General features: G+C 42.3%; 1 protein-coding gene and 1 long non-coding RNA gene across 5 annotated transcripts; one reads left to right on the top strand and one right to left on the bottom strand.

Moving 5' to 3' along the window:
• Positions 1 to 103,840: 103,840 nt before the first annotated feature.
• On the bottom strand, positions 103,841 to 264,635 carry CHCHD3 (coiled-coil-helix-coiled-coil-helix domain containing 3). 4 transcript variants are annotated; one of them, XM_068953450.1, is made up of 9 exons: positions 264,285 to 264,491; positions 262,206 to 262,293; positions 232,359 to 232,443; positions 208,126 to 208,270; positions 161,728 to 161,742; positions 160,205 to 160,288; positions 132,460 to 132,530; positions 110,128 to 110,263; positions 103,841 to 104,570 (listed from the first exon to the last, which is right to left on the bottom strand). In XM_068953450.1, exons 1-9 carry the CDS (start codon positions 264,366 to 264,368, stop codon positions 104,544 to 104,546), a joined length of 735 nt encoding a protein of 244 aa, XP_068809551.1. In that variant the 5' UTR covers positions 264,369 to 264,491; the 3' UTR covers positions 103,841 to 104,543. The 4 variants fall into 4 exon arrangements, with proteins under 4 accessions (XP_068809551.1, XP_068809628.1, XP_068809764.1 ...); XM_068953527.1 differs by having other exon boundaries at positions 103,841 to 104,567; XM_068953663.1 differs by lacking the exon at positions 161,728 to 161,742 and having other exon boundaries at positions 103,841 to 104,567; positions 264,285 to 264,635.
• An 87-nt stretch (positions 264,636 to 264,722) lies between these two features.
• Positions 264,723 to 267,315, top strand: LOC138068117 (uncharacterized). The gene is made up of 3 exons (XR_011142749.1): positions 264,723 to 264,887; positions 265,108 to 265,202; positions 265,569 to 267,315. It is a non-coding gene; the product is annotated as an uncharacterized lncRNA (long non-coding RNA).
• The last annotated feature ends 3,819 nt before the right edge of the window (positions 267,316 to 271,134 follow it).

The raw sequence follows: 271,134 nt of genomic DNA, 5'->3' as shown, positions 1-271,134 counted from the left end.
CCGAGGGCTCATTAGAAAGAAAACAGGACAGCATTATGAGGGGCAGGGCCTAATCTGGAGATTAGAGCTTTAATTTAGGATTTGAGAGCCTGGGTTAGATTGCCCGCTCTGACACAGAGTCCCGTGTGAGCCCGGGCTCCCACTGCCTCCTCCATCCGCCCTCTCACCAGGAGAAGACGCTCAGGTGGGTGCTACAGAGAGAGGCGAAAGGGTAGCAGCCAGACTGGACCCTCCAGGATTTCCACACGATTACTCTGAATTATCAACCCTTGCATGTGGCAATAAATCTGGAAAGGTATTTCGGAAAGCTTATCTCCCTCCGATAGCAGGGAAAGGAAAGGCAGATGCCTTCTAAAGGCTCTGAAATGGGTAAATAACGGGTAAATAATGGGTAAATAATGAGATACGAAGAGCACCAGAGCCAGTCAAGCCTGGTTTGCTGCTGAACCTCGCAGCTCATTGGGGATGTTAATTGAGGCTGTTTCTGATTTGGGGTTATTTATAAAGGCTCTTTCCTATGTCACTGTGGCATTTTGCTCACTCGGAGAACCTCTATCCAACCACCTACTTCCACAAAACTTTTAGGAACTAAATCATCTAAGAGTCTGTCCAATGTGGTTGAAACTGCCTGGAGTTAGTGGTGGGCACAGATAAATAGCACGGTCGCAAAAGATTTATTTTGTTTGCACATCAGGCTGAAAAAAAAGTAACGAGCAAACCAAACCCAACATTTATCTTTTTGCTTTTGAAACTCCTATTTTTTAAGGCAACTGCATTGAAATGGAAAGGAGGGGCAGGGCAGACGGACGGGGGATGGTTAGCTCATGTTTTTTAGCATATGAGGTCGGCAGCACACGTAGAATTACCCACTTAGTAAACGTGGGAGATAGAGAGGAGGAGAAGCATAAACTCATTTAGGGAAGTTGTGGGAACTCCACTGAAGAATAGCTATTCTTATATGTCACATCCATCACCATGGTATCAGAAAGGAGCAGCAGAAGGAGAAATGACAGCAAACGGGGAGGGGAGTGGAGCAGGGTGACTGAAGGAAGAGAAACAGGAAGGGGAAGTGAAATTCATTTCCCTGATGAAGAAGTATCACTTGTTAAAGATTTGGTGCACTGTCACCCTGGCACCCTCCACTTATAGGCAGAGCGATGCTTCAGGCCCTTTATACAACACCCGTTAAAACGCTCCCATATTCAAAGGAGTGTGTCCTCTCTCTAACACTGAAATGGGGCTTATTCAATCAGTCCTTCCTGAAAGCTTCAAAAAAAAGGCATCCTATAGTTAAAGACAGGACAGCTGCCTTCTCTGCTTTGTTTACTGGTAGGACCTATACAAAACTGCCATTGATGTGTTTTGCACCAGCCAGCTTCATCTGTTGTGAACACGGACTGGGCTGGAAGGCGGCTTCCCAAAGCTGCGACCCATTTGCCACGCCGTCAATTGATGTCACAACATCTCCAGCGCGCAGCTGAATTTTTTGCCCTCCTTTCGCCTCTGAGAGCATAGAAATTGCCAAGCAGATCAGGATAACGGCCTGTGAAGACGGAGATGCGGTCTTTGACCATAGCAGCTGAGGATGCATGGGAGCCACTACTCACACCTAGCATCTACAGAACAACCTGGGAGAACAAGTTTTCCTCCCATCTCCAGGGCATACCCTCTCGGTCTTTACATTTGAGTCCTATGGGTGCTTCCGGCATCAACGTTTATTTCCTCTCTGAATCTCGCTGAGGTCTCCACCTCTCTCCCTGCTCTGGCAGCAAGTTCTGCAGGCTAACGAGACTCTATGGAAACTGGCTAGAAGAAACCTCCTAAGCTTGCTACCTTCTGAGTTTGTGGGAAGATCTTCCGCATTTGGGTACGATAAAAATGGGCACAACTGGTCTTCCTCAAAGCCCTGATTCATTTGGTTGCCTTCCACCTTCTCTCCCCAACTATCGCTTGTCCCTTTCTGGAGTATATTCATGCTGAATTCCTCCCACGCCTCTGATCGTCTGCAGCACCTGCCTCTTTTCCATTCCTATTTCCATTCCACGCGAAGCTCTCCGGATGCTGAGGCTACCTCGCATTGTGAAGTTGCTCAGAGCTTCAGTCGGGGCCTTTCAATAAAATGACCCGACATCATCTCTTTAAACCCAGGTCATTTTGTACAGCTCCTGGCACCGATGTCTCAGTTAAGGGCCTTTGAATTAGAGAGCTCAGCTCTGGCTCTTTGAAGCTGTTTGACTTCTCACCCAAGCGACTTGGCAGCGGCATACCTCCCCCCTCCCTCGCCGCCTCCTAACACTTTTTGTGCAAATCCCCGCTGAAGAAATAAAAGCAGCGCAAGGTGTAAGCCGGCCATGCATGCAGTAACCCTTTATTATCTGGGGAGCCCCACTTATATGTACAGAAAGATAATGTCAATGGAATGATGCATTTTGTCTGATCGGACGCTGTCTCTGAAAGATAAATGCCAAGGTAAAGCAGAAGCCTTTAATCAAAAATAAACCGCCTCAACATGTTGTGGGTGGGTTTTTTTGGTTTTAAGGGTTTTTTGTTGTTGTTGTTCCTAAAGAAATAAACCTTAGTCCTGTCATGGTATATTATTTTGCTAGCGTTATCTCTGCTATTTCTAAATAATTCCATTTAGCGCTGGTGACGGGTAGGAGGGCTGAGATACAAAATCAAATTAATTAGAATGACCCAACAAACTTGTGTTTGCACTGTGAGATTCAACATGGCAGCAAATCTGGCAGAGAACAAATTGCATTCAAATTAATTTAAGGGAAATAATTTGGGGCATATCAAGTTTGTTTAGGATCAATTTTAATAAACTAAAATAAAGTCAAGGCAGTGGGTGATACCTTCAGCCAGTCAAAAGCCAACTTTGATAGAGGTTTATGCAGCTGAATGACAGTTACTTTGGAAGCCATTATCTGAAAAGCTGCTTTTTTGATTGGCTTGGACAATTAAAAGAGCACCTCAATTACTGCCGCTGGAAATATTAGTAATGAATAAATTTTCCAGCAAGTTTGACCCTCCCTTCCTTCAGATGATTTCAAAATAATTAAATTCAGTGTCACATTTGGAGACATTGTATTAAATTCACCTGCTGCAGAGGATCAGCAAAGGAGGTGCTGCCGGATGGGCACGGCGAGCAGCATCGCACGCTCTCGTAGCATGGAGGTGATGACGTTGATCAAGATTTCAAGCTGAGATGTGTAAACAGGAAAGAAGTGCCTACGTGGGGTGCAGGAGAGGTGATGGGCATCGGCCACCCAAATTACTGCACCCATCAGCTACGGTGGTGACGTGTCAAGAGTTTGGGTTTCAATTTTTCATCCTAGGGAAACCCCTGCCGCCTCCACATACACAGGTTTCCGAGCACGTTTAATAGTTTATTCCTTCTTCCCTTCCAGGATGAAGCTACACACTTACAAATATGTTTTTATCTGTCTGCTGCTTCTCCCATGCTACACTGACGGTACCACGGCAGCTAAAGAAATATGGTCTCCTCCTGGACACCAGCCCTTATCTTCAAGGCTTGTCTTGCCAGTACGTTTTTATTAGCCTGATTTAAGCCCTAGCTTCATCCTTTCCCTCTTACCCTTTACCTTGCAGGAGATCAGCAGCTGATGGCAAATATTTGGAGGTACTTGTCCCTTACCACTTCTGTCCAATGAGGATGCAGTTGGAAATGGTACACGTCCAGCCAAAAGAGATTACAGAAATTTAGAGGGCTCTCAGTGATTTATGGCTCTTTAATCAAGGGCTGTTAGCATTTAATTAAAAGGGCACAGGAGCTGTCTTTATTTCTGAAATAGCTATCTATGATTGGGGGAATTAGACACCATGAAACGTGATATATCTGCATGTCCTGGGATGGCAGCCTTCTCTAGCGCAGAGACAGGACGGGCAGCAGGAGAAATAAAATATCACTTTTTCCTATGCCTTTAAGATCCTGAAGTAATTTCACGTGATAAATTAACCAACTTTGCTTTCAAGGAGCTTGAGAAACCATGACAGACTTGCCAAAGGGTCCTGCTAGAGATGCAACAGGCATCGTCCTACAGAGAAAATGCACCAAGCAGCAGGAAAAATAAGGGTGAAACGAAGAAGGCAGTGGCCAAGGCTGAGTGTCGCCACATCCACTCCTGTCCCACCTGCAGCCCCGCATTACGGATGCTCACTGGGGTTCAGAAGAGAGTGGATTTGGGTTTGGGCTATTTACCTACAAGATGATCATCTTGCTACCTAGCGCCCTGCTGTACACCTACCTCAGCTGACACTTAGGGGCTGTCGTACTTTGGATAAGCTGTCTCAGTATTCCCCGAGAAGATAAAAATACCTACTCTTCTCTGCTGAGCATGAAAGGAGGCCTAGGTGAATATCTTAAATGTGAACATCTCTGGCTAAATGAGATGAATCCTGCTCTGTGCTGGAGGTAGAAGTACGACACTGAGAGTTTCCTGTTGGGACACATGTTTATCGTTCCTGCTCAATGAACCTTTCACTATTTCTAACGAGCAGAAAAGCGTCTAAGGAGAAACAGAGAGTGCCAGTGCATCCTGTAGCTGAGCAGTTAGGGACCAACCGTGCAAGGCACAGGCACAAACATCACAACAGGGGTTCAAATCCCCCCGCCCCCAAGCAAGGAGTTGGTGTCCCACAGCCAGGGTGACTGCTCCAACCCCAAAGTCACAGACTGACAAAGGATCATCACCAAAACAGCCCAGGAAGGAACAGTATTTTTTTTTTCTGATAAATTATTATATACCAGACATAAGAATTGTCTCCTAGTTTAATCTTATTCATATGCTGTATGGTGGAAACAGATTCGGACATCAAGAGCTGAGCCATTGCTGGGCTTTGCACTGGCAGTTTGGTGACCTTGAGATGCAAATGTATCTCTGTTTCCATTCCTGGCCTTTTTGAGTCTGTCTGGTCTTAGTTTGGGAGCTCTTTGCATCAAGGGCTGCCTCTCATTATGCATGTGGGTGCTGCTTAGCATAACAGCGTTGTGATCTTGGTTGTGGCCTCTGCAGCTCCTCTCGTACAAATAATAATTTCCATTCCATCTATTCTTTTGTTTGCTACTGTTCTATATTAAACAGTTGGTGATTACTACATTTATGGGTGATTATTGCATTTATGCTGTGTTAAATCTAAATGTTTGTTTATCTTTATGTGGTCTCTATGTGTGTGTTTGCATGGCTTTTAACTTTATGTATTGCAGAGTTCCTTAATTATAAAATCAATAAATTTTTTAAACTTATGACTATTGCGCAGACAGATAGAAACCCACACAACGTTCATGTCTGTGTGCAATAACAATTCTTATCTTATGCCTGTGGCAATACACAAATCTCAGCTATACACCGAGAGATCAACAGACTTTTAAAACTGTTATTTTTTTAGCACTAGTAGCAAATAATTCTTTGTTAGCTTGGCTCATTTTCTGTTTCTCATCAAGGCCTCCCTCCTCTTGCAAGCTGTTCCACTCAGGTGGGCTCTCATCTGTCTGCAGGTTTGTTGGCTTCAGTGAAACTAATGGTCAGTGAAAGTGACAGGGTAATGGAGTCTAACTGTCGCACTGAGGCTTTTGGAAGTGAGCTCGGTTCTCAGCTCTGCCACAGGCATCCTGCCTGACATCGTTGGTCAAATGGTTTAAGTTACGCCTGCACCGCAGAGGTCTTTGAGCTGGTGCTGAACAGAGTAGCTCCATCATCGGCGATGTTTCTTCCACAGCCTCATGTCTTTTGGCAGTGTTGCACTGCCAGTGATACTGACAGATCTTGAGCAGCTCCAGGATGGCTACAATTTCCATGCAGTAGGACAAGGAGGTGGCTGGGAATAGTTAGCACAGATTTACCAAGAGGAAAATCACACCTGACCAGCCTTATTGCTTTCTGTGCTGGTACGACTGGTTCTGTGGACAAGGGGACAGCACTGCATGTCGTTTATCTTCATGAAGTACAGCCTTTGATGGGGCTTCCTACAGTGTCTCTGTAGCAAAACAAGGGAGATATAGATATCACAGAATGGCCAAGGTTGCAAGGGACCTCTGGAGATCAGCTAGTCCAACCCCACTCCTCAAGCAGGGTCACGTAGAGCACATTGCACAGCATCATGTCCAGGCGGGTTTTGAATATCTCCAGCGAAGGAGACTCCACAACCTCTCTGGGCAACTTGTTCCAGTGCTCTGTCACCCTCCCAGGAAAGAAGTTGTTCCTCAGGTTCAGATGGAACTGCCTGTGGTTCAGTTTGTGCCCGTTGCCTCTCGTCCTGTCGCTGGGCACCACAGAGAAGAGTCTGGCCCCATCCTCTTGACATCCTGCCTTCAGATGTTTGTACACATTGATGAGATCTCCTCTCAGTTGTCTTTTCTCCAGGCTGAACAGCCCCAGCTCTCTCAGCCCTTCTTCATTTGAGAAGATGCTCCAGTCCCCTATTCATATTGGTAGCCCTCCGCTGGACTCTCTCCAGGAGTGCCATGGCTCTCTTGCACTGAGGAGCCCAGACCTGCACACAGTACTCCAGGTGAGGCCTCCCCAGGGCTGAGGAGAGGGGCAGGATCACCTCCCTCGACCTGCTGGCAACACTCTGCCTAATACAACCCAAGAGACCATTGGCCTTCTTGGCCACAAGGGCACACTGCTGCCTCATGCTTAACTTGTTGTCCACCAGGACTCCCAGGTCCTTCTCTGCAGAGCCCAACCCCCAGCCTGTCCTGGTGCATGGGGTTATTCCTCTCTAGGTGAAAGACCCTGCACTTGCCTATGTTGAACTTCAGGAGGTTCCTCTCTGCCCACCTCTCCAGCCTGTCCAGGTCCCTCTGAATGGCAGCACAGCCTTCTACTGTGTCAGCCACTCCCCCTAGTTTCATATCATCAGCACCATATGGAATACACAGGTGGACTACAATGAGTCAAACCTGACTGAGCCTTTGGGCCCAATGATCCAAGACGAATAGGTGGCCAGTTATGTTAAGCATTTCTCAGGGGACAATCTTGGGGCCAATGCTGTGTAAAATGTTCGTCAGTGGCCTGGACGATGGGACAGCAAGCACCCTAGCAAGTTAGCAGATGACAACTAATTGGGAGAGCACTCAATACACTGGAAGACTGAGCTTCCATTCAGAGAGACTTCAAAAGGATGAAGGACTAGGCCTGCAGGAACCTCATGAAGTTCAGGGAAGACAAATGCAAAATCCTCCATCTAGGGTAGAATAACCCTCTCCACTAGGACAAGTTGGGGACTGATTGGCTAGGGGCGTTTCAGAAAGATCTATTTTCTGCTGGACAGCAAGTTGAACTTAAGTCATCAGTGTGAATGAAGGCTAAGCACATTCTGGACTCATTCCAGTACAAACCCTGGCGGTACTCCACTTGCTACCAGTCTCCAGGCAGAGTGCAAACCATTACCTATTACCTTCTGAGCCCAATCATCCAACAAATATTTTATCCATTTAGGTTTCCATCCCTCTAGACCGAAACATCTGGGTTGGTAACATTACCAAGTTAAGTGACTGCAGGAGGTAAAAGATATTGCTGCACTACCCCATCCAATGAAGAGCAGGTCCTGTATTAGGGCTTCTCAGGCAATATTTCAGACTGTAGCTAGAAAGAGATGTGCTTGTCTTAAGTATTTTGCAATGTAAACGAAGCAGGCAGAACAGTCCCACAGGAAGGGCACCAGAAAAATTCGTGTTCTAAATGGGCTGGCAAAGCTGGAGGCTGGAGCAGACAGGGGAGCAGTTTCTGCTTCCTTTTCTAACCCAGGAGGGTTATTTCCCGCCACAGCACTTTGTCCCAGCAAAGGAAGGGGACATTCCTCGTTGTTGAGATGGGGCAAGAGCCAGGAAACAATATTCCTTTTTTTGGCCACTGCCTGGGCTTGCTGAGTGAATCAGAAATGCCGTTGGCTGCCACAAGCGGAGCAGTGCTCATCAGTCATGTTCTGCAAGATGCTGAGGAAGTGAATAAAAAACGAGAGAGCTCTTTCATACCTGAGAGACTTGTTTTGCAGAAGAGGAGCACACCTTGGTTAGACGATGCTATTCTCCCTCGCCGTACAAGGGATTAGGCTGAGCTGAGCACCAAAATCGTCTCCCCGTTATTCTGAGGACAATCTACGAGGCCCAAACGAGCCACTTGCTAATTTAGGTCCAGCTCTTATTACTATGGGGCCACTTCATGCTGGCCGTGCCTCAATTTCCCCCAGAGGGGTGTGAGCACAGGGGACAATGGTTCTCCCACTCCCAAGAGTCCTAAAGTTCCTCCAGACAATTAAAACCAATGAACTGATGAGTGCATCAGTAGATGCCAGCTGCCTGGTGCTCCTTCCAGCCTGTCTGCTGATGAGGAGCCGAAAACGTCCCGTGGAGGCAAGAGCTGTGGCCACTCATGTAAACACAAGCTGATCAACAACTGGCATTAAAGAAGTGTAGTCAGCCGATGACCCCAATTTCTTTTATTCCAGGGTATATTTCTCGAGCAGCAGTTTGCATCGGCTCTCATGGTTTCTTTCTGTGCCCCTTACTTCTAATTAGGATCCGCACTCGCAATGAGCGGGAGTACCTGTAATTAAACCCAACCACGGCGCAGGGAGCGAGTGACAGCGAGGAGGTCACTTACGCTGCTGCGCGTGGCTCTTTCCGGCACTGCTGGAGGCTGGAGTTCAGCGGGAAACCACGGCGAAGGCTCCTGCTGCAGCCAAAAAGCTGGTAGGACTCGTGCGCGTGTGCATCCCCTCTGGGTACCCCTCTCCTTAAACATCTTTCGTTTCCAATGCTACTACCATGATCTGCCAGGGGGAAACTGAGGCACGAGGGCAACGCCTTGCCGGCCTACAAAGACAGCCTTCCCTCAAGAGGCGATATTTAGCCCAGAATAAATGTAGTCTGCATAAACACGTGTTAATTCCCCTCTGCTGAGAGGAAAATTACTCATTTCAAAGCGATGTTTGGGAATGCGCACACTAGGCAGCTGCCTGGACTGCTTGCTTATTTATTTGAATCCCACCTTTAAACATCCCTGTTACACCCACAGAAATCCACCCAGCGCCCGTCAAAGCTGCCTCTTCCATGCCAAATCAGTACCAGCATGGGGTTATAATTGCTACACTAGGGAAAGACGGAAACTGGAGGGAAAACTCCCCGATTTGATTGTCATTCTAAGGGAAATTTTGGAACATAATTGATATCTAAGAGCAGACTGTGGATGCAAGTCCTGCTTGGAGCCTGAGCCACCAAGTCAGGTGTCGCCAGGGCTCTGCACGGTCAGAAACGTAATGTTGTAAGTCACTGGGAAACCTCAGCGGACGATGATTTCATTAGAGCATTAAAACACACCAGTGGCTGAGGCATTCCAGGGACGACATAATTCAGGAGACAAACACAGATGCCGGGAGGGGTTTTTTTTCTTTTTTTCCCTGAAAGAAAAGCTAATTTTAATGGTTTCAATTATTTTTTCATCCGCTTGATGCCCTAGGATGATGTGGAGTTTTAAATATCGGCAGGAAATAGTTTCGAAGCGAGGGGGAGGTTAAATGTATGTTTATGTAATGCAATACATACAAATCCAGACCACAAGAAATGGCATGCAAAGCAGGGTAAGGAAATAATTCCACGGAGGGAAGGAAGGAGGCAACAAGTTCACTCGCACAGTTTATAAGGTCAGTGTGATCCCGCACTGGGAATTGTTTGCTTGTAAATAACTGCAGCCCGACTATTTTTCTGAATCAAATCACCCATCTTCCAGATGGCTAGTGATAGGAGGCTAAAAGCTTTCCTGCAAGTTAGCCTGGTTGCCCTAGTCCAGACGGGGAAATCTGGCATCCTGAACTCAGAATGGGAATGCAGGATCCTCAGATATTCGTGGGTCCTGGAAGAAGTCAGAAGCTACTGGTTTGCTGAGTGATATTGGGAAAGGCATTTCCAGCTCCAGCCTGCCTGCTTTTGCATTAACTGGAAGGAAATGTTTCCCATAACTCAACCATAACTCAATCCACATGATTGTAAGAAATCCATCCAGGAAGATATCTGAGGTTTTGATAATCGAAGTGCAGGGCAGGTTTTTTTTTTTTTTTTTTACTAAATCTGGAAAACATCTTCTGGGACAGGAATGTGATTTCCGAGTATGCTCTTGAATCGATTGTGTCTTGCAGCACTTTAGGATGACTTTCCCGCTAATCCTGCAGGCGTTTTGAAGCAGGGAGCTGTATTGCTCACGACCCCCAGGACTGCCTGAGCTCCTGCAGCACTGCATGAGCCATGGGAATAGCTGGGAGCATCCCAACAATTTAGCCGCTCTAGGCTTGAAACCATTCAGCATTTTCACGACGGAAAGGGGTTTAACCCACCATCCTTGGCTAAAAATACACCTATCATTCCCTTATTGTGGAACAGTGAAGCAGCAGGAGGAGAGAAAGTGATGGAGCGTCATCCGCGCACGCTGCCGGGCTGGCACCTCTGCTTGGTGGAGCAGCGAGCGCCCCTTATCTCCCTCTGGGGAGCTCCATCTCTCCAACCCGGCAAGACCGCCGTTCCCAGGGAGAAGCTGCTGACAGATTCACCAAATTAACAGATTCTTGAGATAAGATTTCTCCTTTTCTCAGAGACTTTGTGAGCAGAAATAGTTACAATGACTTATCTCTCCGAAAGGCCCTATTCCGGCCCCTTTGCAGCACCGCTTTCATTTGCGGGAGCAGAAAGTCCAGATCCCTCCCTGATGCACCACTGCCACCAGGCAACTTGCCTCCAAGTTTTAGCCTGGTATTCCTATTCCGTTTTCAGGCTGAAGATTTAGTATTTCTAAATCCTGCCTTCTGGCTCTGCCTCAGTTTTTCCCCCTTGAATCGAAGACTGTCTTTCACCTCCCCGTCTTAGACCTGCTGCTGCCCACGTGCACAGTCCCAGACTGATGTGCTCCATCCCAGAGGCAGCTGCAATTTAAAAGGCAGAGAAGCAATGCATTGTAGATACCATAGGACTAAATTGTCCCTTGCAATCCTCTGTGCCACTAGGTAAAGTCAGAGCTATACCAAAACTGAGACCTTCAGTGCTTTCAAACAACAGGCAGCTATTTGGGATGCTCAGCCCAGTTGTTAAAACTTATAGTTCCCTTTATAATCTTACCCAGGAAGGGAAAATGCTGATGGGAACATGTAGCAGAGGTTCTCTGTGGCTGTTCAGCGGGCCTTAAAGCTTAAAGCAGCCTTTGTCCTTATGAGAGCTTCATGGGAATAAATCAGCCACACTGACTCAGAGTAAACATGCTAGAGCCTACGGAACTGGAAGAGGCACAGAAAAGATAGATGTTGCACAGAAAGATAGATGTTTTATGGTTAAAATACAAAAAAAACACGTTTATCTCCAGAGCAAATTAATCTCTTTGTGCTTTTGGGCTACAAACTGTCGAAGAGCAGGAAGGGTAGTCATGTGTTTGCATGCCACCCAGTATGATAGGCTTGCAATTCTGCTTGGCATGCACAGGAGTTACTGTAATATAGTGAATAATAACAATGATTTGCCTTCTTCAGCCTTCTAGGGGTGGCAAAAACAGCACAGCGCTGGCAGAACTGGGATTTTACACGCTAAGAGCACAGGGGACCAATATAGCCCGCCTCGGGTTAAGGGTGCTGCGTAGACAGCTTGGGAGTACGTGGTAGATCTCATCTATAGACTGTTTAGTCTGCCTGTAAATAACCAGGGAACAAACAACAAAAAAAAAAACAGAGTCCCATGGACCTGGGAATGTTCTTTCTCTGTATTCCTAGCCTGTCTTTGACCAGAGAACCTGCATCATACTTCACTGAAGAGTTCCCATGGCAATCAGCTCTCTTCTCCCCTGGATGAATGTCTCAGCACCGCCTAGGAGCCCAGGATGGTTTATCCACATATGCAAGGTGCAGGCTCATCCTGATCTCCCCACCGCTGCACCTGACTCCAGTGCTAATTGCTTGGGAGTGTGGAGACCAGGAGCAAGGTCCTGGAGGTGCCCACACCGATGCAAACCCGCATAGATGCACTACTGCTTCAGCCCTCACTGCATGCCGGACACAAGCTTCCCACAGCTGAAAACTGCCATCCCCCAGACCCTTGCACCTCAAATGCTCAAAGATTATTAATTAAAGGATCCCCTCTGCTATCTCTAGCCTTAGAGAAGTCTGTGCTTCCCTCTATTGAATTTTCATTTCCGCTATTGGTGTGACTGCTTGCCTGCATGGAGCTGTTGGTGTAATAAAGCTAATTAGTCAATGATGCCTATTCAAGAATGCCAGTAAATGTGCTAATGACACTATGCAAATGCACTAGGTAAACTCCTAGTCCATGGACCACCTTGCTTAGGAGTCTCTGCTGGGAGGAGGCCTTGCTTCGGTGCAGGTTACTGCATACCGTCCCCCATCAGGTCCACTATGGTGATTTGTTACAGCCTTTTGACAGTCGTGACCTATTCGTTATTTCAGACAGGCTTCTAATAGGTTTATGTTCTGACTCTACCTTGGTGCCTTGAGGCTGGATCTCTTGAAGTTAACTATGCCAACCATGGCAGGGTTGTCCATGCCACAGGAGGAATTCTCCTCACCTTCAGGTACCCCCTAGATGGATCTGCACATCTGTTCTCAGGACTGACCCTGTGAAAAAATGACTTTTTTAAGTCTAGGTGGCTGAAATAAACACAACAAAAAGCAAAGAAATATTGTCTGGGACAGAGTTCACCAAAAATGATTCTGCCCAAACTCCCTGAGAATTAGAACCAACCAAAATCTGGTTGGAGTGGGTTAACAACAACAAACCCTTTCCTTTATTTCTTGGGTATCTTTAAGAAAAGGAAAGATTGGCAAAGGAAAGACATTCTCTCTCCTTGCATTCATACATGCCCAGCCGGGTAAGGCTGCTTATCTTGACTGTGGGAAATGACCCTACATGGGCATCCATCCTAATTTGCTTCAAAGCAGGGTTTTAAATGAGGTTGTCTTGCCTTTCAGGGCAGGTCTACTGAGAGAAAGAGGATAAGGCAGAGAGGGATGAAATGCCTCCAGCTGAGCAAGAGTAGGGTCTTGGCCAGTGTGAAGAGAGGCTCCAGAGACCACACATTGCTTTCAGTTCACTTTCATTCCCACGACAGGCTATGACCCCATCATGCCTCTCAGAGCTCTCTCTTAGAGGCAGTAGTTCAGAAACGATGGGGAGAAAAGAGGACCATTTTCCAAAGAAGTTATCCAAACAGCATTTAGCAAGCTCCTCCCTGCTCACAGAGCAAGCGTGACTCTGCTTAGCTTGAAAAAAAAGCCCAACACACCTGCCATCACCATGCTACCTCCCAGAGAAGAGTCCCCAAGCAGTAACCTCACATAAAGCTCCCTGCAAAAGCTCGGTGCTGCTCGCTGTGGCTGAGCAGAGCTGCAGCATAACTCTGCCCACGCAAACCTCAGTGTGCCAGCACCAGTGGGACATGTTCCCACGAGGTGACCAGTTATTGCGTAAGAGTCCACAAGCAAAGACCAACTCTCAGGATTTTGTAGCAGCTCCGATTCAAAAGGAAACACAGCGACTGCATCTCTCCACTTGCAACTGCCCCATAGTAGGCTGATAGAAAGCCCTACGTAAGTGTTTCTCAACTTTTTTAATCAAGAACCATGAAAACATATTGAAAAACACCCCCCAAGACTTGCCTGTGGCATGGTGCTACTAGAGAATTTGAAAATAAGGGTAAGCTTTGAAAATTCAAGTATTGGGTTTTTTTCTCCTGTTTGTATCTGTTTGCCCATCTGCTGGTGGGTGCTAGTTAATTAAAAAAAAAAAAGAAAGAAAGGGGTGCAGTGATTTCATGGAGCTCCTTTGGACGTCCATGACAGCACTTATGGACCATGTTGTCCTTGCCCACCTCTTCGGTCTGAGAGTCTGCAGCTTCCCTCTGCACTGCATTCCCCCATCACCGTTTTCTCCATCCCCTTCTGCCAAGCAGGAGTGGAAAAAGCCGGAGCAGGATGAAAAAAAGTCTCCAGGTGTAAAAGGGAAAGAATGATGCCTGGCTGGGATTCATCCATCCAACTTTATGTGTCATCAGTTCGGACACATAAATCTGCGCGAGTTGTCTAGACGTCTTTTATAGCCAATGGAGAGGAAGAGGAACTTCCAGGGTGCAATTCAGCTCAGCTGGGAGAGATGAATTGTGCTCAAGGAGGAACCATCTCTCTTTCCCGACTGTAAAGCAAAGTCTCTACAATAAAGCAGCTCAGACATAACCACCTACCTCTCAGCAGTCTTCAGTTAGCTGTGAAAAGTCCCACTCAAAATACCCACAAACAACTGCCAACTTCCCTAAACAGTTCCCAGGGCGTAAGGGAATAAAGGCAGTCGGGGGAGAACCTCGCGTCTGCAGCATGCTTTCCATCGACCTCAAACCAACCCAAGCCCCTGACCACAGGTGAATTATCTGGACTGAGAAAGGACCTGCTCCAAACTCTGGCTGCAATATACCACAGCAGAAGAAGGAACTAGGATTTGGGGCCATATGGCAGAAGAGTGCGTGGACCTGCTCTCACTTTGTGTTCGGGTTTTGCAGCAGCAGGGAAGTTAGATGGCATCAAAGAGGCTTGAAACCTCTCCCACGGCAGTGTGTGCTGCATGCCAGGAACGGTGTCTGACTGCCAGGGAGGCAGGGAAGGATTGTTGAATTACAAAACGAGCAGAATATTGCTGCAGATTTTCCTCGTGAGAAAACCAAGCTCTGGTTTCATTCCACCCTTCCCTCCTGCCCAAACATGGGAATATTTGTGAAAATATTTTCTCTACTCCATCGGAGACTCCACCTGCATGCACACACACATACGGCAGGCGTTTGCCGAGCTTGCTTTTCAGATTTGCCTGTTGACATTCCCCCTCCCTCCTTCCCCTCGTCCCCTGCTCTTGGCTTCCCCTGCTTACGCACACCGTGCAGGCACCAGCATGACTCGGGTCTGTTTAACATCCCCCATCACTGGGACTGCTCAAGGAAAAAAAAAAAAAAGCAAGATTGGAAAGGGAGAAAAAGAGGAAAAAAGAGAGAGAAAGAGAAGAATGCATGTCAGCCCGAACCCCGCTGCTGCGCCGGCGTGCACACGGGTTGCCTTTTGCTCGGCGCACATCAATGCCTCTTATCCTCCGAAGCGATTTCCCCTGGAGTGAACCTATCAAAGATTTCCATCCTCTCTGGAGAGAGCGGTTCCAGATAACACTGGATTCTCTTGTCAATTTTTGCCTACCAGGCTCTGGCAGCGTTTTATACCTGACACTCTGATCTTGACGCACACGCGCGGAAGCAGCGTGTGCATGCACGTGTGTGTATGCGTGTGTGTGTATGTGTGTATCTGGTACTGTTTCCTTCTGTTATGTGACCAAGGCAGCCGGCTTTCGGCTACAGGGAGGAAGGGAAAACCCAGTAACGCTTGGCATCTCTATAGCACCCTATTCATCCGTGACTCCGGCAGAGCATCGCCCTCCTTGTAATTATTGTACTTATGACAGCTACAGTAAAAATAATCATTATTTAGTGTGTGCCAAATCTTTCCCAATACAACTCCTGTCCTGGAAAAGCTACGGCTATATTTTTAAAAAGAGTCGCTGCAGGATTTCCAGATAAGTGCTCCCCACAAATAGTCCACCGCTACAATAGCCAGCAGTTCAGAAGTATTCATCCCTTCTCTTCCCTTTCGTGTGACAACAGTACTGGAAGTCCCAGACACCCCAACAGGTACCTAGTGTTTTTCTGATAATTCAGATAGGGTTTTCTGGCTTCTTGCAATTGAGGGGAGGAAGGGGGATCTGATTATATTAACAGCTCACTGGGATCACCAGCTCTTCCAGCCACTGGGCAGGATTTGAGGACAGCCTTGCTGTGATTCATTCTCCCGCTCTCCAGTGACTATGCCAATCGATGACTTCTCTTTTGTTTTATTTTTCCTCTGGGCTCTGCGCCCCAGGACCTAGCTCCAACACAGACCATGAACACCAGCTCCTCTCCTGCACCAAATATGAGGAGAGTGGCAAGAAACAACTCCAGTTGCCACCAATCCGTTCTCTTCGTCCTGCAGCAGTGCTGTCCTCAGCACATGCAAGGATGCTAGAAAACACTGCTCTGTGATTTGCAGTCTTACATGTAGCCCCCAATTATTTGCACTGTATATGATCTTCCAGTAAAAAAATATCACCCAGGTCATGCCCTGGAAGTAGCATGGCCCTCTGAGGCAGCTGTCCTAATGGTGTGGGAGGAGGATTCCTGCATGCAATTTATGGAAGGTGCTACAAATACTAAATCATAACATTTCCATATTAGTCCAATAAAGTCCTGTAGAAGAAAGGGAGACCCACAGCTACCCCTTTCCCCCTCCCAGATACTTCAGTGAAACACCCAGTTCAGGAACCCACCATCAACGACACATCAGGACCCAACTGGTTTGTGCCCTTGAGCATTCTCACTGATTTTGCCTCAAAGATGCCCTGTGGCCAGCTTCTGAGGAAGCAGAAGGAAGGCAATGCACTCTCACGCCTATGCAATCCCACCGTCCCAAACACTGCTGTAAAGCCCACGCACTCCCATGGGTGTGTGGGTCACCACCAGGCATGCCTTCAGAGACTGCCAGTGGGCAAACAGCAAGGGGACCACGCAGGCAGAAGGGCCGCAGTGCACACTGTCCATACCACTTCTTCCAGCCATTGGGGACATATAAACAGCTAGCAATTCCTGAAGATCTTCACATTAAAATCCAGAGCTCTGTTTGAAACTCAGCAGCACAGCATAGCCCCTTGATAGCAGATCTAGCTCCAGGAAGGAGAGTTTTAATTGCAAGCCCTGCTCAAGGCTCACCTGTGTTCTTCCAGCCCTGTAAATAAAGATTGGAGACCTTGACTTGTGGCTATTTCACGCCGTTCCCCCTCTGGGAGTTCCAACATATATCAATTCCGGGAAGATCCAATAATATTTTAAAGGCAGGATGTGAAATTGGATTATGTGGGCCTCAGCCTTTGAGCAGAGAAGAGGTAGCTCTCCTTAAAGGCCAACAGTAATCTCTCCTCTTTCGCTGCCTGGGACCTTCACTGAACCTTGAATGGCGAAGCACGTGATTATTCCATTTCACCTTGCAGCTGGCTTGCTGTAATTGATTATATTTGTCAACTCACTTTTTTTTTTAAATGCCGTGAATGGATTCATGCTGCATGTACGTGTAAACTAGAGTCACTGCCCTGCAACAATAGTTCCCTGTTATTCTCTGTTCTGTGCTCACAATGAGAGAGATGCATCCAAATAGGACAGAAAAATACTGCTTTAGAAACCTGAAGTAGGTGTTGCAGCATCTAATCCAACCATCCATCATCTCTCTCCTCTAATCTGCCTGGAGTCAATGGGGACAGAGAGAGAAGGAGGCAACAATAACAGTATCATGGTAACCGTGAGAGCGATGCTGGAGTGGACTGCCTGCGCCGAGCGCGCGGGGATGGGTGCACAACCTCATACGCCGCTTCTCCAGGCTATGTTTACTGGGTAAGCATTAATCAGATGCAAAAGGGCATGTATCACACAGGAGTAACTCTGCTATTCTTATTATTCATTTTCTGCAATGCTCTAGCTCTCTAGTCAGGTCACAGACTTAGTCCTTTCCTTCAAAGCCTGAAATAGTTGGAAGCCTGCATAGCTAAGAGACTCCCTCATATTCTGCAGCCCCGCTTTTGGCTCTACTCCGTGGCCCCACCTTGTAGTCAGACAACGACCCATGAGGTCCTGAGTGGCTTGGGCAAATGGGAGGTTGTCGTGCAAGCAGATATGCCACGAAGCCAAGGGGTCCAGCCCGAAGAACGGAGGTTGAGCACATCCTTCCCTCCTACCAGCTCCAGGAGAAATCCCCTCAGGGCACAACAGCAGCTCTCCTCTTGGCAGTGCCTGATGTGGTGATGCAAAGTGAGCATGGAGTTCTGCAACAACAACAACAAGAAACAGCTCAGAGCTTTTTTTTTAATGGACAAGTGAAAAAGCAAACGTTATCTCTGAAAGTTTCAGCTTTGCAAAACCTGCAATTTCTCCCTAAATATCTTTTCAAAGGAAATATTGGTGCCAACCAGCTCACCCCCTTCTGCTCTGAGATCTGCTCCTGGTATTAGCTGCAATCTCACTCTGCCACTTCCACCTCCTCTACCTGTCTCGTGTAGCGTCTGACAACTGCAGAAGGAAGGACACGGGGCTGCAGCATGTGACTCAGACCTGTTTTGAAAAACTTCCACCTGCTGTCAACTCCAGAAATGAACCTGGGGGTGTTTTGCTCTGATTGATAGAGTTTTAGGCTATGTGGAAATATGTGGAAAGGCTTCTCCCGAGGTGGTTGCTGGACTCCAATTGTCCTCCCTGATGCCCTGGAAGGGAATCTGCAGCAGGCATTAACAAGGTGCAGTGTAATTACGCAAGGAATAGGCTATTTAGAAATACTTTCAGTTAAAAAAAAGTTCAGAAGCACTTAGGGGCTGCATGCTTCACCTCTCTCCTCCAACCTCAGTAACAGGATGCGTCTGCCCTCTCACTAGGGGCTGCAAAAGTCAGAGGAGATGAGATGAGAGACAGCAGAGCAAATGCACATGCCCAGGAGCCACGCCGTGCTCCTTTGCAGGCCTTTGCAGCCTTCTCTCTTTGGCTTTGCAGGAGCTGGAGGGATGTGACAACATTACTCAGCAACTGGAGCTCGAGAGGTGCCAGCATTGCGTTGGGAGAGTGCAAAGTAGGGATGAGGGAGAAGCTGTCAATGTGGGGCAGATGCTAAAGCAAGCTCAGCCCATTTGGTAAATCTGTGCCTGACACAGCATAAAATTCTGGACTAAGAAATGAAGATAGCGTTTGGTTTAAGTTTAGCAGGGTGCAACATCATCCAGTAAGGCCATGCCATGGAGACCAAAGCATGCTGTGGATTTGTGTTTGCTAGTGGAGAACACGCAATAGCAAAAGAGAAAAAGCCTGGTACATTCCTGCCTCTGCTTTAGTGAGGCATGTGAGGAGGTGCTCAGTCTGCAGCTGGGTGCAGAGGTGGCTCCCGTACTGTTCTCTCTGCTCATATTGTTTCATGATGAGTCTCTCCAACCAGCACTTCTAAGTTTAACGGCTTGGCTCTCCAGTAGGTCGTCACACTCAAGTGGTTCATGGATGGGACCGAGCCCAAATCCATTCTCTGTGGTTTGATACCCAGCTCTGCCTCTGCTACTAAACCTAAATAACAAGTGGGTTTAGTGGCTGCAAAAGCTGCCAGGCTTTATTTAGCTGAAAAACAGGTACAGTTTGGGAAGCGGCCTTTGCAGTCTTCCCTCACACATGCATGCCCACAGGCTGCCAGCGAGGTTTAACCCATCGCTGTGGATTTGTGCAAGTCAGTCCTTCCCCCACTGCCAGCAAGAGGATCAACTGCTGCAGGGAGTCCTTGCACCTGAGGCATGCAGCTCAGAGATGTCCCCTGTGGGCATCTGAGTGTCTCATGGTGGGTCTGTCAAGTGGTCACCAGGCTCCTAGAGATGGGATTGCTTCCAAAAGCACCAGAAGTCCTGGCTGAACGGAGATGTTGCACAGTATTCACCATTAATACTTAAACCCCAGAAGAACCACGACAATATCCTATCTGACAGGGTTCACAGCAGATTCCTGGGAAGAGGATCTTTAAATTTAGGAGGCTTTCAGTTTGTTCGATTTTTTTTTTTTCTTTCAGGAATTTAGTCTTTTCTAACCCGTGTAAATGCTTAGCATTTGTGGTATGCTGTGCGAAGGCAGCCGACAGAACAACCACTTGCAGCCTGAAGGATGTCCTTGTGTTTGTTTTTAGCTTGCTTTCTGCAAAGTGCTGTCTGCCTAGGAGAGCTGATGCCTCCTCCCTCTCGTAGCAGAAGAGATGGTGAACTAGCTTTGCCTCTTCATTCCTCAATGGCACTCACGGTTTCATAGACGTCTGGCATCCACTCTCAGTCACCTCTTGCTTAAACCAGTTAAGTTTTACATTGTCAGGATCTTATTTCTGGCTCCAAGTCGCAAACTGAGAATAAGCACTAGCTGGAAGGAGCAGTCTGTGACCAGCCCAGATAATTCATCCAAACTGCTCTGAAAACGACTCCTAAGGAGCAGTCCAAGACCAGGAAGTACAAGATTCCTGAACTAACACTTGGCACACAGGCAAGGTCCTATTCCAAAGCATGATACAGAGCAGCCTAACTGAGATCACCAGTCCCTAGAGGACTGATCTTCTCCATTGTCTGGAACAAGGCTGGCAAAGAAGCAAGAGAAAAACTATCAAGCCACCTTTGCAATGCCCACCTTCCCGGTATGCTACTGTCCACCCCTGCCTCTGACTGTGACTTGTTTGTAAAAACACAAACAGCTTTTCCCACCTCATGGCATTATTTGGGAGCTCAATTAGTTAATGGCTGCAAAGTGCTGGAAAGATGGATAGCACTGTAGAAACACTGTTCTGGAGAAGTACTTCCACTATTAAAAAAACAAAGCCACATGACAAATCTGTAGGTAGAAGGGCCAGGATGTCAAAAGAGATGGACAGTGAATAACGGAGAAGGGGACAGGAATTATAATTAATCTCGCAGTTGGAATTTGTTTCATTTTTAACTCCCCTTCAGCCTGAAGGACCAACTAACCGGTGGGAGGAAGGACTTTTGTTAAAGACTTCTGACCCTCCCTGACGAAGGGCAAGAAACCCTCCGAGCACAACTGAGACCCTCCTTCCATTTTCACATCACTGCTCCTTCACGTTTTTACTATTTCTAACATAAAAAGCAAGCAGCAAAAAGAAAAACAAAAAAAAAAAGCTGATACAGACTCTCCCAGGCTATTTTTTTAATATCATAAAGAGGTGAGAAGGAACAGAAACCCTGTTAATGTTCTTTCGTGAGTCAAAACAAGTCAAGAAGGTGCTAACTACCCACCAACACTCTTTCACTCTTTCGCTTTTGCTGTGCTTTTTGGCCTGTGACCCATTCCCTTGCTGCAAGCATGACCGGTGTCACTAACAGAGCTGAGCGCACACAGTGCTTACAGCGTCTTTGAGCTTTTTCTAAAGGCAGCTGTGCGCTGTCATCTCTGCTGTTTGCACAGCTGAATGCCTGTAATACCTGAGTCAGGGCTGAGCACAGTGCAAATCCCCCCCAGCTATCAGGAAATCCAATTTTATGGACACGGCTAAATTTGTGTGATGTGTTGGTGGATTACTTCATGAAGATCATTGCCTTCTCAGTGCTGTAATTCAAGCTTTTTTCCTACAGGGGAGAGAGGCAGGTACACGGATATTTTCACATCATGGGGCCAGTCAACAAGTGCCACAGTGGGCTGCAGAGCCAGTATTAAGACTGCACTTGGCCAAAGGTCAATAGAGCTATTATAGTGCTGCATGGGATCGGTCAAGGAGTTTAAAGAAGCAGCCCAGATAGGGTAATTCTGATTTCACAGATGTTGATAGGTCAAAAGGCTGCTCACAACTGCGAGGACTGCATTCATTCTGGAATTTATTTGCTGGTTCGACGTAGATGGGCCTATATCAATAAATTGCACCTGCTTTGTGAGTCAAGATGGAATGGAAAAGCTTTCATTTGAGAGGCAACTGTCTACGTACTCGCTGGCCCTGCCCCATGTCCCTCTGCTCTTTACTCTTGCACAAAGCTGTTATCCCCTGTGCCATAGGAAGGCTGCAGGTTGCTGAGACTTCGTATCCCCTCTGCCTTTCCAATGTCCCCGACCACATCTGTTCCAAAGCCCTTTCTCCTTGGACAGGTAGCGCCAGTGTTGCCCCTAGAAAGGCCTCGCCAAGAAAGATACTACTGGTCTTGTGTTTCTGGAGTCCCCTCCATTAAAATGAAGACCAGAAAACTTCTCTGTTGTGCAGACTGTATAATAGTAGCGTCAGTCTCTCATAGAGGAAATCCCCATGGGTGTTATAGAAGTGCCTGGTGGGTGGCGCCTGGTGTGAGCTTAGGCCGTGCAGAGACGGTTAAAGGTCAGGAAAGAGTTGCATTGGTAGAGATGGGATGGGGTGTAAACCATGGACACCAAGGGGCTGTCTTTCAGGATTCAAGTGCACTTTCAGGCCCAGGCAGGGATCCCTGCAATGAAGAAAGGGTGGTGGAGGTCACAGCCTAGGCAAACACCTCTTTCTGCATCCGATGTGACTCAAGCCCATTGAATCCTATCACCCTTACAAGTGCTAATAGCCACACGTAGACCAAGAAGCAAAAGCAGACTGCGCCGCTAGCCAGTTTGCTCTACTTCATGGGTTTCTTTCCAGATCACAGAATAAACCTTCCTCCATCCACTTATTACCTTCCTAGGCTAGGCTACAGCTGCATTTCCCTCCACCCAGAACCAGCCTGAGTGAATAACAGAGGAAGGTAAAATGTGATTTCGTGCACATTTGGAAATTTTAGCCCTAGAGGGATCAGTCCTTATGGTCTGACCCTTGGTATCAGCAAGCAAATATTATACTGGGATCGCTGGCCACTGGTTAGCTCATCATGATCAGAGAAAATCAAATAGCCAGGGACAAAAACAGTCTTGGTAACTACTTTCTCCACTGAGTAACTGAAATTTGCTGGCAAGAAAACCAAAGATGCTGCTGGGAGCTCAGCTCAATGGAAGCCACCATCTGCTGCTGCCAGAGCCCACATGAGTCAGGACTTCACTGAAAGCAGGACGAGCAGCTTGGTGTCAGGGTGAAATGCAAACTCTTTTCCATGTGTGGATCTCAGAGCACTCAGGGGAGGGTGGAAGAATAGCATTCACTTTATTTCATGGATGGTGAGGAAGTCAAGAGCAGCAGAGGCACAAAGGACCTCAGGCTACATGGGATCAGTCGCAGATTTGGAGATAGGTCTAGGAAAAGGATGGCGCACGTGTGAGTGTGCACGCATACAAGGAAGGAATTGGTCCCACTGAAACCACAGGCAAATCCTCCACTGTCTTCTGCAAAGTCAGCGTTTCATCCAATAGTTCAGCCGTTTCTGTAACTTAAATGAACATCCTTCATATAATTACTCTGCAACGATGACAACTACCTCAGGCTGCTGGTTCTTGCAATTCACCTAATGCCCCCTGTTGCTGCCTTAATTAACAGTGTCCCACAGAGCCTACGGGGGAGCACTGGAGTTTTCTGAGGCGTGGCAAGACCCTGGGAAATGGCAGGGTGAAAGTCTAAAGGGGGGGGGTTGATCTCAGCCTTGTTCCGATGGAGGCTCAGCTTAGAATGAGAAAGAAAGGTGCATCAGATGTCATGAGGAAGGAACGGACACCCTGAAGGTCTTACAGAGTGAAATATGGATCTGCTCTTCCTGGTCCCAATTTATGTCTCTTCTCTCTCCACCCATGCTTCTTTTCTTTTGAAATTGAATTTCTCTAACCTTCTAGGTGCAGTCAGACACTGTTCAAGAATGACCTTCCACCCCCTCCATTAAAGTCTGTCTGCCTCTCCCTCTCTTTATATATCTGTGCATCATTGTGTTTGTACTATAGTTTCAGATGAATGGAAAAGCCTCGTTGAAAGTGCTTTCCCAGAGTATTTTTGCCCAAACTAGACCGTTAAACCTAATGTGTGATATTAACAAAGTATTTGATATTAAACTGAGTAGTATTTAGTGCATAAAATATATTTAGAATATGAGAGATTGCGATCGTTTTCTCTTTACAACGCTTAAAATATATTGGAAAGTGAAAGAGAAGTGCAATAGCAGAAGGATCAAGTTGTGATTCAAGGCTGAAGAGTTAAAGCTCCCCGGACCACTGTAATTCTGACCCCTTCTCCAAATCATTATGCTAGGACATAGGGCCTTTCATTACTTGAGAATATAACACTGGGCTTTGGGAGCTTTAACTCCACATTTTCTGGCTCTTGTGGGTTTAAATCACAACTTAATGTTCCATTAAAATAGTTCTTTTTTTTATTTTCCTTCCCAATGAATTAACTTGGAGAGGTTTTTGAGAAGGAAAAGGGAAATTAAAAATGTGGGGAAAAATGGAGCCATCAGCTCTATTCTTATATGAAAGCCTTTTAGAGGGTATTTTAAATGAAGGTAAACACACCATAAAACCGCTTTGTTGGTGCTGAACGATACAATGAGACCTTTATACTAATGAGAATTAAATCCAGCATGTTCGTAAAGGCAAGGAAATAAGCCCATCAAATAAGCTTTTTTAGTTTTGTTGCATGCAGAAGTATGTTTCAACATATGTAAAAACCACTGCTTAGTGTCTTTGATAAAGAAGATTTCCATCTCTCTGTCCCTCCCCTGACCCAACCTCTCCTCAAATCCTTCCTTGCTTGTACTCTTACCGACAATTTCTATTCTGTCCTCTCCTTTGGTCTGGTCCTACATCATGTATTTACTGGATTTCTCAAGTCCCGGAAGATAAAAGGGTTTTGTCTGAGCAGCCTCACAGGTTTTGACTTCAGGCTCTCTGACATAGGGAACATGTCTGTATGGATCTCTAGAATGCAGGACAAATGTGCAAATATTACTAATATTTATGGTTATATATGGAATTGTAGCGAGATACGCCAGCTGGGTTACAGCCTCGGTGTGCTGGACGTTTCTCACTCATACACTGTATACTTACCTTATCGGAGAGAGCCAAGAGTGCACCTTTCTGCCGTTGAATGGTGGGAGAGCAAGGGATACTTCATAGTTAGAGATATCTACCTGGGTTTCTGTGTACTTGCGTGGGTATCGTGATACCTTCCAACTTGTGCATAGGGAAACTGGTACCAATTTACAGCAGCACAGCTACTGAGCGCAGAGGTGGCAGATGGCATAGGGTCTAATGGAATAAATAAGCAGGTTAAAAAGGTGGGGAAAGGAAGTGACAAACGCTGCTGGTCCGCAGGACACAGGGACCCTTTTCATTCCTTTCATCAGGACTCAGGACAACGATGCTACACCCAGCAAGCCAGAGGAAGGCGAACTCTATTATTCCCATGTACGTTGCAATAATGCCTCTTCCTTGCAGTGCAGGAATATCCCGGGTGTGATGTACTCAGCAAGGAAAATATATAAGCAGACAACAGGAGGAGAGAACAGGGTGGCAAGAGTGTTACAGAGGTGGAAAGAAGTTTGCATGGATTAGCCAGAAGTAAATCTTGATACAAGCAATAATCCAGCAAAAAGCCGTAATCATAACCTGACATTTGAGAGTGACTGTTATTTTTATAAATATTAATTACATGTTGAGTACTGGCAGAAATCCCTTTCCTACTTGTGCTACCTAGGCCTGACTCAAAGTTTCCTGAAGAACCTAAATCAGGGACTTCTGTTTTTTTCAACAGCCTTAGGATCAGGCTGTTTCATCAGCGGGAAAAGCCTGTTGCATTTCAGAGATGGAATAAGAATGCCAGAAAAAAAAAAACAAATAAAAAAATAAAAAAGAAGCAGAGAGAGAGTTAATAGTGCAGTCTGCTGTGTGAAGTCTGAAAAAAACAAATACCTTCATGAAATAAATGGGGACAAATATTGAATCCGCGAATGGCATTTACAAAAATGGCACCCATTGGCCAATGTTCTCTTTCTCATTATTCCTCATTTGTAGAACAAAATCAGTCATTACCTCCAGGGATATTTTCAAATGTAAATAGATGAGTAGGCATGTTCTCATGATTTTTGCCATCCCTAGTATTTATGTTTCATATCATTTCATGGGCACACTTCAATCAGATTGCATCAAAACTCGTCGCCAGATCAGGGCTGTTTTGACTGAAATGAAGATGAAATGTTATTCAAGACGATTTACAGCTGTCCAGAACTAGATCTAGAAGGAAGCTGAACCATTTGTCTGGTATTTGCCGAGCCTCAAGGGTAGGAAGCTCCGGGCAAATTTACATTTTTTATTTCTATAGTCTTGCAACAACTTGCTAATGAGACCCATTTCTCTCCTCCTCTGTGTACGTAGGGCACCAAAGTTGCAGCCCTTCAACCACAGGGCTAGATACGAACCCAGTTGCATCAGCGTACATCCAGAGTAAATGATGGAGTCGTTCTTGGGATGACCAGAGTCTGGATCAGACCCACAGCTTCAGCTCTGCAGGGTCACTTCCCAGCCCTGTCCCATTCTGCCTATGCTGTTTGTCATCCATGTTGTTTGCGCCAGACTTGAATCATATCCAAAGGTAGCTTTCAAAAAACTTCAGCTCCGAACTCAAGTTTTAAAGGCTAGCTGTAGGGTTTCAGCATATTTTTCTTCAATCTCTAAGTTACAGCAGGCACCAGGACCTCTAGGTAGGGCACGAAATTTCAACAGGGCTTTCTGCTCAAAGGGAGTGTTACTTTGGGATCTGGTGGACGCACCACAGCTACAGCATGTTCAGAATTTTCCAAAATCAATCACTGTGTAGGGGCCTTCAGGCCAGGGGCACGATTCAGCTCCAACATGAGACGCTATGCAAGCTGGGTATTTCAGAATAACGGCAGGAACACAGGGTTTGTACACTTTTCTTGGCCCCTTCATCTTCAGAGGAGTTTTATCTTTATTTGCTTGAGCAGGTCTAAGAAATTTGGGGGGAAATTCCTTTATTTTGTCCATAGGACACAAGCTGGTAGCTGCACGAGGGGAAAAAAACATCATGAATTTCCTGTAGATCTGATGTCTCAGGGCAAAAGCATAAGCTGTTTTGCTTGCTGCTGAGTCTGGTGGTGCAAGGAAGAGGCGATTTGAGGGGTCATGCTGTTAAATAAGAAGAATCTTCTCAGTTTGCTGCAACTTTGCAGTCCCTGCACGATGCCATAGGGAAGCTTTGGGACTTTCACAGCTCCTCCACAAAATAGGTTGGAACTATCCTTGTTTTATGTCTGGGGAAACCAAATCCAAAGAGGGTGCCTTGGTGCATGGCTTGTCTTCACAATGACTAACTTTAATTAGATTTTTTTTTCTAATGTTGATTCACATCTCGCAGCACTTCGCTGTTCCTGACTCCCTGTCCTCAGCTGACGAGAACTGGGGTTGTGCATCTGTCTTTCACTGCTGTCGCATGAAGCGAGCCCTCTATGTTGCATACAGATGAGACTTGGCTCTCACTTGCGCGGCAACCAGAAGGAAATCCACAGGAATCACAGCTCCCCAGGTGTAGAAGTATGAAAAAAATACAGGCTCGCAGTTTGTAGAGAACTGGTGGAAGACACTAGTGTCACTCTGCCAACATTTGTGATTTTGCTGCCAGCCTCACAATGTCAAGTAGTATCTTACATCAGTACCGCAACTGAAAGGAATTCACGTTAAAAAGAGCAAACTCTGTGTGATTGTCACGGTGGAGCAAAGCTAGGACACATGAACCCGAGAGGATATGAAACCAGAGGGCCATAGAAGGACCCCAGATGTCACTGCCTTTCAAAATCCTAAACTGCTTTCTTTTAACATTTGGGATTGGCAATGATAAGATTAATGGCTGGATTGTACTTATATTCTCCAGATTCTTGTAAAAATGTCTAAGCACAGAAAATAATCTCTACAACTTCTTCAGAATCATTCCATTCGAACTTTTCCTTTACAAAGTCAGCGTTCAGTCCAACATTTGAGAAAAATATTAAGCTATTTTTTTTCAGAGATATCAGAAGAGGGCTATTTCTGCAGCAAGTGTCTCAGGTATCCTATAGACCTCCCTAGCTCTTACTTATGCTGCTTTTGAGCATCAGGATAGTTTGCTCTTATCTTTCCAATGAATTTCTGTTGCTGTGATGATTTCTCCCATGGGAAAGGTATCTGAGGCTCTTTCCACCGCCACAGAAATACAAAAGGCTCCAGTTCCTTTTGTCAAGAAACCGGTGTCGAGAATTTCCTGCTCTCTCAAGTGGGGGTAGTGACTGACCCAGAAAGAACATCTCAGCCAAGTATTAGTTTTCCCAAATGAAATATCACTTATCCTGTTCTTTGCAATGCCAGTAATACAAACAGTCTCCAACCACTATAATTGCTTTGTGGTATACTGAAAGAAGAAGGAGCAGCTTTGCTGATTTGTGGTTTAGGAGAATGTACACTGTATGTGTCTCCAACTGATATTAAAGATGACAGATTGAAATCTGAACAGCTGAAGATGTGCACTGCAGATGATAAATTAGCCTCCAGCTTTGAGAAGAGTTGGATCATGGCTCACAGTGCAAAGGAAAGACATAAAACGTAAGCCAAAAGACCAATGTGTAGTCTCCACAATTAGTGTTAGCGTCTATCCTACATCTGTGGAGTGCTTTCTATTTCCATACGGATGTAAGTGAATTAGAGTGGTAGGGGCTGATAGCCCCATTAGATAGCGGTCTTTCCTTTAATGGTTTGATAAAAGGAAGGTGACAAGAAGATAGATAGAGATAATACGCTAGGTTTCTTGCAGTAGAACCATTATCATTAACAGCATTAATTAGCCTATAATACACTGTACGGAAACATCAAATACAACCATTCTAAAGGGAAGAAACCTGACAATTGTCAGTAACCTGATAGCTTAGCATTAGCACGCCGTGATCACTCAGCGTCTTTAGCCTCTTAACCCGGCCTTTCAGAAAGGGAAGAATTCCCTGGACTGCCTTGTAGGCAGCTTCTCTAGCCGAGTCATTAGAAAGACACATGATCATGGAAGTGGGAGCCACAGGGTTGGTGGCAGACTCGAGAACCTCTTGCTTTCCACTCAGTCCTTCAGTGCTAGCCCAGTTTTACCCTTTGCAGGACTGTTTGCGCTTACGGACACGTTCTGATGAACTAAATTGCTTCTCAATCCCAAAGCCTTCCCCGTAGAGAGTGGTAATACCTTTGAAGAGCAACCCACAGATCTTTGGTACAGAGAAGTGCAAAGAATTGCCCGAGGTTGCCCATGGGAAGCAACATGTAGCAAGATGCAGGTGGAATTCAGTATAGCCCGAGAATGGAGGACTTCAGGCTATGGGTGACCTATTTGAGATAGCTGTTCTGGCCTCCGTACCTTCTCATCCTGCAGCACAGATGTGCTGAGATGATGAAAGGATAACAGTGCATGCAGCCAATACCCTTCTGAGCAGCTAGCCAAAAATATCCCGGGTTTTATAGATCGCCTCCTACTGTAAATAGAAATTACCTGTGGAATTTCTTTAAGGTAATCATCTTTCTTTGGAAGGAAGGTGTCAAGTCACAGAATCAGAGAAATATAGTTGAGCCCCTTGCACTGAAGCTGGACCAAGGACACCTAGATCATGCTCAACACAAGTTTGTCTAAGCCACTCTTGATAATCTCTAGTCAGGGAGATTTTACAGCCTCTCTTGTTGACCCATTTTAGGGTTTTGCTATGAAGACAGCTTTTAGTTTCCCCTACTATCCAAATCAAATCTTCTTTGCTGAATATTAAGCTGATTTCTTTTTATTTTTCTCCCAGTGGACTAGAAGAATTGCTTTCATCACTTTGGCAAGTATCTTTTGTCTTCCGGAAGACCATTATTCTATCTCCACTTGCCTTCTCTTTTCTTGGCTAAAGAAATACAATTCCTTCAACCTATTTTGCTGATTACAAAAGTAATCAAACTACCAGAGAGGTTTTCCCTGCTCTGATCATAAACTCTCTCTCAGCAAGGAGCCCTGAGACTTTCTCTCATCAAGCTTTTCTGCATGCTGTTATTTAAGCCTGTGTGATGCTTTTCCCCACTAGTACGACTGCACTGCACAGAAAGGAATATCTAGTTTTAATCTAACTGCTTTCAGTGTCTCAATAGTCTGAGGCAAAATGGATTGGCATGTGGGCTCTGCAAGGTGGGTTCTGGGCAGATCTTCAGGGGTTACACTGAAATCTAAGCCCTTTTCTATTGCCTGCTACTGGTGGTCATGATGGGACTATGAATCATGCACGGCTTTGAGGAGACCTTTGTAGGGAGCTCCCAGAAAAAGAGCAAAAGGCTTTTAAACTCAGAACTCCCCAGTTTTATCTGAATAAAAATCTCTGATTGATTTCCCAGCTAGGGAATGGAAAGAGGTAGACCTCTCCAGAGGATGTTTCATCCCAGATGCTGACCTTAGCCTGGGATGAAACTATCCCTTTCTGGAGGGAGCCCCAAGGTTTGCTCAGCCTTGACACCTCACCTTTATATGCGATGAGTTACGTGTCTGTGCTTCATTTTGCTTCTGCTCTCTCACAAATAGCTCCAGTTCAAACAAACTTAGCAAAATCCCTCTGCTGAGCCACCTCATATGTGCGGGCAGATTCATAAACATCTTTTTTTCGGGCATTGACAGAAGTGTAATTGTCTTTGCAGCCATCTTAGCAGAAAGGTAACCATCGCAATTGGTTCTAGTGTTAATTAAAGACAGTCAGGGATGGTTTTAAACCCCATTTTAAACAGGAGGAAGTGAGGCATCAGGTGCCCTGAGACATGGGTAGAGATTAAGCTCGTCTCATCTCATCTAGGTGGGTATCTGGTCCAAGCTGAGCTCCTCTCCTTCTGCAGTCAGTGTCAAGAGAAGGTGTCTGCAGCAGGATGCTCATTGCGTCCTTCATGTTTGGGTGCTCCTGCCCTTTTCAGAGACCTAAGTCAGAACAGATGAATTCCCCTCAATGATATCAATTTGCTCCAAATCAGAGAAAAAGCCTGCAGCAGGTAGGAGAGTAAATATGATTTTTGCCATCAGTAGCAGAAGGTCACAGATTTTGAACCGACCTAACACTGCAGGGTCTCAGGACAGGTTATGAGCTTGCCACGGTCTGAACCTCTGGTTCTAGCTGTGGCACCAGGGTCTGGTGGCCAACAGCCACCCGCCCTCTCCAGCCTGAGCTCAGTGCCAGGAGCACCTGCAGAGCCATGGACTGCCTCCTCCCTGCCTGGCAAACAACAAGCCTTGTGTGACCCGGGCTGGGTGCTGAGCAACTCTCCCGCTGGACCTGGGGATGGGCAGAAGGGAGATGGCGGTGGGGAGCGGAGGGATGGAAACAGCCCCAGGGGGACCCACGAATCAGGAGGAGGAAACCTCACCATGGACATCGCACTCCTCCTGGTGAAGACCTCAATGTGGTGATGACGCAAAGTGACAACCCCACCTTCTGCTGGAGGAAGACTGGTGCCTTCCACCATAGGGCCTGGATGGACACTGGCAGGGTGAGCGTCACACCACAGAAAAGGGAGATACTAGGAAATTTTCTCGTATAACAGTTTTTACTGTTTTATTATTAATTACTTTTTTCTATATTAATTTGTACTATGAGCGTTAGTATTATTGCAACTGGATTAGAAACACTATGTTTTGATTAGACTTTTAAGATACTGAGACTGACAAGGAGGTTTTTTGCTCCATACATATGGTGTGTCCCTTTAGTTCGTAAGAAGACTTTTGAGTGTAACAAGTGCAAACGGCTGGAGCTCACATCTCCCTCGTCCTGGGAGTGCTGATGTTCAACCATTTCCTTTGCTGTGGTGGACAGACCTCTAACTCCCGTGAGCCACAGCCAGTGTTAGAGCATGGCCATTTCTTCAGCTCCTGAGTGAGTGCTTTAACCAAACAAATCATTCCAACTCTCTTTTTGGCACTAGTCTTGGTCTGCTCTCGGGTAGACTCCATGTTCAGCTGCTCTGGCTGGTCACACACATCCCAGACACCTGAGCATTATGAGTGTATGACTACAAACAGGTGCTCACTGTCACCAGCCAGGAGTCTTGAGAAAAGTGCTCATGAATAGACACCAAGAAAGACAAGCAACAAGTAAGGGCTGTCAGTTCTGCGGTAACCGGGCTCATATCCTTCAGCTGGGTCTTTGCAGCTCCATTTTCTGTCTGTCTCTTTTGTTTTCACACTGTTTTTCCAAGCGTGTGGAAGTTGTGCATGAAGGGAGGATAGAAAGACAAGCTCAGTGTACTAGTGAGCTGTATCTCACTTTGGACCCAGCCTTTTGCTATGGTGGGGCATCAGAACTGGGGAACAGGGCATTCATACTATGGGGCATCATTCTGCTGCTGAGCTAGCAGCTGCTTTAGTGAAATGCACAAAAAAAAAAAAAAAAAAAAAAGGGCTGCCCATTCTGATTAGCCTGGGATTGGGGTTTGGGGGTTGTGGTGGGACAGGAAGAAAGCATTCTTACCCAAGGGATGGAAAATATGGAAAATGAAATAGAGCAGGTAGCAGAGAGACTGACAGCTGGAGCCTGCTGGATCTATTGTTATTGACCATAAGCTTGGTTAAGGTGGCAGATATCAGCTATAGTATCATCCCACTTAAAAGCAGAAAGGAAATATCAATACTGGAATGTTAAGGGCATAAAAAAGCAGACCAGATAGAGGATGTGAAATAATGGGACTGCAACGATTAAGACAGACAGATAGACAGACAGACAGTGATGTCGCTGCAATGACTCTCAGCTATTCAGGGAATGGAAGTCTACATGTCATTGTGAGAAACCATAAAACAAGATGAATTTGCTCTTGTGCTGCCTGCAGATCTCGCGAAATTGCAAAATCGAGTTCCAGGGTTCTCTGAAGGAAGATCTTAGAGGAAACATCGAAGACAGAAGGATTATTCTCCTTTTCTCCCAAATGGTACCTGGACATAGTCCTCACACCCTCACCCATCCCTTTGGAGCGAAAGGCTGGATTTACTCCTCTTTGTACGTATTATCAGGTGTGAAATGACTTGAGATCAGTTATTTTCCCCAAAAAAAGTGTTTGGTTCTTGCCACTTTGAAAGTTTTGCATATTTCCCATTTCTTGCGGTGAAAATCTGCCCCGAAATGGTGTGCATGCATCAGTGTGTGTATGCATGTACGAGCAGAGGTCAGATGGGCACACGGGATTGTTATAAATAAAAGGAAAGGGGCTGTCTTTTTGCATTGTGCTTGGAACCGTGCTTTATTTCCCTAGAGGACCACATGTCCCATTTTATTTATGATCTCTAATGGCTGTCTCCCAAATGATGGCTGCTCCACAGATGGGCCTAGTTCCCCGAAGGGGGCTATCCCATGAGTCCAGCTTTCGGGCAGTACCTCTTCCTCTGAAAGCCCCAAACATTTTTTGATACTTTCTGCCTGACAGATGTGTTGCTGACTGTGGACATCCTAGAAGAGCACCTTGCCTTGGGATGAGGCTCATTTCTTTACTCTCCTGAGGAGATACTGGGCATGCACATGTCCCAAAGATGCTTTTGAAACACAAGGCAAAGTTACGTTTCATGCAAAGCATTGCCTTGCAATGAAAGGACTCAAGAACACAGCTCCACAGGGCCTTCCCTACTCCGTATTGACAGCCCAGGACCATGGGTCTCCTCTGCTTCCCCCTTTGTCAGCTCCAGGTTTGTGCCTCTTGCTCAGGCAGCTGTTTCACAAAACCTCAGTTTCGGCAGCAAAGCCCACAGTTGTCAATCCCATCCCCACAATGTGGCCATGTCACAAACCACCTCACTGAAATTTCTTGATTAAAAAAGAGTCTTTTGGGGTTGGGTTCTTTTGTTTGCTCTTAAGGGTTATTTTCAACTCAGGACATTTCACAGTTTTTCAAAATCATCCCTATTCCAAACACAGAGCCTGTGATGGAGCAGTATCTGGCCTTCGCAGCTAAGGTGGAGGCAGCTGCTCTCCCTCGTTCCTCTCCTCCCAGGTCAGCCACTGCAGTCCCACAGGGACTATAAAAGTTAATAGTGACAGCAAGAAAAAGGGATCTGCCCTGATGGTCTAATATCCCCTTCCAAAACCTGCTGGCAAACCCTAGGATGCTGCTGATGAAGCCCTCAGGAGAGCTCCTCTGCCATCCCCATCCCATCGAGAAAGCACTCGCCATGCCCTCAGGCCCCTGAGAGAAGCCTGATTCGAGTCTGGCTTATAGGGCTGTTTTCAAAGGAATGGGAGAGGGAAATGGGGAGAAAATCTTGTTTTTACTGATAGTCAGAAGCAAGGCTGGAGGAGCCTGAGGATTTACAAGGGTATTCAGAGGCAGATGTGCACATGGGCTCTGCATCTGAGGCTTTACCTCAGTTGCCTCCTAAATCATGTCAAGAAGCATCCAGGTGACATAAGGCAGCTGCAGCCCTCTCCCTCATCCCTCCTTCCCCCCTCCTCACAGGCTGAGCTCTGATTTTTTTTCTGCCCAGCTTTCAAGGCCTCCAGTTTCTGAAGTCAATTCATTCTGCACGCTCCACCTCTTCTCCTTTTACCTTTTGCTGCACCGGGAGAGAAATATGAAAGCCAAGTTTCCGTTGCATAGCACGGCACAAGAGCAACCGTGCTCACAATTACAGCTCTCACGCTGGTGATGTGCGTAGGTGAGGCATCTCAGCTCAAGCTCTAGATAACGCCAGTCTCCGTTTGCAGGATGGACATATCCTATACTGTTGTGATTCTGGGTAGCTTGTGAAAGAGAGAAGATCTGTTTTAGCAGGCGAGTATTTCCTCAGCTGGTACAAACCAGCACACACTTCTTGCCTTTCTAAAGGCCAGAAAGGATGACAATAGCCCCAGGATGATTTCCCGCAAAGCTTCACAGAATCTGAATGAAATGAACATGATTCATAGTTCATTGCAAGTTCTCAGCAAAGCAAGCACACAGCCTGGCACTTAAATTTCCCCACCATCACAATTCTTTTTATGTACAGCCAGCCAAAGCCATATTTATTTTCCCAGCATCTCTCTATTACTATCATTCCCAACTTGTTTCAGAGGAGCAAACCTTGACGTACAGGGTGTTGGGCAAACAACTTGCCTAGTGCTTCGAAAAGAGTCGTACGATAGTCAGCAGAGTCGTACGATAAGACTCAGCATCAAGAATCGCGACCGCCTGCCTTTCATATAAACTCACCTGTCCTCTGGCTGCAGTAGCACTGCAATGGGAAACTGCAGGCGTGGGATCAAAGGGGTGGTGGTGCACGGGAGGAGGAAGAGCAGTGTAGGAAAGGACATGCTGTGGACAGCACAGCATCACCAGGCTTTTAGATGCAGGGTGGCCAAGTCCCGTGCGGTTCAAACGACATGGAGGAATCTACTTGGCGCCTGGAAACCTCTCACAAGCAACCTTTGGCATGCGCAGAGCAGCCCACTGGATATGCAATGCAGGGTCGACCTGCGCGGAGCGCAGTGCACCAGATGTGCTGCTCGGATGCTGGCGGCGTGCGCAGCAGCACAGCCAGCAAGACAGGCTCAGCTTCAGGTAGCGGCTGCAGTGTGCTGCCGAAGCTGGCAGGTGTTTTTCTTCTCACATCTGACTTCAAACTTCTTCTGCTCTCTCCCCCAGCTCAGCTGCTCTGGACTCCTCAAAAAAGAGGGGTGGCCTTGGAGTGAGCTACGTAAGGCATCTCAGCTCAAATCACTGAGCAGACTTGCAGGCACTGCCAGTTTTAGAGCACAGGCTTGAACTTTAACATCCCACATTGGTCCAAGGGCTGAAGAGACTTTCCTGTCCTTGTATATCCTGCCTAGGAGTCCTTTGAGTCAGTGATGCCTCTTCCACGCTTCAGCTCCTTAACCCTGTCTCTGCAGGCTGCCTGCCCCAATATGCAGGGCAGGGGGCAGCTCTGGTTGTCACCTTTCCTGGTGGAGCTGGCAGGACCCGAGGGAGAGCGGGGCAGGAGCTCAGCTGGCTGAGCCCTGGCTTAGTTACAGCATCAAGGGTGACCCTGTGGCCTTTCTGAAAAAGCGTGGTTAGCCCTCAGGCTGGAAAGGTTGGACACCTCTGGCTGATTTATGCTGAGACACTGACGCAGGCAAGCAAAGTCCCAGCCTGGGGAAGTTTGTGGAAGATGGATAATCCAGCACAGATGTTAACGGGCCATAAGGGAACACAGCAGAAAACGTGAGGAAACTCCTGGTACCTGCCACTTCCTTTCCAAATATAATTGACCCTTTTCTGGCTGACAGAAGGATCTGAACCTGGATCTTCCAACCCTGCAGACAAAAATTTCGGGGATGTGCATGAAAGAGCAAGGGCTCAGACTCACCTGAAACCTACCTAGCCCGGAACAGCAGGTAGGGAAGCACAATGAGGACAGTGAGAGCCCCCAGAGCAGAGCCCCCAACAGCTGTCATTTAGGTGAAGAGCTGTCTAGAGCTCAGCAATGGGAACACCTGTCAAGGAGAGCTTAAACATCTCCTCTCCCCATAGTCAAGGTGTCTTCTCTTTCTAAAATCCAGCAGGTTTTACTCTTTTCTTCTTTTTAATAAAACACTGGGGCCTGAGCAAGAGAGAATCACAGGGTTGTGATTCTCTACAGTTAGGTCAAACAACATGCACGCACAAAAGTATCTCCATATACATATTTGGAGATATTCAAAACCCGTCTGGATGTGATCCTGGGCAATATGCTCTAGGTGACTCTGCTTGAACAGGGAGGTTGGACTAGATGATCTCCAGAGGTCCCTTCCAACCTAAACGATTCTGTGATTCTGTGATATTAACTGGTTATCATTGTGCCCCTCTGATGAGCCTAAAAACAAGTGAAAGTTTCCACACACAGCATCCGCTCCCTCAAAAGCTGAGTAAGTTTACAGACACCATTGGCACAGCCCCTTATTTGCTGCTGCCCTTCAGTCCATACACACTAAAGGTGGGTTTCCAGCCTGACACATCCAAACTCATCACCCTAGAGAGAAGTAGGCACAAGCAGGTGCAACTCATCTCCTTTTCCTAAAATAGGTATCAAAAATATGTCAGACAACCTGCACGCTAAAAAAGCTTGTTCTACTCCATTGACGAGGAAGGGAGAGGAGTATGGTTAGCTCTGATTCAAATAGCTGTATCATTCCACCATTAGACCCTAAGAAAGTCAGAGTGATGGTCGAGTTATAAGTCTCAAGAAAAGGGAGTCCTAAGTCACTTAAACATCCCAGAAGATCCCCACTGTAGAAACAGTGTAGGAGTAGAGGTAGCAAGGTGATGTTACAAGGATTCATAAAGCAGACAGGTACCAAACAGTGCTGGAAGAGAATCCCACTGCCACCAGTTGCAGTGCGAAGTCTGAGACACCGAAGCGGATGGAAAGCACAGGGAAATATACTCTCTCACAAGGCAGGATAAATAATGCATCCCATCTTCTGGCTTTGTCCCTTTCATGAGAAAAAGAGTTCTCAAATTCTCAGAACTAGCAAGTGTGCTTCCTTTTCACAGAGCCAGTTCCAGGTGCTTTAAAGGGGATGGAGTTTCACAGCCTCACCCTCTGATTGTGAGAACGTCCGGAAATGTTTCCTGAAATTCCTACTGTGCACACAAGTGTCAAGACTCTAAATTCCCTGTTTAGCTGATTTGCAGTCTCCGTGGTCCGATCTACATTTGGTTCTTCCGTACGTACCTCCACGTACAATGCCTGATCTTTCTTGAGGCTTGTCTGCTGCCTCTAAACTGGGCGTTTTGCAATAGGTTAAGGACAAATGTCTGAGCCCTACACGAAGTGGGTTAGAATTAACTCCCTGGTTTTCAAAGGTGACATTGGAAGAAAGTGCAGAGAAGGACTGAGAGGTCCTCAAAGAAGTTTGCACGGAGCAGCCAATCAAGAGTGAGTCTCCTGCCCATTTGACTAGGCAGCTCTCCTGTCCCAGGTCGGGGTTCCTCCAGCATTTCTCAGGAGCTGATGGGCAGCCATCGGATGTTACCATTTCCCGGTGCGGTGTCACCATTCTTTATTACGCTAACCACAATGGTTGTGTGCTATCTCTCCTCCTACCCTTCGTGGGGTGCTGAGCTCTTTGGGCTAGGCCTGCCGGTTGCACATGTGCACAGCACCCATCCAGCAGCTGATGCCTCACGGAGTACCACAGTTTTGGTGCTATCCCCTATGTGTGCAGGATCCCAACCCCTACTGCTTCCCTGAAGAACCCACCGACAAACAGGTTCTGAACTCTCTCTCCCCATTTTCTGCTGGTGGTGTGATTTCTTTTTCCTGAGACACCCAATTCCTGTGTGATTTTGGTTTTTAGATGAACAGTGACAGCAAAGCAGATAAGAAAAAGATTCATTTGATTTTCTCTATTAACAAGATACATTTGTTCACTCCTGCTTCCCTCCTCCCCCTGCCTCTGAGCTCTTTCACTGATTCAAGGATCTGTTACCGGGTGCTCATTGGAAACAGCTCCTCTGTGTTTATTGTCTCTGCAGGAGACATTATTGCCTCTCACAGCTTAAATCCGTAAATCTTTATTTCTGTTTGTTCCTTTTTTTTTTTTAAACTCCAACTTTCCTTTTTGCCTCCATTTACTACTTGGAGAGTGCTAGGATATTCAAAATACTTTTGAGACAAACATTTCTTATTCTCGGTGTGCAAAGCTATAAGGCATGCACTCAGGACAAGGGGTCATATTCAGATCACCTACGCTAGCTGCCTTGCTTTGGTGCCGTGATGATCACAGAATCACAGAATCGTTTAGGTTGGATGGGACCTCTGGAGATCATCTGATCATCTGATGTAGCATCATCAGTCAAGGGATATCTGGTGATTCACCTCCCAGCTGTTCAGGCCATTGTAACCCTCTGGATTAAGAAGAGAAAAAGGTGCAATCCAGATTTAACCACCTACAGTCAGAAATACCAGTCTGTCTGAGTATGAGACCTAACTTTGTTTCCCAGTGACAATGGATATTGATTTCAGTAAAACTAGGTCTTCGAGATGAAAGGGAATGGCCAGGTGGCTTGGACACTGGGTTGGGACTCCAAAAACCTGACAATGACTGTGTGTGTGACCTTCACACCTGTGGGCATCTATGTACCTTTGTCATTTTTCCATGCATATAAAATGGCAATGAGAGTCCTTATCTCAGTCTGCAAGTTGAGAAGGACCAGGGTCACAGCAACCTTTCTCAGGAAAAGGTAGAGCTGCCAAGACCCCACTGTATAGAAGTAACCAACGTGAGGAAGGCAAGGCTAGTGCATGCTCGTGCGCAAGCATAAGGGACACAGTACCAGGAGATCCAGGCTCTGAGATCAGATCATTGGCTGGCTGGTAGATTTTTAAAGCACAGGTTAAGCTGTAGTTTGCTATAAGCTATCAAGCTGATAGCTTGTCAACTATCAACTTATCAGCTTGATCACTGACAATTCAAGAGCACTATACGTTTTTATTCCCTTTCTTTGCTGCCCTGTGCTTGCAGACAAAAAGCACTCTTCATCTACCTTTGCGTGTTTCCTGTGGTCAGTCCTTGAGGCACACTAGATTCATGGCCAAGGCCATTAGGCTGAGCAACAGCCCACTCTCCCCTTCTGGTGTTTGGCTGTTGCTATGCGAGAAGCTCACCTTGACATCAACCGAGATGATGTGAACATAGCATCAAAGCCGGTCTAAGGATCCTGGGGGAGGAGGGAGCTGAGGGCAACACTGCTTGCCAGCAGCAGAAAGAGAAAAAACATTTTTTTTTCTTCAGCTGCTGGCATTTGCCACCACCTCAGCGCCCTCTGCTTTGAGTTAGGAACTATCAGGCCCATCTAATGAGACTTCTACTTGCAGTGGTATACAAATTAACTGTCCTAGTTCATTGCAGGATGCCAAAGACGGTCGGGAAAGGGGGTCCATGGCCACAGAAAAGCCGAGGGGAGGGAAATGGAAAAGCTCAGCAGAGAGGCTGCTTCGAGAAAATGGGCTGTCATTGTCTCCACTGACTCTTTCCCTCTCCTGAGCCAATAGCACCATTTTCATTTCCAGGCAGTAAGCTGGAAACGTTTCCTTTCCTGTCTGTGGATGCCAAAGGTGCCTGAGCTGAGACAGAAGCTTTCAGTGATGCTCATCACAAAATGCATCATAATAAACACTCTCGGGGACGGAGCCGTGCTTTTCTGGGTGTTGCACATGCTTTCCTCCTTCCTCCATCATACCGCACAGCAGCCTGTCAGGAGTGGGACAGCCACAGCCCTTGCCTGTCAGACTGTGGGATTTCTCTCTCACTCTCCCTGTCTCTGTGCCTTTGGTGCAATGCAGTATTTTCTGCTCTAGCTGCTTCACTCAGTGCAACCCTGCAAGGACTGGAGAAAACGAGGCGGTTGCTTTGCAAAGGCTCCCCTGCACACAGCTACTGCTCCCATCTTCAGCGGTCCACGCTTAGCCCAGAGACCTGGCAGGAGCTGCCAGGTCGGGGGGGGACAGGGCCTAAAGATGACTGCTTGCACCCAATTTCTGCTGCCTGCTATCAGTAAAATTAAGGCTAAGAGTGGAGGAGCGGCAAAGTTCAATGGGGGCCCAGCTTCTGCAAAGTTTGTGTCCTGGTAGCAGCTTGCATCCCAGAGCACACATAGGGACTTGCGGGCCCTACTTGCCCCATCTGTTGCCTGATTGGGGCAGGGATTAGGGAAGATACTGGCCGTGTGCAGCTTGTCACATCTCGAGTGGAAAAAAAAACAGCTGGGAAAAGTCAGAGTTTTGCTGGCCAGCAGCAGAGAAAGGCCCATGTCCACCAGCTGTGCCCCTATTGCAGAGCGCTGGGCCTGGCTTTTTTCTGGACCCAAAGCTTGCCCATGGCTCTAAGGCACAATAATTATCTTTTGGTGGATTGTTCTTTCCAAAACACCTGAAAAGTAAAGAACTGTCCCCTGAACAGCTTTGTGTCAAGGGAATAGGCTGCTTCGTGCCAACCGGGCCTCTGCAGGTGAGCGGACAGACATGCACCGTGGACAAGGGGATTGGGATGTAGGAGCCACCCAAGGAGGTAAGCTGACCACGTAGATGTACCTCTCTGGCTTTCTAGGCAGGCGGAGTCTGCAACCCCAAAATGCTCAGGTAAGCTTGCAGAAAGCCCACAGGATACTGTTGCAGCCACTTTTGGCAGAAACCCAACCGTACCGTAAGTCTTCTGTGCGTGCGCAGAAATTAGGAAAACGCATAAACTGTGCTGCAGTATCCTGCTTGTATGCAGGAACTCGACTTCATCTCTCATATTTCGACTGTTCACCCCTTCCCAGCTGAAACAACAGGGCTTTGCCACTAAGCAGCAGTATCCTGCTTCTGTTCTCTTCTCTGTCCGTCCAAAGACGCAGAAAGCTGGTTTACTTCTCCTGCAACAATCAGATGTGTTCAGCATCATATTTAATGCATTATGCAAGGCCCAGAGCACCAAACTGTGGGCTACCACCAGCTACGTACGCTCAGTGGAAACGTCCTCATTCACCCTTGCTCTGCAGAGTTAAAGAAAAAAAGGAAGGAAGCAGATGGACAGCACAGAGCTCCTGTTTCCTCCTCTCTTTCTGTCCACTCTAATGAGAAACAGGCAGAGCTTCTCCTTCCCCAGCAGCCATGGAGCTTGTTTGAAGCAATTTGGAGTCAATTGAATGAAAAGGAAGAAATGAGTGGATATTGCAGTTTATGGATGGCTGAGTCAAACCCAAAGGCAGCGATTAGAGGCCCACAGTCCCTTTTATGCCCACAGTAAGAAAATGACTTAAATTTGTTCCATTTTAGCTCTAAACAGGAGACGAAGTTGTAGTGGGCTGCATTGTCAGTTATGGCACCGTTTAATATTCATCTGGAGGAAAAATAAAACAGAATAGATTTTTTCTATTATTTTAAATAAAGTGTCAGTGGATTCAAAACAAATGTATCTGGCTTTGATCCTCTCCTTCAGGCTGAGACACAAAGATACGTGTGTGGGGAAAACAGAATACACTAGCACAACTTCCCTGCCCTTTCCCCAGGCCCATTATTTGCCCTACAAAAGGTTTTCAGCACAGCTCTTTGTCCAGCCTGCCCCTAGTTAGGGCAGTCTATGCTGGTTACTCTATCTGTCTGAGCAAGGTATGCTCAGCTTCAAACTGTGGGTGAGATAAGCACCCCATAAAAGCGCTTATCTGAGCCTTAATCTCATCCCTCCCTCCGCTACTGATTTTCTGGCTTTCTTTCCAGGGGACGCAAGGTAAGGCGCCAGAGGAGGAAGAGGAGAAAGCCCAGCACAAGTCTGGGTGGCAGCTGCGGTGCTCCTCAAGCACTGGCATGCACCAGGCAGAAAGATGCACCCCCCCCAGCTTTGAAGAACATATAGTCTGAACAGAAAAGGGCAGAAAAAGGCAGAGATTCGCCTGAAGTCACCCCGGACGTCAGTGGCTGGGGTAGGCTTGAGACGCCCTCACTCCTTACTCAGTGGCCTCGCCGCTATGCTACAAAGAAAGAACTTAAGTCTTGGTATTCTTAAGCTAGCTTGTTTCATCAGTATTACTCTCAAGATTTTGGCTTGTTTATTTATTAATAGGGAAAAGATACAGTAAGGTTTAAAATGTACTTGTCAACCTACATCTCTTATAATGGTGTTTTCGAGTCCCCTGGGACAATGGCTACCACGGCATCAGAATCTGAATCCACTACATCAAGTCTCCTCCTTTGTAAACGGATGGAAACTTGACATTTTCAAGCCTTTCAGAGAAATTACAGAAGAAAAAAAAAAGACAGGGGAAAAAAAACCCACAAACATTTAAAGCATCAGCTGCTGAATCAGTATCGAGCTTTCAATGGATAGAAGGGAGAAAAAAAACTCTCTTGGACGATCCATCAGACTAGAAAGGCTTCTTGCTGCTGAGGTTAACTCCCATTTCTAGCCCTTCCTGCTCTATGTGCCGCGGTGTTTGAGCCATTGTTTCGTCGATTTGACTGTGATGGAGTTATTACAGATTTTGCAAAGGCAAAAATATAATATCAGTTTACAAGGGTGGGAACTTCCATACCAGCAGTATCTTGTGCATTTTGCCGACATAAATGCAAAGCAGCACATGCACAGTTTAAAGGGTACATTGGGCACTCAGCTGACCTGGAGCTTTGTCCGGCTCTTCTGTAAAATCCCAAGCAACCCACTTTTCCCCTGTAGCCTCTTCTAGTCTTTCAATACTGCGATGCCTTCTGGGGAGAGATGTCTCCCGCTGGGGTTCCCAGCCGTTCCCAGCTCAACTAGCCTTTGATTTCAGCTGGGGCCTGAAATCGCTGTTATGATGCAGAGAATAGCAACAACATCTGCATACAGCAAAGGCACAGAAGTACCGCATGAGATGATAGCAGACAGCAGCAAGACCAAGAGCAGAGCACAAACAGCGGGGAAAGGGTATGCTTTTTCCAATGCAAAGACCTAAAAAATGAAACAACAGTGCACCAAACCTCCAAATTTGGTACATGCTCAAGCTACTTGTGCTATGTCTGGATGGAAGGAGGGAGAAAGCTGGCGTCTAGACTATTGGAAGAAGCACAGATGGGAAAAAAGACATTAGGATCTGAGGTGGAATGGAGCAAGCCCCTGAACATATTCCAGTTACAGAGATTTTTTTAGACACTTCAGTGAAGTTACTTCAATTTCTGCTGTTCTAAAAACATGTAGAGCATGTCAGAAGCTGAAAAACTGAGTGGAGAGACAATCTTGTGCTTCAACACTGGTCAGCATCTCGGAAAGTATAGATGTCATTTGTGGCTCCACTGCAATTTTTTCTGAGCCTGACCACTTATTCCTGGCTAGATTTCCCAAAGAACCCAGCTCCCAAGCTAGCTGTGAAACAATTTTATTTGTTTATCTATCGCTCCCGTAAAATATGTTGAGGCTTTATTGAAAAACCAGACAGTTGGAAAATGAGTATTTCTCAGTTTTTAAGGAAAACTCACACTTCCTTTTTGTTGTGAATGATTTTTTATGGAAAAATATGTACTTTCAAACTCCCCCCCTCCCTTTTTTTGTCAAAAATAGCAACCGTAACGAAAATCAAGTAAATAAATTCAAGAACATCTTTTGGAAAAAAGCTCAAACTGGCTCCTGTCTAAGCTCCTAAGAGAGGAGATCCGATTTCCCAAAGTGCCCAGCCTGAAGGAGCCCTGTTGCACCAGGCAAACTACGACCACTGGAACTGGGTTTTTGTAGCGGCTAGATCAAAAGCTGCCAGATTCGTTCCACTTGGGCTTCTCCTTGACGTGGAAAATGCCATGCTCTGATTTTGAATGACCAGTGGCACTGGCGTAGGGGCTGCTTTTCAGGGGAGAAACTGAACAGCTTTACGAAACAACCCCAATCCTGTACCATGGGCCAGGGAAGCTGAAGCGTGTCACCGTGCTGCTGTGAACACCAGTCCTGCCAACTGCAGAGCCAGTTTCCCACCTCCTCCCTCCTCACGAACAGCTTGGAGCTCTGCCATGGCCCTGGAACAGGGCCCAGATATTTACGTTTCCTGGACCTTGGCTCATGGCAGCCAGTGTTTGGTTTTGAAAACAACTGCTGATTAAACAAAAATCCCTGGCCGAGCAAACAAGAAGAATCTTTTCTTCACCATTTTTTAGCCATCCATTTACATGCCTCGTCTGGAATAAAACTGTGTTTTGCTGGGTAAATCTCTCTGCAAATTCCAGCAGTGGATGCACTGTTTTAGCACCCACCTGCACTGATATTCCCAGGGACTCAGAGGTGGGTAATAGTCTGAAAGATGAGGGAAAAGGCCTTCTTCAAATGACATCAAACTGACATTTAGTAAAACTGATAGATAAAGTCCCAAATAATCTTCAGCGCTCCCTCTGAACCCATGCAGGGTTCAATTTTGGTCCCTAATACTCTGCTTGCATAGCAGCCTTCACAGGTGATAGCCACTGCAGTCTACATAGGCATCTTGCATAGCCCTTCAAAATGCTCTGAGCCTCCTCAAGTCAGAGAGGTGACGTGACAACTCTGAAGCATTTATGATAAGTTGCCATTTTGACCTTGAAGTAGCTGTGAGTTGGCCTCCAAGAGTCCACAGTCATTCTTTCCATCCCCAACTCAGTGTTTTGTTATCCCTAGCTGGAATCTGCTTTCGTATGAGTTTTCATTTGTAGTACGAAGGATCCTACTGCTTTCAGCCTTGATGCAGACTCTAGTGCATGGTGCTGTACATGCCCAAAACGTTTATAAAATAGATAATGCAGGAAATGGTTGGGAACAAAAGTAACCGGCAGTTTTGAAGACAGAGTTTGGCTGGAGGCTGGCAGCTGTTGGCCATGCACTCATCCACAGCATACTTGCTAAAAGGGACTTGATATCTGAGTTGTTACATGTCAAGATCCCATCCATATTTGTTTCATTCAAAAGCCATTCTCAAATGGGCACCAATCGCTGGCAAAAACCCATTTCCTGAACCAACTTCCAGTTGACGTGGTCTCCGTGCCTCTGGTGTAGCCCCTTTGTGCTTGCAGAGCATCAGACTGAAGGGAACTTGTTCCTTCAATCACACTCCTTGTGCTTGACTTTGGATTAAATGGCTGCTACCACATTTCCTAGGTGAACCATTGACAAGAGACTATATCACACTGTTTAGGAAGAGGCTCACTAGATTCTTCGAAGAAGCTTTGCAAATGAAGCCCTATTTTCAGTCGGTTCAGAACAGTACTGAGCTCATCTGAAAATCTGGGAGCTGTTAAAGGGGGAGCACTTCTGAAAATCTGAAATTCTTTGAAAATCTTGTGTTATATAACTTAGTGGGAGTGCTACAGGGACCATACGGCATACCCAACCCTTGTGCCATCATCTTCTGAGCCCTTCGCATTGTCTTGTTTCAGTAAGGACCCTGGGGCTAAAATAGTTATATACGGCATATTCCTTTTTTCAGCAGAACATTCAGTGCTCGGTGAAAATTTTCCATCACAAATTGTTTTTCGAAGGAAATACATTTTTTTCCAGTCTAGATTGTTTTTCCAACAGTATCTATAGCATTTTCATTATAAAAACCAAGAGCTCAGTGCCTCAGACTTGAGATGTTTGGATGAGATTCTCACTCACTTACCTTTAGCCTCATTCTCCCACAAGTGTGACACTCCCCGCCTGGAATATATCTTTAGTGTACCACAGCCTCTCTTCAGGAAGACTATGAAACTATAGTGATACAGGAAGACCCAGACCAACCAGAAAGTCCAGAAAACTGGAGCAAATCTCCCAATCTTCCCACATTGGAATCAATGTTTGTTACTTTCCAGCCTTTTCCCCCTCAAATTTATATTTTCACTGAACTCCTCTAAAAAGCCTCTATCAAGGTGGAGATAGAACCTTTCCTCAGACAGCTGTAACTGCAGTGGCATTCCTTTTTTATAGAAACCTTTTTCCTACTGTCTTTCATGCTTCCTTTAAAGTCAGTTTTTACGAAGGCAGCTACCTTGGGAGCCCTCCCTTGAACAATGGAACAGATACTGGGTGAGCTGAGAGATGCAATTCTTTGCAATTCTTTCTTTGTCAGTTCTCCCCTCTGCTGAAACAGTTGAAAAGTGATCCAAGTCTGCTTGGACAAGTGCCCTATCTGACCTGGACAGCAGTCCCTCTCACATAAGCCATCCAGTAGCTGTCAGACGGTAACATCCTTCACTCAGCTATTGGTCGCGTCTGGACTGATTTGCAAGCCTATGACCTGGAGGTGAAAGCTGTAGATAGTCCCACGCTAATCATGGTCCAGCCAAAGGAATTTGCAGAACATGCTTACCGGATAATATTAGTGGACAGTAAAGCACCTTCACGAGTATTTTGAGCCCTGAACACCAAGGATGAGCTAAGTTTATAGAGAATAGCTCTGAAAAACATATATTTTGCGGGAACTAAGGAAAATATAAGCTTTATATCTGACATATTTCTTGGTCATTCTTTACCCAAAGGGTGGGTAAATACCCATTCACTGGACTCATCTGAAACTGTATTTGCCTCAGCACTTACAGAAACAAGCTTGTACTGGCCATGAGAGGGATGAGATGATCTAATAGGTCTTTCCATCTCTCATTTCTAGCCCTTGGTCCCTTGGATCATCCATTTCCTTCAGCGTGATTGCTTCACTTCCCAGTCTGCTACTGCCTCACCTTTCTAATCAGCAGAAAAATGGTGCTGTCATTAGTTTTTGTTCTTATCACGTGACTGCGCTTTTCACTGTAGAACAGCAGCTTTCTACGGTTGCTGAGAAAGAAGAGCAAATTAGGAGCTTCATCTGCAGTCCACTGTACATGCAGCTCGTTGGCCCATCATTCTTTTAATGGGACCTGCATGTTGCATTTGGCAGGAAATCAAATAACACACTTCTGTGCCATACCCCTAAGTGGATACCAAATTCCACTCCGGTCCCACATAACACAACAGCATCAACCTGCGACAGCCGAGAGGGAAGTGAGAAGTCCCAGTTCAGCATTTCCCATCCACAGTTTCTCATATTATCCCTTATAATAGCATAAAATAAACTTGACTGCATTACATCAGTCCAAAGGTCCTCCAGCCAGCTACCCTACCTTCAACTCTGGGCAACTGCAGTTACCTAGGGAGAACGTAAGCAGAATTGGGCAATTATAGAATAATCCGTTCCCTAGTTTATCCATCTACAGACCCATTTTTCTTCCCATCAGGTTTTACACCTCTTCAGTGGAATGGCACACGTGGAAGGTATAGATCTTCAAGGCAGACATATGTTTGAATATCTTATTCTAAAGTCTGAGTCACATCATCCTAGAAAATTTGGAAGAGATATGAATTCTGATGCCATTAGCTTAATGAGATTAAGTGACCTTCTTGGAATAAACACAAATTATTCAGACTGAGTGAGAATTTTGAGGTAGATTTGTGATTTTAGGTAGCAAGTTGAATCATCTGTAGATGCTTCTCTAGGACAAAGGTAACCTGGGAGAGGTTCTAGGGGTGATCTGGAGAAATGCTGCTCTTAGACCTTTGGGTCCACATCTGATGACTCTAGGTTCATAGGAGAATTATACCTCTCCCTGTTCCCATCCCAATGGGAACAGGACTGCTTTGCTGCATTTGACTCAAGAACCAGAAAGTGCAGAAGCAGCATTAAAGTAAGATAACAAAGGGGAAAACAGTGAAAAAATTCCGATCCATTCCGTTCCTTGGATGGTGGGCTTAGGATAAATCTTGCCCTATTCAAAATCTATACACTCAGTCCCAGTGATTCAGTAGCAGAAGCAGCTTTGATCTCAATAGGGTCACCAAGAAACGGGAGACAAAACAGATAGGCTTGAACCTGTCATTTTCCTTGCCCAATACCCATAGGAAATTTCAGATTTTTCACTCTTCTTAAAATGGGATGAAACTAAAAGCCATGCCCACACACACATCTCAGTGGTGGAGAACTGTCGTCTGCAGTTTTGCCTCCAAAGTTTCTCCATCCAGATGATCGCCATGCGGGGTCTCGCTCTTCCCTGCACTACCTGCCCTGGTGCTTTTCCATGTAGATGTTTCAAAACTGGACACAAACACCCCTCCACACCTCAAGTCTGTGTTGCAGGACAAAGAAAAGCAGCTGCCTCGACATGCAAGTCCACGACGTCACCCCTAGTCAGATGACTATTGAACTGCCTGCCAGCATTTTTTATGGCGATTTAAAACGCTATCAAGGCGGCATCAAACCGCCTTTCACAGCCAAACCGAAATGGCAATGGAATGGAGCCCAGAGTGAAATGCTAAATTGGAGCCTATCAAATCAGCATCAGATCATCCAGGCTAAGCAGAAATGAATGGCGCCTAACGACAGAGTTCATCATTCTAAAGTAATGACAAAAGATACATAAGCATGGGGGACTCCGACAGCACAACCAGCCACCACCCATCACCTTCTCCCTCCATTCTGTCTGTCGCCTGCTGATTTTTTCCTGCTAGGGTGAAGCTCTTTTCTGGGGAGTGTTTTTCTCCCTTTAACTGGCAAAGGGTTTCAGGGCTCATTCAGGATAAATTATTCAGTCTAAACGGAGATGCAATAAATCTTAAATGGAAAACAATAGATGATTCTCCCTTTAGACACACAGAGACTACAAAACTAATCTCCTGCTAAGCAGTAGTTATGTTCCACCACAGCTGCTGATGACAAAATTTACAAGGGTAGCATTTGTTTCCTTATGTGCATCTATATTTAGATTGCCACAGGGCCTCCCCTTCCCACAGCAACACAAGGCAACCCATCACTGCTTGTGTGAACTGGTCACCATGGGAGAAAGACAGACAGAGAAATGGCTCTCCATCTCCCTGTTTGGAAAATGACTCCATGTTCGTTTCTAAGTAATGCAAACTTTTAGCTATTTTGCCTATTAAATTGAAACACTTAAAAGTGAAAGAAAGGATACCGCAGTTCACGAAAGTAGTATAGGATTAGCACTCCAATGTACTGTTTTGTCTAGATTTAAGCTTCTCACATTGCTACTTGCACCGTTCTTCTTGGAAACCGTGGCCTAGACAGGAAAGTAACACTTTAAAAGCATCCTATCCTCTTTGAACCGAGCGGACCTACCTGGAAGTACATGAAACTTCAGACCTACCTACAGTGCTCAGATCTCTGCCCTATCGGCTAAGCCGGTTCCTCCATTCTCCTCCACCAGAATTCAAAGCACAGACTAAGTTTATAGCATCTGGAGGATGGTGCCATCCTTAGGGATAAGAATCAGTTTGAAACACAGAAAATCCTCACCGCAGATACTGTGCCAGGAACCATCTGAAATAACACTATGGCTAGCACAAGCTTCGGCTACCAAGTGGAAATAGCTGTCGGTGCTGGGCAGGATCCTCAGCAAGCCACATTTCCACTGGCTGAGGACTTGGCCTTCTGTGTTTAAATCTTTCCTCACATTGCACACCCACTGCTTCCTGCCATCTGCCAGGCACGCCATGCCCCGGGCCAAGTCTGGTGCGGGCTGCTTCTCCCTGCACAATTCTTCCCAGTCCAGATATGCCCAAGTGCTTCCGCACACTCCAACTGCTCTTCTCAGCCCAGGAAAGAGCCAAGTTGGGAGCTCTGCTGTCATTTCCCCTACCCCCATATCAGCTGTAACAGGAGTGAGCAACTGCTTTGGCTCCTCTTAACTTGCAGGTCCATCTGGACAACCTCAGACCTCGTGCTAAGGGAAATGGAGGAACGCCAACAGCACCTCCATGATGTCACCCAGGAAACAATTTATAGCCTAGAAGCAGTAGGTTTATGTACATTCATGAAATACTCAGGCCTTCCTTGCTCTCCTTTATGGCTGCAGCATCCTCTGGGAATGGCACGGACTCCTAATGGATGTTGCATTAGCTAATCCAGTGATTCAATTAGTTCTAAATACTCTCCCGTGGCAGGGGCTAGTCTTCCTTCTCACTTACTGGAAATAGTTGCTTTTCCAGGGGGAGGGGGAAGAGCTTCCATTATAAGAGGCATCCCCCTCTCTTTTCCTTGTACTGTCTTTCCATAGGTAGTACTCAGCCTCCAAGAGCACAGATGGATGCACACAGACCTGAGATCCAGCACCCCCATCTCCAGCTGGCGAGACAAAGATCCATTCTGGCTCCGATGTCCTAAGAGCTGTATGAGGAAGGCAGGTCATCCCAGCTCAGCACAGGAATGCCCTGATGGCCAGCAGCTGGCCCGACAGGAGCTGGCCCATATCCAGCTAGCCTGGGATGAAGCCAGAGATGCTTAGCTCTGCTGAAACCCAACTCCGTAGACTTACCTGGCCAGGACCAGCATCCCTGTGATATCAGGGGTTGCCCCAGTACACTGGTACGTAGTCATCCTTCAACTAGCCAGCACTCACTCATGGTTACTAAAGAGGACGATAGAAGTGCAGATACCAAGCTGGATGGATTCCTAGCTGACTGATCAGTGTACATTCTGCTATCCGAATTCATATTGCTGCTTTAATTAAATAGCTTGTGTTTCTTCATTTCCTGCCCTAAGGTCTGCCTCTGTGGATGGCTACATTTCAGCTGCGCACTTCAGATAGATAGCTGTTTCATCACTTAGGTGTATGCATTGGTATCACCTGAATACGATACAGTAAATCTATGTTCTTTTAGCTGGTGCTTTGCTACACGGACAGGATTTCACAAGCCTAAGAACAGCATTAGTCTTCTTTCTCGAAAGCACAGATGAGATGAAAGACAAGCTGAGTGTACTCAGAGGAATAAGAAGCTCACGCCAGAGAAGAGCAGGTCTGATCCTGTAATGGCGGAGGGCAGTAGCCAGCTACGTCTGGTGGATATGCATGCACAAAATACTGCTCCCCTCAGGAAAGTAATCAGCCAGACTTTGGGCGGGTCTGGTGTTACTCTTTAGCCGGTATTGAATAATAATACACATATTTCTTAGAAGCAAATAAAAAAATGAGGAAAGATTTGCACAGAAATGGAGTGCCAGGCACACTTCTTTTGATCTGTCAGGGATGAGCAACCAAAGAAGACCCACTTTTGGCTTTACTTATACATTTAGGACTGTTACATTCATCTGTGATTGGGGAAATGCTAAAGCATGCACAAGAGACATTGCATGTGTACCTATAAAAGGGAAAGGTAAGATCTTATAGGCTTCTACCACCTTCATATGACCAAAAACCGCAAGAAACATATTCATACCTTAGTTCTTAGCTTCAAGGAGCAGAAGAGATTAAATATATCTATACAAATACATATGAAGTGTTTTTTAAAAAATAGCTCCTTAGCAGGGGAAAGAATCGACGTTTTCAACGTGCTGTTGCAGAGCATGGATTCAAATGATGTGAAACTGCATTGATTACAATTTCTCTCACTGCTTGTCCCAGGCTTAGGCTCACAGGGAGGAACTGCTATTTGCAAGTGGCTTAACTCCCTGCCGCTGCTGGTTCTGAGTTCCCAGCTCGGAGGGGCAGGAGAAGAGCTGTTTGCAAGCACTTCAACTCACTGCAGCCGTAAAAAGGGACAGCAGCAACTGTTTACTTTAATGACATTCCCAGGAGTAAAGCATGATCAGGCAATTCAAATCCTGGCTAATCTTCCCCTCCAAACAGCACAAGACAAAAAACCAGGCCTCTGCCCTTCAACATTGGTCCAGTGTTTCCACAAATCTCAACCTCAACAACTGGACTCAGGTTTCAAGAGAACAAAAGACTTCCTTTGTGTGAGTACAATATCCACGCTCGGTTCGGAGGGCGGTTGGGGCCAGAGACTGTTTCCAGCAGGCTCTCTGGTTGGAGCCATCCTGTTTTGCTGGAGAATAGAGTTTAGCCATGACAGTATGAGCCGTGTGAGCCACCTGGTCTCATGACCAAAGACCAGTGCCTGGTCTGGTTTACCGACATATATCCATTCCCTGGCCTAGCTAGACGACTTCTGCGAGGACTTGATGGGATTTCCACGGGCCCTGAGGCCAGCGCAGTCCTGCCAGTGTTATCCACACTGATTTCCTTAGGAGCTGGGTGCAGCTTAAGGAAGACAAGCAAGGCACCCTGCTGCATAAAGCCCTATTTTGTACCAAGGAAAGCAATTTAGAGAGCATGAGTCCATTACATTATTTTTAGAGGAAGCCATTAGCCTAAATCCTTTAGTCTGAGCTGGGCCACTGGTCTTTCATGGTGCACATGGTCAGGTGATATGGAATGCAGGAAGAGTGGAAGAGAAGGGACAGGAGGGGTATGCAGAAAGCACTGCATGGATGTCAAGACAGGATGGACAGAAGATAGCATAAATCCAAGGAGAAAGAGTCAAACAAATGTAGCTTGAAATTCAAATGTAACAGTAAATTAATTTTCTTTGCATTATATGAAAACTAGACGGGAAAAGGAAATTATGAATGGGGATGGATGGGGATACGGAGTCACCGTGGAAGATAAAACAAGCAAAGTATAGAATAAACTCTGTATGTAAGCTGCCTTCTGCAGTTTGTAGGTTTGATTTAGGGGTGCACCATGATGTTTTATTTCAGGAGAGGAGCGATTCTGACTTTCTGCTGTCCAAGGCCCTCAGACACTCATCTCTTACACTGTAAATATAGAGAGCTGGACAGGGTATCTGAGCAACCCCCTTATTGCACACGCTCTGGAGACAGAGCCTCCCTCCCTCCTTTGACTACAGGGAATCAGGATGCGGTGGTCCTTGCGTAATCTGAGCTGCTCATCGTTATGGGGATACTAGCTGCATACCACAGTCAGTGCCTACATCTTTCTTGGGAGTCACAAGGTGAATACGGCCTTCATTTGAGGAAATTCTGGGCAAACTCCGTCCACCCCACAGCCACAAACTCTCCATAAAAAAACTAAGGACTTTAGAAAGAGTCATGATTGTAGTGTGACAGGAAGGCCAAGGGTATTTGATGGCAATGATGGAGTTAATATAGCTCCCATCTACATGTTGAGCAGGCAGCTTGCCAGAGGCTTGAAGTCTGGTAAATAAGCAGGCGCATCTTGGCTCGCTGGGAACAGATTGTTAACTCAGTTCAGCTCCGGGTGAGACGCACCGCTGAGCGGCTGTCATTAGCAGGGAGGATTCAGCGGTCATGACTGCATGTCAGTGTCACATCAAGCACTGCACGGGACTGGAGACCTGGTAAGAGGAAATGGGTTTGGCTCTCAACCAAGTCTTGCAGTCCTTAGTCCATCAGCACTCCCATTCCCCATCTCTGTGTAACCTGCTGTTCAGTGGGTGTTTTACGTTCTTCTCCGGGCAACCAGCCTACGAGCATGCAAGCCTGTGACAGCTACAAACAGCTTTATGTCTCAAGGGCTGAAAGGTTCCTGAATCAGTCCTGAGTCCTTCCTTTCATGACAGTCACGGTTTAAGGACCACAGGGTTTGCTCATGTTGCCGGTAGAGGCCCTCTCCGCCCACTCTCCTTCCCTTAGATCCTGCAAAGTCCTAGCGACAAACAGGGTAAAGAGGCATCAAGCGCCACCACCTTGGCTGACGTAGCATGGCAGAGACAACGCACTGGATGCTACAGCTTGAGCTGCAGTAAGACTAGTTCAACTGAGGAGTTACGGGACACTGGCAGAGAACTGAAATCTGGCAGGGTTCTGGGTGGAGTAAGGTATGCACATCAACCACTCCCTCTCCAGGGAACTACCTCAACAAGAAGGCCGGGGATGTTAGCGGTCGTGGGACTGAGCACCTCTGTCCACCAAGGGGCATCTCCCCAAGGCAATGGGAGAGGGTCCATGAAAGAACTTGCTTCTCCTTTCTGGGACTGAACCATAGACTGGGCTTCAGCTAGTGCAGCCGCATCATCAAATCTCTTCTAAAACCTACCAAATCAGAAAACACTACTATCAGGAAACCTCTGCACAGCCAGGGCAGTTTCTGGAACATGATCCATTTAGGGAAATGACTATCAAATCCACAGCTCACCCTGTGTATTTCCCTAGAGCTGGAACTCAGACACAGAATTACGGACCCATTACCCGATCTAAAGCAAAAATCCATCAAAAGTCATCAGGATAGGGCATGCAGCACACACTGGAGCAGTTTCAGTTCAGTTCAGCAGAAGCCAGTGGGGACTCCATCTGCTCCAGCCAGCTTGTCACAATGCTGTGCGTGCAATTTATTTGTATGTCTTCAGTGCAGTAATGAGGATCTACATGGGAACTTGCTCTCCATCTCCTATTTGCTCTCGGCATGCAGTGAATTCAAAGCTAAGTTTACAACATCACAGGACATTAGAACAGAATTGGTCACAGTGTCACAAAATCAGCTGGAAAGTTTGCAGAGCCATAGCAAGGCAGGCAGGCTCATTTTTCTCAGTTGATAAAAAGCCTGAAGAGCTTTTTTATTAAATCCATTGAGGGAAACCCTAGGATCAGTAGCAGAAGGGTACGAGGGGTTGTTATGGTGAAAAATCCTCTCTTAAATCACACAGATATCTTGGAGAGAGGCTCAGCAGAGGCATGGTGAATTATGAGAAGTTACCAGCAAATTCTTGAAAGGAAATGACCACAGCACAATAACAAACCAGCTCTGAAAAATAGGTACGAAAACCTTGCTAGAGGATGGAATTCATACTATGTAAGTGGGTGACTCTATCACAGTCTATATAACAGTTATCAAACAGGTTCAAACAGCAGAGTTTGGGGGATAAACATGTTGGGAATTGTATCTCTGCCAACCTGTGAACAGCTACGGCGCATAGCAGAGAAAGAACCGTGCTGAAAGCTTTTCTGCGGGCAGGATCTATCTCATAGCACACTAGCTATGTTGTTGGTTCTTCGAAAATGTAATGAGATACTGCTGTTCGGGGACAAGTCCTTCTGCCCTTGCCCTACTTCTTGACTTTGGTGCATGCTGTCTCCATGGCTTTGGCACCTTCCACCCATCCCTAACCAGAGACCTGCTTCCTCCTTGAGTGACAACATTTACAATTTGGAGGAGAGCTGGCCTCATAAGAGCCCATATCATTAAGAGGCTTCTAAATCTAGGTGGCCTGCTTTCGTCACAATACTTTACATTTGCAACCTTACTTCTAAGTGAAACAGAGAATTCCATAGCAACATTGCAAGGGAAGGACAATTTATCAGCAGAGAAACTAAATGCAAGTAGGCGAAGTGACGTATAGGGAGGCAGACAGAGAGAGAGAGAGAGGATCTCCATGAAGGAATTCCGTGATGGGTCCTTAGGAGAGTTTATTAGACAGAAATAATCTCTCGCACCCAGACCAGCCCTGGCCCTCCCTCTCAGTTCAGGTGGAGAAAGGGACTGGAAAGCAAAATCTTTCTCCTTTTAAAGTACTTCCTTCTCCATGCTACAAAGTGTTGTTCCCTGCCTTGTAAGGTCAGTGCAAAGTGGGAACACACAGAACATCAACCTTTCCATAGGAAGCAGACTCCCACAGGAACAAGTGACACAATTTTCTGCCAGTGAACTTAAAAGGGAAGGAAGCCTTTGTTTCTTAGATCCTTTTAGGTGCTGATCAATGTTGAAGCTTCAAAACTCGGCGAATACATCTCGCCCTGAAGTCAAACCAAGCCTCGGGCCTGGCTTTTCTCCTTCTGATGATGGGCAGCCTTTCTTCCAGCCCTGTTTCACCACCCTTCCCAGAGGGACTGTCATCAGAGTGGCTCTTTCAGAGAAGGAAGGATCCAAGGTCTGCACATTCAGCGTTTAAGCCAGCAAACAGCTATGCGACATCTACTGAGCCAATTAGCAAGAAAGGGAGGCTGCCACGGGAGCAGTAACCGAAGAGGCTTCCCAGTAATGGACGAGCAGATAGGGCGACATGCTAGTGACTTGGGGAAACCCTTCCCAAACCCAGCTGCATATCCATCTCGTTCAGAATGCAGCTGGGCTCTTCATTGCATTTCCCTATTGCTTTTGATACCAGACGAGCGGGAAAATCGCTGATCACTAGCAACAATGTGTGGAGGATCCCAAGGGCAAAGTTTATATTGTATTCACAGAATCATCTCTCCAGTTAGGCAGCCTGTCTCCTTGCAGCAGGTCTGCACCACACAGCATCTTTAAAAATGCAATTTTTATTTCAGTAGTGCCAAAAATAAAGGCCTTCTTATGCTAGACACAACTTGGATTAAGTAGATCTTCTTTGCTCTGTAGAGCTTAAAATTTAAATAGTCAAGACAATATGTAAAGGAAACTAGAGACATAAGGAGGACAGCTGACTTTCCAAGATCTTCTTGGAAATTAGTTTCAGAGCTGAGAATACTATCACACCCTCCCGTCAGAGTCAGGACCCTTACAGCATGATGGGGTTGTCTGTTTGGGTATAAGATTAAATATTCCACGTGCCGGAGTGGCTATCAATCTTCTTAGACGCTGCTCTGCACCCTGATCATCAGGAACTGGTACCCTTGGTATTTAGCCTGAAGTGTTACTTCTTTCCTAGGCATAATCTGGTTTACCACACTAGTTTCTCTCCAGTTTGTCAAAATTGTGCAGGTAATAATGTGTCAGATTAACCAGTACCAGCACTGCAATCATTTGGAGGTATTTGCACAAGGGACACCAATTCTTATTTGGCTGGGCTGCTAAAATCATTGCAGAGAACAGTGTCTTTCACCCCAAAGAACATGCCACTCTCTCCCAGTTACTGACCTGCACTGCAGATATTTTGCAGATGTATGGCAAGACAACAGCAGCATGTCACACATTTAGCTCCAGGCTTAGCAAAGGCATGGCTCTGAGAGCTGCTTCTTATCAAACACAGTGGGATCAGCAGTGTCCCCCTTTGGGAGACAGACGGCCTCTCAGTCTGGATGTATAGGAGTTAATACAATGCATGCTGATTTTGTTTGTGTGATTATGGTTTGTACACACAAACCATAGTACGTAATACCATTCTAACGCTAAGAACAGTTTTGGCCAATGTTGTGTGTCATCGCCGGGTAAAAACGTATAGTTGAAATAACCTCCCATGGCTGCAGACTCTGTGACGAGAAGACCCTTCCTTTGACAGCAAGGGAAGAGGCTCCTGTGCCCCTTTGTCCAACTGCATAAACAGAAAATAATGCAGACATTACGGTAAGACATGACTGTATTTTTTTTCTCCTCTCTGTTTTGTATCTGGCCTTGTGCAAAAGTGGTTTTGAAGCTCGTACATTCTGCAGAGTTGGCAAAGAATCGAATTTCACAAGGATCTTCATTTGGGCTGGTACCTTGTAATATTTTTATTAATGATTCAGACATGGTAGATCATTGAATTTGCTGGAGATAATAAAATAAGGGCAGCAGTTAAGACTCAGAAGGATGTAATCATTTTGCAGGCTAATCTTAATAGAGGAGGTGAACAGGCACAGAAGTAGGATATGAAATTTAATGTGGCTAAGTGTGAAGTGATGCATTTGGGTAAGAATAATCTCCAAGCTAAGTGCATTTTAAATGGTGCTGAATTAGTAATACAGAGGAATATGATCTAGTCATACTGACAGAATCAACATTTACTGTCTTTCTCCATTGTATGGTGATGTAAGGTGACGTTCAAGGGTCAGGCCTCTGCCCGAGGTCAGCAGGAGACACTGTATTCAGGTGAGGGCAATTGTAGGCTCAGCTAATGGCTATTAAGATAGTTGAAGGCAGTCTCATTTGCTTCAGCTTTTCTTAATGCCAAGCATCTTTCTCAGCTGCTACGTAAAGCTGTCATGCGACCCGGGCTGCTCACACCCCGTTTTCTGATCTTTATTACTTTGCCAAACTTTAATTGGCCCAGCTGATGCTTCCCAAGCTGAGTGTCTGCTGCAGCCTGGTTAGTTATTTTTATTATTATTTGTCAGAGGAGGTGGGAGGAGGGGAGGAAACAAGGGTTCCAATAAGAAACAAGTGCAACTCTTTCTACGGCAAAATGCATTGAACAAAATGTTAAAAATATTCTTAAAACCCTTCTGGGGAGAGGTGCTGCTTCTTCCCTGCTTTGGAATAGAGGGGTTGACATTAGAAAAGGGACACAGAGTCATTCTGATGTCTAGGGAATGCTCTTTCCCTTTCCCTGGAGTTGTGCCCATGTTTGCTAAGTTGAGAATCACCAAAAGCTTCACCTTGCCGCTTACTTATGAAAGGCTTGTTAGTAGTTAGCAGCTAAATCTCCTGAATAGCTTGTTTGCGCTGACCAAGCTCCTTCCAGTGACAGACCCAGGAAACCAGCTGGGCTAACCAGGAACACTTGGATGTACCTCAGCCCATTGCAGGAAGAGCAACCCGCGACTCTCCTTGCAATGATCCCCTCTTATTTAGGGCTAGAACTTAGAGCAGGGAGAATTTTTTCCATAACTTCAATATTCTCTCATTTAGCAGTGAAGAGAAAATAGTGTTACTGAGGAAGGAGAGTAAAGAGCAATGAAGGAATGAGACAGTTAGAAGAAGAGCTTGATAAATGCAGAGATATTGCATGAAAGGATCTGGGCTGAGGTGAGCTGGATGGACATTTGCTACACCCCAGACCATGCCTAGGCACTGTTTGGGACAGTGCTAGTTGGCTTGACCTCTTGAGCCCTCACTAGTTCACTGGTGTAGATATGGCCTGACTCTCCTGTCTCCCACTTCCTCTGCTGTCAGCAGGCAGAAATGAGACTCCTCATACTCCTTGCATGCTGATCAAGGCAGAGTACGCTGTCATCCCAACAGGGTTAGCACACGCGAAGGAGCTCTGCAGGATGAATCAGAGAGCTGAATCCCAGTGACAACCCAGAGAGTGGGGAGGAGGAGAGATTCATGGAAATGTAACCATTTTCCTTAAAGAAAAAAAAAAAAAGGAACGTTGAAGTTGCAAAATCAAAGGTAGAAAATGTCAAAATTGCCAGTGTACCTACCTTAATTCAACCCCTTTGATATATGCTCATTATGTCATAATCTTAATTATATGGTTGCATAGTTTTTTCTCTCCAGAACTTGGCTCCCAAGACACAAAGTGCTTACTGACTCAGGCGCTAGGTTTCTCCCTGTCATTCAGTGGATAACCCCATCCCTTATTTTTCTGCACAGTATTTAAGCCTTTCTCTGAAGACAGTACTGTTAATTGCAGATCCTTTTCTCTGCTGACCCCCCACATCAGAAGTTTCACAGATACGAATGAATTTATTTTCAAAACACTCCTGAGAGATGACGCTGGACTGTAATCCTCACGGTAAATGGTAGAAACTGAGATACAGAAATATCAAAAACATACACATGTTTTGACTGTCCGATTTCAGCCTTCCATGACCCGTTTTTCAAAGAGGTTAACGTTTTATAGAGACGTATTTGTTATATCTCTAAGGTGCCGTTCATTTTAGTTGCAGTTTATAACTATTGAACATTTCTACACAGTTCACTGGTTGGTCTCAATGAATAGTCAACAAGGAAGAGTTTAGTCTAAATTACTTATCCAGCGTGCATGAGCCAGGGGCTTTTGCAGAGTAGTTCAAGTTCCCTGGGTTAATGCTGAAAGAGAACTGTCCACAAAACAAGACTCCTCTTTTGGAGAAGGAGAAAAGAATAATCAAGGTTTCAATTTAAAAAAAAAAAAAAAGTTATAAACCTGAAATCTTCTGCAGTGGATGAGAAAGAGGGCAAAAGGGAGCAGAGTGGTAGTTGGGGTGTATTTCTGGCATGGGATTAGGCCAAGTTTTAGTCCCTGCTCTGATTCAAGTAGAATCAGACAAGTTCTCCTGAAATTATTCCAGGTTTTAGCAAAAGAGAAATTAAATATTCATGGGCTAAGAGGCAGACGGATGGGACACCCCATACCTTTGAACTTCTGGGTTTCCCTGTCTTCAAATGAACATCCAAATCAGCAGCCTGTTAGCTATCCGTCACTGAAAATCCTGTCCTAATCTTTAAAAGCCTTCCTGCTTTTCTAGCAGGAAAACATTCTGTGACAAGCTCCAAACCAGGTCTATATTTTCCCGCCTAAACCTCAGCGCCAGCCTTTCTCCGCTTTAGTATCTCACCCATTTCATCTCTTCCACCTCGTGCCACTGCTGTGCAGTGGAGCCCAGCTGCAGACTGCACCCTTTGCATCCCTTTCCTTGCAGCAAAGCAGATGGGACCCATCTGAGAAAATGGGGTCATTATGAGAGTTTTGATTCCCCTTAACGAGTCTAAGAAATTGGAGATCTGGTGTACCTTAGAGTTTTGGCAGAAAATGCAACACAGTCAACAGAAAAATGTATATCACAGAGCAAGAGAGGTTGGAAGGGGTTTCAGGAGGTCTCTGGTCCAACCCGCCATCCAAAGCAAGGCCAACTGCAAATTAGATCTTGCTTTGAAATTAAATGAGGTTGCTCAATGTCATCTCCTTGAGCTGTGGCTTTAGCAGAAAACAGTCCAAGGGTTTCCCGGAAAAGACTCACCAGCCACGGGCAGACATCTGTCCCCAGCGATTCTGCTGTGTCTTCTCAGGAAGTTCTTCACTGCACATGTGCCCTATTGGCAGCAATAATTTGACTTGCCCACATGTCATCCGTAAAATATGGCTGTGTGCATTTCTTGCACTATTTTTAAAATGCCTGAGCTTTATGAATGAATTGCTACCAAAGCTGCTTTACTTTGCAGGCGGTATAGCTAGAAGCCACACATTTCCTGTTCTCTAAAAAGAACTTCACACGCTGTCTAAGATGCAAACATTAAACTGCATTCATTAGCATGTTCAAGATAATGTGGTGCCAGAGAAACAAGTACCAAGAGTGTAACTGGCTGGATATATGGGAAAGGTGATCCACTGGACCATGGGAGCATTTCATGAGATGTAGCCTACAAGAAAGGTTCCTGTCCCCAACCATTGTGCAATTAGAGCAATTAGAGCCTTTGCCCTAATGCGTGCACTCATGTGGGCACCAGCGACCAACTTCCTGCCCCTTTTGAACTTTTGAGAGCTCATCTTTGTAGCCTTAATGTCCTTTTAATGTAGAATTTTGGATGTAATTATTTATTTACATGACCGTGCAGCCTAGAGGGGCTCACTTACAAGGACTGCGTGAGAAGACTGTGATTACTCAGGCTTTGCAGAAGATGATTAAAGCAGTGTGACTAAAGTGTTTAAAGTGTAGATCTGTCCTAAAAAAGGGCAATGTGTAAAGTGCCCTCTTCCTGCACGCTGCAGCTGCTGTCTGTGTTCAGAGACAGATTTGTTAACTGCAACGACAAAAGGAAGTTCTTCTTTCTTTTCCTTCTCATCAGCTTGGCAATAGTCAAATACAGCATGTACTAGATTTTACTCCTTTCAATGGCCCACTCAAATTGTTGACTCATTTCCAGGCAGCTACACCTTCACCAGCCTCTTGACAGCAGTGAGGTGGGAGACGGGTCCCCAAAGGCGTAATTTGAAGACAGTATTTTTTACAGAGCTGTCAAGAAGTTCTTCATTTGGGCTGCTGAGCCTTTATTACTAGTGATGTGCTGTAAGACAGAGAGGACCCAACTTGCATCTCAGATTTCAGGATGAGTTTGCAAGACTGATAGAAAAAAAAAAAAAAAAACCAGAAAGAGCCTTTCATTTCAGCATGGAGCTTATCTAAGCTGGAACTTGCCAAGTGAGATAAACATGGGCCCTCACAATCTGATTGTCACAGTCATTTCTTAGGCTAGATACAATCTTTAATCCATGGGTCACTATGAAATTAAACTAGCTGATCTAGTAGCTGGTAGAGGCAGCAGGTAGAGGCAAAGGTTGAAAAGGAAGGATGTTAAAGGGGATGAAGGAATTTCTTTTCGTCATCTGTTTTGTACAAAATTGGCCTGAATATTCATTGTGGGTGGCAAAGTTAGGCAGGAAGGGTGAAGAAAATAAAAATAGCAGCAATACGAAATCTTAATTTGGGGAAGAGGAGTCTGTGAATGTTTTCCCTGAACCTTTCCAAAATTTGTTCACCTGCACACACTGGACAGTACTGACTTTTGGCATGCAGAGGACTCTTTCCCCCAGAGGAATTTGCTATTGGCTCCAAAATGAGAAAGGAAGAAACGGAGGTGGAGTTTTTGAATATTTACTAGGATTTAAGAACGTTTACCAGCTGGAAAAAGTGGATAAGATGTGCCTCTGAGTTGCAAAATGAGTCCTAGAGATCGGCAGCTGCCTCCTATCTCCATCTGTAAAGGTGAGGTTCTCAGGCATCCTCAGCGTAAACAACATGGTCCTGCAGAAAAAGTTTCCGTGCCAGTCACACTGCCATGTCCAGGAGGTGGTACTCAGATAGGGGAGAAAAGGATGAAGCTGCTTCTGAAGATGTTCTGCAGGGCTTAAGACCTGCAAACAGGACTGTCACGTGAGGCACCTCATGCAGGGGCCAGCTTTCCAGAAATCAAGAACCCTCCTTCTGAAATAACCCCCACCCTACCACAGCCCCTCGGGAAAAAGTCCCTGAAACTGCTGGCATATACCAGGTTTTCCAAAAAATAAAGCCTCTTCTTAAATGGAGAATGAAAGGAAGGACTTCCAATCCCTGTAGCCAAGGTTTGATTTTTCCAGAATTGATGAATTCTAGCAAGTTCAGCGGATGCAGTCATGTTTGCATTGATGTCAGTGGGATCAGAGTTTGGTCTCGGTGACACAGAGCTGGCAGTGTAGTCCTCAAATTGTCCTTAACACCATGGGCATCTGGTTTGCTTCTGGTTCTGTCTAACTTCCACCGCAGTAGTGCCAACTCCATAAAAATAGAAACAGCAGGGGACTGACGGAGAGGTACATTGGGCTCAAAAGACTTTCATGAAGGGAGATGGGTTTTTGTCATCTAGCCTTTGAAGAGACAGTGCAGCAGTTAGGTATTCAGGCTTGGCTTATGTCGGCTTTTACAAATGGAACGATGTGAAGAGTTATAAATGGAGGGAGCTTTTAATCTCTGAACAAGCTACAAATCGAAGGTGAACCTCATTAACTTGGACACTTTGTGTGTTAAAAATGAGAAGCATTTCACCTAATGAGAAGCTCTTAATAGGTGTTGTTTTTTGCTAAATTATCATATTAACCAGAAGATAATTAACAAGCATTTTCTTAATGTGGTGCTCTACTGATAAAATCTCATTGTCTATAAATCATCAAGCCACTACAGAAAAAAAAAAAAGGCTTTTTAATCATGCTGGGCATTATGGGCAAAGAAGTACAGGACAATTTTAATTGTTGGGGAACTAGAAGGGAAAGAAAAGAATCTCTAATCTGTTGGGGGGATACATGGGGTGCCTTAAGGTAAATCTAGCACTTAGGGGAGGTTTTTAAAATGCTTCAGAGTACTTAGGGAACTGATAAGTCTTTATTGAGATGGCTTCCCTGGGAGTACAGTGTGGCAGAAGTTTAAGAGCAAATGCCACCTCCAAATGACACTTTACTGCAGAATGGAGGGGAGGGGGTCCTATAAGAAAAATTATTCCTGGTAAGGAAAGTCAGCCAAGATTAAAGCCCAAAGTTTCCTTTTGCAGAAAGCATCATGGGGTTCTTTAGAAGACAGCTCTAGCAGCACAGCAACAGCACGTTGGCTCTGCGCTGTCTCTGAGCAGGGAGGGAGCTGCTGACGCCACCTTCGCCAAATGACTTGGACGGCAAGACTTGGGGAACTTTCCATAGCATCCAAGCCCTACCACACAGCCTCTTTTGTCCGTGGCCTGCTCAGTAGACATCGCTCCAGAAGGTCTTGCAGGCGGTCCTCCAATGGACCCCAGCACTGGTGAGACAGTCTCAAATTAGTAGCATGCTCGAACTGTTTCTACTTGAAAGAACTCCAGCACTCTGCAGCTCAGTGGTGCCTTTCGTTTTGCTTTCTATCAATTCCCCTGCCCCATAGCCATCAAAATAGTAACTACTTTCTCTGTTAATTCTAGCCCCTGCCTCTACAGCTCTTGCTCAAGGTGACGTATAAGAAATCTGTGGCCAAACCAAAAACTGACCTGCAGTTTCCTGAGTCCCTCCCAGCCCACTGGCCTGTTTTGTGGAAGAATTTCTACGTGAGAGTGCGGCTCTCAGTTTAGCAGATATGGGCAGAGGTAGCTCAACGTTCCTGATCTGCTGGCCCTCCCCTTTGCTGGGGCATTGCACTCCGCAAACCCCACTGCAAGCAAAACTAACTTGTGATTCATTTCCTGCCACTATGTAACCCACAAAACTGCCCTGTCGTTTCTGCTCTGCTTTTTCACTGGGACAGATCTCACTTCATCCATTACCTTTCTTAAAGCCATTCCTGCTCACGGCCCAGATCTGCTCAATACCTTGCATTCCCTGCCAAACAGCTCTGAAGTTGCCAGCAATTTTGGAGATGTCCTGGTTGCTCCTTGACTCTACCCATTGAACTGCTGAATTCATTTCCGCCTGCTCTCAGAGGTCTACTTGTTCATAGATCTGCCTTTTAAATAATTCTTGCCCTCTCCGTCTCCAGGGGAGTTTGGGCAAGGGTGGATTTTGCAGGGAGGAGAGGGGGCGGAGGATGAGCGGAGCAGGGTTTAAGGCTCCTCTCGGCACTCTCTGTCAGAATTTCCCCGACACCTGCGGACTGCACTCACACAGACTGATACAGCAGCATTTTTCGGCTTGGCGTCCAACTGCTCTGACCGCTGGCTGCTGAGGAGGCGGGCTCTGTGCCAGCTGGCCCAGGTCAGAGAAAGTTTTGCATGGAGGGGTAAGTCAGACCAAGAACAAAGCTATTTGAATCAGCTCAGAAGCAAAGAGAGGAGGAGAAAAGTAAAACAGAGGGAAAAATCTGCAAGCCCAAAGTGTTCTAGTGGTCTGGGCATAGGACACAAGTCCCTCATTTCTAGTTCATAATCCATAGCCATCTAGAAGAGCCCAGCTGCCCTCATGAATACTCATGAGGCTGTGGGCATGGAAACAAATCTTTTTGCTCTTGTGGAAAGTCACGGATTGGTTAAACAAAAGGCATCTCCTTTCATATAGCCCAGAATGTCAACTCTGTGGTGCATATATCACTCAGCAGTCCTCAACCCATCCAGCAAACAGGCTTGAACCTGGGCGTCCACGGACTCTGGAACAAGAGCCAACAGCAAGCGGGATCGCGCACTGGTGGTCTGCATGAAATTTGGAGATTGGGGGGGAGGGGGGCAGAAGAAAGGCTGTACCCTGAAATTCTTCCCTTTGCAGAAGTAACAAAGCCCTCAGGAGGCTCAGGGTAGGTTTGTGCTACTTCGGGGCACAGATTGAGGTGAAAACGGTGAGCTGGGAAAGTGATGAACTAGAAGTCCAACAGCGCGGAGTACCACCACAGCTTCCCCCATCAGACCATCTTGTCTTCTACCCCAGCTCAACCCACTATGCCCTGGTCCAACACTGAATGGGGCACGTGTCCCGCTCTGCCCAGCTTCCGTGGGAGAAGGATGGAAGAGAAATTCATTAGACAAGTTAGAGAGCAGGATGGAGGGAGAGAGCTGGGTAAGAATGGATAAGAATGAAAAATATGGGAGGGAGGGATGAAGGACTGCCCAGTGAGGTAGGATGGGGAGACGAGGAACGCTCAGAGGTGAGGGTCCTGAGCCTAAGCATGTGAGGGGAGAAGGGCAGCAGGCTCCGAGCACAGGCCATGCATTTGTAGCATGCGCTTAGCACTCCCTTTTATATACAGCAATATGGGACATGTCCAGGGTAACTAAAAAGCACGAGGAGCCTTCATCCAGAGCTCAAACAGCGCAAACGCTTCCATTAACTCTCCCTCCCTGCCAGCTCATCTCCTGTTCTTCTTTACCTCTAGGTTAGGGCCAGCATCTTGACCAGAATTACTCCGGGTTGCTGCTGGACCAGCTTTAACCTGCGCTGCAAAAATTTGGGGTCCCAGGGGTTGGTGGTACAGTCCTGGCTGATCAGTGCAAGCTGTTGACCCTGGTCTACTTCTCCCTCCAGCCACCAATGTGGCTAGGTGGGGAGGGGGAGATTGTTTTGACCTTTTATAGTAAATTTACTCCACAATTTATAGAAAGGGAAAATCAATTTGGAATTTAAAGCTGCTATTAGCTGCTTTCGATGTGCGTGTGTCTGCATGTGCATAATATATAAATATATATATATATTAAAAAAAAAAAACCTCTTATAAAAATAATAATAAAAAAGGGATGGGGAGGGTGTTTTCTAGTCTTACAGGCACAAGCATTGGAAACGTGCAGCAAGCTTTATAATTACCATAGCATTTCCAATGCTTTTGGCCACAAAAGCTCTGAATTGACTTGCTTAGCATCCCTCATAACTCTTCCTTGCATCACAAAGCTCAGAAGCACCATTTAAAGTTTCAGAAGGAGCATTTTGGTGAATGAGATAATCAGCACTGACTAATTGGCCTCTGTGTAATCCACACACCTCCAGCAGAGGGAACAAAGCCACGTCCAGCTAATCCCCTCGGGACATGCCTCGAAACAGGTCGTGTGGCCCCTGTCAGTGGAGAGGACATGGGAGGATTACGCTGTCAAAAGCAATCGTGAGTCCGTGCTCTTACATCATCCAGGACCCTGTTGTGCATAATTCCAGGTAATGAACGTGTGTTGGGAGCAATGCTTTGCAGCAGCGGGCTGTCTGTCTGGCCCACTTGGATCTCTATGCTAATGGCACAGAGGAGACCAGATTTAACAGCAGTCATGTGGGAAGGCACCCACTGCCACGTGGACCAGAGTCTCTTGCCCTGCAGATGGGAGGACACGGTCAGCACCTTGAGCCCAGGGGACATGGAGACTCTACTCTCCTCCACCATCCTGACCAAAGGCATTAACCATCACCTTATATGCTGGGCAGGAGGGGAAATCACTTTCCACCCTACTGTGGATGCCAGGCACCTACACTAAGTGTTGTGGGACCAGCAGGAAAGGAAAGACAAGGAGGCTGATGCTGCAGCCTGATGCTCAGAGTATCTGAGGGGAGGGAAAAGAGTTGTGCAGGGTTCCGGGCTGCTCATGCATTTCACACAAAGAGTCGCTGGATCAAACAAACAGCAAAAACCCAGGAGTAAGCTCAGAAGCTCTTAAGTCCCCTACTTTCTCATTGCTATGGAAGAAGCATATACGGTGCAGTGAAAAGTAAGCAAGAGCACACGCATGCATGTGCATGCCTGTATGAACACAGCCATGGGGGTGCACGCACACGGCTGCATCCCTCTGACTGGCAACAAACGTGTTTCTGACCTACCAGCCCACTCCAGATCTATTTCAGAGTAAATTCACAGAGGCAAGCAGGCTCAGAACTGCCTCATCAAACCAAAACCCCAGTAGCCGTGAACATCCATTCTCAGGATTTCGACTTGCTCCGCTTTTAATAGATTGCACCTCAATTAAAAAAGCAAAGGGCCTTGTTACCCTTCCCCCTCAGGCCATCACAGAGAAGAGGAGCTGCTCCTGTTGCGCTGCAATCAAATCAAACCAGTCGATCATCTCTGGAGAGCCCTGTCCTCTCCAGACAGAGGCATCTCTCTCTCTCCCTCCCTCTCCTTGACACACTCACATACATACACGCTTATTTCTGCTCTGCGACTCTCCAAAGGGAGCTATCACTCTCTTCAAAATGCTCTCCTGTAGTCAGCTGTGATAGGCAATGTAATAATACCTTTTATTGGGTCAATATATCAGCTGGAAAACAGAAGCTATTCCTTTTTTCAGATGATGGCCAAAGAGTGACCTATGTGCGTGCACATGCCTGTATATTATAGCTGTTAGGCTGGCCCAATAGGCGGCATGGTATATTTACCTCCCTTAGTTTGTCTCTCTGTACTTTATTGCGTTTCCTGTTTTGTAAGCCACCTTAATAAAACATCTTTCTGAAGGGCTCTCCGCTGCGTAGTAAATATCCTCTCTCATCCTCCAACTTAGATAGGCATCAATCAATCAGAGGAGGCCCCCGGGGACACCAGCGTGCATCATTCAAGGTTAGGGACCGGACAGCCAGGTGACAGCAGAAGGATTGCAGTGCTTCTTCTAGGAATTAACCCTCCCATTGGCTGCCGCAGAAAGGAGGATGACAGTCCTCTCAACGCGGGGAAGGTTTCATCTCTCATCTTCAGCAGGGTTTCGTTCAACAGCCTGGAGGAAAACAGGCATCCCTGAAATCAGCCATCTGGGTGGCTTGGTAGAAAATGCGGTAACACATCAAAATGCCTTGGGCTCTCCTGCCAGTAGATATCAAGATCTAACTGTGGATTTCAGGAAACAGCACATCCAAGGCCCAGGAGTCTTCCCATTTTGAGATAGGTCAGGACCAGGGCTCAGCAGCCTCCGTGGGGAAAGCCTGACAAGCTTTGTTTGCTCCACGCCGCTTGGAAACCGCAGGAAACTTCTTTGCTGGCTGCCAGTCCAAAGGGGGGCATCCATCATGGTAGGTACCAGAGCTGCCTGGTGTGAATCCAGCACAGCTTTGCTCAGCACTGGACCAGGTGACGAGGTATCTCCCAGCAAGAAAACTGTTTAGTTAGTGAGAAAGGCTTGACAACAAGGTTTTGTTGCTGTCTATGCTTCCAAGCTTTGCAGGTGTCTCTCGTATTAACTCTTCAGTGCCTGACAGCAAGTGAAGAGAGGAAATCAAAGGATTAATTTATTGCTGCATTATTAATACATTAAAAGGCCAATATTTGCCTTCAGTGGCCTGGAGTGCCAGATGGGAGTATGGAAGCTCTCATGTAAGGAAGCGGTAACCATAAGCAATGATGACCTTTTAATTGGTCCATTATAAGGTCAGTGCTTGGCTACCACATTGGGAGAGTTCACTAAGCAGTTAATCCATTTAGCAGAGTCCGGATCTTTGGAGAGGATGCAAGTGGTGTGGTTGTTGTATAAGCTGCATTTGAGAGTCATTAAAGGGCTGCTTTTTGCAGGAAGAGTCACATTTTAACAGCATTAGCTCCCAGATCCACCAGGCAAACCCTTGTGAATTACCCTCGTTGAAGTGGCAGCTATAGATTTCATCTTATAGTTTCCTCCGTACAATAGAGGACAGCTCTCAGACATCCTAGAGCAGAGCTACTAATGGCAACCGACACGCAGGAGCGCATAATATATCCAGACTCGGGAGTGAATTAAACCTGAGCACTCTGCAGACAGATCCCCTCCAGCTGGACAGAGGACAAGAGACGGCGTGCTGGATAATGTATTCGCAGGCTGTGTTTTGTAATTTGGCTCCTTTCATACCGACCGATAATAGGCACAGTCTGCAAGCATAAATCCAACACATGCTTCCACCTGTAGCTGTCGTTGATGGTGCAGCTGGCTCCTTGGCCAACTGGTCTGCGCTCCTCTGCTGCCGAGTCTGAAAACAAGCTCAGCTGTTTCTACGCTGATGCCAAGCCTGTGAAAGACTTGTCCTAAAGGGGGGGGGTCACCGTTTGGTTACAGAAGCCCCTGACCAGGCAATAGCTGCCAAATTCTGGTTTCTGTGCTCTATTGTTCAAAACCTCGTGCAGGATGAGACAATGGCAGATTCAAATGAATACAAGATTAGGTCAGGGAAGGAGCTGAGGTTTGCAGAAATGAAAGAAAGAGAAACACTGAGTGACTCTGTTTCCTCATGAAGGTTTCTGGCTTTGGGCAGGTTCCCTCTTCTCCTGACCCACATAGTGAAGATGAGTGTTAGGGGCAGAACAGGCAATGAGATGTCATGCACTAATTTGGTGTATGTGTTTTAAGGCCATTCAGTGGTAGAAGCAAGCTAAGCCTAAGCAGGCAACAAATATGAAAGTCTGAGGACACGACTTGGAGCTCCAGATAATTTTATGCATAGTGAGCAAAGGGCTCCAAACATGCAGAGGGGCTCAAAAAGCTGCACTGCTGTAGGCAATCCTTTGGCCCAGGCCTGTAAGGACCCTCATAAGCCCTTTATGGATGTAGCATGCCAGGATGGAAAAAAAAAAAAGCAGTGTGAAGGCCAGCTAGCAGCACTGCACCAGTGCATAGGGCTAACTGAAAAGATGCTACCGAGAGAGGCTCTGAGCTAAACCTCAGTGCCAATGGAGTACCATTATCTGTTGCTATTCTGTAATGCTGTGTCCTTCCTCTGTCCTCCCTCCCTATCTTTCCCTCTGGTGGATCTACAAGATGCTGCTGTCCCCTTCACCTTCAAAAAATGGTTGTACTAGTGACAGGGACTCTCTAAAAATCTCCCCTGGTCAGAATGACAATTGTATGCATCTTCTGAAAGGCCGTGAGTCGCAGAAGAAGGGCTAGGGCAGGCGATAGTGCTGGAGCTGACGGCAGCAATGACAATTAGACCACTTGGTTCCTCCATATGCCTGTAACCTGGTAAAGTCCTTTAGACCCGCTACTGAAAATGACAGGAATCAAAATGGAGCAGAGATGATGTACTGCGTACCTATGCCCAGAAACAGATTTAATAAAATCTTCACCACTGCTGGGAGTATGTCTATCACTGGCAGGATGCTCCAGCCAGGGCTGCTGGAAGCCTTCCTCCCTCTTATTATTTGCATTTTGAGCAATACCTATAGGGCTTACCCAGGTTGCAGCAGATTTTTGTGCCAAACTCAACCGACCCTGTGGAAATGCCAAGGGAGTTATCACCATTATCTCTGTTTGTCAGATAAAGGATGGACGTATAGAGATCTACGCAGCGAAAGCTCAAGGTGTGGAGGTGAACGCATCCCCCAGACGCTGGCTGGCGAGACGTCTGCATTGCTCAGATGATGCAAGGTTAGACCGAGAGCCGGTATTAGAACGGAGGCTTGAACCTACATTTAACAGATCCCTGCCTTCCACGTTAGCCAGAGACAAAACTGTCTTGCGCTCTCCTTGCAAATGAGGCATCAAAAGCTGTGTACGCTTGAATAACAACAAACACAGCCCTGCTCCGCTAGCTCTGTATTAGCCACAGTACCCCTCTTGGCTCACGAACTCTGCCGCACTCCTGCTCTCCAACCAGAAGGCAGGAAGCTCTGCACCGCAGTAACTGAATTGCTGCTTTTGGCGAGGCACGTATTTCATTACAGCTAGCAGGAGGGCACCGACTGCTTTGATTCATTTACGCTTTACTGCTCTGCAAAACAGTTTTGCTTTTTGGCCACTTGATTTCCATCCCCAAGTCTCCAAGAGTTGGGGCTGGTAGACGAGTCCTGGGCTTGGGTAGGTTGAGCTCATGGGCTACGCCGCAGAGCCCGACCCCACTCTGCTCCCATCGCTACGGTGCAGGGCATAGGTCGCCCAGCTGCGAGGGGAACATCGTGCCTGTACGTTCTGGGTTTTTTTTTTCCATTTGTTGCTGTCTTGTTGAGCTGGTTAGCAGCCATGCCTATTGCCTTGCCTGCCATGCAAGGCACTGGGACATGCTGCCCCGTCAATATAGCTGTAACTTGGCCAGTCTCCTCCCATTCAACAGTGAACACTCCTATCTCTCTAAGTTTCCTCTTCCCAAAGCAGCTAATCATTGCGCTGCCGTGACCTCCCACCCCAGACCTTGTCCGTATGGTGAAACCAACTTTCATGCTCAGCAGCAACCCAGATTAGTGGCTTGTAAATAGAAGCATCTTTGTGCCCAGGCACTGACCTTTGACTCAGCTCTTGATCTCAGCAGATTTGATGTGTTCGACTATTTGTCTTGCTGCTCGCCTGGAGGAAGAATAGGAGAGCGGAGAAGGCACGCGACCGGGAGCTGAGCAGAGCTGGGCTCTATTCTTGGCTCTGTCGCAGACTTCCTCTCTGACCCTCGGCAAAATGACTGACTCTGTCTATTCCTGGCTTATGTGGGGTTGTACTCTGCTGCGGTGGATCTCCAATGGAAGCGTCCATACCAGTAGGAGGATCAAAGGGAGGGCAATACAATACGGCCGGACGCTATATTGCTATATTGAGCCTAAAATCCAGTTCTGGACTTTCCAGAATTTCAGATTCAGGGATTTGGAAGAAACAGCAGCAAGGAAGCAATTTTTATGGCATATCTTCTCCATCATCACACCAGAGCTCTCCCCATCACAGCCTCCTCCTCCCAAGGTAAACCTAGATCCCACATCCGCACCTTCATCATCATCTCTGAAGACATCAACCTTATTACTGTCCCTCCATGTATTCCTCCCACACAGCTTCATCCCTACCCCCCCCTCACTCTGTCCCTTGCCTTCCTTGACCCCTTTCCTCTCTTCTCATGCGTGGATTTAGAATTGCATGCAGTCCTAAAGGGACACCAAATCCCACGCCTTCTCCAACTCTTACCCTCTCCAGGCTCTCGGCTGTCCCAAACACCTGAATTCCTCCTCTTGTCCCCGTCCTAGCAGGATCCCTCTCTTACAGAGAGCCGGGGCATTGCTTTTCCATTACAGTCAATGTTTCCAATACTATTAATTGTGTCTCCTGGAACAGTGACAAGTTAAATAACCCATTGAAACGGAGTGAAAATATTCAATAGCTGTAACACACAAAGCTGGCATAACTGCGTGAGGAAACTCATCCAACTGACCCACACTGGGACAGGGCTGGATGGGAACATTTCTAGTCCACAGAGTAAACCTGATTCTGAGCTCTCCAGTTCATGGATCACAAAAGGGGACCCCATCCGGGGCTGCATTTGTGATGGTAAGCATCAGGTTGGTGTGAAACCTCCACCCAACAGGTCTGTGCAGACCCTCCAACAATATCACCCCAGATGTTAGCTCCAAGTCCTCTAGCTATACAGATTTACTACTCCCTGCAAGTATAGCCTTTGTTTTTTCTCTCCACATTCTCTTCATGGAGGGGGGAAGTGTTTTTTCAGCATGCTGTCAACTAACTGAGTTTTCAAATCATTTCCTAAATGGGTGTAGCCCTATTCAGATTGCAAGAAAGTCAATCTAAACTTCTCCTGGCTGGAAGCTGGCACTCCTATGCTGGCACGGAGACTTCACAAGTTGCTCCCGGGGGCTCCACCTTTGTAGCTTTCAGCAATGATCAGCTGGAGGTCTTTTATGAAAGAGGGAACACAGGCCCTGTCAACTGCAGTAGGGTAAGAAAAGATGAAAACATGTGTCAGGACAGGATTACAAAGTACTGTGAAGGAAGGAAAGAAGAATTGAAGCAAAATGACATAACTCTTGCTAGAAATTTTAAAAAATTACTGACAAAGACTATGGGAAGAAGTTGGTCCCAGCAAATCTAAAGTCTTCATATAAAGGAAACACGAAACGAATAGCCTACAAGCAGGAAAAGCAGAATTTGCTAAGCTCTGCTTTAAACAAGGTTATTGAGAGACATCATAGGACAGGGCAGACAAGCTCCTGCTCCGAGGCAGAAATGAGAATCTGACAAAGAACCCATCACTCGCAGCGTCAATAGAAAAAACGTGCATGACACAAAAATGCTGAGAATCGCTTCTGATCTTTTTGTCAAGATTATGCAGAGCAGAGCCACAGTTACTAGGTTTGCTTTGAATACTAGGTTACTTATTTACCAGGTTTGCTTAAGAATAAGCATACCTCAGAGGCCCAGGAGAAACACTAGGAAGAGCACCTCAGACTCAGAGATACAGATGTAAGCAGGAACAAACTAAAACATGCTAAATGCGCTGATGGGAATTAATTTTCAAATGAGATCTAGGAAGGAAAAAAATCCTGAAACCAAAGGTTATAAAGGACAACTCCAAAACCTCCACAGCTCTCAAGCTTTAGACTGCTAAAGCCAATCTAGATACACAAACTCCTAATTGTACAAGTCACAGACGCCCTTCCCTGATAGTTCTGGTGTTACACTCAAAATTCTGTTACAGACAAAACGGAAGACACTAAATTTAGGAAGCCGATAATGTATTATTAGTGCATATGTGATGCTCACCATGCCAACGTCCCCTCCAGGCCCTATGGACAAAGGCACCAGTCTTCTTCCAGCAGAAGGTGGGGTTGTCACTGAGAGTCATCACCACCCCGAGGTCTTCACCAGGACGACTGCAATATCCACAGTGGGGTTTCTTCCTCTCCAGGCGTGGGTCCCCCAAGGCTGTTTCCACCTCCCTCTCCCCACCACCAGCTCCGTTCTGCCCGGCCCCAGCTCCAGCAGGAGAGTTGCCCAGCGCCCAGCCCGGGTCACACAAGGGCTGTTGTTTGCCAGGCAGGGGCAGCCCATGACCCTGCGGGTGCCCGTGGTGCTGACCTCAGGCCAGGTGGGCGGGAGGCCCTTGGCCACCAGACCCTGGTGATCACAGCGACAACCAACTCCAGCCACTGCTGCCTGGAGCAGCCAGAGACCCTACGGTAGGAAAACCCTTTGGTACAGTTTTCTGGGATTATTGCCTTCCTGCCTGCAGGAGACCATGGCTTGCCTATTGCTTCACCACCAGCGCCAGGTGAACCGTTTCTTTGAGATGATCGCCCATGACTGTATTTCAGACCATTTTGTTACAGAAGGAACAAGGGACGAAAATGCCATGGCACACTCCCATCCAGGGTGGACATCTTATCCCCGAGGCTGGATATAGTCTGACTCCATTCTCAAGGCCAGAAAGGTCAATATCCAAATTATTAGAACTCATTGAAAGGTCCAGATACAAGATTAATTTGACCAACAAAGCACTAATTGGTTTCAGGACTAATTAAGTACATATACTAGGCTTTGCTTAATCAGTGAAATTTCCAATGGCATTAAAATGTCTGAGAATACGAATCCCCAGAGATTTAAAGCAAATAGTTAAAATCAACTTAGATCCAATTATCATATAAATCACTAATGACCTGGGTAAATTGGAAGCTCTTTGGCTCAGCCTCTAGGGAAGAATAAACCTGATGAAAATGAACATGCTACCTGGATTAATATACACGCTCTGGGGACTTCACTGCAAATATTCCAGTGGAACTGCCCAGGACTTTTCCAGCACCATTGTTATCCATTGGAAAATGCCAAAATTTCAAAATAAACACTTTTTGCAGAAAGATCTTGCTGAAACTTTCATCAGGAACTTTCATATCTTCATATTCAGGATCCAGAGCTCTATTCACCCAAGAATAGTCAATTACCCATGGCTTGGCACACCCCCGAAGAATACTTAAACTAGAGGGCAATTAGCTATTTCTGGTCCTGTCTTCCTGCACTCTGCTTTTCATCTCACCCATGTTAACATTCTGATATTTCATTTCCAAAAAGAAAAAAAAAAAGAATAAGAAGACAGAGTTTAACTTTAGTCTAATCAATAAAAGTCTTGCGAATGTTTGCTGCATCCCCCAAGATAGTCTAGTTTTTAAAATCAATTAAATGAAAACAGCGATAGACAAGGAACCCCAGGTATTTCCCTTGAGAACTTCAGCTGTTAGTTGAATTACTGGAATTCAGATTTCCAAATCTGAGAAAAGAGTGCAAAAACATTATAATGACTGAAACCGTGGGATGGATGTAAGATATCACATAGCAAATTCAGGAAACACCTGTAACTAATATTTTGCCAGGCACAGTCACTTATAGGTGCAGGATACAGCTGGTTCCCAGAAGACCTCATTTCCTCTATCCACCTGGGTTGTCTCATCTTGGCCCATTTAGTTTGTCAATCCAAACTCCAACCTTCCTCTCCATTCATGGGAATCCCACTCCAAAACTTGGGAAAGGTGATATGTGAAAAAGAAATCTAGATGAGTATGATACAGCTTTTATATATCCAATGATTACAAATCCTAGTGTTTACATCTACCAAACTGCAACATACACTAGGAAAGGCTGCCAATAAATGACCATTCAAACCCTTCATCTCCTCACTCCAGAGTTTAGTCAGGAAACGCTCGCAGTCAGAATCCCTCCCATTTTGTGTAGCTCTAACGTTTTCCCAGATCGTCTGCTTTGCTATATGATTTCCTAATGACCCACCAAAGAGTTAATCTGAGTGTAACGAGGCACAAATGGGGTAAAGAATTAACAGTAAAAACCGCACCCACAGTGGAATGAGGTGATTAAAGAAATGTCCTTGGACCTTTCATTGTGTCTAAAGGAACAACAGAAAAAACAATGGCAGAGTACACGGGCCACCTGAAAAAAACAGGTGAAATTAAAACTGTGGTTCCCCCACCCCAGGTGATGGTTATTAAAGCTGCAGGGTCTGGAGAGCTGTGCATATACATAGGTTTTGGACATGGTCTTTTATTCCAAAGTATCAAAACACTTTTCTGGAGGTCTGTAGTGACCTGGCTTATCATGTGTACAGCAAACAGTGGTGAGAGGCACATTAAAGCAGATGGCCAGCTGGGCCGTGTGGGTTGCAGTGTCTGCTGTGCCAGGAGACCCTCGCACACAGCACATCTCCTCGACTAGGGGACCTATTTTTTTAAAGGAAAGGACAGTATATAGTCAAGCCATGTGGGGCAGTTTCTCCTTGACCAAAGAACCCTCATGAGACCCAGAGGAAAGGCGTGAAAGAAAAAGGCAAGTAATAAATATCTTGGTTGTTTCCTGGCATAGGGCACTTCAGTGCTTGAGCTGCATGCTAGTACCTCTCATTTACTTGTTTTCTTTTAAAGAAAAAAATAGGTGGGAAAAGTTTAATAAATAGACAAAGTAGCAAACAGTGGAAACCCACATTCCCCCATGCTCACCCTCATGTTCCCCAGGAATCCAGAAAACTTGAAAACATAGACTAAGCCCCAGTGGCTTGTCATCCTTCCTTTTCCCCAATATCATCAGGAGAACTTTTGGTGGCTTTTCTTTGCAGCCAGAATTCAGCCCTTGCAAGGTTAAAACAGCTCACAAAAACATAAGCCTGTGGCTGAGTAAAGACCTGATCTAGCCAATTGGTCAAACCCTTGTTGCTGAAAAAGCCCAGCAGCACTGAAGTATTATAGGTATGGGGATGTAGCAGAGCGCCAGACAGACTTATGGAGGCAAGGAGAGGATGAGGAGAGGTTGTGCTGCAGGGCAGCGCTAGAAACTCTGAGCTCCAGACTCTGTGCTGTTTTGCTGCTTTGCTTCTCCTACCTAGTTAAAAGAAATTCAGGAACAATTTTTAATGTAAAGTCCCTGGACACGAGCCATCCCAGGCCAGTGGCCGAGTCAAGCCCTTCAGCCCAATGGGAGCAAAAGGGAGGCAGCCAGAGCGCTGCCCCTGCACTGGCAACGTGTTAGGTCCCTGCAATGCGAAAGGCAGCATTTCGCTAGGCAAAAGCAAAAGCCCGGGTGTGAGCACGAGCAGAGCTGTGAGAGACGATCGCAGCCGCCGTCACGGCGGTATGAATGCAATTTATAATGTGGGATATTGACGTGATAATGGGAAATACTGCATCAGTAGCGCTCGCTCATCCATCACCAAGCGGCACCGCAGCCTGCTTGCTCACAGCCCACACTGAGGAGTAAAGACAGACACCTGCCTTGAAATATCCTCATGACCTGGAGGGGGAAAGCTTGCTAAAATGGGGCTAGAAAGACCCCAGTGCAAGACTCACCCAGATCAGTTCTCCTTCCAGCCAGTGGGGGGAACAAGGATGAGTCTACTCCCAAACTAAGAGATCTGCTCTGATCCTATAGCTCCTTCTCAAAAAAAATTAGGCCCTTGCCAAGGACTTGATGGAGATGCCTCAAAACCGAGAAGGATTAGAGAACTGAACACCCCCCCTGCAGGCTGCAGTGCACTCTGGGAAGGGGCAAGGGGAAGGGGCAAGGTCTGACGGTGCTCCAAAAGGCTAAGAAAAAAAGTCAACTGGACTTGTAATGCGAGCTCTGAAAGGAAATTTTCTTCCTGGCCCCAGTGATTAGATGAGGCTCTGACACATGAAGGTTGATTACCCTGATGTTACTACAGATTATCTACGTGCTTTCACTGGTCACTGTCTCTCTGCTTTCCTACTGTACACCATCATGTTACCTAGCAGAAATCTCCAGTCTCATTTTATATTCATTTATGGCCATTAGCTCAAGGCTCAACACAGCATGTAGGCACCAAGCACGGAGCTTGCCAACCCAGATATTTGTCACATTAAGCGGTGCAGGCTAATTTAGAGCTGAGCCAAGCCAGTTCAAGTCCACTCGGTTTGGTCCTGGGTCCAAATGGCGAAGATAAATGCCTTTACACGTTGGCAAACACCAAGTCAGCTACATGCAGTCAGAGGCGGGTAATCCAGTTTTACACTTTGGGGTGGAAAACTGCGTTCTTCCCCGTGTGACATGTCACATTTGGCCTGGGAAATTCACTTGTCCCTGGGGAATCAAGTATTCATCTGCAGTCAGTTCACTAGATAAAAATAGGTCAGTTCGTGTTTTCTCCCAGTGCTCTGGGCAAGATTTTTTGCATTCCTTGGGCTGGAAAAAAAAAAAAATACCCGCCATCATATCCCAGGACACTGGGGCCGAACCAGGGTTTTTCTCTGGACGTGCCACAGGTCGGGCATCTCCTTGCACGCTTGCCAGCCAACCTGCGTTGCTCATCCTCAGATTTGCATCACCGGAGCTGCAAAGGCTGGAAATTGCACCGCTGGCCACGAGCCAGCCAGCGAAGCCCGAAATTGCAGGGGGCAGCTCAGCGCCCGCGCAGCCGCCGGCCCTCCGCCGGCGTCGGCGGGATGCAGGGCCGTCCCCTTCTCCTCTGCGGCCCCTAAATGTTGGCAAACGAGGATGTGAGTGTTGCTAAGCTACGCGGGGCCGAGAGCGGCGCGGTGGCGAATGCAGGGCACGAGTCTCCGCTTTCGAAAGCTCACGTCCCTTATCCGTGGGTTGGGGGGAAAAAAAAAAAAAAAAAGGTCGTTTGTGAGCAGATGAGCCCCGGGACACGCTGTTGGCAGCACGGGCTGCAGCGAGCGAGGTTACAAACGCCAACCCTCGCGCGACAGTGCTGTGGCTTAAAAGCCAGCGTTACCCTGGGCGGCATCCGAAAGCAGGCAAGGATCCTCAAAGATGCTCTTTTTAAGAGCGCAAGGCCTTTGAGGAGATTAGCCGCCCGATGCAAAAACCAAACCGAACGCTGTTATGCAACGCCCAACCCCTCCAAAGCTTCAGGCTTGTCCCTCGAAATTAAAGACGGAAAGGTTTTTAATCTGGAAAGTCCTTCAGCCATCAAATTATTTCACATGCTCCCTCCCCCCAAACAAAAAAATTTAGAAAATCACACAATTTAAAGCAGAGCAAATACAAAAACGTGCTGTCCCGGAACAGAGGTAACGTGTAATGCAGCAGGAGTGAGGCCCTGCTCCTCCTGCTCCTCGCTGCACCAAGCTGACGGCTCGCTGAAGGCCGCGGGTTCGAGCCCTGCTGGCGGTGCAGCAGGCACCCTCGTGCTTTGCCTGCAACTTCCTTGCAGTGGGGGAGGCCATTTCTTTACTTTTGCTTTTCCCACCGCTGATACTTAACAAACGAAACCTAATCAATACCAGTAACAAAGCTTCCTAGGCAGCAGGAGGGAAAGAGACAGCTCGACATTGTCATTGTAATGGGAGGATTGATTCTCCCTCCAGTAACTCAGCGCTAAGCGACTCAGTCTTCAGCTCACAAATCTGACCTTTTGTTTAGCTCAGGCTGGTTACAGCCTTATAAACACGGACACGTGTCCCCTCAGCTCTCACCCCATCTCAGTAGACACCTTTCAGGTGTAAGCAATGCCTGAACCAACACAGACAGACCTAAAACACTGCCAGCTGCAGCCCAAGTCCCCAGTCACCCTGGTGCACCATTTAAGTCAAGCTCCTGGAAACTGGTGTCGTAAATGTTGCATAAAGCCACATAGTCTCTCGGCAGGTCCTTCTGATACTGGGGCTTGGCCTGGCTTGTGATCAAAGAAGAGATGTCATATTGGACAGAGAAGGGGAGATGCATCCTAGTGCCTTCAGAGAGGGGCTCTTGGGGTACTTCTCACTGGAGATCCTTTTCACGTTGCGGGGATTCAGAGCAAGAGCTCTCTGTCTCCAGAGCAACACTGTTACCTTCGCACAGATCACACAGCGCTGCAGTGCATCATCGTGGAAGAAGGAGAACCAGCTTCCCTGGACAACTGGATTCCTGGCTCTCCTGCTGCAGCCGCCAGCACAGAAGCAATTGGTACCACTCTGTAGACCACTCTGCTAGATCCAGAGTGAATAAGACCAGCATGCGGTCTGCAGCCTTTTGTACAGCCTCTTGCTACAGCGGATGGTATTTCAAAAGCACTGACTGGGTTTGATAAGGGCTGGTGGCTGGGTGGTGGGGGGATGTCCAAGCACACACATGCACACACCCTAGAGTGGCGGTGGCACGCTTGCTTTCTCAGGAGAATTGCACCGTGATGGTTCTTATTCTCCATCTGCCCTAAAAGGTGGCTCAGAAACTGTCCCGAAGCAGGATGCTAGCAGGGAGCAGCACAGCATCACTGGCCTGGCATGAGGTTATGCCCTCTGCCAGACGTCCAGGCATTGGGAGCAGTCACTGGTGCTTTAGTAACTGCCAGGAGACTTTGCCTTTTGTCATTCCTGTACGCAGCACATCTTCATGTGTTACTGACATAGCGAGGGGCAGGGGCTGTCGACAAACTTATCAGGGCTGAAAGTGAAGCCTGTTTTACATGCAGTGGATGCAGAAGGCAGCAATCGCCTGAGACCACAGTGGTGAGTACTCCTGAGGCAGTGGTGAGTACTGAGTTTATAACCACTGGTCTCCTAAGCTGGGCGTGGGGTCTGCATGGGTTGTGGGACACTTCGTGGACACAGTGCACCTTCTTCTGCCAAAGAAGAGGCCATCACAAACATCTTCAGTTTCTGTAATAAGGGGAAACATTTTTTGACTGAAATACTAACATAACCTAGAAAGTGGCTGGGACACAAAAGAAGAATATGCAGTAAGCACCTCCTGATTGTCCCTGTCCAGCTTCCTTGTGAACAGAGAAACAGCGAAACCTGTCTCCTGGAAGAAGACCACTGCCTTCATCAAAGACCAGGTATCAGCAAGAAAGGTAAGTATGGGCTTTTTTGCCCCAAAATGTTCCCACTCCAGTAGCTGGTCCTTCCAGATTGGACATTAGAGGCACCTTTCGCACAAGGACTGATGCCAGCTCTGCTTTCGCTGCATGTTTAAGTGGCAATAGGGACGCACCGGGATCACAAGCTACAGCAACCTTTCGCTGGCATGAACACAGCAGAAATTAGGAGGGCAGAGCTGAATGTCTTTGCGTTCAGGCTGCAAAGTATTAATCTGAACACAGACGCCTCGCGCTGTCCACGCACCCGAGAGAACGCACCTGCCACCCTCCATGGGAGACGACGAGTCCCAGGCTCCCAGACGATGGGTTTTGCTCAGCCAGCACAGTAAGCAGCGGTTTTGTTTTAATGTCATGTTTTTGTCCCTGTTTTGCGAGCCTGCGGTGAAGTGTTCCCAGCAGCACATTTAGACCCCACCACCGTCTGGCGGAAGCCCGGCCACAAGCCCGCGAAGGAGCAGCCAAGACGAAATGAAGACAAAGCACTCGCAGCTTTTGATGGACGACAGGCAGAGCTGCCTTCAGACCGAGCCTCTCATACAATATACAAAAGAAGACACAAATCAATGCAACGTGTTTAAACTCCAGAAAGAAAGAAAAAATCAACACATCTATCACACTTAGACACATGTCCATTTGCGTCCGAATGCTGGCAGCCCTTTTATCAATGGCAGGAGCTGGATTAATACAATCTGAGACCTACACGCATCAGGACATGAGGTTCCTCTCCCCTCCCTTGGAGGCAGATACTGCACTGCTGCCATTAGCATCATTGCTGAACAGCTCTCTATCTGGGATGTATTAATTCGCCCACCTTCTAGGAAAGGATTTAGCCCCATTTCACAGAAAGAAAACTCAGGGGGCAAGCGCCACTCCATGGCATGAGGTTTGAGGAGAAAGACTAAGCCCAGGTTAGAGCATTGAAGCAAACAGTTGATTGAAAAAAAAAAAAAAAAAGAAACAAAGCTACAGAAAAGATAGAACAGCAAAAGGTTACACCAAAATCTGCCTGACATGAGCTCCGCCCTCAGCTGCTACGTGGGGTCTTGTCCTAGGGAAGCCACTTCTAGCAACGCTGATCATTTTGGAGAAGCAAATGGGGTGTTTCTGGGATCACGATCATTCAGGCATCCCCAGCCTCCAAATACTCCTTTTACAGATGGGGACAGAGAGTGAATACCAAGCCTGCCTGCAGGTAACCACATGTCCTCGCTTTCTTGCTAGAACTGACGGGTTACGGAAAGGACTCTCTCAGGGGCCTTCGGTTCATCTCTTGGTGTCACTTCTTTATTAAGGAGGTGGACTGTGCTGAAGTCCATGCGTGACTATAAAGACAACAATCTTAGCTTTATTAGGTTCTGTTTAACAGTGATTCTTTTCCCAGTCATTTCGCTCAGTGATTAACATCATTTGTTTTTTCTGCTGCCAAGCATACAAATTAAGCATTACCTGGATTTTGCAGTGGTTGGTTGTTCAGTTTTACTTGATAGCGAGCACTTCAGCAATACTGAGAGAGGTGATTGTCTTCTCCCCAGCCTAAGTATCCAGCTCCCAAGGGTGTTTGACAGCTGTCTAGTTCATCCAAGCTTAGCCTTCCCCTTCTGGCTTACTGCAAATTCACAAATAATACATCCTAAGAAACCACTATTGCCCAAACACCTCATTAAGACCATGGCTATCGGACAGCTCTAAGCTTTTCACAGAGCCTAAGTAGGAGGTAGAAATTTCTAACAAATAGATTTAAGGAGGAGGTACTTAACCCGACAAAACATTTCCCTGTATGCTGGCATGTGAGTCCTCTCATGCAACTTTCCCACCTTGCACAAGGCACTGGAGCTCTGAACACTCTTTTATACAGCAGTCCGTTTTTAAGCCCTCCCCCGCTGCGCTGAAGTGTTGGTGGTTTCCTTGTCAGGACAAGCAGCAATGAAACAGGTACCTACAGGTTGCCCTGCCTTCCCCTCCACCACCTCCTCCCCTGCTCCGTTGGCCCCATGGGACAGACACGGCTGCCTGTCACACCAGGCATGCCCAGCGTCCCTGCCTGTGGAGCTAGCGGATCCAAGAAAGCGGCTCCCATTGAACATAGGTACATTCACAGTTGAGTAATGCTGGAGAGAAGGGGCCCTGAACCTGCCTCAAACACCCAAGTTAGCCGCTCTGAAACCTGGCCAGAGCCACTGAAGCAGAGATGCACTGAAATGGGTAAGAAGCAGGCTCCTCAGCATCCCAGAGGCTCACTGAGGTCACACGAGGAGACTGAGAAGAGCTCAGAATTAAACTCAGATTTAAAACCACAAACTCATTTCTAATCCCAGAGCTCTTTGGGTCATTCCCCAAGCTCACGAGGCACAGAGGGGCTGGAGTAGGAGCCATTCAAATGCCTGTGAGCCAGCAAGAGGATAAAACTGAAGTTACCCCTGTACCCTCTCACCTGTGGTCCCCCCAAGGACCAGGACACACTGCAGGGAACACTGGCTCTCTGCCGCCCACCGTCTGTGGCTTGCGCCGCTCAGAGAGGTTCAAAGACATAAGTCAGTCTGCAGCTGACAGCAGGTATCTCAGCCAGGATGGGGTTATTTCGAGCCATCCCCCTCCAGCTCCTCTGCTACATCATTGATTCACCTTCAGCTAGAAACAACTGCAAGGTCCTGGAGCGGTAGCATTCAGCCGGCATCAAAGGCAGTATCAATCGGCTCCTTTTAGCATGATGGCAGGTGTCAGCAAGAGCATCTGCAAATAGAAATAGGAGGACAGGCTGTCTCTCACTCACTCTTCTATCTATCCAGGGTGGCCCAAGACCCATCGATTAATACTTAGCACTCCTACAACAGGTTACAGCTTCAAAGTGCTGTGCAAACGTTAACTAATTAACCCCCTTGCCAGGTTGTGAGGGAGGGGAGACTTGTCATCTCCACGGTGCAGGCGGGTAACAGAGGCACAGGGAGTTCAGGGGCAGAGGAGGAGGCAAGCTGGTCTGGGAGCAAAGTAACAAGTTGCGAGACCGTTCCTCCTGATGCTGGTGCTCCTGTCCGTGACCAAGGAGTGGTTGTATTCATTTCCCATCGCCTCCAAGGGGAAGGGATAAATCACGCCCTTTTCCTAAGGAGGGGTTGGGACAGGGAAAAAGTATTTACAGCATGCTTGGGACCTTTACCCATCAGGGACTGCAGCTCTTGCTCTGGACTTAATCCTCGAGACCTCAGAAACCCATGACCCTGATGGGAGGGCTGCCCATCTGCAGAGAGACCAGTTCAAGCACTCAAAAAGCACACAAAATAAGCAGGCACTGTTGTGTCCAATTTGCAGAAAGACCTGGGGGGGGGGGGTGGTTCATGCAGGATTTTTTTAACTAATGCTGATAAACAAGAAGGTTTGGAAGATGGACTCACCAAGGGCACGGTAGGACTGTAAACTCTTGGAGACAGACGACATGTTTTATGCCTGTACATGTGGCGCTAACCACAAAGGCACGCCCAGAGCTGCTTTGATGAAAACAAGTAATTGACCTCTAATGAGAAAAACTAGATTCTGGGCAGAGGCCGAACCTTTGTCAGGAAAGGGTGAGGCAGAAGTCATTCTGCCTCAGGGTAGGAAAAGACGTGACATCCCTTCTGGACCTGTCTGATCCTACATAGTGCCTTCATCCAAAAATTGTCCAAAGCCCTTTCTAGAACAGCTCCTGAAAGCTGTCCCTCATCAGCCCCCAAGTCAAGGAGACACTTTGTCCAGACCGGACTGACAGCACTTCTCTGCAGAAAATTCACCCATACCAGGAGCACTAGAAGTTAATGCTCAAAAGCTCTGGTTACAAAGACTATTTTATTATTTTACCAGACTGTCTGAAATTGGAGGAGGCATTTAAATATGTAAAATGGTGTTTCAGTTCCATGTCACTCTCATACAAACGTGCACTCAGAGCAGCATCTTTCCCCGCAATGCCCAGGCTCATCTGGTAATAGTCCCCTTCCACCAACATCGAGCCAATTAGGAAGGAGGTGAAAACCAGTGCACGGGCTGTGGTTCTCCCTGAGATTTGTAAATGTGTTGGCTAAGCAAACCCAGAGATATTTAGCTCCTTCTTTTGATGTCTCAGTGACAAAATAATCTTTATCCAAACAGAAATCTGCCTAGAGCGAGGGTAAGCTGGCTTTGGCAAGGCAAAGGCATAGCTTTGCACCTTCAAACTGCCCCAAAGCACCCCATGCTGCCCACCCGGCCCCAAGATCTCCTGACCACTGTGGTCCTGGCCTTCTCTTCCTCTGCACATTCTTTATAGGAGACCCCTATACCAGCTTTTATGTATACCTTGAAGTCTTAATTCCCTTTCGTCCCTCCGAAATACTAGATGAATAACTAGAAAAAAAAATGTTTGTCCTCTTAATAAGAACACATGTGTGGAGTCACCCAGGGAGAGAAACCAGCAGCTGAGGCCAGATATGTCATTAGGTCAATGTAAACTCTACTGTCATTCACCACCGCGACCTGCTGCCACGCTGGCAGAAGCAGATATAGGAAGTTACATCTATTATAGTAAACTAGACAAGGTCAGGGCACAGGTTCAAACTCTAGCACATAATTACGCATACTTTCAAGCTACTGGCACGCTATCTGTCACAGTTTCAGCCCATGACTAGCAGGCTCGCTCCCTTGAGCACTGTCCTACTGCTCTGGCTAGAGGCTGACTGGCCATTGCGTAGCTCTTTACTGATGGCAAAGCTTTGCTTGGTCCCTGGACTGTTTTGAAAGAGCTATAACAAATTTCTCCCCTCTGTCGCCCTGCACATCACATGAACACTTTCCCATCTGGGGCATCTGAAGCATTTTTGCATACCCTTTACATTCTTCTTGTAGCACTGGGAAGAAAGAGGAGGTGTCTTTGTGGTTGGGAATAGTGGGAGCATTGCTTATGTGATGACTCAGGGTGGGATGGGCTGGAGAAAGGCAGAAGCACGGAGGGAAGTGAGGAGCTCAGCGTGACACCGTGACTGTGCAAATCCACCTGCCTTCACACCACCAAACGCTCTTCTGGGCTGAAGGACCTGGGCAATTTGACCTCCAGCCTCTAGCTGCCTCTATCATCTGCACTGCATCTCCGTCAACTGCCATGCTCAAGAAACCTCTGTGAGCTGTGTTTGCCTGTAGGATATGGACAACGCACAAAGGCAGGAGAAGGAGCGTGCTCCAGGGCCAAAGACAGTGCTGGGGAGAGGAGAGAGGGAGAGCAAGCAAGAGGCACCTTGTGCACACTGCCCAGGACCGTCAGGTGGAGGACACCGAGAGGGTCGTGGCCATAAATGGGCGAGGAGGATTTGGGTGCAGGGGCTGTGGGGCACCTTAGGGGAGGGAAAGCTGCCTAGCAGCCTGTGCAGCAGGGCTGATGGTGCAACACAGTGGTGGGGTGGACATGGAGGAGGGGTGCTGGGTAGGGATTAGCCTGGCTCTCGTATCCTCTCCTGTCATCCAAGCTATCCCACCACATGGATGGGGAAAAGAGCACTGAGAGATTTCAGATGCACTGCCGTCACCATGGAAACCCTGTCCCCAGCATCCCCGCGCATCGGATGGGAAAGGCTCAGTCGCTGGCCCACTGCGGCACTGGGAGAGGAACGGCTGCTGGGGAGGGGATAGGGAGGAACAGCAGGGCTCGGGGGTCCCTTGCGCCAAAGGCACTACCAACAGGACAGGAGCAGGCTCTGCCCATACCGGCCACCCCTCCATGGTGGGTGATCACCAGCCAGCCCCAGCTAGGCCACCTCTGAGGAGCCAGCAAGGGCATCCAAAGAGTCAGGAGATGACCGGGGCCGCTACTAACAGATAAGAAGTGAGGAAGAAACCTTTCTGTGGCCATTCATTCTGCAGTTACCCACAGTGGCGTGTGGCCCTGGAGGCGGGCGATCAAGAGAGCTGCTGGCTCGTGTCAGCCTGAGCACGGTCCAGGGCAAGGTGAGCACAGTGGGGTTAAAACATCCTCATGGGGTTAAAACATGCTTAGCATCAGCTGTCCACACACATGTGCCCATCACATCACCTTTTTTTTCAGAGGGAGCAGTGCCAACCAGCTTTCTCCTGTCTCCTAGGAAGGTGGCAAAGGAAGGATGGGCTTGGGGTCCAGATTCCCATGTTCACAGTCTCCCCCTGCCACCACCTCGAGCATGATAAGGTTCTTGCAGGGGTCCCCCGGGAAAGATTCCCAGGGCAACACCATTGTCTCTTGGAGGCACCTGTGAAATGCTGGGAGATGGTATAATTCACCTTAAATCATACGCTTGGTTTTACACTGATCTGCAATGGGCACTTTTGAGCTGGACATTCACTCGTCCTCAAGCGACTGCACTTGATTAGGATTCACGCTTTGTAGGTATTCGCCCACATTTCCAACGCATTCCAGTTTTTGTTTGTTTTGTTCTGCACAGTATTTATTGTGTGTTTGCTGCTGTACTTTACTAAACTGCAAGAAATATGTAAACAGCAAATGATCAAAGCAATATATCTTTTATATTGAAAAGCAGGCTAGCCAGATGGAGTTAATTAATGAAGATGTTTAGCAAGACTAGAGTTTAGCTCATATGCAAACAGGTTGTTCCCAGACACATCAATCTAAGCCAATAAACAATCTGTGGGAGTGAAAGAAATTGTGCTTTGTTCCTTCCCTTCTACTACAAAGAGAAAAACTTTTGTTGTTGCTTTTTAATCCTGGTGAGAGATTTTGAATTAACAGCGCCAAAAGGTAATCTTCTGCCTGCACTGGAAACTTCCTTTCTGCCTGTCTTGACCCTGTTGCTGCAGGGAAAAGAGTAGTCATGTTTCCAGAGCTAATGCGGTGGTGCTCAGCCTCTTTCCCGAGACTGCCAAGAAGGGACCTAGTTATGGCCGATCGTAATGACGTGGACATCACCGCATACCAGACTGCATCCAGCCAAGAACCCTGTCCTGTGTCAGATGACAATTCAGGATGTAATGTCAGATTTTATCTTTATTCTACAAGATATCACTTGACATAACCTGTTTTAATGCCCTAAGTGACAACCCATTCAATCACTCTGTGCTGTGATCCACCTTATAACTCAGATTTACAAGCCAGGTTTATGCCACAAACTATCGATCAATTATGCAGCTCAGGTTGCAGCAGTCTGCGGTGCCAACCCTTGCTCAAAAGAGGTGCCGGAGCCACCAGCAAATGTATGTGGACCTGTACGCAGGCGTGTGGTTCCCAGGGGCCACGGTGATGGGGGTCCCATCACTATCCACCTCTGCCGGCCAAGGGACAAGTGGGGCTGCCCAAGCTGTCCAGAGAGGAGGGAGTAAAGCAGAGCGCCAGGATGGGTCCGGCCCCGTTTGCATTTCACTTAGCTGGGCAGCAGGACATGGTGGGCCAAATGGATGTCTTGTTAAATGGGTCAAATTTATCATTTCTGCATTGAAACAAGAGAGCAGGGGAACTACCCTAGCTTTCTCTGGGGTGGGTCACAGATGCGCTGCAGTAAGCAGAGCCACAACAGGCAGCTCGATGTCCCACAAATGGCTCTGATCCCGTGACAGACATCGAACCCCCTTGAGCTGCTGCCAGCACATGGCAGAGGACTCAGCTACATCTGACCTGCTGAACGTCCCTCTGTGAGTGACACTGCCCGGCTCCATCTCACCTACTTGCAAGCGTTCAGCAGCTGGTGCCCAGAGTTTGGTCACCCTCACTCAGTAACTTCACCTACATGCCTAAAATTCAACTGATCAATTCGGGCCACAATCCCGGAGAGCGTTCGCCTGAGATATGACTTCTTTACCTGGAGACGTGACTTCTTTACCTGGCAGAAAGCCTCTTATCTGCTGTTTCTCTTTGCAATGGTTATTATAAGCCTGTTTGGGTTGAGGGAAGATTGCCCAGCAATGCCAAGGGGCTGTCATTCGTCAGCAACTGTGGGAGGTGGCAAGTCGCAGACCCAAATGAAAAGACTCTCCAAGAAAAATAAGAGTCAGAATAACTTTGTTTTATAGATGCAACATCCCCTCTTAGCACCTACAGCTTGGAGCTCTCGAGTCAATTGTTCTCCTTCCTCCAACTCCCCTTCCATCCCATCAAACACGAGCTTTGAAGGAGTTTGAATACTCCTCTGCTTTCAGCCAGCAAGTCTTTCATCTCTGTGTCTGTCTAGATCCTGAGCTCAGAAAAAAACAAAAAACGAACAAAAAAACAAACCCAAAAAAGGTAAGGATGCACAGAAAGAGCTTTCAGACTTTCTCCACACAAAAATAAGAAAACCTGCCTTTCCCATCGGTGATGCCCGTGTTTGTTTCTTCCCCCTTGGGAAGGAAAATGGCAAACAAGAAAGAGGTAGAGTTTAAGGAGACCCTGGTGCATGGATAGAGGGGTGCGCAGATGTGCCTCAGCATGACCGGTCCCTTTCCGAAAGGCAGCTGTAAACCTGGGATCAAAGCCGCCGTCCAGCTCTGTCCTCGACTTCCAGGTAACGTGAAGCTTTCAGACCCAAAACTGCACAAGACGTTCCACATACATTTGCTGTTGTTATCCTCACACCTACTGTGGCTAGAAAAGGTCAAAATTGTTTTAGAAACCACTTATGTCCTGTCTGTGCTGCAGAGCAGACATTTCCCCAGCTTCCTTGAGCTGCAGCAAGCTTTCAAACCAAATGGATCAATAATAGCTTTTAAAAATTATCATAAAAAAAATGAAAGGCTTGGCAGTGCACATCCACTTAGATAGCTGTAACTACAGCAAATTAACATGAAACTGAAGTCGGTCCCAAATGAAGGCACGTCTCTGAGACACTGGCGTCTGAAATGGCCTTTATGATGTAAATTTATATTAAGTACGAGCATTCTTTTGTGTTTCCTTCTTCAGCATTTTACTTGCAGTTGGCTTCTTTCCGAGTCTATTTTAACGTGAGATTTCCTAGACGGAAAGGGGGACAAAGCTGCTGTCCGTCACATTTCGATTTCTACTTTCCTAGGACATTGACGGTCATCTGGAACTGCAGGCTGGGGATATTTAATAGAGGTGAGCGGGTTGGGGTTCGGGTAGACACCCCTCAGCTCCGGTTCTCCTCTGCTGGGGAGTGCGTGGGCCAGCGGAGAGCGGGTTGCCCGGCCTGGACATGGCTCGGTTTCCCATCTTGCTGCTGGGCAGGGTGTCATTCCCCAGGTTTTGGGGCTTTTTGAGCTCCGTGGACCCAGCGTGTTAGGCAGGAGGCTGGTATTTACTCTACATGAAATTTCCTCTATCAACCGGCTTAAGGAGGGTATTAAATTATCAGGACGTACGTTAAGTTGTTGTCAGTCAGTTGCTTAAATTGGATTAAAAAGTCACTCGTAATCCTCTGATAGGCCTCTGGGTTCCTAAACAGCCACTTTTTTATGGACTTGATGAAACAGCACATCCAGCACAAAGACGACGCGAGGCCAGTAAAACCACAAGCTCCAGTTTCCCAGCCTCACTCCCTCCCTGTTTGTCAGCCCCAGGCGGAGAGGAAACCCCAGACGGACGGGCACTGAGAAAAGATTTGGGTCAGACGTCACATCCAGACCTTATTTTCTCCTGGACCAAGGTGCATGCAGCAGTGACCGTGGGGGTAACTTCCACCTTGGCAGAGGAAGCGCGGGCATCGCTTTGTGCGTTATTTTCCAGCCTGTGGCCATCGTCAGGGTCTCAGGCCCCAGCCATATCCTCATACAGCTACCAGCTCAAACGCTACCAGCTCAGCCCCTGCCTTTCGCCAGGCTTTTCTCTTCCATCACCCAGCCTTGCCCTGTCTTTTAGCAAAGTCCAAACCTGCCGTGAAAGCAAACACCAACAGCTGCATTTTATCAAAAGCACTTAGCAATGCAAAGGCCACAGACCCGCTACCAAACACACACATCAGAATAATAAAGGAGAGCTCTGTTTTCATTTCATTACCAGGAGGAAAAACTTCATGCTGTCAGTGCAGAGGGCTATGGGTTGGGACACGGGGCTCTGCTCTTGCTGGGTGACCTTGGGCAGCTGGTTTAAAACCCAGTGCTGCTACCACTGCTGCTGTAGACATATAAATAGCAGGATGCCCATTATGTGCGTTAGGAGAGATTCTGATCCCCACCCACAAAGGCAACGAGGCATCTAGCACTCATTCATTGATTTCAATGGGACAGAGGTACCCAAAGTATTTCTGAGAATCTGGGCCCCTGCTAGTCTCTTTGTTCCTGCAAACCGGGGATGATGGTGTTACCCCTGGGCTTTAGGGCTTGGGAGGCTTCTGAGCTGCAGATGGGAAAAGCTCCAGGATGGAAAATGATCTGCATATAAAAACCCATAGCAGGAGCGGCCAAGAGAGAGGAGGTTGATCAGGAACGTTTTAAAGTGCTGCTCGCACTCAGAGGGAGTCAGCAGGATGGGCAGATGCTAAATATAAGGAGGAGGGCAGGACTGGTCATCTTTCCAGTCACCATCCCTCCAAAATCTGCCTGAGGCATGGTGACATGGGGGAACTGAACCTGGGCAGCGTCCTGAGACTTCCCTCGCTTATCACGGGATGAATCAGGACTATTTTGACTGCAAAATACTTAGCTTTCTTACAATCAAGGCAAGTGGAAAGAGCATTTTAATCTCCATGGGGATGAGCTTTAGCACACTGCCAGCACTACCCCGTTCCCTCAGGAACGAACAACGAAATGCAGCCAGCGTCTCTCTGAAGGATCAGACCGACTTCCATTAGCAAAGCCTTCCCTTGGGTGATAGCACCATCCTGGCTCTCTCAGCTTATTTGGGAGTTTTCATCAGGGCTTTCTGCACCAAAAAGTTCACAGTGACATTTCAGTCTCAGACACTCAAGAGCAGCGTGCACAGCTACCCCCTCCCGGCTGCTTCGCCTCCAACGGTATGGCTATAAATGGTTTGTGAAAGGACCTCTCAAGGACTTCTGGTGTGTCTTGCTGTTTTTCCCCAGTGCAAAGTAAGGGAAATCTGGACCTAATGATATCCCAGCTGCTGTGATAGAGGGAGATCACTGACTCCTTTGCACTCCATCTCCAGGGCCACCTTGCTCCCAGGAAACATTAGGATGGGGCAAAGCCTTGGGAGAGAGGCAGGAGCTCACCAGTCTTCTTGCTTTACGGTGCGCATGAGTCTCTCCTGCACCTCAAGCATGTCCTTCACCCTTCCGTCCTCTCCAGCCCGTTAAGCCCCACAAAGCACAGTGTAGCATGGGGACAAACTTACCATACTGAAGGCCAGCATGGACAAACACTAATGTACATAATTATGAGCTTTTAAGACCAAGGCAGCCTCAACACCCTCATTTGCGAGGCAAACAGAAGAGACCAAAGCCTGGAAGAGCACAAAACTCAGTGCTCAACACACCAGCATCATATACATGGCACTGCTCCCTTCCTGTTAGCACAGTCCATGCAGCAGAGGCCAAGTGGTAGGTGAGCTATGAGGGAACAAACCCCCACTCCACTTTCCCTAGAGCATCTTCCTCCATGAGGGCACAGTGAGGGGGCTGCCACATAAGATTTCCCTAGAGATAAGCAGCAATGATAAGTCTTCTGTGGAGCTCTACTAATGAGCACAAAATTACTTCCAGAATAGGAAACAGGTAGGCAGTGTAGCCATAGCTTCTGTTTTTGTTTTTCTTCTTGTTTGTTTGTGTGTCATAGTGATTCTTACTATAAAACAGTGTTATTTAATACCAAAAAAAATAATTTAATAATTAAATAAAATTAATTTAATAATTTAATAAAAATTTAATATTAAAAAAAATCCTTGTGCATCAAGGCTTAACAGACCTCTGAGAAGCAAAGGTTAGGAAATGCCCTTTTGGGGACTGGGAGCACCGTACAGAGAGTCTGCTTACTCCTAACTCTCCACCAGCTAGGAAGAGGACGAGGAATCTATCTCTTCCAGGAATGGTTCAGTGCAGGAGGTCTTACCTTGAAGACTACTGAGGCCCTTTCTGGCCTTCCTGTGATTGCGATGCAGGGCTCCTTACTGCTTCTTCTGAAATAGCTTGTGCCAGTTGTGTTTGGGTGGGATTTACCCAACTTCAGGTCCCTACATGACCAGGGCCTAAGATTGTCCAGCCTCCCTCCAAGGGCAATAGGAAGAGGGAGGATGCCCACAGGCAGTTCACGTAAACCTAAAATAGGTGTCTATGGTAGGTGGGCTGAAACACATTCTGGATATACCACCTTCTTTCACCAACTGTAGAGGGAGCCGGACTCCCTCAGACGAGAAACCTCCTGCTTAGATACTGATCACGGAGAAAATGAGCCTCCCTCTTGAAAATGGGATCAGAACAGAGGGAGTGCAGGTCTCCTCCAGTCTGACCACTGGAGTAGCAAAGGGAAATATGGGTAAGAACCATCTCCCCTTCCATTCAGTGAAGATGAGACACTTCTGAGCAGCAGCTCCTGTGTCCTGCGGAGCCAGTCAGAGGGTTTTTCCTACAGCCTGAGCAGGATCCAGCCTGCACCAGTGTCAGCTCCCACAAGCCTACTACTGCAGAGCGCTCATTGCTGGTCTGCACACCCTGCTTTCACATAGTAAAAGCGCTGGGAGTTGCAAACTGGGAAAAACATTGCAGTTTTTAAGTCCATTTAAGGTATGGATCCATATGGATCCATTTACGTTATGCATCTAAAAAACGATTACGCTTAGGGAAACTGTTCTTGAACGTGACCTGCTCCACAGTCCTGTTTAGGACTCTGGGATCGCCACCTGTCAGCTGCCCTCTTCCCACACAGGCATCATTCTCTGCAGCGCTTTCACTGCAGTGGTAAACGCGGTTTCTGTAAAAAAAACGCGTTCAGGAATGTCAGAAACCTTTGTGTAAACTAAAGGGTCCTGGAAAACAAGGACCCACGGCTGGGAGAGCCGTTGGATAGGGCAGCTTAGTAAAGCTCATAATTATGGACCTTACTAATGAGACGGGGTCTCCTGAGTGTGTCAGAGGTGCCCCTTAGTAGTGGTCCCAAAGACCGCACAGGAATGTTATTTTTCCAGAAGGCTGGGAATGAAGAACTCTTTTCGCTCGAAAACTGCTCCTCTAACATTCCCTCTGATAACATCAAGGCCGTTTGGGTCTGTGATGTAGAAACACAAACATACTGCAGGAATCAGGTGTGCCCCAAGCAGCCTAGGTGGGCGTCGGGGTAGCCGGACAACGAGTTCCCATGTCACTGCATTCCTGGTGCTTTTCATAGCGCTGGAACATAAAGAGGGATTTTGATTTCTTCACTTTTCCCTCCACAGAGTCTATCAGTAAAGAGAAGGGCAAGAAACGAAAGCTGGTTAGAGAGAATTTTGCCGGCCATATTTCATGCTGCCCCTAGTCTGTTCTTTCCTACTGAGTATTCCCAGCTTGAATACTGAGTAACCCTAGCTTCAAAACACACATGGAGGTGATGGATTGCTGCTGAATGCAGGCTGAAGTTTTAAGCCAACAATTACTTTTCTCCGAAGACTTTTTTTTCCACCAGGAACTGGGGAACAAAATACCTTTGAATTGTTTTTATGAACAATGCTGTCTTCTGCACGGTACCTGGAATCTTTAAAGGAATCTGGGTTATGAATAGCTCTCATTATGGGGAGGAAAATGCCCGGTATCATGTTGGTATTTTTTGTACATGTGCACAGGGTATGTGCAGGGAATTAATCACCCCTTTTAAGGAGGAACACAGCTAAAATTATCAACCTCTAAGGCCAAACCCAATTCAAAAACGAAGGAGCCCACTTAGACACTGCCTGGGTATCCAGACCCCTCTCCTTCCCCCTCGTCCCCTGCAATGGGAAGGAAAGGAGTCTCTGCAGAGACAGCCACGATGGACCTCTGCAATATGAATGTCTCTCTAATCCTGTAAATCAAATAGTGAGTAACTTCTATCTGAGGGAAGGGATCATTTCAGACCAGGAGGCAGATTCAAGCAGTGACTTTCAGGAGAAAAGCACAGCAGGGGCTGAAGATACCTTAAAGGGCAGAAAAGGGGTGTTTGGCATTGCTGCTGCTGTTTGTTTTTAAGTTGTCAGCCTTTAAAACGTTCCAAGTTGTGCACCACCCCTCAAAAAAAAAAAAAAAAAGCAACATTTATTTAAAAGGCTGGCTCTTGACTGACACTTTCGCAGAGAGATCTGCTGGGTCTATCATGGGGGTACCCCATTACCCGCCCTCAGCACCAGGAGATCTCGAGTAGGTGTACTGACTTGTTACAGACTCAGGTCCAGAATCGCACACGGTCACACAGGACGTCGGTGACAGCAATGCGAACTTAGGTCTCGTCTTTGGAGTCCAAGGTAAATATGTTCACCACTGCAATATCTCTCCCTTTCAGAGGGGTCACATACCACCATGTGCTTGTCAAAGCATAGGGGAGATACCATCTCCTAGACTAGATCTGGTGACAAAGGACCATTCTACATCAACAGTAAAGATTACTCAACCCTTCTGAGAAAAGACAGCCTTAGATGGGGTTCTTGGTTGGAAGGATCCAGATATGGATATTTCTAAACCAAGCTGGGGGAAGTGCATACTCAGGAGCTGCTGCTTCACATCTGTGAAGCTCTGGGGCAGAGCCGCTGAGCAGCTTACCTTCAGCTTTCCGACGAACCAAGAGTCTCCCGGGGAGGAAATAGCGACCAGGCCCCTTGTGCCTACAGGACAGATCAAATAATTCCTTAGTTCAGCTCGTCCAAAGCAAAACTAAAAGAAAGAGGAGAAATACACACACATACACTTTGAAGAAGAAGGGAAGTGTCCAGCAACTAAAGAGAAAAGAGGAAGAACTTAGGCCACTTTTAAAATTTCCTAGCATGGCAGATGCTGCTTTCCAGGGAAACACCCAGATCTTGTGTGGTGGGAACCTGAACAGAACTTGGAGGGACAGGTTAGACTAGCACTAAGAATGAATACAATTCATTCTTGGTAAACAGCGCAGGAACTGCACACCCTGGCATTCTCTCCTCCAACACCTCCAGTGCACTTTCCAGCCTAGCACAGTTATGCCTACACCTTTCCATTGGGCTGGGGAAATGGAGGCATGGAAAAGGTGAATGATGCACCCAGCAATATTCAAACCAGAAACCACGTACCCTGGTGTCTTGCTGTCCCCCTCTGAGCGCTTGGCATCCCTGGCACAGACGAAGAACAACGCTTTAGTTGGTTCAACCCATGGCCTCCTGGAGGAGCAAGGTGAGTTAGACCATTTTCTGGACTCCTTGCCTTGAGATTAACCCTCTCAGGTTTTGCACAGGGTTCCCTCGGACCTGTAGGCACCCTGGCACTAACTAAAGGCAAGAAATCATAAGGAGCAGGAGAGGAAAGACAGCTAAGTCCAAACGACTGGCCCCAGGTCGCACTAGAGCAGGAGCCGCAGCAAAGCAAAACACACTGCATCTCCCAAGGAACACAAGCCTTCCTGGAGTCAGGAACCTTGAGTCACCAAGGTTTGATACACACAGGTTTATTATTATATTTGGTTTCTTGGTAACAGCAGACCAAGCAGTAGCAGCAGCAGCAATCAGATTTGTTCTAAAACCCAAAAAGTGCCATGACATCAGATTAAAAAGCTTCCATTTAAAGAAAAAAAAAAACCATCTATAAGGCGAGACTTAATAGTGATTCATAATGACGCTGTTTTACAGGCTCACTAATGGGTGCACTCTCCATTCAAGGAAAACACACAGTGCACTGAGTGAATGATTTTGTTAGACTCTGTGCAACAAAGCCAGCGCGTTTAGGTCGATAGGCAGATCCAAGAACACACACAGTTTACGGTAACATTAGCAGCAGCCGCACATTACGCATTCTGAGAGCTTGAAGTGGATTCACAATCATCTGTTGTTTTACTGGAGGCTATTTAATATTCTTTTGCTGTTGACACCCTTCCTCTCCCCCGCCTCCTCTGTTCTGCAGTTTTCCTCCAAACCTGTAAGAACAAATAACACATGCACATGTTTGCTGCCGTGCTTCCAAGACGCTCCCTTGCCATTCCTCCGAGACGGCAAATTGGGACCAAAGAACAGGCGCTGTGCTCAGTCTGGGAGATTTCCTTCCTATGCGGTGCTTAAGAATGAAGGATATTGCCTACTAATCTGGTGCGTCACCATCTGCTCCAACCTCAGCTCACGTGCCCCACGCCCAGCACTTCTCCAGTCCTTTACGTTAGTCCTAATAACGACGACGGGGATCAGCTTCTACGATGTGAAAACAGAGCAGACGTGCTCTGTTCCTTTTGCCTTTTCTGTGCTCCCGGAGTTATGTTTGGATCATGTTTACAGACTTTTCTTGGCAAAGCTAATTTTTTCATGCAAAAGCAGAGATTTTCTTTTGTCCACCTGATTCCAGGGGCAGGAACCTTAAGAAAAAAAACTCAACATAAAGAGATCACGATACCTTTCCCTACCTCGAAGCACTCGCCTGGTGTTAGTGAGACCCCACTCCCTGGCTCCTCACCTCTGCAAATACCTCCTTTAAAAAACATACGGCTCTGCTATTTAAAGAAGGCTACGGTGGAATATAGATTTCTTGTTTGCTTGTTTTTAAGAAGAGTCAGATTAGAAGACATTCAAGCTGACTTTGACCTTTTCAAAACAGCCCAAGTGTTAATAATATTAAAACTAAGAGGGGGGGAAAGAAACCTTAATATTTGACATGATAAACAGGGTAGAGATCCAGTAAATTCTCACGGGCAGTCCAGCAAAAAAGGTTCCTGTCCATTAACGGTTCTTCAGTAGCTCATCTCCTTTTGCCATGGTACACTTCTCCCACAAAGCCCTTCACTGAACTGCTCCCCCGCACTGCAGTCAAACAAACCACACCAAGCCTGGCAAACCACGGCTCATTCGGCAACCCGACTGTTCCCAGGGTGAGAACATGGGCAAGCAAACATGGACTGGGTATGTTCCCTTCACATTGCAATGACTGCAAGTTCAACCCAGAAGAAAAGCCCAACAGGGGGGACAGCTAAGCTGGGGCAAGCCAGGTCTGGGTAACAGAAGAGACCAGCGCAAGCCAAGATGTCCACGGCAAGGAGCTGCAACGAGCAGCTCAACTGGGAGCGCTCCTTTTAAGCTACAGTGAGTGCAAAAAGGCCAGGAGAGGTTGGTTACGGAAAATCAGTCCTTCACACTAAGCCAGTTGTGTAGTAGGTGTACAAAGCTGTGCTTATTTAATTAAAATACTGAATACATTTTGGGGAAAGAACAGACTTCTAAGCATGACAGGAGGAAGTTCTAGAACAACTTTCCAAAGAGAAGACGACTTGGTTTAAGGAATCAATTCCTTGGTATCAGGTTTTATGCAACGGCAAAGTGAACTCAAATATTTGCTAATTCTCCTTCGAACCCTGCTATTTTTATGCAAGCAACAGATAATAGAAAGTAGAGCCTGCGTAATTTGCAGTTTACCAGGGAATTTGATCCGCCTCTTGCAGCCCCAACCCGGTCTTCCAAATGAATTTGCTTGCAGTTTGATCTGTGCAGTCACCACCACTTTGGAATAACAGGGACAGCTGCTCTACCCCCGTCCGCCCTCAGGAGTTGCAAAGGAAGAAGGGACGATTTTCCTGTGTAGGGTGATCAGAAAATAACTGAGGTTTCATATGACGACTGAAGAGAAAATATCCATCTCCGGCTGCTGACTTACACCCAATCCGTTAGAAATGCCTCCACTAAAGCAGCAAGTCAGCCCACAGGTGAAAGGATGTGCAGGATCTAATACCATATATGGTGAAGAACAAAGCTAACTACCATGGAAAATTACGATATTTCCTCTCTACTTAACATGAACCTCAGTGAAACGGTACAATAAAAATTGAGGAGCAAGAATAAAGCCAAATCTCCTTTGCCAAAACTCATCTATGGTTCCTTTGGAACAACTGTTATTGCCAAAGAGCAGCAATGCCAAGGGGATCCAGGTATGTAAAGCCTTCGTAATAAATGTGATACCAGACCAGGGCCATCTGCTGCCTTAGATCCTCTCCACGATGACCCATTTGGCAATTTGCCTGGGAAGCACAGCTACCTCCAAAGCAAGTGGAAGATTACGGCAGAAGCATTTTCTGAGTTGACTGGGAGGTGGCTCAAAAGTTTCCAGACGTGAGAACTCTGAAAAACAGTCCTTTTGGGGTTATTTTTCCTCCAAAGCATCCCTTAGGAATTTCAGACAAAGAAGCGTTAAAGCAGCTGGGGGGGCACTGCAGCACTGCAATTCAAGGTGCTCCCTCCAGCACAATGGCTGAGTGTTCTCCTTTTCGCAGCAGTTACTGGCTTGAGAGAGAATCAAACTAATTACCTTAGTAATTACCAAACTAATTACCTCTCTAATTACCAAGCATCTTTGTTCACTCCGAGCTGACATTCTTTCACTGGAGTTCTGGCTCAGTGCTCTACGCTCTCTGGGAATCTGCCTGGCTCTTTCACAATGACTTGAAGGCCATGGTCCTCTTCATGCCACGTTCAGGAGGTCTACCTCTTCCTCAGAGAGGTGTAGAAGCTGATTGAGCTCCTCAGCTAGTATAGGCCTGTTTTTGTCGCAGAGCAACTGTTTTCCTGCCAGGTAGCATAGGAAAGGGCACAGTACATTTGCTGCACATAGCTTTTTCTGATGAGAATATCCTCAGCCCGGTGCTGTGGGATCATCACTACAGTGACGATCAGAGAGATGCATTTGCCTGAGGGCCCTTTTCGATAATGCTGTCTACGATAAGAGCAGCACCTGGGAACAAACAGAAAGGCGACTTGCGATGACAGACGTTCCTCTCCAATGTAGAGTTAAAACCGGCAGGGTGTTCGCCCAGCAAAATCCAACATGAATATAGTATCAACTTATCTCACCTCCTCAAGCTTACATCCTCTTTATTTTCCAGACCTTAACTTGAATCTTGCCTTGAGCCATCAAGAGCTGAGATCTGGTAGTCACTCACCGCTCTGCTGAACTTAAACGTGACCATGGGCGCTTAGCCCCTATTAAGCTGTCTGAAAGCAGCCCCCAGCTCTTTAAGGAAGAGCTTGAAGCATGAAACACAAACGGTTTCTGTAATACTGACCGTGACCTGTGGACACTTTCGTATCAAGAGATGCTAGAGCCTGAACACGGAGAGGACTCTCGTGGCTGTAGGATGAATGTCCAGCTGCGCATGGCCTCTCTTGCTCCCTCCCTCCACTGTCCCCTAGCTCCTGTGTCTTCCAGTGTCCGTTCAAGGCAAACACTTGCAAATTCTAAACTGACTAGCTTAGAATTCAAACAAAATTCACAAAAGCCACTTCTGTAGCTCAGGAGATGAGCTACTGAAGAACCGTTAATGGACAGGAACCTTTTTTGCTGGACTGCCCATGAGAATTTACTGGATCTCTACCGTGTTTATCATGTCAGGTAAGAGAGCATCCAAATTTAAATATGCATCTGTTTTTAAAACGCAACATCCACTTCTTCACCAAAAAGGCTTTATTATGGGCAGGACACTAGTGACAGACCACAGAGCACATGAGACTTTCTGCAGGTGAGCTCTAAGGTGGTATCAACCAGCACAGGACAAATGTCTGACGATTTCTTGGTCCTGCGAATGAGATTCTGTATGCTGGGCAGATGACTTAGCCCCCCTCCGCTTTATCTCTTTCTGCTGTTTGGAAGACAAGGCTTGCCCCGCTCTATCTCACGATGATACCTACTGTGATGAAAGGCTGATTTTGGTTAGGGATCTCTAGGCGCTAATAGAACGGAACGATGCATATAAACAAAATACTAGAAATAATAGGTTTGCTTTGCACAAACCTGATCAGCATTCAGTCTCCTTCTTGGCTGGAGGGAAGACCTTGCAACAGTCTGCAGAGAAGAATATTGACTAGCATTTCTGTTATTAGGGAATGGGAAAGGTTTCCCACCCTATCGATCGGAATTCCAGCAATGTACCAGGCACTTATATATTACATAGAATGAATCAAGGGGGAGAAGAAATAACCCCTGGAATATCTGTTTTCGGAATAATCACTAGCACACGTGACAAAATGCCAGCCTGAGACTGGTTTTTGCCAGCTAGCAAATTTCACAGTGGTAAACAGTTTCCTTGAGCGCCCCAGACTGACAGTGTTACAAACACACAGGGCTTCAGCTCTGGCTCTCAAAGCAAGGAACTGTCTGCTTTATAGATCTGACAGAAAAGTCACCAGGTAGGTGGGGCAGATTTTCAAAATTAATGCACGGGTACGAATGTAGTCGAGCAAGACAAGCAGGAACGAACCGGTAAAGCCAGCATCTGATTCCTAAGGGGCCTCTTCTCCAGTAGGAGACTTCGGTTTGAGCGATGACATTTTGCTCCATCAGACAGAGGGATCTCCATTCCCCTCTTCAAACTCCCCCTGAAAGAGCCCAGGATATAAGAACAACAACACAGCAGTGCCCGTCTGAGCTGCATAATTTAACCCACCCCTTAGTCATTTGCATATTAAAGGTAAATCCAAATATCTGTTTAAAAACGTAATGCAGGGATATATTAATAGGTTAAAAAAGACAACTCTGCAAGGTTAGGTGATCTGTTTCAGACACACATCACTCCTGAGGAAAGGAAGTCCAGTATGTGAGTGTCTCACGCTGCTAAATTATATGAGAGCAGGATAGCTGTGCTTATTTTGAAACTATTGAAAGACTCGTGATTTCTTCCATGGAGACTGAGCAAAAAACAATCAGAAGGCTTTGATTTAGCTGTTACAATACTGCTCTCCCATTTAAAACCTTATGTAAATATTGCCTTTCAGTTAGATCAGAGCTTGTGAATGTCCAGTAAGAACATGTAAAATTACTTTCTATTAGGGGTTCGTTCTGAGATCACGATCTATTGAGTTTCGTTTGAATTCTCAGTTTGGCAGCGAGCGATTTCAGGGAGATCTGGTTAGTTCTGAGAAGAAGGGAAATCTCCCCAGAGTTTTACCATTCTAAAAAAGAGAAAACTGGGAAACTTTCAAGATGTTTAGTCTTCCAATATCATTACAAGTTAAGCCTTGGCTGTAATCACACTGTGATGGCATACCAACAGTTATAAAGCAGGGGTTAAAAAAAAACACCGACCGGAAGAGCAATCCCTTAGGTATCCAGTAGGCAGGTTACTTTGTTGGAGAGAGAGGCCTTGGATCTTGCCTCGCTACTGACGTTTTTTGCATAGGATAAAAGTAGGAATATTGGCCAGAAGACAGATTAGGCCCAAGAGTCTTCCTCCTTCCCCCCAGTGCCATAAACAGTAGGCTGCAGCCATACTCCTCCTGCTTGTGCTTCTTCGGATCCTACAAACTTTGCATTTTTTTGCATCATTAGTCCAGTTCCAAAGATAAGGTGGAAAGTGTCTCTGCCCTTGGCAAACATACTGCTTCCTTGAGCAGAAATTTCTGTTATCTCCTCTCGACTCTGTTTTCAAAAGACGTGTGCCCTACTTGACCTCCTTACCAGCAAGGAGGGAGAAGGGAGGAAGGAAGAAGTCAAAGACTGAGGAAGCGATTAGGACACAGGCAGGCAGAAAGAGGGGTGGCATGGGCAGAAGAGGGGTAAACTGAAGTTCACCCCAGAAACATTCAGAACTGCTCCTCTACTAATTACATTTTCAATAGGAAAAGTTGTCCATAAAGTGGACCTTTTCACAGCCTGTGCCCTTTTCACTGCAATCTGCAGTCCTCCAGCTCAAGTAACACATGCTGGAGATGTTGCTACCGATGATACAGAAGATGTTTAAAGAATTTAGCATCTCAAATGAAGCCCTGAACACAGTTGGAACAAAGCATCCAAGACCAACTCCCATTGCTCAAGGCTATCAGGATGGGAAACCAATAAACATTTGGCAATAACAGAGACCTTCCTTCCCGACATAACTCTTCTCCTGATTTTACAGAATCATCTGGCCTTAAAACCGTCTGCTTTTCCTCTATGCTGCATTTTGCTGCCAATTCTAAGTCTGGCAAGGATGGATCCGCCAACTTCTTGGCTCTCTGTTACAAAAGAGAACATTATAAAGGAGAATTTGTGAGTTAGCTGATTTGTAAACACTACACCAAGTCACCATGTAAACATGTCACTTATGTTCCCATTATTTCTCTCAAGCAGTTACCTGGCATCTGACATTGAGTGCCAGGATTTTCCTTTCCTAAAGATATTACAGTTTGTTCACACGTAAAGACGACCAGCTTCCTTTTGTAGCATAAAAGCCTCTTTAATTAAACAGTACTCACAAAGCATCTTGATAATTAGGATAGCAGAGTCACGGGCAACATTTTGAATACAAATGAGATCCGCAGGTGCACTTGCAATTGTACGGTAAGATACAGTTCAAATGTAGCCAATTAGAGAAACAGAACAGGTAAACAAATAGCAGAAGGCTCTAGACACATTGCTCATTTGGCATTACTAGTACTGCGTACGAAACTTCTGAGACTGCTCAGTAAGATGAATGCTGCAGTCATTATCTGAGCAAAAACAATTAAATGAAATCAGCAAGCATATTAACGGCGTGGGGCTTTGGAGGTTTAAACCCAGGTGTTTCTTGCATAAAGATGGTTTGATATTTTGGGCACTGTGTGACCACTAACTCCCAAGTAGTTCCCAAGAAAGGAAACTCTGGTGGTGCATGAATCACAGCATGCTATCAAGAGGGTCCATTTTTAGGTGGCCACAACGGCCAATGAAATCCTCATTCCTCTCAGAGACAGCAAACGACCTTCATCTTCCCTCCAAAAGAAACGCAGATCTGATCTTTTTTCTTTACAAGGCACTGCTTCCTTAGTTTGCAGCTGCAGCACCCACTGGATAACCCCATCCCTGGTTTTCACAAGGACTTGTTAAGTTACGGCAAGCAAGAAAATAAGCCACAATTTCTCACCTACAAGATGCAAACATCAAACGTGACTATCAATTGCCCTGATGTTCTGGTGAAGCAGTTATGTGTAAGTACTGTTCCTGAAACCAAGTTTGGTTATGTGTAAAAGTCTATGCTTTGAAGTTTCAGCAATAACCTCTGCTGGAAAGAAAGCAGAGGGAACATCGTCTGCCTGCAAGTGGAAAGACACTCATCAGACTGAAACATCAATCTTGTTCACAAAATATATTTATTGTTGGTACAGAGTGAGGCATATTTGTCAGTACTTGATGGGAGTGAGGAGCACAATCGAGTTATTTCAAGTAAATAAAGGCCATGTTACATCTTACGAGTTGGAGCGTTAACACCATTCCAGCAGAAGGCCTGAAGAGAGACTTCACCAAGTTACATAATTTGTGAAATAAGTTAAAGCAAAATTTACTTCATTATACACCGAAAGGAAACGTTTAATAAGGGCAATGAACACAGACTGCACAGTGTGGAGCAGCAGTTGACTCGCTCACCAAGGACTGCCATGTCCTGGCACACCAAGTGTTACATACCCATGTCTTTGAAAGCGAGAAGTTGTTGAGGAGATTCCACAATGAAATAGCAGCATTTCAAGGATATTTCTCCTTTCTAAGGTCAATGAAAGGTTCTTTTCTTTTCCTTCCTTCAATCACCAGTAAGTGGATTTTACTAAGACCGAACAGTATCTTGCGCTGTATGATTTCTGATGTAATAAGATACAGGTTTTGGCTTTTCAAATGGCCACACTGATTGAGCTGTGATGGCTGCTGCTCTTGAAATGGCTCTTCCAGTTCTTCTCTTTATTGGTCTGCCCTGTAAATGGTCTGTCATATCATTTTGGGGAAAAACCGCTCTTCTGCTGAAATTAGAGTTGATGGTCTTGTGCTTGATTTGGACAATGCCTTTATCCTCCTCTCCCAAGCATGCTCTGCTAAGAAAAAAGGAGAGGGGAGGGGAAGAGAGGCAGAAACACTTAACTCAGTATTTCAAAGTTATTTTAGACACTCTCCGAAGTTCAGTAACATTTCCATCCTAGTATTAGTAATATTTAATTTAAAATATAGTAGCAGAAACATTGTCAACATTCATGTCATCATGGAGACAACTCACTGAGGCAGAACACTGCACCTCACCAGACCAGACACTTGGAGAGTGAAGAGTCGCAGGAACCATTCTTTTTTATCCTTCCTAACGCTATCGTGGCTTGCAGTCAGGTTATGGCTAAGGGAAATTAAAGCATCTGACCTTACAATAGGATAAATCCCACTGCCAGCCATTACATACTCTAGGAAATATGTACTGAAGTCACATCACACTAAATACCTCCCCTACCTACCTTCTTCCTGTGTTCTGAGTCATAATCAACATCTCAATAGTCTGAACAGGTTGCACTGACCTTGTTCTTCATTAATCACTTCCTATGCACAGCCAGGCCACCAAGGGCTAAAAGCATACATCTGTCAAGTAGTCCAAGAGTGCTTCCTACTGTCACATCAGAGAGCCCTGCCATCAAGGTCTTGACTCTATTCAGAGAAGCAATGGCCTCTGCTATGAAAATGCAGACTTGGAAGGACAATATGTAGGGGCCTACTAAGAACTTGTTGCTATCTATCATCTAGAAACAAGAGGTTTGTAGAAACAAGCACAAGTATGGATACCATGTACCTATATCAGTAAGGAGAAGTGGGATCTAATATGACGTTGGCAGGCTAGGCAGTAACAACATGCTGAAGGCCAGCTATGTTCACTGAAGGACTGTCAAGTTAATTACGGAAAACTATCGATTCTTGCCACCGAAATCCAAAAAACGGGGAAGAGAGTAAGAGCAATTCTGAATCTCCTTGGAAAAAATAGTTGGAAGGGATTTGACAATTTTCAGGGCCTTTGGTAAGATCAAGCCCAAATGCAAACCTTAAAATCTTGTAAGAGAACTACAAGTAGCTGATTCAAATACATGAGCGACGTCTGGCCAGACAGGGCACGTTCTCTTGTGATCCTGGGCTATGCTGTCAAAGCCATGAAAATTAAGGCTCGGGCAAATTAAAGGGAATGGGTAGCCTGTTGCCACGTACTTTAACCACATTCTCACAGCATTCCTAAAAATAATCTGATGAACCATTCAACTAGATCCAGTAGCGTTTCCTCAAGAAAGATTAAGATATGCACCACAGAACAGGACAGTGTGCATTTGAAAGGACGGTAAACGTCCTTGTGATCGCAAACACTGTTCAGAAGCCATGTCAGGGAAGTACACGCTGACAAAATAAGAAGAGTCAGTTTTAAGTTGTCTAGATTCCATTATAAACAAAGATAAGCAAAAATTTTTATTAGTTAACAAAACCTCCCATTTCAGTTTTGACAGGATCCCCTCAGAGATTTCTCTAAAACTGATGAAGGCTATTTTAACTGGAAGTCTCCTTTGCAGTGGTATTATGGAAACTTGCTTGAAGCTATTGCTGGGCTGAATATTAACTTTACTTAAATTTAACACTGCATAAATTAACACAGGAAAATCCCAACAGATCTGAGAAAAACTCTTTGTTACCTTTCTTTCATTTAGTATTGCAAGGAAAGAAATTGCAGGCATTTGCTCATCATGCGCAGATTTCTGCCCGCATAATTTCATCTTCACACAGATAAGTTTGTTTGAGGGCTTTGTTTATTTCTGTCTACATTTCTGGTTTCTTTTATGTTTTTTACTGACTTTTGCAATTTAACATCAACTATACACTCATTTCAGTTACTTAATGGTTTTTCCTCATGTCTTTTCATGACACCAGCATAAGCATAAAAGGAATATGGTCCGAGCCTCCCATAACACACTTCCTTCAAACACGGCAGTCTTAAATGGCGGCCATAAAAGACAAGGTCTTTTTATTGCGTTTCAGTTGCATTTTTTCCATCTGCTAATTTTTCCATTAGATCGTGAGATGGTAGCAAGTGCTTTATAAAAAAATCAAAACGTAGGAAAAAATACTGAAGGACAAGGCTAAAAAACGGGCTTTTTTCGGACTAGGATGCATGATTAAGGACCACGCTATCCGACAAATTAAAACAACGGTTACAATGAGGCTGAAGGGTAACATTTTGTAACCAGCTTTTTGGACACCCGCACCTGTTGGCATCATTCTTTGAGTTATTCTCAAGCCTAAGCTGCCTGCAGAATCCTGCACCCTTAATAAATACAGTGGTCTAATAGGAAACTGTACTGCACAGATGTTATTACTGCAGTCCTTCTTCTATATAGGAATTACAACTCCCTGGCAGCAGCATTGTTTCTGCATCCCAGAAAAGATGTGGGTATTTCTACACCACATTTTCTATGTTAGCTGACAGTGGATTAAGTGATAAAAATGCCAGTGGATGGTCCGTATTAGCGCGGTGTCTTTTCTGTCTGGAGTTACTTCAGCAGTGGGAACACTGAAATACTTGGTATGGACAATCATAGCATCTTCTCCTTAATGGCTTCTTTAAGTAGTTTTTGTCTCCATTTCTATTCTAATATAATACAAACATTAATAATACATTTAATTTATCTCACTAGCTTCTTAGGACTTTGGGAAAAGATTTAAACCGAAGATACAACAACGTGTCAAACTCTTCTGAATTAACAGCTCTCTGGGCCTTTCTAACAAGGGGAGAAAAGGACAGATAGAGACATGAGATTACAGACAGGATGAGAAATAAGGAGCGTACAGAAGAGAGAGTGAGATAATTATAAGCAAGATAGGAAAGAAAGAGGAGTCAATAAATTCAATTTATGAAAAGCACAGAGTGTGCTCAGCCTGAGCACAAGTGCCCAGACTCACCGCCAGGAAATCGGATTAGTTAACTTATTTGGTTTTCAATATCTTAGTCTATTCCCTCTAGCAAATTTTTTTCGTTGTTTGTTTCTTGTAGCCAATATCAGTTAACTTTTTCATTTCTGAATTTGCTATTTATCCCACTCCTCTGTCTTCCAACCAAACACACATATTTGGCAATTTTGCTGTATTATATAACAGCGTTTAACAATTATTTCAAAGTAGCTGTTTGTCTGGACTTCTGGGCTATCAGCAAGTAAAAATAATTACAACTACAGCTGCAACAAATGAAGGATGAGCTCTAGGGAACTGATGTTCATTATGGAAGACAATCGTTCCTGCTTGCAAATATTTCCATCATAAAAGGCTTCTCCCTCTCTGTTATCATAAGAGAAACCTCTCTGGATTCCCATCTTGAAACATGTGTGAAAGAGAATAAGCAGCATTCAGGAAACACTTTTAACTGCTTGACAGGCTCGGTTGAAGATCTTCAACAAATAAGGTGCCTAAAAGGGCTCAAAAACCTCTTGCTCATATTTATGCAATTTTCTTTTCTTGTCTCTTTTAAACGTGAATTAATTCATCCTCATCACAGTCTTCGGAAGCAATTCATATCAGATACAAACTTAAGTCATATCTTAAATATGTATAAGTAATTAATATAAACTTTGTAATTCCTTTTAAAAATAATAGAGGATTATAAATACAGTAAATAAATGTTCCAGATGATGTAAGGCACAATGAAAATTAGTCCACTAGACGATAAATCTAATATTATGCACTGTCCTTTTTTCTAAAATGTTCCAAAAGCATCAACAGTCCAGTAAATGCAGACTGGATTTTGGACTAAAACACACACAAACACACTAAGGAAAAACTCAGAAATATTAAATCCACATACAAATTGTTGTGTGTGTCACAGCAGAAAATTAACAGAACTAAAAAAACCCCACAATCTTTTGCAAATTCTTTGTAAAGAAAAAAAAAGTACAATTCAAAGAGTCACGAAGCGTACATTTTAGGCAAAGAGGAAGACGAGCAAAGCCTGCCGGCTGGAGAGCGCTGCTAACGGAACGGCGCGAGAGCAGCTTCTGTGCCCAAGGAAGGCAGCTGGACAACGCTTACTGCACTTGTCACCCGCAGGTGTCTGAGCACAGCTCCACCATCTTTCCAAAATTATTACAATATCAGTAGCTTTATATAAGAAAATGCCAGGCTGGAATATCAGGAAAAATTTTCATGAGCAGAGAAACGTAGTAGATTGCGGAAATTTCAGGTCGGTGAAGGAGCACGAGAGCTTATCGCACTAACAAGCAGGCAGGACAAACACAAAAGGATACACCAAAGGACGTAATTTTGAAACGGCCAAGGTGACCTCATTGGCCCTTACGCTTTGTCACACGGCTCCTCTTCAGTGAAAGCTTTCACTAACGAGAACAACATTTAATACTACAGAGTGATTTTAGGGCTGCCTCGACAGCCGTACAAATTGTCCTCGTCCTGCGCTGCTGCGCGTTGAGAGAGCAAGCACAGCAGGGCTGAGCTTGACTTCCAGCTCTGCCAATCCGCTCAGGATGCCTGTTCAAAAAGGAGCATACTAACTACATAAGCAAAGAATTACAATAACAGCACAGCACAAACGTAGCAAGAGCTGTAGGATGGTAGGAACAGCATCAGCACTGCCACGCAACCGTTGTCTCCTGCCACAGTTTGCATAGCAGTAGAGCGCGAGCAGTATTAATTCCAGCAACATCTTCACTAATATCGGGGCTAGACTGAGCCAGCATTACAGCAAAAAAGGCACAGAGAATGTTTACAGTCAAACTCTTTCTACCTTTCCTTACAGGCAGAATTAACTCTAGCGAAAATGATTACCATTATCAAACACTCAGCAGTGCTTGCTGAGTCTTTGCTAACACATTAGAGCATGTGTTTTTACATATTCAAATATTAGTTCATAGACTTTAACGGAAATAAAGACTTATTTAAGCTCTTTTTATGCACACTGCGCATATGGCCTATAAGCACGTTTCCCACTGGCTGCTTTAAGAAGACAACTGAGGCCAACATATGCATCTCCATATTTGAATTAATGTAAAGAGGTAAAAAAAAAAAAAAAAAAAAAAAAAAGCACGTTTAGAAATTTTAGCTTCTTATAATGAAACATAAACATATTGCTATCATTTTTCCCCTTTTGCTGCACTAATAAAGCATAACCGTTGATAACCTAAAGTAAAAACACACACCCCAGCAAACAGATAACAGGAGGGCAAGACCAGCTAAATACCAGTATTACTTTCGCAGAGTACCTAACATAAAAGAAATCAAGACTTCCAATTTGTTAGCTATTTAGCTCGAGGTATGCATTCATTTGTTACTGGAAACGGTCATATTTATGACAAATAGTACCGCTTAGTCTAACGCCCTTGTCTTACTGCTAAAATTGCAGATACCAGGAAACGTCTGCCAACAGGGATAGCTACTGCACTAACCAATAGTTTCCCAAGGGAAGAGATGGAAACCCGATCGTTTAAGTAAATTGAAAGTGGACTCTACAGAGCTTGTGACAACACACATATTGGGAACAGTACTGCTTTAGCACGTAAGAGGGACTAATTGAATAATCCTATATTCTTCCTCTTTTTTACTCCATTAATATTTCAGTAGCAATTTTTCTACACCCACCTGTTTGGCATGATTGACACAATGCAGGTATTGGCTAGCCAGCGCAGAGCAGCTGAGGGTCTCCTGAGCATGCTGCTGATAACATTGTAGGATTTTACCCTGCAGATCAGCACAGACTGGATGAGACTCATATCGCCTAGGGAAAGAAAACAGAACATTTTAGTTCCCTTCGCAGAAAGATTTCAGGAAAGTTTTTTTTTTTTTTTTTTAAGAAGAAAACTAAATAATAGAATTGAAAAGAAACACTTTAAAGTTATAAAGAAAAGTTACTTCTAGAGCTGTTTGTGTTATAATCTGAGTAACCTCAGCCACGAACATGGAGGTGAGATGTAGAAGTCTGGCTGTTAAGACTAGAGGTGTCATCCAGAGCCAACGCTCAGTTCCAGCTGGCAGAGCAAATTAACACCCAGCTTCCTGCGAGCGCACACCTTTCACTGCAGAGTCCAACAACAACTAAGCGTGTCTGATCTCACCTCCACTTAGAAACCACAGGACACATCAAGCTTCATCTCACTGTAAAGTCCTACGACCAAACCATCTTGCTACTTATTAAATGTTGCTCCTGCCTGAGAGAGAAAGTGAGGGAACCATCACACGCTGGGCTGACCTGGAGAACGTAAAAAACCTGCTACCGTGAGCAGATTATGCAATCTGCTTTTGCTGATCTGATGATAACCTCTGATTTTGGTGCACGCTCCTTCCCTCTTTCCATCCATCACCTCAATTCTAATCCTGACGCCGTATGTGCAATTTATTTAGGAAGTCTGTCTATTTTGCTTGCCGCGTGGATTCATTACTCTACCCATCTCCTTGGCTGATGCAATACGCTCGTTGCTTTCAACAGAAGCTAAAGGAGTGGAAACTTCTATAGTCTAGCCTGTAAAAACTCATCTCTTTTGGACAAAAACGTTGTCACTGCACCTATCCATAAAATGTTATGCACAGTGATGGTGCCACAGAATTAAAGAGGGGAATACAATACTTTCCTATTTCAGAAGCAAGGAGGTTGGAAAAGTGTTTTCGAGATGAAATGTACAATGTAATAGTAAGTTAACTGGACGTTTACTTTATAAATACCCTTTTAAGGCACTCATTTCTATAGGAGACAATCAGATCAGAGTTAAAAATCTTCAACATTAAAAATAAAATACTTTTTTTTAAACGGCAAAAAAAAATCCCAACACGCAAAACTTTACAGAAACAATTTACAGCGCCTATAAATTGAAAACAACCATTTGTTTTATGCGCACGAAATGTATACTTAACGCATCCTCCCATTTATCCTACAAGGAAAGCCTGAAAATAGCTGTTTTAACCTGCCTTCCAGCCTACGTTATTTTTAGTTCAATAAGGTCATAAAAGGAATGAGACTCATCAGCCACAGTATTCTCAGATGAATATTCTGTTCCTTCTTATTTTGCTGATTAGCCAAGTCAGATCTATATTTTACTAGCGTATGAAAGTGAAAGGCGAAGCACAATACTGTTCCTTAGGGGAATTCACTTCTTGGCAACCGCGCAAGATGTAGTACCAAAAAAGGAATGTTAAGTCTTCTTGATTTTACAGAACATACCTACATAAAACATCCCTCTCACTCTTTTCATTCATTACCATACATCCGTGAACTGCCGAAAACAGAATTTAAACGCAGTCCCAGGTGCTTACGCGCTTTATGGTCTGAAAGTTCAAACTTCTGCAGACTCTCACGGGTGAGGATTTTCCCTTAATCCCCCCTCTGCTGACATCAGCAAGGCTTTCAAAAGGCTGTTAGGCATCAAAACGTATGACCATAAAATGCTGTACACTGATTATGGTGGGGTCTGTGGCTGTGTCAGGATGGAATAAAAGTACGAGAGGAAGCACCACATATGCTCTTTGCTGACTTATGACTCACAGCTCTGATGATTTAGGTCCAACTAAACCAGAGCTCATTTTAAGTGACTAAAACGCTGGTCTGGATTGATAATCCAATACAATAGGCCATGAGTTAACAAAAACCACACACAATAAACGTAACTGTGCCTTTATTCACAAGTGATTTTAAAGGCCTTCACAGAGCATGCCTCATATAAATTGTGAAGAGAGAAGGAAACGGTCTTCTGTGCACGTACTACATAAATTCTGCAAATGTGTTTAAAGCCATTTCAAAGGGGTAACCCACTCTAACCCGCATTAAGGGGCTTTCTTGATTCCTTTCTTCCTTGAGCCGCGCCATCAGTGACCATTCAAAGTCCACACATTATCCCTTATTTGAATGTTTCAATGGATACTTTACCTTGCTGTCAATACCACAGCCCTGTAAGACATTTCATTTCCTGCCTCACAGTCGCCTGTTTTCATGCTACAATTTTTCACTGGTGATTTTTCAAAACGCACTCTCAGCCCGCTGCTTATCCTTTCAGGCGCTCCAACCCGGCACTGACGGGAGGTCAACGTGAATAAGGCCAGTCCCTTGAAGTAGACAACGTCCATTTCCTTGGATTAATCTGTTCAAGGAGAGCACTGGCTCTGTATTGATCTGCTGTGCTTTTTATGCTGTCCTAATGCACTATTTGCACTTTTGGGAAAACGCTAAATGAGATTACTATCTAACATTAGATGGCTATAAACCATTCGCTGCAGAATCTCCCATTCAGGAAAGAAGGTTCCAGTGCGCATTATGGCAAACCTACCAAAGAGTTTGCAATTGATTTCTGTTTGGTGATGTATGGCAGTACTCTTAGATGGACAGTCAGAAACAGCCAACAGCAAGAAAAATCCTTAAAAGGGAAATGAAATATCTCCCTAAAGGAGAACTTCTCTAATGTTCCTATAAACAACGATAATTTTACAGAAGCCTTTCGGGGTCTGGAGGGCTTGACTGAAGAGAAAGCTTATAAAAGAAAAGCTAAACAGTGCAAAAATAGTAATTATGTGGAACCTCTGGTGTTCCCTTATTAAGAAAACTCTAAGCTTTTTCTTTTTCTTTTTTTTTTTTTTTTGTAGTGCTCCAACACTTAAACAGTTGCCCTATGAAACCACCATCGCTACCTTCCAACCACACATCTTTAACTGGACTACTTCTTTCCATAACTTTCTCCCCTCTTGGAAGTGGTTGTTCAAATCATGATTCAGGAAAGTCCAAAGACGCATCAGAAAGTGAGCAGTTTACAAAAAAAAGTAAACTTAATGCGACCAGAGAACAACATCCTTGTATCCAAGTTAGGACGTTACGGTCTGGATGGGTGGACAAACAGAGAGCTGAAAAACTGGTTAGATGGTTGGGCTCAGAGGGTAGTGGTTAGTAGGTCATGCTCCATCTGCAGGCTTGGAGGAACACAGGAGTCTATACTGGGACCTGTCCCGTTTAACATCTTTATCGGTGACCTGGAGGGGAAGATGCGGAAGTGCACGCTCATCAAGTTTACAGATGGCGCCAAACTGGGGAGACCCAGTCAATACACTTGAGGACACTCTGCTATCCAAAGGGACCTACACAAGCTGTTGGAATGAGCCAACAGGAACCTCATGCAATTCTGCACGGGCAAACGCCAAGTCCTGCACCTAGGAAGGAGCAGCCCCTTGCAACAGTACAGCCTGGGGAGTGCCTGGCTGGGGAGCAGCTCTGCTGAAAAGAGCCAGGGAACCTTGGTAGACAGCAAGTTGCACACGAGCCAGCAGTGTGCTCAGCCAGCAAAGGCGGCCAGCAGCATCCTGGGCTGTATGGACAGGAGTACTGCCAGTAGATCGAGGGAATCCATTATCATCATCTAATTAGAACCTGATAAACAACATCACTAATCTTGCGCCCAGTTTTGCCCCCCACCCCTAACACAAAGATACTGACAAATTGAAGAAAGTTCAGCAGAGAGCCATCAAGACGGTTGGGAGCTGGAGCACCTGCCCTGTGAGCAGAGGCTGAGCGAGCTAGGCTGGTTCCGCCTGGAGAAGAGCGAGCTTTGGGGGGACCATGCTCTTCATAGCAGTGCATGACAGGAGGACAAAAGATAATGCGGTAGATGGAAACACAAGAGCTTCCAACTGGATATAAGGAAAAACTTTTTCACAATGAGGACAGTCAAGCACTGGAACAGGCCGCCCAGAGAGATGATGCAGTCTTCACCATTAGAGGCATTCAAGACCCAAAGAATAAAGCAACCTGGTCTGATCTCAGAGTTGATCCTGCTTTGAGCAGGAGGTTGGACTAGAGACCTCCTAAGATCCCTTCCAACCTGATTTATTCTGTGTTTCTATATCCTGAGAGGGAGATCTTTATTTCTGAATATGTGGCAGAGGACCTGCCCAACCTTAACACTTGGGAATTTCACAACTATACCTAAGAAAACAATAGAAAAATAGTGTTCCAGGGAACAAGGAACGACAGGACACCCTGACAAATCTCAATCTCTAATGAAAGTGACTCACTCACTTTACAGAATCAACACACGTGAAATTTAAAACGCCTTTCTTAGCAAAAGTCAATATGAACAGCCGTCTGATCTGCACTGTGCACTACATGGCACAATAGTAACGACTTGTGTTTATTAAGTTTACAATTACTCAATCGGTGCTCGCTTTCCCAGCTGCTCCTCAAGCGCCTCACATTCTAGGAAAAAATTCCTGTGCACTAGAACAAGCCTCAGAGGAAACCACCCACCCACCTTTTCAATCAAGCTGATGCAATGGAATCTCATAAAGGTAATAGGATGAAGACACAAAAGAAAATAAGAGAAAGCTTTAAAAAGAAATATTGCATGCCAAAGCGTGAAGAGAAAATTTAATGAAAGCAACTTTGTACCCATCTAGCCTCTCTCAAAGAGCACAGCTTATTGTATTCCTGGGGGCTCCAAGAAAGGATCCCCTTCACAGCATTCAAAAAAATGTCTGCTAAAGAGGAGATTTGAAATCGCCATGGCAAAGCTATACAAGTTTTGTGATAAAACTGACATTCTGACTGACGGAATCCGAATCGCTGATGAGTTTCCAACTGCGCAGGTATCTAGCATAACCCCACCAGATCAGGACTTCAGACAATTGTCATAAAAAGGTAATAAAAGTAATAATAATATAATAGTAAAAATAACCTCAACAGATCACAAAAGCTAGTGCCATTAGCTGGCCAGAGGTATCCAAGGAGCAACTTTATTCCTCATTAAAATGTTGACACCTATCAAAGCTTCCATTTCCTCAACCTGCCTACAATGCACACAGAAGATATGAAACAACAAGTTGATGCAAACAGACGGTAAAACAAAAAGGAAACCGAGGCAATCTTTATTCTCCTGATAGACAGCCAGCTAACTACAGCAACAGCCTAATTGCTTTCAAGTGCTTTATGAGCAACTAATAGGATTTTGAGGGACTTACGGGAAGTTAACCGATTGTCTTTGTCTACATCTACCAGAAGTTCCTCCTAAGACCAAGAATTAAAAACAGGCGCTTGTCTGAAAATTGGAGAAGCCAGTGATGGAAGCTAGTGTCATGAGTGGTTCAGAGAGAAAGCAAACAGACGGTCAGAAATACACGGGCTAGGCAAACAGTAGTTCCCACGCTAATTTCAACAGACATTGTCAAGGCAAAATTTCACTTGTCATGGCCGGGGGAAAAGTTGTTGCAGTAACTGGTATCCTGAGTTGTGACGGATTTAGCTGAGATGATGGACAAAAAAGCCGCGTTTCAGATATTCTGCATAAAGACTCAGCAGGAGCGCAACATAAGCCTAAGAGAAGACCCAGAAAGAAGGTCAACTCAAAGATAAAGTGTAGGCAAGACGACTAAAGCAGAACAGGAAAATGGTATAAAAGAGGTGTGTGTGTTGGGGGGGGGGGGTGTTGCTCTTTTTCAGATTATCTCATCCACAAAGAGCCACTTCCAACAGGATCACTTCCTAGGCAATTGGCAGGACTTGGTTATAGTATAAAAAGCAGTTGCAAAACAAAGTACAGGGGACAAGTAAGGGGAAAAAAAGACAAAAGGACATGTAGTTATGAAGCTCCCTACTGCTGCACCATTATTTTTAGTTTTTAAGTCAATTTACTCCTTATATTATTTTTAAAAATTGTCTTCACACATTAAGTAGGTGATGACTTGTAAGCACATTATGAAACATGCAAAGCACAAACCAAATGGTTATGTTCTTTTAAAAGTATTGTGGAAGTATTACTACTATCTGATTTCTAAAAATCCACAACTGATATTATGAAGCAGTCCATAATGAAACTGTGCCCACACAGAGCCCTCAAAATTACAGTGTGGGAAGTGCTGCCAGCAAAAGACCACGAACTGTATGGTTGATTCTTGCTTTTATTTACACTTGACTACATAGTGTGACTTCTCCAAAAGGTGTAAAAGAATATTTCTAACAAAGTCTTTTATCAAACGGTGGAAGAGAACCACGTTCCTTTCTGTCCCGCTCCAAGTGAGAACACTACATGCATGCAGTAATACCAAACAAGTGACTTACGCAGAAGTCTGAATACAACTTACGCTGCCTCCTGACACACGAACCTTTTGTGCTATGTGATCAGTTCCCGTGTTGATATCGCCCACGTTATTTTTAAACTCTTTTGCCTAAAAACCCAGCACTGACAAGAACATAAGCACATGTTTGTCATTCTCTCATTTATTTCATTTCCCATCCATCCTTCTCAAAAGCAAATAAAAAAAATCTGTTTTGAACATTCTGACCTTTGCAATTTAGGGATGGAGATGAGAAGACAGACACGTTCCAGCACATTCACACACACTGCTCAAAGACAGACGTTTAATTACGCCTAGAGAGTACTAAGTCAAGTCCAATATGTTGACAAAAATGTGGTTCAACAAAGACGAAAGTACTATTGACTTTTCCCCCCCCCCCCCACTTTTGTGCCTAGAGAATGTTTCCCCCTTGGTAAAACAGCCGGTACATTGGTAGAGTTACAGCTCAGTTTTTAGAATAACCAAAGCGGAAACCATTCTTTGGGATGCAACAACATATTTATTGCATATGGGGAGGAAAGAGCACCTCTAAGATTTACAGAAAGAATTTACGATCTCAAACAGGAATTGGAGGCTCCTGTCAACTTTGATGGGCAAAATTAGATTGGATACATTTATTCATACTGGTATTCATTGAATTTTATTGTCTCAAATCACTATCCCTTTATAAAAAATTCTCCTCTCTGAAAGAACAATAAACCTTAAAAGAAAAACTACACCAACATATTATTATGCCTTACATACTGTACCTTACATATACCCAATCTTACAGCTGCAGATGGAACCACGTGTTGGAATTATCCAAATCTGGGATGCACATTTTTAACTCTGGAGCTTAAAAAACAACCTGTATTGAATACCAGGATATATGCTTTATATACTAAAATAAACAACTCTATGAACTACGATGGCACAAATTTTAGGATTTTAACAGGGACACGCATGTCTTTACAGCATTGAAAATATAATGCAGTAAATGCAATCTTTAATTAGAAGAAACTCTAGAAGTTTTTATCTACACACAGAATAGATTGTATCTATGCATTGCATCTATATAGGATATATACTGTAGTAAGAACTTCTTGCTCTTGCACTGGTCAAAAACAGTGCCTAACTTTGGCAAGTTAAGAGAGGAAGAACGACCATCTCAGACATCCGGTATCTGTCCACAGGTAGAATGAAAAACTAATCCTAACACAAGAGTCAAATTTGCTCACTCTGGACTGAGCAAAACCCCACACTTGCACGCGCACATGCTCAGCATATAAACACTTGTATTTTGAGCATCATAATGTAAACTCAGATCATAAATTATTTTTAGAGTTTGCATGTGACAGCACTTGAGCTCTGTCTCATTGCTCCTCCCAGAAAATTATTTAATGAAGACTGGTAAAATCCCCCGTGCTCAGCTGTTCATGAACAGCCAAGTCCAAGAGGATCATGGCGAGCAACACCAGGTGGTGCCATTTCTTAGTCTTACAAGTTGGGGGGGGGGGAGGGCTTTTTTTTCCTCCCCGCTACAGCAGCATTACATAGTTTTAGGCAGCGTATCTTCCAGAAGGAGCTGGGGCAAGCAGCTAGGGAATCGATGCTCTCTTTAGATCTGCCTAGAGCTCATTTCGTTGTAAGGCAAGATCTGCTCTTGGAGGACTTTAACCAATGCTTTGGCTGACGTTCCTCAGAGAAGAACTAGCTAAGGCCAGTGGTTTGCAACCACTGCTGCTGCAGGACTACTTGGGTACATTAATAATATTAAATAGTGTTACATACCATACAAAAATACAATATGGTATCACTGACTTTTAAGGGGAGGGGGGAAACGCACAACATTTTTCGACAGTTTGAAACCTGCTTCTGCATGAAAGTGGCAGAACAACACAAGGGAAGTTCTTCCAAAATGATCAGTGTGCCATAAGCAAGTGTATTATTCTTGTCCTTAGGTTAAATTTTCACAATAACGTTACATTGCTGAACTAGCATAAGGCATGCACGTGCACACAAAGAGAAGACTAGAGAGGGACCAAAGCAAGGACCAAAAATCCAGCTGAGCAGCATAAGCCAAATTCACGATAGCATACCATGTTGTAATTTTTTTTACTGACACTTATTTCCAAGTAGCTGTATAACTCACTTCAGGCTTTGCAAACTCAAGAGCAACGGGGACAGCCTAAACTCATGGTAATGAAATCTTCACAGCAATGCCTACTACTATTAAAAACGGCTCTCCCTTTATATACGTACTATACAATTCCTTCTGGGAAGGAGACGTGCTTTTTTGTTTGCATCAAAGGTCAACTACTGCACTCAATGCGAAGCGCCACAAGACATTAACTTGTGGCACATTATTATCCAAATATTACTTTACAGAGCAATACATGTTTAACTATTTTCTTCAATGGCAAGAGGCCCGAAAGCCTGTTACCAGCCCCAAAAATAAGAGGTATTATGGACCAGAGGTAGTGGACAAGAAAAACAATCAACAGTTAAAGACATCAAGCATCGCCGCTTCCATGGGCAACGATGACTTGAGGCGACTGAAGGTTGCATTCTTAAAAAGTTAAAGGACAGTAAAATAAATGGCAGTTTTTCATTTGGGCATGAAGTTATTCAACAAAATGCTTGGATTCACTTTGATAAGCTGCAGAGGCTACGTGCACTTCCTAAGGTCTTGCACCGGGCCAAGAGGCAAGCCACTCTTTCATAAAACGTAACCATCCAGGCTGCAATAACAACAACGCATTAGCAAACAAATACAAAGAGGAATAATCACCCTGTGAACACGTTGCTAATAAGTGGGTACTGGACCTCGCTATACTATATCTTAGCTTTAATGTGCTTCTACAAGGTGCTGTGGAAGTACAAAAACATAATGCCCTCAGCATCCCTTTTAGCACGTTAGTGAGGAAAACGTACCTCCTGCCACAAACAAACCACTGAACTTCGCAGCTCCTCCAAGGACAGCGTTCATGTTTTATTTCATATTTCTTCACTGCCTACAGGGGGACATTTCCCCGAGACTGTTATAAGGCAGAACAGCACCTGCGGCCCGTTCGCCGACTTTACCAAATGTTAACTAATTCCGAGTATTCATATTGGCCAATCATTTTTCTCCTGTATTAATTACAATTTCCAATTCTTGGAGCAAATTCTTTGGAATGCAAACTCTTCCGGTGCCAGATGGCAGCCGTTATGCTTGTACAGTGCCGGGCACTTTGCATTTATGCAATACCTGGGAGGCAGTTTTACACCACGAGGTTGGAGGATATCGCAGGAAATATCGCTGTCCACTTGCAAAGATCTTACCCTGCCTCCGCAGGCATTTGTTCTGCGTTGGCATCGCTGTTTGGACGCTGAGTTATTCCATGGCACTTTGGTCTGCTCCAATAAAGCCATTCTGCTGCTTTGCGTTTTATAACCTTATCGCATACAATTTTTAAGTCGCTATTTTTTGCCAAAGCCTCGGAAAGTTTGGTAGCAGAATGCTTTCCAGCTAAAGCATCCCAAGTTTGACAGACTTTAGATCAGCTGCTAAAACTGTTTCTCATTAGGTCATGCCCCTTGATATCAACTGGTTTTCACCGCAGTTTTATTGCTAATTCCTGCTAAGCAAAGATCAACTTGCTCCTCTCTTCAAAGCAGCACATCTCATTACAAAAGATGCTACTAGGCTAACAGCACAAAATAATATTTCTTGTGCTGGTGTTCTTTGCCATTAGGCTGTTTTTTTTTTTTTTTTAAACAAGACCTAAATATAATAGAGAGTCTAAATATAACCCAGACAGGAGAACAATAACAATTTGAGGGGAAAATAGCTCAGTGGTGGAAATTGCAACAGAAATAGTAATTCTTCTCTAAACATCTTCCTCCTTCCTCCTCGTATCATTTTTAGAACACACAAGTAGGTAAAATCTAAAGGATCTCTTTCATCCCAGGGATTAAGCCAGCCCCAACGAAAAAGGTCGCCCTTCGGGTGCTGCCTATAGAAGATAGCAGGATTTTATCACGCTTATCCCACTTAGCGGGAAAGGTGAGTCCACTTTAAAGCAAACATGGTGGTGAGCGAAAGCATCCTATCACAGGTACAGGGAGCTCAGAGAGTCAATAATGAAGATAATTATAGTTAGTTATTGTTTGGTCTACTTACAGCCCTATTTTACAACGCTACTGCCAGCAGAGCTATTTTATGCGATGTCTTTTTTCCTGCGGCAACCTTTTCATAAATCAAAGCAAAAGCAATACTAGGCAGTTTCTCCTGCAGCCTGTTTGACAATAAAAGTTAACATTGAACCCTGGCTGTTATCAATCTTCATAAATGTGTCCGTGATACAGCAAGCCTGTTCCATATTACATCAAGCCTGTTACTAATGCACGTAGAGGAGCAACCCAGTGGCTTAATGGATCTCCTAAATGGCTTGAAACTGGGACCCACGTTAAGTGGTGAAGAAAGTTTTAAAGAAATAACTGGTTTTCCTCGTGTCATTAAATAAATGATAGAAAAAAAATTACACTTCCCTGCGGGTCTGCCTCTCCTAGCCTGGAAAACTTACATTGCACTACAATATGAATTTGCATATGTACAATAGAAATCTCAGGAAAATGCACATCTCATTTAGGAAATTACAGTATTAAGAGTGAGTTATTAGTATTTCAGTACTTTCTTTTAGCAGAGATCTATGTGACCAAGGGTGTTTATATTCAAGCCCAACACTCAGAGTCAGATAGAATTAAGTAATTCACTTTCAGGAGTATACACATCCGATTAAGCAGAATAAGGGGTAAAACCCAATCTTATGTATTAAAACATATTTACATATTATTTGAAAACACTTAATTTACAATCCATATCCAAAACAAGTGGCTGATGGTAGAGCTTGACACATTTGTACTGCACAGCTGCAAAAAGCTTTAACCGCCTAAAAATGACGTTTAGCACGTACAGAGTAGCTTAAAGACCACCTTTCTCCTATACAGTGCCACATCATGCAACGGGGGAGAGGGAGTAACAAGTCTTCAGGTTTAAAGGAAAGAACTTGGGATAGGACCTTTAATAGACTGGCTTTACAATTAATCAATTCTCTTGAAGAGCCACCAAAACCTACTTTGTCGTCTGTTCAGAAGAACACCTGGCAACACTCCTACCTGAAGGACAGTGGAAGGGAGCCAACGTATTTGGTGAAGACGACCTGGCGAACTGGACTCTTTTGGCACTGAACTTACCTACCAAGAACTTCCTTTTGAATTGCATAGTGACTAAGACTGTGTTGACTGCAGCTTTCTATCGAGAGACTTGTAACAACTTTTTTGCCAAAGTATGGTGTCTAAACAAGGGAAAGAAAAAAACAAATGCGATAGAAGAAAAGGGACGGCGTATCAACGGGCCATGCCAGAGCAAGACCTCACCAACAGTAAAGCGCTGTAGACAAAGAGGTGCTCTATTACATACAGATCTATAAAGCCTGTCTCGCAAAAACTCTTCGATCCTGATCTTCTCATGCTTCCAGTAACGCATGCTACACAGGGCAGCGTTTTCTAAGGAATATAATCCATCTTAACACATCCTTGACAGGGAGCCCATCTTTATAAGCTTTATCGCCACAGACACGGCACTCAAGTGGTCTCCTTTAAGATACTCATGCTGTTTTGTTCCATTCTTTTCCCAAGGCTTAAATATGTGCTATAAATGTTTCAGGACTCTATGTGGATTCTGCATCTCAGGTAGATGAATAGAGAGGCAGAGGACAGTGTGAGAGTGCTTTCTTTCTTTTCTTTTTTTTTTTTTTTTTTTTTTTTTTTTAAAAACACTGACAAGTTTTCTGATTTCCATCACAGATCCTCTATAGAGGCACGTGGCTCCTGAACTGATAACAGACACTAAAGCTTAAATGTTCCATAAACAGTAATGAGGGAAAATTTCCCCTGCTGAACAGCCTTGTCTCTTTGCAATGTCTTTTAGAGTTAGAAGGTGGAGCTAACGTTCCCAAATTTGTACCATTGAACGTAAATAACAGGTCATCACTATAAAAGACAAAATGTTTCAAAATCCCAAAGTAAAATAAAAACATTCAGGAAATCCCCTCTTCAAAAACATCACCAAAAGAGCAATGGCTTCCTTGAAAACGAAGCTCACGTTTAAGAAAATACAGAAATGTGCTCAACAGATGCTGTAAAAACATTCAAAAAGCGATTATGACATTTCTTGACCAACATATACATTTTCTCCTAAGGAGAACCCATGCTTTAGAAACGTAGCAATAACAACTGAAGGAAGCAAAAAGGACGTTCAGAGAGTAATTTAGCATTTCGCATAGGGAGAACGGAGATTAGCAGGGAAAAGGTTAAGCAAAATAAAGGCAGAATGTCAGGAAAAAGTATCCTGTAAAGAACATACATTAAACAACACAATAGTGTTTTGAGGGAAATAAGTGCTGAATTTTCTGCTAGGGAGATGGGCTACCTTGTTGGACCTGAGTGCTTCCGACTAACATGGTATTATCAGATGCAGAGTCCTGTTAGCATCAGGGTTTTGCATTCAAAGGCTCAGAGCTTTGGTCTCGTCGGACAAGGCAGGTGTAACGCTACCTGCAAGGTCACCCTAGTCGGTGTGCGAGTCACTACAGAACCACTCTCTGATCGGTTAACTGACTCGTACAGTTACATTTAAGAAGATGCCCATTGATACAGCTTGCTGGAAAATTCAAGCTAAAAAGAGTAAGAAATTTTTTAAAGGTGCATCTTCTGGGAAAAAGCTTTAAAATGTTAATATTCACAAAAGGCCACTACTGCCTAGAATTAAGTTATGTGAATGTCAAGGTTTCTCGGATCAAAGGCGAATGATGTTTAAAGTATATAAGTTTAGGGGAGGGGGAAAGTATGTCCGTCTCCAGACGGACATATTATCTACAGAAACAGCTATTCTTTTTTGGATCTTTTTAAATTAAACCTCTTTGTTCTCTCCTAGCAGTACGCTCCCGTACGGGCAGCGAGTGGGCAGAGCAGTCATTGTCCCTGTTAAATCACCAGTCCATCTCTAACCAAAACTCCTGCCCCTCAATAAGAAAACAAGCGGGCAATCTGCGGTTCCACAGTCCAATCCAACATTTTGTGAAAAAGATATATTTTTACTTGCTTTGATGTCGTGGTCATTGATACCCCTTCTCCCTGTTTCATGAGAAATGAAGTTTCTTGTCTTGCTGCTTTAAATCATTTACTGCTATAAGCATTTGTTTGATTTTCCTTGCTAGGTGATGGATCCCAAAACACATGATGCTGCAACTGCTAACTGAGAGGATCTGCAAAGAAAGCCAGAATACCACCACTGGACGCTAGTTAAGACGGGGCGTGGGGGAGATTAGGAACTGTTCTAACCCCTTACCTGTAAATGACATCCAAACCAATCAGGTCGCTCATAACCGTACACTGTAGTAGAAAGAATAGCCTATAAAGTTTGCGGGAAAGCAGCAAGACCACTGACCCCTTAACTCTAGTCTTGGATTCGGCACATATTGCCCCTCTGACCTCAGTCAAACTCCTTAACCTTAACGGATGACTGAATGCACTTAGGTCACAGGTATACAGGTTCTTGCATTATTTTTATTACAGTAGCACCTAGATGAACTGACGATGAGTTTATATTATGTACACAACTCCCTAACCATGCTAATGCATAAAAAGGCATAAATCCCATGCAGACTTATAAAGGCTTCTCCATGATCCACCACCTGCGTAGTACGCCTGTTGTCAGCAGCCAGCTGCACAGTTTTGTTCCATTCGACAAAAAATTACGTTAACCAAGTGCGACCTGGCACGCGTTAGTTTATTTATTTGAGTCTGCAAGCAGCACCAAATGACAGCAAAAGGATGAACTTCCTCATTCGTCAAAAGAGAAACCCGAAACGCACAACGTGACGATCCCTATCCAGCTCCCAGATGTCAGCAGCTCCAGCAAGTCCTTCTCCAGATGTTGGCAGATGCAGCTTTGGCTCTCTACATGGCCAATATAAATATCTGCAACGCGCTGAGACACAAACGCATGAAGACCAGCAAGAAATGAATGGAACCTGCTTTCAGCACTAGCAGCGTTTGTGCTGTTCTGACATTTTGGAAACGAGGACTTTCTTTTTAAAAATGTAAATTAAACAGCGGTAGAATTCCCAGCCTACGTGAGCATCAGAAGACACAGTGACGCTCGCTGAACGCTCCAGGCCTGACCGAGAGATTAAGCTGAAGCCTTGCCGGTTAACTAATGTCCAGACCTGAGCGGTATGCCCAACACTCTAAAATTCAGCTTAATTAGAAATGTCCTAAGCAAACAGAAAGACAAAATACATAATTGGAAGATCAACTGCAATTAAAAGTGCAGCTCTACTCAGAGAAGCAGCTACTAAAACGTATCTCTCTGCATGCCTCATGTCTTGTCAACTTCCCAAAGTGAGAAGAAAAATTATATCTAAATATACATACAGATTTTTAATTCCATTTAGCCTTTCAGAGCTAAGGAGGGAGCTAGGTGAAATATACCTGCCAGCTGCTAGAGAAACTTGACAATTTTTAAGTCCTGGTAATACTTTCTACTACCAGCAATTAAAAAGAAAAGTTGCACTATCGAACTAACGTCATCTGAACTAGAAGCCAACAAGACAGCTTAACGCTCTTTTTACAAACCTTGCTTTCCAGGTGTGACAGTACTTTGCAGCAAAGCATACGATTTGATATTATTTCGCCAAATGTTTAAGGGTATGCTTTGGCTTTATAACTGTGACTTCGCTGAGGAGGAGTCTACGCAGAATGACTGCAGTCTGTTTTTCCCATGCTTTAGCCCAACACTACTGGAGGGGGGTAAAAAGAAAAAAAAAAAAAAAGGATGAATTGGTTAATTACATGTAGCAGCAAACGAGCTGTAACGGAGGTGTTATGAATGTAAATCAGTGACGCCCGATGCAGCGCCCGCAGCATCTGTGCGTGCAGCTTGCAAAGCGACGAGACGGTGCCGATGTACTGGCACCCTGCTCTGATCACTTCATCGCGTTCAAGAGCTCTGCTGGGAAAACAGAGGTCAGCGGCACCGACCCCCCTTGCCGCGGCTTGCGCACGGGCAAACATCAGCGACCGAAGGAGGACGGGCGTCTTTTCACCCCGCGATTTCGCAACGGCTGGTTTCATAGCCGGGGGGCCTTAACCCAACGGATAGCGCAAGCTCTTGCCGAGCACGTCTAACCCGTCGAGGCAATTGGCAGTTCATTCTTCACCCTGTAACCAGAAGCAGGTGTATGCTCCTTAAAAAACCCATACCATCGACCCTGCAACACATGCTCCCTTTCAGGAGGAGAGGCTTGCTGTGCTCAGAAAAAAAAAAAAAAAAAATCCTTAAAAAAAAGGTATTTGCAAATCTCAGCAACGCAAGATTGCAAAACACAGAACAAATTAAAAGACGAGACTCTGGGTTTTAACCTTCTTTGGTTTAATACCGTAATTGGGAAATCATTTACTTGTGTTTACACAAAATCCCAACAAAGGCTGCTTGATGTATTAAAACAAGAGGCTTTAGCCCTTGAAAGGGAGCGCGGAGCCAGATGCATCACTGCCGCGCGCTACGTGCCAGCCGCGCCGCGAGCCGTCGGCTCTCACTGGTTACGAGCGGCTCCCGAAACTGCAGCCAGCAGCAAGAACTGCCCTTAATGAGCGCATCCATCAATTTGCAGGGGACTTGGTTGATTACCAGCACACAAAAATAAGGAACAGGCCAATTTAACTGTTGGCCACTGATGCATGAAGGAAGAGTTTCACTCGCTTGCTTTCCTAAGGCAGTCTATAAAATTACTTAACCTGTCCGTGTAAGCAAATACAGAAAACCTGTGATGTGCCGAAACACGAGCGTGTGCTTTCACTCTGACACAGGCACGGAGGAAGGGGCATCAACTAGACACACTGGAGGGGAAAAAAAAAAAAAAATTAGACAAATAAGCACCTTTGCCCACATCTGTCATAAAGGTCATCCTCATATAAAGACCTCCTAGAAAATTTTTTGTTATTTTAAGTACTAATTCGCATCAGATAAGAAGTTCCTCGTCATGACCGAGTTTTAATAAAATTAATCGTAACCTTGCTTCCTCCATCCCATACTGCAAAGTATCTACAATCAGCGCTGGCCTGAGCGGAGCTTTAATTACCGTAGCCAGGATTTCAAAAAAGGAAACAAGAGGGGAAAAAAGAGATTATGACAAACAAGGAAAGAACTGGCTTGGCTCGCTTAATTGGTGGGCTATCTAAATTTTGAATAAGGGACAAATAAGTTGATGCAGCTTTCAAAAACACATCCAACACTTTAAAACGGTCTCCTGACCAAGCAGATGCTCACATTTGACGTTCACATCACAGTTCAAATATCCCAATGGAACCACACGTTCCCGCGCAACCGGACTCATAATTTGGGCGTAACGGGAAAACACAGAGATATTTTTCCAGAACGGACGGCTCCTGCTTCACGCAGAAGGAATCTGCAACCAGCTAAAAAGTGCACGATTAATATTTCATATAGCTCTGTTGGGTACTCTACATTCCTAATGGACTATATTGATCAAAGGAGGAAAGTTAAACATCTATGTCGCTACAGGGAAAACCATAAAGTTGTCACTTACGACGCGATCATCATTTCATAGGGAAATGCACTGAATAAAGTGGGATTTTTTTGTTTGTTTTTTTGCTTTTTAAGAATTTTGACATTCTGAACCTTTCTGTATGTTCACAGGTTGGAGAAGAACTGAAACAGGTGGAGGGTAACTACTGCCCGCCACTGAAGTCCCTCTACCCAAGCTGCCAAGTGGCTGAAGCAATAGGCAACTCGACCCAAAAAAGCAGGAACACGTAACCCCCCGTTTCCTCGCTGCAAATCAAAGGCGTACGTAAGGCGTGCGTGGATGAGGAGGCTTTCACCGGCTGAGGGAACACGGTGTCTCCCCAGGAAGCAAAACCACGCGTGCAAAGAAGCAGGAGAAAGCTAAGCACGTTGCCTGAACGTGCTCTGCTACAGAAGCCCTGAGACCCCCTCTGCCTTTTTTTTCTTTTTTTTTTTTTGGCTTCCTCTTCTTTCTTCAATGTGGAAAGGGGACCCAACTGTACTGCGAGGGCGGCGTGAGGATCGGTCAACTCATACAGAACTAGTGGAAAAGGAGTTATTTGTATACAGACGATTAAAAGCCACATTTGGAAATCTGCGGTGGGAACCTCTTCCGTACGCTGAGAAAAAGGAACTGAAGAACAACACACCTTCACCTGAACTACGGCAACCGTCCCGTGACAAAGCACGGCAACGCGCGCCGCATGCGCGAGAGGAAAGATTAATTCACGGTGTTTCTATTTAGGGCCCACCGCCCTCGCCTGAGCACCATTTCACAGGACGGAAAGGGAGTTCAGCTGGAAGAAGGCAAGCAGGCTCCGCGCAAGTATTTCTAAATCGCTTTCTATTTTCTGCTCCAGGAAAGAGACTGTGTAGGGTTTAACAAATAATTCATAATCTATACTTGTAATTTTAGTTCTTAACACTAATACGAATTAAGGTAACAGAGAGAACAACTAGCACATTGAAAGCTTTCTAACTACAGGATCTGCACAAGTGAAAATAAAAGCACAAACTACATATCTAACATGGATGTCTATGGAACAGTAACAGGTGACTATAACGCATTAGACAGCAAAAAAAGAGTCCCTGAAAAGTTAACGAACGTGCCCAGCATCACAAGGGGAACAAGAATTCTCTGCTTTCCGTCCAGCGGTGCCATTAAAAAGCTCACTTTCTCTCTGTACTGCATTTTTTTCCAGTGTCCACAAAACAGGCATCACAGCTTTGCGAGACAGCTGCATTTGAAGATCTAAGTCTCGCTGGTTCTCATTAACGTGGCTTCATGACAAACTCCTTTTCAGCTACAGTTTCCAGTTCAAAAAACTATTAGCTAAGATACAACTTAAGCAAATACTCTTAATGCTTCCGTGTATTTACGGATGGCCATCAAACATAACTAAACTGCGCTTTAAACTTTATCTTCAATAACATTAATAAACCACGCTCCATGATACAGATGTCACCAATGAAAGGAATGCACGATATTGATATTTTGTTAAATACTGTGATTCACCCCATCCTGAATCAAAACACCTAACTGATCTTGTTTTGCCGGCTATCAGAGAGGCCTTACCTCCGTCAGTGATCCAACTATCAAAGCAATGGAAATTACCCAGCATCATGTGAAACGCATTCATTTAGTTTGTAAAAATGTTTTTAAACAGTCCTATGTGAAGCAGGCAGAACAAACCCCAAACCTTACTATGTTGAATCAAGCTAACTGCTACAATTTCTCCGAGGCGTTACTCCTAACGGCGCGGTTCAGGATCGTAAGTCTCACGGTAAGCGACTGAAGCCATCAAAATCTGCAATTCAAAACGAAGAAACCGAGCTTCCAGACCTCATGATGCAAAAACCTTCCATGATTAAGACTGTTTGCCTTGGATAATTTCATCCAGGAGCCTAGATGTTAGCATCTGCCAACATATTAGCACAGAGGCAAACACCACTGCGCTGTGAAGCACAAGATCCAGAATTTGGCTTCCTTGAAGAGATGGGAGCTTAGAAGCATCAAAGTGACACACTGAGATACTGAGAAAAACAACTTGCCCTCGCTTTGTACAAACACCACCTGGACAGCACAAGTCAAAATGAATAGCTGATCCCCAAAGAGGACCTGGATTTCATAACTTCTCAGCCTGTACAGTCGGGCCAGCCGGGGAATAGGTTTTTGTCAAAAAAAAAAAAAAAACCCAGCAGCAATAAGCAACTCCATGTGGCTTAACAGAGAGCATTGCAACAGGCGAGGAATGGCTAAATACTTTGAAAAAGCACTAGTGAATAGCTATAAAGTCTGTCGTCTGCTGTAAGGAATCAAAAAAAAAAATTTACTTTGAGCAGAATTTGCCCTATCTACTACTTGCTCTATTCCTAATGAATAATCAAGATGTTACTTGGCTCTAAACACCATGGGGGAATAAAATGTCACCACTGCAGCTGCTAAAGTTCCCGCTACCGGTCCTTCCAATTAAGACTTGGGGGGAGGACAATACAAAATGTAAAATTTGATTAGTAAAAGCCTAAACCTTCGTCCAAAGCCCAGCTCTTCCTGTAATATTGCATTCTTTCCTTCTTGTGTAAACTTCTCATTATAGCAGAGACATCTTCATAATATAATAATTCTGGTTATAATGTAACTGCGGGTAACATAACTCCTACATTAGAAAAGGCAGCATGCTCTAGTAATGTTGCTTTAATGTAATTTGTGTACTGCAGGAACTGACTGAACCTGGTCATTTAGAATTTGATCAATGTGAATTAGTGTCCTAAAGAGATGAACCATCTGATAATTTAGAATTTGATCAATGTGAATCAGGACCTGACGGAGATAAAACATTTATCCTGAACATGTGCAATATCAGTCTAATTCATGCAGCACTGAAGAAAGTCATAAGCAGGCATCAGTAAGGATGGCAGACAAAATGCAGAAGACCTGTCAATGCTCTGACCCCAAGTCTGCATGGGTTTTTGGGTTTTCCCTTTTAACAGGATGAGTTATCCCTAAAGACTGGTGAAGCCACAGCTGATGTAATTTCAGGAACTAAACAGAGGAAGGAAAGGAAAATCCAGGAAATATCTAAGTCATTATCCACTCCTCTTCCCTCTGGAAACAGATTCAGCTTAAAAAGTTGCAGACGTGCAAGTTCTCTGAACAAAACTTAGTAAAATTCTAGACATGTTTAAAACTAAGTGAGACTGTTTCATACCAATACCACAATTAGACCTATTAATCTTTCACTTGGAACTGGAAATCACACTGACATGCAGCACATTGGCTTATGCATTAACAAAATTACAAATTTAGCAGTTCAACCTTATTTAATTCTTCTTCTACAGCCAATTAAACAAGCTCTTTAAACACCACTGCTTGAAAAACCGTCCTCAATCCTCACGTGCAATTAAACTGAACATGAGAAGTGCCTACTGACACCAAAAGAGCACCATCTTTAGGTTTCACTAAATCATTCATAATTTATCCATCATGCCACATACAAAAGGCAGCGTTAAAATAACATCTGCTAAGTTTAAATTCTCAGTAAAAAAGACATACCATTTAAAAGGATTTTATATATGGGAAAACGTAAAACGATACAGTAGTATAGATACTTCATGCACTCTTTTCTTTTTTTTTTTTTTTCCAACAGTTATCAAATCTACCTCAATTTATGTGTATACCTTTCAGCTATTTTTTTCTTATCATAATGTTTTCTTTTTAAAGCAATGGATGAAAACTGGATCCACTAATCAAACCTCTTCAAATCATTTTGGGGAAAATTTGGCTTGACAAAGGAAGCACAGCAATTTCAGTAACGGCATTATAGTGAAGGCTAGTCAAATAGGTGATTTCTAAACACACCTTTAGTCTCTAGAAAATTAAGAAAAAAACCCAATCTAATAAAGCATTACGGTTCTCTGATCCCCTCTCCAGATTCCTCTTTATTAAATACTCTTCTGGTTTATACAGACAGACTGAAACGTCCTCCAAAATGGGATTCTTAAAATTCTGAGCTATCGCGTGATACTATTGACTGGCCTTTGCTACATCTACCAGGATGGTAGATGCAAAAAGGACTCCAAAAGCATTAACTTCATTTTGGAAATTGTTTATATTTTAGGAATAAAAGCAGACTTCCCATCTCTGGCCACAATAACTACCTACGCTTCTTCAAATCACAATAAAAGCTTGTTTTGAAATAAAGTCAGTCAGAGTAGGCAATAACTAGACTTCAAAAGCTCAAAACACCCAAACGCAACAAAGGGAGGAAACCACCCCTCGGTGGGAACCTTAGCATAGAGGAAAAAAAATTATTATGCGCGACAACACAGCAGGCTTCTCGTCCATAACGGAAGGCCCTTCAAATCATGCTGAAATCAGAGTCAGTGGTCATTCTGTTCCTCTTGCTTGAGGGACAGAGGATTTCAGCCCTCAATGATACAAACTTTGCATCCTTAACTGGCGCAAAGGCTTTACATAAATACCAACGAACAGCTAACGACTTATGATAGTAAAAAAATAAAATGATTTTACCTTAGAGCTAAGAACTTCATACTTTTATAGCGTTTGTCAACAACTGAAAACGGCCTTTTAAGTTCCTGCCTATCAAAAAGCCAAAAGAAAAACCCACCAACCTGAAAATGGCCACAGAAAAATTCATTTTATACAGCATTTCTTGGTTACTGGTGAGACTGAAAGGTTGCAAAAAGTTCTTTTTGTGTCCTTACTAAAATGATAAACAGAACCTCCTGCCTAATGGATGAACTGGCAGAAAGGGAAGAGTCCGAGCCTAAGGGTCAGAGTCCCTTTGATTCATCAGTTACTGTATCTTCATTTAACCATCCTCAGGACCCACAAAAATTATTTAATTTGACCTTTACTGTTAGGGGCAAAGTTAAGTTGCTAATTTAAATCCTTCCACATCATGGATGAATACTATTGTAATGCAAACTTGTAACTACATTTTTGCTGTTCCATTAGTGAAAGTATTCTAAAAATATGTTCCTTAAGCATATTTCATGCATCTTAATAAAATACTAATTAATTTATATTTGATAACTGTACATCTAATTTCTATGCAGCTTATGGTTATTGTGGATTGCCTTCCAAATTCTTCAAAATTCTCTCATTTCAATAACCAGCATTTTTTCCAGCACAGACTGAAAGGCTCTGTGCTGGCAAAAAGGGGAATTATTATGCATTTTAATGTGGATAAGGGTTCCTCTACTTCCCAGCCTCAAAAATAACGATAAAAAAAACTTACTTGAACCGAGCTGCCACTTCATCGGCGGCTTTTTGGTATTGCTCTGTGGTAACTTTGTAGAACTGCGCGCTCTGGAAAGGTGAAAAAAATCAAAAACTTAATGATACAGATTTTATGTAATATCGATTACATAAACGCTAATACTTATCAAGTAATAGCAATTTGGATATTTTATAAATTAACTTTATTTTTTTTTTAACAGCCTTAAATATGCTACACACAGCGTTTTTGATAAGCGCGACCTCCTTTTTCAGGAAGGTTACGCAAAAGACACGGCTCTCTCAAAGGGAGATAGGTTAAGATTCAAGTATTTAGCATTAGGTAGTACTAGGACATTTGAAGTTTCTCCTACAGGAGGAAAAAAAAAAGTCAAAATACTGAATCTTTATCTTTTCGCGTGTGCATGTTTGTGCTACTGACACATACATCCCCACCTAGCTTGCAGGTGATATTCATGTGAAACTTCCAAGTTGCACAATAAATTAACTATGATCGGACTTTCTCTTCTGCTCTTTGCCTTGAAGACGCATCTCGTAGGGAGTTATTTCAATGTGCCAAGCTTCCAGGTTGCTCCAACCGGTTGCTAATTTTAGTTTTTAAAATAAGTCAGCGTCAGAACACATTTCTACCTCCCCTAAACCAGGGAAAGCCTTTCACTCCGTTTCTCCAAGTCATTAATTTCCAAAATGCAGGCCAGACAAGACTGAGTCATCAAGCAGTAAAACTTCTCAATACTTAAAAATGTCACAGCTTCTCAGTGGGACGCAGAATATTCCAAGATAAATGACTATAATGTCCCGACACTTTATGTCTAAATAATATAGGTTTGGTATTTTTAAAGAGGTTTTTATAGCCCTAACACAGTTGGACTTAAGATATAATAACTAAGGCACCTGGCTTCACAGTTGGAGGAATAAGAAAATTAAAGCAGCTCAAAAGTTTTCAAAAACCAATTTCTCCTCTGACACTTGGGGCATACAGAAAACGTAACGCTGTGGAGATGTATAAAAGTGTTTTTGGCACGAGCTGGAACTCTGGAGTTAGTTTCGCAACTCGAGTCACCTCGCATCCAAGAAATCACGTCAAAAACCAGTAACAACAATCTTACAAGTACACACTCCACACTTGCACAAACGAAATTTTAAAACTCATGTCAACAATCGACCTATTAATACTACAGTTTAAGGTTATCTGTATCGTGACATGATTCTGCATCTTCAGAACGTTTAACATACTCGGATGGCACAATGAAGTCCACAGAAACTGTCCTTCCAAGTTTGTTGTGGGTAAAGTAAGCACAGTTTCTTTTTCTTTATTTATTTTTCCAAGGCATTGATATACGACAAAGGGAGTCTACCTAGAACATTGTCCCAAAAATATTAGTTTGTGACTGGAAAGACCCCTCTTACAAAAGCCAAAGGTGACATAGTCTCCGTGATCAGTGGGTTAGTACGTATCCCTCGAACAACATTTATCGGGGACACATTATGTTATAAGAAAACCAGCCCAGGCAGCCCCTAAGGCAAAAACGCTCAATGAAAACTTCAGAAGAGGCAGCTTTAACCGGAAAGGTAAAAACATTTTTCCTTCTTGCTTGAGGAGCTCATCTTCCAAAGTTTGTTCTTGTGAATTATGAACTTGAAACGCACAGAAATCACTAGAAAAAACAGCAACGGAGAACAAGAGCAAAATTGCATTTCGAGTCTAATATTTTACCGCAAATTAAAACAAATTGCGTAACATATACTGCAGCCAAAGGGCACGTACAGATCACAAAGAGCACGGTGGTCTACTGCACTCCTGCTTCTGAGATTCAGACCTAATAATTCATTTGTACTGGAATCAAGGTTTCCATGCATGTGACTTGAGGTCATTTATTTTTTCATAAATCATTGTTGGCCAGTAAGAAAATGAAAATGAAATCCTCCTCACACCAGTGACCTCTTTGCATTCAGCAATCTCGGCTGCCCAGTGACGGTCACATCCAGGTTTCTTGGACGTAGATGAAATCAATAGGTATGTGATTAGACAGCAGACTGACTATGGGGCGAGTGCGGACAGGTCACCATTTGAGATGATGAATAGCTCTCTATCATACTACAGTCCCCTATGATGCTAACATTTACTATAATCTTATTTGGGCTGCGATTTATCTTTCTTTTGCCTGATCAATAAAGATGAACACAACAGTTGTAAGGATCGATTGCAATTTTTTATCATTTTCAAGCATGAAGGCACATTTTTGACACAAAAACAATATTCTGAGCGTACCTGTCCTATTTTTTAATTGCAGTTCAAGTGATCAACTGAGCTCTCATACATGCCGAGACGTTTGAATCCTATAGTAGAGTCAAGCTATCACGAAATTCTTTGTCATCTTAGCTAAACTGCACTGTGTTTCTTGGATCAGATCTTCCTTTGAAATTCGCTCAGATTCTCCTTCATACATACGTATTCGCAGATATATGTACATACATAATCTCCACAATCCAAAGACGAAACAGCTTTTGAGAAGTCCTCCCTCATCCTCAAGGCAAAGCAACAATGGCCATTTCCCTAACTCCAGAAAAAATTGGTGCTATAAAGTAGTGCCAGTTGGAATTACTGCATCGTCCTTTAACAAACAACTAATGCCTTCATAAACGATTGGGGAGCGAGTTCTCTACTGTTAATATAAACGATTTCCTCAGTCAACAAATAAATACATGCAACTATTGTATATCTAGTCTGTACATTCGTTCATTCATATTCATTCATTCTGTTCACTCCAAGCGGAAGAAAAAAAGCCATGGTCCAATTCTCCGATTAGCAGAGGCCCATGTTTCTTAAAGAGTTTATCAGAGCTATCCCAACCAGCAGAGGTACTCTATCAGAAAGTAGCTCTGGATCAGGCGCTCAGTCAGCAAGTCTTGTGGATTTTAATGGGTTCCAGCAGATACTCCAAATGCTGCCGTTTTCTCCCCAAAGCGTGTGCAAATGCATGGGGGGGGGGGGGGGGAGGGAGAGGGAAGGAGACCAAAATGCAGTATCGCTTACCATTTTGCACTAAGCGTTGTAGACATGTGCAGACAAACGTCAGCTATGTTTATGCCTTCCCCCCCAAAAAACCCACTTCCCTAGGATTCCTTTAACTAACTGAACCGCTGAAAAGGTCAAGAACTCTATTTTGGGATCTGTTACAGAGTTCTTACATAACATGGGGCATGTTGCTTAACTTTAACATCAAAATCAAGTGGCAAATCCAGGTCTTAGTGACTAAACTTTAGCTGCTTAAAAGTGAAAGCGTCTAGTCTAAACCAATGCCTGGGTTTTACTCCGTAAGCACAGGTGGTTCTAGATAGCAGTTGATCCTCCCCGTCTTACAGAGTAATTAATTCTGCTCAAAATAGTCTATCATCTCTCCCAAAGGGGGCTGAGATAAGCAGCTCAGAAGAGATGTGCAACTTTTAGGCTGCTAAAGCTGGGGGAAATTAAATCACTTGCGTATACGCTCTTCATTCGCTGTTTGCTTGACTGAAGGAACACTGTCCACCCTTAAAAGAAAAATCAAAGTACTTGATCAGACTAAAATCCATCCTGCCCAGGACTCTGACAGGGATTAACTGCACGTGTCTAGGAGAAGACATCATTCTCATAGTAGCTTGTGACTCAGGGACATCCTGAACCAGAGACATTATCTTCTTCGTCTCTCATCCGCTAAGGAGCACGTGGAAGCATACAGCGTCCAGAACTTTTCATCCAGGCTGCTGGCTACAACTTGGTTAAAATTGGTCTTAAATTCTCTGCAGAGTATGCAGAGGACACTGTTGCAGTCTGGGTTGCTACCTCCTCAGCCTGGCCTCTGCCAGATCCATCCAGGTCTACTGAACAAGCATGGGTCTGCATCAAGGCCAGAAGCATGTTCAGGGAGGGCTTTCACCTCCAGAAAGGATGAGCATTCAGACTAAGCCAGCCTACTTGGGGAAAGCCAAAGCTTTTATACCATGTACAGTGACTAACATCTGTTCTTAGGGTTGAGCCCCAAACCTCACTCTGACTGACAGCATAGACAAACCCAGTCACCTCTGATTTACAGGGCTGAACATAACTACAACTGCTAAATAAGAGTTTTGTTCCAGACGTCTAAAACGCTAGAAAAAGATGAGGATTCCAAGAGATCATATCATGCCTTACCTATCTCTTACCAAGCACAAGAGGTACTTGTGATAATTTCAGCTTTCATCACCGCACGTTTTTCACATGGAAAAAACTTTGGACTTAATTACCTCACGCAGGAATTAGGAAATTTATTTTCCCATCTTTAATATTATAGGAACAGTAATAGAGAAAGGCCTATTAAATTAATAATTCTGCAGAGTTTGGATGCTGAGAAATAATTAATACATAGGGTGCACACTGAGCAGTGGAGATAAAGAAAAAACACTGAATAACTAGGATCATATGAGGGAACCTCAACAACTACATAATCAGGTAAGACTATACATTACAAATCCTTGTCAACTGAAACAGCCTACTGCCTTTTATGTTGGCAATTTCTAACTTACAAGCATTAAGTTTAGCACTTCACTATTCTTTTAGCAGAGAAAGATTAAAAAAAAAAAAAAGAAAAAAAAGTACAGAGCAAGCTGGGGGAGAAAAAGTCCACCAAATCCTGGAAATATCATGACATAAAATCACACTGACACTGTCAAGCTGTCTTGCAGGTTCTGTAGAGGAACATGCTCCCAATGGCTATCAACCCTTCTGCTCTGTTCCTCAATCCAGCTAACTCATTCCTCCTCCAGTCTACTTTTAACAGTATTTCCTATCCTGTATCTCCAAAAGAGGCTCCTAGCCTTTCCTGTGAAATGATTCTGGCATTCTCACAACTTCTTTGCTTTCTATGCCCGTTCCCTCTCCCTTAAGTTGTGCTTCCAGATGTCCTCTGCTTAGTCTCCCATCCCCCTCACTCTCCCAGCGTTGGCACAGTGCATTGTGCTCAGGCTGGTCTTCTGGCAGCTCACACTTCCTGATAACCAACATATATAATGTCGGTACAAGGAAGGACAGTCCTCCTCCCTTCAGCTCCAGTAGCTGGCCCAGAGGCGGAGAGGAGCAATAGCAGGTAGGAAAGTTCTTCTGCTATTAAGACCTCCAGCTGGCTCAGGGTCTCTGGGGCTGCAGCACGGGCGGTTTTGTCACTGTGGAAAAGCTGCGAGACAACGGATTGCATTCAGGAGAGCTTGAAGTCAAATGTTCATCCCTAACGAGTTTTTAATGTGGCTGTTTTCGATCTCTGCTAGTGCTCGGGCAACAGCACCATGCAAATAAAACACTTGAGTAAACACTGCATTTTGCACTCCTTATCCACTTGGGTCAGCACAGCAGAAGGCTCTTGCTCTGACAAGCAAAAGCTGAGTTGGAAGCAGGGGACCACTGTATTAATAGATGTGTGAATTGATATTCTTATAGGAACATCACTTGTCTTACTACACTTGAGTATGACAAGTTTAGATGCATGATCCCAGGCACGGCAAAAAACAAGTGCTGGAAGGCATCCAAACACTGCCAAATTTTACCTTCCTGATACAAAAATTCTTCACCTATAGCTCCAAATATTACGTAGTAAACTTTTTTTTTTTTTTAAATGCTGTAAGCTTATGTTAGGTACTGTGCAGGCAGTAAGCCATTCAGAGGTGTTCGCAGTCGGAAAACCTGCAAAGACCTATACAAATAAATAATTTCACACATGACGGTAATCCACTTGACCTGAATGGGATCACCACATACAAAGTTACTTACCTAAGTGTTTATGGCTCTAAGACTAAGTGGATAACACATTGGTTGCAAACCAAATCAAAATGAGTGACAAGTAGTGTTTGCTATGCCTTTTATTTAGCACCTTTCTTTGAAAAGAAAGATTAGAATTTGTTGCTCTTGTGGAAGAAGAGCCTTTTTAAGAGCTACCTTCAAAGAAGAGAACAGAAAGGAGTGTAGGCTAGCATTGTGGAAGAGAAGCTAAAGCAAAGACGACTTGGATCTTAATTTCAAGTCTGTCCAATTTTCCCTGATAAATACGCCAAGCGGTAGCAAGTATAAATAACCGTATAAATCGGTAGAGAAAAATGTGATCTGACCATGGGAAAAAATACTTTCATCACATCAGCCTCTGAAATAATTTTCCCTCAATAAAAGTAGGAGCAGACACTCCTCAAATAACGTATTGCGGAGGAACAGGAGAAGAATTATTTTTGCCTGATAGCTATGATTTTAAACATCTGTATTAGAAAATAAATCTCTACAGAATCTTACAAGGCCGGCTGCTTTGTCTGCATGCCGAACCTCAAAGTAGAAGTGCATGTTTTAGTCTCTGCCGAAAATCTTCAGATTTGCAGCCAGATAAAGTTCTCCAAGACCTTGTGTCATCCAAGCTGATAAAAGATTATCAAAAGAACCAAGAGAACTTGAGAGTCCTCATTTAATTTCACCAAAGAAACATCACCTATATGCACTATTTTATTACAAACGTGCTGAAACTGTTTTTACTGCACAGACATACTATGACTTTTTGCCATTGAAATTTTCCTTTTAAGCGCCTCGGCTCTTAAAGCCCTGACAGATTCAGTATGAACATAAGAGTCAGGCAATCTATTTTAAGGGCTTTTTTTTTTTAATTTAATAGGTAACAGTTTATTTGACAAAGAAAAAGATGTGTGACTTCCATACAAAAGAGGCAAAACGTGGCCTTTGCTACAAGTTAGTGCTGTGAAAGACAAAAATGGGCACAGCTTGACTTCAGAGCAGCCCAGCGCCTGCTCCACCCACTAAAGGAAAGAGGACCCTGGGCTGATTGGCACCTTTGAGATTCAGGGTAGAAATTTTAATTTAAAGACTTCTTTTTCCTTGTCATCCTCCCCCACTGAAGGACTCAAAGCAACGGCAGGCAAAGATTATCACATTCACTGAATGGTAAATTGGAAAGAGTTTTTTCGCCTTTTTTTTTTTTTTAAACCTATTTTTGCTGAAGTTAAGCTTACTTTTATCCCCACATTGAACTTCTGGCCATTTCATCTCAGGTTTTTGTAAGAACTCATTTGTACATAATATGAAATATTTTGTTTTACTCATTCTGTTGGCAGGCAGCCTGAGACCTGTACAGGAGGGAAACTGTCTTAAGCCTGTAGAGTTGCTTCGTAGGTTTGAATCCAGCCTCAAGACTGCTACAGTCTCCAGTCTGTTTTGTTACTGCAAAATAGGGACAAGCCAGGCCAGACAGTACCTCTGCCTGAAGAGGTACAGCAGTAGTGCAGAGGAAACCCAGGGAGAATTGTGTTTCAGGTAGCATGGAGGACCTGTATAACGTGCATGGTCACCAGATCACGCCCCCCTGTTATGCAAACTATTTCTAATGTCAAATAGACTACGTGGACTAGAAAGAAAAAGGCAAGATAAAGTGCTACATATATATAGCATATATAATAGCATTATACATATATAATAGCTTTAACACACCCAATCACGCTTGATTTATGAGGCTGTCAATAAAAGCAAAAAAAAAAAAAAAAAGAAGGGGGAAAGGGATATTGACAAAGCGAGAACAAGCTTACCTAGTGTAGGGCTAAACGGGGTGCATACATCTAAGTTCCAGACTATATATTACTGCTTTTTCAATATATGATCACTTTTATGGCATCTTTATTTGAATTAAAAGCCTCTATTCGTCTCTGAATTGATTTCAATAAGCCATGGAATACCAAGCGTATAACATCATACAGATTCCCAAGCAATACTGCATCTTTATTCTACCTCAAATGCTATTAAAATGATACATGAAGGAAGTAATTTCTTCTGAAATGTCATCGGATCAGGCCCTTGCTAGAATTTTTAGACAAGTTGTTTTTATACAAGTTATGGCTTCTCTCATTTGGTCTGACTGTGCTATTCAGCCAACTGTTGTGCTTTTTTCCGCTCCAAGGAAATGACAATGTCCAACACCCCACTTATGTTATCAGAAAGCTTAAGATTTCTGCTTCTTGCTGGGGTTTGCACAAGCATCTGTTACTATGAACTATATTTGAATGAGGGGACTGATTGCCTTTGGTATTCTGTTTTGACTTCATCCTAAGACAAGAACCCACTGAATGGGCCAGAAAATTCTCTGTAGCTGTCACAGGGCTCAACATAATGAGGCATTTAACTTTTATGAAAATCTATTCAAATGGAACATCTTGAGATAAAAGAATGGCTGCTGCCCAGAGCAGCGAGTTTTTCAAGTCTGAACTCCAGCGCAGACGCTGCTTCCAGAGCGTCAGATCTTCCAGAGGAGTATCCAAAAGATGGTGGGAGACTCTGACAACATGATAAGGATGCTCAGCACAAAGGACTTCACAGGTATTCAAAGAGACAAGAGACACGCAGGCAGAACAGGGGACGTGCTGTCACGGCAGAGGAGAACTTTTTAACTGCAAGACTAGTAAGGCAAAAGTAGCTGCAAAGGAGGAGAGAAAACACAAACTGAAAGAGAAGCTCTGGAATTCAGAAAAGCTAAGTTAAGGATCTGGACTAAGTCTGGAGAACAACTGCGGATGGTAAGGAATTTAAGGCTAAGACCTACTTTCAGGGGCTTGGTGCAGCTTACCTAAAGCTACGTATTTCCTGTGTTGGCTAAAATTCAAGTGCAGTTCCCTCCCCTCCACCTTTTACTCCTCATCCTTTCCAAAGTCACAGTCATCTTCCCCATAGGCCCTGGAAGAAACAGGCTATGAACCAGAGCGTCCCTATGATGGAAAAAACGTCCAAACTATTAGAGACTGTAGGGAGGACTCTGAACATCCATGCCACCAAACGTGTATCTACAGAACATGAAAAGGCATTCAAGTACCTGTAATAGAGCTGAATATGCCAGAGAAAGAGACAGTACTACAACCTACTCAAGCAAAAGAGAAAAACATACTGCAGCTTGGTAAATGTTCTGCCAGAAGACAATTCACTTCCCAACACAATTTGTTTGGTTTCATGACATATGCGTTTGTCAAAGAATACACATTCAACGTGCAGCAAGTGGGGCAAACTACTAAACTCAGTTATCAGCAGAAAATGGAAAAAATAACTCATTCTCTGACCTTTTCTCTTGAATTTCCAATCTTGTTTTTCAGGCACAACTAACTAATACCTTTAACTGCAACTATTAATGTCTCTAAAGTTTCTCACAAGCTATGCTTCACTTCACTTCTCTGCCCTAGCAGAACATTGATCTCTAATTTGTTAACATTTGGAGCTGCCAAGGAAAGTGAAAGCCCTTGTGAAAAGGACAAATCTATTCAAAATTCTTACAGTTATTCACCCAAGCATCTAATCTGCATGTAATTGTAGTATAGTCTTTAATACAAATGTTCTCAGTCTTACAGATGCACATGCAAACGGCACAACTCTATTTATTTCTCCTGCTGATGACAAGGTGCTTAACCTCAATCATTCCTATTTACAACTTTTCTTCTCAATCTTGCCTCCTCCACTATTTCATATTACAAAATAAATTCTCCCTAAGGTACCAGTATTTACTATTTCTCAATGTCCTAAAGTAGACCCCCCCCCCCAAAAAAAAAAAAAGACAGGTCTACATTACCGAAGAAATACAAGTTCAGCAGTCCCTTCTCTCAGTGGCACTGGATACAGGTTGTAGGTAGAGGTACTAGGAATTGCTGGTCCCCTTTATAAAATTAGCTCTCAAATACAGGTCCAGATGGTTACTTTTGCAAAGCAGAAGCCACGTCTTAGAAAACTATGTCAGTTCACAGGGAAACTAGGATCAGCGTATGCCTTGAGCAGGGGTCCATGGGTTACAAGGGGATCCTGATCTTTCCTTTCAACGTATAAGACACAAATCTTTCTTTTCCACTAGCCAGATATAGTTATTTCAAATACAGCTACAAGGAACTGCAATCCAGCTATGCAGCTAGTTTACCTCATCAGTACAGCTACGCAGAGCATCCCATATCTAGAGCAATGCAAAGTCAACTTTACATCTATTATAGCCATGCAGAGTTGCAGCTCATGCCCCACATGAGCAATCGTTACAAAACCTGGTGGTGTCACAAAAGCGAGGGAAGAGAACTCGAGCCTACCCACAAAGCTGTTGTTGCAAGCTTGTAGCAGAGACAGCTCCAAGTACAAGGTAGCTCCTATATAACCACAGCAGCCATGCTGTCTTGCGCATCCCAGGCTGACCAAGCAACATTTTAAGATCACGTTAACTTCTGCAGTCAGAGGAACAGTCTGACAAAATCACCTTCAACATCGCCTCCTTCAAACTCATACTGGTCAGCTTTGAGAAGCACACAGTTATCCCATTAAAGCAGTCAAAGAGTAAGATCAAACTGTTTCTGTGAATCATGGGTGAAAAGCTGGCTGGCTCATCAAGCCCAAAGGGCAGCGTTTAATGGTTCATGCTGTGCTCGGAGGCCATTTAGACACAGAGTTCCTCAGAGGTCTATACTGCAGCCTTTCCTGTTTAACATCTTGATCAATGGCCTGGAGGAGAAGACAAAGGGCACGCTCATCAAGTTTGCACACAACACCAAACTGGTGGCACATGCCCTGTGAGGAGAGGTCCAGGGAACGTGGCTCGTTCAGCCTGGTATAGAAAAGGGGGGACGTAATAGCAGTCTTCAGAAAACCAAGAGGTTATCAACAAGATGGAGTCAGGCTCTTTACTGAGGCGCATGGTAGGAGAAAAAGACACGACGATAGTAAATTGAAACAAAGAAGGTTCCTAATGGATAGAAGGAAAAAAAAATTCCCTCTGAGAATAATTAAGCATTGCAACTGGGACCCAAAGAGGTCACAGAATCTCCAGCCTTGGAGACTTTCAAGATCCAGTTGGAGAAAGCCCTGAACAACCTGGTCCGACTTCAGTGTTGACACTGCTTTCAGCAGGGCATCACACCTTCCGAGTCCCCTTCTGATCCAAACAGTTTTATGATTCTATGAATATATGCATACTTACAGCCAGTGATATGCCTAGTATCAGAAGGAAAACCTGATATTGGCTGGCAGATGTGTAATCTGCATTGCAGCTTCATGTGAAATTCATCTTTTGGCAAAAGCCCAACAGAAAGAATCAGGGATTGGCTACATCTTCTTTCAAATAAATGGTAAGTAGGTGAGTTTAGCTTAATTTATTAGATCTACCCACTATCACTGCTCAGTTAGACTGCTTGCCTAAAGGCATAATGAGTGCGAGATTACCATTTTCTGAAAAGCACAGTGCTGCCACAAATAACACTTATGCGCCAATCATCAAGAGATCAAGAATAAAGTTCTTAAAAGCAATTCTAAAATATTCTGCCTCTCACAATCCAAGAGCCTTAGCAACAATGTCATCCCAAATGCTTATTCCTGTCTTTATATCATAGTTGTAAAAAGTTTTGTCTTTGTGTTTTGAACCAATAACAGGTTGCAATAACTTTCGCAGGCTGACGGGAGACTGCACTGATGTACAAGAGCAGTTCTGACCAACACTACCAAAGCCTTCACACTGAGGAACTACAACCTGCAGCGTCCAAATAGGAAGAGGTTATTATCCAGGAAGACTTCAGGATCTGTCAGGTCAGACCAACAAATTTTGCAGGCTATTACTGGCACAAATCTTCCAAATGGTGGTATCTGACTGATTGCATCATTGTCAGGTGAAAACCTTTTGATGACGTCAGGCTCAGCGAGTCAGTAAAGAGGAGATGATTGCTGGACAGACCATCATTTCAGCACGCAAATGCTGAAAGCTCCACATCAAACCACCCACAAGGTAACACAGCAGGAAGTCTTTCAGTCACAAAATATCAACCACCCCACAGCTGAAGCTGTAAAACAAGACCTAAGCACAACAGTAGAAAACTAAATATCAATAACAGTTTTTAGTGATAATGAAAATAACTGAAGTACTTCAAGGATAATCTCCTGCAGCTGCTTTGAACACCATGCAGGAACAGTCTGCAAACACCAAGACTGGTACAGTAGGAATGCTGGTGCAATAAGAAGTTGGTACAATACAAATGCACAAAAATAAAATACAAATTGGTACAACAGAAAATTAGTATACTAAGAACGAGAATATAAAAAAGTTGTTTGGTGAAAAATAACATATGCATTTGCCTTAGATGACTGCTAAGTATCAGAATCCAAGAAAACTACTTTTTATACTCTTCAGCCTAAATCGAGAACTATGCTGCTACTTAGTGAAGCAAGAAAGGAAACGAGCTATAAGCACGTTTAAATCAAACTCATATAAGAATTTTACGATGTTCTTACAACAGCGTATTCCAGTAGTTCCATCTCCTTGCAACTCAGATGGAAATACTCTACTGAAAGAAACACAGCCAAAACTAACGAAGGTGGGCTTCTCATTTAAAAACTTTCTAAATAAAAAATCCCGGTCCGGTGACAAAGAAACCGATTAAGTTTCTCCGTATGCCATGGGTGTAACCATCAGCACCAAACATACTCCTTCAGAGTCTACAAGCACAGCTCTATTGCTCTCAAGGGATAAGGCAAGATGCCACAAAACTCCTACAGCCGAAAGACGTGCAAGGCCAAACAATTCAAATGCAGACCGCTAACAAAAACGTTCACTGTCAATTTATAGCTGTGTTTCGTGTTCTCTAAAGATGCTTTCCTCTATTTACTGGCCTTCTTTTTCTGCATTCTTTGCAGGTTTTGTTTAGTCTCACTATCCATTTCAATCCCCCCTCCCACAGCATTCAAGCCTTAGCTGTTATTCTGCTTTTCAACCTTTCTGCGGATGCTTAGTACCTCTGTATATTCTCCCACCAGGGCCTCCCTTTTCCCTGGCCGTTCAAAGTGATCACTTGTGCTAAACTATCTGTTTCTTCAGACATCCACAACCTTTCAGAGACATCTCTTCCTTATCAGTCTGCACAGATTTTTAGTCACTTCTTGAGAACATAATCTGCATTACACACAAAGCCCCCACCCACAGTATCCATTTATTTTGGAAATGGAGGGAGCGGGGAAAGCCAACCACTTATCCTTGAGAGCGAAACCAAGAGAATGCTTCCCAGTTTTGCTATCTCAAATAACAGGACCCCCAAATTGGCCTCTGTATGTCACTGATGCAATCACGAGGCAGGTCTACCAACTCTACTACTCTTGTAATGGTCCACAGCACTTGTCTCTTAGGACAGATTCAGCACACCTCACCTCCCTAAAGCTAGATGCTTAAGCCAAGTTTCCTCACTATTCAACAGCAAAACAGAGGCACAATGTGAGGGTAGTTCTTTCCAAAATATCAAATATCCTACCACAACTATTCACAATTCTCATTCATCTTTTGTAAGTAATAGGTCTGGCTAGGGAAATAACACTTCTTTATCACTTAACACAGTTTCTTGATAAATATATGAAAGTATATGCGGCTTATTCTATGTAATGCATGGGAGCATTTAGAAGGTGCTTGATGTAGTTATTTTTTCTCTTCTTTTTCCCTCTGCAGTACCAAAGCTACACAACAGACACTCTCATATCTTTCATCTGGCCAGCTATCTTAAACCTGTTATGAGAAAACATTCGTTTTGTGATTATGAGCCTTGCAGGATAGACATCATTGCAGACTTCCTGAACACTACAGTAACTCTTCGCTATGATGCATGTACTACCATTATTATTTATTCACTCTCCAGATTGCTAAGAGAAGTAACAAGTGGCAAAATAAGTTCTCTGAATCAGTAAGCTTCATTTTATAGTGGTGTTTCAGAGAACAATCCAGGAGAGACCTTCAGAGGCCGTCTAGTCCAACCCCCTGCTCAAGCAGGTCCAACTGTATCAGGTTACTCAGGACCTTGTCCAGTAGATTCTTGAACACTGCTATGGATGATTCCTCATTTGTGCGAGAGCTATGTCCTGTGGATAATGCCACCACGAATTGCCCTTATGTTACCTGCACGCTAAAAGCTTTCCACTTTACTTATTCTATCCCTCTCTTGATCCTATTTCTTCAAATCTGAACCAATATAAAAGTAAAATCACGTCAGCAAACCTAGAGACACCTGAAAACAGGTTCATGTGCCTGAAAGCTTCTTGCTTTCTCTTTTTATCTGACTAGTTAAGGTAGTTGTCACCTGCCCCCACAAATATTGTCTATAAATCCTTCTTCTGCTAAGCACTAGTAGAACTCCCCCTTGGAAAAAAAATTTCACACAGTTCTTTAAGAAGTTCCTTCAACTTTTAAAGTGTCTGAAATCTCTTGTCAATTCATGGCAACAATTCAAATAAAAAAAAAAATCAGTGAAGTTTTCTGAACTAAAGAAGGATTTTTTTACTTTTGAAGAATTAAAAAAAAAACCTTTTCCATATTTTCCAACAAAGGGAAGTCCAACCTGCACTGTTATCCAATAATTTATCTTGTCTATACACAGTAATATTTTGATTTGTGCAGTGGAAAGCCTACTGAAACACTAGCGTTTGCCCAGGAGCAAGATTCTCGTGTTTCCAACATTCTGCACATTTTAAACATATATAATTAAAGAAAGTTTCAAAAAAAATTAAATGACAGTAGCAGCAGTAAATTCTTAACAAGGGAGGAAGATCACGAAGACTGTTTAAAATGTGTAATGAATGCAGTACAGTTTGCATTCAGTTCAGTGTGCGCTCTACGTTTGCGATGAGTTATTTGGCAGGGTTAACGGCAAAAAAAAACAAAACACAGTATGGCTATTCACTGGTATTAAAGGGGACGAGGCAATGAAGATATCAACAGTCTTGCCTATAATCAATGATGAAACAAACAGCTTGAAGTATAGGAAGTAGAAAACTAGAGCAAGGTGCCTTGGGGAAGTAAAGACAGAGCCCCAGAAGAACAGAGCGCCTGGCCCATGGGGTAGGCATGGCACTCCCAAAACAGAGATGCCAGGTTCAGCTAGACCTGATACAAGATTGCTGCCCTTCAGTTGTTCCAAAAATGCCTTTTCTCCTTAATGCTTTCTGGAATAATACTTAGCTTCCAAAACGGGTTGTTTTGGTATGTTGCGTTCACTTCCAGCGTTACCTGCAGAACACAAAACTTGCACAATTTAAATCCAGTGGGACGCGGGAACAAGCAGCACAGTGAGAGCCAAGAGAGCGAAACCAGGTGTCGCAGTTGGAGAGAGTGAGGACAGGAGACTAGAGGACTGAGCAGACCCTTCGCTGCCAGTGAAGTACTCCAAGTGACCGGCCCTGGCTCAAGAATTTACGATATAAAGTAAAAGAACCCCAAAAAGAACAGCAAGGAGTGAAAATCTCTGCATTACTATTCTAATCACAAAAGGCATGAACATATCTAGCACATAACGCTGATGTGAATCTCTCAGACACAAGGCATTCTAGCTCTCAAGTACTGTAAATCCTACAAAGTAGGGTTTGCTGAAAATGCCTTATAACATATGAATCACTACGATCTAGAACAGTCTGCAATATATACTTCGGGAACTGGTATTATGCTATCTCTACACAATAAGCAGTAATACATATGCAATGCTTTAACTATCTGATATAAAAAAAATTGCTATCTTAAAAATGAATTCTGTTCAAAAACGCAACTAGGAAGCTCACTTAAAAAGTCTGCTGGATAAGTTAACCAAGAAAAAGAGTAAAAAAATCTATAATCATGCCTTCAAATTTCTAGACGTTTTGCCGATTAAAACGCTGTTTCAAAGATTGCTTATTTTCCTAGACAACAAATTGTGCGATATCTACTTTCTTGGAATTTATCAGAGAATTCACTCTCATAGTTTTTTGATGAAGTGTATCCCTTCTTCCCCCATTTGGGGAAACTGGGGCAAGGAAAAAGTAGTGAATTTTCTGGAGTCTGAGCGTGAAACAGAGATAGGATTATTAAGCAGATTTTTTGCTGCAAACTTCTGCTCCTTAGTCCCAGATAAAATTGCCATTTATTCAAATAGAGATGCTTTGAATAACATAGGTCAAAATGCAAGTGTTCGCAACCTGCAGAAACTAGCAATTATAGTTTATGCCAAGCTATCTACTGCCAAACACTGCTTTGCTTTACTTTTTAAAACTGTAGGCCAGCGAGGACTAACTACGGAAATCAGGGGCAAGCTTGGCACTAGCAGACATTTGAGCTGGCATGTAGCACCAAGCATCTGCAATGCTTTTTAAAATACATATGGTATCAAACACCAGAAATAGCCTTCATTATTGCCATAGCCTCTTAGGGACCACGAAAATCTCCTTTGCGCTTTCTCTTTGATAAATGCATAGATAACAAGCAAAAAAAAATTTGTTATAGGAAGACTCTCTAGCTGGATTACATTAGCAGCAGATATGGAAAACACTGAAACGTTAGTAAGGCGAGACGTTCTAAAAAACTGTAATTCTTGTCTGAGATTCAGACATATGTTTGAACTCCTCTGCTGTGGTTCATTTGAATTGACTTCAAAATTACCGCAGCTATGTTTTTGTGTTTGCGTGCGCATAAATACATATTCTCATGTGATTATATCCCACTGCAACGTAAACGGTTAAACCCTGCGACGTGAGGAAAAAAATAAAGATTTCAGAAACAGCAGGAGAGTACCTACTCATTTCAAACACATGATTATCTTCCCCCTGGGCCTTCTCAGGCCCAGAAATATGCATGCAAATAGGAGCACACTGAAAAGTCTCAGCTTTCGGGTATAACGCTCTTCCGCGTCGGAAGGCGTAAGATGCGAGACCTTTCCCGCGCTTAAGGAGAGCGCAATGCACTCACCAGCCTCGCACCATCGCCTCTGTCGCCTCTCCCAGTCGAGGACTCACTAAAACCTTCCCTCGACTGTGCATATGCTTTTATTAAAAACAAGGGCAACAAGTCCCAAGCTCCCCTCAGCAGCTGAACGGGACCTATTTCCTACTGAGCAGCCTATCCGACACAAAACCCATGAACAGCCTGAAAACAGTGAGCTCTGCGAAGGGGAAGCGAGAAGAAAGCAGCAGCCTTCACCGTGGAGGTATGAGCGTGGAGATCTCACGTACACATCCATTTTTGCGGGAAGGAGCTCGCAAACACAGAGCGTCTACTACCAAAACTCAACGCCGGCTGCCGATCTCCGCTCTTCGGACAGAATGGAGAGTCAGGGGATTGAAAGGAATTTGGGCAAAGCACAAGACAAACTGGCTTTGCTCTCTTCAAAGTAAAAACTTCAACTGAAAAGCAGTTGTCACTAGGCTTTTCATTAAGTCCGTCACCAAGTTCCAAGCTCATTACCTTGATTTTCACCCCCGCTGCCCATTTTCTTCCTATTACCTTCCCGCTCATCTTGAATTGCCTAAGTTCCTCCTCCCATCTTTTAAGCTAATACATTAGTTTTGGGGGAGGTTCACAGGCAATGCCACACAGGAAAAAAACCCCTTGCCTTAACCTGTCACTCCTCTTCTGGCAGGGCCCGTCCAAAGCTGATATCCACATCGCAGTTAACGTCATCGGAAATCTGGTACACTCGGTCTTCCCCTCTCTGCTTGGAGTGGGCGGAAAACGTGGCCTGATCCTCAGATTTTGGTTCAGCTCTTACCGCAGCACGATTCTCACCAACAGAAGGATGCTGCCATTAGACACAACCGTTTCCGGGTAGGACTTGATCTCTTGCACACGAAGAGCACAAGAAAACGAGATGGGAGAGATGAGATGCCTGCAATCACCAGCAGCATAACACAATGCAGAGCGCTGATTTTCTCGCGTAAGGTGTGAAACGAGATCTACACCAAGGTACGCTTTCCTGAAAAAGCGAATTCTCAGTGCTCAGCATACAGGAATAGAAAGGAGGATTAAATCTGCAAACTGCCCCTTTCTCCCTAAATACGTATGCACGCTAATGGTGAACCAGCAAAACTTTGCATGTAAAAGACCGTGTCTGAACCATAGCTTAGTGTTCAACGACCCTAAAACACAGCCGTACAAACTCTATCAGCTGCCAGATGTAAACGGCCCTCTGTTAGCGCTCCTTTTCAGCGGCTCTTTGCAGAGCAGAGCCCTCTGCACAACTGAAGGCCAAGTTATTAAGAAATTGTTTGCCAACTTAGATTGGACGGATCATTTATTTCCCAAATTCCTTTTCCCATCATTTGCTCATTATACGCCTCCTCCTGATGTAAGACGACATTTATTAGCTCCTGCATTTATTGTGCGGGCAAACAGAAGCCTTCTGCAGCATTTCCTGGGGATCCTCTCATTCATCTGTCGGTTACGGGGCTCAAGTATTTTACGGGACAGAAAAATTAAAATATCACTCAGACTGACAGCAGTGAAAATCAACTCTGTAGCTGCTTGGGAAGGCCCTTTCAGCCATCAGGTTTACAAGACCTAACAAAAGTGTTGCAGCCTTTCATACAAACATTTCTGCTTTGCAATGAGAAGAATCACTAAGCACCACTCAGGCAGAAAAGCTCGTGTTTTAATAAGGAAGCACAACGTTTTAATGCACATAAAAGCATCACTGATACTTGTTTAAATGGAAGGTATACTTACCCTGGTCACTTCTTGTTTTTAAAAGTAAGAGCGCAAAGGAGAGGGAGCAGAAAACAAGCCAAAAAAGGTCTGTATTCTGCTTCGTCATCGCCCTTGCTCAGCTTGCCCAAAAAGAGTAATAATTATTGGCCTTTCAAAAGAAAGTATGTAGCATATCAGAAAGATAAAGACATTTCAGGGAAAACAATTCTATCAGACTCCCAGGGAAGTGAGAGAGATGAAAGCATGATTCCTGTTGAATTATTCCCAATACTGCATAACCAGTGAAGTCTCCAAAAAAAAAATCCTAAAATTCAGTATGTTACCTGTCACATTTCAATTGAAGTATTTCAATTCAAGTTGAAGTATTTTCTTAGCGTGGTACCTTGGTAAAGAAATCCAAACTATCTCACTGAGCATTGTTTAAACTACTCATTGACTGTAGTTTTTGTACCAAAACGTCATTTGCTGTAAAAGAAAGAAGGTGGGAGGAAGAAAATGAAAGTCGTCTGCTGATTAACTACACATATGTTAAAACATTTTGCCATAGCCTATGAGATGCAGTAAACACCATCTTTTAACATTCAAATTACAAGTTTCTCCGATTGTGCCTATTACAAAAACTAAAATAAATCTCTCTCTCATGACGCTTTGCTTCGCTCCTCAAGAAGGGGACAGAGAAAAGCGCAGCTGAAATTTTAAATGAAAATAGATGCAGATGCAGTCCCTACAGGAGGCTTAGGTAATGTTGACATGTCTACATTCAACTGTTCGTCCTCACTTGCGTGGTTTTTTTTTTTTTTTAAAGCTGGTAATAGGAACGTGTCTGTGTGTTTGCACTCCACAAGCACCAAGACTCAAGTGACTTCAGCACATACAGAAACACGTTCAGAGAAAAGTAATGATTAGTGATGACCGCTATCACGGGACTGCGAGCCAACTCCTGCTATTACACTGCAGTAGGGGGTCAGTAAACGTTGAGATCCAGGGCAGTGATAATTGCATAACTGAGGAAAATCTAGCAAAATACTGCGACTCAAGCAGCGAGGACTTAAAGCTTGAGGAATGGAAAAAGCACTATGTGAAATACAGCAGAGAGACCAGAGGCTTGAGGTTGCCTATGAAAAGAAATCACATCAGCAGAAAGGCTGACGACCCTCTATACGGACAGCTGACATGACAGGTAAAATATCAAAGTCAGTTCTGGGCAATGGGGTAAGTAAAATGTATTGAGCTAGAAGCTACTCAGGATTTAAAAAAAAAAAAAAGTTACTGAAATGATGATGGGTTAGAAAAATAAACTAATGGAGATAAAATGGGGAGAAAACCTCCTTAAGAAAATGGATATTTGAAAATTCCTGAAAGATCACATAAACACAGCCCTGCTGCTGGGGTTTCACGTTATTACTTCCTATCCACTATATCGCTACCCCTAGGTTTTATACAAATTTATACAGAAAGAAAACATGGGATTATCCATGTTTTGCTCTAAAGTGAAAGTATCAAAATAAAATAAAAAACCCAACATATGGCTTTAAAGGCACATATTGGAGAACTAGAAAAAAAGATCAAAAGCAATTTATATCAGTACTGACTAAACGTTAAAACTTACAGATGAAGTGTGTTACTGTATAAGCAAAAGAGCCTGTAATATTAGTTATCATCCTTTTTTTTTTTCTCCATTCATATAAAGACACATACACAATGGAAAAATAATCTATAAGGAAACATTTAGAGAAAGATCAATACCTACTATTCAGCATGGAGCAACTCCTTATTTTGTTATTAAGCAGCATTTCAGCACTGCTATTGATTGGATATGTAATAAGGAAAGATGAGACCGAAAGGGGCATTTTTAATGGGAAAAATGTCTCAGAAGAAACACTATGCATTTTTGGTAGTTTTAGGGGAAAAAAAAATACGCAAGTTTTGGGTATGTGTGTGTATTTAATAACTAATATGCATATTAGCTACTTAATTCAGAAAATGACAAATAAAAGATAACGAATAGGGGAAAAAAAAAAAAAATCAAGGCCCAAAAATAACTATTTGGAATAATGACTGTGGCTCAGCCAGATACGGAGGTAGCGCATTAACGCGGCGCTCCCGTCGGAAGGCTACAGCTCAGTCCGTCTTCGTCAATCAGGCTGAGGTTTCAGAGTGCGTAATTGGAAGCAAGTTTCCTAATCTCAACCTGCCAGGCAAGACGCGCTCAACAAAAGCTCCATCCCCAAAATAGAATGAAATTTCAAGAGGGAAATTTTCTAATATTGGCAACATGAATCGAGATCACACGTTGGGTTGACAGCTTTATTATGCTAAACTGACGAAAACATTACACTCGGGTCAGCACTAAAAAGGGTGCTTTTTACGAGCAGGTTGGAAATACAAAGCACTGGGGAACTAGGATGGACACCTACTTTTATCTCATTGGCGCAGCATATGAGGTCAGATATAGAAAGGTCTCCTGGCCCAAGTACAAAAGTGAGAAATTAAAATATCTTGATTTTATACTCAGGTCTCCTGCTGCACTGATTTGGGGTGCGCGCACACACACACACAGACAGACCAACTTCACGGAAATAATATAATTCATTAATATCTACACAGCACGATACACAGTATTATTCCTCAAACGGAAGTCAGAATACATTTTATTGCTCTAATCTGAAAAGTGTTTGTACACAAGTGTTGTCCTGTTTGTTTTGTTTTGTTTTTTCTCCTCCTTCTTCTTGCTGGAGTCAGTAGAGAGGAAACTTTGAACCCAGCTATGCCCAGCTGGTAGACTAAAGGTAGCAGGTAGGTAGGTTTGATACATACACATAACTGTCTACTCACACAAATATCCATTCAAGTATCTTCCCACGGAGGTAGCTCTAAAACAGAGCCCCAGCAAGTCAGTTCCGGCTAATTTTGGTTGGGGCAAGTTTCATTACACCTCTTTGAGGAAGAAAAAAGGGATCCTTTTTTACAGGCCGTTCTTAACCATATTCTCCTCCGCTTATACAGATAGAGGAGAAATTTAATGAACTTGAATTTCCAGTGCTCTGTGGCCCAGTCCATCCATCTTAAACTCCACTAGCCACAGTCAGCACTTTTTCTTAAAGCAAATGCTGCCTTTGAAGTTATTCTAAATGCAAGTCAAATATCAAGCAATTTGGGTGAAGTTTTTTGATTTCCATCCACTTTGCCATGAACCCTCCATCCTACTGAGTCTTCTCTAACAACTTCAGACACAAAAAACCAAAACACAAACAAACAAAAACCCACCCAACAACAAACCTACCCAACAAAAACCACTTTACACACAAACTACGGACAAGAACGAACCGTAAAAATCACCGTAATGCCTGACATTCATGATGGTACTAACTACTCTCAGCTGGACCAGAATTTCTTCTACTCAAATCTGGATTACAAATGGATTCAAAAATAAAAAATAAAATTTGAAAATGCATTGAGAAAATGACTGATGCTCCTAATCCTGTCAGCACCCAATTCTACGATTAAACGCCAACCTCATATCTATATGCATACCTCTCTATATAGATAGCTACACGTAGATATACAGATCTCTATATAGAGATGCAGACATATCTAAACAGGAAAAATAATGGCATCTCATAAAAAGGGGGTCTTTCAAACCATGGATATTTAGAGACTGCCACTATAAGCACTGGTTAAAATTCAAAATCATTAAGTAATACAACATAGGCATAGCCACTTGTAATATAAAGTGAAGGAACATCTTTAAACTACCTTCCAGCAAGTCGTCTTCTGAAACACAGGAGTTCTGGTTAGGTCAGTGTTCGAACAGAATAACCCCAAGGATGACGCAGGCACTGCTGGCAGCATCAATTTAGATTTTAGAAGTTAGGCAAAGACTAGGGTTTTTTGTTTTTGTTTTTTTAAGATATGTCCTATTTACCAAATTCATCTCTCCAGACAAAGGAAAAGGAGTACAAAGCATCTCCACCCACAAATTAGCTAGAGAAACTCTCCAAGTTGGCAATAGTTTAAGAGATTATTTTACAGGACACGTTCTCAGAAAAAGAGAATCACAGCATGCATCGAATCTGCTACTGATGGACTCGTCTATGGTAAGAAGATATCAAACGTAAAGCAAACATAATATACAGTGATTGTGACTGTTCCTATGCATTATCTTTAAAAGAAAAAATTATTTATCCAGGATTTTATATTGCCCAGTGGGCAGTTTGGAAAAACCTACCCAGTACTTTGCGTGTCCAATAAAGAAAGTACGCTCTACACTGAATTGAACGAGTGCAACTTAGCTGATCCGTCAGCTCTGTCCTAGAGGTAAGTTCCTTACGTCACGGGAACAACGAGAGAACGTTTGCTGAGCTCTCCTAGTGCCTCACCTAAACGCACAGTACCTCGTACCATCGACCAAAACCATTTTCTACCTAACTGGATCCAGCCTGAAGTCTTGAAACACTGCACTTTTATCATCGCTGTTTGATTCTGGAAGGCACGAATGAACGCTGTCCAAACGTGAGAGAAGAAAACACGTTTACTCTACCGAATACAAACTTCTAAACGCAAGAGGTGGGGGCAGAATCATCTGCTGGTTACGAAATTCTTGCTGATACAGTCACGCAGGATCGAGGAAAATAAACAGGCTGATAACTTAAAACAAATAGAAACAGAAAAAAAATGTTTAAGCTGCTAAGATACATTGTAGGAAATAAAACTGTCTGTAGTTCTTACATTGCTTTACAATAGTCCCCCTCTGTTATCTACATCTTGCAAACTGCAGTTTACATGAAAACATAGTAAACAGATTCTAATTATTTAGTTGCTGAGACTTTGAGAAGGTAAACAATATTCTGAAGCATTCTGAAAAAAATGTGCAAGTCGCATTGTTTGCCTCGTAGCACTTATGTTCATTATAAACACGTACAAAAAGCCAATACTTGGCTGTGAAGCTGAACTGTGCATCATCTCTTTTTCAGAGCACTGGGGCTATCAGTGCCAAGCACAGTGGTCCACTCTAAGCCCCGAATAAAGAAAAGGAAGAGATCATTAAATTATAATTTCCCTGCACAATTGGTATAAGCATTTCCTACCAACAGGATTAGTATGAGCGCAAGATCCCAGAATAAAGCTGCTCAGCAGCGAGGATGGCAGTTTAGTGTCTAGTAAATTTGATTTCTCTGAAAATCCTGACACATCATAATAGTGAAATCCTATTTACTGTAGCAAGCAGGATGGATAATACTATTTAACACCTGCTATAGTATATGCCATCAGCTCACAGCTTTGTGCTGTATGTGCTCATCTTACCTTAAGGTTAATGCTCCTTGACAGCCTACGTGGTAAGTAGGATCCTCAAATTAAGTGCCAAACCTATGATTTGCAAATCCTTCCTCAAAATTTAAGTCATGAAAAAATGGATGCAGATAAGAGGATCACATTTCGAGAACCTATGTCTGTATTCTCGAGCTCTGATCCGGCAGTAAGCTCTGTACGATGCACGAGTCTCCCTGCACAAAGTCCACTAAAGTCAGTGAGGGTCCGCACGGAAATCCCAGCACCTGCACCTGAAGAACCATCTGGGGCAGGGACTTTGACTTCTAAATCTGGAGGGCATCTAACACAACATTGAAACCTCCAAAGGCTAAGAGTATATAATACTTTTAGCATCTTACACTATAAGCATATTCACACACACATTCCTTACTGATAGCATTTCTAGGACACTCACAGGCACAGACACTTCTCTTGAATGAGAACTACCCTGATTAACACTGGGATTCATATCTTGCACATTCACTTCGATAAACTACATAGTTGCGTTATACAGCAGTCTCTTAATTCCCTTCTGCTCCAACAACTAGGAGCATGACTCTCATAACGATACTTAATATTCACATGAAGTAGCATAACATGAAGAGAGTTGGCTTTGCTGAAGAAGATTTGAACTTGAGAGAGCTGCGCCACTCGCTCTCTATGGAAGCACGCACAGACACAGCTCATCATGAACGTCTGCACGCCACCAAAACCCCGGGCAGAAGAGGGAGAGGACCTAGCAGGATTGTCTATGCATTAAAAATATTTTAAAACAAAAGCAACAGCAACAAGGTGAAGGAACGACAGGGTGTGAGCTGCTCTGCAGCCAAAATTAATGCAACCGTGGAGATGTGAATAGAACCTACATATCAGTGACAGACGTGTTAGGGATGCAAAGGTGGTTAAGAGATCTATAGTCACCGGGACTTGGAAGTTACGTTTAAACGAGTGGCATAACTGAAAGATGACGGACATGGAGAAGCTGAACAGGACAAAGACAAATACAACAGGACCAACGCATGCATGTGCGTACGCACACGCGAGACGGTTAGGAAAAGAGGCTACAGCACTGTTCTTCAAGGTAGAAAGTTGCACAGTTTGTCTGGGATTTCAAGTGGTTTTCCTTCTGCTTGCTTCATTATTTTAAAAGAAAAAAATCTAACCATTTAGAATACCACTAATGCCAATTACATCTCATAAATAATTAACGGTATGTAGGGCACACACACGTCAGTGATTCAAACACTGCTACCTAACTTTCTATATTTTTGCTGCTGTCAAGAAGCACCATTAACCTATAAGCAGACAATAAAAATCACTGCCACTGCACTACAGCATCTGTTTTATCAGTTGCTTCAATTAAAAAGGTAATGCCAGCTAGTGGTAATTAAAAAGAAAAAGAAAAAAATTGAAAACCTAACATCAGTAAATCACCCCAAAACCTCTATCTCAGTCTCCTATAGCTACGTATTACCCAGACCTAAACAGTACTTCTCTCAGAGCAAACATAGGAAACATTGTTCATAAATCTTCTGGAAGCCAAGAGGAGAAAACGCTCTTTTAACACTGAAGAATTTTTCTCAAAGTCTAATGTGGGAACTCTTAAATAATAACTTTATATCCTAATCAGATACACCGTACAAGAAGGTTATTCTTTAACTCCTTTGTTAAACTACCTCATTTTACTTGGCTCTTGTGGAGTTTGCAATAACTCATAGCTTATGTGCTATCTTTGACCTAGAAACATTGGCAGCTGTTAAGGGAATCACTGCTTTTTTGGAAAGTATCAAAAGGTTTTTAGCACATAAACCAAATTTATGTACAGATATTGCCCTCGAGAATAGAACTGTTTATGTTTTGGTATCACAGCTGTCACTGGTGCACGGTTATTTTGTCCTGTATTAATCCCCTGAAAAGGCTGAGCATCTTCACTCAGTCACTGAAATATTTTAAAATTGACAGGCTTCATCTGGCAGTGAACACGTATAATAATTTCCTCCGTAAGGAGCACATTGGGCTGACACTAATCTGTTGTGTTGTCGTCTCCCTTTATTATCAATGTCTGCATTGTTTTTTCAGCAGCACTGAAGAACACAAATACGAAGCTTACAATTGAAAAAAAGCTAAGTAATCAAAAAGTCAATTAATCCGAGAGATGAGCTCTGACACTCGCTGATGCAACAGACAGAAATACCACATATGAGTAACCAAAGTATTTTTAAGTGTGCTTATTTGATGTAAGCATGATGTGAGAATCTAATTAGCATTCTTTGTCACAGGTGACAGACGAATATTGCACATTTCTTCATCCTCACATTACTTCCCCAAGCTCCACTCGCTATTGCCTTACCTTCCGGTCTCGCCTTTTCTCTGCCATTCAGCACGTACTCTTATACTGTGTAGCTTTCACTGAAATCAGGACAAGTTTACGAACAAACAAGCAGTCTATTATTGTGCTGTGTTATTACCACAATGGTAGGCCTTCCCAGGCCCTCCTCCTTCTCTTAGAAATCTATTTCCAGCCCACCGCTCAAAAATCACCACCCCTGAGACTCACAAATGACCTTAGAAGAGGCTGCGGGTGCAAAAGCGTGGATTCCCAGATACACAACCTCTGGGCTTTCGTAGGCTTTTAAATAAAGAATCACGGTTTATTATATATTCTTTGTCATGAACTATTCCAACATTACTTGCACTATAACCCTAAAATGGAAGACCAACAACTAAGAGCACATGTACAACCGTGCCTTAAGAATTAATCCAGACCAGCCTGGTTGCTATACTACAGATGCTTTTTCCTCTAACACCAGTCAGTCATTTGAAAATAAGGAAGGTACTCTGCAGAGCTTTTTGTGAAGGGTCTTCATTTTTAAGCTTTAGAATCATTAAAGAAATTTACGCTCCTCCCTTCAAACTACTTTCCATTGCCAAGAACATGGCCTCATGAATGTTATCTTCAAAAAGGTGGGTGAAAACACCAAGACAGCGTATCTCATATGCCCTCTGTTTAAAATACTCATTAAGATCACAGTTACACACACTGACAATTCATGGAACATACTCTCCTTTCTAATCCTTGAAAACAAGGGTTTCGCGTCCTTCTATCCTGCTTAGCTGCATAAAGCAATATATATCATATTAACACAGTTGTCAAAGCTGACAAAACCCCCCCAAATTATTCAACAATAGGTAGCCTTAGAAAGAAGGATGAGGAGAGCCAAATGTATTTAGGTTGAAGGTTATAACAAAGCTGGGACGTAGACAATGACGACAATTGTAAATAGTTAGAAAATTACATGCTATAATAAAATCTTATATAAATATATATAAAATAAAATCCTATATAAAATCCTATAACGAATAAAAACAATATTTAAAAATATTTCTTATTAAAGAACTTTACACAGCTTATCGAACTTCTACATAGTTTAGTTTCACGTCTACTCTGAGAAAAGCCACAAAAGTGCTCTCTAAACATGTCATAAACAGATGGATATTAAACTTTTCCACGTACAGGTGGATGGCTTTTGAAGAACTAACTCTGCCAAATGAAGGTAACTGGACAGCAAGAGAACCAGAAATTCAGTGTGTACTTCACGCTTCACATGTAATTCTAAATTACTTGGTGATACTCATTCACTTAGACTGGTTCTTCATCTGTACTGCTATAAATATAACCTCTTGTTAGGATTAACTCCCTGCATGCAATTACTGTGCAATCGCATCGCAAATATGAGAAATTAGTCAGCTAGTAAGAAAACAAAATTCTCAACGCTGAAGTCTCCATCTTGTCAATATTTGACAGAAACGGCTGTAGTTAATGCCAAAGAAAACCCCTATCCACAGCTTTGATTTTTATTGTCCTTAGAAAAGACATCTTGTTTAACAATAAAGCATAACCAGAAAGTCCATAGCAGCAACGAACAGAAAACTCTTCGTTAAAAGGCAAGGGAAGCTTACCCTTTCTTCCAGTCGAGCCAGCTGCTCCTTGTAGTAAGCATCATGTTTCTTCAGTTCTCTGTCTTTCTCTTCCAGCTGCTTGGCCTAAAAAAAGAAATAGAAAGATAAAAGCGGATCACGAAAGAGCATCACTTGCAAAGCAAAACATCTACTATAAATTATACCAGTAAGTAGTACACAGCGACTGAGAACTGCTGTCTATTAGTTTTTGTCAAACAGTACATTAATAAGAAGATGATTGCTGCATTGAAAATATAAAGAGACTGTTTATTGTGCTCCCCCCCCCCAACAGCTGTGCTGTATTTTGTCCAAATGCGTTTGCAAATGTCACACAGGCGGAACCTAGCATACCCGGCTGAAATGAAATTTTTTCACCAACTTTGCAAATTACTTCCAAACTTCGGGAAGCTTCCTCAAGCTACAAAAGAAAAGGTATGCAGAGCCTGAATATTTAACTTTATTCCTAGATTGTTTCTAAGTGGAGATTTGAAGGTCAAAATAGTCAAACTTGCATCCATACGTTTGTAGGCAGTAGTAAAAAGATTTTTTTCAAAGCAGCTGCTTTTTTTTTTTCCCCCTAAAATCCCACTTTAGGAATGCATTTAGCATGTGCCTAATTCCAAGCACTTGAATATTTGGAAAGAGCCAGATGCTTACAATATTTGTAAAAGCATCCAAAACCCCGCTGTCCTTTTTAATTTGTGGTTATTTTTCTGGAAGCTCCTTGAATGGCTGAAGCATCCATTAAGTAAGCTGAAACACTTTTACTACCAGATCAATCACGTTGATCAAGCCGCTTTCGCATTATTTTATGCTACCGGACATCTGTCTTTTCAATACTATTAAGACTTCAGTATCCATGTAAGACACCCTACTTTCATCACTACCAAGCAAACTGGCATGCTATTGCTTTTCATCTGAAGTATGTACTAATATATATTATTAATAGCACTCATTAAGAATCATAAAACACATTAAAAGGGCACACATGCAAAGAAAATACATATGGAGTTACAAGTCCTTCTAAGGAAATATCTGACACATGATTTTTAAAAAGCTATGGAGAATTTCACATCTAAAAGATCAGCACAAATTCATCCCAGGCTCATGATAATTTAAAAATAAAATATTTTAGTGAACAACAATCAATTAAATATCAGTGGTCACCACTACAGTAGCCTGCACAGAATTAGTTATTTATCTCTAACATATTATTTTTACCCAGTACTGAATGCCACAAAGCCCACTGTAAAAAGTTCCCTTTATAGCAGTACCACGTGAGATGGGAAAGCACAGTACCTTCTTACTACTAACGATGAAATTTCCAAGTTACACTCACAGAGATATGTCAGAAAACTTACTTACACCAGACACTGTGCTATACTTGTATGGATATAGGGCTTAATTCTCTTTGTCAAGATTAGGATACTAATTCTATTTGCCTTTTTTTTTTTCTCGTGTAAATACTGTAAGAATAAAATAAAAGTTTTGTTTCTTCAGTTGTTCCTTGCTTAACTACTTACCTTTTGTTCTATCTCCTGAAGCATGCAAAATCAAAAAAGCCAAGTCAAATTCATCATATAACAGTGACTATAAAGGATAAAGAAATGCATGCATGCTGGGCACATCTGTAATCTAGAACAATGCAGAAAACTGCACAGAAGATTTTCTTTTCATGAAACTTCACTAAAAATATCCCTCCCCATCTGAAAAGCACACAGCCAAATTTTAATTCTACTTGGCTTTGGCTCTCTCCCAACCATCCTCTCTTCAGTATAGTGCTGCAGAGCATTTGCTACTGGCCTGTCCACAATCATTTAAATCAGCCTTTATTCTCTACAGAAAACTGATTACAGGTTTTTCCAAAGCTGATTACACTAAATATCCTACAACCTAATTACCACGCTTTTTATTGACCCTGTTTTTGCTTTTTCCAGATAATCCCTGTACCATTTCTCAAACCTGCCTCTTGCCCTGGCTATCTAAACAACTGAAAATTGACTGCAGGTTGTGCCTCCCCAGATCATTCCCTTACAAATATCTAATAAAATGCTACAATGTGTTATTATCCCAGTTCACCCTATGTGATCATTCTATGCATGATAATAACCCTCATGATCCTGAAATATTTCCAAACTCAAGAACGTTCCTTTTGTTCAAGCACAGTTAAATAGGTCAGGGACAAAAGAAAACGTAAAATGAATGTTCCACTATGCTCACAGTAATTTTATAAGTTTCAGTCCTTGGAATTCAATAGCGTTTCACAGGATTGTATCGATGACTGGAAATCAAGCAACAAAACTGACTTTGGAAAGCCAGTAAGTTATAGTTAAAGAAGTGAGCAAAAGCATCGTAACGGAATTCACTCCTCCACATTTCTGAAGATGCGCAGCAGCGGAAAGCTTCAGGGTGCAAAGACTCAAAAGGTCAAACTGGATGCAGTAACGATGGAGGCAATGAAAAGGTACCATGTCACAAACCCTTCACTCTGCTTCCTCCAGCCGATCAATGAGCATCAGTTCTCTGCACCTCATCCGGAGAAAACAACAGCCAGAAATTATCTGACCCCTCTTCTCCTCAATAAGGATGAGGAGCAGAAGAATAAGAGGCAATTTTCAAAACTGCCTCAGACCACTTTACGAAGCAGACAAACTCCACTAGGTTCAATCCAAAAATCCCCCTCCAAACCTCTTGCATAATGATGCTACAAACATCTCATATTTTTAACTCAATTCCTTCATAGCACAGTTGAAGACTGCACTACGCTACAGCTGTATTTCCAATTTGTGGAAAAGCTTGCAGCTCTTCTGCATAATTTCTGTATCATTTCTAAACACAAATTACGGTTTATTCATGTTAGGTGGCTAGTATTTTTAACTCAGCTCCCCAGCACTCCACTTGGTAGTCCTTACCGTGCCGAGCAATTTAAGGGCCATTCATAATAAAATTTACTTCACACGGGCTCCATCCACATTAACCACAGTTTAATGTTCAAATAGTGCTGTTGCCATGATTGCTTTCTGCATTAAAAACCAACACTGATACCTACACATCTGGTCTATATAAAAAAAAAGTAACATGCAGACATCTGAATTTTTGAATTAAAACGCAAGAGGCGAGTTAAAGCTGACTTTGGTGTGATTTGCAGAAGCGTTTGAAAGCTTTCAAGGAAATGCAGCTCGATCAAGATGAAGTCTCAATGACTGACATCTAGGAAAAAAAACAATTTTCCTAGAAAACTGCCCTAAGTATTGACAAATAAGAAACTTTATAGGACATAACAAATTACCCAAAATCTTCCATAAAAAAAGAAATACAGAACATGGAAGCCAGGAAAACTGAAAAGAACTGATTAATTTAAAAGTTGTAGATCTCACAGTATATTGCTTAAATAGCTATATAATGAAGAACTCAAACAGAAAATATTATTATAAGAAGTAACTTCAAAACCTCTAGAACCTTGATTTTTTACAGAATTTTCATGAGGTACTCTTAGCAGCGAAGCGTGCTTCTGCTCAGTCTCTTCTACAGTGTCAGTTTAAGTTGGCTCAGTTAAGACGCTGCATCTGCAAGTCATCCTATTATGAGGATCAACAGCAGAAATGCAGCGAGAGCTAGATGAAATTATAGCATAAATAGATTTAGAGTGCCATGAAACATTAACATTTATAGAAAAAATTGAATGCAGGTAGGTACGGAACTAATTCCATGAGAAAAAACTGCTTGTAAGATTTGCATCTACTAATCTGCAATTGTACCTGATATAGATGCAATTAATTCTGAGACAGTCCCAGTGAAGAGGGCCCATAGAAAATTAATAAATTGGCAAAACACTCCAAAAAACCTGCACGTGCCTCTGAACTGAAATTCTTTTCATCTGTGTTGTGCTTGCCAATCAAATACACTTCAAAATAGAGAGACGGATGTGTTTCATGATATGTCATCACTAAATTTATACATACAAGAGATACATGAGTGGAGGAAGGCAGTAGCATCAGTTCCAGGGATATCAATCTAAATTCAAGTTTTGCCCTAGCAAGTTTATTGTTTTGTTTTGTTTTCCTCCCAAGACAATTAGCAAACAGCAGGATTTTACTGTGCACGGGAGCCAAGCAACGAGTTATATTCACACTGCTCATTGCCCTGAATCTATGGAGCTGTCATACCCCTGACGAAGTAAAAACACTAAGGTATAGGACTACTGGCTGCTACATTCAGTCAAAGGTCTGGTTGCCTATATTGTGACAGTAGCTGTAAGACTTGGAAGGTCAGTAAGCAACTCAGGAAAAGAAGCTTCATCCATATGGCTAATACCACTTGCATTTGTGAAATAATGCAGTCACAACAAAAAGTATTTTAAAAATACCCGCACCGTTTATATGGGAGACAATATAAACATGCCGACAGAAGAGAATTCACTGCTTAAATATAAACTTGTAAAGTAATATTATATTTACGGGGCCGCAGCAACATTGAACCTAGTGAATATCAATTAGCCGTAACAAAATAATTAACAGTAGCCATGTATTCAATTAGCTGAATGCTGCACTTCAGTTGTAAATGAGATATTGTAACAGGTTCATTGCTTCTTCACAAAGTAACTCTAATAAGCAAAGCATTTGCTTGGGTGTTATTTAGAAAGCAGCTTCAGAAGGTCACCTTTGAAAAGGAGCCCGTCCTCCCAAGGCAAAGCCAAAGTAAAAAAACCAAAAAAGACACATCTGATATTAACCACAGAAACTTCAGAATCCCTAGAAAGTTAGAGCAAGATTTAAAGGCCAATCTTGGTTTCAATTTCAAGAGTCGCCCCTGGAATAGCACCGGTATGAATTTTAAGCATCGGAAAAACGGATGCCTACAAAAAGGCTTAGCGTGCACCATCCCCGATGCGGCAGTGACAAAAGCTCAAGTGTTTCCGCTGAAGGGAAACTTGCCCTGCGTGCTAAAGGAGATGCGGCAGGTAAACCATTATCGTTCAGTTTAGGAGGAGACGTTTATAGGTAGATTTCAGAATCAGCTCTTGAAACACCGAGAAATCCCACGTTTCCAACTACCCCTTGATGAAGGTTCCAAGCTCCAAATTCACTAACATCCATTGGGTTTACAGAAAAAAACACGCCTGAGATCTATTTAGTTTGCATCGTTCTGACAAGAGACGAACAATCTGCTTCAAAACAAAGAGTCCAGGCTTGCACTAAATTTACAAAGCACTGTTATCAAACAGAAAGGGACTGGGGGCTTTGCAAATACGTCTTTCCAAACCATGTCGTAAGGATTCCTTGCCACCACCCCAAGAAGGCCTGAGGAAGGGAGAGGTGGGCAACCAAAGGACCAAGTTCACTGAGTGACTTTTCCAAGGCTGCGAGTGAAGCCAGCCATCAGCTCCAGGAGGAGTCTGTCAGAAAGAGTTTACAAAGCTAAAGGGATTTGCCCGATGAAATGCTAACCACAGAAATGAGGGCTCTTTTGCCACTGAATGAAGGAAAAGGTCACACAAAATGTCTACAGGCCTTCAGGCAGGCCCCAGTACTCTGAAGAAAAGGTTAATGCATAAACAGGCAAATGAAAGCAGCTGCAGCGGGATGGCCTTCAGGAGCTCCAGAAGCATGAAGATCTAACAGAAAAATTGCTGACAAGTTAGGCTGAACAAGATGCACTAGGACTACAGGACAGCAGATCTCAAAGGCCATTCAAAAAATTACCGTTCACAATCACATTGATAAGGATTTTCTGTTTGTTTGATCACTTGAGGTTTGCTGGATGAGCACGTTAGCACATAAAACTAGGGTGTGAATTTACGAGCCCGTTCACACGAACGCCACATGCCGTACGGACTATGACTCAATATGTGAAGCAGTCTATTCACAACTGACGCCTGCTCAGGAACTCTGAAGAGAAATACTGTTACAGTGAACTACACGCATCCACCAAGTCTAGCCCTATAGATTGACATTCCCATGTTGACAACGCCTAGGATGAAAAGGATCAGTTACTCACATACATTATCGTGGCCAGAAACACTACTGTCTTCATTCACTGCAAAGGGTCCCAATAAAAATGATTCTCCGTTTTCACATGCAATGTATGCAGGATTACAATAGTTTTGATTTTTACCTTCTTCTATTTCAGCATGCATAGCTACCATGCTCAGTGGACAATGTAAGTAACTCACGAATATAATTAGGAACATACGCTTCTCTTCCTTCCCCAAAATCATTTCTTTCTGAAGTTACCACTATCCATAAAAACATTCCTAACCACAAAAACTCATCCAGATACATCATTTACAAAAAAAAAAAAATGTTAATTTCCACTTGCAAAGGTGGAGAATAGTTGTGAATTAGAAACAGTAGCAATAATAATATATCATAAAGCACATTCTTTGACAACTGTAATTAAAACAAGATTCTGTAATTACCAGTAAATATGCTACAGTGCATTTTCTAAAAATAATGAAGTCCTAAAGGAATGAGTAGTGCAGATAGACGAGAACGCATTTAGAGGAGGCTAATGGGGAAAATTACAAGATTGAATTTATGAACAAGTTAGGATTTATTCTATACAGAACACATGACATTAAGCTTCATTTTCTAAATCTAGTCACAGGTCAAAGGAAAAAAGTAGACTGTGTCAAAAAAAAAAATTACAATTTCTAACGTAAGCCACAAGAACATGCAACTGACATTCAGAGGCAAGTTCCTATCCAACCAGATAACAGTTTTCCAGTGTTCTCGTCCAACAAGAGCAGCTTCTATCACTACAGTAGAAGTAAAAGGCTGAAAAAGGACTCTATGGGACAACTGCTGAACGGGGTGGATGATTTATGGAGTGTAGACAGATACAGCTGAGGTACCTGATGGGATCACAGGATATTTCAGGTTGGAAGGGACCATGTAGTACAAGCTCCTGCTCAAGCAGGGTCAACTGGTTCCTCAGGGCTTTATCCCATTGGGATGTCCTCCTCAGGGCTTTATCCAGTCTCCCTCCAAACACAGAGACTACATAATCTATACCATGCCTTCTTTACCTTAGTCTTCGTCTGCTTCGTTTTCCATGCCTCTGTGCGTAGAGGCAGGGTTCAAGGAGGAGAACAGGTAACAGCAGTCGATGAGAACTGGGTTTGCAATTCCTTGAGGAGTTTCAACAAACACCAGTTTATGGCGTGTGCTACAGACAGGCTGTATGCAAGGGTGCTGAGACAATGTCATAATGAGACCTCTTCATATCCTGTTTGAAAGACCATGAACATCAGGGAGGTTCCTGAGGAGTAGAGAAAGAAAAGCACTGTACCTATCTTCAGAAAGGCCAACCGGACCATCCAAGAACCAAGAGACCAGTCACCCTAATTTCAGTCCCTGGGAAAATCATGACGCAAGTCCTCTTAGAACACGTTTCTGAGCACAGGTAGGAGAATAAAGTGACTGTCAGCGTGCATTTACTAGGCATAAATCATGCCTGACCAACCTGACTGCCTCCTAAGACAAAATCTGTGGATAAAGGGAGACAAGTGGGTGTCCTTTACCCTCACACTCTCTCCCATAACGTTCTTGTATCCAAGTTAGGACACTGCAGCGTGGATGACTGGACAACTAGTTGGGTAAAAAACCTGCTTGGATGTTCAGGGTGAGAGGGTAATGGCTGATGGGTCATACTCTACCTGGAGGCTGGTAACAGGTGTGGTAGCCCAGGGGTCTGAAATGGGACATTTCTCCTTTAGCTTATTTATCAATGACCTGGAAAGGGAAATGAAAAGCATGCCTACATGCTTTTCCTTGCAACTAATACAGTCCGAAAAGATCAAACACTTTAAAGACCGTCTACAGTACTGCCAGGTGTTTGTAGCAAGTCCAGTAATGTCTACAACCTTTTCAAACAGCTGCTGAGGTTTCAGTCACACGTCAATATGTACAGTTTACCACTAGTCTTAAAGAAGCAATCATACAGTCCTCCTTACGCGCCAAAGTGGATTTCTCTATATGAGAATGGAGTAAGAGAACTACAGTCCTGTAAAACTCAAGAAAAACAACTGCCACACTGTCTTTAACTCATCTCACTGCTGGGGTTAGGTGCAAAATTATATTCTCAATAGACGAGAAAACAGATTTAGGACAATGTTGTACTTCTAGCTTTATTACCATACCAATATTCTAGTAAGTCATAATTTGTGTTTTTACTTTTTTATTGCATTCAAAATTGATCTAATACTGCTTTTACAGAAGCAATTTGAAATCCTTGAATGAAATGAACTATGGAAAGAACACCGAATAATAATATTACGCAATGGGAAACAATATTTCACGTACCGTAAAAAAAATACATCCTGCGTAAGAGGAAAAAACGTCAGGTACCTTCTACAAGGTATTCGCTCTCAGATTACCACCGAAATCCAAAAACAAGTCAGAAGAAACTTGTTATCCCAGCTACCTAGTAGCCGACTATTCAGACTGGATATAATTTTAAAATCTTCTAAGTTGTCTATCAAGGAACTTTCATTCTTGTTTCAGGAATTGGGCACTTTTCACCCATACCATGTTAAATATTGTATTTTTAAAAATAGTTTATTTCTTTTACTGTGTAAATTGAAGGTTCAGAAAAACGAAGGTAAACACTGAAACATTTCTCATATAGACACAGCACTAATAGAAGCAATGAAAACTCAGCATCTCGTTGAAGCACACTTCAAAGTCAATCTCATCTGAAATCCCATAGAAAACTGTATCAAACCTCTATTAGAGGTCTAGAAGCATCAGTGACTGCACACTCTCCACTGTTATTTTCCATCTGCAAATATCTTACCGTCTGGATCAAATAATTTAAACAATACAGGAATCATTGTCATTTCTTTCAAAATCGAAGTTGCACTATTGGAGCTGGCTCCCAGATCTGTTATCCTTGTAACCAATTTCCAGCAAAGACAAAAAACGTAGGTAAATACTCTTCTGAATACAAAATAAAAGCACATGTATTTCTTCTCAGCTTTTCAAGTTACTGATTACTGCCTAAGACAGGCAAAAGTGAATCACTTGCAACTACATCAGCCGTTTCTTAATTTGCAAGCTAAAATATAAGTAGTACCCTTGATTCCGGATATTCAAGAAGACATTCCTTATAGCATATTATAGGTAGGGGGTTAATTGTGTTTTTTGTTTGTTAGGGGTTTAGTTTGCTTGTTTGTTTGCTTTTTTGAGATTATTAATTTGAACTGTTCTCTTTAGTAATAAAGAAATCATCCAGACTCACTAGTTCTCAGCAAACAACATGGCTGAATTATCTCAAAACAAAGAAAGATCTTCCTAATCAGTTTGATGAAAACGAAACAACAAACACACACACATGCACATACTCACCCCCCAAGAGCTGCACATAGCCAATAATTTAAGACAGATATCGTCACTTCGCAATAGACTGATATTTCAGGAACAGAACGTGAATTACTAAATCTACAACAGTGAAAGACAGGATTATTTAGGTATTTAACCTTAGTGCTACCAAGAGAATATCATTTTGGTCAGTTCAGGAATGCTACAGGTTTCACAAGAGACCTCTTCCTATCAAGGTATATAAAAGATCGAAACAGTAAGGAAAATATCATTAATTGGCATATCATATATATCAAAGCTATATAGCTCACTGAATGCTTCATTGCTGTTTAGCTGTTCTGCTTTTTCTTTGCAGCATATTGAAAACTAAACCTGTCCTATTACTTGCTTAGTTACAAAGTCGTTTTCCTCAGATGCCAAAGTATTTAACTACGGCTTAAAATAGCGTGCGATAAGAAAAGTTACTACACCTCTTCAAATTATTCAATACAAACTAACATCCAGCAAAGCTAGAGAAGAAAGCCTCAGAGAGTAGAGGGGCACAGCAGAGGGGAGGTGTGCAGCAGGAAATAGTAAGATTTCATGTTTCTTTGATTAGCAGACAACCATCCTGGTCCTTCAAAATCTTCTTAAAAGTTTTAGCAATGCATTCTGAAATAAGCCCACAACAGCGAGAGTTATCGCCATGAGCAGAGGACCTCTGAAATGAGTGAGAACCGACTTACGCATTGATTATTGGAGAGCATCTTCCTTTTGTATAATCCTAAACACGTATCATCGAATTTGTGTATACAACTTTCTACTCATCAAAAATTTATTGCTCCTGTCATTTGATTGCAACCTCTCTAAGGCAGAGCCTGGACTTGCTATTCATCTGTGCAATGTTTAACATAATTATATTTCAAGCTCCATTGGCATCTGAAATACTCTAGCAGAAATAAATAATATTCGAAATACAGAAAATATTTGGAATACATAAGATCGATGGAAAAGAAGAGAACTAGGATAAGACAGGAAGGAAGACAAACATTTGATTTTCGCACAGAGTATGCAGTAAAAAATTTATTAGATTTCATTTTTTTCCTCAATTAAAAAGGTGAAAATTCGCTAGTGAGTGACGGACCCATTAAAAGCAACAAAAATGAACAAATGAACAGCGTTTAAAAGGTTTTTTGGTGTTTTTGTCTGTTTGTTTTCTTTCTTAAGTCTTGTCCAGTTCAGATGGTATATGTCTAAGAGGGCTAGTAATTTAGGACTGAGCAACTACACATTTACATATATCAATTACCAATGGGAAGTAGGAAAAATATTTAAAAGAGGGTCTAACGGTAGCATTCATATTCCTTACTCTTACTTCACTGTCATGCAAATTTGCTCACAGAACACTTAGGAGACTAACATAACAGGGCACCGCCTGGCCGTTATAAAAACACGGTTCTTCATTTTATTACAAATCTTTCTTATAACATGAATGAACAAACATCTATCAGCTGACTAATGAGATTTTCAAAAACGATTCGGCAATATCTCATATAAAGAAAAATGAACACCAAGCAATCATCAGTTTCAGCGAAAACTACTGGATAGAAACGGCCAAAAAGACCAAACCAGGGAAGCCAATATGGCCAATTCTTCATACTTCAGGAGTGTACGGTCTAGATGGCTTCAATAATTTAGAAAAGGGGGATAGGCTGAGATGATCACAGCTGGAGATCATCTTAGCTCGTTTCATGCTATTAGAGACCAGAGAAGTCTGTGCAGAACATCACAAAAAGCCAAGTTAGGTGGAACAGGCAGTCTGAAGACAAGCACAATTCAATGCGGATTAATGATACACGTCGGAAGCACAAGTCAGTACCGTCCACGTGAAACATCTTTATTCTAATCGTAACCCCCAAGAGAAAGACTACATTCCTGCAGGCAAGTCAATAAAAGCTTGCCCAGTGTGTAATAACAGCCAAATAAGAACAGAAAAAAGTTTATAAAAAAGAGAGGAAAGAGAACGCAGCAGCACACAGAGAACACGATGCTTGACGCAGATTAAAGGTATATCTTTGCACAGTTCTGGTCATTACACCCAAAAGCCTCAGAGAAGAAAGAAGCTGGAGATACCTAAAGGCCAGAAAGACCAGAAGAGCTTCATGTAAGTAGAAGGGAACATGATAGAGGTACACAAAATAATTGAGTGTTCAGAGACAGTAAGTCGGGCACTCTTATTTACTCCTTCACATAATACAAGAATGAGGAGATATTCAGTGAACAGTGAAATTGAAAAGCAACAAATTTGAAACCAATTAAATGCATAATTAACCTGCAGAACTCAGTGCCACAAGTTATCAGTAAAGCCAATCACTTTGGTAAAATCCCAAAAAGAAGTTTAGATGTTTATATTAACTCTGAAAACATCTGCAGTTAGGTAAGGTAGCTGAGATTCTGCATTCGTTTGATTTCCATGAGGGCTGTGATTGTCAGGATTTCGAGAACAATAAAACCACTGAGGTCTGCCAAATATGATTTATAGGAGATTAGGATGAAAATTCCCATCCTTTTCATACCCCCAGCACAGTACAGAGTGCCTCCATGCAACAACTACTCCTTTTCTTGGAGAATATAGCAAAAAGCATTATTTGTGTCAAAAAGGTCAGCCATTTCAGTCAGGTTCTGTGAACCTGTATTTACCTAAGCAAAAATGAAAAAAAAAAAAAAAGTCCCAAATAAGCCTTGCCAGATCTCTTTTTCTTTCATAGTGAAGATGACAATCTACATACAGATTTCACAGATCTACACAGAAAGTTTCAGGGAGTCTTCTTGCAGGACCGCCTTTTATTTGTGCATTGGTAACAGCTAAAACAGTGCAAGGAAGCAATGTTAAATGAAACTCAAGGCACTAAACAAAACAAAATATCTAATCGGCATTAAAAACCATATATATATATATATATACACACACATATATACATATGTATATATAAAAGAGAGAAATTTCATATACATATATATACACACACACATATCTAACAAATCTAAACGTTGCTGAGACAGAAACCAGAATGACATACCAATCACATGATTCTTGCAGAAAGCAAGCCTACAGTACGTTTACTTTCTCATCTCAGTGAATTTCCTACCATTAGCCTCATTGTTCTTAAGACAGAGAAATCCATGCAGCAAAAAAATCAGTTTTCCAGACTAAAATGTGCTGAAAAGGACAATAAAGAACAGTTATTCTGTGCTCAGAGTTTCTTGAGGCAAACGCACACTGATCGCCCTCCTCATTTCCCATTTCTGCTCTCCCTCTTCTTCTCCTCCCTTCCCCATACACTTATAAAAAAGCAAAATCATCACAGCTATAACTTCTACTCTGCTTTTACAGTCCAGCAGCTTCAATAACTTTATACAGGGGGTATAAACTGGGTCCGTAATTTCAGTCTTAATAATAATGAGTTAATCACTCAAAAATCGTATATTACTATAGTGAGAGCAGGATGTAAATGGATGAGAATGTCCTGTTATGATCTACCCTTAGAGCAACTATTAATTACTACGTTGGTTTATCATATTGTTTATTACTGTGTCACAAACAGAGCAGTTCAACCTCAGATATCGTTAGGATTCCTCTGCGTTCATCACTACACAAATGCAATATGGACGATTAGGAGAAGGAAGAACATCTGCGAGACTTAATGTAATATATATTCAAGAGATAAGAAGGTAAAAGAGATGACCATAGATGATAATTAACAATAATCCAACAGGCTGTTCCTTGATATATTTTGGGAATATTTCCATTCTTGGAAAACGTGAGTGCTAAAAGGCACAGCGTGACAAATAAGCTTAAACTTGTGCTGTCCTTTACTGTAATTTTCAAAGATGTAAATGTTATTAGTCATCAGAATTATCCTGATATATACTTTTGTTTCATTTTGTTTAATTTTTAAACAGGAGAGAATCGGGATTCCAGTGCAAACAGCTTCTGGCTCAAGGGAATTCGGTATCAGACTGAGGTCCAAAATAGTGCTTTTATTGTAAACACGGCCCTGATACGGCCCTGAATTGGGGTACGTATCGCACCGGGATGCAGGAGCAGGAGCTCTGCTGTCAGTTCAGCTGCTTGTGCAACCGCAGGAGAGGTTAACGTTCCTTGCGGGGGCCGTTAATGCTTGCAAGGACTTCCGAGCGCTGCCTGACTTTGAGATCTACACTCCATACATTTTATAAAGAAATATTGCATTATTTTAGCATGACCATTTTATGCTCTGCTTGAAAAAGTCTGCAAGCGAAAGCAAGCACTTAAAAGCGCTTTACAACAAAAGTGTTTTCATCCCAGTCAATAGACTGCTTCAGGAAAATATGAAGTGTAAGTACTTTCATCGTAATGGCAAAAAAGCCCTTACATTTTGGGAGTTGCTAAAACATGCCAATTTTGCACAATCTTTGTGTACCGCCCAATATTTAGACTGCTGGAAAGCAAAGCTCTTCTCTCAATTTAAAAAGCATTTTTTACTGCATGCTTAAACCTTATTTGTCATGCAATACAGACTGTTCTAGGCCACAGTTGAGAATTAGCGCTTAATTTTCTAAACGTGGAGAGACATACCAACTACTTGCAGAAGCAACGTTTCTGGTATTCACATGAAATTGAGAATAGCAAAGAACTGTTACAATTAGATTAATTCAAAAACAGTAAAAGAGTCGCGACTTCTCTCTTTGCTTAAAGAGCAGAACAAAAAGGTTCAGCAGAACAAAACATGACTGAACATAAATAGGCAAAAGAACTAATAAAATATTTATTCGTCCCTTATAATACACAGTACATGACATCCTGTATTTCAGGTTATTAAACAGGTTATGGCCCCGCAACAAAACAAGATCTGGACTAGGGACTGAAGGATTTCCCTTTGATCCCCACATGCCTTAGTCTGGTGTCAGGTACATATAGAAGTTACGGTGACATGATCAAGGAAGACTGACTGGAAGATTGACTGAAAACATCAGGAAAGGGCTGAAATCTTGTTTTATCCAAAGGGCTTCACCCCTCTCCCCACGCTCTTTTGTGAATTGTAAGGTAAGCTACGTTTCAGAGACAAAACCCAGAAAATAGACACGTAACTGGCTTTGTATACACTCTTCTTGCAACAGTTTTAAGTGTTCTTTTCCATTCGTGAAGTGCAAGTGTCTAAAGCCACACCAAAGAGATGCTTTTTTTTAGTTTTGGATCTAGAACCACGCATATAACATAGGTTAAAAGATTCTTATTTTCAAAAATAAATTTTACAAAAAATTGCAGCATATAAACCAAGAAACAATCATTGAAACTGCTTCTACCTGCGAGATGTCACCAGCTAATACGGCTCCTCAAGCCATACCTGACGTTCTACCTTTATTAACAGCGATACTTGCGCCAAGAGGCAGAGGGGCTAAAGGAGTGAATTTCCGTCAATCTTTTTTGTCATTGTTCAGTAACCAACCTCATTGCATAGTATCAAATGTACTCTAATCCCTCAAAAAATAAAAAAATCTGTATGTGAAAGCACTCGCAGACATCCTCCGGGTACATCTATCACCATGTAGCATGATCCTACTGAAATTCAAAAACTTAAGCAGATGAGGTTCAGTTAGCTACTGAGATAACAAACACACCTACTCTGACCACTGTAGCAACTGGCACCCTTTCAATTAAGTTATTACCAAATCAGTGCTTCAGCTAGGTGCTCAGGAAATGCAATACTGCTTTCAAACGGGACACAGAACCAGTGTCCTAGCCACCTGCCAATAAAGCGTCTAAAGGCCTCCTGTAAAAATCAAGTTCTGCCGATACTGTAACCAAGCGGCAGTTTTGTTAAGCGTAATCTACATTTCAAAACTCGATATGCAGCAGTCTCAAGCAATGACCGTTTTTCACTTCTTTCTTTATGCTATTGAGCGCTATTAGACGTCTGCCACGTTCTACTTGCAGAGTCTCAATTTATAGGGGGAGGAAGCAATATATTTACCTGCAGAAGTTCAAACGTATTCAGACACTGAAATACTGTCAAGGTAACTGTTGTAGAAGCACAAATGCTATTACCGCTAGTGACATACAGTCCTAGCCCAGCTCAGAGGCTCTCTAAAGGAGAGATGGAACAGATGAGTGTGAATCTACATTACGCCCAACACCAGCACAGATGCATGAACTCTGCTCCTATAAACCAGAGAGTCTTGTTTGCTTTTATGAAACCTTAATCTGTAACACACAGCAAGCAATATATTTTTTTAAGTGATGGGGAAACAGCTTTATATCTCCTCTTACTTAACTGGAGCCAATAAAAAAGGCCTAAGTAGTTTGCTCTGAAATTTAAAGTGTAAGGGTTTTACTACAATAGAAAAAAGTAATTTTAAAATAATTTTTTTTTCTTCAAATCTGTAATGAAAGACCAAGATACATATGGTGCACAGGCCGTGCAATCAATCAATACAAGAAAAAAAACAAAATCAAGATATATTAAAAAAAGGGTAGGGGGGTGCAGATTCCAGCCTGATAGATTGCTTCAAACCAGACTGGATCCACATGCAGCTCGGCACGCCAGTGACACCGTGAAGGGATGGGACCATCCTGGCCCGCCCTGGCGCCACAGCATCAGCCAAGTAACTATTCGCACACCTGAACATCGCCTTATTACAGGAAGAAACAGCTAGATGCCACCTTTCCAATCTCTCAATGTGAAAAGGGCTTTCTCCTGAAGCACAGATTTTGGTGTGAACGCAGGACTAAGAACCATATCTTTAAAACTAGTTGTTTCTGGTACAAATCACAGCATCATAGATAGAAGGGTTGAGGTTGGAAGGGACCTCTGGAGATCACCTAAGCCAACCCCCCTGCTCAAGCAGGATCATCTAGAGCATATTTCCCAGGATTGCGTCCACGCGGGTTTTGAGCATCTCCAGGGAAGGAGACTCCACCACTGCTCTGGACAACCTGTTCCAGTGCTCTGTCACCCTCACAGTCAAGAAGTTATTCCTCAGGTTCAGATGGAACTGCCTGTGGTTCAGTTTGTGCCCGTTGCCTCTCGTCCTGTCGCTGGGCACCACGGAGAAGAGCCTGGCTCCATCCTCTTGACACCCCCCCCCGCAGATACTTATAGGCATTCATGAGATCCCCTCTCAGTCTTCTCTTCTCCAGGCTGAACAGGCCCAGCTCCCTCAGCCCTTCTTCATAGAAGAGATTCTCCAGTCCCCTCATCATCTTGGTAGCCCTCCGCTGGACTCTCTCCAGGAGTGCCATGTCTCTCTTGTACTGGGGAGTCCAGAATTGGACACAGGACTCCAGGTGAGGCCTCCCCAGGGCTGAGTAGAGGGGCAGGATCACCTCCCTCCGCCTGCGGGCAGCACTCTGCCTAATGCACCCCAGGAGACCACTGGCCCTCCTGGCCACGAGGGCACACTGCTGCCTCATGGTCAACTTGTCCACCAGGACACCCAGGTCCTTCTCCACAGAGCTGCTTTCCAGAGGTCAGCCCCCAGCCTGTCCTGGTGCCTGGGTCCTTTCAAAATTTTATGGCTGCTAAGGTCATCTTACTGTAAGAACTGAAAATATATATTTTTTTCTCTAGAGTATTTTTCTCTCCAATAAATATATTCCATTGTATATTTATACCAATATAGTGCATTTTGAAGGAACTTTGGAGTTATTTAAAGATTAGAATGCCCAAATGACAACAGAGCTAATAGTGTAACTGAGACTAAGTGAAACGTAGGCAGGGATTTGGACTTTTTAATCAGATCAAACGCTACACCTGGAAAATAAATATACCTGCTTTAGGCAGACAAGCTTTTTCCCCCCGTCCTGCTTCCCAAGTACTAGTCATAAGTGTGTGTCTGTGTGTCTGTGTGTCTGTGTGTCTGTGTGTCTGTGTGTACAGACAAATGTAGTATATTTACCTTATATAAAACCAATAAGCATATTAGTTTTATAGAAAACTTTTCCTCCACATCTTGATCTCAAAAATTACAACATACAGGGGAGATACTACATGTTTGTTTTCAAACAAAGGATTGTGATGAAGGAAAGAAAAAAGAATTCTGTAAAGTACTACATAGAAATGAATTGGCATTTTATTTCTAATTCTTAAAAAAAGTTATTTTTGGAAGCCTGAAACTTCTTCTGCTCTTAGATATGCAGAAGGCTTCCAAACGGTATCAGAATTGCACCTGAATCAAAATACAGAAGGAGCAGTCAACTACTTTTGTGCAAACACTTAACTACAAAACAACAAGTAAACTCAGTGGGACCCAGCCTAGATCAACCCCTACATACTTCGGCAGAGGTTTTTTCATTTCCCCCATATAAGAGGGGATCAGAGCCACTAAATATTTGTCTTCATATAATCTTCTCTTTGTTCAGCTGCGAAAAGTTTCAAAGCCCTAAAACAGGCATTCCCAACCTGCATTACGTAAGCTAAAAAGTGGTAAGGCTATCTGTTTTAAATGTATTTTTTTGCAAAATAAAAAACAAAACAAGGTATCATGCAGACAAAGAGTTACCCTTTTAGTAACAGGTTCTAAAGTACAGTGCACATATAAATATTACAAACTAACGGATCAGCAAGTGTAAGCACAAGTACATTCAGAGTTTTTTGAACCAGAAGAGCAAGAGCTTCAGTCATCGTATTCCCTGCACATAGCTTAGCTTTTCTGCCTAAAATTTACGGGAGGAATAATTCTGACAAATATTTTATTCCTCTATCTGCTGCTCGTAGACATTTGCAGGCTTAACAAGTAAAAAGCCATTCAGCTGAGGCTGAGCACCAGAGAAGATTTTAGGTAAAACTGCAGTCGCAGCTAATCTGCTGCTCCGGGCTACCTGAGCCACGTGTTCCTCAGATGTTCTTCCCAGATCAAGACGGTGATAAATTAAGAAGACACAGAAAAGCCCCAAATAGGGAAGTATTTATTAAGGGAAAAACGAGAAAAAACAGAAGGATCCTGCAGCAGAATGTGGAGGGCAGATATAATCCTCCTTCTCAAGGCCCTAAAAGCTCTACAGATTTCATGATGAGAAGGGGGGTGATAAGGAAGACGACCCCCTAGGAAGAACGAGAAAGAATTAAGCATTCTCTATCTCCTCCTGGCAATTAGCTGGCAGAGTAAAGACCTTTGATCTCTTCAAAACAGACCAAGAGCACTGCTGAAGGGAAGACACACTCGCTCTAGATAATAAGATTATTTTCCCCTCTATTTCCATAGGCATGGAAGCCAAATCCTGCCATACCAGCGGACGAAGGCCCGAAGCACCCACAGGAAAGAGCATGGCAGGGGCCAATGCAAGAGGCTTCTCCCCATCTGACCGAGCACGGCTAAGTACTCACCTTTAAACATCAGCAGGCCCAGCAAGAAGAAGCATGAAGTCATTTTATAAATTCAAACAAACTCCAACCGGCATCGCCGTTTGGGAACTGGACAAGGTAAGGAGGGACAGAAGAAAATCTCTCCCAGTTTGCCAGCAACTGACCCCTCCTCAAGGACCGCGTGCAAGAGAAGGAAAACTTCTTCAGTCTGGTCAAACTATAGCGCTACAGCGGAGACTTAGGATATCCCAACAGGGAAATCAGTACCAAAAAGGAGCAAATCAAGCACAAACAATTATGGTGCCAGGAGAAACATCTCTAACTGAGGGCCTGAGTGTGGCTGGCAGCACTACATGAGGCTGGGCCATGCCAAAGACCTTGGCAACGGAAAACTGAACTATAGTTTGAGAAAGCAATTTTGTCAAAGCACATTTCTGCACTACTTCCCCCCGCTCCCCCACGTTTCTTCGAAGTTTCTTTGCTCTCTTTTTTTTTTTTTGGGGGGGGAGGAGGGGGTGGTCTTTCCCCTAAGATCTTGATGGACTTTCTCAAATTAAAGATACATCCACAGCATGAAGAAAAAGTGAAAGATACAATCATGCTGCTATTTTCCTCACGATGTCTGAAGTAAAATTATTTCTTAGGAAAAAAAAGATATGAAATGTTCAGAAATTCATAATTACTCTTGTAAGCAATTCAAAGATTGCCTTGATATTAAAAAAACCCTCTGGATAAAAAGGAATAAAAACATCTAAGAGACTAAGTTAAATAGAATAGGTTAATAATTTGTATTATCTTATTACTAAGGTTTACACAGTCATAAAACCATAACGGCAAGGAAATTTAGATTTAAAACTGAAATTATATCCACAACCTTACCCACTGTTCTAATTATAAATTTCAAAAATTTAATGGTCTGCTTATTAACAGTCTCTTATCAGAAGCACGGTAGAGAATGTGGCTAGCTCCCCATTTGCTTTTAAAATATCCCCACTACTATTACTCACTGCTTAATGCAAGCACCCTTTGTAAAAACATGATGGCAGTGAATCAATAAAACTCATCATCATAAAATCTGATTCTACTTTGCCCTACTGCTTTTTCCCCCAAATGCTAATCTATTTATAAATCCACAGGAAAAAATCTACACGGCACCGTTTCTAACATTTCAGAGAGGACACCCTGCACACTGCCTGTCGCCTGTGGTTTAAGATACAAAGTTGTAAAGGTATCCTTCTTTCTGAAATCACTAGCAGCAGGCCTCATGTTCCTTAAATGATTCATGAAGAAGGAATATTATGTCTAGGAATTAAGTTATAAACATCCTTGATTTAATAGTTTTCAGTGAATCTTGTTAGCACAGTTCTAAAAAAATTACACTTTTTCTTTTTTTTTTTTTTTTTAGAATTATAGGTTATTTCGTTATTTATAAATAATAACAAAAAACTGCCAAGCACTCAGCATGCAATAATAACCAATCACCCAAGTGTCACATGCCTTGAAAGAGATCTAAGACAGCAACAAATTAAACTAATCCTATTACTTTAAGGTCCAGGACCGAAAAGAGCTGCTGAACACTTGTGGTGAACCTGTGTCACTTTGATCTTCATTGTAACAGAAAAAGCAAAATGACATGCTCAAATGAAAATCATTTATAATAGATGAAAGCAAGGCTGAACACTCCATGGATTAAATGTGTTCAGGAGAGTCAGACGGTGAAAAAAATAAATAGGAATTACAATTTTCTCTAGTCTTGTTCAAATCATTTTCTCAAATTTAAATTCAGCCCCTGCTTCCCAAAATTAGTTTTAATTACTACATATATGAAAATCACAGTGAAAAGAAAAACATACATTAAAATACCAGTCATACCTTATCCCTCGTTCTGTAGCTGACTCAAATGCAACTGTGATTAAACCAGTAAATCAAAGCTCTCTAAAACAGAAAAGTATGAACTTTTATGTGGCAAAACTAAAAATTTAAGGGACAAGAATTTATTCTTTCCCCTTCTGTATTTCTATTGCAGCGTGATCTCGACAAGTTAGTTTCTCCGTATTTCAGTCCCTATTTCTAGAGGGAAGAAACGATACATGATCAGGTAAACAGAGGATGTTACAGGCAGCTAGGAAAGGATGCTATAAACGCAAAGCAAGACTCACTGTCATACATGGCTGAGGTAACCTGTTTTAATTTTCACGTAAACTACATTGATAATTTGACCTTGGGTTACTTTGCAGAGTCTCTGTTTTGGGAATCCACTTCTACTCAGTAGCACGTTCTCCAAATAAGATCTTAGTACCAGCGGTTATGTTAAGATCTCCATCTAAGTCAACAAAACCATCATGACTTAAAATGCATTACATATTTTCTTCATAACTGACCATTTGACCATTTTATTCTTCTTAGAAGCGCTGCTGAAAATAAACACTGAAGAATGAAAGTGACCTGCTCTAGCTGAGTCTGCTTTTACCAGGGGAGTTGGACTAGGTTATCTCCAGATGTCCTTTCCAACCTCCGCTATCGATTTTCTTTACTGCTTTGTTCACTACCAGACCTTTGGAAATACCGGCTAAAACCTTGGGTAAAGTGACTTTCAGTTGCAAAACTGTTTCTGCCAAAGAGCGTTTTAAAACTCAGATGTGCTACAGCCAAACTGTGCATAACAATTTCATTCTTAATATTTGTACATGTAAACAAAGATCTGTTCAAACAGCATTGCAAAACTCCTTGCAGAATCATCACTTCTTTATTTGCTTTAGTAACATACAGGAGAAGGCCCTACACATCAAGGAGCTGCACTAAACACGCCAAACCGCAAATTCACGGCTCACTTCCTGCAAAACAAAGTAGCTGGCAATTTGGGGTTATCTGCTTGAGTAATCATCCTCCGAAAAGTGTCCCTCTTTAAAAATTATTCACTCTGAGCAGTCAGAAGCTGGGACACTTAGATCACCAGTTATCCCTCCACACACACCAAAACGCAGTCTAAGTATATGGGTGCAGTCTTAAGAGTATCACATGAGTTTCTTCATCACAACCCAAAAACTCAAGCAGAACCCAAGCACCATGAGAAGTTACCTGTATTCAGGTCTGGTAAAAATGAGTATCTTCAAGACGAGCTCAAGATTTCCTGGCTTTTATAGGTCAGTCAAGTTCTGCTTTTTATAATAAATATTCCATAAACCTTCTACAAAAATTTGTGGAAGCTTGTACCATTGTCAAGGACTCTCCACTCTGGCCCAAGTGGAGCACCTTTCCTCCACAGCAGAAAGCCTCACACATTAATTCATACTTGCAAGTACACGTTAACAGTTTAATGAGAAAAACCAGAAATTTCTTAGTCAAACCATGACTGACCACCTAATTATTAGCTTTTGGCCCAGAATTATCAGTTTGGTTGCTTTCTAATATATATGGTTTCTTTAGCTCCATTATCAAAACTCACCTCCGTATACATATCAGCAGCCCAACACAACTGAAGGGAGGATAAAATACATACTATGCAATGCTTAATTGTGGTATGGCGTTTATTTGTGTCATAACAAAGTTTACACAAAAATACCAGTTTTTCCTGCATATGTAACATCAAAAAATTTTTATTATACTTTGCAGGCAGGAAAGAGTAATTCAGTGGTTTCCCTGTAAGATGGCATTTCACAAGGCATGAGGCTATACATTGGACAGGCTTTGTAATTATTTTTTTGTGGGCATAATTTTGCCATCCACAGAAGACCGCACTAGTTCTAAAAAGGAAAAATATCTCTGTTCTCCGCTCAAGTTTGTTAACGTGACTCACTGATGGCTCGGGGGCACTGAGAGGAGTTCAGGGCACTGCCTGCACAAAGGGAGCGACACACAGCTTCAGCAACACAACGCAACGAAGAGGTTTGACTGACAAAGACAACGATGTCTACGTTTGGGGAGGGCAAGACACTGGCTTCTCCTACCACAGGAGCTGGGGGCTTGCTGAAAAAACTCTCTGAGCATTCATAACTTCAGAAGTTACCTATAGTATCTCAGCTTTCCTTCTCCTCTTTTTTTTTTTTTTGTCTTAAATAAACTTCAGAAGCGATGGGCATTTCCATGCTCAGGCCACAGCAGCGTCGACTTTGAGGTAACACGGGGATCCCACGTTTATTGGATTGCCCTCCAAATGAAAAGAAGCATCAATGAAAGTCTTTCTAGCTCTCAACTACATTTGCCATTACCATACACGAAAGAATTGCAAAACCCAGTGGAAAGCACTAGCTGTAAGTAGTACAGTACGTACAAAACCCTGTAACAGTTTATCTCTTTTTATTCCAAAGTACAGGAGTTGGTGTTAGATGATTGTCTACCACAGGGACAACTGCTATATGGATTACACTGAAATGATAATGGACGATTATGTAAATGCAAATTAAGGAGACGCAACTACGAAAGGAAGGTTCACTTTGCTGAACCTTAGTCTCCTAAATTACGGAGCAGTTGTGCTCCTATCCGTGTTCATCTGTTAAAGGTTACAGTCCAGTTTCGCAAAGAAATTGTTAACAAAGTGCAGCCCTTAATATTAATATAGCTTGAGCTAATAAATGTGATGTTATGAGAGCTGATCAAAACAAACTCGCATTGTAAAGTTAAACTGCTATTCCACGTAATATTGACAAACACAAAGATCAAAGAAAGCAAGAGAAAGAGTTCTCGACACACGACATCATCGCTGACCAAAGAATCATCAAGCCTGAAAAAAGTCCGTTCCAGGCAATTCTTCCGGCACAGCCTCTACCCACACCTGCAAAGTACTAAAAGAGAAGCAGTGCCAAAAACAAAATCATGTGCATGAATGTATAACTCTTAGTGGGCACATTACACGGGGGAAACAAGTGATTCTACAGAGCTCTCAGTATAGGATTGAGATTGCGCTACTGAACGTCTTACCTAAGCCTTACTTCTCCAGATGAAATTACTTTTTATCGTTAAAAACTACCCCTTTCTTCTGAAATACAAAGCTATCGTTAGCCTAAAGTCACTCTCACTCAATTTTTATTGCTCCGGACTTGAATTTTCAATCGGAAAAAAAATCAATTTTAAACAATAAAGGATGGCTGAAATACCTGCATTTGTAAATATTTATTAACTATAGGTATGTTTTTTAATTTTGTGTATCATGACACCCTCCAGCTTTAAAACATCTTCTCCCTTTCAGGATAAAAAGAAACCGAAAAACCACCACCAGAAAGACAAAACATTTGCTATTTGTTTTCTGAAACATTTTTCTCCCAAAGTAAAAACTGCCAGTTTATAGCCCCTCAATCACTTCTTATTGCCGTTTCTGACAAAAACGCACAAAACGACAAATCCGGAGAGCTAGAGTAAGGTTGTTGCACTGCAGGCACTTGCCACATGGGGGATTCCAAGCTGAGCGCGATTACACGCAAGCCGGGGGGGGGAACGCACACACACACGGTATCTGCGGCTTAAAAACACAGAAAATACAGTCTTTACCATTTAAAATGGCAGTTCAAACCATATGCATCTACATGGAGGCATATGTATTTCACCCATGTATTTCTCACGACCCATCCCCTTCTAAAAAAACCTGGTTTTCTTCGAAACCAGGGCATATATTCCCATACCACTCCTAGCTATACAAACAGATAAAGCCAACCAGTTTGATATCGTCCGCTTTCACCGTTTGAACATTTTCTATTTTCGAAAAAGATGTCAACAGGCAAAAAAAAAAAAAAAAAAAAAAAACTACATGCATCTAAACACACCCACCCCCACACATACGCATGCACGTCAGCAGGTATTACACATTCACATCTCATACTTTGCATCTTCGGCATTATTCAAAGACGACACGTTCATTTACACCTAGCGGTAAGTCTGATGTCTGAAATGAATCAAGAAATCTCGTTCTTGAAGCAAAACGTTGTTTCACTAACTACCATTTAAGATTTCAGGGAGTGAGGGGAGGGAGCAGATTTTCTCTATAGCTGCCGCAGCACCAGGCACTTGCTGCGTGCCCACTGCCTTTAACGTCCGTAACAACTTCAGAAGTGCCCAGCATGCAGCTCCGGGAGGGGAAAAAAAGACCAGGTAATAAATGACATCACATCATTCAGACACATTTACTGTACAATATAAAGCGATAAAAGACACTGATAAAACCACCATTTGTTTTGCAGCTTCATTTATCAATGGTCTTTTTTTTTTTTTTTTTTTTTTTTTTTAATATTCTACCAATCACGAATTTGTTAAGCGGACGTTTCTGAAGGCCACTGCTTGACGAAATATGCACCTTTACAAGTGTTATTTTAAATAGGATTTTACATCCAAGCCGCAGCATAATACAATCAATTATCTGAGGTACAACCTAGCACTTAACACATGTAGCACGAGAACCACCTCTTGTTTTCAGAAATTGATTTCATACAACACAACATAATTCACCTGGTAAAGAGAAGTCTGTCATTTATCACAGTCACTGTAAATAGGTACTGCGTCAAAGACGACAAAAAATGAGAAACTCGCAAACATTCACCATCCTGCACTAAGTAACCCAGGTTAAGCCCCTTTCATGTGTTCCACAGCAAGACTCCTACTGAGCAAGGAGATGACGCGAGGGACAAAAGCCCACCGTCTTCCACCACGCCTGGAATTACGAAAACAGCCAGCCGAAAGCTGCCAAGAGCACAAGAAAACCCCTGAGCTCTGCAACAAGCCTTTGGTTTTGAAGTTCGAAATACTGTTTCCAAGGAAATGATTTCACTGCAGAATCACACACGGTATCATACGCGGTATCTTCAATTTTCTTTAAAACACCCCCTGCTCTTGTTGGCTGGGTTTTCAAGAAAGCCTTGGCATCAACCCCCTGCAGCTGCATTCCTCCTGTAGCGCCTACTGGGAACCTGAGAAGGAACCTCCTACTCCCCTACCTGGACTGTCCCCATCGAGTCATATGACAGCAGCGTGCGGGGAGGACAATGAAATCGATAAAAGTGACACAACTGCAACATTGGCTGTGAGGTCACTTCTATCACTGCAACTCGATTGGTCGGCAGGCAGGCAGGCTTTGTGAGGTCATCGAGCATGTCATAAAGCTCGAGACTCCATAAGCCAGGACCGAAAGGTCCTAGCAAGGCTAGGATCCCAGGACAGGAGCGGCCAGGGTGACCACCTCTGGCATGGTCTTTACCACTGAATCTCGTATCCCCAGCACAGATAAAAGAGGAAAAAGCCACTGATAGAAGAGAGGAACATAAAAAGTAAGCAGCAAATCAGTACTATACTCAAAACCCTATTATTATTTTTCATAAAAAAGATCTTCTCGTAATGGCAGTGACAGGAATATGGACTTTGTTTTTCAACCGACTTAAACAAAAAAGGGGAGGGGGGGATCTTTGTGGCCATACCACCCGTTTGTACATCAGCACTGAACAGCACTGTTTCAGATCGTGATCCCTCTTATGGGAGAAGCCAAGGTTAGGCCTGTTTGGTATGTGCAGCAGCAGGCTTCCAAGAGAGAGCTCGTTTAAAGCCAGAGCACAGTGTTTTTGAGGAGGGGGCTTCATTTTACACTTATTCTGTTACAACCACTGCCAGCAGCGGCCCCACTCTCCATCCGCAGCCGCACTGCTCCTGCTGTTCCCACTAACAGCAATGCAAGAACTGTGCCGGCTGTACAACTCCATTCAGCACAGCGACCCTACCAAGTTAGTCTGAAGACACAACCAACAACAAAACCGTCATCGGATCCGATGCTAAACCAGATCGGATGTGACACACACAAACACAGCCTCAGCCGTCCGTTTGCTCCACAGTGCAGCACTACTTCAAAACAAACAATCAAAATAAAAAGGGCTTGCAATTTCTACTTCGTAGTGCAGCGTTAAGTGAAAAAACGATAGCCTTGCAGTAACTACTTCTCGTTAAAGTTAAATCCCTTACTAGAGGTCATTAAAACTCCACAGAACATTGCAAAACATAGTGGATGTCAAACCAATGCCCTCTATTCTGGGACCGATGCTTGCCTTGCCTGTCTACGTTCAGGCTGTATTTTTAGACTGAAATTTTACCGGTCTTCCTCCTCCAGTCTCTGCAGCACTCAGTGATGTTTGTATAGTGAACCTCAACCAATGCTAGCACCATCTCAGCCCCATGTAAACCTCAAACTTTCAACACAGTCGTTCTACACACTGTAAATCGCTGCTGCGCTCTACCACCGAAAGCAGCACTTCTGTGGTGACTAGTATGAGATAATAAAGTTAATTATGTAACTTGTAAAGGCCCTTTGAGAGCCCCTGAGATAGAAGTCGTTCTACGGAAGCTCTCTTTATTAATAAAAGTACTTATAACAATTACTTTGAACTTCTATAGACGGTGCTTTATCTTCAGCTATTTTAATCAATCCTCACAGAATCTCTTGGCAACAGCACAGAGGAAGTATGCAGAGCAGGGGAGTCGTGGGGTCGCAGTCACGCTACCAAGCCTTCATTTTTACTACTCATCCTTACCGTGCCTTTTAATAAAAAAAATAAATAAAATAAAATCGATATAGTTTGCTGGCCTCAGAGCTCTCACGTATCAGAAAAGCGATTGCATCCAGTAATCGGGAGGTAAGGATGTTAGAAAGGCTCGCAGAATTTTCTAACCTGCCCTACTAGCAAAGTAACTAATCACTGAAATAGATTTACATTAATTTAGTCAACTGAGACTCACCATCATCTTCCAGGCGCAGCTGTTCCCACTGAAAAGGTTACTGATGCCACCGACGTGCCTACAAAGGTGTTCACGTGACTCTCAGGGCGGGGAGAGCGAACAAATCCATTTAGCTCCAACCACTCGTTTAAACTATTTCCGCAAATAGATTTTGCCCAAAGCAAATTAGGGAACGTTCACATAAATTGCTGGTAGGGCCGTTAGTTGGTGAGGGACGCTCACCCCTAGCTAGGGGAAACGATGAGGAGCTGTTGAGGCCTGTAACCTTCTCTGCTAATGCTACTGGATCTAGAAGAGGACTCTTGTCAAAAGACATCCGCCTGTCTAGGCGGTAAGCGATAGGGCTGAGAAGTACGTTGAGTTTCAGCTTCAGCCCTGGCGTGCTCTGGCTGCCAAATGCAATTACACACGGTGGTATATGATTCAAATTCTATCGCGTTATTAATATAGTTGACACAAGAAGAATTTACAGATGTCTACAGAGCGCAAAGTCAGTCTTTCAAAAGAAATTTATTATTTATCACGCCAAGATTAAGAAAAGCTGAATTTTACAAGCGCTAACTTTATTACCTGCTGAGATATACCGAGTCCCGCCACAGTACTACGGCTTACCAGGAGTTCTGTGTTACTTCTTTGGATCAAAAGATATGCTCCAAGCTAACGTACACGACTGGTTTCTTTTAAACCGACAGTTGGCATCAGACTAAAGACAGTTTGGTAGCCATTGTCAAGAAAATTGGAGTTGCTCAGGCGTAGCTGCAGTGACTGCTGTTATTTGTTTGGCAGCCTTGTGATTTAGTGAAATCACTAGCAATTGTTTAGCAGGTAATTAAACTATAAAGGCGAGACCTGTGGTTTTCCGTCTTTCGAAAGCAATAATCACCAGAATTCCAAGCACCACTGCAGTGATTCCCATCTCCAAGCCCTGGCAACGTCCGTGTTGTCATTCACTCCCTCCATATCCCTATATTACTGGCTTGACCAAGTTATACGCTGCTGTCTGCTCTTTTACTGAAGAGTCACTACGCAGGTCCATTTCGCGGCAGATCTGGATCACCGTTTCTTAATCACGGTACGGTTGCGCAGTTTCAGAATTTCGGCTTATTCGTTCTGATCTAGACTTTCATTAGCATACAAAAAAATATTTGAAGTCAAATACAACTTGAAAGACCGGACTATTGTTTTCTTCACATTTTTTAAACCAAAGACTGCATTATATAAATTTCACAATTCCCCTAAGTGCCTTTAAAATTACAAGCAATTTAGACCATGATTCACTTTCATGCAGACTCTGACTGCATGCAATTTTTTTTCCCTCATCTCAATTATATCTTAATATTATGGGGGCTGAAATGCATTAAATAAATCATATTTCATAGTAAAGCAATAATACTTACATGCATTTTAGAAGAAACTGTCCTGCATTATAAATGTATTTATAATGTCATTACCTTATTTTCCACATTGACTGCAATATTCGGCAGCAGTGACTGCTCCAAGCTACGGATGGAAGCTTTTAGCAAACCTTATGTTTATTCTGCTGCTGGTAATTAGCTGTTTTAGTTAATATAATACAACATTTACAAACAGCAATTTATCCAATATATAAACTCGCTCCTGTAATTAGCGAAACATTGTTATTGATTAAGATTTAATATGGCGGTTGCTGTTTCTGCAATGTACTACATAAAGGAAACAATCACTAATTTGTCAGAGGACAGTTCCTAGTCAAAGTAATCTACTGGCAGAGCACCACGAATTTAACTCTCTGTAAACTACTTCCTACAAGAGTTTATCCAATCTGCAAAATTTAAAATGTTTTAAAAGAACAGGTAATCAAAAGACGACATTTAAGAGACAACTGCATGTCCATTCTCTCCTGAAGGGACCCAAGTATTTGGTTGTTCTTTTGAAGTGAAATTTTAAGTTTAGGGTGACATTTATAAACAATAAGACCCACAAATACCCATTCCAAAATATTTTGGAGAACATGCACAAAAAACACTGCATCATTTTGGATTCAACAGTAAATACACTGAAACTGTATCACACGGAGGTATCAATTGTTCTGTCAGTAGTATCAGTGTATGAGTTATCAGTTGTTGTATTCTGCATAGAAGTATAAACAACAATATAATTTGGAAAGAATCTTCCTTCTGATGATTAAAGGGATTTCAGCCATCACCTGTAAGAGTTTTGGAACGCGGATGCGAGGACACTGCACGTTGCACAGCAATGGGGAAACAGCTTATGGCATTTCATTAAGACGTTTAAGGATGAATTCACACTACTCACACTATCAAAACTTCAACCTGAAACCGTAATTTCTACTAACGGCATTCCCTGGATTCATGCTTAAATCCACTGGTGTTGTTGAGGGCGACGTACGAGTCCTTGTCTCTTCTACTCAGTCAACTCATCTAATCTAGACCGTTACCTGCTAGCAGCATCCCATTTTATACTTTCGCTATCAAAAGCGAATGCAGTTTCAGCTGTTTAGATTTTTCAGAATAGCACCTTTTTTTCCATCTAGCACATTTTACTCAAATACACAAGTAACGTGCTCAGAAGCACCAAACACCATACAGAGGAGGAACTTACTTGTCTGAATACTTATTATTCTGAAAACTTGATCCTAAACTAATTTTAAAATTCCACGTAAAAATAAATGCTGTAATCTAAAAGGGTTTTTTTTTTTTTTTTTTTTTTTTTTTTTACCTCCAAGACCTTACAATGTCAATTTTTACAATGCTACTTTTGTATTTTTTAAATTAATCAAAGAGCAGGAAACGTCCACTGACAAAGCAAAGGGCATGTTTACAAAAAAAGAAAAGCAATAACAAAACACTAATTAGTCTAAAAATCTCTCTATAAGCTTGACTGAGAAAAATATACGCATCACAAAGTTCAGCAGAAATAAGAACAATTGCCAGTCTTCCAATCTGAGAATAGTGAACACCCTCACTACTATAAGTAACAAGAACAAACTCAATATAATTTTGATCCCTTCCTAGGTACCCGTGGTATTCTTAGTTTAGGAATTAAGGAGTCATTTCTAAACATATTCTCTTAGTTTAACCCAGTTCCTTATATATAATGACCGGGGGAATACAGGAGACAGCGAGTTCCTGACAGAAGAGGCCAGGAAAACTATTCTGTTCTTTAAAACGCTCCTAAAATGACTAGCTTATCATCTTTGCTACAGAATAGAGCAAGCTGAGCATAAATTATTCATGATGTGTAACAGTTTAATGGAGTATAAAATAGGTTTTTTTCTCCTCACGAGTAGCACAAGTTTTGCTTTTTCTGTTGCCAGTTCTACGCTCAGTAATGTACTCTACCCATTTCGAATTATGACAGATGCAACCATTTTAAAAATTGTTCTATATAAACTGTAAGTTAGAGAAATTACTTATACCACCTATTTATTATTTGCTTTAAGTGCTGTCACAGTATCCTGCAGAGAATACACTGTTGAACTGCATGAACTTCAAGCAAATTGCAGCACTGTTGTCAGTTCCCCCAGAAATCTGGGGAAATCCTTGCACCAAAACTTTGCATATGGCCTGACACTGTAGCATCAAAATCACCATTGTGGGAAGATGCACAGACTAATTTCGTCTCCTTCTATGACCACAATGACTCTGTATCTCGTAGAACATGCTCCAATCTCAGAGAACGTGCAAATGAGCAGAAATTTATGCAGAGCAGAATGCTTACCCATGGGCAAGGACAAAAGCTATTTTAACACTGAATACAGTTAAAAAGCTAGAATTATAGACAGTATTATGCTTCACAAGGGGAAAAAGAAGCCAGTATAAAATCGAAAACTCCCATCAGCTCTTCACCAATGATTAGGAAGAAGCAGCACATACTGACATATTTGCATTAGGCTAAGTCTTCTAAGAAAAATTTAAGGACAAGCAAGAAATCTCCTAACAAAATATCCACCCTGGGAATAGTTTAATTAGTTTTGACTCATTTTTAGCGCATTGTCAATGGTTTTTGTGTGACGTGGATGCAGGTACCACTATGATATTTGTGTTTCAGTTGTAAATCACCTCACTCGACTAAGACGTCTACATAATAGGATAGTCACATTCAAACGAGAGCCCACAAAGTCCAGAAAAAAACATATACAGAGAAGCACGTTTCTACACTGTAGTCCCTTTCATCGTAAAGTTGACACCTGAAACCGGTCAGAAACGCATCCTAAAAGCACTTGTTTCTTTTCAGTTACAAAGAGATCCTAGGTGAAAAGCTGTGGTACAGCTGATTAGACCCGTAACTACCTGAAAAAGAAGGCAGAGAAAACATACCTCTGCTCGCAAATGAGAGCTGACAGTCTGATCACTGCACACTAGGAAATTCTAAGCTTTTAGGCAAGAAAAAGTTGGATACGCTCATATTTAGATTTGCTCATCCTCTGCACAATTAGCCATTCCACGTTCCAAAGTAAAGCTGAACTCACAATAAAAGTTATTTTGTGTAATATTATTTTGTCATCTCTCATAAGGGCGAGTAAAGACGAAAGTTCAGAGTATTTTCGCATTAGATGTGGGAATGAGCAACAGCACCAAAACAAACCTGAATGACAGTAAATAAACCCTTGTATTTTTAATTCAACTCAGTGATCAGAGTCACGCTGAAAGACATCAGGAAGAGAAGCGGTCTCCATCAGTCTTTCTACCATGCCTCTCCCGCAGCAGCTCCATCATCTGTATAAAAGCCTTGTGTCATCCTCGCCACAAAATAAACTTAGTTTCTATTCATTTCCCACTTCAAAGGGCCTCAAGCTACAGACTGTCAGAAGCGGCAGAAAGAAAAGAGTTAAAGATGTTACAAGCCACCGCAAACTTCTCTGAGGGCAAAATCCATTTCAATCACTTAAAAAAAATACAAAAAAAATTTTTCTTTTGTTCCACTTACAAGTTCTACCACTCACATAGTTTCTAAGGAATCGGATACTTGACAGGAGAGCAATGCCCATCGCACGAGTTTTGGGACTCTTCCTTGTTCTCCCTCCCATAAGACCGAATCCAACTTTGCCATGTCTGTGAGCCTCCAAAAAACTGCACCTCAGCTTCAGTAAAGATTCGTCAGAGCCTGGCAGCTATGTTCTGCATTAATCCCATCTGCAGAGCACATCTTCCACCCTCCAGAGCTCCTACAGGCCAATTTGTACAGCCATGCTACCATCCCACAACAACAAATCTAAATATCATCCTGTACAAAGCATGGATTAACTCAGTATTCCCAACTGTCAGGACCACTCAATTGTCAGTAAAGCTTGTAAAAGTCATGACAAAAATGAACCTCCTGAACATCTTTGTAAGTTCATTCACATACAACTGCACGGAGTTGTAATAATACAATTCCATTAACCACATGGAATAACACAGTCTCCTGAACCCCAAAGATCTTAAATAGAGTCAAAGGTCATTCCTTTTGCGGGATTTTGAAAAGAGGAGAAGACTTTGTTTTGTTTTAAAAACAAAGGAAATGACAGTCAAGTAAACTGCATCAAAACAATAGCACAATAGCAAATTCATGCTTTCAGAAGTTAATCTATCTAGTGTTTCTTATCTGTTGAGCCTCAACTTCAAATCCTGTTTATGCAATCTTAAATGTATTTACCAACTTAATTCTTTCTCTGTCACTAGACGGTCAGCATTCCCTGAAAGATAATTATACTCAGCTTTTGGCAATGGATACTACAGGCCTCTCAAAAAAAAAAAAAAAACACCACACACACACAAAAACAAACACAAAAAAATCAAAACAAAACGCCAAAATAAAAAAACCAGATACCAACCCAAATGATATAATGAATCAAAAAATAGCTTATAGTACATTCACATAGGTTAGTGCTTCATATCATCTCCTCAAAAGAGAATTTAGAGGAAAGAAATTAAGACCAACACAATCAAATGAGTTCACTGGATCTGTGTACCCAACTAAAGATCACGAGAGCCTATTTTTTCGGAATACTTATTCCTTTATAAAAACTTTTATAAAACTTTATAAAAACTGATAGCATACACCTCTAGGATAGCAAAACATTCCTTAACTTCTAAGCAACTGATTTTGTAATCTTAATACTCCTAACAGACAGATTTGCTTGTTGGGACAGCCAGAAGCGCTGCCATACGCATACAAAAATACCACGCACTAGTACTGCAAAATTCAAATAGTCGATTACAAGTTATCAAATGGCAAAGTGTATTTTAATTAGCAAATTTTCAAGTTGGGCAACGATGGTAAGATAGAAATTCCCAATATCCACTCCAACAGCTACTTAACCAATGGTCGCAAAAGGCACCAAGTTTCTTTCAAAATCTGCTTTATCAGATAAAACACTAGAAACAATATTTATCAGAATTAGCACACTATCAATGAGCATCACGACAGATTTCAGTCTCAGCAGCATACTTGCAATACTCATCAATACAATAGAACATCTCTTGCTCACCCAGGCCATATGGAACTACTCCCCTAATATACCAGGACTGACAATCAAAAGTAAACAAAACATGGATTTCAAACATTTAATAGTTTTAAAATAATATATATATATATATATATATATATTTCAAGGGTTGCGACCTCATTCTTGCTTTAAGACAAACACAGACCCCTAACAACTCAGCAATCACGCAGTCACTGCAATCACGCAGTCACCTTCCTTAACTGCGTATACACTTGACAGGATCCTGAAGACCAGTAGAAAGCTGCAGCTACCGCAGCAAGATGAAGTCTTTTAGAAAGCATAGCTTAATTTTTCCATGAACCTCTAAAACATAAGCAGGAATATGGGAATAAAAGTGGCAGCCCTGGAAAGCTATGTAGGCTAGTAAAAAAAAAGCCTGTAAAGGTAAATGAAGGCCCTATTCTCCCCTTCTTTCCCTTAAGGTCAAAATCAGTGCCTACAAAAATTTTAAATGAATTGTAACACAACCCAAACCGCAAGGGAAAGCGACAGGCACCATTTTTCTGCTGTACAATAGCTCACTTGAAGGTAGCACATTCAAAGAAAAATTCTCTCAAGTTCATTATCTTCTTCCAACATCATTATTTTCCATGCTTCAGACACTCAGATAAAAGGGAGAAAGGAAATTGAAATATTAGATTAGTTATTACAACATAAAATAAAGATCCAACTGACCTACGTACCTAGGTACTTCTTAGAAGGTCCCCCATTACTAAGACAGAAACAAGACCCGCTCACTCTCATTCCTCCCAACAACTTTCGCCTCCCTTCAAAAGCATTAAGACAAAATCCGATTCACATTCTAGAGAAGTATTGCTTCTCTTACAGCAAAATACCACATACACTAAAGTGTGCCATCTCAGTTTCATTTTGCAAATTTGGTAGCCCTTCAGTTTTGCCTTATACAATAGAAATAACTTGGCTACTGTTGTGTTACACACAGTGATTCTCTTTCCTTTGATAAGACGCTAGATGAGCCTTTCGTGCTCTAAATGCAAGAGGAACCCTACAAGACACTGAGGAAGGTTCTTTGGCTTAGAAAGAGACGGTCACAAGCTGGCTTTAAAAGTCAACTTGTATTTGTCTCCAAAATTACTTTAGTAACTTACAGCTCACTCTTACACCCTCTACGCACATCCATTCCAACGCTATACTCGGCCAAAAAAACATTTACCTGCACCTAGAACTCCTTTCTCAATGTCATGTCTTTTTTTCCTTTATGTATTCTAAACGCCCTAGTAGAAATTATTTTGAAATGCTACCATTAAAGGTATGTTAATGACTATGAATTGTGACAGCTGCTGCGGAAACAAGCCTGTTGGCTCAGGCACAGCACCATTAACTATCTATCATAAAGTACTCTTGGACTTGCTCATTTATTACCGCTGCATAGCCCAAGGGGGGAAGGAGAGGGATCTGCAAGAGTTTCTCTCTCCCAGGCAAAATCATAAGCCACTTACTTATCCTAATGTCATGATCCCCACTGTTTATCTGCATGATAATTAGGAAAGTGAGAAGTAATGAAAATTTTTATTTATTTATTTACAAACGTGATCTGAATTCAGCCGTCGAAGAAAAAAACAATGCAGCATCTTACCTCGCTAACAGACTGGTGGATCTTCCAAGCGAGCCACTGAGCTATATGCACCAGCCATGCTAACCAAGAAGTAACGTGACTAGCCAGTATTACCAGCTTTTTTGACGTGGCTTCCCAAAAAATGAATGGTGACACACTTCTCCCATATCCTCCTCATGAAATTGTTCAAATGGCAGGCTTCATAGAGGAAAGCAATTTTTACTTTCAAAATTCAGTATTAAAAAAAATTGAGGGGGAAGCCTCATGTTGAGATCAAAGTATTTTTCAACTGAAGGTACACCAGAAAAGATGATGAGGTTTGCCTCACTTTACGACAATGTTACTTGTATAAATTCCTTGTTTAAGGCCTGACTTTTATCAGGAGGTATCCAACCTAAGGAAAAAAAAAAGTTAATAATAAAGACCAACTTAAGCATGATCCCATCTCATTAAGCAGGTGCCCAGATTCAAGAACACATCAAAGTTCAGAGGGAATTTTAGTCACAACAGATTCACCAGCATGTCAGATTCTCCATGAAGCAACAAATATACAACTTACAGAAATAGAGAGACCAGCACATGCATATATAATTTTACAAAAACCATCACCAGCACATTTCTTGGGAGGAGACTGAATTTCTAGCTACAAAGTTTGCTACACTTTACAGGACAGAGATGACATACCGTGCTACTGGGAACAGTGAAATTAAACAGCTCCCAATCCTCAGAGGATTGTACTGTCAAGAAATTAATTTTTATTATCGAAATAAAATGGTATCTTAACACCCCCAATTTATTAACCCTTACACTTTAAGCTCTTCCCGTCTTTAAAGAAATAGGAGGCAGACTTTTTTCTCCATACACACACTGAGACACCTACTGCAGAATATATCATACAAGTAATACTCGTTAAGACAGAAAAATTCCTTAACATTTCACAAAAACAGAGTTAACCACAACACTTTGTTTTATTTCTTAACACTCTTTCAAAAGTGTCCCTTTTAATTAGATTTATATATTAACGCTTTAGGTACCATGGCACTTATTGCTACAACACTTAAGCATCTCAACATATTCCGGAGATGTAGCTGAATCCTGATGTGAAGAGATATGGAAAACTGGAATTGCATCAAAAATGAAAATATTTGTCGTTTCTCACCGCACTCCCTTCTTCCCAAAATACCAGTCCCTATCACTGTTCCTTTTCTGGAATCCAGATTATCCAGGGTAAGAATTAGGTCACTTCAAAGTCCTTGAAACCATCCAGTATAATTTGCAACACTGTGTAGGTGACCCTGTGGCAATGATTACAGCATTGCTAATAATAATTGCATTAGATGGCACGTTTTGATCAATCACATTTCATTCTAACTTTTGATACGCACACTGGCAAGTGTCATTTTTGGTGAGAGGTTAAATCCAGTCTTTCCGAAAAAGACTCTCATATTATCCGTTACGGTATTGTAGGCTCTTTGCTAACCAAAAGGGGTAACTGACAGACACGGAGAAGCCACAAAATTTTTCTTTTTGATCCTAAAAAACAACATTTGAACACCAGTTAAAAAAAATTGCATGCAGCAGTATTTCTTTCCTACTCACCGTTTATTTCTCCTACAGAGGCAATGAAGTTCCACCACTTCAATAACTCACAGAAGAAATACAAGTCATCCAATTTTATAGTAATAAATAAAGATCATGTCAAAGTGTGCAAATACCAGGGGAAAAGTATTAAAAAAAGCAAAAACAATAAAAATGTCTCAGGTACTATGTTTGGTTAAAGCAGAATATGACCTCACTTTTGAAAATGCTGATAATGCAGATCATTCTTCCATTCACTTTGGCCTCATCAACACTAAAGATGAAGAGGGTTTTTTGAGTGTTGGGTGGTTTTTTGTTTTGGATTTTTTTTTTTTACATAGTGCTCTATAAAATACCTTTTCTCTCTCTCTGCCTCATAAAAATGACCTTCTAACTTACATTTATTTGCCACCAGCCTTCAGAAATACATAAGGAAAAACACTGTCAGCTTTGCTGCGTCAGTACTAAGGCTGGAAAGAACGCTGTATATTAATACATTCCCAACTGCTAGAGGTCACACAAGTCATTTCTATGCCGCATGGCACGCAAGGTAGAGGAATCTGCAACAGGGTCCATTCCCTAACTAAGAGTACTACAGAAGTGAGCGTTCCTTGAAGAAAGCGTGCTCTTGTCCTTATAGTCAAGAGGATAATTTTCTAAATGGGAAACAGATGTAAAACCAGGCGGCGATAGTGCTCCTGAATGCAAAAAGAGCTTCAAGTAGTAGTTCAAAGAGGAAAACTGACATCCACCACGACAGTTCCCAGAGCTCCCCAAGGATGACATGAGTCAGCTCTTCCTAATGAGACAATGTAAATATAATTAACTATTTACCTACCAGTATTTCACCCTTAATTATTCTCAGATTTAAATCCCAATGCGGGGTACAGCTTTGAATATGAGTGCTGGTGGGACGTGGTCTACTGACATCTTAAGTTATATGGAAATTGAACGCCTCTTTCTCCTCTTCTCCCCTTCCAACCTGCCCCTCAAAGAAATATTAGGTTACCACAAAACTGCTTAAAAGAATAGAGAGACAACGTATCTCTCAAAGGAAAGAAATTTCCCGTTATTCCAGGATTTCATAGACACGAGAAGCACACATTCCACACACTCTTGAATGGGCTCTGCCTTAATATTTAGTATAGAGATCCTCAACTCTTCTCAATAAAAGGGGAGATAGAACAAAATAAAGTGACTAAATTAAGCCATAAGGAATGGTCTATGTAGCGTTGTTATCATACTGTTTGCAAAAATTCCTCTTTTTTTTTTTTTCAGCCTGATGCATCAAAAGGAAGGACCCTTCTCAGAGTTTGCTTGTGACAGAACGTGCAGGGTCCTGATCATAACCAATATTACATAGCATAAATGAATGAATACCGTAAAACAGCAACATCCAACATCAAGATCACTGATCAATCTAGTGAACTTTTTTAGGTCAAAGTGGCGGGATCCTTTTTAAACTGCACTCTTTTAGCAGCCCAGTCCTCTTTCCTCAGCCAGTGGTCCCAACCAAAATACGCATGTTCCATAGGGAAAAGCGTCCTGAGACAGGCTACAGGTATCATAAAATAAGGATTTTTGTTAATTGTTCAGGTAGTCATTAGTAACAAAAATTGCTCTTAATTTTCCCCTCCTCCTGAGTAACCTTGCTTCTCACAAGTCTGCTGACTCAACCCAAGTGAGGACAGACTGAAGTGAAGAAACACTGAAGAACTGAAGTATTCTAAAGGAGAGACAAGGGAAATATCTGCCTGGCCAAAATTAACCTATCCTGAGAGTAAATAAACATTAAATGAAAGTCAGAATGAGAGTCTTAAGACCTCACAAATTGTTTCATTCAAATGGAAGAGACTTTCTGTATTACGTTTCAAGATTTCTGTCAAAGGAACGCGTTTTAATCCATTACATGCATTAATACAGTGTCACTTCCAAGGTGAAGTCTTGACAACTCTTTGATTTGGCTTGTGTTATATCCTACAATGGGCAAGGCATACATGCTCCAAAGGCCCCAAAGTAATCAAAAAGTACATGGGATAGGAGGAATATTTAGGCACAAGCACTGTACTGAAAGCTTCAGGAGAACACTATTTAAAACGTAACGTTTTCATGCTATCTTGAGGGCAGAAATGGGTCTTCTCTCAAGGAGGAGGAAAGGTTTGTGTAAAAAGGATTAATATGCTTACTTTTTGCCCATGCATGACAAGGAATGATGATATTCATTTGAAAAGATAGCACAGCAATTTTGTTAGCCAGTCAATAAAAAGGGAGTAGCAAGAACAAATTGGTTAATGAATGAGGGAGGAGAGAGCAGAGTATTATGCAGTGAATCTATAAAAATGAACTCAATTTGAGTTCAACCAAAAGAACAAATTGATGGAGCAGCAGGCTTTGTAAAGCACTAGATCTTCATCTGGATGCTGGGATAACACCATGATTAATTTTGGTTCTGTCAATATCCTGAGCTTTGCTATGTAAGAATTTAAAAAAAAAAAAAAAAGCCAGCTCTTAAAGGCTGTTTGACTAACAAAACACAGTACTCTTGGCATTCAAAAAATATTTTAAGGGAATAAGTATTCACTAAGTACTCTACCTGCCCTCAGAATTTCCTATTTCACTTTTTTTTCCCCTGTACGTTAATCTTCGACATAGAGAAGAAGAGCAACTGGCCGTTATATATAAAAAGGAAAATTAAGTTATCCATCTACAATATACTGTCAAGTCAGAAACTGGAGGAAGGAGAAAATTATTTGTATTGTTCCATTGAAATGAACGTTTTAAATGACTGAATGGAGGTTGCTAGTTCAAAGGCACTTAATGGCAGTTTCAGAGATGAAATAAAACATTTTCTTAGCTAGTATACAGTTCATATGACACAGGTGATACTGGGAGTACTACCTACAGCAAGACGGATTCTATCACCCACAGGCTATTTTAAATTACTTTTACTGTTTAACTACATCAGAGGGAAGGGGAGGAAAGAAAAAGAAAAAAAAACATTGTTCACTGCCATTAATAATGTAATTTCAGACAGGCAAGTGGGTTTGAAACGTTTCTTCAAGGTACATACATGTGCCTAGGTAAGAAAACCATTCACTCTTCACAAATATTTGGTAGGAACTTCCAGTTCCTGCATTGCTACGGATGAATATTACCGATCTCTACTCGCACAGCTACACCTTCCCTCCTTTTGGTACAGAAAAACTTCAACAATATCTGTTTAATAACCCAGAACACATAGAGAGCCACCCTCCTATCCCTAATACCTTACCACTGCAGTACAAATGATAGTAACAGAGAGCGAGCGCGAGAGAGCAAGAGCACATGAGAACAAAAGTATGCCAGGAGGGACATAAGCCATATCCATAACATCATGTTTATTCGAATGAAGATGAGCACATACAGTGCAATCAGTGTTTTCAAAATGTAAAGGACTTTTTTTTTTTTTTTGGTAGCTGTCTTTAGAAACAGGATTTCAGAGATGATTCAAAGGTGAGGGAAGTAATAACCTTAAATATTGAGATGAGAGACTAAGAGGAAGGCAGAAATAAAGGCCCAAAGACATTCGGGCAAGGGGAAAAATACACGGGATCCACCAGGACACACGATTAGGAAACAGGCAAGAAAAAGCTACCTAAAAACTAAGGTGACGACAGTCCTGAAATTGAGTCTAACCAAGTGCCATGAAAGCCTCTGAAGCAGCAACTGCAATACCCTGAAAGGGACAGGCAACATCAGATGCACCAGAGCATCACAAGTCCTCAGGTTGTGCAGATGTTCAAAAGGAGCTATTGAAGATAAAATGGCAAAGTTAGGACAGATGCTGGGTGCAAGCAAGAAGTTTATGGTTTAAGAGGAGAAAAATTTAGCTTGAATTCATTTCTAACCCTTATCCCCGCAAGTATCTCTCTTCAACAGAGCACTTAGCTGTGACTTCAGAGTGATACAGTCCTTTCTTCTGTGCAGCTTTCTTTGAATAGCTGTCCCTGGGTACAGGACTATTAGGTATTCAGCTTATCATATCAGCATGACATGAAGATCCACATGTAAATCCACATGGCGGCGACAATATAGAATTGAAAATACTATTTCTGTACAGAAACGGGCATAGCATGCTCAGGAACGAGTCTCAAGCACTAGCTAGCTACCCAACACCACTTCCCAGAAAGACACCGAAGGAGTTCCTCTTCAAAGACAGGAAGGAGAACGGTACCAGCTTGACAACTACTGTCAAGCACTTGAAAGCCAGACTACTATGTACTCCATAGAGCTGCCTTCTGATATCCCAAGCAACTTGTGTCCCAGTTCCTTCACAAAAAACAACCAAAAAAACTCCCCCAAACAAAAAAAAAAAAAATCACATCCTCAATATTCAAAAATAACTTCTTCCTCCATTCATATTTCTCTTTTACCATCTTCTGCAATAGGAAGAAACAAAAAGTGCCAGATTACTGTTAACCAGACTACGAGACTCCTAATACAAAAAAACTATTTGTTGCAACAAACCAGCCATTTCTAAATGTTAAAAGGGACAGCACATGCCAAAGAAGCATGTGTATAAACCTGTAGGAATCTTCTGAGCAAATCTCCAAAAAAATCTCTACTTTCAAGAAGTGCATATGTTTTTATAAAAACAGAAGAACAGGAGACAAAACAACTGTCACTAAATTTAATTTTGTACTATGCTGCTTCCAAACTTTTAAGTCTCATTTTCAAATATGAGCACTGCTAGAAAGCCTTTAGTATTTTCACTATCATAAAATCCCAAATTACAGTCACCAATCTTACTGTATTTTTCAAAAACAGCTTGGCCTTCTCTACAGTAAGCAATCATGTCCTGCCTTAGGCTATGTAGTTTACCTCAAATTATTACAGATTCATCTAAAAAGATTCATTTTTCTATTAAAATGATGAATGAGCTAAATGAGGTATGTAATAAATACTGCAGATTTGTAAACAGACTTCTTTTCTCTTGAGAACTAATGCCTTAACTCATTTAGTAATTCTTCCCCCTAGTATCGTCTAGTGAAGTCATCCTTAAAATACGGTTAGCACAGGACTGTTTGGAAAGAGCAAGAAGGGTCAGAATATAATCTGCTTACGGAAAATAGGGAACCTCCTCTTGACAAAGATAATGAATTGAGGATAGGAAAAATAAATGCAATACTAAAGCAAAGGTCAATGCATAGCACATGTATATAGCGACTTGGACCAGCCACGCAGGGATGACAGGAAAAACACCTCAACAGTTGAGACGCAGAAGAGTAAAACACTATTTTAACAATATGTTTTCAATTATGACATTAGGTCAAATTCATTCCTAACATAATTCAACACACTTCAGCTCTAATACATCAAGGAATGTATTTTGTCTATTGATTTCAGTGCTTAGGAAAGTAAAAGAAGAATTATACATCTCAAATGTGATTTTGCTAGCAAAATATCCGATAATCGGATTACCACATTCACCTCAGGTGCAAAACCTGCTTTTTAATATAAAGATACTTCTCCCAAATTGATTTTTTTGAACACAGAATTTATTAATAGACTTTCTTGAGTGGAAAATAATTTAAAACAACAGAAAAATTCAGCAACAACCAATTTCATTCTGTAACAGGTACTTCAGTGAAAGCCTGGAACAATACACTAGGAAATATATATAATTGTGTTAGCATGGATACAGATTTCTGACGATGGCAATAATCAAATTTTAATGTTATGGTTAGAGCAAATGAACAGAACAATATTTCTCTGCCTCTTCAAAGGGAAATGAGACTTTAATGTCATTGACAGCTCAATAAAACCATTTTCTAACATATAGGGTCTTAATGACAGCTCATTTCAGTCCAGACAGTGAAGCAAATACGTTAACAGTAAACTCCAGGTCATTATAAGGAGATGGAAATACAACAGACCTGCTTTGTGGGTAACTATCGATTTTTCACTCCACGTTCTCTGTCTCTCACCCCAACTCTCATAACGACTCAAGTGATGGAATGTCAATAAGCTATTTATGGCAAAGTCACCACATCTAAAGCCACTCCACAAGACCGTATCCAACTGAACTGCCTACAATTTTTAGATGCAGTAAAGATCTCCAATAATAAATACTGCAAAGAAGAACAGGTCTGCTGCCTACATGAGTAAGACACAGTGCCAGTATTCTTGGAGAGTTCAGAAATACAGAGCCCTCAACTGCACCAGTCTTCACCCAGACAAAATCACACCAGTACCAAAATTCTTTATGGTCAGAGTGAAATAAAACACTTATTTATGAAGTCCTTCCTCAAGAAGAATGGGCAGAATAAGTATCCTACTCTAAACCTACACACTAGGGGTATGAAAAATGAATATATTTTTCACGCACCGCCCAGTGCGTTAGTCACAGACGGTTCTCAAGTATGACTTCAGACAAAGTACTTCCTCCTTTGGTGAAACAAATGCAGATGTTTTCTAAATGGCTGGTCTCCAAACTCACTGTTAGTGAGTGTAAAGGTACAAAAATCCACTCTCCTCAGTGACAAGGCCAGTTCAAGAAGCTTTCATTGGCTTCCCCCAGCAACTTGTCTCCAAAACTGCTGGACTGAGGAAATAACAAACCGTGCGTGTAGCCCACCTATAAAGCAGATTGGTGACACATCCGCACTTGAAGAAGGCCTCCTGAGCTGATCTGTAATTAGTTTGCTTCACTTTACATCAGCTGCATTGATACAACAGAAGAGGTGGTGAACTGCACCACGGAGACAGAAACAGCTAGGAAAGAAATCAAGAAATTCTTCAGCAGCAAAGCTGACCAAGCTGCACGTTGTAATCGCGTGAAAGCTTTCTGCAATACCACAAGTCACACCTGCCTTTTTACTCACTGTCGCCAAAAGGATACTCCCGCTCCCTCTTTTCCCCTCACGTGTCCCTTACTCCTAACGCTGACGTTCACGTGACCCTTGAAATAGCTGGTTCACAGCACTAGCTAGATAGGAAAAAAGAGAATTAATTTTTAAAGGGTTAGCAAGCCAAATCAGCTCATCTCAGCATCAGGCAAACATCAGCACCATTGTAGCGAGATAGAAGGATGCCACAGAAACAGGGTGAGAAGCCAAAGGAGAGACAAGAGCCCACCAGCTCTTTGGTGCCTTGGGTCTCCCTGGGATTGCATCTTAAAGGCTACAGCCATATGCTGCGGTAAGGAAAGTTAGGCTACGTCTGAATGGTGACTCATGAATGTCAATGACATCTGAAGACATCACTAAAGGAATCAACAGCAGCTAGATTTATTTCTGCTGAATTTTTTGAATATCAACAGTTTAACAAATGCTCCTGCTAACTCTGAGAGGGATGATTCCTACAGCTCCGGTGAGGGTCTAGAAATTCCATTCTCTACCTTGCTTGATAGGGACACGAGAATTACGGGTTTGCAGACCTCTGCATCTCCCCTAAAATCATTTCAAAAAACACTGAAATCACATTAGCCACGTTCCAGTCCACTTGTATTGAGGGAGCTTTCACTGACAGCTTACACAGCAGTAAGTAGTTCAGCTATCATTAGCTCATCTGTCATCTCTGAATTTCTTTCAGGCTTTGTGTGAACACAATGCAGTTATTAGTAATACCATCAATTTCTTCCCTAAGGTCTTTACCAAAACTTCAGATCTAAGACGCTGTTTGAAGAGGTCTCTGCAAAGAAAAGTTCTAGCATGGGAACTTTCACAAGTTCTGCCAATCTGAATAGATATATAGAAGCATTCATTTAGGGTGTTTTTTCCTGCTGTGGCCTTTTCTATGCACTGCTCTTATTCCCTAATCGTCTGCTGGCTTCAAGAGCCTTTGGTAGGATTCCTGTTCCAGGGTGCGTGTGCGCACGTATGTTTGTGTGTTAATCTTTATACCTTTTGTCAATTGTTCTTTAACACCTTTTTTGTCACACCATGCTTCTGGATTTGTGGGTTTTTTGACATCTAGTCTAGCAGCTGTCATGATCGTCCTCATTCTCGTTGCTTGAAAATTCAGGGGTTTTTTTAATTTATTTATTGGAGGTCTTCCTCTCCTTTGCTTTACCTTCCTGTCCAAACTCCTTTAGATTTCTTTTTTGGTAAGTGGAATACATCTGCCTAAAGAGATAAATGATGTCTTTCTGTTGTTCTTCTTGCCGCCTGTAAAGCTTTTACTCTTTTAGCTGTCCGCTTCAGCTTCGTTTTATGAAATTTCTTCACTTTTTTTTTTGTTAAGAGTTAATACGAACTTTTAGTATGTTAACAATCAGAAGTTTCTTCTCTCTTAAGCTATAATCAGCAGCTAGTGTTAGAATGATTTAGGAATGGGAAATATTTACTGCAATCTAACAATTTCATGGCTGTTGACTTTAAAACTGAATCAGTAGCTGTTTTCCCAAAAAAAAAAGTTTTTCTTCCTTCCTAACCATAAGATTATCACCTTCTGTGCGCTATTTAAACAATGAAGGAGCAGCAAATAAATTAACTTTGTAGCTAACACCACTGACATTTCAGAAACAATATGAAAAATAGTCCCCTTCTCCACAAAGAATCTTACAGGCCAGATAAATCCACTACGTAAAATATCAGCTTCCTGTAGTAGTTACCTAACGCAGGAGATTCTGCACGCTACCCTTGTAGTACAGATTTTATAAGTTCAACTTGGATAGAGGAAACAGGAATAGATAGCTAGCATGAGCAAAGAAGCCAAGGGAATAAAAAATGACTATTTCCAGGAAAGCAGAGGAGGTGGCTTATAAGAGGATCTACAAGGAAGGTGAAAATTATTTAATGTTTGAGAAGGCAGCAAGCTGATAGAAACTGATTTAATACCTACTCATTTTCAAGAAACTAACACAGAAGGACCACTTGCTACTTTGCTGTCCTACACTTGAAGAACGAACAAACTATGATGGTAACAATGAATTTCTAGGAGTGAAGGCAAAACCACGTAACAGTTTTCACCAAAGAAACTCAAGATGTTTCAAAATGTTACAGGTTTAAGAAGTACAACGATCAAAAATGAGATGATAACGTCAAGTCACATAAGTCACTGAGAGACTTCAGATACCCTGTTCCTCTTAGTTGAAGAATACTTGCCCTAACCAGTTAACTTGTGCTTTCACAAAGACATGTTTTCAATGGTGAGCTTTCTAGGATACCAGGCAGCGGTGTCTTTATCCCTAAAAGACAGCAACTAACTCAGTACAATTCCACATGACAGCACACCCTCTAAGATCTGAAGGTTTCATTTGCTTCATTTCATCTGCTCTGCACTATCTACATGCTCTCTTCTTCCAACTCAACATGCAGCAGCACCACACAGCTTGAAACAACCCTCTCCAACCTGATAAGGTAAAGAATTAGTGAACAGCAACTTCTGATGGCTTCAACTGAGCAGTTCCAACTGAAATATTCTAGAGTAAGTGGAAACTAACAATAAAATTGGCGTAACAGCTACATAAGCCAGTTTCATATATGCGGTAAGAAATCTCTCAAGCATTTGCTGGACGAGAAAGGCATCGTATCCTTCTCAAAAGCATGATACTAACTACGTTAGTAAGCAAAAGATGCAAAAGCCCTGATAATTCACACAAATAACATTCCCCGTTATGAATCTTCAGCTCTTCAATAGGCTGACACCCCAAAACCCTCATTTGTCCTGCACAGCATTAGCAATCGAAGGGTCTACGTCATAAGACTAAGACTGCATCAAAATTCCTTTTCATTTTCCTTTGATCCCATACTTTAAAGTAACAAAATATGAATCAATTGCTTACCCACACTATAATTAATTATTCTTCAATAATGACATTACCATATAGACCTGAAAAAGCATTGGGAAATACCTCCAAAAGGTACTAATACTCAGGCACACCTGGGTGAGCTTCTTAAGCAATCGTCAGTGATTTGGAAAAAGAACACAGACAATAGATTTTTTTACTCATACAGCACAGATAAAGCTATTGCTCATTGAAATGGCTACTTTGCTATGTTACCAACCTGTAATTCTCAGAAGGCTTTGATTTTACTTCAGATACAGAGGGCCAAATAAATGTTTGTACAGACACCGACATAAGCAATTCCATTTATTTTAAAAGGAATGCTCACATAAGCGATTTTAAACTTTTTCTTCCCCTCCCTTGAAAACGCCAATCTATTTACCGTTTACACTCAAGTCATTTGCAACAAAAAAGGCACGTTCATACCCCAGAGAATAATTATTATTGTTAGATAGAAGACTCAATACAGGCAGCCTCAAGCGACTGCTATAGGAAGCTATAAATCTGCCAGACATTGGAAACTGACTGAAATATATAATGTCAGTTTTCAGAGGAAAACAGGCAGCTATATTTTACAACTTCCTTGTCAGGAAGGTCTGATATATTAGCTCTAATGAAATATGATTCTTTGATACAGAATTTTCACTAAGCTGCTACCAAAGTCTGAGACAATCATCAAAAGTTGGACTTTTTTTTTTTTCTGGTTTTCTAGCATTTAAGAGACTTCAGAAATGCTGCTTTTTAAATCCTTCGCGAGATTTTCAGCCCAGAAATTTTATGGATTTACTTTAAAGAAGAGCATATAACCAATTAATAGTAAGTGTCTGGTATTCAGTCTTCTTAACATAGTCTAGGTGTGTTTACTTAATTTTGTCAGACTACCGCACTTATTCTTCCTTCCCCTGGGAAGGAAAGACAAACATTACTCCCTGCCCCTACCAACTAAAGGTTGGATCTTTGCAACCTTCTTTAAAAATTAGGCTCTTTTTAATCAGCTGTTCTTAAGACAGGGACATTTCACAGCAAAAAAGTAAAAAAGGGAAATAATATTTAGTAATAAGAAAAAAAAAACACATACAAGAGATCTTTCTTCTTCTACCAAAAATTCTTAAGACATGATTGTTTAAAAATCTGAGCTTTATATAGAAGTTTCTGAACTTACAAAACGCTGTGCCTTCTGACGCTCCTCTTCCGTGGCAGCTCGCTCTCTAAGAATGGCTCGAGTCAAATGTTCATTCGAAGCGATCCTTTCTCGTTCCAGAAGTTTGCCAAACTCATCACGCACATACGTTTGCTCTTGTCTCAATCTACAGAAGGTGGAGGGAAATTTAGGTCGAAAGTGCATTTTCCAAATGTAGTTTAGAAGGACATAAGCATGGTCAGTTTAAAAACAGTCATTGTAGCCAATTCTTATGGGCTTAAGACACGCTGAATATTTGCCACAGGATACCAGAAGCTTATTTCCGATGAAGTGTTAAAAGCGTTAAAAGTCAGAATACACAAATTCAAGTATTAATAACACTATTTATGAAATCACAAGATATATAACTCATTCAATAGGTTTATTAAAATGTCTAAGTAATAAGAATATGCAAGGAGGCATCTTTGTTGTTTGGGGGGAGGCCTGTTTTTGTTTTGTTTTTAAGGAACCCTTCTCAAAAAATATTCTTTCTACCCCATAGCCAGGCACTAACTGGACACCTAAATTCAAGCTCCAAGATCTGTTCCCTCCTGTAACGGGATAATGCTTTCTCACCTTTGGACACACCAGAGACCCAAAAAATGCACCTGTTTACCAAGCTGCAAAAAAGCTGAACCACCACAATAAACCTTCTCAGTGATTGGAGAGCCTCACATGAACAGAGCTATTGAACCTGTTACAGTAGAGTCAATGCAGGCAACTCTAGTCCCAGAAAATTCTCAACATGTACATAATGTCATAAACCATAAATTTACTGGAAATTCTTAGCATAATATTTCATATAAGCACGCCGAATCTAATTTTCATGAAAGTATACACAAATATGTTAGGTTGTTTAGCTAACAAAATTTCTCTCTCGCATGTGTGTTGCGACACTGAACACAGAGTCAACGTTTGAGAGCTCAGAATCGTAACGGGAATATCAAATACAGGTTTTCAGACAGATTTTTCAAAGAGTGAAGGAGAGGAAGCTTAAGTATTCTCAGTGCATTTTTATGCTGTCAAGGGAGCTTCAAAGAACAAATCATAATGAGTAGGGTCACTTTGTAAAAGGTACTAGCATTACAGTACATTAGACTCTTCCCCAGGGAAAACATTTAAGTGGGGTGGGGAAGAAAAAGACAATTACAACACGTATTACTTCTGTGCTCAGACACAACCCTCTGAAATGCAGCAACCAACTGGGAGTCTTTTTATAAAGTTTATTAAGCAGCATCTTCAATTACTCCAGCAAAAAGTCAGATTATGCAGACATGGACCAAATTCCATTAAGTGATTTCCCAAGGTCCCCCAAATTATTCCCGCAGCATCGATACATCAAATCCTTCACACAATCAATGGTGCAGTCAAAACACACTGCTTATCTTTTCGATTGGAGGAATACTGTTTTGCCTAAAAAGTGTCAAAATAGAAGTCTCGGTAGCTCTTTCTTGTGAGAGACAGCAGAAGTATTCAGTGTTTCCAGAGACTGAAACACGCTCCTTAACCACCCTCTTTGGGTTTTACCTCTCAGATATTTCTCCCCTAAAAGTCTATCTCTTCTTTCGTAATTAAAATACATGAAAGCAGATACTATCTGAGAAGGCTGCCAGAGTTTTTCACATTACCAATTCTCTCCGATTAAAAAATGCTCCAATATTTACTTCTAATTCTTGTCAAACTATTCCTACGTTTGACATTAGCTCAGTTAGTCTCTTGAGTTTTCTCTCCCTCTTGCCCCTAGAATTATGTACCTCAATGAGGTCTCCTCTTCATCTCTCTTCCAAAGGGAAGAAAGCTCTTCTAACGCTTCAAAATAATAGGTTCCTAATGTCAAGATTACACCATTTGATGACTTAACCTGACTCCTGTGACATTCAGCTTCCCTGCTAAGTACGCTACAGAGCGACGGGACGTTCTTTTCTACTTTTGCCAAAGCTCTGCATGTCCTTTACTGCAAACTTCCTTAAACAAGATGACCCAGAATCTAGTCCACATAGCAATGTCATCACCTTCCAGCAAGTTGTTAAGAAGCCTTTCCTCAGAAACTCTGACATCCCATAGAATTAATGGACAATGACACAGCCGTGGGTATATCTGCACTCCGGTGACAACACTGACGGTGATATAACGCAGGTTTCACAGAAGCCAAGAACTCAAGACAAGACGCACTATTTCTGCCTAAACGAGTCCATCTAAAGTTAGCGCAGGTATCTCAGGACTGTCGTAGCCATTCCAGTCCTGAACACAGGTCCTTGGACTATCATATTCAAAATAAAGCTTTAGCGGAAAAACGAGAAACGACATTTTGAAGAAGAAATTTTAAATGCAACACCAGCATTTTAAATATTCAAGATGTGAACAGCAGTTATCAAACACTGAACATGCACAGAATCAGAGAAAAAATTTCACTGGAAGAGACCTCTGGAAATCACTTCTTTCAATCTCTTGCTCAAAGCTGGCCTAACTTCAAAAATCACATTATGCTACTCTGAACAAACACTGCCAGTCCAGGCATCTCCCTCAATAAAACTCACCCACCCCTCTCTTGGTGCCAGGGCCCTACACATATTCGTCAGCCTAACTTCTGCAAGTGCTGAAAGATCTTTCTTCTTTTTGCCAGAAATCACAATTTTCCAGCCTCTGCCATGAAAGGAGTCCCTGTCCTCCCGCTGCCTGTACGCAGACTCCAGCTGCCCCTTCTCTAGTGTCTCACCATGTCAACGTAATCAAAAAACAAAACATTTTCTACAAGATATTATTAATGTATTTTTAAGTGTTATGTTCCTCAGTAGGCATAACATCTTTCATCTTGTTCCTTGTATCTTTTAACAATATCCTTTATCTATCAGTGCGATCCAACCATCAGGTTGCTAGCCTCACCCTCCCTACCACCCTCCTCTCCCTACAAGAAACAGAGGATTACCATTGCAAGCAGAAATATTGCCTAAAATAACCATGTTTCTCTTCATACACAGAGCTGGCTCGGAGTGAGACGCTGCTGCTAAAGCCCATGATATGAGAGTGAGCTGGAATCATATTCTTGGCCATGAATAACTACATCAGAGCCTTTAGCTGGTCCTCCTACCACAGCGGGAAAGGAAAAGATGAGGACAGGACACCAAAAACTGGCATCCAGACCCTGTGTTTGCCAAAGCTGTACAACTCCACCTGCTTTTGCAAGTTTCTAAAGTGCATGATGTGATAAAAACCCAGAAAAAGGATTCTGTGCTGTCCTTCGTTGGCAATCACATCTCACTGACTGACAGACCGATTCCCCAAGGAACTTCCACCTTAATAGGACAGCTGATGGGAATACAGGAAGGGGCCCCAACTTTCATTCCTCTCTTTAGTAATACTACATTTTATGATTTCAACTAACAAAGTATTACCCCCTCATCTCCTCCTTTCCCACTCTATGTGAAAAATGAGGAATACATTACTAAGCAGGTAGGTGATATGTTCTTTGCAGATCAGCAAATTTCATAAATGAAAATATTACTAACATTCACCCAAGAATGCCTTCTGAGAAATCCCATTACTGAGCACCTTCTAGTCCCTATGACTGCCAATAGTCTCCACTGGCCCGTTCCCCTACCAATTTCACCTTCTCCAGTTTAACGAGTAGTTTTCTAAAGGTGTCAAGTGTTTCAGCACTGGTTGGAGAGGTTAGGCCAACCGTATTTCTGTGTTTTAAAGTAGCTATGTTGTTACAGGACAAAAATAGCAAATTATTTATTTTCTGGTGATACTCCTCTTTAGTAAACCCCCGCTGCTCGTCTCTTTTTTCCTTTCCCTTCTTGTCAGTAATTAATCTTCTCTTTAAAATTCGTTTACATCTTTGCTTGCCACTACTTTTACTTCAACGGGTCTGTAGCTGTACAGATTACCTTGTACTTTTACTCTTTTTTTCTTACATATGGGTACAAACTATTCGTCAATCTCCAGCTGTATCACGTTGCTCCTAACTTAACGGACTAGATAAAAATCTTTGCTACTAAAGGCCTGCAGTCAGACAGATAATTCTTTCATACTCCTGCAACAGAGATATGTTAGTCCGCCAACTCAAGCACATTAGACCTCTCTGAGTTTTAAGACTCATCTTCACTATGATATAGCCTCATCCCTCTCCAGCATTTTTTTGATAAACTAAATAGACGTTTTTCCTCCACTTAAAACATACCAGAATAAAGAAAATTTCCAGTTGATCTGAAGGAATTCTCATTTTAACCCCCTTCGACTCCTTGATTTCCAGCATGAAGCTTTCTCTGCTAATCTTTTATGTATAAACCTGCATCTGCCTTGCAGACCCTCTGCTTAATTGTAATCCTCCGAGACAGCTATTCCACCAGATCTGGGGCTCTTTCCTATGTAATCTTTTTTCTCGTTTGGCTCTGAAATACTAGATGGCTTTTGCACCTTTATTACAAAGAAATATCCAGGTTTCTTCTCCGTTCAGGTTTATAAATTCTTTGGTCCAAATTTTTTTAACTAGATCCCTCTGTTCATCAACACTTGCTGATGCACTTCTGCTTATTCTCATGAAAAGCAGGCGGCTTCCCTTGTACAGACCAGAAAGGTCTGTGTCCTAGTCCTAACGCATAGGTCTTCCAAACCCACAACCAGCAACTTTTTACAGGTAAGAGTCGCAAAGCAGCACTGGTATTTATATGCTCATCTCCAGAAGCAAAAGCTTGCCCCTTCACTAGAGGCTAGGGGCATGCAAAGGTACTTCCCCCTGCCCTACTGTCTCTATACACTCAAAGGCTTGGCAAGAGCCGTATATCTTGCTTGGTCAACGTGTTTAGAAGTAGTTTATTAACCTTTTTGATTAAGACATTCAGGTCACCCCAAAGAAAAAAGCACAGCAAATATTTTACTTTTTTTTCTCTCCTCTCTCTCTCTCTCTCCTTTCTTGTGCAGCATTCTACCATAAAAGAAGTTTATACCGTTTCATGATCGAATTCTATACAAGTTAGGCCAAAAGATACAATTCATGATCTTCAGAAACATCTGTCTTGCTTATACATGCACCTTAAAGCAAAAATATAAGGTTTTTCCTATCTACTCTAATCCAAATTCATGTATTCAGAAATGTATCTCATCATAACTACATAATAAAATGCATGCACAACTGTACTTAACTTCCTGAAGCACACACTAGACTTCTTCATTTAAGGCAAGCTGTAGTCATAAAAATGTCCTAAATGCCCATGTCATCTGATTAAAATTCACCAGCGTTTTAACAAAAGTAGTAGGATTTTGAAGTAATTTTCATTTATTTGAGCTATATAATTGGGTGACTTGTAGAAGCTTAACGAAACAAACACAAAGCAGCTACATTGAAATAACGCAAACATTTGCTTGCATCAACTCACAGTAGTTTTCTTCCTTGACATTACAAATTCATTTTACTGGTATTCAGCATGTACTGCAGCTGAATGAAGGCAAACAACAGCTAAATCTTCAATAATAAATTATATAATTACCTAGCTAAAAGAAAAAATAATCTAGATCCACAATTTATAAGCAGGTACAGAGTAATATAGCACAACTTGTCAGTTCAGTCCACTCCTCCAAGAACTCCACATAAATAGACCATTTACAATGACAACTTTAATTGCAGCAAAATTAAAGGCTCGGTATAATGGTTTCCACGTTTAAGCACAAAGCCCTAGTTTACATACAAGATATTATGCGTTACACTGATCATTTGTGCAGAGAGAAATAAGTTTTGTGCCTTAAAAAAGGTGCTGAAACAGCAGACAAGGCTCCTTGCTATACATTTTTCTATAAAGTTGATAGCTTCAATAAAAAAAATACTAAATAACTAGGAAATGCTATTTCAGAAAATGTACAGCTATCCACTTCTACTGATTCATTGAAATAAAGTACGCAAGAGGATTACTTTTCCATAGCGCTATTTGAAAGTACACATAACACATTAGCAAAAATCTCTACAGATAGAGCCGAAAATTAACACTTCATAGGCTTTCACGCTCTGAACTGTTTTATAGCACACAATCACATAGACCAAAAGCAACAACTCCTGACTTTCTACACCACTGTCTTCAAGGCCTTCAAAGCCCTTAAGTTAAATGCTTTGAAGAAAATTTATTCTTGTAGGACCCTTGCACTCTTTGCAGTTTAGCTAATAGATACCCCAATATTGTGTCACTTATTTTTTTTATTACCCCTCAAGCTTCTGGCACTTTGAAATTCTGTATCATAATTTCTTTCACTCATCCTTTACATTTGATGACTATCTCTAATTTATTAAATGGAAAGTGCAGTCCACAGCCCTAAACATAGCATCACATGACTCATTTAGCAAATTGCTTTATATAGCATGTTAAACTCGTATTTTAATACTGTATTTTTGTACTGATATCAAAATAGACATTTCCATTTATCCAGAAATCTATCTACTGATAAGTAATTAAAATAAATCAGTAAATAGTCTAAAGAAAACAAAACAACAACAAAAGACACCTGTAATTTTGTTGTTGATGTGAACACAAGGTGAACATACCAAAGAGTGAAAAACATGTGCACGCCTTCCTGAAATTTTTCTTTGAACCATCAAAGTACTGTTCAGTGATACTGCAATATTTCTAGCTTGGAAGCAGAAAACACTCTAGCAGTCAATGACTGACACAGTCACCCTGGTTGATACATTTCTTGTAACTACGATACTTCAAAACAACATATTCATGTCAGTTCCCATCCTTGCTCTGGAAATCTGTCTTCAGTGTACACCCAATCTGTGAATATTACAGTTCTAAAATAGAAAAACGCATCTGTGAATACTTAGAAAACTTCATGTTTTTCTCTGTGCTAAGATGCAGAGATTCTTTTGTCAGATATACGCTAACCGAGGCACGCTTTCCAAGTAGAAAGCTGAGTCATCTACTAAATATGGTTATTCTAAACACGATAGATAATATATTGACATTAAAGGACGTAAAAAAACTTCTGCCAGAAGAAAAGAAGTTGTACTAGCTAAAACTGGGCATACTTTTTTGTACTGATAGCCCTGGCAGTACTGCAACCATCTCACATATCCTAAAGCAGAGAATATAAATCCTCTGCCTGAGGCTGCGAGCACCTTTAAAGACTGGACTTAACAAGGCTGTAGCTAGAGGAGAAAAATTTCCTGAACCTCCTTTGCAAGTGAATACTGCGACAGTTAGGAAGCTTACCTATTTGAATTAAAAGCATGATTCCAGATCCCTCTGGAGAAAATTCCTAAATTCAAATAATTCCTATCTCAAACGTAGTGACCCCCAGCGGTCATTCAGAACTGGGCACAAGCAGTCACATGCATTAAAATTCCTGAGCATAAAAAGCAAACCTAAAAATATGAAGTGTGGATTTTCCTGAAAAAACAGCAGAAGTATAATTAAGCATTCCTGCCACCAAGGAGAAAGGAAAAGAAGAAAAAAAAAAAAAAAAGAAAAAAGAAAAAAGAGGAGGAAGCTGCAAGAGGCCAGGTAAACCCTGACACACCAACCACCAAAGATTTATGGATCTCAGAACTAATAGAGAAATAATAAGAATTTGGATAGCTCTAGTTATCATGTTTAGGTTCTACCATAAGACAAATTTTGGACTTTCTTTCTGAAGTTTATACTGGACTCCACACCACTTTCAGCCAAAACTGTGTTTGCAGAACTTTCCACCTAAATCAGATTTTGTTAAAGTTGAACATAAAATTAACATCTTGCTCTCAAAGAGTAATCTATCACATATAATTAGATAGATATAAGCAGACAGATGAATAAGATGTCTGCAAGATGCTTTCATACAGATCTAAGAACAACTTGGCCTACATGTATTTTGGGGGGGGGGGGGGGGGGGGGGTTGGCAGGAGGGATAGAGACAAACACACACACAAACAACAACCAAAAAAGAAGTTTTGGGTATATATGTGATCGAAACATCTGGCCCAGCCTTCTTGGGGAATAGATCTTTGGATCAAAGCCATAACGGTAATACCCTATTTCAGCAGAATAACCTTTTTGCTTCTGCATTTTTTCCAAGAAGGATAAAGGCACTTCTAGAAAACCTACAGCCCACGTTTTGCACGAGTCAGAAAAGATATCTCCTGTTCCCACCTCCTAAATCCTTCCTTGCATTTCCAAAAGCTACAATCGTAAGTTTAGAAGGCAAAATACCTTATAACCTTGCACATTTGTCAAAATTGAAGGATATCTTAAAACAGAAATCGAAAAAGCAGTACCAGACATGGGTTACTTTTCCTTCCCGTCATGATACTGCCAACCACTGCGTCCTCCTCTCTGTAAGTATGGGAAAACATTCACCTTTGAATGATTTCCACCCAGTACTTGTACATAAGTGTATTTTTGATCTCTACCGTGTGCATTTCATAAACATATTTTTACCTTTTTTTTCCCCCCTTCCCCTCTCAGTCTTCTGCAGTTTTCTCTAAAGAGGCAGCGAACGCGAGCCTCCGGATGCCATCTGTTATTACACAGTTTTCAATGCAACTATGAGCACAACACACTTCCACAAGAGTAAGTACCAGAGAAGCTACGTGTGAATACACTGAACTTTTCAGAGCATTATGTAAGCCCGCTTACCCCACTTCTCTGGGAGGAAAACCTCTTTCTCTGCAGCTGCTGAAAAAGATTGAATGAACAAAATCATGGCGGTTGCCCAAGCTAGCGGTACTGATTTGGCCCAGACTTGAACGAAGAACAGCTGGAGAACCACAGCAGTGACGCTGTACCATACGTTGTCATCGAATGCCCAGGCTGCAGATTAGAGCGCCCACCTCGCACATGACAGTCATCAGCTATAGACTGTCATATCAGAAAATACCAGAATACCCAGCTAGCTCCACTCTCCAATCATCATGAAGCAGAATTAAAAATTTAAGAAATAAACAAAAAAATCTCTGTAATCAGACATGTGATCAGTTTTCTGTATTTACGAAATACTAAAAAGCTCTTCCCCCCCCGCCCCAAAAAAAGAGTGTGAAAAAAATTCTCTGCACTCTGAAAAAAGATTTTAATCCTTTTCAGATCTATTTTTTTTTTTAATGACTTGGAGAGAAAAAAATTGTTACTTATAACATGCAAGTTTATGACATGGTGCTGAAATCTTGCACAGCATGAACCATGTTAACCACATGAACAAGACGAACAACTTTTCATTTACAATCCAGAACAATTCCCTCCTTTGTTTACTTCCAAATATCCAGTTCTGAATATTCTAGATTTCTGAATCTTCAAAAATACCTGCAGATGGTAAAGACTATCAATAAGGAAAAAGGATATTTGAGGACAACAGCAACACACAGTGAAATGTTGCAAAGTACGTATAATTTTTTAAGTCTTTTACTTCAGCCACTACGTGCTTTATTCTAAACTAATTTACAGTTCAAAGGAAATCCAAAATCCGTAAACAATGCAATATTAAAAACTAATATAGTGATATATCATTTGCAGCCCTTATTTCTGGATATTGAAAATTAATCACACTATCAAAGATTAAGTATTTTCTTTCTGTTGCTTTTTAGGGAAATAATTACTTGCTACTTGTTATATCTTTAGTACAGTCTCCAAGGTACACAGATGTATTTGTGGCGATCCAAGATAAACTCATCGAAGTACCAAATATGAACTGTATCATTTTTCATTATATCCAACCAGCCAAAAATCAAAGTATTTCCTGTTTCAAAGTCTGCTATCAGGAAAATCATCCTCTCTTCTTCTCTATAAAAGCCAGAAAAATCTAAAGAGGTATTAGTCTTAGAAATTGGAGATGATCCTGAAGTATAAACTCCATACTCCATGTAAAGAAGATATAAAACTAGAACATTCCAGTATGAAAGAAAACATAAATCTTTTTTTTTTTAAAGTGAGAATTAATTTTATTGAAAATTAATGTTCATTTTATCCAACTTCCTTCATCTTTCATGATCTCTTAATACTTAGGTTTCTATATGATGTCTCCTCAACTCAGAATGCTTTCACTGAATAAAAATTAGAGTAAAATATGTTTATAGTGCAAACTGTTCAAAATTTTTTTTTTTGCTTAGTTTGACACAAGCAAGTTTCTTAATGCATTCTGATAGACTTGCATAATATTCAAAAATGTTTTGAACAATGCAGTTTAGGCCATGATGCAATATTAATGAATGAATAATGTTTCTGAGTACTGAGTTTCAATATTTAATGAGTGCATACTGGATGTGCCATAGCAAGATGCAGTTGGAAATCACTGTAGCTGACAGGCATTTCAGAAGAGGCTAGAGATTGCAGGAAAATCTTTAACCTAAACTTAAACCGGGCCCTGAGAAGTGTGAAGTTGATGTTTCTCTTACTGAATTTCTAGTAACTGAACATTCATCTGACCATAAAGTTTACCTAGTCCCTTCTTAAAAACTGAATCATCTGCCTCTGCAAAACCTACATAAGGAAAGAGATATAAAAACATATTATTTGAATGGTAACGTCTCTTCATAAAAGCCACAGATTAACAATACAAAAAGTTCTGTAAGAAAAAAACCATTCTATTACATTGAAGCCATATTTTGAAATTATTTGCATTTTAAGAAGAGAGAGAAAAAAAAAAGTCTGCATGTTCTATTCACCTAAGACTTTGCATATTATAGGTGAAAGGGGCTATTCCTAACATTAAATAGCAATACCTTTCTTCAGAAAAATCCTTCCTAAAATTTAATTTCTAGACCTAGCATTTCAGATTAATGCAAACGTTAACAGAAAAAGTCATTCTTCTGCACCCTAAAGCCATGGTGCACAAGGACAGATTTTGAAAAATTCTCATTTGCCTTCAACTTTTTCGCACCCCAACTGCTACCATGTCAAAAATAAGTAAAACTTTTTTTCCTCTTATCTGCTTTCTTTTATGGGCAAAGTTTTATCTGAAGTCCGTGTCACTTATTTTCCCTAATACAATCATTCGGGGATTTATGTCTTTGTTTGGAGAGGGCAAGGGAAGAAATAAAAGAAAAACCAAATTACTAAACATAATCCACAGGAGAGCATTATTACTCTCCCGAATTTATACGCCAGCCAGCTGATTTTTTAACAGCTCTATGTCCAAATTAGATCTCTCCGCAGGTACTAGCATATTAGGCCTGGTAAAACATAAAGAAAGCAAGGCAAACCGAAAAGGCTAAAGCTTTAAAAGCATAGGAATATAAAACCAAAAAAGGAAAACGTAGGTTATCAAATCTTGGCCTGCAACCATTTAATGACTGTTTAGTCCAAAACTGTTCAAACACTAATATGTGCATACAAATTGCTATACACCTTACAGACCACAACACACACAATCAACATTCTTTGATGAACTCATTAGCTTTACTACAAACGTCAAGAACTCTAATAATTACTGCGTGCGCAGGAAGACAGAAGAGATCAAAGGTAGCAACAACGCTTCCGCTTCCTGTCCTGTCAACCAATTCCAAATGACGCAACCTGAGAGAGAGGCCAAGTTACACCCAGCAGATGGGTCAGGAAGGTCCAGTGATTCCAAAACTCATCCCTAAGCAACAACTTTTTTTCATAATGATAAATCCTCCTTCTAATATGACCTACTGCAATCTTGTCTGTGGGCAGTCCCATATCATCTTAATTCTTATATCAGCCACGGACATTTCCACGTCAAGCGGTAGTATCCGGTGGGGCAGGGTATCGAGTGTTTTGCCTCGCTCTAGGAAATCTGGGTTGCTATTCTCCCGTCATACAACCCAAGAAAATACTGAATTTATTCAATACAATTTATCTTGGATAAGACAGCGTTGCACCATACCCCACTTAACTATTACTTTCCATTCTCTCAATTACCCTTTACTTCAAATGCTACTCTAAAGCCACACATAACAATGAGGTCAAAGTAACAGCGTTTACTTGAACATATCATTTGTTTCCATTTTCAGTTGTTCTCCAGCCTCAGCATAACATCTGTCAACTGAAAACCTTTCCTAACAGACATGTTATATTACTTCTCAATTCTTGATCAAAAGACCGAAGACATGAATTTCAAAACTCTGTTAATTATTTACAGCTCTTCCATTTAATCAATAAAACTTCCATGGAAAGCCTGTTAGTATGTATTGCAATATGGACACTAACTCCTGTCAATCTGATTGCTGCTTATTCTTTACAGAAACTAGTTGAGTTTCTTTATTGGTCTTTTTTTTTTTTTTGGGGGGGGGGCAAGTAGGGGGGAGGAAAGGTTATTTGAGGGTTTTCTGTAATTATATTTCATCAGGCCACTGTTTTTAAAATATGTGCATATAAATCAGTATTACATAAAGACAGAATAAATGATTTCTACCTTTATGCCAGAGGCATGCAGAGAACCTTAGTCAGAGAAGTAAAGCTGTTTTACATAATTTGTATATATATTTAGTTGAGACTTTTCTTGATATTTTTATAACTCCAGCTGAAATTACTTCCCAATTTAATACCGTTCCTCTTGGGATCTGCAAAGGCAGTCATGAAATTATGACAACAACATTAATTCTCCATTAAAATGAATTGATAGTTTAAAAAAAAAAAAAAAAGTTAAGCGTTTCTCTGATATGTCTACTCATCTGCTACTTTCCAAAATGAAAGAGTTCAGCAGTTTGAAAGCAAAGATTTGTTTTAAATTGCCTGGAGGGATTCCTTTCCCTCCTCCCTATCTTAATCTAAAACTATGAAGCAGTATTATTTTTTTGTTGATGCTCTCGCCAAATAAACTCACTGGCTTCAAGTCATTTTCCGATCTCCCTGAGAAATAAACTTATCAAGATGAAGCTTTGTATACAAGTTGTCAGTTCAGATGCCAAGTTTTAAAATCAAAGTGAAAAATAATCCCTTGAATACTGGGGTTTATATAGGTAGCAGTGAAGTATAGAAGTGCTTTCTACACTTTCCACTTCCCATCTCTGAGATTCATCTCTGCATATACTTCGAACCAGACGTAATGGTATTAATGGAGAGTCAGACCAATAACAGAAATCTTGGAGAGCAACTCTACCATTGCCAAATACTGCTTATTCTTCCTAGAAGGCAATAAGAAAATAAAACAGGCTTCTCTGACACTTTGATATTTCCAGATCTGGTCAGCCTCATAAGCAGTGAGACTGGAAACATTTTTATGCTTCCGTGGCATTTTGTAGGTAGCACTATGTCCTGAACTTTTAAGGTTATAAAAAGATAGAAGGAAACCCTATTCAGCAGGCCACTTACGCTGCCATGATAAAATGATCTTTTGACGGTTGGCTGTCCAAAGTTGGCTGCCCGTTACAGTATCTCACCTGATCACAGTAATTGCTCTGTAGGTAAGTCTGCACTCAAACACGTGAAATAACCTCAAATGCCTTCACATTTTCTCTTGGTTTCTTCCCTTGCCTGCAAAGGGATAGTCTTCACTTAGCCTGACACTGCTTATTCCCTCTTTTCCTGTGGCAGAGAGGTATTACTCCTTAATTCTCTGGATCTCAGTAATACTGCAGTTGCCAGAGAGGAAGAAGTCAGCATCTGAATTTTTTTTTGGCTGATTGTGAGACAGGATGAGGGAAATTTCTGCTGAGAGAGAAAAAAAAAGTTTGGTTGAGAAGAAAGCATGACTAGGAAGGCTGAGGTGGGATGAATGCAACCTGTGGAGGAAGAGATGCCAAAATTTGCACTCTTTACCAGGGTTGTTCCCCAATCCTGAGGCTGGGCTGGCCTTTTGTACAGTCACCAGGCCAACTTTTTTTTTCTTTAAATGAGATCAGTCATAGACATGGAACTAGAATATTTTGTTTTGGTACATGAACAGCCCTCACCCTGGTTTATCTGATTTTACAGTCTGTAAAAGTCTACTTGGCAAACTTACCCAAGTCCTATTTCTACTTCTCTGCCTACTATACCTGTAGAACTACTAGTTCTTCTAGCCAACTATGCATGGAATTTGAGGGTCATACCCACGTGCATGTTGCATTCAGCGCTGGGAGGCAGTTATCAGATGTCACATTAAGCCTTTCTTTTATATACCTATATATATCTATATATATATATAGATATATATATCTCTAAATATATCACAGAATGGTTGAGGTTGGAAAGGACCTCTGGAGATCATCTAGGCCAACCCCCCTGCTCAAACAGGCTCCTCTGGAGCACGTTGCACAGGATCGCGTCCAGGCGGGTTTTGAATATCTCCAGGGAAGGAGACTCCACCACTGCTCTGGATGACCTGTTCCAGTGCTCTGTCACCCTCACAGGAAAGAAGTTGTTCCTCAGGTTCAGATGGAACTGCCTGTGGTTCAGTTTGTGCCCGTTGCCTCTCACTGGGCACCATGGAGAAGAGTCTGGCCCCATCCTGACACCCCCCCTTCAGATACTTGTAGACATGGATGAGATCGCCTCTCAGTCTTCTCTTCTCCAGGCTCAACAGGCCCAGCTCCCTCAGCCCTTCTTCATTTGATGCTCCAGTCCCCTACTCATCTTGGTAGCCCTCCGCTGGACTCTCTCCAGTAGCGCCATGGCTCTCTTGCACTGAGGAGCCCAGAACTGGACACAGTACTCCAGATGTGGCCTCCCCAGGGCTGAGGAGAGGGGCAGGATCACCTCCCTCCACCTGCAGGCAACACTCTGCCTAAGGCACCCCAGGAGACCATTGGCCTTCTTGGCCACAAGGGCACACTGCTGCCTCATGCTCAACTTGTTGTCCACCAGCACTCCCAGGTCCTTCTCCACAGAGCTGCTTTCCAGCAGGCCAACCCCCAGCCTGTCCTGGTGCCTGGGGTTATTCCTCCCCAGGGGCAGGACCCTGCACTTGCCTTTGTTGAATTTCAGGAGGTTCCTCTCCGCCCACCTCTCCAGCCTGTCCAGGTCCCTCTGAAGGGCAGCACAGTCTTCTGGTGTGTCAGCCACTCCTCCCAGTTTAGTATCAGCAGCAAACTTGCTGAGGGTGCACTCTGTCCCTTCCTCCAGGTCATCGAGGAGTACATTGAGCAAGACTGGACCCAGGACTGACTCCTGGGGGACACCGCTGGCTACTGGCCTCCAACTAGACTCTGTGTTGCTGATCACAACCCTCTGAGCTGCCATATGTGTATATACACACACACACACATATACACACACACATACACACACACACTTTATATTTAACTTATGACTTATTTACAGTGACAAAAAGGACTTTGGGATATATCTAAGTTTCGCTCTCTCAAATCAGTAGGCAGTGTTTGATCCATAGGCTACATAAATGTGGCAATACTGACAGTAGAGTGGTTTACTTCACAATCTCAAGAATTTTAAAAATATAAGTATACATCCTCACACCACAGTGCTTAACATTTTTTTTCCAGGGATGCCAAAGGGATTGAAGTAATTTCTCTAAAAGCAGTTTCTCTCAATTATATTTTTAAAGATGTTTTGAATCTCTCCCTGGAATACTTCATTCGCGAAATCCTTGTCAGAGGAAGGGAGACGATGCATTTCTGGTGCAAGTCTGTTGTGACAATTCTCACGATCGTAAAAGCAATTACTGATTGGGTAATACCTCTAACGGCTTTTTTAAAATAGAAAGGTCACTCATGCCAAGATACTAAACTCTTATTCTTGAGCTTTCAGAAACAGAAATAATTGTATTCACTTTCATTGTTTCATGAAAGCATTTTCAGCTTGCCATCCTACTGCCAGCAATAGAGACGATGCATTTTTACTTGACTCTTTTTGCATTTAATCTAAATGTCATCAAGAAGTCCCTGTCGTAGAATTGTAGACTATAACTATTTTTCTGAATAACAAAGTAGCTTTTTGTCCCCTGTGAGAGGAATACCGCAAGAAAAAGCGGGTCTTTCAATTTAACACAGCTAATTACCTGGAAAAATACAAGCATTTAATGAAAAATGATCTACTTCAAAAAAGTTTTCACTACAGTCAATGCACTACCCATATGAACTGAAGATAAATTAATATGCTCTTTATAAATTAAAATGCCCTAGTAAAATATAAAGTGAATATTGTACATAAATCATTTTATTCTTTCCTTACATTCTGCAGACCTATGCCAGTAAACTAGAATAAACATGTTATTAAAAGAGAAATCAATAGAAAACTTTAAAATATACAGTACCACAAAAAGGGTCAGGCCCAAATATTGATTTTAATATAACATTTTTTCTGTGCAGTTTCCCAAAGGGTCCTTTTCTAATATTGTTCTTCATTCTTCTTTTATGTTACACTTTCACAGATGAATTATTTGTTCTCTTCTGCAAAGAGCTGTCCACTCCGAGAAGTTTACTAAGAGTTTCTCATCTATGCAACGTACTGCTGAGATACCAGAAAACAAGGTCGGGGGAAGGCACTCAGACACATCAGAGCATCAATTAAACTGAGAAGCTTATTGCAATTACACAGGGACCCTCCTCCAAGCACACAGAAAAAAAACAGAATAAGGAACTAGTGGCTGCAATCTAATAACCTACCACTGAGAGCCACCTTTGTGCACCATTGTGTACATATTTTTAAAACCTGATTTACAGGTTAGAAAGATTTTCTTTAAATGGATGAGGATGTTTAGAAATACTGAGGTGGCAGTAAGTTATCCAGCTAATGACAGATAAAACGCCACACCATATGGAGCCCAGTTAGCCAAGCAGAACAGACCCCAGCAATTCATTACCAGGGAGTGTCTGAAAAATCTATCATTTGTGTAATTCAAGAAAAATATTTTTCATGTGGCTCTCAAAACAAAAAAGTTTACCAAAGAAGCCACAGGAGACTAGATCATCAAAGCCTGGGATAACCTAGGAGTTATCAAAAGGCATGATCAACTAATTGGCTTATTTGGTGACTTTGTATACAGGAAAATAAGCAGCGGCCAATGCAGGGGAAGGGTAATGGGGATCCCAACGGGTTTTCCCTAAGGTGGCCCAGAAGGCTGGGCAAGGACTAACCAAGACTACAGAACAAAATACAGGCTTATATTTGGAGTACAAGGTAGTTAGAAGACATCAAAACATTCTCCAGGCTGCAAGCAACAGTTCTCTTCTGGATCAGCTGGTTAAAATTGTTCATTTCCAGATACCCACCCCACTTCCCACCCGCAGAAAGTCACCGCCCATTCAATTCCCCTCACATTAACGCTTCCTGTTCTGCTTCAGGCAAAGGCAGATGGAGAAGCTCAAGCATGTTCTCCAGATCTTTAAGTCAACCCACTTGACCACGGCTGAAATGACCAGGGAGCTTACGCTTCCAACTTCTTACTTGAAGAGTGGGTAACTGAATAGCTGCGTTTGGTAAAGGCCACAACAGAAATGACCGTCTGAAGAGCGCAAATGCGTCCATGGCCTTAATTTAAACAGAAGTCATCTAAACAGGGGTTTTTTAAAAGATTCAAGATATAACTTCTGTACACTTTAGAATTCTTTCTAAATAAAATTTTGGGCAACACTTCAACAGGGCTCATTGCTGTTTCCTATAAAATTACACGTGTCTACCTTTGTCACGGTTACACAATTTTAAAGCAGACCTGGAAACAGAGTTACTGAAGGGCTACCAAATCAAACACAACCCTACTTTTAAGCCTTTCCCTGCCTTGAAATTCCTACTCACAGTAGTACTTTTCTTCTAAGAAACGAGTTTTGGAATCGCAGGAGATGCGATAGAGAACAAATCCAAGTACAAACAAGCACAGGGAAAATAATCATTCTGGTCTCCTGGAACAGTCACTCATCAGCTAACTGCACAGGAACATATACTTGGCATGCTAACAAAATTATGTACCTGTGTATATTGAAGACTTGAATAAAATAAACTTCCTGCAATATAGTAGGGATTGTCATGCACTAACATTTTGCAAAAACATCTTATTCCAATTATAACTAATACTCACCATGTGCTAAATCACATGATGGGCAAGAGGGAAGAAGCAGAGAAATACATTAAAAAGGGGGGGGGGGGGGGAGGAGAGGGGAGGAAAATCCATAACAATTAACTTAAGCTAAATGAATTCCAAAATAAATAAGCAAAAATCTCAACATATTCACTCGTGAATGTTCAACAACTATGGTAAACCACATCTTTCACTTGCCTGCCTTATTCAAGTATTTGGGGGGAATATTTCAGCAGAGGAATTTAATATTCTGATGAGGTCGACAGTAGTTAAAATTTTATCATTCTGCTGATGATACCGTTAAGTCATTGCTCATTTTTGCTTTTCCAGAACATCTTTTTTTCCATATCTGCCTTTCACAACAATGTTAACTCCTCAAAACAAAGAGATCTACTAAACATCATCTCTACTGTACCACGCACACCAACAAACTAATCGTTTTATTTTCAAGAACAAAGTTAGTGTATGTAGTAGGTGCACTACTAGTTAATGTAGTAGTCTATGCACTTCACTTATTAAAGACGGGAGGAGAAGGCAGAGTCACATAAGTCCTGCATACCTGTTTTCCAGAACCATAACATTAAAAGTCTTACCCATCAACTTTAGGAAAATTAGAACTTTAGGAGAATAAGGATATTGGGAAAAATACTACATATTTACCAAGCTTGTCCAGAAAGCACAGAAAAAGGGCAAAACGTGTATGTTACTACATTCAGACACCCAGATTAACAGGAATAGCACAACACTTCCAGGTACCATGTTCCAATAGTAAGAAGCAGATGAAAGCAAGCTAGAGAGAGATGGAGGCTCAAATCTGAAAATTTCATGACTGATAAAGTTTATTGCTTGGTAATAAACCACTGCAGCTTAATAACATTTCTCTGTATTATAAACGTGCATTTTGTTACTTAGTGATCCCTAGTGCTAACTTACTACTGTCATATTGTCCCAGAACATACATGCTGGTCCAATGAGCTGGGCCGATTTCTTTGCAGACTCAATGGAGCAGATGCATCTTGCTGACTAGGAGTAGATTCTCATCGCTGAAGTTCATGAGCCATGGCACCATCTGGTACGGTGCAGGCCACCTCTGTGCTATCAAGACAAATGCTTCTAGTTACTTTTAAGATTTTACCTGGCATAGCAAAACAATTTCAGACTACCTCTTATCACATAGCAAACAAAAGGATTAAAATAAAGTTCAACAGCTGTGACAAGAGTGAGTGTAATGATGCACATCTGTAGGATTACACCTCAGGAAGAAATCTGAACAGCTAAAAGATTCAGTCGTGTCTTATTTTGTAAAATTTCACATCATGGCAAGTAACTAGCTTCACAAACTCCCCAACTCATTCTATTATGACCGTAGATAATAACATAACGAACTTGGTGGGAAAAAAAAAAACCTATAACAATTATCATTTCCTTTCCTTTCACTATTGTCAAACTCCAGATCCTTATGCCTATTATCTCACTGTCTAACATCCTTTTTTGTAGAGCTGTATAATGGCCATTTCAGGGTGTACTTCAGAGGAGGCAAAAGCCTACACCAGTAACAAAAACACATCCAGAAAACCTTTTAAAGGTGTCCAAGCCATCTCTCATTAAACTGCATGCTTCATTAGGTATACTCTTTGTTTCCAGTAAAGATGAAACCTCATAGCAATTTAAAATGGAGTTTCTCTGTCATATTAGAGAAATAAGAAATACTATCAGGATGCTGATATTGACATGAAATGCAAAACAGACTATGGGAATACTAAGGCTATTTTTTCCCCCCCAAGGTGAAAGAGGCACGCAATACTTTATGTTCTAAACAGAAGTAACAAGAAAGAAGCTCTCTAATATTACCTATTGTAATATTAATATTACTATAATACTGAGAGTATTACAGCCTGTAAATTTCCCAGCGTATTATTATAAGAATGTAGCTCTGAAATACTATCTGGTCACATTGTCTGCTAATACAGTCACTGTAAATTCTGTTGCAACTAAATAATCATGAGTTTAACTTTTCTAAATGAAAATACCTTTAAGATGAAATATTAAAATGTTCAAAAAACCAAAGACAGAAACAATAATTGGGCTGAGTGAAAGAACAGGTAAGACCAGGATCAACTTCGACCTTTCAGTGGAGTCTGCGGTCAATATGTCTCTATTATGAAATGCAAGACGGAGCTAATACGTTCCTTTTTTCCAAATTGACTTGAGAACTTAAAAAGGCCCACTAGTCAGTTTAAAGATCCAACCAACTCAAATAGCCCATCTCCAGCATTAGCCAGCAGATACTTGAGGAAATATAAGAAACAACACGAGTAGAAATCCTTCTTTCACATACAACTCCTCATTTCTGAAAAGATAAATGTTGCTTCCACTTAAGAAGCTGTAAAGTAATTAAAAAAAAAAAAAAACACACACACTTCTATAGCAAGTGCATTAATCCAGGCTATCAGAATAAACAGCTATATTCCCAGTGGAAATTCATCCAAGAACCTGCTTTATTACAGCACTTTCCTGAAAGTTTATCAATTAGTCAAACTGTGAAAACAGTAAAAGAAGAAAAAGGTAGCGTTTTGGACTAACGGCAGCCAAATATGAGGGAATTCTGTGATTCTGTGTAATTCCAGTGGTCATGCTGGAATTCCCACTGGCAGATTAAAAGCTATACGTGTTTCTCAGGATAGTAGCTGCTAACTTTCAACATCAGCTTAAAGCGTTTCAACAAATTCTGGGCAGACTTTCTGGGGGAAGAAAATTCTGTAAAGACAGACTCATTACCAACTGTGGGAAGATTTAAGTTCTCAAGGGGCCTCCTGTGTTTCACCAGGTTCTCAAATAGCCTAAGGTGTAAGAAAACCTCACTTGCTTAGCAAAGGGACATACACACTTATAGCCGTATTCAATTACCTGATTACACACATACCAGAAAGGGATTATAGTACAGGAAGAAGCATACTGAAATAAGCTGAAAGATCCGGGTATATACTGTCTTAGATATATGGTCTAAGTCTGGGTCTAAGTTACTACTTTATGTACAACCGTTCACAATCTTTTTAAATAAAAGCTGTATAATCCATACATTATGAGTGTCCTGACATTATCAGAACACAATTTGAAGAGTCAGCCTTTAGCTCTAACCTCACTAATGAGCACAGGTCATAACTTTACATAGGAAGAGTAGTCCACCCGGACTGTGTATGTATCTGTGAATAACTAAACTATACAGCACGTTAAAACTAAAAATTCATTCCCGCACAGTCTGAAATGAGTAGAATACATCTTGCAATCAGATGAGAACGTGGTCATAACTACGTACAGAAACAGCACTGAAATTAGCCATTAGACAGCTGAAATCAGACGCAACTAACACTTGCAAGTTTTAGAGGTTTATATGTTCAAAAGTCTTTTCATTGTAAAAACTGAAATTAAAAAAAAACGTTTTCAAGAAAGGAATGAGAATGTAGACATGCAAAATATATGATATTTGCAAAAATCTCATAGAGCTAATGCAGAAACATGAAATCTTAAGATTCTGGATGCCACAGTGCAGCCATCAGTATGGGTCTCATAAAACAGTCGACAATGAAGAGCAGGTTATCAAATTAAATTGTTCATATAAGAAAAGTCCAAGTTCAGGTAGTTTTTAATACTATGATGCCCATTACATTTACTATGATGGGCTTATGCTCTATCATATTTCTCTGCACACCTTTCCCCTTCCCCACCTCCCAAAAAATAGAAGTACTGCACTATGACTTGTTTTTTAGATAAAAGTTGCAAACCTATTATCAAAGTTTAGCAGTCAGGCCTGAGTACATTCAACTCCCTATCAAAGACCCTGGACATACGAGCTGAGAGAGGGTGCGAGTCTCATCTACACATGTCGCTATTCGCACAGACACCATTACACCCCAGTCCAACCGGCCTAAAAACAAGACCAGTGCATTAGTATACCACGTCACTCAAAGATTATGAAACCAGCATCACAACGCACTTTTCCACAAGCGTGACTATTGACATATGAATAGTGTAAGCTGTTCTCCATTAACAGGTTTTTTCTGTTAAACGTTCTAAGCACAATATAGCTGGGAACTCAAGTTTGGTTTGGTTTTTCCAACATTTTATCAAAGCGTCGGCATGTTTATTACAAATAACTATAGTCGAGAGCACTCTTTTCCCTTTCATCTTTGCATTATCTTGAAGACTCCCTGCATTTGATAGACACGCAGGACTTGTTAAAATACTTACTTGAACAACATGCATATCTACTTTGAAACTGAAGTCCAGTAACGACGAAAAGTCATACGGACTCTCAAAATGCATCAGTGTCTGGAAGACCGATACAGAAGGTTGTACGTCAAGATTGCATTTTTCTTCAGCTCAAAGTATGGATTGACTCACCAAAAAGACATTACAGGGACACGTCTCATGCCCCCGCACTGTGGAGAGACCACTTTCTTAATTAGAATAAAACAAGGGCGGTAGGTATGCTGAACCTGAACAACATAAATCCGCTCCTAAAGTGGTCAATGGAACAGCGTTCATTTCATTCACCCAAGAACATGGAACAGAACTACTTGCAATCTCATGCTCCACATTTGCTGCGGCGTTTCCCGAGCGTTTTTAAAACACACACCTCAACTGGAACATAGCCCACAAAAACTGAATTAACAGCTAAGTAAACGTTTACATCTTTTAAAGTTGTTTTAGAGAACATGAAAAGAACCCCAATATTATATTTTTTTTTTAATTACATATCCTGTGTAGTAAGTATAATGAGAAATCCTTATGTTCACTGCTACAAAAATAGAGAAGGTTTAAAAGCTGCTAACAAGATTTGATATTTGGTATGTTGTTGTTTTTATTTGATATTTTTGTTTTATTTTGATATTTTAAATTTCAAAAGCACAGACTCTTCAAATTTAAGAAAACAAAAAGATCTCATAAAATCCATTTAATATATAACATCTTCCCCACGAGTCCTTAGCCAAATAAAGGGAAGACTGTCAGCACTAGTCTGTAGAAAATATAAAATCAGGCATAAGACAAAGCCAACCTGCTCCTCTACCTTTTACAGACCAAGGCACAAACATTGAAAACTGAATTATGGAATACTTGATGAAAATTACTGAAAGTGTCAAATGAAAAAATAATGAAGTCACAAAACACACATTTCCTTACTGTAAACACATATTTAAATGAGCTCCTGAGCAGTCACCATTAAGCTGAAATATAATGCAAGTTTTTCTGTGAAAACCCAGTTCAAAGAAGAGAGACTTCACTATAACATATCGATTTCCTTTACTGCTGATTCAAAAAAGTCCTCATTCTTTTTCTGGGACATTCATATAGTACTATCTAATTATACCCTCCATCAACCTAATTCAATTAAATAATAATATAATGATGTGTAAGAAACAACTGATATATATGCAGACAATTTTAGTAGTACTAATTACATTCTAATTTTTAAAATCTATCATAATGAGCCTTTCTTCCCATTCTCAGAAGGGAGGACAATATGTAGGTTAATATTTATACTCTGTGTGTCACATCATCTTTGTAAGAAAATCATTGAAGTGTGAATTAAAACACAAGTACAGAGTTCAGCATACAGCCAAGTTTGATTTGAAGTTAAAACAAGACTTTTCTAATTGCTAATAATTCTACAATATCCTTAAAATTGCAGGATATATTTTTTAAAAGCTGCATCCAAAGTCTGCAACTGCATTCGATATTACTCACTACTCTATCTTCTGCAGTAACTACAATCTCTGAAAAAAAAATACACATACACAAAAGGAACGTTTCATTATATGGAAAGGCTATCAAAAGGGATTTCTACTAGTAAACTGTTAAATACAGTAGTTTATCTTCAAAGCACTTCACTGTACTAAGTACTAAAGGAGTTCAAGACATATCGCAGCACATAGAAATATCCAGCATTTCTACAACTGTTAAAAATCTACCTTTTGATCAAGCCAGAGGGGTTATAAGCAACCCACCTCTACATTGCTCCCAAGCTATTCCCATCTCTACAGAGTAAAGTGATTTTTTTGGACTCAAGAGAAATCCATTAAGATCCAGTTTAAAAGATTAGAAAAAAAAGTCAAGTTCATAAGGTCAAAAGGGATTTAGATCAAAATTTTATGTCATCTTTTACAAGAGAATTTTAGTTAATTCGCTGTTTTAACATGCATTTAATATCAGTATTTGCAGTATAACAGAAAAGTCTTACTTCCCATTTCTTCCTGGGACACACAATTTAACATAACAGTAATAATAATAGTATTTAAAACACAAATGTTTTTGATATTTTTAACAAATACAAACAAACAAACCTTCTCTTTTGAGCTTCAGTCTCTCTCCTGGCTCGTTCTAGCGCCAATTCTTCAGCTATTCTTTTCTTTAGTTCTTCATCATTAACTACAATTAAAAGAAAATTAAGAACACAATATGTTTCTAATTACAGAAAAAATTACATAATACAGTGTTCCATTTTAATAATTTTTTTTCTACAAAACAGTTGGAGCACCAACTTGTGGTTTTAGCACCTTTCAAATTTTGATATACAACACTAGAGAGCTTTCAAAAATTACTCCTATTGAAAAAATTTTCAATTAACACACTTTCAAAAATTAAAAGACTACATAGTATAAGTTAAATTAAATACAACCTTCTTTTAATAAACATGCCTTTATCAAAGAAAATTTGGAAGAAATCTGGGACCTAAATAATAAAGTCTCAAATTACTACTCTCTATTCATATGGAATCAAGGGAAACAAGTTCTCACATATTGCTTCAAGTATTTTCAAATGCATATTTTAGTCCCCACAACAGCGTATTTACTACAGTCTAGATATCAATACATTTAGTTTCTATTGCTTAGTGAAAGCTTTTGCCTTAATTTCTCCTAATTTCACTTGAGCAAGCAGACGTGGAATGAATATTTTCTTCCCTGACACTACTTCAAATGAGCTAGTCGGAAGTCTGGTTAAGAACTGCGAAAGGAGGGAAGCAAAGAAATTCTCTTCAAAATTATGAATAAGCTTTTCCACACAAACGTAGACAAGCATGAGATCTGCTAATTCCATGAGTCTGAAAAACATTAATGAGACTGCCAAAAGTCATTTAATAAGATTTTCAAACGCACAGAAAAGGTCCATTCCCAACTCACCTTGATATTCAAGTGGTTAGTCAGGCAACCTACTTATACAGTGATACTGTTCAATATTAAGTAACTCTCTGCATCTATAGGCAATCGTATATTTTTGAAAAATCTGACTCAAAGACGAGAAATAGTTTGCTATTACTTCCTTTGAAGCATGTTGTTATTGCTACAACTTCTATTAATAAACTTCCAGAATAAACCACATTGAAAGGTTGCTTTAGCCTTAAAAGAAATCTAGTATGTATAGAACTATAGGTATAGAACTATTTTCCATTCTGGGAAAATGTATTTGGTTCCCAAGCTAAAGTTACACAGCTTTGGTGCAATAGCTGTAACCTCACATAAAGCGTTGATTTGCAGCAGTCAGAAAGAATGAGTTTTCCTTGAGGAGGAAAACAACTAACTAAAAAGTACAGCTGTAGAATGAGAATAAAAAAAAAAAAAAATCAAGTAATTATATCCAGGTTTCTTGCCAATATAAATCTGAATCCAATTCTAGCTCTCTTGAACCGAGGTATACCCATACGAGCTGAGCTGGACCTCCGTAACTCAGCAATACTCTAGTACTCCAGTAAAGACATAAGGATACCTTCCCTATCTATATAAAGCAGCTAGCTCAAGCATCTCTCACAAATTCCACGATATGGAACTTATGGAGCTAAAAGGCACATAATCGAACTCCAAAATCATTAATGCCTATCACTTGCACAGAATATAGATGTTGAATTCAAGTACGTGAAACAACCCTTCTTTCTCCACCCTCATAAGCAGTAACCAATACACTAGTCTAGGTAGCTAAAAGAAAAAAAAGAGAGAGAACTACATTTTCAGGCAATATAAGAAGTAATTGCAAGACAACAAGCAATTAAAAAAAAAAAAAAAAAAACACAGTCACCTCAGACTGCCCATTTGTGTCAAGTATTTGTACATCCAGAGGGCATTCAACAGCTGTTGGCAACCACACACTTGTGGAGGTCCTGCGGCAAGAGAGAAAAGGCTGCCAGTCACCTTTTTCACAGCAAACATAGTTAAAAGTATGAGCCCAGAAAGCAGGATATCTGGAATTTAGACCCTTCTCGAACAGAAGGGTTTGAGTCCACGTACCCCATATTCCAGTAAAGTGCTCTAATCATCATGCTACCACCTAACTCAAGTGGAGACACCCTCTTTTTTGAGGGAGAGGGAGGGAGAAGATAAAACATTGCGTTAAAGAGAAAGAGCCTCAGAGGGTGCCGAGTGATTAGAGCACAAAACTGGGACAGAGTCTCAGTACCCGCTTTGTGGAACCATTTAAGCCTGTTATGTTAGGCAGCCATTGGATTAAAAAGAAAAAAAAAAAGGAGGGAGATACACTACTAAAATGTGGCAAAACAGCCACGTACTCGGGGACCTGCCCCAAAGACTTGAATTTATCTGCAGACATTTCATCCAACATCGTTAGCCTCCATTCCCTTTGTAGTTAATGGAGTCCAGTGTGCGATTCTTCTCATACTAAAGCAGACCTTTAGAAAAGTAAATTTTATAAGTGAACAAAGCACCTACTCAGCTCCATTGACTACATGGGAATCTTGTAACAGATTACTACCACAAAGCCCGAACGAAAAAGTAATATTCGTTTTATTGGCACTATCTCTACTGACTACTGTCACTGTCCCAATATTTTCTGGCCCAAGGCTAAGCCAGGATGCCCTCACATTCTCCGTTTCAGAAGACGGGGAGTTGTCATATCATGTTTACGTATTCCCAAACAACCATCAGATGGCCACACTAAACTCCAAATCCCCCCAAAAAAAAAAAAAATGAGTTTAACAAAATAGGAATCTATTTATATATTGCAGCACACAATTTTCTCCCACACCCGAGTGAACATCACAAGCCAAAATGAAAGCAGTTAAGGTTCTGCTTTTGTAAACTTAGAAATGATTAAGCTGCCATAAAACCAAAGAATTTATTTCAGATCACCGCTACCTTCCTCACAGAACAAACCTGAAAACCCATGTTCAGGTGTTGCTTACTGCAACTCCATTCAACCCAGAGACTTCAGTACTTCATATCCTTTTAATGCTGTGCTTGAGAAAACACAAAAAGTTGCCTAAGCAGAAGTATGCTGTTCACCAGCATCTGTATCGTGGAGTTTACTGTTCTGCTGTGCAAAAATGAGTAAAAGTAGTCTAATAGACCATAGAATGGTCCTTTAAGATGTAATACAATAAAATTCAGGCAGCAGCCAATAAAGACATAGCACATTTGACCTTAACAATCAATTAGGTTACACATCGATCAGCCGAATACTAATAAGGAATAAAAGCGGAGCTATAGATCATCCAATAGAATTATTGTAAGATATAATTGGGTAGCTCCCAAATGAGAAATTTATGATGTTTCAGTAAAAATTGCAGTTCTACAAGCATAGGGGAATTGTTCTCGGAGAAGAGACGTTTAAAGAAAAGTTAATTTATTAGAAAAATTGGAAATGTTTCTAGGCAAAAAGCAATAAAAATCTCTCTGAAATAGCAATTTTAGGTCAGACTATATGACATTAAAAACAGGCACCTAACAGAAACTATTGGAGAACATTAGAATATGGTAGGCACAGGACTGCTAAAATAAGCGGGATATGGAGACTGTCAGTATAGAGCAGTTGCCAGAAGTTATTTACCTACCTCCATCCTCCTCGCTATTTTAAGTTCGTCACGATACTGAAATCGGTGTGAATCTCTGTAAATGCGTTCCAGGGCGTACAAACTTGGAAGATTTTTAGGCAGCTAGTATTTAGGAAGGTCACACACGCACCCCAGCGCTTTAGTACGGTGCCTCTAAAAGGGGCATAAAACGAATGCAACTTTACCGTTTCCCGAGTGCGAATGACCTAACGCACAGCTCACATCACAAGACAATTTAGATAGATGGTCAGTAATGGGAACTGCACTGAAAAAGCCATAGCGCAATAACCAGAAATAACTGTTCTCTTAGTATGTGAAGCGTGGCTCCTGATAGGTGTCTGATAAGCATTATTCTCTTTAGGATAATGGAAACAGAGTACCCGCAGCAGCACTGCCAAGGGGCTCATTACCACGCTCAGATCTAGGGCTGGATCTAGCAGCGAGGGCGCAGTGATTAAAATGACCAAACTGACTGCTCCAAGCAACAGCACTGCTGACACAGAATGTCACTCTGTGACTAGGAGGAGGGACAGAAAACACGTTGACTGCCAATGGACAAGGAGATTTTGCCGCTTTGATAGCCTCTGGGATGAAGTAGCCTGCTCCTTATATTTGCCCGCTCCTTCGGGAAAGGTTTGAAAGGTATGTTGATTATGTCCAGTCCTACAACACAAATGCATCATGCATTTCCTCCCTTTCATGCAGAGAATGCAGCTTTAAGAAGAATACAGCTAAGTTAACCAAATTATACTTAATGCAATCAGACCCTTTACAAAAGGTTTTCACCTACTTCAAGGACAAGACAATACACACATTCAGTTCATTTAGTGAGCGGAAGGTGATTTCGCCTTTAAAATAAAGCATTAGAGCATAAAAGAAAGAACAAAATAGGCAAAGATGACACTGGAAGAAACTGTAAGTTATATGCAATATGTATCTTGGCCAAAATCTACAACAATACCCAATGGAAAAAATAAGAGGCACTTCCTCCCCACCCCCAAAAAGCTGCAGAACATTTACTTCGCTATCAAATCATTTCAGTCGACCTTATGCCTTTCAGATGGCGCATAGACAAAGGGAAGAATTGGTGTGAGGGTGTCTTGCGGTGTAATAGGGTTTTCCTTTGAAAAGGATGCAAATCAGATCAGCAGTTACAAAAGCGTAACAGTATTCTCTGCTTTGCCGTATTTCAATGCTTTTCCGTTGATCCTTTCCCATACAAAGATGACGCTCCAAGATTTTTATTCATCCAGTACTCTTTTGTAGAACTGAAGGGAGGCCTATTCTTCCATCATTTTAAAAAGACCACAAGCCCTATGAAGATGGCTTTGGGGACCACTCTCACAGATACAGCCTTCATCTGGACTACAGAAAATAGCAAGACGCATCACTTCAGGAAACAAAAAAATTGCACAAAGACATTTGTTTAACCCTTAGTATCGATTCTCCATTTGTGCTTCAAAAATAAGATGATTAAGAAAACATACACCGGATGACTTTCTGAGGGTCCAAAAGGCTTTGAATAATTATAAGGACAAATCGATGAAGACTGAGGAGCTAAAGGTACCTAAGAGCATACATATCCTCCTGACCATTACTGAGGTTTCAGACATACAACACGCATTTTATCTTGGAACAGTGAAAAGCCTTCTACCAGCAGTATCAAGGCCAAGACAATGGTTTCATAAGATGACAACAACTCTTGAGAAGTAGCAACCTTACCTCCTAAGTCCACTTTGAGCCCCAGTAAGGGATTAGAAAAAGGCTTTTAATAATTAGGATCAATAACAAAAAGCAGCAGCACAGTCAGCATTTACTTTAACTTTTCCATTCATGTTGTTACAGGCATGCCACATTTAACATTTTACACAATCACTGTGCTATTCCTTTACTAACGTAGGAACCTACACTATATTCCTCGCATTACCTCGCACACCTAAGTACAGTAAACATTTGCCCCACACGCTGGTAAAGCTGCTTATTCATCTCCACTCATTGCGATTCTTATTGCAAGTGGGCATCCCTCTCACTACTAGTTGACGAGTAGGGATACAGGCAACTCAGCAACTCCCCTAAGATTTACCTTCATTTTTCCTGCATTTGCTGTCCACACTAGTCACAAGACCTAAACGTACAACGCTTTCTCTCACTCTAAAGCAGTTGCTTTATAGAGAGAGAGAGAAAAAAAAAAAAGCATACACACACATTTGGCACGACACTAAAATTATAGCAAGAAGGTGGCACCCAAAGATGCAAACACCACATATTAGGCAAAACAGACACCTGCAGCCTCGAAAAGGTTAGCTTGAGAAATCAGAAATAAGATACGGACAAATTAATCAAATACTCTCTACCCTGCAGAGCTAGGAATCTGTCTATTAGCCCCGCAACTTCAAAAAAAATCATTAACAGAAATCACATTTATTATCAGGCATCTTAATTAAAACCTCTTGAAAGGACAGGTGCATTAAGTTATTAATGAAAAAGACATTTACGTTTGATACAATCAAACATGTTTTAGAAAATACTTACTTAGCCAAGAAATATTCAGAGTGAATTTACAAGGAAATTGGAATATTCAGGAATATTTAGAGACTGCACTCACAAGGAAAATAAACCTGTTCTACTCTTCCTTTGTATTCTGCTTCGCTAGCAACCAAGCCGTTCAATGAACTAGATGGCCTTCGAAGAGCAAATTCTTGAAGGCCAGAACAATACAGACATCCTCCAGGCATAAGGGGATAAACATTTCCTGTTACAAAAAATATCTCCATAGACAGAAAATGCACAGCCCCTCTAGACAACCTGTTCCAATGTCTGGACTGTCCCCTTGGTGAATTTTTTTTTTTCCCTTACAAGTTATAAGCCCTCTTGTTTCAGTTTATGCGCGCTATCTCTCATCCTCCCACCACACACCACCAGAAAGAGCCTGGCTCCATCTTCTCAACAACTTCCTCGTACGTGTTGGAAGGCTACTTCAAGGTGTCCTCGAAGTCGTCTCTTCTCCAGGCCGAACAAGCCCTGCTCCCTCAGCCTCCCCTCACAGGTTTCAGACCACCACTCTGATACTCTCGGTGGTTAGTAGAGGTGGGAACTCAGCTCTTACATGCAGCTAATCTAGACACTCGGTCATCCAACTGTTATGCTTTAGGTTAGCATAATCGCAAAATTTCAGCAAGCATTGTGGTAAAGATAAGCCCATCAAACTACAACACACAATTAAGGAAGGAGCTTCCAAACAGTCTGAACACCAACAGTCACAGCGTACCTCCACTCAAGGAGCTCAGCAATACGTTTGAGGCTGTAATAGTTACTTCTGCCCTGAAATAAACGGGCACAAAGAACGAAGACCCATGCCATTATGGTTAAGTATATAACTTGGATGCATTCCAGATGATCAAAGTAGGAGTAATAAATACTTAAAAATAGAAAGCCTTATTTCCATAGGAAACAAATCATTTAAACAGAGCTAGAAAAAAGACATACGACAATGTTCAAATTAGTAAGTTTCTGAGTACATCAGCTAGCTAGTGGGTGAAGAACAAGCTACACACGTGATTCAGTTCATCTTTCACATAGGAACTCACTGGAGGCTGTTAAGAAAAGCAGGTAGTTATAAAGTGAGTGCTAAATTACAGCCATGAATTAGAAACAGGCTAAGACAAAACAGAGACCAAAAAGCACAAGCAAAGGGAATGTGGAACAGAGACATTGTAAAATCTGCACATGAATAGTCTGAACAATTTTATCAAGACTGGGTAAGTCTGTGGAAAACTTTAAAAGGGAGCGAGAGTAAGGCCAAGCAAGCTGAGCAGCACAATGGGATACAAATTCGGTTTTGAAAAATGAACAGTCACGTACACTGAAAAGCATAATGCGATTTCATTATACATTTTGCTTGGTTTTTAAATCAACCATAACCACATTTAAGTCCTCAGTATCAAGGCAGCAGAAGGAAAACTTGTTTAAAGGGCAACCAGTGGCGGGGGCAGGGTTGGAAGGGCAGAAGACTGTGAAGGGAAGGCCCAATATAAGTCTAGAATATACAAAGAATGCAGAAAGAATAGGAAAAAAAAAGATGGAAGATTAGGGAATTGCATCCCTCTTTGAGCACAGTGTTTCATCAGTCTTTCCATTTCAGGAAGGCATAGCAGTTAAAACCAAGGATGCGTTTCTCTCAAGATCTATTTCAGCTCAGCCAATAGTTACGGGCTTAACACAATAATCAGTCTGAAAAACTGTAACCCATTTCATGCAATAGCTGATGTTAACATCTTTCTTTTTAAGGTTAAAAGGAAATATCATAATTTAATCTTTGAAACAAAGTGTAGAAAACGTGAGATGTTTTTTGGATCAGGAACACTAACAAAGACCAGTTTCTCATAGACTTGTGTCACATTTCTCTGCACCCCCCCGGATACACGCGTTAAAGACAAGGTGACCTCTCTTGCCCCTGTGACGTTATCTTCCTTCTGTACTTCCACTCCTCCAGTCTCCACAGTACCCTCAGCTTTCTCCTACGTCCTGGCTAGGTTTGGCAGTAGGTAGTACGTGTTATAGTTGCCTTTGTGGTGCACGTGCCAATCTGCCACTCATTACATGTGTTGAGTGGTAAACTGGTAGGCAAAACAGTCTAGGCAGCTGAAGCCCTTCCCTTCTCCCGGGCATTTGTTTTACTGTCTCTTTTCTACTCGGCCCTTGACTTCTTCCAAAACAGAAACATAAGTGCCTTGAGTCTTTGAATCCCCTTTGGTCAGATTTGGCTGAACTCGATTAATAAAAATCAGAAGTTATCAGAAGGCAACGGATGAACTTACGGCATGATCACCCAATTCCTCCTCCTTCAGGAAAGTACACGGAAATAACGAAGAAAACCCTGAAACGGCTCAACTCTGAGAAGAGACAAGGTACAGGAAAATACAGGCTTCTCTTGCTCTTCCACAACACAGCCTTAGAAAGGCACACAACGAAGCTGATAAGGCAACATTTAAAATACTTTTTTGCGATATCTGAAATGCGCAATGGATAACACATTGGCAAACACTTTCTTCAAGCCACTGAAGACAAAAGTAAGTAAAATCAAACCGGGGGGTGCCGGAGGGAAGGGTACGCACAGGCCACCAGCAGTTAGGCTCTGCAATATGTAAAACAGGTTTGGGGAACGCAGCCCCAGTGTACGATCCCATCACTGCCCGAGTCGGGAAGATTTCTTTTTCGCTGGGAAAAATATTCCACAATCATATACTGCAGAATTTCCTGCATTCACCTCTGAAGCATCTCGTATCGATGACAGGATAGCAGGCCATTCAAACCATCGATCCGACCCAGCAAGGCAATTCTCCTATGCATATACACACTAAGTACTAGCATTAGCCATCCAGCTTAGCACAATGCACCTTAAGGCTGTCTTCAAACCTGTCACCTCTTTCAGTAGATGGCAGGGCAAATGCAGCTTTTTAGACGTTTCCTTCTGACATCTTCATTAATGTTAAATTCCTAACTGCACGCTAGTAGTCATAAATATTGAATTAGAAAGCAAAGGATCATGAACAGATTGGTGACCTGGAACATCCACAGCATCAAGCTATAAGCTTGTGATATACATTATAGCTCTTGTACAACTAAACTACTTTTAATATGCAAATATTAATATATATAAATATATATATAAATATATAATATTTTTATAATATGCAAATACCTTCATTTTATTCTTTGCCACTTAACAGCACTCCAGCTTGGACCATACCTAAACTCCACACATCACAGAAAAAATAAACATCAACAGTGGCTATTTAAGTTAAACAGCACAGAAAAGATAAAAAGTATTAAATTCACTGCTTATACAGCCAGCTATACAAATGACGTGCACTTCAATAGCATACTGCTTTCACTCAACTGAAAAAAAATATATATATATGTATGCTTTATTTCTTATTCAATTAAACAACTAGAAAATATTATTATCTTTCCTGCATTCTCAAAACTGTCTCAGAACTGGCTAACCATGGAAACAAGGTTTTTTTCTCACCCCAAAATAGGTTCATTGAGGTTAAGATTAAAGCGCATTGGTAAGTCGATGCAAAAAAGTTCCAGACGCACCTAGCCCTGCTGCATGCTGTCTATGGATAAACAGAAGCTTCAGCTTCTCAGAGCTGTCAATCAGATACCTCTCAAGAGCGTAAAATTAACCAGCAGAGTCCTGTATGTTTGTTTGTTTGAGATATCAGTAACATTGTCAATTCTTATCCTGGACTCCTAAAAACATACTTCTTACAGAAAGACATATAGTCATTGCACACTAACAACAATAGTAAGACTACTAGTTTAAAAACCAAACCATATGATTTCAATGTCTATTAAAGCCCCAGCAAATATATTAAGCGTGTGTAAATCTGGTGGTACCAGATATGTCAACGACATCATTCCACATACTCTTCCAATTCCTTCCCGTTGCCAAGAGCCTGAGTTTGCTGGTAGCAATGTTGAAGAGAAAGCAAGCAAGTATGAGCAAGTATACTAGCAACGGCTAGTAAATACGTAGTATTCCCATCCTACGTGGTTACTTTAAAAAGTTTAGTGGTTTTCAAACAATGTTCTACCCAGTTTATAACATTACGAATTGTCCAAATCAGCCTCACACTCAATGGAAAAATGCATGAGCCACTCCTTCCTGCCACCAGAACTAGAGCTCTGGAAGTAAGTTACATGCCTCAGAGACCAAGCTACGTGTTTTCTTTGAGCAAAAGAGGAATCCGCTAGAGGGTCTCGGAATTTTTATGGTGCGCGTACAAGAGAAATATCAGAATCAAATATCTGCCTGCGCTTAACAGTCCTGCTTAACAAAAACAATTCATTTCTGAGATTCACACCTCAGCGAGAAAAGCAGAAAAGAATCTTCATTACTTTTTAGCATGCCCAAGATTGCTTTCTACTAAACTAAGAGAAAGTCAAATAAAAATAGACACATATAATCGACAGAAAGATAGAAACTCAGAAAATATGACATCCCGAGGCAAAATTCAGCATTAGTTCTTTCAAATAAAACACAAAGGAGAAATGGAGCGCAAGAGAAGATGGAAGCCAAGAAGTAAGGATACTCGAGAGATCTGGGCGAAGATTTGTGCAGGACAAGGCCACCCTGCTGCACTGAAGAGCCTGCAGAGACAGCCCTCCAAGTCACCGATGGCCTAACAATAACTCTTCCATTACAAGATCCACAGCGTTGTATAATATTCTGTTTAGTTTCAAATCTGCCCAAAAGCACTCCAACCTCTTCCAAGTTCAAGCTAAGCTCGTACTGTCGGTCATAAGACCAGGCAGGGAGAGCTACCCTGGCGTTGCGATAAAAGTTGTAGCAGAACCGATGGAAGTTCTGACAGAAAAATTTAAAATTCATATTTTTGTGCGATTCTTCAGTCCAACTTGGCACTTATTCAAGCAAAAGGTTATAGGAATGTCAAGGCAGTATTGTAAACCCTTAAAAACGTGCTGGGCTGCTTTGGATTAGAGTTTTCTTCAATAAATTTAGAGCTATTTACAAAGAACACGCACCCTTGACACAACAAACCCACTGTCTTAGCTTCAGTTACACATAAGTGACAGTTACAGGGAAGTAGCGTAAGAAAATAAACATGATACATAAGCAATTTGTTTTATTATCTGTCATGTGCTTCCACATAAGTCATTTTCCACCAAAAAACGAATTGAATTAATTGGGCCAGTTAACATAAAACTTACCTCATTTTTATTTTCTGCGTGTTCTAGGAATCCATGCTTTGCCAGTGACATCACTACGCAAAGCTTTATTACACCTTTTAAAATTGTTCTCAATATCCTTATTAAGTTGTGAATCTTTTCAATGGCATGTCCTTCATAACTCAACACTCTCAGCCACCTTTGCAAAAAAAGTATACTGTACATGTACTGTGTATGTCTTTTGCTTCAGCCAATATTTATCCATAAGTCAGTTTGCTTTCAGGTTCTTAAAAATATATATAAATGGGAAGAAACGTGTATCTTTACTAGACTTCCATTGGCAACATTCTCCTTACATTTAAATCAACAGTAAGAGACTTGCTATTTTAATCTATCTGTGCTAGTCCTTTCTGCTATACATTGTAAGGCTTTTGTGGTTGAATACAATGGATAAAAGCATGAGAATCCCATAATTCAACATTTAAAAATAATCACATTGTAAATGATGATGTGAAAGATTTATTGCCCTGCTTTCAGTAGGATTAAGCATACAGTTTTCTTTCAAGACAATTTAAGTTCTCCAGTTTCTGATCTTCACGGTTCATAAATTTGTTGTAAAGTTATTTTATCTGACAGCACGAGGAACTAACCGGTACCCCTCTTATTTTCCTGGACCACTGCAGAATTATTTTTAAGTCTGTATACAAAGAACAACATGAAATCTAGAGAGATTCAGACCATTTTCAAAACAACAATTCAGTATTTTTTGACATGCTTAGATATATTTAAACATAACAAAACTCCCTATCAAGCCCACAACTTCTGTTAACACACAATAAATTAGATTAAAAAAAAGCTTAAGTGTTACTGAATCTAGAGAATATGAAAGGAATTTTGATTAAAAAATCTTATTATGTGACATGCCTCATGAAAGTAATAAGAGGCAATCAAGTACATTATATGGAAGATGTGATGGTCAATTTTATTCAAGTTTTTACTTAGGGAGGCTGGGGCAATGAAAAACCTAAACCAAAATTATTTTGCCAATTATATTTCAACGAACCTCTTCTACCACTTAGGGGACAGTGCAATAATCAAGTATTTCTACACATAATATCTAGGCAAAAGGGTTTATAAACCAAAAGATCTCTTTAATTTTACATTTAGAAGTCACCACTAATCGCAAAGAATTACAAATTGTTATTGCACAGGCCAGCATTCCCAAATGAGACTCTGTACTGTCAAGGCTACATAAATAGCAAAATTTGACGTTCAGTTCATCTGCTACCATTATCTTTAAAGAGGATTCTCCAGCTGCGACTGCATACTATTAACGGCACAGGAAAAGTCAATTTTACCCAATTACAGCTCTGAATTACAATAGCTTTGGACAGCAATAACAAGATTTGCAAAGCTGCTCTTCATTCTGAACCAAAAACTCCTTCTGTTGAGGACAGCCTCATACACCTTTCTATTGGTGAAAGTATCAGTTCAAAGCGGTTCTAGACACTGAATTTTATTGTCAGATGTCCATATACCAACTGCTCTTAGGCCAGGAGGTCCTGCTTTTATACAAGTGCGGTTCAAAGCTCTGAAAATAGGCCCCGCTACCAAAAATAGGATAAGTGAAGACTTACAAGCAGTGACTGAATGGGATGAGTTAGCATAAATAGGTACTGGGATAAAGATTAATGTTATTTCCTGTTAATGTATATCCAGTGCAAGTGACCGTACATACTTACGAGGCATCAAAGCTCAAGTTTCTCAAATCAATGATCACAAGATATACATGTACGTTCCCTTAATTTTTCAACGTAAACTTAATTGTTTTGCATCCAATTCAAACTCAAATATTGGTAACATTAATTGATCTTAGCATGGCCTATAACAGAGCCTATCCTTTGCAGCAGGCAGGAAACGATTCCAAAGAAAACCAATACTAATAACCAGCCCGGGGGGGCCGCGAAGGGGGGCCCAAAGGTAAATAAACACCATTAAAAGATGATCAGAATCTGGTACGTGCTGGATAACACAGCTTCATCTGCATTCTGACATTCAACCCCTTCGCTATTGCTCGTGCCGTTTCCAAAGCCAGCTGTATACTCAGTGCCACAGGAAATTCTCTCTGCTTTGTAAAATCAGGACAAACAGTATTTTCCTTTTCATGAGCAACTCAACTAATGATAGCCTCGCTTCTTGTGGATTTAGGTTCTGTTCCTCTTGCATACAAAATAACCCTACCTTCTCTCATGTCTCCGTAATCTTTGAATCAGGAATTTTATGGCTAGCTCAGAGCTACGCACACAGTGCCTGCCCATCAGTGCACTTGTACTGACTGATAAAGTAGCACAACATACTATAGGAGAGTTTTGCCTATAGCAGGGCATAATTCACAGATCTCCTGGCCTCCTGAGGGGTCACATACTAAGTAAAACTGTAAAACTATGGTTCCAAATGACCATTCTGTATTAATATCACACACGGATAGCAGCATCCATCACTGACTTGCAGCTACTTCATTACTTAAAGCTATCCTTAACGTGTCAAATTTAAAAAGTCATCTTTGAATTTTGCTCAGGAGTGGAGCAACTGCCAATTTGTCCTATCGCACTGATGTTCACAAAGGAAGGTGCTTCCTGCACTCTGTTCCTTCCCTGCAGCTGCCAATCTTCAAACACGAGACACTCATGCCTCAGACAGCATGCCAGGAACACCACAACTACTAGCTGCAGGGCTTTCAAAATCCTAGCCCAGCCTATTTGCATTCATGTCCTTAAATTAACTCCCCCTTTCACATTTACCCAAGCTCTCCCAAATTCCCCAGCTCATAGTGGTGTACTCTTTTCCGAAGCCTTGGAGTCCTCCAGGTTTCCCCTACCTCACTGTCCCAATTCACGTCAGCTCTGGCTGCAGAAGCTCCCACTGCTGGCCTACACAGACGTTTATCTCTGGACCCGCGCCTCCTCTCTGAGCTAAACTCTGTCATCAAACCCTTTTCCTTTTCTCTCCAGGAACGCTCTAAATCTTTCCAAACAGGGTTTCACACAGGCAGAGACAGCAACAGTTACCATTACCCACCCAGCCAAGGGGACTGGCCCTTTTTGAAGGGAAGGGACTTTGTGAGGTACGGGAGATTGTTGGAAAGAGATCTGCTTTGTAACCATTCTGCAATAGATCCATGTGTAAAGACCATCACTTCAAAAATAAAAAATCCTTTCTGATCACATCCTTTTAAGAAATTTTCTCAATGAGCTCTATGAAGATCTGAACGTTCATATCAAAGTAAGTTGCAACAAGTCATTGTAGCATATAGCAGGAGTTATTTCACTTTGCTAATCAGTTCAACAGTATCGTCTATTTTATCTAATACTTACTGATATTCATATAAGGAAACACTCCAATAGTACTCTTTGTCATCAATATTTCTGTACATTTTCAGAAAGTGTAAATAGACTGATTATCCTTGAGCATTTTTATCAAAACTTGACAGAGAAGACTCTTTGATATCTTCAAAAGTTATTGCGGGAAAGAGGAGGCCAGAGAAAAATTATTAAAGAAGCCATAATGTAATCATACTGTGAAAAAATAAGCACTGTGTGTCTTTACAGGTAAAGTTTAATGAAAAAGTGTTTCACATAAAGATACCACTCATCATTACATCTGCTGATCCCATTAACAAGATTTCTGTTTGGAGTTGCACAGAAAGGTAAATCAGTATACCAAACTTCCCCTTTGTGCATTTAAAGTAATCTAACAACTTCTCACTAAATTTTACAGGGCATACAATTTTTCCAGCACGTGTTGATTATTCCGCAAAAAAGCATAACCATCTCCACATCAAGTCATGATTTTATTTTATCGAAGACATGGGCACTGAAATTGAGTCGAAAGTCTGAGAGCAATCACCTCATTCACAATTAGGAAGAAAAAATAAAAATAAAAATAAAAATATCGAGAGAGGCCTGCAATGATAAACGAGTAGCTCTTTTAACAGCTGTTGTGGCTCTCTTGAATCTAATCTCCAGGTATTTCATTCAAGTTTGTAACAAAACACCGATACATGGATGTTTTGTACGAGTGTAGAGAAAAAAGTAATTCCAGGGTTTATTTTACTCTGATGCAAGATACAGTACATTCAGCTTCATCACTGCTGACTAAATCAAGATAACAGGAAAAGATATAAATCCAAATCAAAAGTATAAGCCTTTAAATAAGTATTTCTCCTATGTTTCTGTAAATCGTAATTAATGATTTACACACTTGCAAAGAAAAGCGCAGAAGAATCTATAAGTACTTTCCTATGTTTTAAGGGTAACGTTTCCAGTTTCCTACAGCTCACATAGCAGCATGTTTATTCCAGAGAATAATCTGAAAGACAAGTTTTAGTAACAGAGTGACAGAACACTTACTTTTGTGGGACATACACATTAGCTACTTCTCAATATATGTTTCAGTCTGACTTCTTGTGTCTTACCATTGATCTCACACAACGTATTTAGGGAACTTGGCACAGGAGAAATGATTTACGCCTGTTGAGGAAAGTGGAAGTGACTTACAAAGCATGATAAGGTATTTTTCCTCCAACTTCAGCAAAACTGGCTTTATATTTAACTGTCAGTGGACAATTACACATTTCAAAGAGGACGACAATGGTAACTGAAGTATCTTCAGCCCGGTATTTAGCATTGCATTACTGCTTGTAACGATAAATGAAAATTGATTATAAACAACATGAAACTGAAAGCTATGACTGTTTTAATCATTCAGAGGTGGTAAAAGAGGATGGATGCTGAAAAGTAAATTAGATGCTTAAAATCCTTAAAACTACAATAATTTAACACCTACATTTTTAATAATAGGTAATAAGATGTATTAACAAAAACAATTTTTCAAATGACTGGTCTCTAAATTGATACCTACAACACTATAAAGTTATCAGTGGGGGAAGGTGGTATAAGTGGATAAACTGTTAGCAATAAGAAAAACAAGATACTACAGAAGGATGCACTGAGTAGCAGTATTGCTGAAAAAAAACAGGCCCAATTCCATTCTAGGAATGAATTGTCTCACGTAGTCAAAGTAGCACGTTAACCCAGCACGAAAGAGCAAATGCAAGAGCAAATAGCATCTCAAATACTAAAAAGTGAACACAGGAATTTAATAAAAGGTGCCGGGGCGGGGAGCAATCCAAAGGTCAGATGTAAAAATCCTAAACACAAAGAGTAGGCTAACTGGTAGCAAATATGCTTACAGTTCATCCAGAAGTATATGAGGTTTACTTTTTCTTCAAGTAAAACATTCTCTCCCCACTTATCAGGGATAATCGAGTCCTGTCATTTCAGTTTAACTCCTTCCTTCTCAAAAAAGGAAAAAAAAAAAAAAAAAAACCACAAGCACCCTAGATGAACTATTCGTCTCAACTCTTTCTGTACAAAGCTCATGGTAACAGAGAAATAGATTCCTTAGACATCTTTCATAGGATGGCAGGAACTACCGTATCCCACCCTTGAGTGTAAAGGAAGTCTAAATGACTAGCTTAGACCAGATGCCTATTTTCGGACGACTAACAGTAGGTGAAGTGAAAGACAGTTAATGAAGCTAAAAAGAAAAAAAAAAAAAAACACACACACAGATAAACTGGCTTCACGAAGCATTCTCAGACATGCAAAACAAACCTTGTGGGACAAAGAAGAAAGACTGTCCCTCCTCTATTTTTTAAATTTAGATTTTGCTTTAGTAATTTCTCTGATCATGAGATCATTTAAAGTCAAGTTGCTCAGTATATATGTAAACCAGTTTAAAAATATATATATACACACACACACACATATATATGAATATATATATGCACACACACAACACACATATATATAGTATCCATAGCTGAAACTGTTTACTTTTCCCCCTGAGTTATGAGAAAAGAAGTCTCTAAGTGGTTATCCCTCGTTTAACTAAAAAACAACTAGTAGAAAGCTTTCAAGAAGTAGCACTACATAGTATACTTAACCTGTCCGATCTGACAGGTGATGAAGAGTTTTAGCAACACTTGGTTGCAGCCTGCAGATGAAAAAAATAAAGCAAGGCTTTTCTTTTCATCTTCATGCGATAAACCATACATCTAAAGCATTCTGTAACATTACACTGAAGATTCTCTAACCTGGACATAAATTGCGCCTGAAAAAAAAACAGCATTTACTGTTAAAACTACAAGGTTTCATTACCGCAGCAGGATAAGCAGACCTCTGAGTAATATCACACCTAAAAAATGATATTTTTAAATATTACAAAGAAATAAATGCACTTAGAATCTCCTCTTGCTTATCCAGACCGAAAATGCCCTCTTACCAGCTCATTGGAGACTTAGTTTAGCAATATTTTGATATATTCTCCCTTTATAACACTCTTCAGTTTATTTTCATTTTATTGACTGTTGTAGTCAGCAGAGAAATAACTTGGATAAGAATATATTTTACTACATGTCAGGAGAGTATGCTATACAGAAGAATGAAGATTTCCTTGCACAGTGCTATCAAGTCTAATACTGGTTAAAGCAAACAGTTCTAATAAACTTATCCAAAAATTTTTAAATTCATTACAATCATCTTTTTTTTAATCTTTTAGATAGGAAAACCATTCAAGCTGCTTCAAATGACTTTTATTCTAACAATCCTTTCAATCTCATGTCATTTTATCTCAGTCAGCTATTTAGTCTTTTGGACCTACAAACCTAGCAAGGTCTCTGAAGAGACAGGAAATACAGCAGGGTTTTGCTCTAGTGCCTAGATGCAGCATGGACCAAAGATGAAAAAGGCCAAACTTTCAGACGAAATCTTAAACAGTTCTGGAGCATGTCTACTACTGACAATCTCCAGCACATTTAACCCTCAATATGAGCCAAGAACTTGAGCACGTGTGAACTGTAATTTTTCCAAGACTTATAATTTGAACATAAACGGGGGACTTTTAACAAGGATGACAAGAAAAAGCATCCCAAAATAGCCATCTTCCTCTGTTAAACTGTGATTTCCAATGGATACTGTAGCTGCATGAATGGAAGAAAGAGCGAGAAAAAAAGTTGCCAGACAGATTTTTATTTAGTTCTAACATGAAAATATATATATATATATATATATATATATATATATATACTGTCTTTTCCTAAGTTTGCCTAATAACCATCTGATAAATTCTGGACATATCTTCCAAAAGTTCAGCTTAAAGCTAGTCTCAGATTGTATATGTTGAAAGCTCAAACTCTGCCAGAATTTAGCTAAGAAAGAGTCACCCATCAGAACTAGTAAAATGCAATGGTTCCAAACTCCACACATAAATACCTAACAACTTACTTCTTAAAGCTTATTACTATATGCTCTTTTCCAGTGGGCTCCATGAACCATGTATAATCTCTTTTCTCTAGCTTAAATCGTGTTCCACATTTTCAGATATAGTTTTACCAGCTCTACGAACTAAGTTTATTCCAGTACTACAAGCTAAAATAGAAGAATCACACCAGCCACCAAGAGTTGTTTTTCAACAAGATTTCCCCCTAAGTACTAGAAGACCGTGTTTTGGTATACAGGAATCTTGTGCTCCCAAATCAAAAAGCAGCTGGTTCCAACTTTAACTCATAAGCCATTCCTAAGCAAACACTTCATACACGCTTGTTATACTAGCTAGAGTAAAAATTGTTTTATATCTGTGTACTGCACAACTATTCAGAAAGATTTTTAGAGCAAACGTCCGCACTCAGTAAGCCCTAATAGAGCGCATGCAGCCTTAAGCAGAATAGCGTGAGATTTAATTCTGACAAATCCACTCGAGACCAAAAAAGCACACAGTATGTGGTACATAAGAATTACCTTTTTCAAAGAATCTATAGAAACAAAAATGGCACTTCTAAATGAATACATACTGAAAAATAAATTCTGCCTCTCCACAAAAAGCCCCCCTACACACAGGAAGCTATTTGTGAAGGAAAAAAAGCTATGAAGGAAGCTCTCTATCATAGCAAGGAATCTACCTCAGATTAAGACCCGGTTAGTTATCCTTATGCATTGGACAGGAACTAACATTTTGAGTAGTCTAATCTTTTGATAGTCTAAGGGAAGTTTAAAGAAAGTTTTCTATTAGTTGCAAAATGAGCCTCTAAATAAATCAGATTTCCACTTAGTTTGACAGCATTCATGGGATACACTCGCTTTCCCTCCCTGACCTGTACGTTCAGAAACGACCAAAAACACAAAAAAACCTCAGTCCTCTAGGCTCTCAAAAATCCAGATCATCCATTTGCTGAATCCCTGGAAACCTCAAGCCTTTTCTTGAGTTCACTTTATAACACTGAATAACAACAAATAAAGCAGGACCAGGAGAAAAGGAAGGACAGGACCAGGAGAAAAGGAAGGAAGGGAGTCAGTTACTTCAATTCCAATCTTAACTTTCTCTTGCTTCCCCCCGCCACACAAAGATAAACATGATCATTTCACTACAATAAGAAAGAGACAGGCACAAACAAACAGAGAGACAGAGCGGGCAACCTCTTTTACATTCGGCTCCTCCTTCCAAGCGCAGAAGCATATTTACATCGTACCAAGCTTCAAGTTAACATTAACGCAAATACTTACGCTTAAATATGCTCCAAGAAAAATGGTATTTCATGCAGCCCACTACTACACTGGGAGATAAATAAGGTTTTTCAGAGAGATTTTTTTTTTAAAAATGAATTTGCCAGGAAAATATTTTTTTGTAAAAAATAGAAGTGAGTCTTTCCTTGAACAGCATGAATAGTATTTCATTATTAGGAAAAAAAAAAAAAAAAACCTGTAGTCTTTGAAGCTAGGGAAACACATCCTAACAATTTAGTTTGACCAAATCTGCAAAGCTGCTCCGAAAGCTACCTACCCCCAAAAAAGGGAGAGTGATACTATTACTCCTGCTTCCCTTGCACAGACAATTCTTTGAATCCACAAGGTCCAATTAAGGGAGATAAACTGGAACAAAACCTTCCTTATAGGGCTAGCCTCTGGACACCAGTTCATTATCAGATCAGAAAAGCTCCAGTGTCGGAGTCAGGAAGTAGACCAGAAATATGTAGCTGGGACTAAATAAGACCGTTAGATCACATTAGTTGTAACGTCAAACCACAGCCTTAAATACATGGCATTTGTGTGAGAAGTCCCAACACCTTTGCCATTCACTCTTGTTCTACCTGTGGACACCTGTCAAAAATAATAAGTTGTTCCACAGCATGTATCAGCAGCTGAAACGCAATTAAAGTGGACAGTCCAAAACTGCAGTCTTCATGACACCTCAAAGACAGCATTTCAGTGAAGAATCAGAATATGACTTCTGTATTGGATAGATGTTGGGAATATCACTACAATAAATTATCCTGGACATATCTAGGTTCTTGCATTCCCACCTTAAATTTCTGTTGATAAACCAAGACAGACATTCATAAGGTTCTAGATACTCCACTTATGCACTTACATACCTCTTTTGCAGTCAACAATCCAAGTCTTAAGTTAAAATAATTAAAGTCTGAAATTAAATAAGGAGTTTCCCCACGTCCTCTAATATTCTCATCATGTGTACTCAAGCCTCCATTAATTATGAGGGGGTTTTTTTCCTTTTTTTTTTTTTTAAAAAAGGATACTTAAGCCCTTTTACAGTCCACATCTTCAATTGCTATGAGCCAAAACAAAAACAGAAGTGCAAGTTACATTACTTGGTCATTTTGCTTCTAATTTTAGCACTGTTTTACAAAGACATATTCAGCCATCTGAGAGTGTTCACAGAACGCCTTGCATGTCACACAGAAAGTGAGAACTTTAATTTATGCAGCACTTATTTCATCTCCCATGCATAATTCTATCTTCCCTATACTTTTGCAATCCAGTGACATGAATGTCAGGCTCAACTAAAGATTTGCTGTTACAATGACAGCATTAAAAGTTAGGCATCTTTAGCAGTCTAGTGAGTTACAAGACGTTTCACCTTTTGATAATAAAATACTTCCATCAATATTGAACCTTTCACCCAAAGAACATCAATATACATCACTGAAAATAAAGCTATTTCCAAGAAGCTCAGTGACAACCAAGTGGCAACGTAGTAAGCCACACGAGAGCAGGAGTGAGCATTGCAGCATCACATATGTAAGAATACCGAAGATGGTTTACTCAGATTTAGATCACAGATCAAAAATACATATCCTGAGCAAGTAATTGCCTGGACATCATAACCAATGACACTGTGATGAGGCTACCCTCCCTGTACATGACACTATATTACACCATATAACTATTTCCTTTTCAGAACAGTAGGAACAACCTTACTCAGCTAAACTGCCAAATATTCTTTGGAATATATTCTTTGATAACTGTGAGATTTGGAGCTTCCAGGATTCTCAGACCAAAAGCCTATCAACTGGCCTTCAGTTCTTCCTCATAAATCTCTCTGCATCTCTATGGAGAAAAAAAAATACTTATTTTCTGCAGACATCAGAGGGAAATCAAACCAAAAAATCACAAATATACTATTATAAACAATCCAATATTATTCTCTAGGCTGCAAACCACGGTCCTCCGGGCTACTAGCAGTTCACAGACAGCTAGCCAGTTGACTGGGGATCACTATTTGATTTATTTCACAGATGTTTTAAACTTAGCTGGTCCTGAAAACATCTTGTTAAAGAGCACCCAGAGACGTACCTAGATAAACATTACCAAATGGAAAAAGACAAAGCTCTCCTGCTTGATACTACAGGAAGAAAGGTTGCGAATCCACGTCTGTGGCTGAAAGGAGCTGCCTGAGATTTAGAGGAGCCTCACAGCAAGATAAACAGCAGGGAGTCAACACAGCTACCAAAATGTCTTGCTAAAGCTCTGTTTTTCCTTTTCTAGAGTAAATATGAATCTTGCCTGGATTCCTTTTATAGAAAGCAATCTTACGCAAATGTCAGTTTACTTCATCTTTCATTTTATGGAGAGAAAAAGTGTTGTTCCTGCAAAAAGGTACAAGAAAATAACTAACACATTAAAGGGCACAGAACTAAAAGGATTCATTTGCAGAGGATTTCTGCTTCACTAGAAAACATTTAGGGGGAAAAAAAAAATTATCTGTATACTTCCAGATACTCATTAAAAGTGCAAACCCAAGACAATTCAAAGCTGCAAGTTATAAAGCAGACCTCCTCGCAACGTTTACCATAACATATTTTAGTTTTACTTTTCTCAGACAACTATCTGATTCTCCACAAGTACCAGTATCATCAGTAGAAGTGCTCAGAAGTAAGCATGCACTCGTATTACAAATAATAAAAAAAAAAGACTTCCTAAAAACTAAAGAACAAAAGCAATGGCACTGGTAAAGAACTTCTCAGCTACATTTGCTTGGGCTTCATTTTGCAGGATATAAGCCTAGGGGATCACAATGGTTCTTTCTCACACTGTAAGCGTTAAAAACGCTTGGTTGCATTTAACACACTTATTTTAATAACCTACCTCCAAATCACAGAATCGTTCAATTTGGACGGAACTGCAAGAGGTCATTTTGCCAAACCTCCTTCTCAAAGCAGCACACTCTCCAAAAAGAACTGCTCCACGATTTTCTCACGGACCAAAGCGAGGCAGACGAGCCTGACCTCCCCAAATCATCCTTTTGTCCTTTGTTGAAAAATGGATAGGACATATTCCCTTCTCCACTCATCAGCGACCTTCCTGATGTCCGCAACCTTTCACAAACGATAGAGACTGACGTTGCTATGACATTGGCCACGTCTCTCAGCACCCTTTGTTGCAGCCCATCTAGTCCCATGGACTTGTTTGGGCCAAATTCTCTCAAGTAATCCCTGACTCAATCCTTGCCCCCTGTTAGTAGCTCTTCTCCTCTGTGAGCCCTGCCTCTACATAAAGAGGTATAGGAGAACTTGAAGACCGAGACAAAGAAGGCATTGAAAACCCCAATCCTATCTGCTCACTGTCACTAAATTACCTATCCCATTCAGAAACAAGCCCATGTCTCCTTCATTCACCCTTTTACTTCTAATGTAGTCATAAAAGCTCCTCTTGCTGCCCTTGACATCCCTTCCAAGTCGGAACACAAGGTGCAAGCTTGTCTTCCCTAACGTCCTTCATACTCTGGTAAGATTTCTACATTCCTCTTTCGTACTCTACCCCTGCTTCCACCTCCTCTATACTGTGTTTTTTCACTGGAGCTCTGCCATGAGTTTCCTGTTTAGCCAAACAAATTTTCTGAGACTGTTCTTCCATTTGGAGGAGGCTGTCCAGAGACATGGTGGGATAGCTCACACGACTGGAATGCTGTCATGGACGGCTACGTGGTTTTTAGGAAAGACAGGCCAGGAAGGCGAGGTGGTGGAGTTGCTCTTTATGTGAGGGAGCAGCTAGAACGTATGGAGCTCTGCCTCAGGGTGGATGAAGAGCAAGTGGAGAGCCTATGGGTAAGGATTAAAGGGCAGGGTAACCTGGGTGACACTGTTGTGGGGGTTTACTACAGGCCACCTGATCAGGAGGAAGCCATAGATGAGGCCTTCTACAGGCAGCTGGAAGTAGCCTCACGCTCACAGGCCCTGGTTCTCATGGGGGACTTCAACCACCCTGACATCTGCTGGGAAGACAGCACAGCTAGACAGAGTCAAAGAGCTTCCTGCAGAACACTGATGCTAACTTCTTGACTCAGGTGGTGGAGACGCCAATGAGGAGAGGTGCATTGCTAGACCTTGTATTAACAAACCAAGAAGGTCTAGTTGGAGATGTGAAGGTTGGGGGCAGCCTTGGCTGCAGTGACCATGAGATGGTGGAGTTCAGGATCCTGCGAGGAGGGAGCAGGGCAATGAGTAGGATTGCAACGCTGGACTTCAGGAGAGCTAACTTCGGCCTCTTCAGGGACCTACTTATGGGAATCTCATGGGGTAGGGCTCTAGAAGGAAGAGGGGTCCAGGAGAGCTGGTTAATATTCAAGCATCACTTCCTCCAGGCTCAAGACGGGTGCATCCCTCTGAGAAAAAAGTCCAGCAAAGTGGGCAGGAGACCTGCATGGATGAGCAAGGAACTCCTGGCAAAACTCCAACACAAGAAGGAAGTCTACAGAATGTGCCAAAGGGGACAGGCCACTTGGGAGGAATACAGGGACACTGTCAGAGTCTGCAGGGACGCGACAAGGAAGGTTAAGGTCCATTTGGGATTAAATCTGGTGAGGGATGTCCAGGACAACAAGAAGGGCTTCTTCAAATACATCAATAGCAAAAGGAAGACCAGGGAAAAGGTGGGCCCGCTGCTGAATGGGGCAGGTGCCCTGGTGACGAAGGAGATGGAGAAGGCAGAGTTATTGAATGCTGCCTTTGCTTCAGTCTTCACTGCTAAGGTCAGTCCTCAGGAATTCCAGACCCTTTCTCCAGACTTCCTCTCTTGTCGCCAGGAAGACTCTCCCTTGGTGGAGGAGGATCAGGTTAGAGATCATTTGTCCAAACTTGACATCCATAAATCCATGGGCCCTGATGGGATGCACCCACGAGTGCTGAGGGAGCTGGTGGATGTTATCGCTAGGCCACTCTCCATCATCTTGGAAAGGTCCTGGAGATCAGGAGAGGTGCCTGAGGACTGGAAGAAAGCCAATGTCACGCCAGTCTTCCAAAAGGGCAAGAAGGAGGAGCCAGGAAACTACAGGCCTGTCAGCCTCACCTCCATCCCGGGAAAGGTGATGGAACAGCTCATCCTGGAGGTCTTCACTAAGCATATGGAGAACGGGAAGGTGATCAGGAGTAGTCAGCACCGATTCACCCAAGGGAAATCATGCTTGACCAACCTGATAGCCTTCTGTGATGGAATGACTGGCTGGGTAGATGAGGGCAGAGCAGTGGATGTTGTCTCCCTGGACTTGAGCAAGGCTTCTGACACTGTCTCCCATCACATCCTTGTAGGTAAGCTCAGGAAGCGTGGGTTAGATGAGTGGACGGTGAGGTGGACTGAGAACTGGCTGGATGGCAGAGTTCACAGGGTTGTGATCAGCAACGCAGAGTCTAGTTGGAAGCCTGTAGCTAGCGGTGTCCCCCAGGGGTCAGTCCTGGGTCCAGTCTTGTTCAATGTACTCCTCGATGACCTGGAGGAAGGGACAGAGTGCACCCTCAGCAAGTTTGCTGCTGATACTAAACTGGGAGAAGTGGCTGGCACACCAGAAGACTGTGCTGCCCTTCAGAGGGACCTGGACAGGCTGGAGAGGTGGGCGGAGAGGAACCTCCTGAAATTCAACAAAGGCAAGTGCAAGGTCCTGCCCCTGGGGAGGAATAACCCCAGGCACCAGGACAGGCTGGGGGTTGGCCTGCTGGAAAGCAGCTCTGCCGAGAAGGACCTGGGAGTGCTGGTGGACAACAAGTTAAGCATGAGGCAGCAGTGTGCCCTTGTGGCCAAGAAGGCCAATGGGATCCTGGGATGCATTAGGCAGAGTGTTGCCCGCAGGTGGAGGGAGGTGATCCTGCCCCTCTCCTCAGCCCTGGGGAGGCCACATCTGGAGTACTGTGTCCAGGTCTGGGCTCCCCACTACAAGAGAGACATGGCACTCCTGGAGAGAGTCCAGCGGAGGGCTACCAAGATGATGAGGGGACTGGAGCATCTTCTCAAATGAAGAAGGGCTGAGAGAGCTGGGCCTGTTGAGCCTGGAGAAGAGAAGACTGAGAGGCAATCTCATCCATGTCTACAAGTATCTGAAGGGGGGATGTCGAGAGGATGGGGCCAGGCTCTTCTCCGTGGTGCCCAGCGACAGGACGAGAGGCAACGGGCACAAACTAGCAACACAGGCAGTTCCATCTGAACCTGAGGAACAACTTCTTTCCTGGGAGGGTGACAGAGCACTGGAACAGGTTGCCCAGAGAGGTAGCGGAGTCTCCTTCCCTGGAGATATTCAAAACCCGCCTGGACGCAATGCTGTGCAACGTGCTCCAGAGGAGCCTGTTTGAGCAGGGCAGTTGGCCTAGATGGTTTCCAGAGGTCCCTTCCAACCTCAACCATTCTGTGATTCTGTCCTTAAGCACCTTCCAGCTTTCCTAAGCTTATTCCTCAGAGCTGCCTTCCATGATATCCAAACAACTGGTTGCCTGAAGAAGTTGAATTCTGCTCTTCTAAAGTCCAGTAGAATCCTAGTTGTGTCTCCAATTACAACCAAATTCTTCAAATGCTCATTCCCATCCATCTCAACAATACATCCTCAAATGTTTGTGCCCAACCTGAGATATAACAGGCCAATGAGGGCCCAGCAAAAGACATGGACCCCAAAACAAAGTATACAATCAAAAGACATCATTTCACAAAATGAACAAGGCTAAGTTATATATTTCCCTAGTGGAAACATTCGATGTCTAACCCAATTTCTGAGGGGGCAGCAGCAGCAGTGCTCACCTTATCACACACTTACACAGGACTTTGGGACACTGGTCCTTTACTGATTTTTTTCATGGATATACTGTAGCAACAATAACATATAATATACAGTTAAAAATAAAAAGAGGAAAATCCTCTGGAAAAAAAAAAAACAGTGTAATCTGCTGTCTGCAAAGGAAAAAACATGGCTGTTGGAGGTGCAGAGACTCCTGGTAATTTAAGCACTTGTTCTCCTTTTTTTTTTTTTTCCTGTAATAGAATATTAGGTTTCCAAATATCCACTAAGCTGAAATGAATTAAACCATTCCCTTTGTCTGTTCTGACTAAAGCCTTAGGTATAATACACACTTAGAAAAAGCACTCATAGTCTGGCCAAATTACTTTTCATCAATATTGCTTTAGGAATTATAGATATACTTTAAAGATTTTACACTTGTTAAATATTTTAGTGCATTTAATATTACTGGATCATTTTCTGACTTTCCAAGCAAGCTAGGAGGTTTTAAGACATAGTATTTAAATGTCAGATTTTGTTATAAGCGTATGTAATTTCATTTTCCCTCCCCAAACCAAAGTCAATAAATTCATCATATATTGGCAAGCAACTAGATGCACATTCTTTCAAGTAACGTAATCCATTATTCCTCAACCAAAAAGAGAAAGGGCTGTTTTTATAAGCTTTAATGTTTTTCACTCTGGACATTTTTTTAATTTCTGTAGAAAAGTGTCATTTATCTAGACTATATTAAGATATAAACGCAGGCTACTGAACTGCCAAGTTTTTAAGCTGTCCAGCTGATAATCCAAAGGCCAGAGCCAGACTCCAGTACATCATCATCCTTGGAAAACTCTCTTTTTAAGCAGTGAGTGCTGCAGTTAGAGAGTAACAAGTCACTACTACTCGATTCATAAGTGAGAGGGGAGGCGCTCTCTGGAGTCATGTCTCTTGTTATCAGTGCAAGAGGCTGAACCAAGAAACACAGACCCAGCACTACAGCACCGCAACAGCTTACAGGGAAGATCCACAGATCTGGGATCCAGCCCCACAGTCGCCAACACACAGTATTTCTGTATGAAGTCATCAGAGCACTAGCTCTGATGTGAGTGGTTTTCCTGTAATATCAGCTTATCAGACAAATGAAGACTCTGACAAGTTAGAGCTATCTACAGAATAAACAAATGGGTAGAATGGTCTTACAGCATCAATGAAATTCAAAAGTTCATAATTCTTCCTCAAAAAAAAAAAATTCAATGAAAATGTATGGTGTGGAAATATGCACTTAAATATAATTTAATCCTCTTACAAACAAATCATTTTAGCAATAAAACCGAGGTATAACCCTGATTGTACTTTCCTGGGAAAATACAAGCACTTCATCTCAATTACTACTTCTTAAAGCAGAAATAATCATACGGTTTTCCAAAGATTACAGAGGGTCATGCAATTCATTAAGCCTTTCAATAAAAGACAGAAAAAAAAAAAATTGCAGCTATTTCCAACATACAGGAAGAAACAAAAATAAAGGATCAAGATATGTGCAAACAGTGAAGCAGTAAAGAATTCCTGAGGTCTTTTAGCCTTCATCTCTGGTCATCACATCCTAAAAAAAATACTGCCGCTTATTCACTTCCATAGCCCAAGTTAGGTAGGAGCATCACAAGTGAAAACAGCTAGGATGTCCACGTATTATTTCAAAGAAAGTATACATAACCCATTTTTCAAGATTTTTTCATCACAACAAAATACATGTACACCATGAGAAGGCCATTATTGGGAAAAAGAGAGGGACAGAAAGAGTCTGGCAGTTCATGAATAAAACTGTAGCCCTACTGCATCCAAAGCATATGGAAGCAAACATTAACTTTCCAAACAATTTCAAAGAGTATAAAACTACATTTCATAAGTCAGGTGACAGTCTAAGTTATTTTTTAGTCCTTAGTTGTTACTTGTCTTCACTATGCCAGTCCTCCTATTTATAAAATGGAAACGTAAACCTCCAGAATAGTATTGGTAGGGAGCCTCAATATTTGTACATCATGCTGGGTTGTATTCAGTCAACATCTGAACTCTTCACCCAGATGTTCCTAGAGGGCAATCCATCTCATCCTAAATTAGAATTCTAAGCTAAGACAGATGCAATTCATTCCCTCAAAAAATTCTTTTTCTTTCCATTGACTACAAAGGGAGCCCATAATAAATGTAAACACCTACACCATAGACATCTTTAGTTAAGCATTATGAAACCAGTTCTTCAATGCTTTAGATGAAAGATGACATATTCTGTTCTTTCAAGCCTTGCTGCAAGGCCCACTTTTGCCAGAGTCCTTGGTATTTTAAAGAAATAAATAAATAAATAAAATAACCCACCTGATAGAAAGAAGTCACATGTGCCTTTAGGAATACTGATAATATTGCTATTTCTGGAGCACCAGTAAGAAGCCTTACTTGAACATTACAGGTATTCACACAGTCAACAAATATAAATCACATGCTCCAATCTCTGCCATTCACTTTCACTCCTGTAATTGCTGTGTTTTGTTCACTTTACCAAACTCTTTTAAATGAGAGTACCGCCTCTCTGGTGCAGAGTCTACTTGATGCATTTGAGCAGCCCTCAACAACGAAATACAAAATGTTGACAGAACTATCATTTTGAGCTATCAGTCTGTATAAACTGATGGTATTTTTAAGGAAGATTCTCAGGAAGAATAATGAACTATTGAATTTGGGGGGGGGGTGTATAAATATTTACACACACATGAACATACAAAAAATATATCTGTATTCTATACATACACATTTGAATATATAAAACTCATTTCAACGATTTCATGATAGGGAATAATATATCCTTCTTTTATTGAAATACACTGTAGCAAATGCTAAACGTTCACTATACTAAAATTTAGCGTTGATCAAATACGTTAGAATTTTCAGCTCAGAACCCAAAGCATACTCTGAATGAGGAGGGGGTTTTTTTGTTGTCTTGTTTTTTGAAAAAGCAGAGTCTCTAACATTGGTAATACCTTGGGAAAAACAAGTCTCAAACAGTTGTTTTTAACATTTTACTGTCAATCAGAAGAAAATAAAAGCAGTAAGTCTTCTAACAGCCCACAAACTACTTCATTCTTCAAAAAATGATCAGCGAAAAAAAATAAGGGGAACAATCACCTCTATGAAATGGTAATGAGTTCACTATAATGATCTGAAACATACATTCAATTTCCTTTCTCTAATGAAAACACAGAATACACGAGCATACCTGCACCAGATGCCGATCTGTGCTGAGATTGCGGTCTTCCACTAGGTGAAGAAGGTTCCTTCATGCGATCAACGACATTTTCAGACAGCTGAAAAAAATAACCCCCCACCCAAAAACAGTCAGACAGCATCTCCTCCTTCCTATCACCCCTCCCCTAATGAAAAATTAAATGAAAATTTTTTTTAAAAGGGCATAAACCCACAAAGTAAGGTATGACAGCAGCTTAAGATTTTATCAACAATGTAAATGTTCTGTTTCAACCATGTTTCTCTTTCTTTGTGTGGTGATCAACCAAAGTGACTGCAAACAATCACGGAGAACAAGGTAGTTTAGGCTCCCATAGAAAAAGAAGGTTGAAGGTGGGAGAATTGATATGCATTGATACGACAAAATAAAAGATAACACAGACAGTAAAGGAATCAATACCCTTTGATATGCTGCTTGTAATTCATCAGCCTTTTTGCCTTTCTCAGTTGTTGGTATGACAGTCAAATACCAGAGTGTACAGTTGCACAGCATTTATCATAAGGAAAACTTCGTCCTTAAGAAGTTCTCAAGATACTTGTATAACACAAGTGGTAAAAGCAAGTCTAGGCAACCACTAAGTTCCTTCTAATGCTGACATACGTGCGCATAAAATATTGTCATAACTTACATGGAACCAAACTGAGAACAAAAGCAAGGCCCAGTTTCAGGCTTAGTCCAGCCCCCAGAAATATTTAACATAAGTTAAAGCAGTAATAACATGAAAGTTTCGTTTTCCATTTTAGAACTTTCTACTGGTTTCCTCACCACTTACTCCTAAAAATATTGTTTTGACTGCTCAAGGAAAGTTTATTTTAACTAGTAAATTTTTTTATCAAAATATTACTAAACTTAGAGCAGAGTGTGCTTCAGTGGCAGAAACCCTTCTTAGAAAGATTTTGCTAAAATTTTCGATCTAACATGCAACTGAAAGTGTGAAATTCCTTCAGCTAAAGGTTTCTGTGCCCAGTCCTAGAACTCTGAACACCACATAGTTCTACACACGCCAACAGACCCACTCTTACATGCCCTGTTCCCTAACATTATTTAACAAGCTAAATCTTCTGAGTATCTATGACACCATTCACTTTTTATTCCCAATTTTTCAAGATCCAAGATATTTTACAGCACTTTCAATACTACTTCCTCGTACTTAAGCCCCTGGAGCAAGTAATGAAATAACAAATACTTTATTCTGTTCTTGTGCTCCAGGTGTTTTAAAGAGGATGAACTTTCCTATGAACGCTTACATTATCGTGAGCTATTTGTCTGAAATCATTAAACAGCCAGAACAAAAAAATATTAGTATGCTGAGACAGGCAGCAATTACTATATTTGTTCATGCTGCAACATTCTTCCCTAAGAGCAGCAATACAAGACAATTCTTCATCATTCCAGATATGAACTACACAGTGTGTCTCACTAAAAAACTTTCATGACGGAAGACTGCTCAAAAAGTGCCATGTCACAAAAAGTCTGTCTTACAGGCAACAACATGCCATAGATAGGGAAAGAACAGGAACGTTTCTGTGGGTGCACACGAGACAAGTTATACTGCACGTGAGTCACAGCAGAATATTGAAGGGGAGGGAGCTCTGAGAGGTGGAGGTCAGAGAAAGGCAGAACAAGTCATGTATCTCCTACAACTGCTCTGCCATTTGTCTTTGGAAACCTCGTTGGGAGCAAGGGTCCCTGCTCAGAGCTTCCTGATCACAGCTGCTTGACAAGATATACCTGTCGCTCCACCTAAGCACCCTGGCTGTCCTCAGGTCTGGAGGGGGGGGTTCAAAAAATTAAAAAAAATCAAAAAAGGAAGAGCGAAGAGAAGGAGCAGGACAGGAAGCAGGTGGAGGTCACTCGGGGAAAGCGGCTGGAAGCGGAGCAGGGAGGGAAGAGAGAGGGGGACGTGCTGGGCACGGAGCGCAGGGGATGGTCGCGGCCCGCGGAGGCAGAAGGAGGCGGGAGAGGGGCCGGGGCAGCGCCGGCGAGCAGGCCCCGAGCGCCCCTGCGGCTGCCGCCGAGGGCCCGGGCGGCGCCGGGCGTCCCCGCTCTCACCCGCACGCCCTTCACCACCGTGATGTTCTCGTTCTCGTCCGCCTCGAAGGTGACGCGCCGGGTGCTGCTCCCGCCGCCGCCCATCTTCGCCCGGCGGCACCACCACCACCACCACCACCAGGCCGCGGCCGGGGACAGCACCAAGGAGACTCGCCGTCCCCGCTGCCAGCTCGCCCCCCTCAACAACGCCGCCTCTCATTGGCCCGCCGCTCGCCCAGCCCCGCCCCTCGCGCATAGAACCCCGCTCCCCGTTGGCTAGGGGGAGGTCGCCATGGAAACCGCGCGCCCCCGCCGAGCAGCGGCAAGGTACCCTGGGTCCGCAAACTTTTTCGGTTTGAACTTCCCCAAGGTGGCTGGGGGGGGCGTGGCCTACAAGTCCCAGGGTGCCTCGCGCCGGGCGGTGGCGACGGGAGGCGACGCGCGTTCGCAGTGCCCGCTGGGTAGCGTAGTCCTCGAGTGGCTTACGAGGTGGAGGGGCTACAGCGCTCGGGGAAATGTCGTTCCCCCCGGCGGTGCCGGTTGTGGGGCTCCCTCGAGCGCGACGCCGCTCTGAGGGGACTTGCCGCCCTTCCCCGAGTCTGCTCCTGCCGCTGGCGCTTGAAGGTGCGCGCCTTGTCCCTCCCTGAGGGCAGCAGCGCTCATGGTGGGCAGCTGGCGCTGGGGTGGAGGCTCGAGGCCTGGGCCCGAGCGGAAAGGTCTTACTCCATTTTCAACGTTATAATGGCCGAAAATTGCTGCGAACATAACCCCCGCGGACATGTAATTTTCTTTCCAAGAGGCTGACGGCATAACGTTAATTACACGCAACGCGTTTGCTTTTCAGCCGTCGGTGTGGAGGCCGTTGGGATCCGGCTGTTGCTCAGGTGAAGTCCCGCTGCGGGTAGGGTGAGGCCTACCTGCGTTTGCAGAACTGCAGAGGTAGGTTCTGGGGAGGCACCTGAAACGAGAAAAAAAAAAAATGCACAGTATAATATTAGAGAAAAATATGGTATGCTGGCTGCCAGTGGCGTCAAGACACATCTTTGAATTTCTCTTGCCTAAGTATGAGGCAAGAGCATCTTTACATAGGTGGTATATATGCATCTATGTTGTTTTGTTTCCTCTACCGTCTGGCCTCTTCACTTGTTTTATCCATCCAGTGTATCTTGTGATTAGCCAAGTTATGAAGTGCAATGAAACCCCAGTCTTCTGCTGCGGCTCCTTGACACGAGTGAAATACAAATATTAAGAACCACAATATTTAGGAATCTCTCTCTTGGTTTTTTTTTTTTTTTTTGCTCTTAGACGACCTTCCCATCTTGGCTTAAGGAAGGATATCCTGTTTTTACTGAAGTAGCACCGAACCCTTCCACTGCCTTGTAAGAAATTTGTCCCAGTGTGTTTACTTCTGATCATAATGGAGAATTGCAGCCAGTGTGAACTGACTCATTGTATTTCTCAGAATAGATGTAAGCATGATGTTGGTTGCATCAACAGAACTGCTCACATGTCCTTGATGTATTTTCAAGCAATTTTCCTTTGGATGTAAGGAGTCTATCAGCTGACGTTTCAGCAGTATCTGCCTTCCTTGGGGCTCAAAATATTACTGAAGCATTGGCTGATAGGCACTTTACTACTAAATAAAAATTACTTGAAAATACATCAAGGGCATATAAGCTGTTCTCTTGAGGTATGGGACGTGATGTTTATGCCTGTTTTTATAGATGTTAAATGAGTTTGTTTGAAGGGACACTGTTACGAATTCAGCACCCTGGTATCTATGCTTTTAAGGGAATAGAGGGACTGTGCTTCTATATCTGTCTTGATAGTGTGTGAGCACCAACAAGCTGAGGGCTTACTGATTTTTTTTCTGTGCCAGGAATGTTTTGAGGGCTAGATTTTATTTATTCAGTTAGCTGTCTAACTGTTGTGGAAATGCCCTTCTCCAAATCAGAATCAGCTCTTCTAATATATGTTGTCCTCTGTTTGGAGAGTTCTGAGAAAATATTCTTGTCTTGCTGAACAGAAGATTTATATTTGAGAATTAAGTTTTTAACAAGAGCTATTTTCTACTATGGGTTTTTATCATTATTCTGTATGACTTGGAATTACAGAATGCTGTAACATATGCATAGATTTCAGGAAAAAAAGCCATTCTTGAAGAACAAACGGGCAGAATTACATCTCAAAATTGCTTTGGGTCATTTTGATATGTCCATAAGGTTCACTAGTTGTGGAAAAAGCAGGACTGTGGTACCCCAGAATTTATAGCTCCCCTGTAATAGGTGGAAATGAAAGACTATTTACTGCAGGCCAGAGTTATATATTTGTCAGAAGCTTTTCTCTGTGGACTGTCAAACATATCTGGGGGCTCTTTCAAGGACAATGCTGGATGAAAAAAGTATTACAAATGAATGTAAAAAAAGCCACAACAAATTTGCAGACTAAAACTGTTCATTAACAGCTGGCAAATCAACTCATGGTTATTTTACAACTCTCACAAGCAATTTGCAAATACAAAAGGAAGTTATATTCTGTGTATAAAATTTATCCTTCAAACAGTTTAAATGTCCTCATAAATAATATGCTTATTTTAAGAGCGTGTGTGTCAATACAGTACACGGATTTGACTGCTATGTCGCATAGAAAAACACAACCTGGTTCAAACTAACTAGTGCAGGCAGCAGCCGTAATCAAAACATATCAAAACAGAGCTCAGCACAGAACAGTTTATGTTACTACTCAGCAGTGTTAATCAGTCCACAGGAGTTCTGTGCAGCCAAGCTAGGCTGCTTTTGATAAGTGAGCTACCTCAAACACCGGCATCCCACTCTTCAGTCAAGGTAAAGCCATTCTAAGATACATATGATGAAGGGACATGCCCGAAGTCACCCAGTAAGTCAGTGCCAAAGAAGCAGAACATTGGTCATCTGTGTCAGTTCTCTTTGGTTACCAGACAGAACATCCCTCCTACCAAGAGAAAAGATAATGTAAAAGCAGGATGTCAAATAAAGATGTAACAATCAATACAAATCCATTCACTGCCTCTGATTCTTGTTTGATCTGAACCCATTTCTGAATTGCATAAGCAGAAAATCCATCTCAAGCTAGTAAACTCCAAATATTTCACTGTGCAGCTGAAAAACAGAAGCAGGATCTTATTAGGTTAAAAACATTCACTTTCTGTGGAGCTCTGTGCCTTTCCACATACCCACCGTGTTTTTATGGCCAGATTATAAACTCTTGACCCTTTGTTAAAAAAGCAGTGTTGCTGTCCCCTCTTGATAAAAAGATATGTCCTTGTCTGGACATATTCCTTTGGAGCAGAAATATTTCTTGTACCACTTACTGCTCAAATTGTTAGTTATAAGGTGAAGCCAAAGAGTAGAGAAGGACAGCATGGCCAGACATTCACAAACAAATAAATCCTAATGAGCCCAGGAACAAGTTATTACTAAATTTCTTGTCTCAGGACTTAAAAAATGCCATGAAAACAAGCACTTGATAGGCAAGGAGACGTATAAAGGCTCATTGCACACCTCTTATGAGCTTTTATTCTTCTGCAGAGGATCATCCTGCTCAGTCACTGCCATGGTGAGCGTGTCGTACCTCATGACTTTACATGGTTATCCCTTGATGGTGATCTATTCCTTAGAAATGTTCAGCATGGAGAGACTTTTGTAGTACCTAGGTTCCCTCTTAGCAGCAATGACCGTAATAGCAAAATCTGCAAGTGCTCCGCATTTGGAAATTACTCTTTCCTTTTAATAGTTGGATGGGACAGTTCACAGTGCCCTTTGCCATAAGGTGAGGTTTCAAGAGTACGTAATGCATCTCCACGACATGGCTGGTGTGCCAAATCCTGCTTCCACTGATGCTATTGGCACAATTTTCAGTATCTGTAATGACTGCAGGGCAAATTAAGCTAACCCATCAGTTTCTTCTCATGACTTTGCAAAGATGTTCAAAGGCCTGGTTATATAAAGGGCAGAACGTGTTCCCTTTCAATTCCAATTTAGCTCCTGTGGAAGCTGAAAGTTCATGACTTCTCTGAGACTCAGTGCTTCAACCGTTGTTTTGCTTTTCACATTCAGTGTTTTATTCTCATTAGTTCAAGACCAGAGCATGCTAGAATTTTATTCCCTATCAGCAGCAGTTACCAGTTGATATCACAGAGGAAGTCACATCTGCATGGTTTGGTTTCCTGAGTCATCAAGATTAACAATCTGATCAGTGAATAAAGATTGAATGATTCTTCTCTCTCTGAGCAGAAAGGGTGAGTTCAATTCATTGTATTCATTGCAGCAGTGAGGATGGATTTCTGGCTGGTGTCTGAGACAGCTCCAGGAGATGTCTGCTATCTGCAGAAAACCACCACTTCTGGACACCAATTCTAGAGAGCCTGGGATGCTTTTTTGTTATTTATTTCTTCACTGGCTATTATGCACTACCTGTTATCATGCGAGAGATCTCTCTGCGCTTTCCGTGGAGGGCAGCCTGGATGCCATGCCTTGCAGCGTTATCTACCGAAAGCTGTTGCAAAGCTTAAGTTAATGCATATCATGTGGTTCAAGACCCTCAGATTTGGCTATGGACTTCAAAACTTAATATATTAATATTATGTCATATTAATAAGTGATTATTTATATTGATATACTTTTATCTGACTAGTGTCGTTCAAATCAGTTGCAAGTAAGCAGCAGAATTTGTAGCCAGCCTGACTGTCATTTCCAAGAGCATACTTGATTCATGGTCTCATTTCCTGTTTTTCCTCCCGCTGCTCACAGCCCTTTTTTCCGTTCTCCATGGTCCATTTATTAAAGGTAGAGTTAGAAACACAATTAGAATTTACTCAAGTCTATAACATCTGAATACTAAATCTTTAGAACAATAAAAATTCTCTCCCAGTCCTGTGTTATCTGGGTTGCCTGTTGAACTGATGAACTCAGCCTTCCTTACTGACTGACTGAATAAAAAAGAAATACATGATTTGTTCAATTCCAAGCAATGACGATGTGAATAATTCTGAAATTCTTAAGAACTGCAAAAAAGGCCCGCAAGCACAAAGGAAGGCAGAGGAAAACATATTTTCTTAGCATTCTATATATGCTGATGTATGAAGCTGAAAACCAGAAGCGTCACGGTGCTAAGCACTGGAACAGCAGAAGGAACAGGTGAAGTCCCAATTGGAGAAGGGGAAGCTATGTTTCCTGTGGACTCTGGAAAGGGCTCTTCATCTAACTTGAAAACATTTATGCATGTAAAGCCCATTGTTGAACGTTGGCAAGAATTCAACGTTGGTTTTCAAAGGGGCCAGATACATATATAGTGCTGGTAAACCAAAGCAAAGACAACAGCCAAGGAACAAATACAAAACTCGGCACATTCATTCCTTCCACTGTGACTAGCCAGATAAGTCACATGAAAGGGTCGCTGTACTAAGGTTATATTCCCAGATTTACAGGCCAGGTGAATATCTTTTCCATTTGGAGACTGTCTGAGAACATCTGAAACTGTCCGGTATATCTCATATGAACAGAATTTTCAAATTATTTTAAAAGAGACAGATGGTACAAAGCCTGTGGTCTCTCTCCGAAATGGTTCATCCAGTTTATGACAACAACATGCCCACCGCTTATAGGCAGCATAGTTACTCTTCTAGCTCAAGGGAGAGATGTCTCTGGTAAAGCCCAGCACGTTGTTACTGTTAAAACTTTGCAGGACATCTGTGCATGAGAGCATTTCAAAAGTTGCTTTGTAACGGACTGGAGGCTCCGTGTGTTTTGAATGATGTTTCTGTTTTACAAGAAGCGTGTCTTGTGGTCCAAACATAGCTCACGTCTCCCTCTAGAGGTTGGTCCTCTACAGTCTTAAGCTCAGATTGATCTCTAATTAAGGCACCCAAAACTTGAACTACCTTTAGAGATGACTAGCCATCAATTATAGAGGCAAGCTGGGCAGCTGTATTCCTAATAAAGACACCTCAGTTAAGTGCCTAAAGTTAAGTGGAATACATGCTGGTCGAACAGCCTTCCAGTGCTATCAGCTAATGGAGATAGTCAAGCAAACGTCTATTCTGAAGAAATCAGGCTCAGTTCTTCCTGACAGCTCATGTAGTTGCAGCAAGTGCTCCTCATGTAGTTGCAGCAAGTGCTCTTAGAAAGCCTACATTCATGATGCTCTCCTTGAGCCTTCCTATAAGGAAAAACCTAGTCACCAGGCTATGAGTGAATCACAGAGATCAGAGATTGCAGGGAAGTGAATTGCTGGTGTAAAAATAACAGCTGTAAATATGTATTTGTATGTTTATTCCATTCCCATAGATAACAGCTGATAAACACAGACACCGATTAGTAGAATTTGAAAGGCAGGAGTATTGTAGCTGTGGCAGCCTCAGGGTTTTGTTACAACAAACCTCATGTTAGGGGAACTAATAGAGTGTACTCTACGGGTGGAGCTAAGAATTTCCTGTTAGTCCAGATAATATTCTAAGAGTGTAACAGCCCAAATTAATTAATATTTGTAAAGTCTTATCCATAGCATAATTTAGCTTTTTATACAAAAAGCCCTCCTAGTCTGTACCCCTTTTCTCTGGTGTGATGCTCACCCTGCCAGCGTCCTTCTGCCATTGTCAATCCCACGGCTGACAGGTTCAGTTTCCCTCAAACAGAATCAGGGAGAGGGTTGTGACGAGTTGTCACCACCCTGAGGTCTTCACCAGGACAACTGCGATATCCACAGTGAGGTTTCCTCCTCCCCACTGGTGGGTCCCCCGAGGCTGATTCCAGCCCCTCCTCTCCCCACCGCCGGCTCCCTTCTGCCCGGCCCCAGCTCCAGCGGGAGAGTTGCCCAGCGCCCAGCCCGGGTCACA

Source organism: Struthio camelus, chromosome 1 (assembly GCF_040807025.1).
Source record: "Struthio camelus isolate bStrCam1 chromosome 1, bStrCam1.hap1, whole genome shotgun sequence".
NCBI lineage: Eukaryota > Metazoa > Chordata > Aves > Struthioniformes > Struthionidae > Struthio > Struthio camelus.
This window is presented reverse-complemented; position numbering and strand designations above follow the sequence as displayed.

What these genes read in the sequence shown, in the direction of transcription:
- CHCHD3 (XM_068953450.1), bottom strand. Translation starts at nt 264,368, where the DNA reads ATGGGCGGCGGCGGGAGCAGCACCCGGCGCGTCACCTTCGAGGCGGAC. An exon ending in GAAGTGGCAGCTCGGTTCAA is followed by an intron (nt 110,264 to 132,459) that starts GTAAGTTTTTTT and finishes TTCTTTCCCTAG; the next exon opens with GCGATATGAGTCTCATCCAG. An exon ending in GTGTCAATCATGCCAAACAG is followed by an intron (nt 104,571 to 110,127) that starts GTGGGTGTAGAA and finishes CTTTTTTCTTAG; the next exon opens with CAGAGCATGCTTGGGAGAGG.